The sequence below is a fragment of the Micromys minutus genome (genome assembly GCF_963924665.1).
Source record: "Micromys minutus genome assembly, chromosome: 6".
Classification (NCBI taxonomy): Eukaryota; Metazoa; Chordata; class Mammalia; order Rodentia; family Muridae; genus Micromys; species Micromys minutus.
Window position 1 is genome coordinate 49,770,716 of NC_137975.1, and position 203,162 is coordinate 49,973,877.

The 203,162-nt window shown below is 44.3% G+C and overlaps 1 protein-coding gene across 1 annotated transcript; it reads left to right on the forward strand.

Annotated features, from left to right (window-relative positions):
* The first annotated feature begins 46,242 nt into the window (after window positions 1-46,242).
* FAM171A1 (family with sequence similarity 171 member A1) lies at window positions 46,243-163,752 on the forward strand. The gene is made up of 8 exons (XM_080917753.1): window positions 46,243-46,445; window positions 117,843-118,070; window positions 126,677-126,769; window positions 138,048-138,206; window positions 143,061-143,237; window positions 156,121-156,237; window positions 159,214-159,328; window positions 160,798-163,752. The coding sequence occupies exons 1-8, from the start codon at window positions 46,349-46,351 to the stop codon at window positions 162,491-162,493; spliced, it is 2,682 nt and encodes an 893-aa protein (XP_080773879.1). The 5' UTR covers window positions 46,243-46,348; the 3' UTR covers window positions 162,494-163,752.
* Window positions 163,753-203,162: the final 39,410 nt, after the last annotated feature.

The following is a 203,162-nucleotide window of genomic DNA, read 5'->3' on the forward strand; positions in this document are numbered from 1 at the left end:
CTCTCCATCATGGCACCTCCCCAGATGTTAAGTTTTCCGTTTCCGAAGGATGGCAACTCACTAAGACATCCATCGGCCCAGTTTATCTAATCCAAAAGAAAGAAACCATAATCCGTAAGCAAAGACAGAAAGGCTTGTGTGTCCCAAAGAATCCAGGCTGGAGGCCAGGAAAGATCATTTCCCAAAAGCTTCAGCTGTGCCGAGTCAAGTTCGGGAAATATTCTCTAGGTACCAATGGAATGAGGTGTTTCTTACTCATAGCTCTGAAGGAGCAATCCAGTTAGAAGATGAAGAAGAGAACTGGAGTTGTTGGGTAACCGTTTTAGTTAGGGATACTATTGCTGTGATGAAACACCATGACCAAAGCAGCGTGAAGAGGATAGCACATTTATTCGGCTTAGGCTTTCACATCATAGTTCTTAATCAAAGGAGGTCAAAAGAGGAACTCAGGCAGGACAGGATCCTGGAGGCAGGATCTGATATAGAGGCCATGGAGGAGTGGTACTTACTGGCTTGCTTCTCTTAGCCTCTTCAGCCTGCTCTCTCTCTCTCTCTCTCTCTCTCTCTCTCTCTCTCTCTCACTCACTCTTTCTCTCTCTCTCTCTCTCTCTCCCCTCTCTCTCTCTCCCTCCCTCCCTCCCTCTCACTCTCTCGCTCCCTCCCTCCCTCCCTCTCGCTCACTTGCTCTTTTTTGTTAGAATTTTTTAATTGGTTTATTTTTTATTCACTTTACATCCTGATCACAACCCCCCTCCTCTTTCAGTACCATCCCTACAAGTCCTTCCCCCATTGCCCTCACCCCTTCTCAGAGAAAGAGGAGTCCCCTCCCTTGGGTACGACCCCACCCTGGGACATCTAGTCCCAGAAAGACTTAAGCGCATCTTCTCCCACTGAGGCCCAGGAAGGCAGTCCAGGGAGCAGGAAGGACTCCAGCGGCAGGAACAGAGCAGGAAGGACTCCAGCGGCAGGAACAGAGCAGGAAGGACTCCAGCGGCAGGAACAGAGGCTTGGACAGCCTCCGCTGCACTTGTGATGGAACCCACATGAAAACTAAGTTGCACATTTGCTACAAATGTGAAGCAGCTCTAGGTGCAGTCCCTGCAGAGACTAGATCACCAATCAGAGAGCCCGCTTTCTTATGGGACTCAGAACCACCAGTGCAGGGACGGCCCCGCCCCACAATGGGTTGTTCCCTCTCCCATCATTCATGTTCTCAGTAGCCTCCTTCCTCTTGGATGACTCTCTCTTGTGTCAATTTTGACATAAAATAGACATCATGGTGAGAACTTCCCCTTGCGAGGCTGCCCAGACCCTAACTGAGCTAATGGGTAGAAATGTCAGGATGACAGGAAGCAGCTTCAGCACTCAAAGAACAAAGGGGAACCTGCTGTGACATTGTCCTACATGACAGAGCTGCATCATTGTCTGCTGTGTCCCCAGCTGGCCTTGAGCCTCCTGCCTTTATTTCCTGAAGTCTGGGATCACAGGTGTGCCCCAGCTTCAGGTTCATGTGGTGCTGGGGATAGACATGCTAGACAAACACACTAGGGGCCAAGACGGCTACACCCAGAACTGCATCTTAAACAGGAGAATCAGAAAAGAACCAGTGTGTGAAGAGAGAGGAAATCACTGGGGTGACTGCCCAGAGAATGGAGACTCAGCTTTATAACAACCATCTATACCTGGTCCCTCTTGGCAGGGTTTTCCTGAAAACCTGCAGGGTAAACAGGAAGCTAGACTTTGGCTTCAAGCTTTGCCCTTTCCCCAAGGATGGCCCAGGCCAGACCTGTTGGTTTTGTCTTTTAATCCCAGAAATAGGGAGGCAGAGGCAGGAGGACCTCAGGGTGTTCAGGGACAGCCTAGTCTACATAGCAAGCAACAGGATACCTGAGACTACAAACAGACCCTATCTTAAAGGAGGGGAGGAAGGGGCTGAGACTACAAACAGACCCTATCTTAAAGGAGGGGGAGGAAGGGGGGAGGAAAGGGGAGAGAGAAGAAAGGCTTAGGAAGAAAGAGAAAAAATAGGGAGGGAAGAGAAGGAAAGGGGAGGGGAGGAAAGGAAAGGGAGGGGAGGGGAGGGGAAGGGAAGAGGAGGGAAGGGAAGGGGATTTAGCAGTGTGTCTCAGAGTCATAGGCATATAATCTGAGAGCTTGGCAGCTCTGACCTGCAACCATAGGTAAGACTATAATTTTCTTTTCTTTTTTAATTCATTTTTATTCTTTAATCCTTTTTTACAGTCCAGACTTCATACCCCCCACCTCTCCCTATCTCATACCTCCCCCACCCCTGTCTCCAAGAGGATGTCCCCACCTCTCACCCCCACCCCACCAGGCTTTCTCACTCCCTGGGGCCTCAAGTTTCTCTCTTTAGACCAGGCAATCCTCTGCTGTATATGTGTCAGGAGTATAGTTTTCTTATCTATTTCATGTTTGTTGACTATTTTGTGGTTTCCCATTTGAAGTTACTGTGAATAACCTACTATAAGTGTTTGGGAGTAAGGCCCTGTTGTTTATGTGTACTCATTCTAGATGGGCCATGAAAAAAATGACTATATACTCCACCTATGAGCTTGGAATGCTTTTGAAAGTAGAGGGAAATGTTGAAGATAATTAATGTTCATTGTTAACTATCAAACTGACATGACAAATTAATAGACTGTAAAAAGATTTTGGTTCTAAACTGATTTTCAAAATTAAAATCTTCCTACACACACTAAAGAAAAGTGAAAATGTGATTGAAAAAAGAAAAACAGCCTACCTCTTCCTGGTATGTTATTTATATATACAAATTAGACATTTTAGGCACATCTAGCTTTTTTGAATTTTTTATATTTTAATGTGGTCTTAGTTATTTTTGTAAAGTTGCTAGCAAAATTTTCTCTAAGTTTGCATATTAGTAGTTTGGTTGTTGACATCTTCAACTTCTCTTTCTCCTTAGAATGTTTTTTTTTTTTATTCAAAAAATGCTCTGTACAAGTTTGAGGACCTTGAAATTTCAGAACAAAGCTTGCTTAGTGGTTGACAGTCTCGATTCAAGTTTCTGTGGTATGAAAACACATAAACACGTATGTCTAACATTGTTCACAAACACCAATTGTGTCTCCATTGGGAATACTTTCCTTTCAATAAATACTCTTACGAGCAAAGCTTGTAAGTTGTTTCTATAATTCTTTTGAATGTTTTGATACATATAATTGTAGTAAAATTATAGGCTGCCTCATTCACTTCTGATATAGAATATGGATGTCACCAATTTAAAATAAGTGCTCTGTGGGGCGTGGGGGGGACAGAGAATTGTCTGACATGCAAGATGTGAAGCTAAGTTCCAATTCCCAGCACCCATGTAAAAGCCAAGTGTTGTAGCACATATATTAAACCTAGCACTAGCTGTGGAACCAGGAAGCCCACTGGCCAGATCTCCAGCCTAGCTCAATCAATGAGCTCTGGGTTCATTGAGAGACACTGTCTCAATCAATGAGCTCTGAGTTCGGTTAGAGACACTGTCTCTAACAACAAATGGAGAGGGATTGGGTATGACCACACTGACACACATTACATCTACAAACATCCACTTACACATACACAATAAAAATGAGCGCTCTAGGAGCTGTCAATATAGTTCAAAATACATCCTCAAACTCTCCACATAAGCCTTGTACTGTGATTTAATTACAGTTTGCTGAATCACAGCACACATCCCTGTTCCCACCCATGCTTCTCTGAGAATAAAATTCAGGAAAGATTCCAGAGACCATGAAGACTGGAAGACGTCCAGTCCAGAGCCCTCCCAGTCAGTATCCAACCCCCAAGTGGGATGGAGATGTTGCTCTATCAGAAACCACACCAGCTGCCAGAAGTCCAGCCCCCAACTTGAGTAGAGAATCCTTGTTCAAACACAGGCCACACCTACCAGAAGACCAGAGAGGAAACAGAAACCAAATAACAAAACACCCAATAACCAAAGACAAACTGGGAAATGGGCACCTAAGACCTAAAACTACCCGCAAACCCAGATGCTTAGACACTGGTGTCAGAACACAATCAACAACAGCCAAGTCAATGTGTCATCAACAGAGCCCAGCAATCCCACTACAGATTAGATTTTAGCCCTGAATATTCGAACTCAGCAGAAGCACAAGAAAAAGACTTTAAAGCCAACTTTATGAAGATGATGAAGGTCCTTAAAGAGGAAATGAATAAAACCCTTAAAGAAATTCAGGAAAATGAAAACAATTAGAGGAAATGAAATGAAAGAATCCTTTAAAGAAAGACCAAAACAGAAAAACAAACAGAAAAAAACAGTTGAAGGAAATGGACAAAGCTGTTCAAGAAATGAAAATGGAAATAGAAGCAATAAAGAAAACACAAACTGAGAAAATTTTAGAAATGAAGAAAAAATCTAGGTGCATGAACAGGAACTTCAGGTGTAAGCAAGAGATAGAAGAGAGAATCTCAGGCAGAGTCAATACAATAGAAAAAATTGATACATATGTCAAAGACAATATTAAATCTAAAACGTTCCTGACACAAAATACCCAGTAAGCCTGAAACACTGTGAAAAGATCAAATCCAAGAATAACAGAAATAGAAGGATAAAATTCCCAGCTCAAAGACCCAGAAAATATTTCCAACAAAATCATACAAGCAAAATGTTCTAAGCTAAAGAAGTTGCCTATAAAGGCAAAAGAAGCTTCCAGTACACCAAATAAATTGGACCAGAAAAGAAAGTTTCTTACTGGGAAAGGTGGTCCAGTGACCAGCCCAACTTGGGATATTACTGATGCTATGCTGTGCTTACAGACAGGAGGTCTCCTCTGAGAGGCCCACCCAGCAGCTGACTGACACAGATGCAGATACTTACACCCAACCAATGGAATGAAGTCAGGGACTCCTATGGTTGAATTAGGGAAAGGATTGAAGAAGAAAATGAGGAGACCAGCAGTCTCAACTAAACTGAACCCCTGGGAGCTCCCAGACACTGTAACCAGGAGCTGGTCTGAGGCGCCCAACACGTATACAGCAGGACTGCCTGGTCTGGCCTCAGTGGGAGAAGATGTGCTGAGCCCTTGAGACACATGAGGCTCCCCCCCTAAGGGGCTGATGGTGGGGGAGCATCTTCACAGAGATGGGGTAGAAAGAATGGGGTGAGCAATGGTGGGAGGGGAACTGGGAGAGGAAACAGCTGGATTGTAAATAAATGGATTAATTTTTTAAACAGAATAGTATTTCCAACCTGTATGAATCTCTACAGAAGTTATATTAACTGGTGTTTATTATTATTTATCATATTTCCACGAGTGTCTTTTTTTATTACTGTGATACTTTATGACACTGATGGAATTTCTGATTTGATTTCTTCAATTTCATATGCTACATAGTCACTTGGATAAATTAAATTGTAAGTCAAATTTTTAAAAAAGAGAAAAAGAAAAGTCCCTCACTACATAATAATCGAAACACTGACTGTACAGAAGAAAGAAAAATGCTAAAAGCTGCAAGGGGAAAAGGCCAAGTAACATATAAAGGGAGATCTGTTAAAACTACATGCAAGTTCTCAATGGACACTCTAAAAGCCAGAAGGACTTGGACATGAAGTAGAAGTTTCTGGGTCTGTCAAGTGATAGACTCATGTGATGTTTCTGGGAAAACAGACTCACATGGTGTTCTACTGAAACAGGACCCATGGGAGGACACATGATGTTTGGAGAGAGTATAACTAGGAATCAACAGACAGAGACGGGCAGGCTTGCATAGTTAGCCTTGCAACGATTCATTGATCTTACAACATACCCAAAATTATGGGACACAAGAAAAGCAGTAGTAAGTGGAAAGTTCATAGCACTAGGTGCCTACATAAACAAACTGGAGACAGCTCATACTGACATCTCAACATCACCTGAGAGCTCTAGAATCAAAAGAAGTAAGCACACCTGTCTTAGAGTTTTACTGACTGCTGTGAAGACACACCATGGCCAAGGTAACTCTTATAAGGACAATATTAATTGGGGCTGGCTTACAGGTTCAAAGGTTCAGTCCATTATCATCAAGCCAAGAGCATGGCAGCATCCAGGCATATGTGGAGATGGAGGAGCTGAGAGTTCTACATCTCCATCCAAAGACAGAAAGGAGAAGACTGGCTTCCAGGCAACTAGGATCAGGCTCTTAAAGTCCAGGTCCACACTGGCGCACCTATTCCAACAAGGCCACACCACCAAATTGTGCCACTCCCTGAGCCAAGCATATTCAAACTGAGACAACACCTAAAAGGAGGGGATAACAGGAAATGATTAAACTCGGGGCTAAAATCAATAAAATAGAAACAATGAGAACATAAAGAACGAATGAAACAATGAGCTGGTTCTTCAAGGTGTAGACACACCCTTTTCCAAATTAACTTACAGGATGACAAAATATCCAAAATAATAAAGCCATGCATAGAACAACAGGCATGAAGAAAATTAATGCACCATTACATCTAACTTCCAAAACCTGTACTCCAAAAACCTGGGAAAATCTAAAAGATATGTATCATTTTCTCAGGAGATAACACTTACCAACATTAAATTAAGATCAGATAAACAATTCAACAGGCCCATAACCCTTAAGGAAATGGAAGCAGTCACTAATAGTCTCCCAAATAAATAAATAAATGCCCAAGGCCAAATGGTTTTAGCACAGAGTTTTAACAGACTTTCAAAGATCTAACACCAATAATCCTCAAATTATTCCACAATTTAGAAACAGAAGCCAAATGTATTTTGAGTCTACAGACACCCTGATATCCAGTCTACACAAGAATTCAACAAAGAAAAAGAATTACAGACCAATTTTCCTCAGGAACATTGATACAAAAATACTCAATAAAATACTTGTAAACTGAATTCTAGAATATCAAAAACATCATCCACCATGACCAAGTAAGTTCATCCCAGAGATGCAGGGATAATTTAACCCTTGAAAATATGTCAATGAAATCCACCATATAAACAAACTGAAAGAAAAACTACATGATAATTAGATGCTGACAAGACTTTTGAGGAAATCCAACACCCCTCCATGTTAAAAGTCTTGGAGAGATCTGGAATACAAGGAACACACCTCAACATAATAAAGAAAATTTACAGCAAGCCTAAGGCCAGCATGAAATTGAATGGAGAGAAACTCATAATAAAATCAGGAACAAGACAAGGTTGTCCACTTTCTTCATATCTCTTCAGTATAGTAATTGATGTTCTGGCTGGAGCAATAAGATAGTAAAGGAGATCAAGGGGATACAAACTGGAAAGGAAGATGTCTAAGTATTGCTATTCACAGATGATAGACATATGTGTATAAGGTATGCTAAGGTATGTATGATAGAAGATAAAATTTAGTAGGAAACTCGTACAGCTGATGCACACATGATGCAAGCTTAAGTTTAATAAACAACTGTAGTCCTCCTATATACAAGTAACAAACAAACTGAGAAGACATCAGGGAAAGGACACCCTTCACAATAGCCACAAATATTATAAAATATCTTGGGTAATCCTAACCAACAAAGTGAAAGACTTGTATGATAAAAATGTCAAGTTTTTGAAAAAATATAGAAAAAGACATCAAAGGATGGAAAGGTCTCCCATGCTCATGGATCAGTAGATTAATGTAGCAAACATGACTATCCTACCAAAGTCAATCTGAAGACTCAATACAATCTGCATCAAAATTTAAACACAATTCCTTACAGACATTGAAAGGACAATATTCAACTTCACATGGAAAATTAAAAACAAGATAACTAAAACAATCCTGAACAATAATAGAACTTCCAAAGGCATCGTCATACCTGATTTCAAACTATACTGCAGAGCTACAGTAACAAAAACCACATGGCACTATCATAAAAGCAGACACCTTGGCCAACAAAATCAAATCAATACCAAGATGATAAATCAACAGACCTATGGACCCCCAGTTTTTTATAAAGAAGCCAGATATGCACAATGAATAAAAAGAAAGCATTTTGGACAAATAATTCCGGGTGTCTACATGTGAAGGAATACAAACACATCATATCTATCACCCTGCGGCACAAAATTCATTTCCAAGTGAGCCTCATGTGTGTATCCATAAACTAGATACACTGAACCTGATAAAAGAAAAAGCGGGAAATAGTCTGGCACAGTAGACAACTTCATAAGCAAAATACCAACAGGCACTAAGAACAACAATAAATGTGACCTCATGGAACTGAAAAGCTTCTGTATGGCAAAGGACATCATCAAAGGGACAAAGTGGCAGAGGCTAATTTCCAAAATATATAAAGAACTCGAAAAACTAGACATCACCAAACCAAATACTTCTGTTAAAAGTAGGCTACAGACCTAAACAGAAAATTCTCTCGATAGAGGAAACCAAAATGGCTGAGAAACACATAAAAGAAATGTTCAACATCCTCAGCCATCAGGGAAATGCAAATCAAAACTACGTTGAGATTTCACCTTATACCTGCCACAGTGGCTAAATTCAGTAACACAACTGACAGCTCATGCTGGTGAGAATGTGGCGCAAGGACAACACTCCTTCCTTGCTGGTGGGAGTGCAAACTTGTACGGCCAGTTTAGAAATCAATATGGTGGATTCTCAGAAAAATTGGAATTGATCCACCACATTAAGCCATACCACTTCTGACCATATACCCAAAGGATGCTCCATCCTACCACAAAGACATTTGCTTTACTATGTTCATAATATCCAGAAACTGGAGACTACTTAGATGTCCCTCAACAGAAGAATGGATAAAGAAAAGACAGATGTGGTGTATTCACATAATGAGGGTCATGCTCGGCTGTTTATAAAACAGCATCGTGAAATTTGCAGGCAAATGGGTGGAACTAGAAAAAACGAGTGAGACAACATAGTCTCAGAAAGACAAACATGGTGTGTACTCACTTAGAAGTTGATATTAGCTGCTAAGTGAAGGATAATTGTGCTACAATCCATAGGCCAAGAAAGGCAAAGTGACAAGAGGGTCTGCGGGGGGAATGCGTGGATCTGACTTGGAAGAGGAAATAGTGGACTGGGGACAGATATGGATGGCAGCAGGAAGAGTGGGTGGGAAGGGATAAAGGGAGAGAAGACGAAAATTGGAGGGTATTTGTGGGGAGAGGGTGATGTGGAAACCGAGTCCTGTAGAAGCCCTCAGGATTCTATAAGGGTGATCCTAGCAAAGACGCCTGGTAACGGAGGATTCAGAGCCTGAACCAGCATCCTCTGTAACCAAGCAAGGCTTCCAGAAAGGACACCAACACAGCAACACATCTTCAACCTATAATCCATCCAGTCTGGAGGCTCAGAACCTGTGGGAGTGGCCAACCAATGACTGGTTTAACTTGAGGCCCACAGCACAAGAGGGAGCGCATGCCTAGCCCTGCCTGGATGACCAGAAATCGGAGGCTAGATAGCCCAGAAACTTATGATAGGAAACAAAATGATCTCTAACGATACCCTTTTATACTCATAGATCAGTGCCTAGCCCAATCGTCATCAAAGGGGTTACCACCATGATCTGAGGAGACCAGATGCAGAGCCAAACATTAGCCAGAGAGAGCCCAAATTGAAGATCTCTACTGGGTCCCTCCCCATGAAGCTTGGGGAACCCTATGGAAGAGGGGAGAAAGGAAATTTAGGAGCCAGAGGAGAAGATGATGTCAGGAGAACACAGCCCACAGTCTTCAACTAAGCTGGGTTCATAGAGGTTCTCGGAGACGAAATCGCAATCTTGGAGCCTGCATTTGTCTGTGCCATGTTCTCTGCATATATGTTATGGTCATTAGCTTGATATTTCTGTGGGATCCCTAACAGTGGGGGTTCCTCTGACTTTTTTCACCTGTTCTTGAGACCCTTTTCCTCTTACTGGGTTGCCTCACTGAGCCTTAATATGAAGGTTTGTTCCTAATCTGATCTTCTGCTCTGTTTGTGGCTGTTCCTGTGAGGCCTGCCCACTTCTGAAGAGGAACTGAAGGGAAATGGATCTGGGGGAAGGAAAGTCAGGTGGGAGGGTGGCGAATGGGAAGAATGGAGGGACGGGAATCTGCGGTTGGCATGTATTGAAAACAATAAATAAAATCAAGAACTAGAGCTGCAGTAGCAACGCGTATGGGAGTGGGGTTCCAGCAGACAACGGAGCGTATCATTGCTGAGCAGGGCTGGTCCTCGGACAGCCAGGAGGCTTGGGCCATCACAAGAGCCACCTGCAGAGTCAATGCCAAAACTCAGGCTGCAAACATAGTGGTCACGCCTGGGATACCAGCAGGGCAACCGTTGCCAAGAGCAAGGTGATATACAAAAATTCGGAGCTCATCCGGGTCCTGACCCCAGACACCTTAACCCTGAGCAACACCAGAATGTCCGAGAGGAGGAGTAGTTAATTTTCGGGATTTAGCCTCCTCAGGGGACTATAGTTCGTGTTGCCACTGAAAGCCATGTTGATTAATAGAAACATTATGTTGAGAATAAAAAACTCAATGCCTCTCTGATAATAAGCAGAGCCTTCAATAATTTCAGTCTGCCAAATTTCTAAAGCTAATCACGTTGTGAACATCTTGATTAATAATTTCCAGCTGATTCTGAACAAAAGTCAACCAAAATTTAGAAGGTTCATATCTACTGAATTCTACTTCCCGGCCCTTAAAAGCACCAGATGGCCCTGTGCTAACTGTTTGATCTCCCTGTGGGTATTCCAAACCAAACACACTGTCTCAGGATCCAAAGCTTCCTCTTCAAGTGACAGAAACACAATGTTTGTCTTTCTTGCCCTGGGCTACCTCATCTGCTGGCCAGTTTTGTTGTTGTCGTTAACTTGATAAAAGATATAGTCATCTGAGAGAAAAGAACCTCAACTGAAAAAAAGATATTTCATAAGATCAGGCTGCAGGCAAGCCAATTAGGGCATTTTCTTAATTGGTAAGAGATGAGGGAGGAAGGCCCAGTTCATTGTGGGTGGGGCCACATGAGCTGGTGGTTCTTGATTCTATAGCAAAGTAGGCTGAGCAAGCTAGAATGCATCTCCCCTCCATGGCCTCTGCATCAGCCTCTGCCTCCAGCTTCCTGCCGGGCTTGAGTTTCTGTCTTTCCTCAGTGATGTTCAATGATGTAGAACTATGAGATGAAGACCCTTTTCTCTCCAGGTTGCTTTGGTCATGGTGTTCCGCAGCAGTGGTAACCCTGACTAAGCCCCCAACCTCAATGTCATCGTCTCCAGATCCATCCATTCACCCGTGAATATCATAGCTTCATTCTGCTGCTGAATAGCAGTCCATCATATAACTATACCACGTTCTCGTTATCCAGTTATCACTTTCTGGATGTCTAGGTTGTTGGAATTGAGCAACAGTGAACATGGATGAGCAAATATCTGTGTAGTAGGATAGAGCCTCTGGGTATCTGGATTATACTGCAGATTTATTTTTAGTTTGTTGAAGAACCTCTGCCCTGATTTCCATGGTGGCTGCACCAGCTTACATGGCAGTGGGTGTCCCCCTTTCCTACCATCTGTGCCAGAATTTCTGTCTTGTTTTTTTTTTTCAGTCTTGGTCATTTTGACTGGGGTAAGATGAAAACGCTCAAGTTCATTTTAATTTGCATTTCCCTGCTGACTAAGAATGTTGACACTTTTAAAATGTTTCTCAGCCATGTGTATTTCATCCTGTTAGAAAACGCTGGTTAGATCCAGGCCCCCAAATTTCCTAATACCACTGGAGAACAGTTGCTCAAACATTTTAAAGCATGACTAATGGTAGACAGGAGATCAGAAGGCTCTGTGTGTGTATGTGTGTGTTTGTGTGTGTGTGTGTGTGTGTGTGTGTGTGTGTGCGCGCGCGCGCGCGCCAAATTTTTGTCAAGTCTAGTTTCCATTTAATATTAGTAAAATACCACATTTTTGAGTAGCAAAATGTATTAAGCATAAAATTTGCCACTTTCACCATACAGTTAGGTGGTTTGAAAGACAATAACATGTTGCAGAGCTGTCTCTGCAACCAGTATCTGTCTCCTAGCCATCACTACTATCAGTCTATCTCTGATGGTCTCACATAGAAACTGCACTCGTTTAAGAACCACTCTCCAACTGGACCACCAACCAGAAAACAAGCACGGGATGGAACTAATCCCCTACACCCATGTAACAGAAGTACAGCCTGGTCCTCATGTCAGACCTCTAACAGCAGGAACACAGGGCTGTCTCTGACTCTGTTGCCTGCCTTTGGATTCCTTTCCCCTAACTGGACAGCCTGGTCTAGCCTCAGAAGAAGATGCACCTGGTCCTACTACAGCTTGATATACCCAGATGGGCTGATATCCATGGGAGGCCTCCCCTTCTCTGAGGAGATAGAGAGGGACTGGGAAGAGAGGATGGAAAGGAATCTCTGATTGGGACGTAAAACATGTTGATTGATTGATTGATTGATTGATTGATTGATTGATTGATGAAAAACACCCTCCATCTTCTGCTTTACCAGGTGCCTGGGAACCTCTATTTTCTGTCTCTACAAACATGCCCACTGTAGGTGTTTTCTATAAGTGGCCACTAGATATTTCTGCTATCTGACCTGGCTTTTTTACTTAGCATTATGTGTTATCCATTCACCCAAATATACCCAAACTTCACTTAAGATTAAGTAATACTCTATTGTGTGTGCGTGTGTGTACATTATATTTTATTTGTCCATTCCACTGCTGGGCATTCGGGGTTTTTTCTTGATCTTGACAGTTGTCAATAATCCTGCTGTAAACACCTGAGCAGAAGAAGTTGTTTATTCTTTCAGATGTATATTTAGGAGAGAATAGCCAGATTATGAGAAACCACACTTTCCACTGTAGTAACACCATTTTCCACTGTAGTCACACCATTTTCCACTGTACTCACACCATTTTCCACTGTACTTACACCATTTTCCACTGTACTCACACCATTTTCCAATGTAGTCACACCATTTTCCACTGTACTCACACCATTTTCCACTGTACTCACACCATTTTCCACTGTACTCACACCATTTTCCACTGTACTCACACCATTTTTCAATGTAGTCACACCATTTTCCAGTGTAGTCACACCATTTTCCACTGTACTCACACCATTTTCCAATGTAGTCACACCATTTTCCACTGTACTCACACCATTTTCCACTGTACTCACACCATTTTTCACTGTAGTCACGCCATTTTCCACTGTAGTCACACCATTTTCCACTGTACTCACACCATTTTCCACTGTACTTACACCATTTTTCACTGTAGTCACACCATTTTCCACTGTACTCACACCATTTTCCACTGTAGTCACGCCATTTTCCACTGTAGTCACACCATTTTCCACTGTAGTCACACCATTTTCCACTGTAGTCACGCCATTTTCCACTGTAGTCACACCATTTTCTACTGTAGTCACACCATTTTCCACTGTATTCACACCATTTTCCACTGTAGTCACATCATTTTCCACTGTAGTCACACCATGTTGTACCTCCACATGAAATATACAAGGGCTCCAATTTCCCTCCGTTCTCTTCTTCTTTTGTAACACCCTTAATAAAACCCCATAGTAAGTATTAAGTGGTCTTTAATTACGGCTTTTATTCATATTCCTCAAATGGCTAATGATGTTGGGCATGTTCCATGAATTCAGCAGCTATTTAAATATATTTTGTGAAAAAATGTCAGCACAAGTACTTTGCCCACTTATTAGTTGGAGTTTTTTTTTTTTTTTTTTTTTTTTTTTTTTGAGTTGTTTTTTATATATGGTGCATCTCAATCCTTTAAACAACTTGCAAATATTTTTTGCCACCATATAGATCAGCTTTCGTTTTCTTGATAATTGCATTTAATCTAGTGGAATGTTCCACCAAAGCTTGTATGTGCATTATCACTGATTAAAATATGAAATATAATAGAGAAATAAATAAATAAATATAATTAATTAATTAAAATACAGTTGGGGCTGCAACAGTGCTCAGTGGATAAAGAGAGGACTTTGCTTTCCTCAGTAAGTGTGGGTGTCGAAGTTGAGACACAGTTGCACGGATCTGTAAGCTCTGCACACTCATCGTGAGATGGGTTGTGAAGACAAGTGGATCCCTGGATGCTTCCAAGCCAAGTAGCATGGTGTGCACATCAGTGAACAGCAAGAAGCCCTGCCTCAAACACAGTGATGGTGAGGACTAACACTGGAGATTGACCTCTGACCTCCATCTGTTGCTACACACAGGATACACACAAACACACATGATACACACAAATGCACACTCATTGGATGCACACCAAAAATGCAGTTGGTATTTAAATTGCAGTTGGTATTCATGGGTTATCCAGCCATGCCAAATTCAACCAGCTGTGAACAGAAAATGTTTGAAACAACTTTGAACATGTGTAGATTTCGATTCTTGCCCTTATTCCCCAAACATTACAGGTGACAACTGCATTTATACAACATTATAAATATAATAAAGTATAAATAGTCCTTAACTACACAGAAGCAACTGCATGGGTTACAAACCATTTTATACAGTGGAATTGATCATCTACCAGTTCTGATATCCAGAGAAGTTTCTGGAACCAGCCCAGTGCTGACGCTGAGAGACTGCGTGGTCTTCAGTGTTGGTGTTTTAAGTGAATTTATAGAAGCATTTACCACCCTACCCTAAGTCTCCCTCTAGGTAAAATGCATTTTAAAGGTTTTACTTTGATTCCCTGAATTGGTGACAATTTGGACACAGCCCAAACTGTTTTCCATTTGAAGCACAGCAGGTGCCATTTGTCTGTCTGTCAAGTTTCTATTGTGCCAAGGGTGTCTACCCTCTGGCAGCTACTGCTGCATTTGTTTGTGAGAGAACATTCAAAATTTAAATGGGTGCGCTCTGTTCATTTGGTCATAATGAAAGACCACGCTTCATGGAATGACAGGGTGACATCTCCTAGCTGCCCAGAGACTTCCTGAAGTACACAATGACTTTTGCATTCTTCATCTGTCTCTTCATGTCTCCAGGCTTTCTCTGTGCCTTATGACAGAAACTTAATCCCAAGAAATATTTTATGAAGAAAATATATTTACCATCACTTCCGTTTTTTAAAAAAAAGAAGCAGAGCACAGCATTTGATTTTCACCAAATATACACTTCCATTCTTTCTAGTTTATGCTTCCTAAATTACTTATTTTGAAGTAAAGAAATATTAGCAAACTATTCCATGAATGAGCATTTGTAGATATACACCATTCGGCGCATGAAAAAGAAATTCCGAGAGCATTAAACATGCTTTGTTCACCCTTTATATGGGGGAGGCATGTGTGTGTAGGTGAACGTGAATGTGTACGTGTGGGTCTGAAGGTCAAAGGTCAAAGGTGAAAGCCATGCGTCTTCTTCAATGGCTCTCCAACTTATTTTTGTTATGGCCTCTCATTGAATCTTGAGCTCACTAATTTGTCTACACTGGCTAATGAGCAAGGACCATGGATCACCTGTCTCTGCCTTCCCAGTGCTGGAATTATAGATGGGTGCCCCTAGGCCTGGTTTTACATCTGAACTCAAGTCCCCTGGCTTGCAAGTACTTTACTGACTTAAGGGACCTCCCAGTTCTTTAATCTACCCTTTAGCAGTAAATCATCCCTGATTTTCTGTTCACATTTCAGTACGCCTAATTTCCAGTTTTTCACCTTTCTTATTGACCAACTGGTTTCATAAGCGCCTGCAACTAAGAGCCGATTAGCTGCTATTAGGCTCGGTGGCTCGTGGGGGCAGTGGTGTCCAAAATATCTTCCACTACAATTTTACACCAGAATCAGCTGTCCTGACTCTTGTATCCTCAATGTGAATAAAGTAATAGCATTCTTGATGCTACATACCAAAGGAAATTTTTCAGAAGAAACTCAGAAATATATCCTCTCGTATTGAACTGAGCGGTTTATAATGGATCCAAGTGTCAAATCTATTGAAACTGTATGCAGGTCCCACGTTAACTACGATGGAAACAGAAGCTAGAAGAAGACAGTTGAAGTCATGGACATGTTATGGATTACTCCAGGGTGACTATAAATAACAAAATTTTATTTTTTAAAAAAGTGAGAATTCTCAAGACAAAAGCCAAATAAAACATTTCTTAAAAGAATGTATTAACTATTATTGTCCCATGAAAACCAGGGTGAGATCAGCTTATGACAGGAAAGCTCTTGTTCATCTGCAGTGGCTGCTGGCCCACCCCAAAGGGACCACCACATCCCCGGCTCCCCCAACAGCACACGAGACACAGCCGCTCAGCCTGTTCACACGCATTTGGTCTCATTTGTCTTCTCTTATTCTTGTCCCTCCTTCTTGTGTTTATCTTTATATATTTATTTATCTTTATTATTTGAGTGTGTGTGTGTGTACATGCATTTGTGTGTGTGTATGTGTGGGTGTGTGTTTGTGAACTTGTGAATGGTACAGTATTCTTCCTTCTTTAAAGTTTTGCTTGTTTATTTGAACAGGGTTTTATGTATCCCAGGCTAGCCCTGAACTTTCTGTCTAGCCTCAGAATGAACTTCCTTCTCCTGGTTCCACCTCCTAAACCCGGAGGTTACAGGTATGCATACACATGGGCAGGATGTATGTACCATGGATGCAGTGCTGGGCATCAAACTCATGTTAGGCATGTTAGGTAAGCCCCCAGCCAACTGCACTACTTCCCCAGCCCCATTTAATCATGGCCGTTCGATCATCTATATATTTGTGCCTGACTGTAGTTTTAATTTCTTCTTACCTGATGAATAAACTAGATGTTATTTTTACTAGCTTTTTAAATCAACTCCTCTTTTGAGCCATCTGCTCGAGACCATTTTTCTATTGGCAAATAGGCATTGTGTTTATTTTATAAATTATACTAGTTTGTGTATTTATTAATTAAGCCACTTGCCAGTCATTGTGCTACAGATATATTACTCTCAAGTTGCCTTTTTTATTCCAAATAGATGCTTTTAATATAGTTAGCGAGGCATACTAAATTTAATTTTAATGAAGTCTTAGTCCTATTTGGGAGTTCTCATTCCAGGGTCAACATTACAGTTGGGTCTTTGGAAGATTCCTCTTCCATCTCTTGTCTTCTGTCATCATCTTCCAAAAAGAACTTTCTTCTGGGATCTAACTTTTTTACTGCACTACGCCTTTTGTGTTTGTCTGAGTAGAAGATGGCTCTTGAGTCTGCTATCGTTTTAAAACAGAAACAAAAATGCATTTTGCTACCTGTAAAATAATACCTAACTTTAAAGGTAGCTGTTGGCCAAATAATTGTTCCTGAGGTAAGTTTAGGGGTGGTGGGGGGATGAGAGTCAGAACCATGGAGACCAAAGTAGTCATGTTATTCCCGGTTAGGCTGGGTTTGAGGAAGATACTAATCCAGATTGCTAACAAGCTTCTGCCCTATAGTAGCCTTGGTGTTGACATGAGTTCCCAGCAAGATTTGTGTCTGCTCTGCAGAGCAGACGACCTTGCTTTCTCAATAACTGGATGACTCCGATGAAGCCATAATAGTGAGGATGAGGAGAGAGGGAAATGATGCAATCGGTGGACAAGGCAGATCACGTGCTGACCCAAGGCAGAGAGCAACACACAGCAGAAAGGTTACCCAGAGAAAGGAGGGAGAAGGGCGAGTACTGTTATTCTCCAGTCCCCTCCTCAGTCTCACAGCTGCCTCAAGAGAATGGACAAAGTGGGTCCAAGTTTCCCTCACGAGATAATCAAATGTATGAACAATGTGATGGGCACTCGGATTAATAAGATGTACACGTAAGAAGTACTCTAATCTAGCCTCTATTGCAAAAGCTGGGCGAATTGTCAGTAAGTCCTTAGACTACCTAGAAGCCCCGGGTGTTTTATTTCAGGAAATAACAGGAACTTCCTGTATTGTAAATAGAGCTTTGAGAAGCATGCTGAATTCTCATGCATAGCTGGAAATGCTAAGTGTTCGGCCATTTTTCAGAAATGAAGCCCAGAACCCACGGCAGACCCCGTGTTCTTTCTGGGTGCCAAAAAGCAAGAGGTCCAGCAGCTAGTTCCTGGACAACTTGTGTTAGAAGCTACCCTGACATTAACAAGTAATTTTGCTTATAATAAACTTTCCAATTAAAATAAAGATGGCTTACATGAACAGATCCACAAAAACAAAGGCATGCATTCAAGGGAAATCAGCAAGAATGTGAGCAGCTACTGAAACCACCAGCGCAGTCCAGCAGATGGCCTGAACAGCATTTTCCATTTCAGAGAAACATATCTTATCTCAGTGAGTATTTATCAAGACACAAGGTCAAGCATCTTCCAAATACCCCATCTTATGAGACCATACAAGGGGAATTCTAGCAAGAAACTTAGCCAATAGACAAATAGTACTTAACCATTGCAGGTCTGTTAAAGTAATTTAAGCCATACCAGAGACAATTTACTTGGAAAACACTAAGTAAAACTCAGAAGACACAGTGAAGCTCCTTAAATTTCTAAAAGCAAGAGTCAGCTCCCCACCCCATGTGTGTAGGAGGGAGGGGTGCATGCGTGTACATCAACTAAAGAAAAAAAGACCACGATTTAGAGAGGGAGAAAGGGATGTGCACGGGTAGGGTGGAAGGGAGCAAAGAGAATGGGAAATGATGTAATCATATCTGAACTTCACCTGTGCACCCAGAGCATGAAAGCATGTACCAGCAAACCTCCATCCATACTGTGAGCCCTCAGGCTCCTATAGAGCACGGACATCTCACTGGGCATGACAATGCATGACTGTAATTTCAGCCTTTCTGAGGCTTAGGTGAGAGGATGGTGAGTTTGAAGTTAGCCTGGGATACATGGCAAGACATTGTCTCAGGAACAGGGGGAGGAGGAGGGAAAAAGAGGGAGGATGGGGAGAGCAGGGGGACCAAAAGAAGGTGGTAGAAAATATGTTACTTATCTACAAGGACTTAATGAGGAAGCATTGAAAAAGTATTTATTTGCCTGTCTGTATACCAGACACTGTCCCCGGAGATCTGCAGGAGCAGAGCAGTGAAGCAAAGGGGAGAGGGGAGTTGGAGCAGGCAGGATCATGGGCAGGAAGTAACCATGGTGGACCCAGGCAGCTTTCAGCTCTGATAGCTTGGGGGAGGGGGAGAACCCTCTTCTCCAGGAAATGTTACCGCTTCTATATAACAGAAGCTTTCAGACAATCCTTGATGGAGCAATTCTCACACCTTTATTCCTATCAGATGTGATCTTATATACATTTTGGCGTGGGTTGTGGTCTGACAGCAGGTGCTTTCTATTGGTTTGGTCTGAGATGTTAGGGATGACTCATCTGCGTGTGGAGGGACTTGGGGTGCTGCCCCTATGTGACTAATTGTCACTATTCTCTCCACGGGGGTGCTGTGGTCACTTGACAGGAGCCTGGTCGAAGACAGATGAAGCACCTACAAACCTCTGGTATAAGGTGTCAAGGCTTCCAAACCACTCGACCTTGCCCAGTTCCCTGGCACAGTCTACTACCCCACATTTGTTTAGTTAAATGATATTAATCCAATGGTATTTACCAAGGCTAAAGGGTCATATAAGACCTCCTCTACTCTTTTTTGTTTCATTATTTATTCATTTTACATCCTAATTGCACCCCCTTCCCATCTCTCCTCCCAATCCTACCCTCTTACCCCCCTTTCCCATCCTCCTGGCCATTCTCTTTAGAGATGAGAGCCATCCCCTGGGTACCAACCCACCTTGGCACTCATAAGGGCTAAGCACATCCTTTCCCACGGAGGCCAGAAAAAAACAGTCCAGCTAGAGGAAAGGCACCCAGAGGCAGAGTGGAAGTCAGAGACAGCTCCTGCTCCAGTAGTAGTGGGATACACATGAAGACCAAGCTGCACATGTGTTACTTATGTGTAGCAAGCTTAGGTCTAATCCATGCATGTTCTTTGGTGAGTGGTCCAGTCTCTGTGAACTCCCATAGGCCTCAGTTAGTTGACACTGGAGGTCTTCTTGTGGTGTCTTTGACCCCTCCAGCTCTCTCAATTCTATCCCCAACTCTTACCCAAGACTCCCTGAGCTCTGTCTGATGTTTGGCTGTGGGTCTCTGCAACCGTTCCCATCAACTGCTAGATGAAGCGTCTCAGATGGCAGTTGTGCAAGACTCCTGTCTGCAAGAACAACAGAGTATCATTAATAGTGTCAGCAGTTGGCTCTCTCCCATGGAGTAGGTCTCAAGTCACTGGTTGGCCATTCCCTCTTCTCCATAGGCAGGAAGAATTTTGGGCCAACTAAGGTTTTGTGGGTGGATTGATATCTCCTTCCCTCCAATGGAAGTCCTGCCTGGTTACAGGAAATGACCACTTCAGTTTCTATACCCTGCTGGTAGAAATCTCACCTAGGGTCACTCCTGTATACTCTCCATAGCCTCCCTTATCCCAGGTCTCCAGCTGAACCCAGAGATACCCCCACCAATTTCTATTCTCACTCTCAACCATCTTCCACATACCCTCTTCCCATACACCTAATTGATACCCCCATGACCCCCTTCCCTTCCTCTCGCACCCTGTTCCCTCTCTCCATCCACCTTTGATGACTATTTTGTTTCCTCTTCTGAATGAAATTCACACACCCTCACTTGGGACCTACTTATTATCTAGGTTTTGGGGGGCAGGGTCTGTGGATTGTAGCGTGGCTATCCTATACTTTATAGCTAATGCCCAATTAGAAGTAAGTATATACCATTCCTGTCTTTCTGGGTCTGTTACCTCACTCGGGAAGATACTCTCAAATTCCATCCATTAATTTGCAAATTTCAGGATGTCTTTGTTTTTAATAGCATTGTGTAGATGTACCACATTCTACATTCTGTTTATCCATTCCTCAGTTGGGAGATGTCTAGGTTGTTTCCAGATTCTGGCTATTACAAATAAAACTGTTCTGAACATGATTGATCAAGTGTCCCTGCATCTTTTGGATATATGGCCAGAAATGGTACAGCTGGGTCTTGAGGTACAACTATTCTTAATTTTCTGAGAAACTGCCAAATTGATTTCCAAAGTGACTGTACAAGTTTGCACTCCCTCCCATCAGCAATGGAGGAGTGCTCCCCTAGCTCTACATCCTTCCCAGCAGGTGCTATCACTTGAGTTTTTGGTCTTAGCCATTCTGATGGGTGCAAGATGGAATCTCAGAGTCATTTTGATTTTTTACTTCTCTGATGTCTAAGGGTGTTGAACATTTTTTAAAGTGCTCCTTGGCCATGTTGAGAATTCTGTTAAGCTCTGTACTCCATTTTTTAATTGGATTATTTGGTTTGTTGGTGTCTAACTTTTTTTAAAGATTTATTTATTCATTTAATGTATATGAGTACACTGTAGCTGTCTTCACACACACCAGAAGAGGGCATCAGATCTCATTACAGATGGTTGTGAGCCACCATGTGGTTGCTGGGATTTGAACTCAGGACTCTGGAAGAGCAGTCAGTGCCATCTCTTCAGGCCCTGATGTCTAACTTCTTGAGTTCTTTATATATTTTGGATATTAGCCCTCTGTCAGAAGTAGGATTTCTCATTCAGTAGGCTGTCCTTTTGTCCCATTGATGGTGTCCTTGGCCTTACAGAAGCTTTTCAGTTTTGTAACGTCCCATTTATTAGTTGCTGATCTTAGTGCCTGAGCTATTGGTGTTCTGTTCAGGAAGCTGTGTTCAAGGTTATTCCCCACTGTCTCTTCTGTTAGACTTAGTGTATCCAGTTTTATGTTGAGGTCTTTGATCCACTTGGATTGAGTTTTGTGCAGGGTGGAAAATGTGGATCTATTTGCATTGTTCTACACGCAGACATCTACTTAGACCAGCACCATTTTTGAAAATGCTTCATTTTTTTTTCCCCATTGAATGGTTTTTGCTTCTTTCTCAAAAATCAAGTATCAGGGTGTATGTGGATTTGTTTTGCATCTTTGATTCTATTCTATTGATTAACCTGTCTGTTTTTATACCATTATCCTGTGAGTTTTTTTATTACTATGCTCTGTTGAACAGCTTGAATCAGGAGCAGTCATACCTCCAGAAGTTCCTTATTGTATGGGATTATTTTAGCTCTCTTAGATTTTTTGGTTTTTCTATATGAAGTTCCTTTTAATTCCTTTCTTTAGAGACTTGAAGTTCCTGTTATGCAGAGCTTTTACTTGCCTGGTCAGAGTTATACCAAGATATTTTATATTATTTGTGGTTATTATGAAGAGTGTTGTTTCCCTAATTTCCCATTTATCATTTGTATAAAGAGGGCTACTGATTATGTTTTAGTTAATTTTGTATCCACCCACTTTGCTGAAGGTGTTTATCAGCTGTAGGAGTTCTCTGGTAGAGTTTTGGGGGTTATTTATGTATACTATAATATCACCTGTGAATAGAGATACTTGAACTTCTTCCTTTTTAATTTGTATCACCCCAATGTACTCTAATTGCCTCATTGCTCTAGCTAGAACCTCAAGTACTATATTGAATAGATAGGAGGAAGGTAGATTTATTTATTCATTTAATGTATATGAGTACACTGTAGCTGTCTTCACACACACCAGAAGAGGGCATCAGATCTCATTACAGATGGTTGTGAGCCACCATGTGGTTGCTGGGATTTGAACTCAGGACTCTGGAAGAGCAGTCAGTGCCATCTCTTCAGGCCCTGATGTCTAACTTCTTGAGTTCTTTATATATTTTGGCCTTGACTTTCCCTGATTTTAGTGGACTTGGCTTAAGTTTCTCCCCATTTAATTTCATGTTGGCTATTAACTTCCTACATACTGCCTTTATTGCGTTTAGGTATGCACCTTGTATCACTGATCTCTCCAAGACTTTTGTCATGAGAAGTTGTTGGATTTTGTCAAAGGCCTTTTCAGCATCAAACTTTGTTATTATGTTTTTTTTTCAGTTTGTTTATATGATAAATTACCTTGATAAAATTTCACATGTTGAATCATTGCCGCATTTCTAGGATGAAGTCTACTTGATCATGGTAGATGATGTTTTTAAGGTTTCTTTTTTATTTGGTTGGCAAGTATTGAGTATTTTTGCATCGATGTTCATAAGGAAAATTGATCTGAAACTCTCTTTTCTTTGTTGAATTTTTCTGTGGTTTTTGATAGTAGGATGACTATGGCCTCATAGAGTGAGTTTGGCAATGATTCCTCTGTTTCTGTTTTTTTAATAGTTTGAAAAGTATTGTTATTAGGTCTTCTTTCAAATTCTGGTATAATACTGCTCTAAAACCATTTGGCACTGGGCTCTTTTTGGCTTGGAGACTTCTGATGACTACTTCTATTTTCTTAGAGGCTATACGACACCTAAATTATTTACTTGATCTTGATTCAGCTTTGGTAAGTGTAATCTATCAAGAAAATCATCAATTTCATTCAGTTTTTTTTTTTTTCAATTTTGAGGGGTACAGGCCTTATAAGTAAGACCAAATGACTCTTTAGATTTCTTTAGTGGCTGTTGTTATGTCTCCCTTTTCATTTCTGATTTTGTTAATTTGTGTATTGTCTCTCTGCCTTTTAGTTAGTTGGGCTAAAGGCTTGTCTATCTTGTTGGTTTTCTCAAAGGAAAAAAAAATACAGCTCTTAATTTCATTGATTCTTTATATTCTATTTGTTTCTAACTTATTGATTTCAGCCCTAAGTTTAATTATTTCCTGGCATCTCTCCTCTCGATTGTATTTGCTTTTTTTTTTTTTTTTTTTTTTTTTTTTTTTTTTTTTTTTTTTTTTTGTTTGTTTGTTCTAGAGTTTTTAAGTGTTTTACATTGCTAGTATGAGATCTCTCCAATGTCTTTATGAAGGCACTTAGTGCTATTAACTTTCCTCTTAGCACTGCTTTCATTGTGTCCCACATGTTTGGGTATGTTGTTCCTTCATTTTCATTGAAATCTAAAAAGTCTTTCATTCCTTTATTTCTTTCCTGGCCCAGTGGTCAGTGAGTAGAGAGTTGTTCACCTTCTATGAGTTTGTAGGCTTTCTGTTGTTTCTGTTGCTGTTGAAGTCCAGCTTTAATCCATGGTGATCTGATAAGACATGAGAAGTTATTTCAACTTCCTTGCATCTGTTAAAGCTTGCATAGTGATTGCCTATGTGGTCAATTTTGGAGAAGGTTCCTTAAGATGCTAAGAAGAATGTGTATTGTTTTGTGTTTTGGTGAAATGTTCTGTAGATATCTGTTTAGGTCCATTTGATTAATAACATCTGTTACTTTTATTATTTCTGTGTTTAGTTTCTGTCTCAATGATCTGGCATTGGTGAGAGTGGGGTATCAAAGTCTCCCACTATTGGGTTTGATGTGTGATTTAAGCTTTAGTAATGTTCCTTTTACAAATGTAGGTGCTCTTGCATTTGGGGCATAGATGTTCGGAATTGAGACATCATCTTAGTGGATTTTTCCTTTGATGAATATGAAATGTCCTTTCCCATTTCTTTTGATTAATTTTGGTTGAAGATCTATATTATTAGATATTAGAATAGCTACTGCAGCTTCTTGGGTCTGTATGTTTGGAAACCCCTTTTCAGCCCTTCCTTTATTACTGAGATGTGTTTCTTGTATGCAGCAAAATTATAGATTCTGTTTTTGCATCCACTCTGTTAGCCTGTGTCTTTTTTATTGGGTAACAGAGCCCACTGAGGTTGAGAGATATTAATACTCAAGGATTGTCTATCCTATTACTTTTATGTTGGTGGTTTATTTCCTATGTTTTCTTGGGTAGAGTTAGCCTTCTTGGGTTGGAAATTTCCTCCTATTATCTTTTGTAGGGCTGGATTTGTGAAAAAGATATTATTTAAATTTGGTTTTGTCATACACTATCTTGTTTCCTCCATCTATGGTAATTACAAGTTTTACCAGGTATTGTAATGAAAGAAGACATGTACAGTCTCTTAGAATCTGCAAGATATCTGCCTGGACCCTTCTGACTTTTAGAGTCTCTGTTGAGAAGTCAGATGTGATTGTGAAGGGTCTGCTTCTATGTTATTTGCCTCTCCCCTTGAGCTTTAATATTCTTTCTTTGTTTTATACATTTGTTGTCTTAATTATTATGTAGTGAGGTTGTTTTCTTTTCTGGCCCAATCTATTTGGTGTTTTGTAAGTTTCTTGTATGTTTACAGGCATCTCTTTCTTTAGGTTGGGAAATTTTTCTTCTGTAATTTTGTTGAAAATCTTTTCTGGGCCTGGGAGCTAGGAGTCCTCTACTTCTTCTCTTTCTATTATTCTTAGGCTTGGTCTTTTCATAGTATCCCAGATTTCTTAGCTATTTTGTGTCAGGGAACTTTTTAGATATAACATTTTCTTTGATTTGGTGTATCAATTTCTTCAATTGTATCTTCTACACCTGAGATTCTTTCTTCTGTCTCTTGTGTTCTTTTACTGATGTTTGTGCCTTTCTGTTCTCTTCCCTAGGTTTTCTATCTCCAGGATTCCCTCAGTTTGTGATTTCTTTTGTGCTTCTATTTTCATTTTCTGGTCTTAAGCAGTTTTACTAATTTCTATTACCTGTTTGGTTGTATTTTCCTGTATTTCTTTAGGGGATATAGTAATTTCCTCTTTAAAGCCCTCTATGGTCTTTATAAGGTTAGATTTAAAGCACCTTCTTGTGCTTTGGCTTTGTTAGGATAGCCAGGGCTTGCTGCAGTACAATAGCTGGGCTCTGGCGGTGCCATATTGCTCTGTCTCTTTCTGGTTCTGTTCTTACACTGCCTTTAGCCATCTGGTTGTTCCTGGTATTGGGTGGGAAGTTCCTGATGCTGATAGGACCTCTCCAGGAGGCAAACAGAGTCTTGGCCTGGCGATGAAGCCCCATGGAGCCCAGGGAACAGCACACTGCTCACCTCAGCTGTGCTTCAAGTGTTCCTGAATGTCCCTGGGGTCCCACAGGTCTCCCTGGTAAGAGAAGCCATCATCCTCAGTTTACCTAAAGATGTAGTTTAAGGGGACAAAGCACAGTGTTGAGGGCCAGCAGGATGGCTCGGTGGGTAAAGATGTTTGCTCTCTGCAGACTTGAGGTCAATATTCAGAACCCACATGGTTAAAGAAGAGAACCACTTCCCTCAGGTTGTCCCTTGGCTGCCACAGTGCACCCGCCTACCTGTTTTAGAAATGAGGAAACCAGTTTCAGAATGCAGAACCTATTTTTTGGTCTGGCTCAGTTTTCATTTTGTTGTGCTAGAGATTAAACAAGGGTCTTGTGTATCCCGAGTAACTTTCGTAACACTGAGGGACATCCTCAGACACTAGGAGTGTGCTTATTTGTTTGTTTGATACAGGGTTTTGCATATACCAGGGTGGCATCAAACTCACCACATAGCCAAGTATCACCTTGGTCTTCTGATCCTCCTGCCTCCATCTAAGTTCTAGAATTGTGGGCATGCACCACCACCTCTGTTTTCATTCAGTGCTAGGGCTCAACCCCAGGACCTCAACCCTGGGCATTCTGCACTGGAAGCACACACTCTACCAACTTAATCATATGCCTAATCCCTAGACTTTGTTTTGTCTTGTTTTGTTTTTAGATAAGGTCTCTCAGTGTTGCCCAAGCTAGCCTCCAGTGTAGTCCAGAATGGCTAGTCTTGGATCCACCTCAAACCTATCTCAAAATTCTTCCTACCTCTGACTCCCACAGGCTAGATTTTTAGACATTCTCTACTGTCCCTGGCCCAAAGTCCAAATTCCCAAACACCATCTTGCTCAATGCTATCTCAAGCTTAGTGGTGCCAATCTCAGAGAAATGTCACCACCCTAACAATCAAGAGTAATTGCCCTTCACTAGGCAGTAGCCTTTCACTTCTCACTATTCACTGTAAGGAGAGAGAACATTGACAATTGTGCTTCCTCAACAAATAGCTATGAGACAAAGATGGAATAAATTATGTCTTTCCACTAACAATGTTACAGACAATAAGGTCTTCCCACATGGTCCAGGCAACATGCTCATCAGAAATACACAATGGCCCCTAACTTTAATGGTAATGAAACTTGAATGTTTCTGTCTAGCTAAGCAGGCCAGAGACCAGTGATATCCTATGAATAGTTGGACATCGCTCCTCTTCTAAGAATTGGCTATGCTAATGGCTTTTGACAAGTAGAACAAGGCCAGACAGCACTAAGTAAATAATAATAATGATGATTAGTTGATTATAATTCAAGTTAATATCCTTTGAAAGGAAAACAGTCCAAGAAAGGTAATTATAGAATCTAAAAACAAAGGTTATTATTATCATTATAATTATTATTATTATTATTATTATTATTATTATTTTGCTGTGCATGAGGTCATTTTCTCCGTCTGTTCCAAAATCATACGTTTAGAAATTCCATAACATTATAAAAATAATTCAGACTTGTAAGATCAAAAGCAATTGCAGCCATCTTTTCTTTGTCCTCCCCATAATCACAGTCAGCCATAAGACGGAGGAGCCTAGCACTACTTTGATGAACCTTCACTTGGCACTTGAGGAAACTGTGATTCTAGGAGATAAGGCAGCTTGCCAAAGAACTTCCTGATTTCACAGCCCAGACACAGGTCTGTATTCTTTGATAACCATATTGGTTATGTTTTCTGTGTACTCCTTGACCTCATGGTGCCAAACTGGCTGCTGGTTTCTGCCAAACACACATCTACTTCTAGATGATTTGGGGATAAGAAGGGGCTCTCGTCACCGTCTTGGGTTCAAGTAAACAGAACCTGCCTTGACTTCTGCCATCTGTTTTCCAGCTGCAGATACCACCACTGTTACCTAAGCCATAGGCGTGTGCACGCCCGCATGTGCACGTGCGCGCACACACACACACACACACACACACACACACATATGCACATCATCATCATCATCATCATCATCATCATCATCATCATCATCCTCATGTAGATATCAAAATCACACTTCAAACCAAAGGATAGCACTTAAGTTTCTGGAAATACAGCAAAGGCAGATGAAAATACTTAGGTTAAATACTGAAGTCACCCTTTCGCACAAACAAAGGCATTTTAACAATCAAGTTACAAAGCTGGTGAAATGGAGCTGGTGGCTCAGCCACCTGTCCCAAGCCTGAAAACCCAAACACAATCATAAGGACCCATGTAGAAAAAAAGAATCAGCTTCAGAGATGTATCCTCTGACCTCAGCATGTGTTCCCTAGCACAACACACACACACACACACACACACACACACACACACACACACACACTAAGTATTTAATTGTGATAGTTTGTATATGCTCAGCCCAGGAGGTTGTACTATTAGAATGTGTGGCCTTGTTAGAGTAATGTGTCACTGTAGGTGTGGGCTTTAAGACCCTTATTCTAGCTGCCTAGAAGTCAGTATTCCACTCACAGCCTTCAGAACAAGATGAAGAACTCTCAGCTTCTCCTGCACCATGCCTGCCTGGATGCTGTCATGTTCCTGCCTTGATGATAATGGACTGAACCTCTGAACCTGTAAGCCTGCCTCAATTAAATGTGGTCCTTATAAGACTTGCCTTGGTCATGGTGTCTGTTCACAGCAGCAAAACCATAAGTAAGACATTAATACAAAATGAATTTTAATCAAATATATCATGAAGGTGTCAATAGTAAAACGAATGGGGTAGCTCATCTTTTTTGGGTGGACACTGAAACCACCTACTGCCCCCAGATGCACAGACAGACAAGACCAAGCCAAGAGTCAGAATATCAGGTCCCAACCCTCATGCCACATGCTCGAAGTCCTGGCAGCCTGCAGCTTCCCAGGCAGCTCAGGGAGAGAGACTATCTCCCAGAATGAGCAAGGACAAAGAAATTTCACAGTCAGGGTGAGGGAGAGGAGGGCTTGCTGCTCTTGTGTGCAAAGAAACCTGCACTGTGAGTAAGTTCAGTCTGTTAGTGGCATAGAAAAATCACAAGCCAGGAATTTTACTCTCCAAAGATACTGCCAACAGCAGGTACAGTTCCTCTCACGGGGTCAGAACCCTCCATCCTCCCCCATACCCTGAAGACTCCAAGAGGAGACTTTATTTTCAACTCCCCAGAGCAGGCCAGGGCTCCAATGGTGGCCTGAACCAGGGCAGACCAACTTGACTGCCTGGAAAAGCATAGCACCTGGAGGTAACCAGACTTAGGCTGGGTGAATTTAATCAATATTTTTTAGACTTGGCAAGGGCAACCGTCGTTTTGCATATAAGTAATTATATCTCTTAATGGGAAAAGGAGCAATGCTAGGGTGTGTTTACAGCCACACACAGATGTGTTTATACCCTGTGCTTCTAAAGGGAGAGTAGATCATGGGCTGTTGTTATTTTGTTGGTGGTGGTGGTGGTGGTGTTGGTGGTTTGGTTTGGTTTGATTTTGGGTGTTTGTTTGTTTTGCTTTTGTAATGAATCTCATCATTGCCAAGGCTGATCTCAAAGTCACAGGCTTTCTAGTAGTTACAGGCTGTTGCCACCACAGCCTGTTTTGAAGTTATATGAACGTGTCTGGGTTTGTTGTTACTTTTTATTTTGGTTTGGTCTGGATTCTTTTGTTGTTTGGTTTGGTGCTGCCAATTGGTATGAGGGATTCAGAAAAACTGAGTAAGCACTCCACCACTGAAGTACATCTCTAGTTCCATGACTGTGCCTTTTAAATTATATATTCATACAGAGGGGAGGGAGTGGCAGAGTATTAGTATGAATTCCTTAGGAAAGAAATTACATTTTATATGTGGTTATAATTTAATTATCTTCCATGAGCAATTTAAAATTTTTCTGTTTTTTTTTTTTTTTTTTTTTTTCGTTTATCTCTTGAGGAGTACCTGTGTCCTGTATGAAGTCCCATGAGCAGTGACAGGTGACTTAGAACTTGTGCTATCCTAGCGTCTCCCGGTGGACAAAACTAAAATATATTGTACTGTGTGTATGAGAGATATCAATTATGGCTGCTGCTGATTCGCGGGGCAGGCTGTCTGGAGACCCTGAGATGCTAGTGGCGAGGCTCTCTCCAAGTTCCAAGTTTTGAAAGGAAGCAATAGTAAAACTCTCCGCTGCAGACCAAAAGCCTTAAAGCCCGGTGACTACGAGAGTAAGGCCCGGCGCGTAGAGCCTGAGTCTGGAGGACCCGTGTCGGCTGCAGTTCTCAGGGGGCACACTGGTGCCACATCTGGATTTTGTTCTCTCTCTCTCTCTCTCTCTCTCTCTCTCTCTCTCTCTCTCTCTCTCTCTCTCTCTCTCTCTCTCTCTCTCTCTCTCTGCACGCATTCTGCACAATCCAGCTGCATAGATTTGAATGGGACATGCCTCCCTCCTCTCCCGTGGCTGGATGAGTTCTTTTCGCAGACTTGTGCCTTGTACGCAAGGGAGACTGGTAAAACTGGGTCATATGGAGGCTATAGATTAGCACTTGGCACTGACCTTTCTTTCTGATTCCTGGGCCACCATGAGGTACACAGCATCCTCCGCCGGCCCTTGCCACCGTGCCTTTCCTGCTGCGATGAATTGAACCTTGAACCAGAACAAACCTTTCTTCCCTCATTTCTGTTTGTCAGCAGTCTGTTTCTCTTGGGATCACAGCGATGCTGACCTGCTTTCTGATGCTGAGGGTGGATATGCCTCAGATAGCTCACAGCCATGATGATCTCTTTGGAACACACTCTCCACCATGGTTCTTCCTCAACCAGTCAACACCTAAAACTAGCCCCTCCCAGAGTTCAATGGCGTCTGTCCTGCCAAGGACCCTCGAAAGGGTCTGTTGGTCCCATGTGAGTGAGTACAGAACATCAATGGGGAATTGGCTACAACCTCTTTGTCCACAATCAGAGGGATCTGTTTCATGAGATAGAACAAAAGGATGAATAGGACCCCCACTCCGCAGCTGGACCCCGAAGACCCACTCCGCAGCTGGACCCCGAAGACCCACTCCGCAGCTGGCCCGGAGGACCCACTCCGCAGCTGGCCCGGAGGACCCACTCCGCAGCTGGCCCGGAGGACCCACTCCGCAGCTGGCCCGGAGGACCCACTCCGCAGCTGGACCGGAGGACCCACTCCGCAGCTGGACCCCGAAGACCCACTCCGCAGCTGGACCCCGAAGACCCACTCTGCAGCTGGCCCGGAGGACCCACTCCGCAGCTGGCCCGGAGGACCCACTCCGCAGCTGGCCCGGAGGACCCACTCCGCAGCTGGCCCGGAGGACCCACTCCGCAGCTGGCCCGGAGGACCCACTCCGCAGCTGGACCGGAGGACCCACTCCACAGCTGGACCCCGAAGACCCACTCCGCAGCTGGACCCCGAAGACCCACTCCGCAGCTGGCCCGGAGGACCCACTCCGCAGCTGGCTTGGAGGACCCACTCCGCAGCTGGCTTGGAGGACCCACTCCGCAGCTGGCCCGGAGGACCCACTCCTCAGCTGGTCCCGAGGACCCACTCCACAGCTGAACCCGGAAGACCCACTTGACATCTGGGTCCCCAGGACCCACCCCGCAGCTAGAACCCGAAGACCCACTCCACAGCTGGGCCCTGAGGCACAGCCTTGACTGGGAGCACCCTAGGCCCAGATGCCAACACAACCTTTGTCTACTAAAAAAGAAAACTATCATTTTAAATACCAAATTTTAGAAAATTAGCCACTAGATGGACCAGGCTGGCCCCTGAACTCAAGAGACATCTACCTGCCTCTGCCTCCTGAGTGCTGGGGTTATGCTTAAGTTATAGGCCTAGCTGGCATGCACCAACTCTGTCCAACTAAGCCTGTAACATTTTTTTTTAAAGAACACATTACATTGTCATCAGACACAAAGGAAATCTAAGTTGACTATATAGAAAAGTCAGAGAACGCAACCCTCTGACCAAAGCAAGGCAACTTACCTCACTTTTCTTTCCTTGGTTTGGCTCTGGCAGAGAGCAAAGGAAATGGGGGGAGGGTGAGACATTTAGAACTTATAAATAAAAGATAGCATCGTCCTTCCCTGATGATTCAGAAGCAACCAGGACGCGGAGTTTCCTATCACAGAGGACACACTATGATACGAGAGATGCTGTTCTTTATAGAGTAACGCCTGTCTTCCCAGAGAGTCTGAAGTGGGCAGCGGTTTCAAAAAGGCAGACAATAGCTCATTCCTGACACCCTTGCACTTGGAAGTGAACAAAATTCCTGTTACTGTGTTGAAATTTAATGTTATTTTTTTTCTTTTTCTTTTAAATAAAACCCAAATAGAGGAGCTTGTGGAATTCTTTAGTTGCTCATTTGAAAAATTATATAACAAGGATTCAAAATTGTTGAAATTTCCTTGTGTCACTTAATGTGGCACCAATTTGCTGTGTTAATTTTTCTGTTTTTAATGCTTCCAGAAACAAGCCTACTCTTGATTTTATTCTTAGAGACAAAAAAATATATAATTTTATTGTAGTTTACAAAGGTACTGTTGGCACCAGGAATTTAAGAGCATCCTCAGCTACATAGAGAGTTTGCCAGTTGAGACTCTAAGAGACACCATCTCAAACACCAAGCACACAGAGAGCTGTGCCTGGGGCTCAGTGGCAGACAACCTGCCTAACATGCACAAGGCCCTAAGGTCAAGCTCTGAACAATGAGAAAAGTAACGTTACATTCAAATGTATTATTTAATTAAAGCTTGACCCAACAGCTCCAGGAAATTTATCTGGGAAAATAAGTACTTAAGTCCTGGATGGTTTCTGCAATACTGTTTGAAACACAAAGGGACAATATTTAGATATTACAATAAACAAATTACATTCTTAGAGTATGGCATACTATGAAGGCGTTAGTGTAATATTGGAAATCTGTCGCTTTCTTGACTTGGAAGGGAAAGGAGAACTTGACAGCAGGTACCAAGGTTTCAAAAGAAAGTGTGTGCACTAACTCACTTCTAGGAGTTCTTCACCATACAGAAGTCAAACAGATCCAAGGTGTTCATCAATAGTAGTACTACAACAAAGCCCTGGCAGTGAGGGGCAATGGGTGGAGCTGGCTACGTTTGTCAGTTCTACCCTATTCAGTAGTCAAGCCTGGAGGTTACACTTGTAGCTTCTCTCTAGCGCACAGCAAGCTAAAGTACACTATTAGGTAGTTAGTATTTGATTTTACCTTTGAAATATTTCTGTTCATAGCAGCCTTATTAATTATAATTAGCCAGAAGCTTGAAATAACCCATATGTCCTTCAACAGAGGGATGGATACAGAATATGTGGTTCGTTGCACAACGGAGTACTACTCAGCTATTGAAATCAACGACTTCATGAAGTTCGCAGGCAAATAGGTGGAACTAGAAAATATCTTTAGTGAGACAATCCAGGCTTAAAAAGAACATACATGGTATGCATCACTGATAAATGGGTATTAGGGGAAAAAAATCTAATTACCCACTACACAACTCATAGACCATATGAAGCTTAACAAGAAGGAGGAAGACCAAAGTGGATGTTTCAGCCCTGCTTAAAAGGGGTAACAAAATAATACCTCTACTGAAGGTAGAGGGAGGGAGGAACCTGGGAGGGAGAAAGGAGAGAGAGGGGAAAAGGGGGGGCAGGATCAGATATGGGAAGAGACAGGAGAGAAGTCCAGAGGTCCAGGAAAATGAATAGAAATAAATAGCAATGGTGGATGGGAAACTGGGAATAGCCACTAGAAAGTTCCAGATGCCAGAGAAACAAGAGGTCCCCAGAACCCAGCAGGGAGGACATTAGCTGAAATACCCAACAGCGAGGAGCTAGAACCTGTAGAGACCTTATCCAGAGGTTAGGCATGGCGCCTGGTTGAGGGATGAGGCCATCCACCCAGCTCAAAATTTTTAAACCAGAACTTTTCCTGTCTAAAGAAAACAAACTCTGACACTATGATAATATTGCTGATGCCAAGAAGCACTTGCTGACAGGAGCTTGGTATGGCTGTCCCATGAAAAGCTCTGCCAGAGCCTGATTAATATAGACTAACACAGCCAACCATATAACTGAACCCCGGGCACCCCAACGGAAAAGTTAGGGGAAGAACTGAAGGAGCTGAAGGAGATTGCAACCCCATAGGAAGAACAACAATATCAACTTACAGGAACCTCCCAGAGCTCCCAGGGATTAAATCACCAACCAAAGAGTACACATGAAGGAACCCATGGCTCCAGATACATAGGTAGCAGAGAATGGCCTTATCTGGCATCAATAGGAGGGAAGACCCTTGGTCCTGTAGATGCCCCAGTGTACGGAGATGCTAGAGGGGTGAGGCAGGGGGCCAAGAGAGGATGGAATGGGGGTTTGCAGAGGGGAGACCAGGAAGGGGAATAACATTTGAAATGTAAATAAATAAAATAACCAATTTTTAAAGAATTTATAGAAAACATAACTTTTTCACAGTCTTGGGCTCTCTTTAGAGCTCATATTGATTGGGGGAGACCCACTTACACCACTGGGGATAGTTCACTACCAAGTTAATTCTTGAGACTCAAATCTACAAGTCTGAAAGTTAATCCAAAGCCTGCTGCTCATAGGAGCATCTTGAATATTGGACATACATCTGGGCACCCCACAGCCCAGCTGATTTGGTTCATAAAATTGATTATTGCAGGTATGAGGATTTGAATACATCTGCATGCACATATGTCACATGTATGAAGACAAGGAAAACAAGGTGACAATAAACACTGAATCCAGAATGGCCGTCATTTGAGTTGAAGGCAGCAGGAAGGCAGTGTGGGAAAGGCAGGATGATCTGAGTTCTACTCTTGTCTTGGACAGTGTGTTTCTTGTCTAAAACTATAAGATACATATTAACACCACAGCTGGACCAATGGTAAGTATGCATGTAAGAGACTGACTGTGTGCACAAAATTACTTCCTTCTACCTTTATATTTTAACTTTCAACATCTTTTATGTTCCTACAAGAACTCTGTTTATTCTGTGATCAGTGGACACTTTGTTGCCTTTGAGGAGCTCCAGGAATAACATGGAATGCTAATCAGCTAAACACTAAAACTTGTTTAGAAGTGGAGTCAGTGGCCCCACCAGGTCAGAAAAGGGAAAGTTCAACCTTGGATTTCTCATTTTGATTCTACTTACTTATTTGAATGGGTAGCAAGCCCAAAGCTTGTCTGAGAACCCCTGTTCCTTCTTTTACTGTCATTAGCTTGCCCTATTTGACTATATAGCATCCCCTTCATTCCTGTGTGCTTAATGATGCTTACTTCTCAGCCACTGAAAACCCTCACGTTCCTTCCTCCTCAGTGGCCTCTGCCTTCCTCAGACTCTGACCCACGAACCCACAACTTCCTGTAACTCCGGAAGAGCCATAAGTAAATGCCCCATGTGTTCCACAACTGTGAAACTTCATCTTGTCCCCTTTCCCCTTCAGACTTTCTTACTTGCCTTCTCTTTATAGTTTCCTGCCTTCCAGCTCCCAGGACCTTTAGACCTGGGCTTATTTTAGGGACTGACTTCATGGTGGTAGCGGAGAGGCTGAGCTTACCTCTCATTCACCCTCGGTTCAGTGATTTTAGCATTAACCACTCTGGTGTGGGGAAGCTCTCTGGAGTTTGTACCTCATACACTGGGCCCCAGAGCCCCTTGTGAGTCTCTATGCTGGTTCCACAACCACACAGCATCTTTCTTCCTTCACAGGGACAGATGGTGTGCTCTGTGGGGGAGGCACCCAACAGATGTGAGCAGCTATGTTCAAGTTAACGTGGGGGGGGGCAAGGACTTATTTATGCTCCTGGGAAACCTCATATGATCTGTTTCCACACCCCAGTGTTTAACAGAGGGCAGTCTTGTTCTGTGTATGGCCCCATTTCATATGTAATATGATGTGTGTGATTCTGTAGCTGTATAAAAGGTGGTGGGTTTCCACCTTGCTCCGTACCTCACACCCATTTTTCATGATGCTGCTTCTGAGAGAAGGGAATTGGGTCTTCACAAAGCCACTTAACAGTTTGAATCTGAAATGTGCCCCCAAGGCTCCTGTTTTGAATTTCAGAGCCAGTGGAGACTATTTGGGGAGAAATTGGGGCCTGGTTGTCAGAAGTAGCTCACTAGGGATGAAACTTTGAAGGTTATACCCACTTCTGGTCCTGGCTTATTCTGTTTCCTACTCTGTGTCATATGAACAAATGCCACCACACTCCCCCTCCCTTACCCACCACACACCCCTCCCTTCCCCAACACACACCCCTCCCTTCCCCACCACACACCCCTCCCTTCCCCACCACACACCCTCCCTTCCCCACCACACCCCCTCCCTTCCCCACCACACACCCCTTTCTTCCCCACCACACCCCCTCCCTTCCCCACCACACCCCCTCCCTTCCCCACCACACCCCCTCCCTTCCCCACCACACACCCCTCCCTTCCCCACCACACCCCTCCCTTCCCCACCACACTCCCCCTCCTTTCTCCAACACACACCCCTCCCTTTCCCACCACACCCCCTCCCTTCCCCACCAAACTCCCCCTCCTTTCTCCAACACACACCCCTCCCTTCCCCACCACACCTCTTCTTCCCCACCACACCCCCTCCCTTCCCCACCACACACTCCATCATCCCTTCCTCACCGCATCTTCCCCCATACATTCCCCACCGAAATGGAATAAAATCTTTCTGAAACTGTGAGCAAATATAGCCCCCCCGCCCCCATTAGGTTGTTCCTGTGTTGTAACAAGAAGCTAATTCATTCATGAAGAAAGTTCTGGCCTCTTTCTACACTGAGAATACCACATTATTCCAAGTCTCAATACTATTATACTACTGAAATCTTTGGAATAAAACATATTTCTTTTTTTGAAGTGTGTGTGTATGTGGTATGTGTTTGTATGTGTGTGTGTTCATCCTGTGTACATGTATGTGAGGGTGGTATGTGTGTGTGTATGTGTGTGTGTTCATCCTGGCTGCATGTATGTGTGTGTGTGTGTCTGTGCATATATGTGTGTGTGTGTTCATCCTATGTGTGTGTGGAGTCTCAAGGTTCACATTAGTTGTATTCTTCTGTCACTTTCGTCTCATTTTGGGGAGACAGTTCTCTCACTGAGCCCAGATGAGCCGGCCATCACTAGATCAGTTCTACAGTGAGCTCCTGGGCTGTCTGTGTTCACTCTTTGGTAGCAGGGTTGAAGACAGGCATGCCTCACTGTGCCTGGCATCTCACGTGGGAGCTGGGGCTCCTAGTGCAGCCACGCTCTACCCTTTAACACCTCTCCAGACCCTGGAACATATTAGTTCACAAGTCACACTAACTCTCCACACTCTAACTGGAGGAAGGGTGCCCTCTCCAATATTCACCCACATCCTCCTCCCCTTCCATCACTTCTCCATGTAAGGTCTATCACTGTGCTGAGTTGAGTCTTCAGATCTTGTGATGCATTATTTGGTCCCCAAAAGCTACTTGGGAAAACCAACTGACAACTCCACTGCACAGCGTTACAATAGCTGATCTGCCCCAAGGCCATTCTATTTCCCCGTCCCTCCCCCACTGGTGATCAAATGTGTGGCTTTACTTTGTCCAACACCCTGGCCTGGCAGTCAAGCCTCCCATTCTCATGTTCCTGGTTCTTTGTTGATTGGCCCTTCCTTCCTTTGTAGCAGAAGCTTTGGAGACAGGAAAAAACTCACAGTTTCCTGCTTTGCCTGTTTATTATGTTTAATTAACTTCTCTATGGTGAGTTCTATGTTTACTGGTTAGTATGATACCGATCTTGAGAACAGTCTCCAACCATGGTTGATTCTAGAATATTTGTAGTATTAATCTCTCTCTCTCTCTCTCTCTCTCTCTCTCTCTCTCTCTCTCTCTCTCTCTCTCTCTCTGTGTGTGTGTGTGTGTGTGTGTGTGTGTGTGTGTGTGTCTGTCTCTCTGTCTCTCTCTCTCTCTCTCTCTCTCTCTCTCTCTCTCTCTCTCTCTCACACACACACACACACACACACACGATTCCTACTTTACCCAGAAGCAACTTACCAAGTGATGGTGTATTGTGAATCTTTGCACACAAAAACACATGTGTAAACGAACCCAAAGAGAACGCTATGGTGGGTGGGCTCCATTTTAACCCACAATAGAAATGTTGGCTGTAAGACACTAACAGCTGCCATGTTTTCAGGGGCTCTCATTTGGTGTGGAAGAAGTAATTGGCAGAGACACCATGGATGCTATGATGCTGATTTGTGTGGCGCGGAGGGATGTGAAGATGGATTAACTCAGCCATGAGGGGCCATGTGAAGACCAGGAGTTGACATCAGGTGTTTCTTCAATGACTTCTCTGTCCTATTTACTTTTTAAACAGTCTCTCACTCAACCTCAAATTTGCCGTTTCAGCCAGACTGACTAGCCAGCAAGTCCCCAAGATCTGCCTCGTCCCACTCCTCAGCGATGGAGTATAGGTACAACATGGCAACCTTAGCTTTTTTAAAACATGGAAGTTGGAGATCTAAATTCACGTCCATATGACTGTATGGTTGGCACTTTACTCAGTGAGCTCCCTCCCCTGTCCCAAGAGCCTAGTTTTGTAGCTACACGTCTGCCATGTGGTATCCCTGCCTCACAGGAGTCTGGTCTCCTGGGATGTGCTTCTCACTGTGAAAGCAACCACAGTCAGGGACTTGAGGGACTAACTAAGTGCCACCCCATCCAGCAAGCAGCATCCAGAAGCATTATCACGACCACCCACTATTTCTGATCTCTATGTTGGTTGGGTTCTTTCGACTTTAAGTATAAGGCATCTAATTCAAAATGACCAAAGGAAAAGGAAATTGTGAGATTAGCATGTAGAGAACTCCCAAAAAGAAGATGCTTCAGAAGTTAGTTGGATACAGGAATTGGGGCTCCCACTTTCTACCCGTCTACTTTCCTCTCCTTGGAGTCCAGGCTTGAGTTCTTACTTCATGGAAGGAGGATGGCTGCCAACAGCTACTGGCTTTACCCTCTATCTCATTAATTCAAGTTGGAAAAGCGTCTCACTCTCAAAAGGTTTTCTTTAAAGGTTTGGAATTAAGGTATACTTTCTGAATAGCTCTACGTTGCCCTCTGAGACAGTTGCCAGTGTTCCCAGCAGACAGCATACTGTGACATTAGCCAGGATGGCTGTCATTCCTTCTCCATTTGGTAACAGACAAAATATCCTCCTAAAGAATCTACCCCTTCTCCCCTTAGCTTACGACACTTAGGCTTGGTCCCATGGTGAGAATTAGCAGGTCCAGGTCCAGCTCTAGCTCTAGCTACAGTTTAGAACCTGATGTCAGGTTTAGCTCAGGTCTGAGACGGTGGCACGTGCCTAACTGAGGAGACTATCTCTAAAGAGTGGCAATGACTAGGTGCTTGCTGGTCTTGAAGAGGACTTGAGTGTGCGGTCACACACACACACACAAACATGCATGCACAAGAGTGCACATCCACAAACATGCACACATATTTACGCCACAAATACACAAATACTAAAATACAAATATATCTTGGAGCTGGAGAGATGGCTCAGCAGTTCAGAACACTTCCAGAAGACACGAGCTTGTTTCTCAGTATACAACTGCAAGAAACTTCCAGTTCCAGGGCACCCAACATCCCTCTCTAGCCTCTGCAGGCAGTCACACATGTGACATGCATAGACACCAACACACACACACACATGTTGCCAAAAAATAAATCAGTCTTTAGGAAATAAAAGCAATAGCCATGGTGTGGACATCTTGAGAGGTGAGATGAGCTAAAAGGGGGCTGTTGTCTTGGCTTCTCCTATCTGAATACTTGCCAGTATATTAATTCCTTCAGGGTAGCAAAAGGAGACTACATTTAAAATAACGAGAAGGAAGTGTTCTCTTCTGTAAACTGGGATTTTTATTTCCACTTCAGCTCATGAGGTTTGGTTTGGGCTATGCTGTCATGGTATTGGAGACTGAGACTGTCCTCCAGCCAAGGGATCCTCCCACCAGAGAGTGATGGTAACCAACCATCTCCTTGGTGCCAAACTCTTTTTTCTTAGTACTAAAAAGATGGTGATAAACTGTTCAAAATCCCAGCTCTCTGTAAGTTGATACTTTAATGAAGGTAATGCTAGCAGACTGACTTTTCATTCCAAGAGGATGAATGAGGAAGTATCAGGGACCTGGGAGATGACTTGGGTAGTAACGTCCGCACCCTGTACGCACGAAGACAGGAGACCAGATCCCAGGCATCCACGTTAAAGCCAGATGCAGAGGCTTTAACCCCGAAGTACAAAGACAGGGCATCCTGTACTCATTGGCCGGCCAGCCTATCAAGCCGGATCAACAACCTTCAGCTTCACTGTGTATGATAAAAGTGGAGAGAGTGATTGAGAAAGTTACTGAATATCTTTCCCACTGGCAGAAGCACAAATACATGCACACACCCACACAAACATGCATCCTATTAATAGTATTGCTATTGTTGTTGTTATTATTATTATTATATAGATCGACTCAGAACAATGAATATTTGGGAGATGATAGCAAAAACAAAGTGATCCTAAGGATCCTAAGGAAGGTGATGTGTGCTCATGTGTGTGCAGGTACACCTGCATGTGCAGTTGCTTTGTTCAGGCGGTCATTCCTCAGGCATGACCCACCTTGTTTTGTAATACAGGGTCTCCCATTGGCTTGGAACTCACCAAGGAGCCTAGACTCTCTGCCCATGGATTCCCCTGCCTCCACCTCCCCAGTGTTTGAATTATAAGCATGCACATCTCTCAGCTTTTTATGTGGGGTCCAGTGATTGGATGCAGGCTCTCCTGCCTGCATGGCAAACACCTGATGACCAAGATAGCTCTCTGCCCCCATACACACACACACACACACACACACACACACACACACACACACAATGGAACACCCACTGTCCCTCTTCCCTTGAGCTCATCTTGCTGGAGACAGCAAGTGAGAGAGTCAGAGAAGAGCAAAACCCGGAAGCTCTCTTTGCTTTTCAGAAGCTAGCACTGGCCTAAAATGAACTGCTGAGCAAGTTGGCTCCCCATTGGCACTAGCCCAGAACACTTTTCCCGATGGTAAAACCTATTGATCAAGGAGCTGGGAAGTATCCTTAGTCACCGCAGGTCACAAGAGGGGGAGCATCATAGGGAGACCAGCAGAGACTCACACCACAGGCCTCATCTATAGCCCCAGCTTCTCCCACAAAGCCGCCACCAGGCATCCATTTCCAGAATGCTTTACAGGATGGAGTGCTTCTCCTGGCTGGGAAGTAAAGTTGTAGCTTCTTTAGGAAAGAAACACGCTATTGGAAAATCACAGGAATTACATATAGACGCTGAACCTGACCTAAGAGAACAAAGTTAGGCTTCACCTAAATACAGAATACCACAACAATGATCCCATTACTTTTCATTTAATTAATTAATTAATTTGAGACGGGCTTTCAAGTAGCCCAGACTGATTTTGTATTCACCATGTAGCCAAGAATGACCTTTGTTCCTGATCCTTTAGGGTTTATCTCCCAAGTGCTGGGATAGAAAGCGCTTGCCACCACATCTAGTTTCATGCAATGGCAGGGATGAACTGCGGAGCTCTCTACATGTTAGACAACCTTCTATTAACCGAACCACATTCGTAGCCTTTCCACTCCCCCCTCCTTTCATTTAATGGAGAGCAAATGAGTTTAGGCTAAAATGCTAAGTCCTTGCAATTCCTTTCTTTAGGTACATTTAACCTAAACTGTGAGAAGAATCCCAGCCGACGGTCCTTTGGTCCTTTCCCATACCACACCTCCTAATCTGCATAATGCTCATAACTAGTTAGCTGTTTGCTAGTAGCTTTTGTTTCGGGGCTGGGGGACCTGGGGCAGGGAAATGGAGAAAGCAGTGTAGACTCAGACAGTTAAAATCCCACCACAGGGGCACCAATGCCAGAAAAGGGTTTAGTAGAACAAATTATCTCAGAAACCTTGATGTACAGTTGGAAAGTCAAGGTCTCTGGAAAATTGAGACAGGAAAACGTTCCGCGTGTAGCTTACTGTTTTTTGGCACTGGTCTCCAAAACCGAAATAAAATACTGCACACTCAAGTGACTTCAAGTAAGTGCAGTCATAAGTCATTCTACTCAAACAATGAGCAATTTTAATAACAGCAACAGGAAAAGATCTAGAAGGAAAGAACACTCCGACTTCCATTGTTCTGCAAACACACCCTCTTGAGGACTTTTTTCCCCCTGCAGTTGCTGAGTGGGTGTCTGATGATCGGAACATGAGAAAAAGGTAAAAGCAACTTCTTTTATTCCAGTAAAGGATAAATGTGACTGTTTCGTTCTTACATAATGTTGGGTGCATGATTTGCAAATGTATTTGCTTGTGCAATGCTGTCGAATTTGTGTTTCCTTTTAGCCTCCCACCCAAGTAACTGGAAAATATCCATGAGATGAGAGAATGCTTCTCTGGGCTGGATTTCTGTTTGGCATGGGGACCGGTTTGCAGGGTGCAGGATGCAGCTCATTTAATCTCTTTCTTTTACTGGGGGGGGGGGGGCATTTGCAAAATAGAATGGGGTAGTAGTACCCACAGTGTTTTGTTTTGTTGCTTGGATTAGAAACTATGTAAACTTCAGGGTTGCCGGGAAGGCACATAGACGTGAATGGCCAGGCTCTCCCTAAGAGCTTTGTTACACACACAGCAATAATGACAACACCAGCACATCCAAGCATCTGTACTTAGGATCTCCATCCCAGCTTCTTGTTCTTTTAAATGGTCTAGAACCACACAGCAGCATCGCATACACACAAGTGGTCCGAGTGAAAAACGACGCTTAGAAAAAGAATGTAGCACAGATGTGCTTGGAAACATTATTTGAAATCACGATACACCCCTAAAGTATTACCAAAGGACTTGTGTGTGCCTTCTGCAGTTTTCCAGGCTGTAGCACCTTTTACATCGGCTGCACGCTGATGCACAATCAAAGCCCAGCCATGAACACTGACTGCAGACTGGGAACTGCTGCAGGCTCACCGGACCCGAGCTATGGAGACATTTGGGCACTGCTGGCAGTGATGAACCGTGTGCTTTCGGTTTGTTCTTGGAGGTGACATGCTATAGGCAGCTCGTGACCAACAGACATGGGTTAGACATATGTTATATACGTGGCAAGTTATTGAACAAAACTAAATTTTGTGTTTCTTTTTTTTATTATTTATAAAAGAGAAACAATATCCAACAAAGACGTTGTCATGAGGAAATACTCCAGTCCTCTAAATATATGAGTGGCATATATTGAGAATCCCCTGGCTGGGGAGATGACTTTGACAGTTGCAAGACAAGCACTAAGACCTGAAATCAGTCCCCAGAACTCGTGACAAAGCTGTGTAGTGGCATGTCCTGAGGGAGGCAGACACGGGGATCTCTGAAGCTTTTTGACCAGTCTTCTTAGCCAAGTTAGTAATTTCCAGGTAAGAGTGAAGAGACCCTGCCTCAAAAAATAAGGTGGACCATGTCCTGAAGACCACCCCTAAGGGTGATAAGTACATGTACCGATACATATGTGTGCATGTACACACAAAACATCCCAAATTCAGAATCAATCAGATGTATGTGTGCATGTGTGAGTAGGCAAGGGTAACATGGTGCGTGTGGCAGCCAGAGGACAATCTAAGCTGTGGGTTCTTGCCTTCTACCTTTCATGGTCTCTTGGTTTCTCTCGCTCTGTATCCTGGGCTAGCTCAATCATGAGCTTCCCGAGATTCACCTGTCTCTACTTCCTATCCTGTCACCTGTCTCTACTTCCTATCCTGTCACTTGTCTCTACTTCCTATCCTGTCTTAGGAACTCAGGGACCATAAACGTGTTAAAGGGCCCAGCTTTTAACGCTCAGACTTGGACCCTCACCTCACACAGTAAGCACTTTACCCATTGAGCCGTCTCCCCACCTCTCTGTGAGTGATTTTAATGGATAAGTTTCGATTCTGGAAAGCTTTCCTCATAGTTATTCCGTTGGCAGTAGCCACCCTCACCAGCCATCGAGCTGACTGGTACTCTGTGTCCTGTGGGCTGGCCCCCAAGTAGCCATACTTTTCATGCCCTCCTCTTAGCTAGGAGTTGGACACAGAATAACAGTGAAGCGGCCGAAGTGGCAGAGGAAAGGGGAGACAACAAGGCTGTCCCTAAGAGCGGCTTCCTTCTGCCTTCCCGATTATCTGTTACAGATGGACAATTTACACATACTGTAGCACAGGCCCTAAAGGAAACTCGAAAACCCATATGGGCGTTGCCATCTCCTAGTTTTTGTGTATCACAAGAGCTTGTTTATAAAACATCAACTGGGCAAGCATCATCCTTTATTCTCTCTCTGGTGCAGGGCCTGCCATCACTTAATGAACTATTAATAAACTCGCATTGGCGAGCCTCGTTCTGGGCTCATGTCCTGGAAGCATCTCTCTTTAGGCATACAGGTATTCTGGACTAGGCTTTCTCAGTGCCGGAGTCTCCAGCAAGGAGACCATGAGAGTCACCGAAGTGCTAGTCGGGATGCATTAGAAGGCAGTGGGTGGGCATGAGGATTTTATGGGGAAAACATAAGACTAAGTTAATAGGGAAGTTATCATACTAATGGGGGCATTCTTTGACTAAAGGCAGTCTAGAGATCTGGGCAGAGAGCTTTAACTTTGGAACCGAACTAGAATGTTCTGCTACTGGGCTGCTTGCTTGTTTGTTTTGTTTTGTTTTCTAGTTGCTCTGCTGAATGCCATGACAGAAGTAAATTATGGGACGTTCTAGGCTATAATTCAACATAGCAGGGACACCACGGTGGCAGGAAATCGAAGGGGTTCACCACATCACACCTGTAATCAGGGACAGAGAGAAATGAATGGCATGCATGCTAGTGCTCAGCTCGTGTTCTTTGCTCTGTCACAGTTCAGAATTCTCCAACCTAGGGAATGGCACTGCCCACAGTGGGCAGATCTTTCTACCTCAATTAACACAATCAAGACAGTCTCCTACAGGCATGCTCATAGGCCAGTGGCTCTCAACCTTCCTAATAATTGAGACCCTTTTAATGCAGCTCCTCATGTGTGGTGACCCCCAACAATAACATTATTTTCATACTTCATAAACTGTCATTTTGCTACTGTTGTGAATCATAATGTAAATTTTCCAGTGGTCTTAGGTGAAAGGATTGTTCAACCTCCAAAGGGGTCATGACCCACAAGTTGAGACCCTCTGACATAGGCCAACCTAGACTACTCTCTCCTCACCCCACCCCAACCCTTGAGCCTTCCTTCCCAGATGATTCTAGATTGCCATTCAAACTAGCCACCACAGCAACTGCCCAGCTGCATGCTTTGGGTCAGTTTCCTTAGCTCTCTCTAGATGCCATGTTCTCATATGAAACTAAAATGTCTCTTCCTTTGTTGTTCGGAGACAGGGTCTCACAAGCATATGACATCATGCCAAAAGTAGTAGGCTGTGACAAAGACTCTCACAAGTATTAGGCTTCTGATCTCCTGGATCCACCTGTCCCCTTCTTGTAAAATTTAGGATTAGCATGCCTGCTCTTCTCATCCTAGACAGCCAAACACTCTGAATCTTCCTGAGTAGCTTTAGTTCGGTCCCTATCTCCAGTGTTCACACACACACACACACACACACACACACACACTGCTCCTTGGTTACAAACGATTGTTTGTCCCTGTGGAGTTCTGAGTTGAGCAAAATATAAAATTCCATTGCAACAGTCCCCATTGCAATGATCCTGAACAGTCTTTGCTGTTGTGTTTCAACACGCCATTGGATTTTTTTTTTCTTGAATAAACAAAGGTGTGGAGGGGGGCCTCTATCAGGGAAAACCTCTTTACCTTTCCCTCCTAATGTTATACAGGCAGGACTGAACCAGTGGTGTTGGGCCTTCTGCAGCCAGGCTTAGGTATTGTTACCTTTGACCTCAAAGTCTGGCTGTCAAATCTATCCTGGGGGAAGTCAGAGGACAGTGGCTCGGACAGCTGCAGGATGAGAGGTCACACCCTAGACTCAAATGCTTCCCGTGGACCCGCAGGTAACCCAGCGTGACGTCAAAGGCCCCGGGTCTGCAGGAACAGCTGCAGGGAACAGCAGCCACGGGGGCCCCCCCAGGCGTGGGGGTCCGGATCGCTGAGGACTCCCGCAGCGCGGCGGCCGCCAGGTGGCACCACGGGTCCGGGACCCGTGCGCTCCCGAGGGCGGGGGTGCGGGGCAGGAAGGGGTTAAGGCGCCGGCGGAGCGGCCGCAGCGCTCGGGGGAAGCCCGGCGCGGGGCGCGGAGGAGGGAGCGGCCGGCTGCGGGGCCCCGGCCAATCGGGCGGCTGGCCGGGCGCGCGGAGCCACAGCGCCATGGAGGGAGGCGCGGCGCCCGGCCGCCCGTGACCGAGCGTGGCGAGCCCGAGCGGCCCGCGGCGCCCGCGGCGCGGAGATGAGCAGGTCCGCTGCGCTGCTGCTCTGCCTGCTCGGCTGCCACGTTTGGAAGGCGGTCACCAAGACGCTGCGGGAGCCCGGCGCGGGAGCCCAAGGTCGGTGGGCGGTGGTGGGGCTGGGGGGTTGGACGCTTTTGTGTCGCGCCCGGGCCTGGCGCGGCGGCGGTGGCGGTGGCGGTGGCGGCTGGACCCGGGCCGCATTGTGGCTGAGGCCCAAGCGGCTCGACCTGCACCGCTGTCCCGCAGCCCCCAATGTCGCGATACCCAGGGGGCGGCGCCGCCCCGGGAACGCGCTTGGGCCCGCGGCGCAGATGCTCCCCGGGGATCTGGGTGGCACTAGCTGCTCTGGTGGCCTCCTGGGTGGCAGCAGCTGGTGACTCTTCGGCTTACATCCGAGGTGCTTTCCTTTATGCATGACTCGGACACGCGGCTCCATCGCCTCCCCCCATCCTCCCCCCACGCCGCGGGAGAGAGCGACCTGGGGCTGGCTGTCTCCTCTGCTTCCTTCTCTGGGGTCCCCGGAGCTCCAGTCCTGGGGTCCCAGCGCGAAGGCTGCGTCTGGCCCTTTTGTTGTGGAGGGGAGGGGGGCGGCCGCCGCCCCAGGGTGTCCCCTGCGCCCTGGCGACCCTAGGTCTGCTGCCGCAGTTTAGGAAAGTTTCAGGGTCTTTTCCCCCAAACCCCTTATTCTAAGTGGTTTTCAGACCCTTAGGGGTTTGTTGGGCAGCCACAGGAATCATCTTGAGAAGAGAAATAACTAGAACTGGGAAACCCTAATCACTTAAAACCATTTCCATGTCTGTCTGTCCCCAGCTCCTGCCTTTTGTCTAATCTTTGGCCTCTTACAAATGTGCTTTCCAGCTGTACAAGTAACGTGGTCGCCACCAAGAATGACCACACGCTTTTTTTTTTAAACTGAATTTATTTGAGGACAACGCTGGAGCTTCCTTGACATGATTTTGTGAGGACAAAGTCAAGTGTCTCTCTATTGCCTTTTTCTGAGGAGCTACTAAAGCCAACAGATGAGCTTGTGTGAATTCACGCAGAGCATCTCTTGCCCCGGGGTAAATTGGGTTAGGGAGGGGCCTTCACCGATATTCCGTGAGCTCCTGTAGGCACTCCGACCCTTACCCAAGATTCTTGGCAGAAAGCTGCGTGTCCTGCTAAGTTAGCCTTACACACAGAATGAAGGAGCACCATCCCAATGTCCTATAGCAGGGCCCTGCCTCACCCTTCCTCCCACCCCTTGAAACTTGGCACCAGGGAAGCCTTGTTGGTATGTCTGTTGACACTCTGAGTTCAGTTAATGATGCTGGGGGGTTTTATATCCAATGCTTGTTGAATCGCTGGTTGGCATCTTCTAAATACATCGCTGCACACATAGTTGACAGTAAAATATGACCATTAGGAATTGGGTGTGAATTTGGTTATAGTCGGAAGGCATTAACATGGGGTACCAAAAGACCCATAGGTCTCAGTAGGAAGGGGTACTTGTGACATTAGGTCATCAGTATTGAATGATAGCCTCCTCCACTAATACCCCACTGCTTTTTGAATCAGCTTTTTAGATGAATGATATTTGTGACTCAACGAGGCCGTTATTTTCAAAGGGCAGGTAGGGTTTTTTTTTTTTTTTTTTTTTTTTTGCTTTGTACTTGAAATAGCAATAATGAATTCATGCCTTTATAAAATAGGAAAAAGCATGGCTTCAACTGGAAAAAAAAATCTGGAGGAAAAAAAAGAAACGCTTTTTTTTTTTTGGCTTCATGTCTAAGACTATGTTTTATTACGGTCTTACTGCTAAACTCACAGATGTGGACTTTCTCAGGAAGCAAGAGAGAGATGACCAACCTGTGAGACTATGTATGCCCTGGCTAGGTATATCCTCTGATTTCAGTAGGAGACAGAATGTCTTGGGATAGTGTTCCCCTTGAATTTCTTTCTTGATTTGCAAGTTCCAGTAAGGGTGGATTTTTAAGGCGTCAATCGAAATGTGTATATCGGAAGTCTCTGGAACACCACCTGGCACCTGGATTTTGAGCTGGTTGGGTCATTGAGGAAATGGGCAATTTCTCCTGTCCTTTCGGGGTACCTTTAAACTGCTGAGCTTTTCAAACCTTTCTGACAGCCACTCTGCTAACATGGTTTATCTATTCATGCTTTCTCTGAGAACGGTATACCAGGAAGATAAGTGCCATATTTAACCTCAGGGCACACAGGTGAGCCAGCTGTGAACTGTCTAGGCACAGATTGTTCTTGCTGGATGGGGGAAAGCTGACGCTGCTGAAGTATAGACCACAGTGTAGCCCAAGGTCTTATCTGCATGCATTTTAGGAGATTTGTGTACGTCCCCTGAAATTCCCATTTGTAAGAGCTTTCTTTGCTCTTGTTACGGAAATGAACTTGAATTATAGTTTGAACAAACATTGTATAGAAACGGGGCTTGGCTGTTACTTCAGAAAACTACTGAAGTCTCAAACATACAGAAACTGTCCACTCTGGGATTCCTGGTAATTCTCAGGACTCGACGATACCTCCTTCAAGAAGTGAAGCTTTGTCGTGTTATCTAAGGAAACTTAACATCTGCAAAGTTTCCTTCTATTGCTCTGCTCTTTAAATATTCATGATAAAAATGAAGGGTTGGCTTACTGGCTGTAGCTGCTTTGAATCTGCAAAGCGACTTAAACAGCGCAATAGTTAGAGGCCATGTGTCTCGCTTTGACTGTAAACCGTTCCGTCTGCACTTTACAGTATTCTTTTGCTGGGACTTTACAGAAGGCATTATTTAAATGTATTGACTAACGACTTTCCGTGCCTCTTACAAAACTGCACCGAGAGGGAACTGATAGAAGATGCTTCTCTGAGGACGAGTTGTACAAATGGACTCTGGAAGACTTGTTTCTAAGCCACGAGCCAAGAGAAGAGTCAACATTAGGCAAAAAACTTGGTGCTGAGACTCTTGGCATAAGATCTTTATTTTTTTATTATCTGACAGAAAGGTGTTTTATAGCAATAAGTCAACTTTTCCATAATCTCGGAAAAATCTACCATCAGCTGCAACAATCGAGTGAATGTTTGGCTCTTTCTCTTTCGGAGGGGCCTGGCTTCTACCGAACTTGAACTTGGATTATCATCATACAGTGTTCAGTTGGAAGGCAGAGAAGCAATGAATGGGGGAGGGGGAGATGCTAACAGGAAGCACAGCCAACAGGCCATATACCTTCCTTAGCCTAAGACAATGACATCTAAATACAACTCATGGGCTCACATCTGGGAGCACAGACAAGTTGGACTTACAAAGGCCACTGGGCTTCAAAACAAGTATGTATGTATGTATGTCTGTATGTATGTATGTATGTATGAATTCCTCACCCTACTCATCTCATAATCTAGTTGAAAAATAAATCAACTAGAAGATATCGCTGATGTTCTTTTTTATGTAATGAGCCAAGCATCTTTAAAGTAAGTTCCAATACACAGGATGTAAAGGCTCGTCCGCCATGCATCTTGATATTTCAGACGTTACCCACAGTGCACGTGGAAAGTTATGCTGGTGACAACATCAGCACCCAGCACCTCACGCCATGCTCCCGGGAATGCTGGTTCAGTAGAAGAAGGCCCACTGGGCATAGAATAGGCAGTACCTATTCATCGCTGTAATGAGTTCCAGTCTCAGTCTGACGCCCTGAGCAACGTCTCGAGTGTGTCAGGTAAAGCTGTCTCATATTGGGTGATCTATTTGTGAAGGTAGACTGTCAAAAATACGTTGATTGTAGTCATCAAATATTTTAAAGCCTGTTATTTTTCACAAAAAAAAAAGAAAGAAAGAAAAGAAAGAAAGAAGGGACAGCCTCCAGTGTGAAGAATATGAGGCAGCTTGGAATTTTAGAAAGTAGCCATGAGGTAAGAGAAGGACTGGGCACAGACGCTTTGCCAGTGGGTTTGTTAAAGTTGCTGTCTGCCTTGTCTGTCCTGCTTTCTGCTCTCTCCCACAGGAGGGGGACTCTGAGTTCAAGAAGGAAAGACACACCTATTTCTGAATCAAATGATTACCATCACTTGCTTACTTGTTTGCTTGAGTTTAGTTAGGATTTGAATAGAAAAAAAAAAGTACTGAATTTGTGATTGTGATGAGAGAAAGATTTCTTTTTAATGTTAACCTGGTAGAACTAAAGGAGAGAGACTTGGATTAAATCTGTCCTGCATCTTTCCGGTGGCTTTCATCTTCACGGTCAGGATGAGTCGTCCAGTGTCAGTGGATGGCGGTTGAGGCTGTGTGCGGTAGTGCTGGGCTCCGGTCATTTGTTTGCACTGTCACAACGAAGAGTCTGGCAAGAGGCATTTCCCAGTGGAAATTTATCTTGCAGAAGAAATTAGTGTGTGCGTTGTGTCTTAATATTTTTTGGTAGTAACATTTACCATTTTTATCAATTAGATGTTGATCGTTATTATTTTATTAGTAACTTAGACAAGGAGTTTGCTGGACCATCGATTATAGTTTCTTATCAATAAACTTTTAGAGGGTGGACTTATAAAATTTCAAGCAGATGAGGTGCCCAAGGGCTCGTGTGGTTGGGTGGACTTACTGGCTAACATGTGATCTGCACAGTTACCTTCGTTACCTCTGCAGCCCTTTTCCGTTACATTGTGCAGTGCAGTGTATGAGTGTACTTGTATGTGCGTATATGTGTGGAGGCCAAAAGCCAGCATCAGCTGCCTTCTTCAGTGGCTTTGGAGCTTATGTTTTTGAGGCAGGGTCTCTTGCTGATCCTGGAACGAACTGCTTCAGCTAGACTGGCTAGTTCACAAGCCCCTGGAATCTGTCTGTCTCCACCCCTCCAGTTCTGGGGGTATTGACATATGCTATCATGTGTGGCTTTTCACATTGTTTCTGGGGATCCAGACATGAAGGCCTCATGCTCGTGTGACAGGTACATTACTTACTGAGCTACCTCCTCAGCTTTGTCTGACACAATTGTTGAGCCCAGAGATAAGGGGGTGGATGTATAGTATATAGTCTTATAGCATATGTTGTTTCATGCCTGCTCTGGTGAATAGAGAAACTGACTTCCCTACTACTAGGAATTCCAGAGAAGGAGAAAACTGCAGTGTTAGTTACTGTTGAGCCATTGTGACCAAAATACCCATCAGAGTCAACTTAAGAAAAGAGAGGTTTATGCTGGCTCATAATTTCTGAGTGATTAAAAATCATCATTGTATTGGGGTAGGTATGGCAGAACCCAACAGTCTGTGGCAGCAGGAATGTGACATGCTGTTCAATTATGGTAGAGCAGGAGAAGGAATAGTTAGGCTGGAAGTAGGGCTAGCCTAGACCTTCAAAGACCCCTTGTGACCCACTTCTGTGAAGTCAGACCCCACTTCCTAAGGGCTCCACAGCCCGTCAGAACAGCGTGGTTAACTAAGTGACAAGCATTCAAAGCATGAGCCCGAGAGGTCATTTCAGGTTCAAACCGTAACTGCTGAGCACATGTCTTCTTCTCCATACTTCTGGCATGGTTTGGGGAGGGAGTCTTTAGTTCTTGCATGGGCACATACAAGGAAAATACAAGACCGCTTATGTAATGCCAAAAGCTGTGCTTAAAACTGCTACACTGAAAATTGAATTTTTTAGTTTTATTTTTTGGCCTGAGAAATTAGGAGGTGAGGCTTTTTTGAAAATAGCCATGATTTATTAAACTCTTCTTCCAGTTGTAAATATTTGTGGTATCTCTTTCACACTTAGTATTTTATCGATATATTAGAAGCAGGTGCCCTTGTAGGAAAAAAAAAAACTATTAGCTAACATGTTTTGGGTGCTTGCTTCATTTGAAGTGACTTCATGAGTTAGCGTGTGTAGCCCTGGGGTTCACCTGCTTCTAACTCCCCAGCTCCGGGGTTACTGGTAACAACAAGTCTGCCCAAACTTTATATGGCTTCTGTGGATGGAACTCAAGACTTCGTGTTTATATAGAAGAACTTTGCCAATGGAACCATCTCCCCAGCCCCTCAATGAATTCTTTTTCCTTAATGACGAATGTATATCATTCTAATTTTATAGCAAAATAATGTGGGACAGAGAGGTGGCAAACCACTTTCCCCAAATCACACAGCAATGCACACACTACTTTGTCCCCAAGACTGCCCTCGGACTGGGCTGCTTTAGGGCTGGGAGAATCAAATTTGATTTTGTGCGATCTTGGTCATCATATTTTTGCCAATGTAAATAAGAGTCTCTTAATGGTTACGAATGTTTATGAAGACAGACAACAGTATCGCCCGTGTGGCCCCTTTCTGACCTATCGAAGGGACCTTCAGCAGACATTTGCTGAGCATCTCCTAAGAACAAGCTTAGATCCAGATTTGGAGAAGAGATAAGAATCTCATATAAATAGCTCTCAAAGGCTCTTGAGGGAGGTCTATAGAGCAGGGTGGGACCATGGGTCGGGAGAATCTTCTGGCTTGATTTCAAAGCCCATTAGTGTTTGGCAAACTGTCTTCATAATAAGAGAGAGAAGTGAGTTTGAACCCAACTATTGGGAGGTGGAAAATGGGAAGGATATGGTCCTGTGTAAAACATTCACGTGTGGCTGGATCCTTAGAGCTTAATGAGATGCCTTTTTCTCTGCAGCACAAGAAAACTTTATCTGCTGTCATGTGTCAAATGCTTCTTTTATCAGTGTTTGGGTATACTTGCAAAAGATGTGAACTTTTTCTTTCTAAAACAATATTTCCTTTACCTCTTGCTTGTACAATGATCTAAGAAATTTACTGTCATAAAAATGATAGTTTTATGCAACTGAAAATAATGTTTTCTAACTTGCTTCATGGAAAAGTTTTAGAAGAAAAAACATGGGAAGAATTTTGCAGTGAGTATTCACACACACTAGATTCTACTAATGACATGCTATTGAATTTGCTTTATTATTTATCTATTTATTGACACATTCTCAACATCCACTAATCATGATTTTTTAAAAATGCATTTTAAACATGTGTTTGGTATCAAGAGTCTTTCCCCTAAGTACTTCAGCATGAATATCATTAGTGCTTAGTTTTTCTTTTTTTTCCCCCTTAGGGAAATTTACATAAGAGGAAACACGTGATCTGTGTTGATGTTTGCAAGCACTTGTGCATCTCAATTTTTTTTTGAAGGTATAAAATATTTCCAGTACTCCAGGAAGTCTGTCATTCCTTGTCCCAAATAATCCCTGTCCCTGCCATTCGAGAGCAACCATAGTTCTGACATTTATTCTGCCACAGATTGTTGTTGTTGTTGTTGTTGTTGTTTTTCTTCTTCTTCTTCTTCTTCTTCTTCTTCTTCTTCTTCTTCTTCTTCTTCTTCTTCTTCTTCTTCTTCTTCTTCCTCCTCCTCCTCCTCCTCCTCCTCCTCGTTCTCCTCCTCCTCCTTCTCCTCCTCCTCCTCCTCCGCTTCCTCCTCCTGCTCTTCTTCTCTTCCTAGAACTTTACGTGAATGAAACAGGACAGGATGTATCCCGATGTCTGCTGTTCATCAGAACAAGTTTTGAGGTCTACCCATGTTAAAGAGATAGGAACACAGTCATTTCTTTCTTTACTACCAGTTTTCTATTCTGTAACTATTGTAGATTGCTTATCCATTCTTCTGTTGATGGGGACTTGTCCTGGCTAGTTTTATGCCAACCTGGCACAAGCTAGAGTCATCAGAAAGGAGGGAACAATTGAGAAAATGCCTCCCTAAGATCCAGCTGTAAGGCGGTTTCTTAATTAGTAATTGATAGGGGAGGGTCCAGCCCATGGTAGGTGGTGCCATCCCTGGCTGGTGGTCCTGGATTCTATAAGAAAGCAGACTGAGCAAGACATAAGGAGCAAGCCAGTAAGTAGCACCCCTTCATGGCTTCTGCATCAGCTCCTGCCTCCAGGATCTTGCCCTGTTTAAGTTCCTGTCTTGACTTCCTTCAATGATGGACTACAGTAGAAGTGTAATCCAAATACACCCTTTCGTACCCTACTGGACTTTAGTCATGGTGTTTCCTTGCAGCAATAGAACCCCTACCTAAGACAGCACTCAAGTCATCTCTAGCTTTGTCTGTTTTGTAATATGGTTTGAACAAACATTTCACACAGTGCTTTTGTGCACAGTTTTCATTGCCCTTGAGGCATACTTCGAAGTCATTGGGAGGATGGCCCAGTTGCTAAAGTACTTGCCAAGGACCTCAGTTTGGATCCCAGAACCAACATAAATATGTGTGTAATTATAATGCCAGAGCTCAAGGGGTAGAGATAGGATGCTCTCTGGGGCTTGCTAGACTAGACCCCCTGGTGAGCTCCAGTCCAGTGAGAGACTCTGGTTCAAAGAGAGTGGGTGATGTTCCAAAGTTGTCCCGAGGACTTCACACACAAGCATGCAGATGTGTGTGTGTGTGTGTGTGTGTGTGTGTGTGTGTGTGTGTCAGGGATGTTTATAAAATAAAATCGCTTTTCAACAGGGTAGGAACATGTTCAGTGCATAAGAAAGTCCTAGAATTTTTTTAAAAAATTTGGTTTTATCTATTTTTCTTATTAAAAATATACAAAATGTTGTCTTGCTTCGTTTTTTAAACATTTGCTATTGTTCATCTTTTTAATTTTAGCTATTTAAAAATAGGTTTTCAGATATGTTACTTGAGTTTTTGATGCGTTGAAACTTTTTTAGAAACCAAAATTGAAGCTTAGATAATATATTTGTCTTTATCTTCAATGACATTAGAATGTAAATGTTTTCCCCTTTGGTATTTAATTAGTTCTATGTTGTAAATATATAAAAAGTGGGAAACCTTTTATCCCACTTAGTGTCGGCTCCCATATGGCCACATGGCCTCATGGGGTATCTTTATCTTAGCATCTCCATACCTTTTCTCAGTACTCAGGCTTGGTCCACTCCACCCCTCCTGCTGCTTCTGTCCCGGGTGTCCTCTATCACCCCAGCATGTTGCTTTCACACACTGTCCTCTACCTCCTGATAAAAATATGACTCCACAATCATTAACTTATCAAACAGGTTTATATGTTAAATTTTCAACCCTACAATCCCTCTACACAATAAGCTTACAACCAATTGACAAAGATATAAGTTACCCACCTAGATAAAATAAATTGACCCATAGAAACCCTTAGAAATAATCATAACAACATTATCTTATAAGGACGCTCCGTGTCTGCTTCCATGTTGCCTCTACTCGAATCTCCCACTTTCTCCTCCTCTTCCTTACCAGAACTCTGTCTCCGCCCACTCTCTACTGTCCAATCATGTACCACCTTGACATCAACCTACAGTTTTACAATGTTATCAAATTATTTATGTAATTATCTTTTCTGATCATGTAGAATCAACCTATCAAATAGCTGCCAGGTAAGCTGTTGTGTATAGGTATACATGAGCATGTGTGCACATGCATGATGGTTGCTTTCTCTGCTGGTGTGTTTCATGGCACAAGTATGATTCCAATGGCAGCACCTGGTATTGAGCCCAAGGACAGGGATCAGAACAAGCCTGATATCCTGCATAGTGTTCCCCGGAGGAAGAAGTGCTGGAGAAGGAACTTGAGCATAGGCTCAGGTTTCTCTGGGCCTCTCCCTGAGGTTTATAGCCACACTGCTGCTAGATGCATTTCCCCCAAAACTGCCCCATCCCCACTTGCACACATAGCCCTACTGCTGCTTGGGAAAACAGAGGGAGAACCTTGAGCACAGTGTGCTATGGAGGAGTTACTGCAGGAGAATTGTGATCACACATACACCATCCTGTCAGGGTGAAGATATGGAGACCCTCAGAGCCCTCACCTGAGCTGCATGGCACAAGACTGTTCCTGCCCCCAGGGCTTTTACAAAGACAAATGGCAAAGTTGATCTCATCAATTCTGAGTCATCATTTATATACACGGTCTTTCAGGTGAGCACACCTGCCAGATTTGAAGAGCCATCCACAACTGGATTAAGGAAGAAGTGGGTGCTTGTGTCACCTCCCTATCTTTTGCTCCCAGCTTTTCTGTTTGAGCTTCCTACTTTTAGAAATTGCATAGAGAAAAGAGCCCTGGACAGTGCTGTGTGCACTGTTCTTCAGGTGGGGCTGTTGCTCAATGCCCTTTTGTCTGGCTTCTTTGCACATTGCACAGACTGGTAGGATTAGTGGTGTAAATAGTTCTCTGTTGTTTGTTATTAAACAGAGCATTGAGGTGTTTCTTTTTCAAGCATAGCCCAGTTTCCTGCTTCAGTGCTCAAGCAGCATGACCTTCGACTCCTTTCTCCCTGTGTAGTCCTAGTTGCATCTGGGGTTTAAAGCGGCAGGAAATCCTGTCCTGGAGACTGCTGATCAACCTGACATCATTACACATGTGCTTGCCATAACAACAGTTCTAAGGAGACACAAAACTGAGAGAAGCTGAGGCTGTTCATCACTCCCTTTTCCTGTAAGTCACTAAGAACCACAGCGCCAAGGGCAGTGGTGGCACCAAGAGAGAGGGTTACCTGTTTCCAGTTTTGTGCTAAAATACTAGCTGAGTCTGCCCATGGGGAGTACTACATAGAAGACAGATGAGGGTGGCCTCCTGGGTCACTAATATCAAGGAAGGTTAAGTAGATCACTGAACCTTTGAGTCCTCAGACCCTACAGAACTGATCTGTAGATCGGAAGCTCCAGCGATCATTACCCCTGAGCTTGGGTTCAGGGGTACCTTTTCCCGTCCTTTCACTGCCTGGGCTAAGTCTTTTTCTGCCTGCCCTGTGGCTTGTGGGCAATTGCTTCCAGGGATGTCTCCCACCTAGAGAGCTGTGGCGTGCTAACTCCAGGCTCCCTGACTTGTGATAGGTTCCTAGCCACAGGCCTCCTCGGAAGTTTACTTTACAGTAGGTTCCTTCCCATGGTGGTTACCAACCCCTGTCCTCTCAGCTGTACAGTGACAAAATGGAGTTCCTTTCTGCACAGAGAACTGCATTCTTATCAACTCTCAAACCTGGATTGGAGACCTGTGAGTGCCAAGGGCTTATGCTGATGGAGGACTGCCAGGCTCTTCTTCAGGACCTATGAAAGTCAGTATCAAAGTTCCTCAAAAATGCATAGTAACAGTACTACATGATCCATCTTACAGCCTCTGAGTATATAGCAGGAGAATCAAAATCAGCATACTATAAATATCCACATCTTAGGTAGTGTAACCCATTGTTTTGTATAATGTATGCCAAAAATAAAATATAAACTAACTTTCTAAAAACAAATGTGCTTGCTTCTAACTCATTCTCCTACAGCACTGCTCTGTTGCCTATCCCCAGCCAGCTCCCTTCCCCCAGTCTCCCTTACACTGACCTACACACACACAGACACACACACACACACACACACACACACACAAACACACAAGATATATATATATCATGTATACATACTACATATATCATATATACACATATATACTATATATACACACACACCATATACACACATTATGTATATATACACATGTGTATATATTATGTAATATGTATATATACACATTATACATATATACATATACTTATACACATATGAGTTCTTTCATAATAAGGACCTAGATTTAGAAATATGTACACACACACACACACACACACACACACACACTTTTAAATCTAGGTTTCTATTATTAGAGAACTCATGTAACTTATCTTTCTGAGTCTGGCTTATCTCACTTAACATAATGATATTCAGTTTTGGGCAGGTGCCATGATTGAATTTTCCTTATCATAGAATAAAATTCCATTATGTATACATACCACACGTTTTTATTATTCATCTGATGATGGTTCTGTTTCCTTGGTATTGTGAGTTGTGCAGCAATAAACACTGCACAAGGATCTCTTTGGTATATAGACTTGGAGTCCTTTGGGTAGATAGCCAACAGTTGTGTAGCTGGGCCATGTGGTAGATCTTTGTTTAGATTTCTGGGAAGCCTGCCTATGATTCAAACCAGAAGTGTATATGGGTTCCCATTTCCCCATATCCCCACCAGCATTCACTGTCATTAGCTTTCTTGATGACAGCCATCTTGAATGGGTTGAAATGGAGTCTCAGAACAGTATCAACTTACATTTTCTGATGACCAAGGATGTTGAACACTTTATGGCCATGCCCCCCTGGAGGACTGTCTGTCCAGTCATCCCCACTCCCATCCCACGGAGGACTGCTTGTCCAGTCATCCCCGCTCCCACCCCACGGAGGACTGCTTGTCCAGTCCATCAGTTCATTTGTTGGTCAGACAATTTGCTTTTTGATGGATATCTTTGTGCTTTTTCATATATGCTACATCTCTGTCTGACTTGTAGTTGACAAAGGGTTGTGTTTATTTGTTTGTTTGTTCTCCCTTGCTATGTCTACATCTCTCCCTCTGGTGACTGTTTCCCTTGCTGTGTAGAAACTTTTTAAACCCCATGCAGTCACATTACTCTCTTCGTAGGATCATCCTGTGCTACGAAAGCCTTTTTTTTTTTTTTTTTTTTTTTTTAAACAAAGTCCTGGGCTCTGCCCACATCTCTAAAGTGTTCTCCTTGAGTTGTCCTATAATTTCACAGTTTTTGGGCCTCTTTCCTCCATGTTGACTTGAGTTTTAACCGAGGTGAGTTGTATAGATCTGTAACAGTTTCCTTATTTTATGTGTGGAACTTAGTATCCCCAGGACCATTTGTTAAAGAAGGTATTTTTCCCATTATGTGTATTTGACACCCTTGTCAAAAGTTATCTATGTAGGTCTGTTTTGGAGTCTTCTGTTTGAGTTCACTGACTTACATGCCTACTTTGTTACCACTAGCATGCTGTTTGGTTACCATGGCTTTGTAAGTTAACTTGGGGTCCAAGAATTGTGGTGCCAATAACATTATCTTTTCTGTGTAGGGTCTTTTATGCTTCCATATGAATTTTTTTGTGGATTTTTTTACACTTCTGTGAACACTGCCACTGGAATTCTGAAATAGCTTGCACTAAATATGTAGATCAATTTTGATAATATAGCCATTTCATAATATTAATTTTGACGATCCATAAACGGGATTCATAGGTATTTTTATGCTATTATAAGTGGGATTTTTCTCATTAACTGCTTTCTTGGCATATTCATTATTGGTATATAAAAATTATTGATTTTTGTCAATTTTGTATCATACTATTGAGCTGAGAGTATTTGCTAATTATGAGAGTTTGCTGATGGAGTAGTTGGAGTCTCAAGCATTTGGATTATGATTTCCCAGATAGCATAATTTTACTTCTTTTCATCCTTGTCCTCTTGCCCTAAGACTTTGAGTACTATATTGGATAAGAGGAACAGAGTGAATATCTTCATCACATTTTAGGTTTTAGAAAAAATACACTCAGTGTTTCTACAGTTAGGCTGACTAGAGGCAAATGTGCTACAGGTTCATCATATATAGCCTTTATGTATGTGTGTGTGTGTGTGTGTGTGTGTGTGTATTCCTTCTATTCCCAGTGTCTTTAGGACATTTATCACAAACGGATATTGAACTTAGTTTGACAAAGTCCTTTTCTGCCAAGATTGTGACGATCAGATGATTTCTGTCCTTAATTAATATGTGGTGTTGTTAAATGCTCACTTTCCATCTCCAGTTTGAAAATAAATTGGTTATGGTGTATGAGGTTTTGAATGAATTACTGAGTTTAGTTTTCAGGAATTTTATTGAGGATTTTTGCACCTATGTTTCCCAGGGAAATAGATCTATAGGCTTTACTTTTGTGTCCTTCGGTTTTAGTATTGGGCTTCACACAGTGGAGTGAGTAATGTCCCTTCCATTTCTGTTTTACGGGCCAGTTTAAAGAGCATTGATTGGTTTTGGCATTTCTCCAGAATGTTGTTAGGCTTTGTTGGTGAATCTGTCCAGTCCTTTGGTTTTAATATAATGTTTCAAATCTCATTGATTGTAATGGATAAGTTTAACTTGCTTGTGCCATTTTTACTCAACTTTGGTGAGTAATCTATGGCTGGAACTTTGTTTATTCTTCACTTTTGTAATATAACTCTTCAAAGTATTTCCTGATGATTGCCTGAGTCTCGCTGGCTCTGTAACAGCCCCCCCCCATCATCTCTCATTCTTAGTGTTATCTGTGGGGAGAAGTAAGAGAGTTTCTCTGGTCAGCTGACTACTCCTAAGTGGAAGACCACTTATCCAAGTATATTTGGACAATGCCAATTAGTCCTTAAAGAATGAACAAAAAAGGATACTATGGTGGTTAGGTAAGAAACGTGGGATGAACTGGCTTATTTAGAAAAATACTGTCAATTTAGGTAAGCATAAACAGCTGAATTTGATTACCCAGAACCAACATAAAAAGTTGAGTGTACCCATATATATTTATAATCATAGCACCAAAGAAGTGGAGGCAGTAGACTTTCTAGCCAACTGGTCTACCAGAATAAATGCGCTCCGGGTTTAAAATCCTGCTTAAAAAAATAAGGTGGTGAATGACTAAGATAGATACCTGGTGTCTACCTCTGGCCTTCCCATGCATATACATATGTGCACACACACACACACACACACACACACACACATACACACATACACACACACACACACACACACACACACACATTGAGGATCTGAGGGCAATGCTGTGCTGTGTTTCTTTTCACTCTTGTCTCATTCTGTTCCCCAAGCTTCTTGGGCATTCGTCTACTTACTTTTTATAGTGCAAAGCTCCTCCTCTCTTTTTTTCTTAGTCTGACTCTCCTACCAGGTCACCCAAAGGCAGCTTCTCTCCTGCTCTTTTATATAGACATCTGGACCATTCTTTTCTGATATGGAGGAAATTTGTCATTACTTCCACTTAGATAAACAAAACAACATTAGAAAAATGTGAATCTGTTGTTTTAAATATTATAATATAAAATGACAGCACTAGCTCTTTCCGGATGGCATGAAAGAAGTTACTTGTGTTTAATGTCACATGGTTTCATAAGCACCCTGTTGAATCAGAGGTTGGAGGTGACAGGTTTGGATGCCGCCTTTGAACAGGATTTTCCACTTTTCACCCTGCTGGTTCAGCTCCCCTCTTGGTTGCCTACCATCTGCTCTTTGTGTTTTTGCATATGTGATAAGACATATGGTTAAAGGATGGAAAAGTCAATGCATGCAACTGGTGAGGGTGGAGGACGCCGCGTCTGCAGGCTGGTCAAGTTAGCAGCCCATCTGCCAGAACACAGAGAGCCCTTTGAGCAAGTTGCTTCGCTCCTGGAGCCTGCATGGCAGCAACAAAATGAAGGCACTGCTTCCCAAGTGCCTTGCCATAAAGCACAGACACTGGGGAGGTTTTATGGACACATTTGTTTTCTTTTACTGTAGACTCGAAGGTTGTTCGTGAGATGAGATGAAGAATGACCACCCTGCTCACTTGTCTCTTGGTGAAAACTATTCCCACCCCTTCCCCATCCAGAGTCTCACTATACTGCCAGACTAACCTTAAACTCCTCCTGCCTTAGGCTTCCTGCTAGGATTCCAAGAGTCACCATACCCAGCATTTGAGGGCCTTTTAGTGCACACTTTGTAGTTCCTGTAGAACTGACTTGCAGCATGGAACTTGGGGCTTTAGTTGGACTGAACATTGATAAAAGGCTTTTATTGTATGTTTTTTTCATGACTCTTTGAAAGTTTCCTTCCCCATCTTGACTCTTGTTTGCCTTTTTAATTTTAAAAATAAAGCCACTGCCTGTACTGTTAACAATGTGTCTCTTGATAGATTAGTGGAAATGGACAGATGATGCATTAACTGTTAAAGGTAGGCTTTCTACAGCAGGACTTCTTGTATGCTAAGTAAACAGGAGAGAGCTTGCTAGATTTCTGCAGCAGGGGTTTAATTCATGTGCACACATTAGAAAAGGTGTTCTTTGGGTTCACTGTCCCCCAAACAGTCTTGGGTGTGATTTTTCTTTAGCAGATCTCATTGTACAGTCAGACTCCTTTGAGTCCACATCAGAAGGGATTAGCAGGATTTGTTCTTAGGCACTTCTAACTTTATTCTTGTGCTCTTAGCTTTATGGCTCTTGAGTAGTCTTTGTTCACCCACCTTTCCATCTCACCAAGTGTCTCTGCCTTGAACTAGATGAGATGTTGCACACTTGTAATCTCAGGGACCAGGAAGCAGAGGAAAAGGGGTCACAGATGTGAGGATAGCTTGGTCTACAAGGTGAAAATCTGACTCAGAGCAATCTACCTCATATACCTTGGCCAGAAAATTGTCTGTATCCATGTTATAAGTGTGCATGGTCCTGAATGGATCACCACATCCATAATCTGTTCTGTGCTCCCTGTTCTAAGGTATGCCAAGAGATGTTACACATCTCATAATGAGAAAAAAAATGTGTGACTTGCAGTCTTGTGTTGCATTGAGAGGAGGTGGCAGTCCTTGTCCTGTCACCCGTATATTTATTCTCTCTCTCTCTCTCAGCTCTACACGGGTGGTGCGTTCTGCAAAGGAACCGTGCTCTGAACCACATAGCTCCTCACCAACACTTACTGCTGCTTCCAAGCACAGCTTCAAGGCTCATGGGCAAGTGTGAGCTGTCGCTCGGCATGCCCCAGCACTGGAGACATGAAGAAATAACACCTAGTGCCGTCTTTCCAGGAACTGAAGCTCTCATGGGGGAAGCAAAAATAAAAATAATAAAGAATTCAAGAGGGAGCCAAGTGCTGTTAGGAAGAGCATGCCAGCATGGTGTACAGGAATGGAACAAAGTGAGAGGGGGATGGGGGGCCTGGAGGGCAGCATGAGACAGTAGCTCCAACAGGGGGTCAAAGGTCAAGCATTAGTCATGCAGAAAAGAGACAAAGATACCCTTTCCGTGACCACAGTATCATTTGTGTGATGTACAAGAAGGTCTCGACATCCTGACACACTCCATAGTCAAGACAGTTACATTTCTAAATCTATGAAGTGTTACCCAAAATAAGAATACCTTTGAGTTGGGGGCGAAGGGAGCTCAATGAGTAAGTGCATTCAAGAGAGGTGTGAAGATCTGAATTCAGATTCCCAGAACCTACACGGAAAGCCCAATGCAACAGTGCACACATCTGTAATCCCAGCACTCCTGCAGTGAGTTGGAAGACCCATGCAGGAGCACACATCAGCAAACATCAATAGACCTTTTGTTAAGGTACAAGGCGAGGGCTGCCACTCAACTTTGTCCTCTGCCCTTCACATGCACACTGCGACATAGCCAAACTAACACAGAAACATGGAGAGAGAGAGAGACAGCGACATAGAAAATACTTTGTTTCCATATTGTTATTTGCAAACTAGCCAGTTGCTGGGGTCTCCTAGTCAACCCAGTGGGTAATGGGCGACAGTCTAAGCCTGTGACCTCGCTGCCACGTCTGCTTTGGCTTCCTCTTTCAAGTCACTATAAATCTTCTTTGTCTATTTCTGCTTCTTGGCTGATTAATCTTCAACCAGATATTCTAACATCAAAGCATCCTGCTCTTCCAGTATAACTCCCCCCAAGCCTGGCCTCTGCTTGAGTCACGTCATCTACTTAGAATGTGATTAGTTGTCTCAGTGACTGGAGACTCATTTCTTTCTTTCCTCGTACTTGTTCTTGGCGTTACAGTTAAGTTCAGTGGGAAGTGTCCACATCACAGCTAACCAAAGGGCACAGAAAGTTCAGCCCCTCTCAAGCAGGTTTAAGAAGTTGATAGAAACTATGACACAGTTGAATGGAGCTGCCAGAGCCCAATTTGTATCAAATCACTGTTTACCTTCCTAAGTCCTCAGATGTTAGTGACAAAGAAGTTGGTGTTTGGTGTCTTGGTGGTGAAGAAGAGATTCAGCTCCCTGGGTGACAGGCTCCCTCTGCTAATGCTGCCCTTAAAGGGACAGTGTAGGGAGTGGACTCTTGGCAATTTGGAGTGACTTAGGAGTTCCTTTCATTCTTTTGGCTTGGGGGAATCAGATGGGTAGCGGAGCACATTGCAGGAGAACCTGTGACTAAGTTCTGGTCATTGTTCTGTGACACACGGATCCCCTCCTATTTATCAGGAGTGTAAAGACACACACGGTCACCACCTTCCAAGTTTACATCTATTGCATGAAGATAACTGTTTGGTTACCCGGATGGCCATTTCAGATGGGAAATCTGAGCTTAGACCGATTGTAAAACACCTGTCTTCAAGTGCCTGACTGTATGGGGAGCCTAATGCTGATTTTCTTGATCATGATCTAAGTGACTTGTCGTCTTTTGGTGGAAACCCAGGTTTGCTAACAAATCGGCTACTTTTAAAAGCAAAACTTATCGGGTGTAACACAGCGTGCTTTTGTTGTACTGATAGCCGCACAGGCAGAAAGGTTCCCAGAGCCCTCTCTCCAACCAGCCTAGCTGAAAGAGAACTTGTCTCAAAGAATAAGGTAGACAATGACCAAGGAAGATACTTTCAACCTGTGGGTTGGTCATGACCCCCTTGGAAGTTCAAATAACCCTTTTATTGGAGACACATGACAGATATCCTGCATATCGGATATTTATTATTCATAACAATATTTATGATTCATAACAATAGCAAACTTACAGTTGTGAAGTATCAAAGAAGTAATTTTATGGTGTGGTTCACCACAACATGAGGAACTAAATTAAAATGGTCTTTACCTTAGAAAGGTTGAGAACTGCTGCTCTTTACAATCTCTGATTTCCACATGCACATGTGTATGCACACTCGTGCGTGCATGCAGATCTTACAAATGAGTCGCTAGATCTTATGGGGTCCTTAAAGAATAATGAATTCTCACATGAACCCATGTGCTGGCTGCTTTGCACACCAGATCCCTATGTGTAGCGACAGAAGGGACGGGTCTAGGACACAGTGCTCCTGGCAACAGGCAACAGGCAAACTCCTTCCGCTTTACTCTGCTCCTCCATCGCCAAAGCTCAGATTCCAGACAGGACTGTGAAGTAAAAGGGCCAAGGCCCACGGGAGCCTTAGAAAGACCCTTCGTTTCTTCCCCTTGGTAAGTATCCACTTGCTGACTTACTTCCTACTGTACAAATATATACTCTGTGCACAGTTAAAACACTCCACGATTCCTACTGAGACAAGTTGTAGACTTGGGTTTGGCTGTCTTTAATCTACCTTTAGGAACTACCCTTCACAACCCCAAGCGCTCACAAAGCTCAGATGTTTCTAATCCATGTGCGGTCTTTCATTTGCTTCTGGGTTTCTACAGATGAAAACGTCATTTAGTACCTGCTGTTTGGGGGAGAGGCTTGGGGAAGCAAGGATTCTCTCTGTGACACCAGGACACACTCTCTGAGACCCAGATGCTTCTACGGCTTACATCAGTTTAGTTTTATCTGCTTTTTTGTATGTTACGTGTTTTGCCTGCATATATTTGTAGCACATGCATGCCTGGTGCCCTCAGAGGTCAGAAGAGGAGTCAGATCCTTTGGAACTGGAGAGGTGGGTGGTTGTGAGCCACTGTGCGGGTGTTGGGAACTGAACCTGGGTCCTGTACAAGAGCAACAGATGCGCTTAATCATTGAGCCAACAATCCAGCCCCTTATGGGTTTTGTTGTTGTTGTTGTTTTGTTTTGTTTTTAATACTGAAGGGCTAGATCTCGGAGTAGCCAGCTTCCCCTGGCTGTGTGCTGCCTCTTTGTCCCTGTGTACTAAGTGGTTCAAGTACTACCGCCCAGTGACCTTTAAGTAACTTATGTTCATGGGGATTCTTGGCTAAGCTCCCAGCCCCTACTCCAGACTTGAGAGTAGCCTTTAAAACAAAGATCCCAATGAACAGAGTTTTCTTTTCCAGAGGCTTTTGTTTCTGTGTGTGCTTCTAATGGTTCCCTGGTCCTTTGCTGCATCAACCGCCCACCTACACACACCCTCCGAACAAATGACTAGCACACCCTATCATGGGGCCGCAGGGAGCTGGGCCATGTAGATCCCGGCTCCAGTGGGACTGGAGACTTCAGAGGGTACCCAGAGTGGTCAGTCCTAGCATAGATGGCCTTTTCATTCATCTGTGACACTGTCCACCCCTCTCTGTGTCACCTCGTCTCTTCTCCAAACAGACCCTGAGACCTCTCCTGCCCCAAGAACCTGTGATGGGTGGCACTCAGCTTACTGATTCCTCTCACTACATTACCAGGAAAACTGCTGTCTACCTTCCATCTCTCCCACAGCTCAGCCCCAGTATGTCTCATTTCTAATCCAGGGTTCTTGGCCTGGCATCGTCGTTTTGGAATTCTGATGGGTCCCCGCCTGGTCCTTTGCCACATGAACAAATTCTATCTTTTCACAGTCTCATTTGGGTCCTTCCTTTCCTTGGTTTCCCTTTTAGAGGAAAAATGGACCAGGCATCCATCTCTGATCTCTTAAAAACTCCTCCCTCTATTTGGGCTTCAGGTCTGGACCAGATAGATACTCCTTCATCTGTACCTGGTCCAGACCTTGCTCATGGCTCCTTGCCTGAGCTGTAGTCGTCCACCTGTGTATGGCTCAAGCACACTAGCTAGTCAAGCTGCTCTTCCCTCCTTCCTGGTGTGATCTGGCTTCACAGAGCCCTTGTCACTCCCCTCACAGCATCAGGAGTCATCCCTTTGGGAAGCCATCTCTGGTCTTCCAGGTCCAGCCCTGGGTGCTTCCTTCTCTGTGTATCAAACAGACACTTATTGAATGTTCCATGTTCTGGGCCTCGTCCTGGGTGCTGGGGCCACAGGACACGCCCCCCCCCACTCTGCACTGTGGTTGTTTGTCTGTCCGTGCTGTGCATCTCTCCCCAGGCTGGAGCCTCCTTTGCCTCATCTAGTACTCGGTGGTGAGTGTGCCGAGCTGCTGGTGCCCGTTTCCTTTCTTCCTCTCCTCCCCCTTTTCTGTGTCTTTATAGCACCTCTCCTAGGAGCCAAAAGGAAAGCAGGAGGAAAGAGTTCATAATTACAAACTAAGGGCGATCAGATTTCATCCCACCGGTTCTGTCTCCGACATGGGGTTTGTTTGAGCATTGCGTGTGACGAAAGGTGGAGGCTGAATCTGTCCTTTGTTTGCTATATGTACTCAGCTGTGACCAACAACAGAGGTTTCCTTTCTGCTCTGTCCTTTGTTCAAGGCCTTACCAGAACCCAGTCCTTTGAAAAGTCGCTAAGAGAGAGGAGGATTCTATTCTCAGAGGGCCTGTGCCTGTGAATATGAGGACATTCTATTAGGCCACAGACTCGAGGTGCACACATATTTTTATCTTGTAATATTGCTCTTCCTTTGTCCCCAAACGAAAAAGTAACCAAGTCTCCCAAAAACGCAATGCCTCAAAGTGAGACAATTTATTTTGGAGTTGATTATCAGGTGGTTAGCCAGATAAACTACAGAACACATGATTCGGTTTGCATTTTAGGAAAGCACTGAATTAAGAGGTTTGATACAAAGGAACCTAGGGTTCTGAACATGCTAAATATCCACTCCATCGTGAACTAAATTATAGCCTGAACATTTTTTTCATCTAAATATGTCTCAAATATTTCACAAAACTGTTTGTTAAATTATTTGTCTAAAGCTCGACATAAGTGGAGAACCCGTATCTGATGCCCTAATTCTTGTCACCACTTACTACTGGCAGAAGCCAGTTACTAGGACTGACAGGTTTCCGCTCCCAGTTTGCAGGCGAGGTAATGTTTCAAACGAACAGCTCAGTATTTGCCGGAGACTGCTAGTTCTGCCCTGCCGTCAGCCATATCTCTCGTAAACCACTTAGCCTTCGCTGGGCGAGCAGCAGGAAGAAGGCTCCCTTATTTATTGTTTCTTACCTACTAGAGAAATGGGGGTTTCCTGGAAGTGAGTAAATGTATCTGGCTTTGTTCAGCCATAGTTCACTTGTTAGACAAACAGGGGGAAACAGTGCTAACCATGAAGATACTCACAGTCTTGGGGGAAATTCCTCTTCCCACCCAGGCTCAGGCCTGAGCGCACTGTACCTAGAAACCATACAAAGCAACTGCTCAGGGTCCACCTGAAATCCCGAGTCACTTAGTTCCGTGAGTCTGGACTGCTGCTGACCAGCCTCAGCCAGCAAGTGCACCATCCAAACACAGAACGTTGTTTCCTAGTTCAGGTCGCAGCTGGGGCTGAGCAGTGTGCAGATGGAAAGGAGCCAGGGAAGGACTGCTGCCTCTCCTCCCAAAGCAGAGTCTTCCTGAAGTTTGCAGTGGGCTCACAACATGCCCTTCCTCTCCACTGTGACCTGGGCCTTCAGACTGCATTCACCCAAGCTGACAAAACAGCAGTTCTGTTAGAAAGAACAGCAGGGACAAGGGGACTCTGACTAGCCCTTAAAAGTAAAAGCCTAGTGCAAAGCTCAAGTAAGTGCAAGTGGATCAAAGACCTCCACATAAAACCAGGTACACTAAAACTATTAGAAGAGAAAGTGGGGAAGAGCGTAGAACACATAGGCACAGGGGAAATTTTCCTGAACAGAACATCAATGGCTTATGCTCTAAGAGCAAGAATTGACAAATGGGACCTCATGAAATTGCAAAGTTTCTATAAAGCTAAGGACACTATCAGGAAGACAAAAAGGCAGTCACAAATTGGGAGAGGAACTTTACCAATTCCACATCTGATAGAGGGCTAATATCCAATATATATAAAGAACTCAAGAAATTAGACTTCAGAGAGTCAAACAATCCTAGTTTTTTTTTTTTAAAAAAAAAATGTGGTACAGAGCTAAACAAAGAATTCTCAACTGAAGAATACTGAATGGCTGAGAAGCACCTAAAGAAATGTTCAACATCCCTAGTCATCAGGGAAATACAAATCAAAACAACCCTGAGATTCCACCTTACACCAGTCAAAATGGCGAAGATCAAAAACTCAGATGACAGCAGATGCTGGCGAGGATGTGGAGAAAGAAGAACACTTCTCCACTGTTGGTGGGGTTGTAAACTGGTACAACCACTCTGGAAATCAGTCTGGCAGTTCCTCAGAAAACTGGACATAGTACTACCTGAAGACCCAGTTATTCCACTCTTGGGCATATACCCCAAAATTGCTCCAACATCTAACAAGGACAAATGCTCCACCATGTTTATAGCAGCCCTATTTATAATAGCCAGAAGATGGAAATAACCCAGATGTCCATCAACAGAGGAATAGAAATAAAAATTGTGAAACATTTACACAGTGGAGTACTACTCAGCTATTGGAAACAATGACTTTACAAAATTTCTAGGCAAATGGATGGAACTAGAAATACCATCCTGAGTGATGTAACCCAGTCACAAAAGAACATGGTATGCACTCACTGATAATCAGATACTAGCCCCAGAAAGTTCTGAATACCCAAGAAACAATTCACAGACCTTATGAAGCCCAAAAGAAGGACCAGAATGTGGATGCCTCAGTCCTTCTTAGAAGTGAGAACAAAACACTCACAGGAGAAAAATACAAGGTCAAATAGAGGAACAGGAATTGAAGAAAAGATCATTCAGGGGCTGCCTCACCTGGGGATCCACCACATATGCAGCCACCAAACCCAAGTACTATTGGTTATGCCAAAAAGTACTTACTGGCAGGAACCAGATAGAGAAGCCTCCTCAGGAGCTCTGCCAGAGTCACACAGATACAGCTAACCAGCTGTATACATGTATACAAACATGTATACATGTTTGCAGCTAACCAGTGGACTGAACACAGGGACCCCAATGAGGTTGCTAAAGAAGGACTGAAGGAACTGGAAGGAGTTGCAACTTCATGGGAAGAAGAACATCAACTAACCAAATCCTCCCAAACTCCCATGGACTAAAACACCAACCACTGAGTACCCATTGAGAGACCTGTGGCTCCAGGTGCATATGTAGCTGAAGATAGCAGTGTCTGGCATCAATGTCAGGGGCCTTTGGTCCAGGGAGGGCACATTTTTCTAATGCAGTGGAATGCCAAGGCAATGGGGTGGAGAGGGTGATTAGGATCGAGTGCACCTTAGTGAAGACAAGTCGAGGGGGAGGGGGGAAGAGGGTAACATTTCAATTTTAAATACAGAGAGTCTCTAATTAAAAAAAAAAGTAAAAGCCTGCATGTCATACGCTTAACATAGCCAGGTCTAAGGCTCAAGTACAGTTTTAAAAATCACTTTTAAATATTTATATTTTTAATCAGGTATATGTGCACATATCTATGTCTGCTATGTGCTTGTGACTGCAAATGCCTAAGGAGGCCAGAGATTCCATATCCTCTGGAGCTGGAGTCAGATACTTGTGGGCCAACCCCCATAAGTGCTGACTGCGGAACTCCAGCTCTGTTCCTCATGACTGTGGGGCAAGTGTTTGATCCACTAAGCCATCTCCTCAGCCATAGTAGATATGATTGTGTCTTTATCCGCTGTGTTCAGAAAATTCAGCTCCAGACTGTGACTCTGAGTTGAAGAACCTAGGTCCTCGTGAGGTGATTCAGACCGGAAATGACAACACCTGAGATGCAGAAACAGGAGGCTGTGCAGTCCAGCAGGAGATGTCTCCAGACAAGGCTCCTGCCCAAAGAATCTGTGTCTGCAAAGTGTGTTTTATCATCATGTGTGTGCATATTTATGTGATCTGAGTGTGAATGGCCATATTCACGTGCCATAGCTGTGCAGGTAGAGGTCATCTGTAAGCAACTTCTTTCCTTCTACTGTGGGCTTGAGGCCTAGAACTCAGGTCATTTACCTTGGCAAATGCATTTACCTCCTGAGCCATCCTTCTAGGCGAAGAACCTCTCACCAGCACTGTTTCCAGGTTACCCCATGTTGGGTTACTGTGAATTGATATGGAAGATGTCAGTCCTATGAGGACATGTGTTGACTTGGGAGTATACTATCACTTTTGGAGTTGACTGGTATTTTAACTAAAAACATCCATGTGTAAAGCTTGAAGTAACTAGGGAACGTGAACAATATCTTGATTTGAAGCATGCCTGAACTGGCGCTCTCATGTCCTGTGCCTGCATGAATTATAGAACATCTGGTGGTCTGAATAGGTTTGCCCCCTTTGACTCATGTGTTTGAATGCTTGACCCCTAGGCAGTGGCACTATTAGGGGGGTGGCCTTGTTGGAGCAGGTGTGGCCATGGTGGAGGAAGTGTGTCACTGTGGGGATGGGCTTTGATGTCTCCTATGCTCAAGCTCCACCCATTGTGGAATCACAGTGTTCTCCTGGCCGCCTTTGGAAGACAGGCTTCTTATGCTGTGAGCAGGTCAGGATGGAGAACTCTCGGCTCCTCCAGGGCCGTGCTTACCTGCACACTGCCATGCTTCCTGCCATGATGATAATGGACTGAACCTTTGAACCTGTAAGCCGGCCTCAATTAAATGTTGTCCTTTATAAGAGTTGCCTTGGTCATGGTGTCTCTTCACAGCAATGAAAACCCTAAGACAGAACATATCCACATTTTAGAACTATTAACAGTGGGATAGGAAAATTACATCTTGAAATCAAAGTCTTGGTGACACCAGTTTTGTTGCCCATAGAAAATGTTTCTTCTGTTTTCTGCTCTTGCAAACTCCACAGCCTCCCTGTGTGGCAGCCATTGATATTTGAGCACCAGTTTTCTCCCTCTTGTATGTAGGGTATAAATAGTTGTTGATAAAACTACTGTTTGCTGTAAAAACAAAAAAAGCAAACAAAAAGTGGATCTCTTTTAGCCTGCCCTTTCTGTGGAAAACACATGTACGAAATACCCAGTTATCCTAAAAGTGTTGGGTACCACCTGGATGGTGGATTTATGTTATAAGTATGATTCTGTGGGTTTCCCTGTGGCTCACCTCTGCTTCCTTTTTGTTATTGGAATCATTTCTTTCTCCCTCAGACTACAGTTGATTGATATTTTTTAAAATTGTTTTTGGGGGCTCAGCAGTTAAGAGCACTTCCAGAGGTCTTGAATTCAATTCCCAGCAACCACATGGTGACTCACAACCATCTATAATGTGATCTGATGCCCTCTTCGGTCATGCAGGTGTACATAGATAGATAGAACACATGCAGATAGAACACTCCATTCCTTTCTTACTTTTTGAATGCAGTGCTAGGAACAGAACCCAAGGTCTTATGCATGGTCAGCAAGGTCTCTACCACCAAGTTCACTCTTCTGGGCTTTTCTAAAGAAGTGTAATCCACATTAGCAGAAATGGTGTATCTATATCCACACAGTTGTTCGTTTCCATGGAAACAAAGATAAAGTTCATCTGCAAGCAGAGATGAAGCACAGTGGAATTTACGGTTTGCTTGTGTTGACAGGTTAATCTCTCACACAAAGAATGCGTTCAGGAGTCTAGCACAGGCTTTAAAAAACTGAGATCCCTCGTCAGCATCAAAGCAAACAGCTTTGGCGCTTTGATTTTTCAGCTCTCGGCGTTTTTGCAAAAAAGGGCATATCTCTTGTAACGTATTTAATTGCTATTTAAATTTTAATAATGTCATCGGCCTACACGTTGTTTCCCGTCTATTTAAGAAGCTGTGGTGGGGGCTGGAGAGCACTTACACTCGGGGTAAGTACAGAGCACATAATGCTCAATCATGAACACTGGAGTTCAGCATCCACATCAGCCTATCCACAACCTTCTGGAACCCCAGATTCTAGGGATCTGAACAGTCTCTTTAATCACACTTTCACACTGGAACACACTACACACACACATACATACTTGAAATAAAATATTTTATTGGATAGTTTATGTATTTACATTTCAAATGTTATTCCCAGTTCCCCCCTTTATCATCCACCTTCCTCCTGCATCTGTGAGGGTGCTCCCCCTCCCACCCACCCAGCCACTCCCACCTCAACACCCTGGCATTCACCTGGGAAAATGATCCTTCACAGGACCAAGGGCTTCTCCTCCCATTGATGTCCTATAAGGCCATCCTCTGATGCATATGCACCTGGGGCCATGGGTCCCTCCAGGTGTACTCTTTGGTTGGTGGTTTAGTCCCTGGGAGCTGGGCGTGGTGGTTGGTTGATATTTTGTTCTTCCCATGAGGTTGCAAACCCCTTCAGCTCCTTCTGTCCTTTCTCTAGCCCCTCCATTGGGGATCCCTGCTCAGTTTAATGATTAGTTTTTAATTTAAAAAAACTGAATCATGTTAACTCCATGATACAGTTTCCCTGGGAACAGCATCTTGAAGGGCTACACATGAGACCTCAGCGATGTAGTTGTCTGGGGGGGGGTCACTCATGTATTTTTTAGGGTACCCAGCAAACTCACTGTTTCCCTAAACTGAAAAGAAAATTGGAAGTCTTTTATGTATGTGGTAATTGTTTTTTCTTAGTGGAAAAAAAGTTTTTTGCATAAACTTACAAGATTTTTAAAGTGGCATTTTTGGTATAATTATGTTATTATTAGTTCGACTTTATATTCTTGTCCTAAATGATAAATAAGAACACAGTTGAAGTGAGATACCACCGTGGAGCATACATATTGATTTCTCCTCACAGTGTAGGAGGCTGAGCCTATTTTTACCCTTATCATGAGTCAGATTTGTACAGAATTCCTGCTACAGCATGGAAGATGGTGTCTCCCTGAACAGTGGGGTTCTGAACTCATTTGGCCTTGTAGACATAAAGCATATTCGGAATCGTTGTCTTGGCTAGGAGTAGAACTTAGCAATAAAGCATGTGTTTAATGTGGGCAAGTTTTGAGGCTCAGTGCCTGGTACCCCCAGAATAACCTTCTCCACGAGAAGAAAAATATTCAGAAAGAAAAAACAAATACTGCCCTACTAGCAAGCTAGGTATGACAGGTGTTTGGGAATCCTGTACCTTGGTTCCCTGAGCTTTGTCAAGGTGAGCTTTTAGACACAAAACCACGTCCTAGATTGACACATTTCAGTTAGCAAGAACAGTTAGCCAGAAGCCGAAAGGCAAGGTTAGTCCATCCCAGAACTATGGACTCGGATGGATTAAATCTTCGTTCTCATTTTGCAGATCTTAGTGACTACATACATCCTGGGTTCCATGGCCTGAAGTTAACCTCCATCATGACGTCAGTGAGCCTGTTACAGTAGCAAGAACCTATCTGCTAAAAGAAAACAATTCATTAAAAAAAAGGAGAGGGTGAGGAGATGGCTCAAAGAGTAAGACCGGCTGCTGTGCAACTATAAAGACCTGAGTTCAAATCCCCAGCAAGAACACAACAAACAGACATGGCTGTGTGCATGCCTATAACCCCAGGTCTGGGAGTAAGGGGTGAGCAGAAACAGAAGGACTGCAGGGGCTTGGTGGAGCTGTGAGCTCTGTGCTTTCACAACTCACCTTACCCTAGAGGTCATTTCAAGAGAAGCCACCATCAAGAAAATGACCTCTGTCTAACCAGGTATTTATGTATATGCACCTTTTCAACACAGCCATCATTGTCCTGCGAAGGGCATGAGGAACACCATTTCCAAGGTCAGATCTTTCACTTCTGTTTAGCTTTAGATCACTCTTCAAAGTTCTGTAAATGAACTGTGGTGTCGGGCTGTTCTAGTTAGCGATTCCCGTAGATTATAAACAGGAGTGAGGTTAATAATGTAAGGGGTTATTCATCAACTAAGAAATAGGAAAATTTAACCCATCATCTACAGAACCATGTTTTAAACTCTGGGGTTTGGCTTTTCCGATTTCTCACTAAAAAAAGATTGTGGAGGCAGTAGAACGTCCTTGCAGTTAAAATCCCCACAGCGGGATCTGTACGGAGAAACCATTGACTTGCCAAAGCCATCCTAACATAGCCATGACATCTGGCTCCATTTATTTGTGTGGATTCGGGACATGCTGGAAAGACCTTATCTCCCTCTGCCCCCTGTCAAGTTCCCTGACCCACTGTCTGATAAGCTGCATTCCAAGATCTTGCCTCTACAAACAGAGCCAACTCAGCTGCCCACCTTCCTCTCTTGATGGGCTCATACCCTTGAAAACCATAAGCCAGAGTAAGACTTTTTCTAATGCACTTTCTATAAGTTACTTTGTTTCGTTTGCAAGTCTTAGCTTGGGGTTTCTAGTACTGTGGTAACCCCCATGACCAAAAGTGACTCTTATAAAGGAAAACATTTAACTGGAGCTGGCTTACAGTTCAGAGGTGTGGTCCAAGATTGTCACGGTGGGAGGCATAGCGGCATGCCGGTAGACATGGTGCTGGAGAGGTAGCTGAGAATTCTACATCTGGAAGAGAGACACTGGACCTGGCTTGAACATCTGAACTGTCAAAGCCCACCAGCTGTGACACATGTCTCCAATAAGTCACACCTACTCCAGTAACACCACACCTCAGGGCTTCTCTTCCACTCAAACTGCCACATTCCCTATAGCTTGCTCAGCCTGTGTTTTATACACTCCAAGGCCAGCTGCCCAGGGATGGTAGCACCCACAGTAGACTGAGCCCGCCCACACCAATCATTAATCAAGAAAATTCTCCCAAAGGGTTTCTTATAGGCCAGTCTCCGGGAGGGATTTTCTCAGTTATGGGTCCCTCTTAGTTAGCACTAGCTTGCATCAAGTTGTAGACAAACAAGCAAACAAATGAGACAAAAGCAAACAAAAAATGCCTCCCAAATGCTAGGACAAAAGTTAACCGCACACCACTTTCTTGTTTTCTTGTTTTACAATTGTCTTGTAGTGTGTCCTGCTCTTCAGGGACATTGACACACATCAGGGGTTTAAGGCATGAACATACACATACACACACACACACACACACACACACACACACACACATATAAATCAGGGTGGATTCATAAGAGACCGTGTGTGACATTTACATCTATGATATAACAAAATATTTGAGAAATTTTGACTCATTTCTAGTGTAAATCTCAGGTGGTCCTCCTAATGGTAGTCTCTGGGATCCAAGTGCCTACCCACCACACCCCTTGACTATCATAGAGGTGTTTTGCTTTTTTTCCCTCCTTTATTTTCATCTGCAAATGCAAATGGATCCCTACTCAAAAGCCACGGTATAGAATAATATATGGAAAGATATGGTTTGGCCACCACAGTAAGATTATCCTATCTATAGTAGACCCAAGATTCCCATCACATCAAACGTTCCCGGTGAAAAACATTTACCAAGCAAATTTAGTTCCTAGAAGATATTTTGGTCCATTGCAGTGCCAATCAAAGCAGTATAAAAAGCGCTTCCCTAAATGTGTCCTACAACAGGATTTAAAATTTTTATATGCATTTATTCTTATGCAGCTTCGCACACAGAGAAAAACACAGGCAGACAGACAGACAGACAGACATGGAGTTCTTTGATCATATCTCCCTTCACATTTCTTCCTGTACCCCTTCCTCTTCCCATCAACCCCTCTCTCCTAAGTTTATGTCTTCTTAGGTTGCTGTATTTGATGAGGGCTGCCTCCCTGAGCATGGGAGTACCTGAGCAAAGATGGCTTACCAGTGGCTACACCATTAGGATTATGGCTTCCCTGACTCCTCTAGCAAACATTAACTGCCCAGAGCACCCCATGGAGGCTTGGATCCTCATGAGCCCCACCCCAATTCATGATGGAATGCCACAAAAGTGTTTTCTTTAAAGTTAATAAGAAGCTCGAGTGAAAAGTTGCCTAAACAATAAAGATAGTGTCTGCTGGTTTGTGAGACTAAAGAGCCAAAGGCTTTTAAGTTAATAAGAAGCTTGGCTGGAAACCTAGCTGAAATGATGAAGGTAGTGTTGGTGTGTGAGACTAAGCTATAGTCATAACCTTGGCTTCAAGGGAAGCCTTGGTAAGAGTCTCCAGGACCCCACCTTCCTTCTCTGTGCCTCCCTTGTTTTCAAATGGTTTTCTGTCTGTTCTAAAATGGCTCCCCACGTGATCCTAGCACGCTTTCAGTAGGCCATAGGGCCATATATACCCTGTTCCCAGTGTCCTCTAAAAGGGATGTTCTATTCATCCTTAAGGCCATGGACTGGGTCAATATTATTTTTTATTTTAATTTTTATTTTATGTGCATTGTGTGTGTGAGGGTGTCAGATCCCCTGAAACTGGAGTTACAAATAGTTGTTGAGCTGTCCTGTGGGTGCTGGGAATTGAACTCAGGGCCTCTGGAAGAACATTCAGTACTCTTAACAGCTGAGCCATCTCTTCAGCCCCTGGCTCCTTATTCTTACTGGATGTCATCTCTGGAGCCAAGTGTAACCCTAAAAGGAAACCAGGGATAGTAATTACTAAAGTCCTCCCTGCTATTTCTAGCTATCTATGCTGACGTATTGGTCAGGATAAATTATCCATATGTCATTCAAATTAACACACCCACTTCAAACTTACAAATGTGGATCTGTTCAAAAGGTGCGCTCTTGCCTTTTCCTGCCCTGGCCTTGTGGCTCTTGACCTTTTACTTTCTCCTGTATGCATCACTGGACTGAAGGCTTCCTCCTACTCATGCCTCTGTTAGAATGTTGGTGTCTCAGTGACAGTGACACACAGTGGAAACTTCAACACTGCTCTTGTTGAGCCTGATGAGCCACGTGTTCTTGATGGGATTTGCTCTCTTTATAAGGTGTTTTGAATGTTTCCTAGGCTACTGTATCTGTGAAAAGCAGCCCAGCAATGGACATGGTGGCTGCTGATCCCAATCCTGATAGTCAGAGTTGGGAATGAAGTGTGGCCACGTCTCCTGGTGCCCTGGAAGATAGCTGGTTTTGCTAGACACTATAATTTGAAAGGCTTGCCAAGGCTGGAGCTTTTTGCAATCCACCTTTTGCCAAATTTCCTAGAGCTAGTCCATCAACCCAATGAGGGCAGCCAGATGCCTACTCTACTGTGCTCAAAATAACAGGGACTTAGGGTGATTCTCTTTTATGTGAAGGGGCAGTCACACAGGGCATCTGCGTTACTATGCCTTGGGTATTGAACTCTAAGGCACCTGCCTACTCTTGTTCATATTTGCTTAGTTCCTGGGAAGCCAAGGATTTACCTGCTATCTACCCACCTATCCATTTATTCTTGAGGCATGATCTTTGCTATGTACTTAAAGCTGTCTGGAACTATGCATTACTTCAGTAGGCTTCAAACTCTTGATCCTCCTCCTCCTCCTCCTCCTCCTCCTCCTCCTTCTTCTTCTTCTTCTTCTCTCTCTCTCTTTCTCTCTCTCTCTCTCTCTCTCTCTCTCTCTCACACACACACATACACACACTTGACTTGTAGTATTTGCTATTAAAAAGATTTTTCATAAAGACTGTTGACATATGACATACCTGGTGGGTTTAATCAACAACTGCATAGTTAAAACTGTGTTTAAACTAGTTTTCTTGGTAAGATAAAGTAAACAACAAGGTCATCTGTCATAGCCTCCTAGGAGTAATGCTCATTAGCACCTTGTGAGCACTTCGCTCAGGCTAGCTCTGGTTGACGAAGACAGCTTACCTGCCTTGGTTCCTGTGTAGTCTGGCAGCACAGAAACGAATGGGCAAGACTGGGTTTGAAGCTAGATGCAGTTTCGTAGTGTGGATCTCTTTGCCATGTGGCTTCCCGCAGACCTTGTTACTTTAAAGGGAAAGTTTGTTTAAAAGTTAAAGCTTGTTTAAGTGTGTGTGTGTGTGTGTGTGTGTGTGTGTGTGTGTTCATGTTTTGTATGTGCACACATACATGTACAGTGAGTGTGTTCGTGTATGTTGAAGACAGAAGTTGCTATCAAATATCTCTGTCGGTCATGCTCCGCCTTGTTTTTTGAGACACATCTTGGTGAAGCTCATTAGTCTGGCTAGAATGTCAGGGCAGGGAGGTGCAGGGATCCTGCTGTCTCTGTCTCCCCAGCATTAGGACAACGGGCATATGTCGTCAGCATGCCTGGCTTCTTATGTAGGTGCTGGGGATCTGAACCCAGGTTCTCACACTCACGTACCGTTAACTACCAATGGAGCCCCCGCCTGGAATTGTACATTTTTAAATCAGTACTCCAGCGGAGAAAAGGATAGCCGGTTATTGATATTCAGCCGTAAACAATGAAATCTAAGCGATGGATTTACATTGTGTGCCTTTGTCCCCAAGAGGCAGTCACTTGAGACTTGTTTTTAATTTCAGTGAACTAGCTATGGGTTAAAAAAGGTGGGTGGGGTTGGAGAAGGCAGGGGGAACAAAACTCTTTCCTCAGGTGACACTCGCAAGTTATTAATAGAACATAAAACAGAAGAATTTAAACTTTCTCAATAGATGAATTAGAGGGTCACTGGCTGCAGTGGAACATGAGTCTTTCTTTGGCTGAACAGTTCATCATCGATTTCTTAATCTCGTCCATCCAAGGGTGTCTACAGTGGGACTTGGCCCGGAGATAGTTCATCTGTATTAGGCTGAAGTCAGAAATCTGATTTAAGAGCAGAGTCCAAATTGATCATTTTGAAATAAATGAGCATGGAGGCTGGGCCTAGCAATGCATGCCTGTAATCCCTACACTCAGGAGACAGAAGGATCGTGAGTTCAAAGCCAGCCAGGATTTAGTGAGTTACAAACCCCTGTTATATAATAAGATCCTGTCTCTCTCTCTCTCTTTTTTTTTTTTTTAAGAGAGGGGGAGAGGAGAGAAGTAGTGATGTAGGGAGAGGATATCTCAGTGGATTAAACACTTATGACACAGGCAATGGATATGAGTTCAGAACCCCAGAACCCACATAAAACCAGGTGTCATTGCTCACATCTGTAATCCCACCCCTCCTATGGAGTTGGGAAGCAGAGGCATGAGGCTTCCCAGAAGTTCGCAAACCAGCAGCTATGAGACCGTCTCAAAACAGGGTCAAAGGTCAAAGAACGACAGCCAGGATTGTCCTCTGACCCCACACACGTCATGGTATGTTCGCTCACACATTTGCACACATTTGCATGCACACACAAACACCCATGTACTAAATGATAGAAAATGAAAAGCTAGAATAATGGGAGCCTCACAGCAGTTCCTCTTCCCTGTACAAACATCTTTGCCCAGGTCAGAGCAAAACAGCTCTGTCTGCACCCTTCGTGGTCAACATCATTTGCCACTCGCTTGATGGCCTGATTGGGTGTGAAATCCAGGCATCATCATGAGTGAAGACAAGAGTGCAATGTAGAGATTAAACAAAGAAATGGGTTACTCACTTTAGTAGCACATAAAGTAAAATTTCAACCATTCAGAGATTAGCATAACCCCTGCACAAGGATCACACTCAAATTCGGGAAGCTTTCCATGCTGGTTATGGTGGCACATGCAGGTAGAATTTGTTGAGGGAGGTCAGTCTGGGCTACACATTTATGGGGTTGGGGATTTAAGTCAGAGGTAGAGCACTTGCTTAGCAAGTGCAAGGCCCTGGCTGGGTCCAGTCCTCAGCTTTGGGGAACAAACAGAAATGGGATATGCACTCCAATGTCAGACCCAAAGTCTACTGCATGCCCCGCACAGAACAAGTTCAGTGATGCTTTGAGTCCCAGCCACGTGAAACGCCCCAACTTAGACGTTTACAGTGCTGGGATTCACAGAATGACCTGGAAAGGAGTTAGGCCTTGAAGGGTGTTCGCATTGGAACCCACAGAGCAGAAAGGAAAGGCTGGGATTGAGAAGCTGAAGCCCAAGCCGAATCACAGTGGGGGATGGGGATGGAGGTGGGGGCAGGAGACATAGACGAGGTGGGCAGTGGATGGAGGGACTGAGAGCTGATTTCCCAGAGCACAGTGGGTTGCCAGGCCAGATGGAGGATCATCTGTGGCCAAGGCAAGCATTCTAGCCAGTTCCAGCACAGTACCTTTGGCTATTAAGTCCCATGAACTACTTTTATTGTATAAAGTAGTTTTGAGTTGAGCTTCTTATGAACTTAAAAGGCCATGTTGTAAGAGGTGTCTAAGCTGGGCCTTTCTGCTGCATTCATGGGACAGCGCTTGGACAGTTTCAGCAACATTGTCTATGTGCTGAGTTTGCTTACTAAATGCTTTTCCCCCAGAATGGCTGATACAGTAAAAAGAACCCACCCCTATTACAGATGGGGTCATTTTACTATGCCGTCAAAATCATGATCCTTTAATAAAGTTTTCTCTTTTGATCCAACTTGCCCACACCATGGCTTTTGGGAGGAGCCATGTAATAAAAAAAAAAATAGAGATAAAGGTGAGAAAGTGGAAATCGTCTCCATGATCATTGGGGGAAGGGGGGGAAGAGCTGGCAGGTGTTCAGATCCCAGGAATTTGTACAAATATCTTTAGTCCTTGTTGTGTGTAGTTTTAAGCTTTGGGGCTGGTGACCACACTACCAACCCCAACCTGGAATTCTTTGAATCCTTGGACAAATAACACACACATTGTTTTTTCTCTTACAACTTGCCTTCTTGGCCCTCTGAGGGCTGATATCTCCCCCCTGCAAAATGGTCCCCTTACCAATTTATTATCTCTGTCTCTCTACCTGCCCTAAACTTCGGTGGCTAGTCCTGCCTAGCCCCTGCCAAACATCCTTAGCCACCCCTCTGTTGTAATGGCCACAGACACCAGCTTCCCCCACCCCAGCTCCGAGACCTCACATGGTTTCTGTGTTCTTCTCCCTCAAAAGCATGGCAAAAACTTCTCTCTCCTTCCTTGCATCTGCTTTTTCCTCCTGGTCCTTCTGCCCAGCAGGTGGCTCCTGGCTTTCTTTACTGACAAATCAAGAATCAATTGGGGAACCTCCTGTAGATTTATGTTAAGTCAATACATGATTGGACAGGAAGAGGAGGTGGGAAAAAGGAGACCAAACGGAAGAGGAGGAGTTAGAGGAGGAGGAGAGGAAGGAACAGGAATAGGAGGCGGGTTATTAGCAGCAAGTTAGAAGGGATCTCCTAGGAGGGGAATAGAGAGTGTAGTGGTAAATCTGCCCAATATAGACATGCAGCTTATATTCCTAATTACTGAGTTGTGTTTTCACTGAATGGGTTTATTTGGGTTGAAGAGGATATTGCAACAAATTGGCGATTTGGGTTGAAGAGGAAATTGCAACAACTTCCCCCTTCAAGTCTGTGTTCATCACATCATCCTAATAATAAAACAAGAACAGTCTCCGGTATGAAAACTTAAAGACAGAAATCCTGCCAAAAATCTCTTAGAGATCGTTGGCACTATTTTTTTTTTATATAAAGCAGATCATCTTGCTAACTCCTTGGCAGTTTGAGGGTGATAAGCACTCCCAGCTTGCTAGATCCACCAATACCCACATGGGACTGGGATTAGTACCCATTGGCAACGGTACACAGCAAGCAGATCCCCACCCCCACCCCCAACACACACTCAATCCACATGGCACACTGCCCTAGGGAGTTGAAGTCCGTGTTTGGAGAATTGGTTTTGTTCATAAATGCTGTCACCAGTTGGACGTGTTGGCAATCGGTTGCTTTAAATTAAACATTTAATACACTATGCAAGTGGAGCGAGTACACTAAGTTTCCTTGACAGTAAGTTGGAGTTTTGAAAAGACTCAGTAAAATCAGATGCTGTAGGTATTTCACTGCACAGCACCATTGGAAGGAGGGCCAGTCATAGAAAACTACATCAGACTACACCGTCTTACCTTTTAGACTTCTCCGAACTCTTTGGCAAGATCAATTGGAAACTGTGGACAGTGCTTTCTGTATACAGAGTAGAACTCCTCTAGCTAAAAAGGGAAGGGTGGACAGGAAGCTCATCAAATCCTGTGTGTGTGTGTGTGTGTGTGTGTGTGTGTGTGTGCGTGTGTGTAGGAACCAGAACTTTTCAGGCAGATATTTTCACTGGCCTGGAAGCCACATAAAAGGTGTGGGCTGACTGACCGTCAAGTTCTGGAGTCTGCCTGCCCCCCGCCTCTCAGCACTGGTTTTGCAAGCACATGCCATCAGGGCCAGCACTCTTCCATGGATTCTGGGAATCTAACTCCATTTCTCATGCTTATATGTCCAGCTGTCACCCGAGTCCTCATGTTTTAGCCAGTTTTGTCCATCTTAGAACCATTTGCTATGTTCATGAAATACCTTTAGCTTCTCCCAAACTTTGTCAACTAGATTGCTTTTTTCTACTTTGTTCCAAATCTGCAGATGTGAGATGCGTGTGTAAGATGTAAGAAATTGTTAACAGATGTTTTTCTGTGGCTCCTATCCTGATAGTAGGGATATAATGGGCTGGCTTGGTGGGTTCGTTTTGTTGTTCTTGTTTTCAGTAGACTTTTACCTTCCCCCCCCCCTTACTCTTGCATCTACGGCTTTTTAATAATCACTTGTGGTTAAATTAATTTTATGGCATTAATAGGAAACTTCTAGATGTGCCTAGGTGGATGTGTATAAGTAAAGTCACCACTGAAAGCAGCTGGGTTCATGACACAAGCCACAAGGGTAGGAGACCGGAGGGTGACTGGAATTAATGTCACCAAAAATGTTCTAATGCTTATTAAAGATGATCAGTCACCCAAAGAACATAGTTAATGCTTTGGATTTTCACATTATTTTGTGTTATCAAAATAAATAATCAATGTCTTCCCCAAAGAAATTAGACCTATGAGGATGGGAAGACGAAGCTAGCTCTGCAAAGAAGTCCACTCTAAGGGTGTGAACAGGAGACCATACATGGGCTAGGCAGAAGTAAGCTCTTCGCTGGGCAGGACACAGGAAGATGCCTCTGTGTTCTATCCCTTGCTATTCAAGGTCAAGCGTGATGTGTGTTCATCCCCATCACATACTTGGAGCAAGTGAACAAATCACATTTATGTCACAGCCATTTGTTAGGCTTCCAGTGTTGGGAACTATAACAACAACGACACAAATCACATGATCACACTCTTCAGAACCTGGCTGGCTGCCCTCCCTCCCATTTCTGATGCTCTGTTTTGAAGTGCCCTGTATCCCATGTGGACTTTTCCAATGATGTATTCTCCTTAGCACAGAAATGGGTCACGTTCTTTTAAACTGTGCTGTGGGGGCTTTTTTCTTTCTTTCTATAATTGTTGAAAGTAGATTACATACTGCATAACACTGGAATCCTAACACAATAATCTTTCCTTCCAGCTATCACTTCCCACTTAATTTAAGTATGAACAGCGTGAAGGTTATGGTTCCTCTGACTGGGCTATTCTGATTTGGAACATACATACACTGGGCTATTTTAAACATCAGTCTTTCACATGCTTTTGGATTTTGTAATTAACTGCCCTTTTCTTGACTCAGTATGGCATGGCATTTAAGTATATTTCTTTAATAAACTGGCTTCTTGGATAGGTATATTTCCTGACAGAACATTCTCGTCCCCTGGTAATAGTATTATGGTCTTTAAAAGGATATAGTTTTCACCTGAAAATGGAGATGTTGATAGTTTACTTTTATCCCTCAGTCACTGACAAATGACTGGGAGAGTTAAGTATCCATGGGCCAACCTCTCTGAGGACAGACATTGACGTGAATTTACCACTCAGAGAGGTCACATGGCAGCCATCTTCCTTGTTGTGTGCGGCCATTTTCCATGCTTACTATTTGAAACGTGAATAGTTACTATCTAATTGTTTGGGGAAGAGTGACCAGCAGTACCAACTGGGGATCGATGTGTTTGAGTGCCTGTAATGTCTTGATGAAAGCTACCCAACCGCAATCAGCAGCATCTCTGCCTCTAGTCAGCTAGTTGAAGAGTTAAGCTCTCTCCTTTAACACTACAGACTAGTCTAACATGGATGGAGTGTGATGGGAACGGATTAAAGTAAAACCATCTTTTAAAATGTGTTGACGATAAATAAGACTGGTTTGAATGTTGGAGAGCGTTCTGGAAAAGAAGGCCTGGTAGTGAATCAAATGGAAGTCCCTTGGCAGCCATCTCTGTCTCCAGCTGTATTCAGTATTGAACAGCTGTCAGAGAAAGCAAAGCATTATTGTACATTAGAACAATTTCAGAAAGCTGTTTTTAACCCCCAGTGGTGGGGGTTTTTTTCCAGCCTTCTAATCTCTGCAAAGGTTTTAAAAGCTGTAATGACCCATGCTTGTATCAGACATGAGGTTACCACAGAGCACCACATGACACAGTTAGTCTCGTGTGTGAGAAATTACAGCCATTAGAATTTTATTTCCTGCAGAAGTTTGTGCTGTGTCACATAATCACATGTAGCTGTTTTGGCCCAAAGTCAGCAACAGTGTCTACTATTTATTTCTCAGTGACATGACAAATGTACAGGACAGGAAACCATGCTGGATGTAACCCATGCATAATGAAGAAAGAACTCCAGGGCGAATTTCTGTCCTGGGCATTGCATCTCATAGATGGGTTGGGCCGATGCAACTTTGGGAATTTGTAACAATATGAAATACTTCTAATGTGGCTCTTTTTTTTGACTTAATACACATTTATTTGCATGAATTCTGGGAATAAAACACAATCACTATGTTTGCAAAGCAAGCTGCCTACCAACTGAACTGTCTTCCCAAGCCTGAGCTATCATTTGCTACTGAAAGATTTATACACTTTTTATTGTAGTATTTTATATGAATGGGTGCTATATGGATGGGTATATATGTTCATGGGTCACGTGTATGCATTGCCTGCCTTTGCCAATCCCCTGGGACGGCTGTTGTAGACCACCGGATGGGTGCTAGGAACCCAGATCCTCTGGAAGAGCAGCCATTGCTCTTAACTGGGAGCCATCTCTCCAGCCCCCACACTGAAAGCTATAAATAGTCGTGCTTAAAATGTTTCAAAGAATAGATAGTGTCTTGATTAGTTACAAACTTGAACATAAAGGGGATTCTTTTACATGGGGGATCTTCTTGACTCATACATAAAATGGTTGAATATAAAGTAGCCCTGTGCGAATGAGCCAGTGGATGTCAAGGCCAGTGACATCTGCTCCTGTCACCATGCCACTGACCCTTCAATATTCTCTCTAGTCTTGATCTGCTGAGAAAAGTAAAAGTTGTCTGAATTCAGTAGGCTCCTCCATGGTTCCACAGAGACATTTCTTTCTACCTCCCATACAGTATTAGTTTAATTACATAGAAAGTCTAGAAGAGTATCATGTTCATGGTATTATATGGCCAATTATGGTTAATGTAATCTTTATAATTTTATAATACAGAAGTATTCTTTACCTGGTGTTCTCAATCCTTCTGTGACTAAAAAAAATACCGATAGAGAAGTGCTTGGTTCAAAAGAAAGAACAAAGGGAACTCGTATTCCCTTTTTCCTGACATTTTTATACTCAGGCGTTGTTTGTGGACTGCAGCCTTCCCTCTGCTTTCCTGCTCTCTCTGGTTTGTCTGGCTTCCTCTCTACTCAGTAGGCAAAAGTCTGTGCATTTTCCCCAGGCCACTGTCACCACCTTGCAATTTTTACTCCAGTGCCCTCCACCCCTGTTTGGACAAGTTATGAGACCTAACATCTACTGGACAGGAGCAGTTACCAGGTTAGATGACAGCTCGGTGCTTAGTCCCTCCATCCCTCTGGTCCTATCCTGGGCCCTGCAGGGAGTAGGAATCAGGACTTTGACTGTGTGGACCCATGTGCAGAATAAATCTTAAATTCTTTGTCAAAGAATATGCTCATTTCTGAATTTGATAGTGGGTTTTACTCAGTTACCCTCCAAAAGGCTTATTTTAATTTGTAGCCCCACCAGGTGTGACAGTTGAGTTGACATTTTGCCACAGTTCCGTCAACAAGTGAATCTTCAGGAATTTGATTTTTGCTCAGTTGGGTGAAGCTTTGTGTCTCACAGAGAGCCTCCTACACTAGGGATAGCTCCCTCTGAGACTCTGTGAAGGAATGTGGCCAGGTGGAGGACTCCTCCCTTCTTTCACTGAGTCAGCATCTAGAGCTAATGCTAACAGAAGCCAGAGACCCAAGTCAGTCTCCCCTCACAACAGCAAGACTAAAAGAAGCCCTCATTTTCCAGGCCCTAAGGAAGGGCAGCTAAGACAAGTGCGTGAGAAGTCAATGGCCAGGCGGTGGAGGAAGACATGTGCTTCCATCCGGCACTGAGGGATTGCATTCCAGCAGTAGCCTTAAGGTCTGGTCCTTAAGGAGGATCTAGTCTTTTAGTAAACCAAGAACCATTTGCAACTAAGTCGAGTAAAACTTTATGTACTTGATCACATGTTCACTCACTGTGTAGCAATAAAACTAAAAACTATAGATCCACACTAGGGGTGTGTGTGTGTGTGTGTGTGTGTGTGTGTGTGTGGTGTTTGTACACTGTGTACATGTGGCAGGGGTGAGTGGACTGGGGGCCAGATGTTAATATCAAGTACCTTCCTCAGTCTCTATCCACAAGGTCTCTCCCCAAGCCTGGACTTTACTGATTTGACTAGACTTACAGTCTCCCCTCTGACTCTGAGCCCCCAGACTGACTGACAGCAAGTTTCAGGGATCTACTTTCTCCTGTCTCATTTTGTCCTTGGCGCCGGGCTGTAAATGAGCACCACTTCAGGCATGAATGTGGGTACCGACCATCCAAACCAGCTCCCATGCCGTTTCCCACCACACACGGACAGCCTACCAGAGGACTGGGGAAAGGGGACACTCCCTCTTCCATTAGCCGTAAATGCCAATAGATTCCTAGCTAGAGCTGAGGCCTCGTGAGTCTTTGATCTTATATAGGTCTTGTACAGGCAACGGAACCTGTTCTGAGCCCGTGGGCGGTGCCCTGTGATGACTCCCAGAAGTCTTCTTCATCTCTGATTGTTACAGACTTTCTACCTCATCTTCCTCAGTGTTCCCCGAGCCTTGCAGGGAAATAGGAATATATATAGATGTGCTATAGGAGTGAGCACTCCAGACTTTTTTTTTCCTGTACTTTGACCAGTTGTAAAACTATGTTAACCACCAGAAGAGGGATTTCTACCATTTTCCAAAGTTAGGTTAGTTGACTAATTAAATGAATTCTAAAGCATTCCAAGTTTCCTTTAATTTTTTTTTTCTTTTTCTCCATTTTCCCCCTTTTCTTTATCTGGCAGTGGTAAGATTCGTGGTGATGGCAATGCCGTGCCTTCTGGCTTCCTGGGTTTGTTTGTGTCTGTTCTTTGTTACGTTACCTGTGAACTCCTGCACAGCATCAGTGGTGAGCAGCAGAAAATGGGTTCTCTGGGTTTGTTCGCAAGAAATATCTACCAGGGTGTGGAGAAGCCTTCGGGAAACATGGCAGGAAGGGAGGCCCAGATCCCACATCTCGTGTTGAAATCTGGGGCCTGAACTAGTGCAGGGCAAATTCCTGCCTGCTCAGAGCATGAACACAGATAAAGTTCTGTTTTGCCAAAAGGAAAAAAAATTAAAGCCACTCTTGTTGAGGAACACGGAGGCAGTCTGATCACACCTAGATTAGTATGGTTTCTATGAACATGCTTTTACTCTGTTCTCACACACCTAAGGCTGGCAGTGTGGATAGTGGACAGGTTTATCTACTATAGACACCTATGTTGATTTTCACCTTGGTAGTGTTTACATGTGCACTTTTAATTTCCCATTGAGCCTGGTTGTGCTTTGTTACAAAAGGTTTAGGAAATCTGTAAAATCAGAAAAGCCAAAACCCAGCAGCGCCGACGGATGTCTCCTGTGAGTTTGCCTCGATCTACTCCTTTACCGTCAGAAAGGTGAAGGCATGGATTTGGAAGCATCCGTGCCTTGTGTGCTCAGCAGCGCTCGCCAGGCTGCTGTGTCAGCAGGGAAGGTGGATGTTAACCTTGGACTCTTGTAGTCGAAATTAGGAAGGGGTGGCCGGGGAAAGGAGGCAGACGGGGGAGGAATACTGATTACAGAAGGAAATACAGGGCAGAAAAGGAAGGATTTTCTATTATCCAGAGCTGTAAAGCCACAGGATAGCTGCCCAAGCAGGGAGATGCATAGCAGACACTAGGGCACTTTGGTCACCAGTGCAGGGATTCTCCTTCCAGAGGTGACCAAGAGTCTCTAACCTTGTTCCTCCAAATGTTGGCTCCTAGAACAAAGGGGGGGGGGCGCTTCCTTCTGGCAGCAGGTATGGAAGAAACACTCTGCTGGCCAGGGAGGGAAGGCCAAATGAGTACCCAGGAAAGAGGAATGGCTCTATTCAAGAGTTTATGGACTCTGGGATTCCTGGAGCTCGTTCCTGGACCTGACTTCTGTTCCCAGCAGGCAAGGAAAGACCAACCTCAGGCCAGGGTGAAAATCAGCTCAAAATGAAAGCCAAAAAAGTAACATACTCAGTGCAGTACTCATTCTACATTCTGATGCCAAACAACCACTGCCGCCACCACCACCACCACCTCCACCACTACCATCACCATCACCTCCACTACCACCATCACCTCCACCATCAGCATCACCTCCACCACCACCTCCACCACCACCTCCACCACTACCATCACCATCACCTCCACTACCACCATCACCTCCACCATCACCATCACCTCCACCACCACCTCCACCACCACCATCACCACCTCCACCATCACCACCTCCACCTCCACCATCACCACCTCCACCTCCACATCCACCACCTCCACCACCACCTTCACCACCACCTCCACCACCACCTTCACCACCTCCACCACCACCATCACCTCCACCATCACCATCACCTCCACCACCATCACCTCCACCACCACCTCCACCTCCACCATCACCACCTCCACCTCCACCATCACCACCTCCACCTCCACCATCACCACCACCACCTCCACATCCACCACCTCCACCACCACCATCACCTCCACCACCACCATCACCTCCACCATCACCATCACCTCCACCATCACCATCACCTCCACCATCACCTCTACCACCACTATCACCTCCACCATCACCTCCACCACCACCTCCACCACCACCTCCACCACCACCTCCACCACCACCATCACCACCTCCACCACCACCATCACCTCCACCATCACCTCTACCACCACCATCACCTCCACCATCACCATCACCTCCACCACCACCACCACCTCCACCACCACCACCACCACCACCTCCACCATCACCACCTCCACCTCCACATCCACCACCTCCACCACCACCATCACCTCCACCACCACCATCACCTCCACCATCACCATCACCTCCACCATCACCATCACCTCCACCATCACCTCCACCACCACCATCACCTCCACCACCACCACCATCACCTCCACCACCACCTCCACCTCCACCATCACCTCCACCACCACCATCACCTCCACCACCACCATCACCTCCACCATCACCTCCACCATCACCTCCACCACCACCTCCACCTCCACCATCACCACCACCATCACCACCTTCACCTCCACCTCCACTTCCAACACCTCCACTACCACCACCACCAACAACAACAACAACAACAACACCATTATCATCCACTGTATAGACAGGCACCTCTCTAAACGCTAATCCAAACTGCGTAAGCCGAAGATGTGTCAGGACAGAGTCCCTAAGAAAGTATCGTCCTAAGCCACAGAGCAAGCACCACATTTGCTTTTTTTCAGTGCTCTTCCTTTGTTAACCATTAAGTTTAATCAGAGTTGCTCATAAGAGCACAGCTGGAAGTTACAGGTGGGAACATGAGCATCTTCACACTTGCTACACCACTGCAGGATGTGATTTTCCCCCTCAGCAACCATCCACAGCCAAGTTCCCATCTCAAAGGTAAACTCTCAAGTTTATCTTAAAGGAAGGCACAGAGACACTATTATATTATATTATACTGGAAAACATCGATAGATAGATAGATAGATAGATAGATAGATAGATAGATAGATAGATAGAAAGAATAGAAATAATACCCCAAGCAGCAGATGTGCCAGTAAGGTTGGGTCATAGGAGTGACATGTCAGGGGCCATCACCCCCATTTCTTACTTTGCTTATTTGTTTAGAACTTTTTCAAGCGAGCTTTTCTATTTATCTCCTTTTCTGATGATATTCTAACCCCGTCATACTTGAGGGCAGTGCCTGAGACTTGAGAGAGAGGCAGTTTGTTATGCTGGAAAATATATTAGATTTATCCAGTGTCTGCTGAAATGTCACCTTCCTTATATAGCAGGGATGTGTTCTGGGAAGTCACTTAAAGACTGTGTAAAAATGGCCCACACTGTGAATGTAGCCGACCAAATGGAGTAATAAATGTAAGTTTACTCTAAGCTATAAAACCACACGTACATGTGGGAAGATGCCCTTAGTCTCCTTGGACCATCATCCCTTCACCCCTTCGTCTAGCACTTGTCTAGACACCCGTTTCCCTTCTGTTCTTATGTGTGCTCACGTCTGTGGGGTTTACCTGTGTGCACAGTCCATGTGCACACACAGAGGCAGAAGACAATAGCTGACATCTTTCAGTGTCCACTGCATTTTTTGAGACAGGGTTTCTCATTTACCTGGAACTCACTGATCCTTGTCCGTAAGCCTCGGCCATCCACCTGTTCCTACCTCACCTGTGCCGGGATTACAGGTGTGTAACACCTTACCTGGCTTCTGCGTGCAGATGAGACATGCACTCAGGTTTTCCTGTTCCTGCAGCAATCACTTCAGCAACTTAGCCAGATCCTACACACTCTTTTCTTTATGATGAGCTGTTACAAAGCTTTATGAGCTTCACAGGGGAAGAGAGGGTGGGAAAAGAATTATCTAACAGATGGGCTAGGATAGAGGAGAGCCCATTCTTTATGTAAGTTTTCTTTCTTCCCTGAGCCCTGGGTGGTCTCTAGGGTAGGACGTGGAGGCTTCTTCCTTACAGTCCTGAGCACTAGCACCTGTCCTCCGACCCCTGCACTTAATAAAAAATTAGCACCTAGATTGAGTTGACCTAACCTAGCTGGGCCGAGCCCCCTCATGTTTAATGACAGGTATTTAAAGAGGGAAACAAAAGCATCGCATAGGAAAGGCAAAACTTGCTTTCGTGCAGACTGGAGTCTTTCAAGGCTATGTTCTTTTCCTGAAAGTGGGTTAGAACTTGTTAAGGGGGAAATTCGGATTTAATATTTTTCCTATCTCCTTCCTCCACTCTGAGCCATTGAAATATTAAATGCAAATGGAAAATGTGCTGCGGTGGATTGGGAATATACTTAGGCTGGCAGAAAGCATTGAATGTTTTCCATCTTGTGCTTGTAAAAAAAAAAAAAAAAAATGCAGAAGTAAAAATTTCCTTTCAGCCTCTCTGAACAGAAATGCTATGGGTATCGAGTTAGTAGCTGGTATTGTAAAAGAAAGGCAGCATCTGCATGTGTTGTTTAAGGGACCAGGGAGCAGCCTCTGGGCAAACAGTATTAAAAGCACAGTACAGATTTACCTTGGAGCCCTTCAGTGCCCTCTACCCTGCGGGCATGAACTCCGCCCCGCCCCAGCAGAAGCACCTGACTTCCTTCCAGGCACTGAGTGTGGGGCCAGGGGGAACCTCTGAGCTTACATCCCATGGAGAGTTATTCAGGAAAGACTGTTTGGACACCCACCTCTTGGAAAGAGCTTTGGGTGAAGGAACACGCCTAGATGAGAGGAGATGGGCTGGCTGGCAGAGCTAGCCCAGGCTAGGCCAGTCACTACTGAGGACTCAAGTGCCAAGCCACTTTGCTTCTCAGCCATTATTAAGCATTTTAGCCTTCTTAGGTCATCACTCCATCTCCTGGAAACCGAGACCACGGCTTGCTCTGCTGGTCCTGAGACTACTGCTAAGAGCACATAGGAGAAGCTGTGTGGTTACTGTTGGGAAGCTGCTTTGGCAAAGACATGCATGTTGTTATTGTTCTAATCAACTTTCTTTTCCATCTTTTTCAGCAAATTTTTCCCTCAGCCCAACCCCCCACCCCCCATTCAGGTAGCTCAACAGAAAGCGGAAACTGGCCGTTCTTTTACATATTTGGTCTTTCAAAGCCAGCGAGCAGTTTTAGCTATTAGACATCAAGGCTAGCCAAGCCCAGTTCTGTTTTTCTGCCAGGATGGTCTCAATTTGTGACGTAGAAAGCTATGAATATTAGCGGCTAAGGCTTAAAATTAAACTTATCTTCTGGGTTCTTTTCATCCGAGACCCACCTGATTAAGTAAAAAGATACTTTGTATGTGTGTGGCTGTTCTCACTTGCTTGTATGTCTGTACACACCACATGCGCACTGCCAGGTGAGACCAAACAAGAACACCTGATTCCCGGGAATCAGGGTTACACATGGTTGTGAGCCACAACGTGGTGATATGAACTGAGTGTTGGTCCTGAGAAGAGTGGTCCATGCTCCTAACCTCTGAGTCATCTCTCCAGCCCCTTAGAAACAGTTCGATGGCACTAAAGTTCCCTCTTTCAGTTCTTTACATCACTTGGCCTGTGTTTTTTACTGAATATTTGTTACATGCAGAAAATAGGCATAAAGCAGGCCTGGGGAAGTTAAACATTACAGATTCTTTGCCACCACATTTTCACTGTCTTTTGGATTCGCTTAGCAATGAGTATATCATCTTAAACTTGGAAAAACAAAACTACAGAGATGGCTCAGAGGGTGGGTCCTTGCCACACAAACGTGAGGACTGGAATTCAGATCCCCAGAACGCACAGAGAATGTGAAGTACCGGGTGGGATTGAGGTAGTCCACAGTAACTACCTCAGAAGGCAGAGACAGGGCATCCAAAGAGCAAGCTAGCTAGCAAGACTAGCCGTATCTGCCGTGTGTGGTTTGACTGAGAGACCTTTCATCAGTGAATATGGAGGAAGGTAATCAAGCAAGATTCATGACCTCAGCCTAAGGCCTCCACACACCTGTTCCCGTACACACCCATATACATATTCCCAGGCACATGCAAAGCAAGCAGCCCCAAGGCACACCATGGACAAAGGGAAAACTCTTGGTGAAATCTTAGTCAAAATGGTGACCACTATGGTCCGCTGAGGTGTCTTTTAAATGGTCAGTTGGGAGCCAAAGTTAATCTTACTCATTGTTTGTCTCAGCTGTGTATATTACAAAGGGAGGTAAACTTGGTTTCTGCTTGCTTCTAATTTTTATTTTACCCACGTCTAGGTTATTATGGCCAGTAATTTTTTTTCATTCATTAAAAAAGTCAGAAACAAGCAATATTCAGAAAACTGAATATTAACTAAAATATTCAAATTATAGAATAGAACCAAGTTTTCACAAAGGGATAGCTAACCACATAGTGGTTGGACTATTTTTATTTAACATTGAAAACCTAGTGGTTATTTCTGGCTGTACTGACTGAAATAGACTCTGCAGATAACATGTCTGAGCAGTTCCGTGCCTTCAAACTCATTCTCCTAAAACTGTTAACAGATGTTTGCCTGTTTACAAAGTATCTTAGTTTCCATTGCTGTGAAGAGACACCATGACCAAGTCAACTCTTATAAAGGACATTTAATTGTGGCCGGCTTACAGGTCAGAGGTTCAGTCCATTATCATCATGGCAGGAAGCATGGCAGCATCTAGGCAGGTATGGCGCTGGAGAAAAAGCTGAGAGTTCTACAATCTTTGTGTAAAGGCCTATAGGAGACAATTACTGTCTTCCAGGCAGCCAGGAGGAGGATTTCTCAAAGCCCACCCCCACAGTGACACATTTCCTCCAAGGCCACACCAACTCTGACAAGGCCACACCTCCTAATAGTGTCATTCCCTGGGCCAAGCATATTCAAACCACCACACAAAGCTTCCTCTGGAGAACTTCTCCCCTCACACTTACTAATTTTCGTAATGAGGTGGTGTCGCTTTCTGGCATCCTAGACTGTGCACATCTCTAGTGAGTCCTCTGTGGTAGGTGGAATGGGAAGTGGAGTGTAATGTGTTCCATGCGGATTTTGTAGGTGACGGTAACTGGTTTTACAAGATCAATGTATGGATAAGGGCAGCAGGACGATGACAGAAATGTGAACACCAGCCCATGGCTCTATAGGTAGTAGCACTGTAGCCTGAATTTGCTCCCCAGATCCCATATGGTAGAAGGAGAGAACCACCCGGCTCTGTGGGCTCCGTCTCCAGGACCCACATAAGAGTGAGCCGGGACAGCAATGGCTGTGATCCCAGCACTGTGGTGAGATGAGAGTGGACACAGACCTGGCCACCTCTCTCCTGAGCTGTGCAGTGTAGTGACAGGAGTCACAGCACACACACCCCACCCTCGCCTCAGAAACATCCTGGAGGATGTCCGCAGACCCTTGACACACATGAGGTAAATTAGTTTTTAAAAAGAGTGAACGCCCCCGTGCCCCCCACACTGTGTGTGCTACCGAATAAATACCATTCACTCAATTGTTGGTTGCCCCAAAAAGAAGCAACCTCATGTTAGAAGAATAATCAAGTCTTTGTGGGAGTGAATATAGTCTTCCTCAAGTCTCGTCGACATTAAGATGAAATCTCCTCTTATTCCATTTTGTGTATGGCCCATTAGCTTGTTAGAAGCCCACATGCAATCACTAAAGTTGTGAACTCAGCCTCCTTATGGCCATGGGTATGACATTTAACCAAACAAACAAGTGAGGGGTTGCAGGGTTGGTGCGGAACAAACAAGCCAAAGTATGTGCTCTCTTGGGGGTAGACCAGTAGTATCACCTTTATACTCTGGGATGGCATGTGGAAGCAAGAGGTGAGGTCACCCAGTAGAGAGCACTCTGACGGTGTGCTGGATCTAAGCTAATTCCTACACCCACAGATGTAACCACGCAGACCCCTGGGAAGAGTCCCAAAGCTCAGCTCAGTGACTGTATGTTCTCGAAAGGGCTTTGTGGTGTGAAGCAAAGTCTGGTTCTCTGAAACTTGATCCGGCAGGGGTATTAACTGTGGTGGGTGGTACTGCATTTGGATCCTGTGAGAAGGGAGGATGTGACCTAATGGAGCAGAAGAAAGAAATGCACAAGGAACCACCGGTTCTCTGAGTACCGGTTGTCTTTTTTTTTTTTTTTTTTTACACGTTGTTTTGTTTTTCTTAATGATGCTAGAAAATGAACCCAGGTCCTTATGTATGCAGGGTAAATATAATTCGTAATTGTTCATATGTGTTGGAATGTATTCTATGGATGTGTGTGTGTGTGTGTGTGTGTGTGTGTGTGTGTGGTCACACACATGGTCTTGTACCAAGGCATGCCCATGTAGGTCAGAAGGCAATCTCAGTTGTCCTCGCTTTTTATCTTCCCTGAGGTAGGATCTCTTCATTATTGGCTCTATGTGCCAGACTGGTTGACCCAGGAGATTCCAGAGATGTTCCAGTCTCCATCTCTGCCTGGGAGTGCTGTGATTACAGATGTGTGCTACCGCACCCAGCTTTTAAGTGAGCCTTGGGGATTTGAACTCACATCCTCACACTTGCATGACAAGCTCATTGCCTACAGAGCCATCTCACCTCTCAGATTTTTTGAGATGCATTTGGGTTCTTCTCAGGGATCTTCACCCTGAGTCTGATACTCTTGCCAGCCAAGGTGAAGGAAACATCTAGTCCTAAGAAAGCAAAGCAGATTATGCTAAGTGGGCTTGTATGGATGATCTTCATGTTTTTCCACTGCCTAATTCTAATAGTTTAAACATGACGTTTTCAAAGAAAAACCAATAATACTATTGTTATCTCAGTCTCACTGAATCATCTGCACTGAAACCAGTAATTTGGGCTGGGGACACAGTGTGGTTCTTGTATAGTATGCTAAAGACCCTGGGTTCTATTCCCATCACAACAGAAACAAACAAATAAATAAAATCCAGATCTTAAAACTCTCCTTGGTCAAGTTCTTTCTTCTGTGTACCCCCAAGCTACAGGTCATTCTTGGCAAGAGATGTACAGTTACGTCACACAGCGACACCATTCCTGACGTATATCGCCTGAACATGGGTGTCGCCTCTTCTGAGATCCTCCATTGCAAGCTCATGCCATCCTTTCGAGTCTTCCCTGGGGATAATTAAAGAGAACTTTGTCTCGTTCCTTTGCTTACACCTCTCCTTAGTGTTGCCAAGTGACAGAAAAGCAAGCTTCTCTTCTTCCTCTTTCTGTTCCTGCATCATGCACACACCCATCAGCTATCTCCCCAGCTCGGGCTCAGAACAGCAACGTTTCTCTCGTGTCCATTTGTCCCACACTTGTCTTCTGTCGGAGTCTGTCTTATACAGCGCTGTAAGATAAGCCACTTCCCTCCCCTATGTCAAATGTGCGAGGACCCTAACTGTCAGAAGACTTTCGTGATTGCCCTGGTCTGCTAAGGTGTTCCACACATGACCAGAGTCTGAAGGTGGCTTGGAAGTTAGTTTGTCTCATCTGAGGCTGACTCTATTAGGTGCTTAAGCATTTTCTATGATCTAAAATTTGTTGTTGGTTTTAGAAAATTCATCCTCATAGCAAGTGTGAACATAACTAGTTCTCTACCAAAACTCTGTCCTCCCTCCCACCTCCCCACCCTGACATTCTCCTAACTGGGGCATCAAGTCTTGGCAGGACCAAGGGCTTCTCTTCCCATTGATGCCAAACAAGGCCATCCTCTACTACATGTGCAGCTGGAGCTTGTGTGTACTCTTTGGATAGTGGTTTAGTCCCAGGGAGCTCTGGTTGGTTGATATTGTTGTCTTGTGGGGTTGTAAACCCCTTCAGCTCCTTCAATTCTTTCTCCAACTCCTCCATTAAGGACCATATTCTCAGTTCAATGATTGGCTGTGAGCATCTGCCTCTGTATTTGTCATGCTCTGTCAGCATGCACTTCTGGGCATCAGCAATATTGTCTGGTTTTGGTGGCTGTATATGGGCTGGATGCCCAGGTGGGGCAGTCTGTGGATGCCCTTTTCCTTTGGCCTCTGCTCCAAACTTTGTTTCCATATTTCCTCCTGCAAATATTTTTGTTTCCCCTCTAAGAAGGACTGAAGCATCTTCACTTTGGTCATCCTTCTTCTTGAGCTTCATGTGCTCTATGAATTGTATCTTGGGTATTCTGAGCTTTTGGGCTAATATCACTTATCAGTGAGTGCATACCATGGTTGTGTGTGTGTGTGTGTGTGTGTGAGAGAGAGAGAGAGAGAGAGAGAGAGAGAGAGAGAGAGAGAGAGAGAGAGAGAGAGAGAGACAGAGAGAGAGAGAGAGAGAGAGAGAGAGAGAGAGAGAGAGAGAGAGAGATTGGGTTATCTCACTCACTCAGGATGATATTTTCTAAATCCATTTGTTTGCCTAAGAATTTCATGTTGCCATTGCTTTTAATAACTGAGTAGTACTCCATTGTGTAAATGTATCACATTTTCTGTATCCATTTCTACATTGAAGGACATCTGGGTTCTTTCCAGCTTCTGGCTATTATAAATAAGGCTGCTATAAACACCGTGGAGCATGTGTCCTTGTTGTATGTTAGAGAATTTTTTAAATATATGCCCAGGAGTGGAATAGCTGGGTCCTCAGGTAGTAGTACTACGTCCAATTTTCTGAGGAACCACAGAGTGTTTCCAAAGTGGTTGTACCAGCTCGAAATCCCACCAACAGTGGAGGAGTGTTCTTCTTTCTCTTCATCCTTGCCAGCATCTGCTGTCTCCTGAGTTTTTGATCTTAGCTGTTCTGACTAGTGAGAGGTGAAATCTCAGGGTTGTACTTCCTGAGATTTGCACTTCCCTGATGACTAACATTTCTTTAGGTGTTTCTCAGCCATTTGATATTCCTCAGTTGAGAATTCTTTGTTTAGCTCTATACCCCATTTTTAATAGAGTTATTTGATTGTCTGGAGTCTAACTTCTTAAGGTCTTTGTATATATTGGATATTAGCCCTCTATCAGATGTAGGATTGGCAAAGATCTTTTCCCAATTTGTTGGTTGCCCTTTTGTCCTAATGACAATGTCCTTTGCCTTACAAAAGCTTTGCAATTTTATAAGGTCTCATTTGTTGATTCTTGATCTTAGAGCATAAGCCATTGGTGTTCTGTTCAGGAAATTTTCCCCAGTGCCCATCTGTTCAAGGCTTTTACCCGCTTTCTCTTCTATGAGTTTGAGTGTATCTGGCTTTATGAAGAGGTCCTTGATCCACTTGAACTTGAGCTTTTCACAGGGAGATAAAAATGGATTGATTTGCATTCTACATGCTGACCACCAGTTAAACCAGCACCATTTGTTGAAAAGGTTACCCTTTTTTCCACTGGATGGTTTTAGTCCCTTAGTCAAAGATCAAGTGACCATAGGTGTGTGGGTTCATTCCTGGATCTTCACTTCTATTCCATTGATCTACCCTTCCTGTCTCTGTACCAATACCATACAGTTTTGATCACTATTGCTCTGTAATACAGCTTGAGGTCACGAATGGGGATTCCTCCTGTTCTTTTATTGTTAAGAATAATTTTCGTCATTCTGAGTTTTTTGTTATTCCAAATGAATTTTCAAATTGCTCTTTCTAACTCTAAGAAGAATTGAGTTGGAATTTTGATGGAGATTGCATTGAATTTATAGATTGCTTTTGGCAAGATGGTCATTTTGTCTATATTAATCCTGCCAGTCCATGAGCATCGGAGATCTTTCCATCTTCTAAGATTTTCTTCAATTTCTTTCTTTAGAAGCTTGAAGTTGTTGTCATAAAGATATTTCACTTGCTTGGTTAGGGTCACACCAAGGTATTTAATATTGTTTGTGACTGTTGTAAAATGTGTCATTTCCTTAATTTTTTTTCTCAGCCTGTTTTTCCTTTGAATAGAGTAAGGCTACTGATTTGTTTGAGTTAATTTTATATCCAGCCACTTTGCTGAAGTTGTTTATCAGCTGTAAAAGTTCTCTGGTGGAATTTTTGGGGTCATTTAATTATACTATCATATCATCTGCAAATAGTGATATTTTGACTTCTTCCTTTCCATTTTGTATCCCTTTGACCTCCTTTTGTTGTCTAATTGCTCTGGCTAGGACTTCGAATACTATATTGAATAGGTAGGGAGAGAGTGGGCATCCTGTCTAGACCCTGATTTTAGTGGGATTGCTTCAGGTTTCTTTCCATTTGATGTTGGCTACTGGTTTGCTGTATATTGCTTTTACTATGTTTAGGTATGGGCCTTAGATTCCTGATATTTCCAAGACTTTTAACAAGAAGGGGTGTTGAATTTTGTCAAATGTTTTCTCAGCATCTAATGAGATGACCATATGGTTTTTATCTTTGAGTCTGTTTATATAGTAGATTATGTTGATGGGTTTCTGTATATTAAACCATCCCTGCATCCCTGGAATGAAGACTAATTGATCATGATGAATGATCATTTTGATGTGTTCTTGGATTCGGTTTGTGCAAATTTTATTGAGTATTTGCATCGATATTCATAAGGAAAATTGGTCTGAAGTTTTCTTTTTTGTTGGGTCTTTGTTTGGTTTACATATAAGCATAATTGTGGCTTCATAGAAGGAATTGGGTAGTATTCCTTCTGTTTCTATTTTGTGGAATAGTTTGGAGAGTATTGGTATTAGGTCTTCTACTAAGGTCTGATAGATTTCTGTACTAAATCCATCTGCTACTGGGCTTTTTTAGTTGGGAGACTTTTGATGATTGCTTCTATCTCTTTAGGAGTTATGGGACTATTTAGATGGTTTATCTGATCCTGATTTAACTTTGGTACCTGGTATCTGTCTATAAAATTGTCCATTTCCTCTAGATTTTCCAGTTTTGTTGAGTATAGGCTTTTTTAGTAGTATCTGATGATTTTTTAAAATTTTCTCAGTTTCTATTATTATTTTTCCCTTTTCATTTCTCATCTTGTAAATCTGAATACTGTCTCTGCACCCTCTCATTAGTCTGGCTAAGGGTTTATCTCTCTTGTATAGTTCTTTTTGTTTCTACTTGGTTGATTTCTGCCCTGAATTTGACTCTTTCCTGCCATCTACTCCTCTTGAGTATATTTGCTTTTTTGTTGTTGTTCTAGAGCTTTTTTAAGTGTGCTGTCAAACTGCTAGTGTTTGCTCTCTCTCCAGTTTCTTTTTGGAGGCTCTCAGTTGTGTGAGTTTTCCTTTTAGAACTGCTTTCATTGTGTCCTATATGTTTGGGTATGTTGTGCCTTCATTTTCATTAAATTCTAAAAAGTCTTCAATTTCTTTCTTTATTTTGTCCTTAACAAGTTATCATTGAGTACAGCATCTTTCAGCTTCCAAGTGTGTGGGGGGCTTTCTGTCGCTTTTGTTGTTATCGAAGACTAGACTAGTCTGTGATTATCTGATAGGATGCTTGGGTTTATTTCAATCTTCTTGAATCTCTTGAGGCCTGTTTTGCCAGCGATTATGTGGTCAGTTTTGGAGGAAGTACCATGAGGTGCTGAGAATAATATATTCTTTTGTTTTAGGATAGAATGTTCTATAGATACCTGTTAAATCCTTTTGATTCTTAACTTCTGTTAGTTTCACTGTGTTTCTGTTTAGTTTCTGTCTCCATGGTCTGTCCATTGATGAGAATGCAGTGTTGAAGTCTCCCACTATTATTGTGTGAGTTGCAATGTGTACATTGAGCTTCAGTGAGGTTTCCTTTATGAATGTAGGTGCCCTTGCATTTTGAGCATAAATATTCAGAATTGAGATTTCTTTCGAGGAGTATGGAGTGTTCTTTTTTATCTTCTTTGGTAACTTTTGGTTGAAAAATGATCTCATTCAATATTAGAATGGCTACTCCAGCTTGTTTCTTGGGACCATTTGCTTGGAAAATTGTTTTTCAGCCTTTTACTCTAAGGTAGTGTCTGTCTTTGTCACTGAGGTGCATTTCCTGTATGCAGCAAAATGTTGGGTCCTGTTTATGTATCCAGTTGATAGTCTATGTATCTTTATTGGGGAATAGAGTCCATTGATGTTGAGAGATATTAAGGACCAATAATTGTTGTTTCCTGTTATTTTTGTTGTAAAAAGTGAAATTCTGTCTCTCTTCTTTGTGTTGGTTGAAAGAAGATTACTTCCTTGCTTTTTCTAGGGTGTAGTTTCCCTTTTTGTTTTAGACTTTTCTCTCTATTCTCCTTTGTAGGGGCTGGATTTGTGGAAAGATGTTCTGTAAATTTGGTTTGGTCATGGAATATCTTGTTTTCTCCATCTATGTTAATTGGGAGTTTTGCTGGATATCGTAGCCTGGGCTGACATTTGTGTTTTCTTCGGATCTGTTTGACATCTGCCCAGGATCTTCTAGCTTTCATAGTCTCTGTTGAGAAGTCTGGTGTGATTCTGACTTTTAATATACAAAGGTCTGCCTTTGTATATTACTTGACCATTTTCCACTAACTGCTTTTAATATTCTTTCTTTGTTTTATGCATTTGGTGTTTTGACTATTATGTGATGGGAGAAATTTCTTTTCTGGTCCAATCTATTTGGAGTTCTGGAGGCTTCTTGTATGTTTATGAACGCAAGGGGGAACTGTGTGTGTGTGTGTGTGTGTGTGTGTGTGTGTGAGAGAGAGAGAGAGAGAGAGAGAGAGAGAGAGAGAGAGAAGGAGGGAAGTGTGGGGGGAGAGGAGTGTGTGTGTGTGAGAGGGGGGAGTGTGTCTGAAAGAGAGAGGAGTGTGTGTGAGAGAGAGAGGGGTCTGTGTGTGTGTGAGAGAGAGAGGTGTGAGAGAGGTGTGTGGGGGAGAGAGAAAAGTGTGTGTCTGAGGGGGGAGTGTTGTGAGAGAGAGGTGTTCATGAAAGGGGGAAAGGAGAGAGGGAAAGAAAGGAGTGTGTGTAGGGGGTGTATATGAGAGAGAGAAAAAGAGAGATGTGTGTGAGAGAGGGGACTTGTGTATATGAGAGAGAGAGAAAAAGAGATGTGTGTGAGAGAGAGGAGTGTGTGTGTGTGTGTGTGTGTGTGTGTGTGTGTGTCTGTGTGTAAGAGAGAAAGAGAGGTGTACATGAAAGAGGGGGGAGGGAAAGAGGGAGGAGGTGTTTAAGAAGGAGGAGTAAGGATCAGTCAAGTCAACCATTTAGAATCGATCTAGAGTTTGGAAGCTGCCCTCATTTTCTGGGTTTCTGGCCCTGGGATAAAGGCCAGGCCACGGTAACCTGCAATTTAAAATCACTGTAGGATGTGATTAGGGTGTGGGCTCTGGATCTGCCACTTGCTTTTAAAAATCATGACCAGGAATGAGTGATTTATTATCTCTAGGAGATAGTTATTTTGGAGAACAGTGGCCTCCAGACCCCCGCAGCAGTCGGCTAAGCTCCAAGATGTCAAAGCACCAAAAGGTAAAGCCATGTCCACGCACTTTCTCACCCTCGTGGTGCCGTATCAACTACAAGCTATCTGTGCCACCTTGATGGAGAACGAAGGGTTAAATGTGACTGCATAGCTGAGACTGGACCCCTCAGTTTCCACCCAGACACTTCATACTGGCCCAAGTTGCAGTGGGAAGGTACACTGTCTACCCCAGTGTCTACCCCAGACGCAGACCCTCGGCCTGGACACTGGATGACTGTCCCACTGTGGCTCCTGCTCAAGGAGGTTGGCTTTGAAGCCAGATTCCAAAACCTTGCTTTAATGTCTTTCACATGTGGGCTTCTCTGTCTGCTTCCATAGTCATAATGCTTTTGGCTAATGGTCCCTCTCAGGAACATAACTGTTAGCCCTGATGCTTTCTCAGCTTCATTGTTCCTGGTCTGAGCCAAACAAGTATTAAATATCTAATCCATGTCTGTGATGGACAGTGTTTGTCAACATCTTTGTGAAGAACTAAAAACAGCACCGCAGCGGAAACTTAACAGTTCTTTGGAAAGTCGGTTGGATGGTGTTCTGCTGAGGCAAAACCATGAAGTGGACACAGGTGAAAGGCTAAGGCAGACTTGGGAAGGAACGTTTCACTGATGAAAACAAAGGAGAAAGGATGCTCTGCTAAAGCAAACTCGTGAAGGGACACGCGTTGAGAGATTCTTTGCTAAGGACACACAGGTATTCATCTGCCTTTCATTGCGTATTCGAGCTGCATTTGTTTGGCCACCATAGAGAGAAATGTGCTCAAAAACTTCAGTGGTGTGCTGTGGTGTGTTGGTACTTTATGTGGATTTGGGCTGATTGGCAGAGTGATGTCATCTGGGACAAACACACATGTTGAGGCAAGGCACGTGGAGGACACGTAATGTTTGGAGCAGGAATAAATAGGACCCGGCCGGCCGTGACAGAGGCTGAGGTAGGCTTGCTGGTACAGCTAACTGCGCGATGCTTGTAGGTCTCACATCTTTGCTGATCTTTGCTTTGCCAAGAGAGCCCCAGCAAAGAACTTCTCCTGGAGTCCCTTAGGTCCCTCCTGTTGACTGGAGACTGAGGCCTAGCTGTCTCTGCTACGTAGTGTCACTGCTGCTGATTTGTGTTTGCTATCCCTGTTCTACCGAAGTGAACTGCTGGTGTATCTGTGAAGTGTTTGCGAGGGGATTGAGCTGTTGTTGCTGACCTGTGGACTGAACTGCCAATTTCCAGACAACACAGATGGGAGTTGCTCCAAAGAACCTTTCTAAACAGGTCCTGTTCCGCCATATCCTTTCTGTCCCACTACCTTTGGTGGGTGGTGGGCTAAAAGGGAGGTTAAAGTGTTTAAGAACCACCATAAAAAAGAGGTTTTGAAAACATTAAAGTTACACAGCACTGTTTCCAAGTCTAGCAGAAGTTATAGCGGAGTTGCCTCTTGGAAAAAGGGCTGTTCACCGAGTCAGCCCTGAGGGGGTGTGTGGTGTTCTCATTGTGCTTGGTCTAAGAAATACTTTATTGACATTGCTGCCAGAGCATGAGGGTTAAAGGTTAAGAGGTGAAAGGTTAATCCACTTCGCACCAGTCTATGAATTTAAACTCTGTGGAAAATATTACACATTGGTGTTTACTATCAGAAAATTAATCAAAAACAATACTTTGCTGTTTGTAATAGATTTTCACCCACACCAGCACAACACCCCTCCCCATAGAGGAAGCAGGATATTTCAGTTGTGATGTGAAAAGTCTTAAGTTTCTCAAAAAATTGCACATTGGATTTCATAAACATTGGTGTTAATCGGTCCATTGTGAGACTTCATAACTTGTAGGCGTGGGCATGGTTTACAGCCCTGCCCTGCTTAAAAAGAGTTGGTTTAAACAGATGTGAAAAGCTAGAAGAGTATTTGATTAAACAAAAGAATATGTTTTTGAATGCCAAATGAATAGCAACTGGTACCTACTTAGCATATCATTTGGATTCTGCTCTTGGGTGACCTAAATGTGGCCTCCTCAGCTTCCAGTGCAGTAAGAAGTAAAAAGGATCAGTGCCTTAAACATGAAACACTCACCAAGGCTTAGGGAGGACAATCCCTGCTTCTGCTTCTTCCTGACATCCTGTGGGAAAGGCTGGACCGCTGTGGAACGTTCTAGAACATGTTAAGCTAGTGAAACGACTTGCGGCTGGAGGGAGGGAGGGGGGAGGGAGGGTGCTATGAGTAGTGGCAGTGATGGAAGACTCAGCTTGGCCATTACCAACCCATTAGTGGAAGGACATTCACTGACTCTTCACTGACTTTTTCTCTGACTCTCGTGTGCCCCCTCAGCCTCTTCCCTGCCTTGCTACATAATGGATGGGATGCTTTGTGTTCCTAAGTAGCTGTCTAGAGCCGAGGAGTCTAGCCTTCCTGGAAGCTAACACCCTCTCCTGGCACGATGCAATGGATGCTGGGAGACGCGATGACAGACCATTTATCGATGATGGTAGAAACCATCACTGGCATCCCTGCACCAGTGCCCTGAGCCCTACCTTCCACAACAGCCCAGAGAAGCCACGCTGTGCACCATGTGCACACAGTGAGGTGCTTTACATGTCAGAAACCCAAGCCTTTCCTAGTGAGCAGTGAGTTGACCTGTTCTTTGCTGTAGCAGAAGATCTGCCTTGCCTGGCTGGATAGTCTGGGACCCAACATTAGTACTCTGTGGTAGAGTGCTTCCTAGTGTGGAAAGGGCCCTGGGTTCACCGCCTGGCCCTGCAAAAGCTGGAAGTTAAAGGTGACTCAGCACAGAGGGCATTCTGTGCCTTGCTCACGAGCCGTGCAGAAATGGATGAGGCCCATTGTTGTCATTATTGTGTATGAGAGAGATACGGATTCACCAAGGTGCAGCCAGCTCCTCAGTAGAACCTGTCTGGAGGTCTCTTGTGATCTTTTAGGTCCTTTCATGTTGTATTTTAGGAGTCAAATACTGGCAGAGATCAGATGATTATTAAAAAATTATCTAGTATGTGTCTCACTCTATGAGAAGCACCTGGCACTGGTCCCCCTCAGTGGCCGAGAGATTACAAGCAGAGACATCGCCTACTTCTCATGCAGGAGACAATGCTACTCTAAAACAACACATTGTGAGCGGCAGAGCTGACGCTAATGCAGGCAGCCAGAGCCCAAAGCTCTGTGCCCGAGAACACTCTCCAGACTTCCAGTTTTCTGTGATTTAGAAGCTGGTGGTACAGTTGGTGATGGTGTGGTAGTGCTAGTGGTGGGGGTGCTGGTGGGCAGTGGTGATAGTGAGGTGTGGAATTGGTGGTAATAGTGATAGTGAGGGCAGTGATGGTTGTCGTATTTTATAAACATAGAAGGAGAGAAGGAAAATGTTTGGTGGACATGCGGTCAGGTGTAGGGGAAGGGAGTGCCTCTACAGGCCCATGCTGAGGCATCCCTTCTCTATGAGGGACTAGCCACACCATGGTATAGTACAGAATAGAGTTTATTCTATTCTGGGTATGGGGGTGGGGGAGGGAGTTGAGGGAGAAGCTACAGAGAAAAGCAGAGAGAGTATAGAGGAGTAGAGGCCAGTCATGAGCATGTGGAGAGGGAAATGGGGAGAGTGGATGGAAGAAGCAGGAGCAAGAGGACAAAGCAAGAAGCAAGAGGGCAAGAGAGAGAGGGGAGGGAGAGGAGCCCCTTTTATAGTGAGTCAAGCATGCCTGGCGGTTGCCAGGTAACTGTGGGGCAGAGCCTAGACTAAATGTCAACTTTGGTTGTGGTAAAAGTGATGGTTTTTAGACTGTGTTTCACCAGGTAAAATTGGTGGGATGCTTACCGTGAAGGCAAGATCAGGAAGCTCCTACTAGCAGACGGGATGCAAATATTGTTCCCCTTCAGTCTTCAAGAAAACCCTACATCTCTTCAAGGCAGTTGGTGCTGCCGTTTTCTGGACAAAGAGTGGTGGATTACGGAAGCTGGAAACTTTAAGGCCTTGTTGAGTTAGGAGCGGTGAATCCTTCCTATACTGTTTTACCCCAAAATGGACACTCCAAAAATGTTCCCAAGTAGACACCAATGTGACCTGGAGTATGTCGGCTGTCTGGATCATGCTTCGTGACAAAACGGCCCACTGTAGCTTGTTAAATATCTCCCTTTCGTTGAGAGATAAACACATATGTGTAACTTAATGGCCACATCGATTACACATGGGCTTCTGAGGAGGCCACCATCGGTCTCTCGGACTATTTCTCGTGCCAGGGTGTGTTGCACACTTGAGCCGTTCACAGCCTTCCAGCAGCCTCTTCAGCTGGCCCTTTCTTTCCCATTGTCTTTAATTCTCAGAGTAATTAATGAGTCTGTTTTCTTCCAGTTGCCTCCCATTTATCACTTTCCATGTGCTAAGCCTCTTCCCGTGGGGAGATATGATTTGCTAAAATCACCATTATCATTCCCTTCAAAGCTCAAGGCTTTGCGGAAAATAAATGCTGTGCAGTTTTGCTCTTGCTGTATCCCTAGACCCTCCCCTCCCCCAGAGAGACAATATAGGTGGGTCTGAAAATGTGCACACAGAATTTTTCCTCTACCCAGGTTGCCTTGGTAACCACTGCACTAGCGTCTTCCAACAGATGTCTGGAGCTTGACTGAGGTGTGTAGGCTAGTTTTCCAGACACGTTTACCGCTGCTCATTAACCTAGCCATTCCCAGCATCCTCAGGATCTGCATGGCAGGAATCTGTGCCTTCATGGGCGTTTTTTAAACACCAGTGAAGCAGCAGAACCTTAGAGTGGTTTGCTGGTGCTATTCCCTGAGGGGTCTCCATTTGCCACCATGTCGTGTCACCGTCCTTCTGGCGTTCAGTCGTACAGGGAGCACGTGAAACTCAGTGAGCACATCCCCCGTGTTTGCACAGCTAGGTAATTACCGTTATATATTGCACTGTATCTGACAAGAATGAGAATATTGGTAGACTGAATATTCAAGTTCTGTGAAGCCTGGTCACACCGTGACCCCCCCCCCTTAACCACACTTACTATGTTTTATATTATTGGCTGTTTTAATTATTCTTTACACAAGCCACATTATCTTTTTTCCACCTTCAAAATACTTTGCTGAGTACGTCTTTCATTTATTTATTTATTATTTTTCTGCTCGGTCCTTTAAGGTTGTACTTAAGTGGCCCCTGACACCACACACAGAAGGCAGTCTTACCAGTTTGGTGTGCTGTCTGCTCTGCAACTGATGAAATTACTTAATCTAGGTGAGATCACAGGAGCATTATGCCTTTAATTTTTCCCATGAGCGTGTGGTTATGTGTGTAAATTATGCAAGTCCCGCAGTACTTTTCAAAAGACCCTGAGATGTCTAGCTCAGGAACCCCTTGGCTAGTTGCAAGGATTCAGCTACCCTGAGTTTGCTCCGATGGCAGAAGGTATGTGCTGAAGTAGCCAACAATCTTCATTTTTGTCATGCGGCCTACAGAGTGCGGGGTGCTGCTCTTTACCAGCGGTGGATGGACAGACTTTACAGGATCCTTAGCCGGAAGTTACAGGAGGTTGTTGATATTTTCTGTTTCTATTGTAGTGTGTTTAAGATGAAAGGTAGCCTAACACTTAGAAAGGTAGGGGTGTGTGTGTGTGTGTGTGTGTGTGTGTGTGTGTGTGTGTGTGTTTGTGTGTGTCTGTGTTTGTGTGTGTGAGAGAGACACACGGAAACAGACACAGAGTTTCCTTTAATTGATGTATTTTTTTTTATAAATGTTTGGTATTCTGCATTTCAACATTCTGACAAGTGGGTTAGAAATTGCTGTTTATTCGATGATCATCAGCTTGAGCCGCAAACATGGACGTTTGGGCAAAGAGGTAGAGAAATTGACTGATCGCCCTGAGATCTTCTGGCCAAGCTAGAAGTGTATGCACTGGAGGCTCAAAGAGCTACCGAGGTTGAGGTGAGAGTGCGCAGAGGCTGTGGAGACTAGGATGGGAATAAGATGCTCTAAGAATGTGCCAGTAGCGTTCATTGGATGCCTGCATAGAGCTCTTCTCTTTGTTTCCCAAGCTGAAGCTGCTGTGTCTACCACATTACCATCCCTCCCTGAGCTGCAGCCTGTGAGTTAGCTGGCTGGGGTGCTAGACCATTAAGAGGCCCAGAATGGCGTTCTGCCTTCCCAAGAGTTGTTGTTGCAAACTTATCTTCTTCGTGCTTTTCAAGTGAGCAGAAAGGAAGCCAGATACTGGAGTAGAGATTGCAACGCCCCAGTGAACACTGAGCAATGCTTTTAAAATAAACCCAGCAGAGAGGTAGGAATTCTTTATCAGACATGACCTCAGATCAACAGAGAGGTTTGGGGAGGCTCTTTGTACCGTCGACGGCAAAAGGTGTTACCCGGAGAACAGCTCAGAGGGCTAGTCCGGGAGCCACAGTGTCTCTAGGACCTTGCACCAAAGTGTGCCTGTGCTGGCCATTCTCTGTGGGAGGATAGTCCAGGGGTCTGACCTTGGCACTCCTCAAACTGAATATTCCTTTTAGAATCAGACACAGGGATCCAAGTGCCATAGTAAGGTGGGGGCGGGGCGGGGGGGGGAGAACCGGAGAACATACAAGTTACAGCAGGCAATCATTGAGCTTTGTGAAATGTTACTACCCCTCTCCAGTTCATAAACGACAGTGAGCTCTTTTTGAGATGGGATAATTGTTGTGTACCCCAAGCTTGTCTTGATCTGAGAGAGTTATCATTACAGGTGTACACTGCCACATCTAATTAGTACCCTAACACATCATCTATTATAAAGCATATAATAGATCTTTTTTTAAAAATGTGTGATTTGAAAGTTTTAAGTTATCTATGTAAGAAATAAAAATAAGTAGTAGAAGGCGCATGCTCCCCACTTGGGAGTAGATCGGATAAATTATGGGAATACAAGCGACAAAATACATCTTAATTTTATCAGATCGTTAAGTCAAGTAAGTCTCTTGTGTTTGTGAAAGAGATAAGACCGCCTAGCAGAAAGCTACCCTGCCCGTAGCAGGCCTTCTCCAGCCTGCTTTCCCTCGATATCTAGTGACAGCGATTCAAATCACACGATGCTCTGCTGAGACCCAAGTAACAGACGCACATGAATCTTAGATGAAAGAGCAAAGGTCTGGAAACACTTTAAAAAGAAACTCTCGTTTTAGAAAACGTTTTAAGTGGTCAAGTGATCTCTTACTGTTTCAGTTAAGAGACATGAAGCCCACAGCCAAATCTGCTAGATTGGGGTTAAATATAGCTAATCATAGTGCTGGATGCTAAGTGCAGTGACTTCCTGTTCAGCTGCTCTGCCTGCCTCTGGGCAGTTCCCAGAGCTCCAGGCAACGTGACATCAGAGCCCAGGCCTGCAAGGGAGAAGTGACTTTCTCTCTACCAGGCTTTAGAACCAAACTAGAGATGTCAGGTTCCCTGCTAGGGTGGGCTACTATGGAAACTCAGCTCAAAAGAACTCCAGATAGAAAATGTTAAACCCCACCCCAAAAGAAAGCTCTAACAGGTGGCTAACAGCCCCACAGAAGTCACCACCACTTAACCAGATCAGGTCTCAGAACTCCCCTTTCCCTTCTAAGACAAACCAGAGTTTGTTAGACTCAGTGTTGAGGATGGAGAGGGGAGAGGTTAAAGGGCAAGTGAACATGTCCCCCCAGCTTTGGTCCCAGGGAAAGCCTCTAGTGTTCTAGAAGGTTCTGTACCAGTGAATGGTTGAAAAGGAGCAATAGAAGATGTTTGATTTGATACTTGGATGATACATTATAAAATAAATGTATTCCATTGTTTGTATAAAAATAAAATATACACTATTTGAAGATGAAGGGGGTTGGGAAGAAAACATGCATGATATCTGCCTCTTTTGTGTGTGTGTGTTTGTATGGGGGGGAGGTGTCTTCAGGCAATTTTATCAAATCCCGATTTCGGGAATCCCTGCCTGCGTGGGGATTGAAGGCCATAATTCAGTCCTCTTGGCCCTGCAATTATGTCTGCTTTTAACTTACTGCTTGGAGCTGCCTCCTCCCGGGGCAACAATTTGAACCAGCCTTGTTGCACTTAGTTCTAAATCTGCGGCAGTTAGAGAGGACATGTCTTAAAGATAGTGCTGGGCTTCTGAAAGACAAGAGTTTAGTTCTCTGCCCACAAAGCAGATGCTCCATGTGTTGCTTAAAATGGACTAGTCTGTGCCCGCAGAGCCAGACTGCTCATGCTTGCCAAGAGCAGAGGCACTCTGAATGAAGGCAGGGAAGAATTCCTCAACATCTACTGTCTCCCCTTCCAGACTCTGCCACGGGCCGACAAAACCTGAGACTGACTTAGAGGCGATAGCCAGCTAAACTCCTGACTAGAGATGAGTCACTGTGAGTGTCCATGGCAGGAAGAGGCTGAGCATCCACCTCTTGGGTCCCCAAGCCTGAGTAGACAGAGTGGAGCTCATAAGGGTACCAAGAAGGAAGGCCTGGGGTAGGAGGAAAGCCTGGGGTAGATGGAAGGAAGGCCTGGGGTAGGAGGAAGTCCTGGGGTAGGAGGAAGGCCAAGGGATATTGTTGAGGGACACTCCTGATCCCTGTTTGGTCAGCTGGTCCAGGGCAGCCCAGCATCCAGAAAAGCAAACACTACTCACCCTAACAGTCCTCAGGAGAAGAGAGGAAAAACCCACATAAAATGTTTGTGTGTGTCACAGAATATCTGAGCAGGCAGGCTCTACACCAGGGCAGTGTCTTAGCCATTTGGCAAGACCGTCCCTCCGGTCCCAAACCGGACGATGCCCCTGTAGTTCTTTGGTCAACAGAAGAACCTGCCTCTGTCTTCTACATTGAGTGCAGAATGTGAACTCAGCAAAGCCAAGGCTTTGTCCGAGTCACTAGGGAACCTGGGAAGATGCAAGTTTGCCCATGCCACTCAGTTCTTGTCACTTTCAGCTGGACCCAGCTAGGGCAGTGTTCACGTAAGAATGCCAGAAAGCCACATCCATCCTAACAGTGGTTCTGGCCCAACCCCAGATATGCCTTTCCCAGCACCCCCTGGGTTCCTCTCAGCCTTGCTTTCCACCGTGATCATGAAAACATCTTTGCTAGTTTGTAACACTGTATTACCCATCATCCTCTTTACTCCCTTCAACGTGGAGAGTTCTCCCTTCTACCTCTCACTCGTTCTTCCTTTGTGAAAATGTTTTTCAGCTTTTTGTGTCATCATAGGTCTTCGGTGCACATTTTCTGATAATTAGAGTCCGTTTGTTATGTGAAGGAACTAGTGCTTTCCACATGAATCTTAGTATTTGTTTTTCTGAAAAGTGGTGAGTAAGAAATAAAGGAAACAGGAACTGAAATCCTGTGTGTTCCAATTTATTGATAAGCACTGAAATTTAAATTCTAGACCATTTTCATTTGCAAACAGTGCTATGCTCTCCCCACTCCTCCCTAGACATTTAAAATTGTAAAACTGTACTCAGAAGACAGAGCCAGGTGAGTCTCCGTGAACTCAAGGCCTGGTCTGCGTCTGAGTTCCAGCCAGGGCTGCATGAGACACTGTCTTAACATATATATATTACGGATGTATGCATGCATACATGCATGTATGTATGTATGTATGTATGAGACTCTGTCTTAACATATATATATATATATTAAGGATGTATGCATGCATGAATGTATGTATGTATGTATGTATGTATGTATGTATGTATGTATACGTGGCTCAGTAAAGGTGCTTGCTAACAAGACTGACAAGCTAAGTGCAGTCCCCAGAAGGAGAGAACAGAGTCCTGAAAACTGTCCTATGACTTCCACACTTCACACACACACACACACACACACACACACACACACACACACACACACTAAATAAATAAATAAATGTTTAAAGTCATCCTTAGCACATAAACCATTCAGAGGCAACAGGCTGGGGAACTGTCTACTGGGGAACAGGCTGGCTTTACCATGGAAGTGTGAGGACCTATGTTCAGATCCCCAGGGTTCATAGAAAACCAGGCTCCGTAGCACGAGTCTGTGATCCCGTGTCCTAAGGAAATAGCGAAGGCAGAGGCAGGAGAATTAACGGAAGGTCACAACCTTTTCTCCTGGGCATATGCAACTGTGAACAACCAAAGAATCTGTCTCAAGCCAAGTGGAAGGCAAGAAATGACACTTAAGGTTGTCCTCTGACCTTCACACGTGTGCTGTGGTGTACACATGCACACATATATACGCTCAGATGTGTGCACATCATACACAGACACACAAACCAGCAGTGTTGGGACCATTTTTGGCTGCTGAGACAAGGGATGGGGTCTCTCGAGTGCCCTGTGTCTGCTGAGTATGTTACATGGTCCCTCTGACTTCTGGGGCTCCAGGGCTCAGGGCTGAAGAGGGGCAGTTTTGCTAACACATGAGGGATGGTGAGGGTCGAAGTAGGGCAGCTGACAGGATACACAGTGGAGGCTGTCTGGGAGCTGTGTGTTTTGGAATCAAACTCGGCAAGAACCCAACAATAGATACTCACAATAAGGAGCAAACAGAATGGTGTCCCAAGTTCAGGTTAGAAATCAGGCTTCCCAGCTTCGAAGGCTACTCAAGCTCTTACTGACCAGCGAAGAAACAGGGTGAAGTTTCTTAAGAGCAGTTCTATTTTTACTCATGTATGAGTTATTTGTTCCTTAACAATTCCATACATAAAGACAGCCTACTGCAGTGGTCTCCAGTCCGCTACCCTCGCTACCCTCGCGCCCCTCCCGCTCTTGCTGACTGCTGCTTCCCCAGAAGCATCCTCTGATGTCTTCTGTTTGCTTGCTTTGTTTTATTTCTTAGGGCGATAACCACGGCTGCTGCGTTTTCACGCAGCATGTAAGACAGTGGATCTCGGCCTTCCTGATGCTGCCACCCTTTAATCCAGTTCCTCGTGTTGTGGTGACCCAACCATAAAATTATTTCATTGCTACTGTTATGAATCTGACATGCATTCCCCATGAAAGGGTGCTTTGACCCCTTTGAATAGACCATGACCCATGGGCTGAGAGCCTCTGGTATAAGGCATCAATGGGAGCTGACCCTGGACTGCCCCCCCCAAAAAAAGAAAACTCAGCAGAAAATGACCAACCCTTCAATGGTTTGTGGTCACCACTCACATCGGCGTTCCCCAATCCTGTCACGCTCAGCAGTACTAAGTGGTGTCTTCCAAAACGTATCACAGAACATAAACGAAGTGACCCGTACTAGAAGACACTGGGTGGCAGGTCTAAGAGGCTGACGAGGGTGACTGTCCTCTCACTCTGTTTGCCCACAAACCACATCTTGTCATAAAGTGCAGAGAGATCAGAGGCTTTAATCCCAGTCATTAGTAAATGTCACGTTACCATAAAATTGCATAAATCATAAGGGTTGCCCGGCAAAGCCCTTCCCACCTCCAGAGGATTTTTCGCAATGTGAATATTACTGAAGACAGTTGATGTGTTATAGCTTAGCATATTGCTTGGGTGGCAAGGAAGACCCGCTTAAGTAAGAGACTATAGGTGTTATAGGTGTGCTATACAGCCTGCAGAAAGATGAACTGGAGGATTAACTGCTTATTGAGTATTGTATCCCTAATTTTCACTCTGTGGACTTGATCCTTTTTTATTATTATTGCATTTATTTATTTAGGAGGGGATGGGCATACTCCAGCATGCATGCAGAAGAATTAGAAAAAAACCTTCAAGAGTTGTTTCTTAGGGCTGGAAAGATGGTTCAGAACTTAAAACAGTGGTTGCTCTTTGAGGGGACCCAGATCCAATTCCCAGCACCCAAGTGGTAGCTCACAACATTCTGTAACTGCAGTCCTAGGGAATCCACTGCCCTCTTCTGGTCTCTTCAGGCATTGCATGTATGGGGTACACAGACATGCAGGCAGAACACCCATACATAGAAAATAAAGATAAAGGTTAGTTTAAAGAAAAGAAGAGGTTAATTCTCTCCTTCTGCCCTGTGGATCTTAGGGACCAGTCTGAGGTCAGACTTGGCAGCAAACGGTTTTTCCCACTGAGCCAGCTTGCTGACCTCATGACCTTGGCTTTCTCCTTCTACGGCTTCCCATTTCAATTTCTGTAGCAGATCTTCTCGTTCTAAGAGGTTGTAAGGAGTTTACTTGGTGGACATCATTAGTGAGTCTGGGCTTTTCGGGGTTTGGGAGTAATGCTAGGGATCAAATCCAGGGGTTCCATGAGGAAAAAATGGACAAGAAGATGACTGTCCAGCTGACATGTATGGCTTTGCAAATGCCTCATCCATATCATAAGACAAATAGTGACAAGTTACCAACGCAGAGTAGAGGTTCTTCTCTGTGGCCACCCAAGTTTAGTGCAGAAATGGTATGTTTATCCATTTATTTATCTATTATCTATTTATATATTTATTGGATGCTAGTGATTGAACCCAAGACCTGCATTCTACCCCTAAGCTGTATCTCAACTCCAAATCTTTAGGTAAAAAGCTTGTAACACTCTCAAAGGGTGGGTATCTCACCCTTTTCATTACTCAAGACCTTTATTCCTCTATTTCTCCCCTCTGAGGCAATCGCAATCCAGTGATTAAACACATACAAGGACAGTGATTGGCATAATGGAGCAAGCCTTATTCTACAGTCTCTACCTGTAGGTTACACTGTGCGGTTTTGGGCCGCCCTAGTTTACAGAAGGGGAGACTGAGGCCTGAAGAACATAAATGACTTACCCAGTGCTACAAGGCAAGTCCCTGAGCTGAGATTAGCAGGCAAGTGCTAATTGAGGTAGATCACCACAGTGGGGTGTGTGTGTGTGTGTGTGTGTGTGTGTGTGTGTGTGTGTGTGTGTGTCAGTCCATCCCACTGAGCAGCCCCCGTGGGGTCAACCTGATCCTCCACCTTTACCCTTCCTCTCACGTTACTCCAAACCCTGACAGCCTGACTGATGGCTAATCCACAAAGCCTTGCTCTCCACGTTCTGTGTCTGAGTCTCTCTGGTCACTTGTATGATTTCCTAGTCCCTACCTCAGTCCACATTCCAAGTTCCTACAGGCTTTTCAGAATGAAGGCAGCGTAACACATGGAGCAAGCGGTATCCAGGCAAAGTCACATGCGCTCCCTTTCCTGGGCACAGAGCGTTTACAGGAGTGGGTGTCTCTTCTGAATTGGCCTCTGTCTGGCTCTGGAGTTGCCCCTTCAGTGAATGCCCACTGAGGCTGAAGCCTGGTCCCTTATCATCTTGTCCCTAGATGGTTACAGTGGCTGAGCCAGTTGCTCATTCTGCAGAGTTGCCTCATCTCGGTCCATTCTTCACCTAGAAGTGTCTTCTGTGCGGTGAATTTGGTTTCCATGTGCTATCTGATACCTGTGTGACTGCTAATAGCCCTTCTGTGAAGCTCGGAGGGTAATCTGACCCTGCTTACCCAGCATCCTTGGGTAGCTCAGATCTTTCCATCTTTCAGAACCCACGGTGGCTTCTCCTGGAAGTGTCTCCTTGTCATGCTTCTGAGCCCTCGCTGGCTCTCTGCGGCCTTTGCATTTGCCTGGTGCTTGCCGATCTTTACCACCCGTGCGTGGTATGACGCTCAGTGAGCATCTCTCGCCTAAGTAAAGGGGAGCCATTCGTTTCCTTTTAACTTTTCAGCAGTGTAGACCCGTGTATTCAACCTTCGTTGTGTGCTCTTGCTAGTATTACTGACTTGATGACGTCCCTCTGTGCACATATCTGACCTCTTTACACTTCCAGCCCTTTTTTTGCCACATTCTTTGTGTCCTACCTTTTTTTTTTAAAAAAGTGAATGTGTGTGTACTCATATGTCAGGGACATGGGCATGCACATGTGTTTCTGGGGCCCTCGAGGTAGAAGTCTTCCTCTATCGTTGTTTACCTTGTCTTTTGAGACAGGCTCTCATGAAACTTAGAGCCCATCAGTTTGACTGGTCTGACTTGCCAGCTTGCTCCCCTCTGCATAGCACTGATGCTGTGAGCGTGCGTTGCTGAGCTTGCATTTTTATGTCTGTGCTGGATGCAGCCTCCTATCCTCCTGCTCACACAGTAAGCGCTATGCCTGTACCAGTGGACCGTGTCCCCAGGCCTGAAGACATTTCTGACTGTTCAGTCTCTGTGCTGACCAAACAGTCCTGGCATGCTTGTGTCAGATTTCCGGGGAACGTTTGCATAGTCCACCGTGAGCCCCCCAGCCCACCGTGAGCCCCCCCCAGTGCACCTCGTCCTTCTGTGGCAGCCTGAGGCCAATGGGAGCTGGTGTCCAGCAGAAGAGGAAGGATGAACGAATGTCTAACCTGTTTCCTAGTGTGATAAACGGGTCGTGCTTCCTCTTGGTATCTGTCGGCATGCGCAGGAAAAACTAAAGAATAAAGCACTTGTGGGGGAAAAAATGGGAAATTTTGTTTTTTAAAAAGTTTTCTTTTTTAGTTTTGGAGTTAAAGAATAAAGTTTTATTTGTTTGTTTGCTTTATTTTCCTAAGTTTTAATGAGAAGAAAATGGCGGGGCTCCCGTCCATTGAGCCGGCTCAGCGGTTAAGAGCACTTGTCCCACCTTTGGCCTACTGTCAGGGTTAATGTGCATTTTCTGTTTCCAGAGGTGACCTTGAAGGTGCACGTTAGTGACGCCAGCACCCACCAGCCCATCGCAGATGCACTCATCGAGATCTTCGCCAGCCTGGTGTCCGTTGCCTCTGGCACATCTGGGACGGATGGGGTGGCTTTCATCAAGTTCCCATACAAGCTGGGAAATCAGCTGATTGTCACCGCCACAAAACACGCCTACGTGCCAAACTCTGCCCCGTGGAAGCCCATCCGATTACCTGGTAAGTTGTTCACCTTTCTCAAAGACCTCCTGACGGTGGGCTGGTAGTTGCTGATCAGGTCAGACACTGAAGCGTTTTTTCAAGGTAGAAGTCAGGCAGGGAAATCTATATGCCAATTCTGTGAGTCACCTGTTTGTGCGCCATTATGTGGAGGGCTGGTGGGCTAAGTGTGTGTGGCTGGCTGCAGCCCCACTGTGTACACACACACACAGAGTCACAGGTGCTCGGTTCTCTGCCCGTTTTCCCAGTGCTGTGCCGTGTGCATTCTGACAAGTGAGAACAGCATCCTCTCTGCTTCCTAGAAGTGCTAACATCCCTGAACTCTCCAGAGAGTAAAGGACGGTGGCCCCCAAGCCTGTGCCAGGAGCCTTCTTCATTCCTGCAGCCGACACCTGCTCAGAGCACCATAAGGAAGGATGCATTTATTTTGACACATGATTTAAGAGAAAGTTGTGGTGGGGAAGGCACAGCAGTGAGAGCATGGGGCGGCTGGTCTCCTTACAGCCATAGTCTGGAAACAGAGAATAAGACGCTTGCTTTTTTATATATATGCAGCCTAAGACTCCCGCCCTTGGAATTTCCCTGCGTATATTCAGGGTGGGTCTCCTCGCTGCAGTTAACCTAGTAATCCCACAGAGACTCCCCAGACATGTCTCTTTGGTGACTCTAGATCCTGGCAAGTTGACAATAACCCATGGAAGGCCACCAAAATGATGTAAAGCCCTTTTCACTAGGCTTCAGCTAAAGGAAATGTTTGGCCTCCCCGATGAATTGGGGGACGCACCAGGGTGAGGTGTGCAGAGACTCTGCCTACATGGGAATAGCAGCCGTACGCAGTAGGGTCACGTTGTGGCAGCAGCCGGATAAGGTAGGGCCACATTGCAGTCTATACAAACTTCGATCTCAGTCTAGCAGACACCGCACCTCTGTTACGAGGGGACATATAAGGCCAACTTCCCAGGGAGCTCCTCACTCTCAGCAACTGATTAACATATACCTCTATTTCATGTGGGCTGGTTAAAGATACTGTTGAATAAACGCAGTTGAGCTGCTAACACTGGACTCAAGCACAGCACCATTACCTGTGTCTGACAACGTTTACCATCTATTTTCCCCATAAGGTCCATTATAACCTCTCCTCACATTCAGGATCTTCAGCACTATACATGGGGGTGGGGCACTTAAAATAGTTGAAATCGCCAGCAGAAAGCACACATGTTCACCAAAGGAGAGCTGAGACTAGAAGACGGCCTGTTACCCCATCAGCCTCTGCACTGTGTACAGGGAGAAACACGGGGACTGTCAATGTGGGGGGTAAGAGGGAAATCTTTAGCAAATTTGTAAATACAGGACCCGTGCATGGCGAGGATCGGCCATCTACTAGCTTTCATTTTGACTCTATTAATAGGATTTAAAGGAAAGATACTGTCTCCATAACATTCATTTTCTTGAATAAGTCTAATAATGGGAACAAGACAGTTTAATTGAAAGCGTTTAGAAAACACCTGGAACAGAGAACAGCCTTCCGCTAGCTGACCCGCCCGAGTGGGCCCAGCAGGACTGTCAGAGCCTGTGTTTCTAGTCTGAAATGGAGTTAATTGGCCTGAGTCATTTCAGGAGACCTTTTCAGGCCTTTAGTTATCTGCTGAGCTTTTCAGTGTAACAAAGGTGCTCCTAAAGAGCACGTAAAACCAGTGTGACCAGAATGTAGACTGTCCTCTGGTGGGAAGCTGGGTGAACTGTTGTTTCAGTGTGTATTTTTAGAAGTTGGGTCTCACATTTCTGGTATTCCAAACAACTGGGGGGGGGGGGGGACTCAAAAAAGCTGGGTGTTCCGAAATAGGACGAGCGATCGCGGCCGAAATGCTTTCTTCACTGAGTGTTTGGAGTTTTAGTTTGCATGAACATTCTTGTGAGAGCTTGGGGTGAATTTCTTTTTCCGTCCTTAGCAATAACTCCTCCTAGAGGATGTGTTAGGTTTTATGTTCCCTGGAAAGGGGGGAGGGGTGGACTAGAGACAGGGGTCTCAGCAAACAAGTCAAACAGAGATGCACAAACTCGTCCCTGTGAGCCTTAGTTCTGTTTACTAAGGGTAAGCGTTCTCCGCTCCCACCCCTATCGACGGTAGTTCTACCCATTGCTCTGGCAAAGAAGACACTGGTCCAGGACTGCTGAACTGCTCTTTGAACAGGTTAATTGGCCTCTTCAAAAAACACCCATTGCTAGTAGTGTCTTAAGATGCTTCTGTCCTGCAATCCCTGTACGGTAGAATCCGTTAGCATTCCATGTGCATAAGAGAGAAGCTCTTGAGGCTCTGAGGATCTATTAACAATTAATCTTTGCTGGGGAAAAAAGTGCCATTTCCCATGGTGATGTAGCCATTGGTAAGTTGAGCATGTATCTCTAAATCTCCCCTACCCTACTCTTGCAGGCAACCCTGACTCAACTCAGTGGTTCATAAAACATAGCAGGGTGTGTGAAGGATGAGTCAGCACGGATTGGGGAAAAGAAAGCGGCCAGCAGCAGTGGGGGACTGAAAGGCCTGAAAATGACCAAATACACTGTGCACGTGTGTGAAGTTATCAGAGAGTTTCTGACTAAATACATGTGCCCAGTTACAGAATGCGCTGCCTAAAATCCGTGAGTGGCCTCCAGGACTCACAAGTGACACACAGAGCCTCTCGTGCTCCTTGGTGACTTCTCCCTTTCCTCTCGTGACTTGGCCAGCCCGTGTAGTTGTTCCCTGAAGTAGTTTGGCTGGTACTTTCACCCTCTCTGTGAGTTATCTCTAGGTGCTACTTTTTACCAGGTTCATGTAAAAAAAAAAAAAAAAAAAAAAAAAAAGCTGGTGTTTTATCTCGAAAACCCCAAGTGGGGTGGATGATTTTTACTCCAGAAGTCCCCTTACTTCCCTGAGCAAAACGAGATGTTCCTATCTCTCTATTTAAAAAGAAAAGCCAAGTTATAACTTCATTATAGAATGTTTGCCAGCATATGAGGAGCCCTGGGTTCCATCCTTAGTACTGGGGGTGGGGTGAATATCTGCTTAGCGTGAAGAGCCTTCAGTTAACACCCTCTCCAGAGTGGATAAAAATACCATGTACTGGAAACTGTGGGCCTCTCTGTCACCTCCCATCCCTGAAGCAATCTATAGATTTGGGTCCATAGGCTGGTGCTCCTGCTCCCTCAATTCCCTGCTGCACATGGCAGACCCGTTATATAGAATATATCGCTTGCTTCTCTCTGAAAAGATTTGAGAAACAGTTTGTCAGGCCAGCTTCCCTGGACATGGAAGAGCCAAAATGTTCCATGCAAGACAAGTATTCAAAGCACTTTGCCGTGGTCCCCGAGTGTCTCAGACCCTGTTCTGTTGCTATGGAAAGACTCCATAAGCAAAGCAACTCTTATAAATCAAAACATTTAGTTGGAGGTTTCAGTTCCAGAGGGTTAATCTGATATCATTATGGCAGACACTGGAGCAGCAGCCAAGCACTGCATCCTGATCTGCAAGGGCACAGGGGACTGTGGGAGAGAACAAAGCCTGGCATGGGCTTTTGAAACCTCAGAGCCCAGCCCCAGTGACACATTTTCTCCAGCAAGGTTACAAAGTTCTAGATAAAGGCCACCAGTGGTCTCAGAACTCACAAAGCCCACACTCAGCAGCAGAGAGGTGCTTGGGGCCAGCCAGGATGCTGCCTGGTTCTGGCAAGATCTGAGAGGGAGCGTGGCATGGAGAGGCATGGGTGAAGCAGGAATTTTGGTACAGCCTGTACTTGTAGGTGAGCTGCTTCCTGTGGGTTATGCAGGAGGCCTGGCCTGTCTTTCCATCCACCCGAGGGGACTAATTTATGCCATTAGGTAGAAAAGGTATAGGTAACGGTTAATATAACCTGTGAAGTGTCCATAGAGAATGTACCCAAGTTAGAGACTTGAGCCCTGTAGTCCTTGCTCATTTGTGCCCCTAATGAAGGGACAGAAAGGCAAGAAGAGTTCCCAGCAGCCTTTGCTGTGGCTATTTCTTCTTTTTTCTGGTCTTCACTCCTCTGACCTTGTCTGAACTCTTCCCCCAACTTTGATGCCCCACTGTTTGTGATTTACTTTTTGGTTTGGTTTGGTTTTTTTGGTTTGGTTTGGTTTGGTTTGGATTGGTTTGGTTTGGTTTTGTTTGGTTTGGTTTGGTTTGGTTTGGTTTGGTTTGGTTTGGCACTGCTGGGGATGGAACCCAAGGCCTAAGGCATGTTAAGAAAGTATATCATTGAGCTAAATCCAATCCAAACTCTATCCAAATTTTTTCCTTTTTTTTTTTTTTTTTGAGTCTTACTGAGCAATGATGCAGTCTGGCCCTGAAGGAGCTGTGCCCTCTGAGTAGACCTTGAATTTTCAGTCCTCCTGACTCAGCCTCCTAAGTAGCAGATATTTTATACGTAGCATAAAACACACCATTTCAGAGACTAGAAATGACTCAGTAAAGCATTTGCTGAGCAAGCACAAGGACATGACTTTTATTCTCCAAAACTGAAGTGAAACACAAGGCATGAGGTTGTACACCGTAGTCCTAGCGCCGGGGAGCACGCTTTCCGGCTACTCTTGCCACACAGTGGGCTCCAGGGTGAGCAAGAGACCTGGCTCAAAAATAAGGTTGAAAGTAATAAAGAGAGACATTGATGCTGGCCTCTGACCTCCATGTGTGTACACACACACACACACACACACACACACACACAAACGCATACACACACGCACACTCCCCTACACCACACACCAAAACCCACCATATAAAAAAATGCATGCTTCAAAATGCTAGCTCAGTTGGTAGAGCACGAAACTCTAAAGTGTGCACTTCCTGGTCTGTCCCCCTATACTATTATCCCCGCTGTCCCAGCGCATTCCAACACCCTCTATTAACTGTATCTGTGAGTTCTGACTTCCTGTTTCCCATCCACTCCGGCTCCTAGCAACTTCTGAATTGCCTTCTGTGCCTGGCTTCACCTCTTCTCGAGAGTGTATTTAAATAGAACCCGACAGTATGTGGCTTCTGTGCCTGTCATCCTCGGCATGTTTTCAAGGCTGTGATAGTTTGATTGTCAGCTCGGTGGGCTCTAGAATTGTCTAGGGAAAGAGCCTCTGGCCGGGCCTTCGAGGGATTTTCCAGATTCAGTTAGTTGGAAAGACTTACCTCAGCTCCAGTTGGCACCAGTCTGTGGGCTTGGCCCCTGAATTAACAGGGGAGCGCACCCTGCGCAAGAACACTCATAGCTCTGTTTCCCTAACTGACCTACCGCTTCAAGTTCCCCCACCATGATTTCTTCGCCATATTGAGCTGTACCCTTAAACTGTGAACCCAGATAAGCTTCCCTACGTACAGTCAAGTATCGTCACTGAACGAGGTTAGCAACTAACACAACAGACCATCTATGCCAGTTCTCCGTGCCTCATCTGCATATCCATAAAATATTCATAATGCCAAACTATCTGTTCTCAGTTGACAGACACTGGTCTGACTTAATTCCTCTTTTGCTTTTACGGACATACATGTGTGAACACACATGAACATGCCACGGTGCTTTTGAGCTCTCACCTGGCAGGGAACTTTCCAGGCCACTGGTCATTCTCTGTTGAATATCTGGAGAACTGTCTGACCATTTTCTACAGCACTAAAGTGCATGCTTATATTTGCCATGGCACCTGCCACCTTCTGCTTGTTTTCTGGCTATTTCCTGTGGGTTATGGTCCGGCATAATGAGTAATCCTGAAGTCATAGACCACATACCATATTTATATATTCTATTCAAGGTATAGCTGGGAATAGTCTTGGAATATAGCTACATCGAAATGCATTGCCTCGGAGGAGGGGGTGGGGAAGAGGGCTCAGCAGCACCGCAGAGGGCCTATGGAGAACCAGCCCTGCCAAATCACTGAGATTCTTAACATTTCATCTTTCTCCGTCTTGACATCTTCATAGAGATTGTTACTTCCTGTTGTCGTAGTGTATATCCATAATCCCAGCATATGAGCCTCACTGGGAATCTCAGGTCAACCTCATCTACATAGTGAAGTAATGTCTCAAAAATCAATAAATTAGTTAATGAATCAAATGGCTGTGGAGAAAGCTTAGGCAGTAGAGAACTTACTGTGATGGTAGTTGCTCACTAAGTTATCCAGGCTGGCCATGTGTTCACCTTATTATCTCCCCATACCCATGTTAAAAAGCCAAGGGAGACAGCAAATTCTAGGAATCCCAGTTCTGAAGAGGCAGAGACAGGAGATGCCTGGAGCCCACCGGCTAGATAGCCTACCTAATCAGTGAGGCCCAGGCAAGAGAGAAAAGGTGTCTCAAAAGAGCAAGCTAGACAGCTCCTGAAGAATAGTACCTGAAGTTGACCCCTGGCCTACACACACACACATACACACACATGCACACATACACACACACACACACACACACATACACACATACACACACACACACACACACACACACACATACCACAAAAACAAAGCACACAATACACTACACAAACACCATACACATACACAACACACACACCAAAAAAAACACACCACACCACACCCACACACACACCACAAAACACACCACATACATACACACACCATACAAATACCACACACATACACAACATACACACATACCACAAAAACACGGCACACACATACACACACCACACAAATGCACCATACACATACACACCACACACATATACACATACCATTCAAACACACCACACACACATACATACACACAAGAATACAGCACACACACACACACATGCACACACACCACCATACAGTATAAAACAAATAGATGGGTTATTTTTAAGATTATAAAGAAGAAATAACTTCTCATTACTTTTTTGGCTTGACTTGGTGATGAAGTCCAAGGCCCTGTGAGCCTTCGTCCATGAAGCGTAGTAGTTGAAGGCACCAGATGCAGATCGTTGTCCCTGCCTCTACCATCTGGGGTATCTGGACAATTGTTTCCTCATCTATAAACCCTTTTTATTACTGAATCTCGAGTACCCACTTCTTTTTGATAGTGTTTTGATAGTTGGATAAATTACCCAGGCCAGTGACCCAGGAGTGACATCCGCCCTGTCAGTGAGAGCCTGCAAATCTTAGTTTAGGTGTAATTGCTTTGCTTTGCTTTGTTTTGTTTTCCTCGAGTTGGGGCGTATCTAACCAATGTCTGATTTGACTTAAGATCCAGTCCATGAGAAAGAAGCCATGTCCAACATTGCTTGGGTAACCAAGAACCAATGTTAAAATCAAACACTACCATCTAAAAAAATAAATGAAGTGATTCTATTGATATTCTCCTATGTTCACAGATCATGTGACAGAATACCTGACTTCCTTTGAAAAGGAAGAATTTATTGCGACTCATGTTTAAAAAGAAATGCAATCTGCCATGGTGGAGGCTCAGCTGCAGGGTGTGAGGCAGACAACCACATGTGTCCACAGTCAGAAAGCAAAAGACAGACAGGAAATGCCCAAGGCCTGACACAGTGATACACTTCCTCCAGCAAAGCAGAGCCTGAAAGTGCCACAACCCTTCAGAATGCGCCACCAGCTGGGGACATAGTGTTTACACACATTTCACAGCACATACTCCAGGAAAGTTGTGGACTTCACGAACCTGAGGTTAAAAAGTCCAGATATTTGGGTTATAATCTTAAAGTAGTATAATTTGTGTCATGTTATTACTTCCGAGTTTGGGGAAAAAAATCTTTGAACATACTGCACACGAGAACCTAAGCACACATTTTAGGATTTTTGTTAATGCTTATACCTAACATTACATACATACATACATACATGTGTGTGTATACACATGTATGTATCTATACCCATATAATCTACACATAATAACTTTTAACATACTCCAGTGTCATGGGGACTTGTTACTTACTAAAAATACCTTGCAAAGGAATTGGGGAGATAATTCAGTCATGCAAAGACCTGAATTTGTTCCCCAGCACTCATGTAAAAATCCCAGGTGTGGGGCTGGAGAGATGTCTCAATGAAGAGCACTGGCTGCTCTTCCAGAGGTCCTGGGTTCAAATCCCAGCAACCACATGGTGGCTCACAACCATCTGTAATAAGATCCGATGCCCTCTTCTGGTGTGTCTGAAGACAGCTACAGTGTACTCATATACAATAAATAAATAAATCCTAAAAACAAAAAGCAGGAATGGTGGTGCACACTTGTAATCCTTACCCAGAGGATGTCAAGTCAGGCAGATCCCAAGGGGTTGTCAGCCAACCAGTCTGGTCTGATCAGATCCTGGTAAGAGACCTTGTTTCCCAAGACATCCTGAGAAACAACACTCAAAATTGACCTCTGACCTCCACACATTTGCACATGTCCCTTCCCCCAAAGAATAACAATTTCTTGATGGTGGCAAAACAGTCGTTATTACAAGAGGATTTCAGTACTGGCATGTTGAGGGTTTTTCGCTAATCTTTTGGAGAAATCAATAATGGTGATTGGTTTGAAATTAGAAAGTAGGAAGCTGGCAGAGTTCCCAGTCAGAGTGGGCTTCTGGATTGAAATACCAGCGATTTCTATGTCTATTTTGTCCCTGCAGTGTTTTCCTCGCTGAGCCTTGGGCTGCTTCCTGAACGTTCTGCTACACTGATGGTCTATGAAGATGTCGTCCAAATAGTATCAGGATTCCAAGGTACGTCTCGTATTTAAAAAGACAAACTGATGATTCTTAGGCCAAATGCTAACATTTTATGAGCAATATTCTTCCTATTGGATGGTGGCAACAATATTTTTTTTTTTTATAAAGTACAACATTTAATTGGGGCTGGCTTACAGGTTCAGAGGTTCAGTCCATTATCATCAAGGTAGGAACATGGCAGCATCCAGGCAGGCATGGTGCAGGAGGAGCTGAGAGTTCTACATCTTCATCTGGAGGCTGCTAGCAGAATACTGGCTCCCTAGCAGCTAGGGTGAGGGTCTTAAAGCTCCCTGGCAGCTAGGGTAAGGGACACCCACAGTGACACACCTACTCCAAAAAAGCCACACCTCCCAACAGTACCACTCCCTGGGTCAAGCATATACAAACCATCACATATACAAGCCACATAGGCTGGAATGTAATGTTCGTTGTTCCTGGGAGAAGTCTGCATTCCGGCCATGTGCTGGCTGTAACATGACTTCATACAGAACCATCCTCTAAGTGTACATGAGAAAAGAAAGGGGCTTCCCTGCTTAGTTCCCCATCATCTCTCTTTCCTAAGATAAGATTCTTATTATTTGGGTCACTCTCCTGGTCCATGTTGCCCAATAGACATGGTCACTCACAACAACTAGAAAGGGGAGGGAGGGCTTTCTTTGTCTTCTATTTTTTAATGTGTTTCGCAGTCATTATAAATACTCACCTCACCCCAACCACTCCTGGCTCTTAAGATGTGTTCATATGGAAGGTTCTGGACACTTGCTAATCAGTATTGGGATTCAAGTTGGGAATAATCCTCACACAAAACATCTTTCTGTGCTCAGATCATTTCCTTCCATTGTGGGCTAGAGAATCACCCTGTTCCCTGGCACTGCTGAGTTTTATTTGTTGTGGTTCTTACGTTTTGCCCTTCATTATCCTAAGGTTCACTGTTGTGGGTTCATATGGCTGAAGAGTGGCTGCTTGTCCAGGACCAAAGTGCAGTTTCCAGCATCCACACTGGGCAGCTCACAACTGCCTGTCACCTTTGTTCTGGAGGGGATCCAAGCTCACTCTCTTCTGGACTCGTTAGGGCACTACCCACACAGGTGTGCACACCCACACAGACACAGACATGTAATAAAAGATAAGTTCTTTTTTATTCCTGAACATGTACAGACCTTAACTGACCCTATTCCCTCACAGGACAACATAGCAACTATTTATGTATCTCCCTTCTAATGTACTGGGTATGACTTAAAGGCTATGTAGTATATACCTGTGGTCTGTACAAAAACCAGGGTCATTTTCTAGGAGGGACTGGGGCACCACGGGATTTTCGGTAGCCACACCGGGTGTCCCGCATATATGCAGAGCCTTTATTCTTTAACGATGACACCATGCCATGCACATCCTTCTGAGTCACACCGATCTATGTGGCATCAGCAAACGAAGAATGTTCATTTATTTCGTCGTTAGTCGGGAGCTGCAGGGAGATGTGAAGGCTTTAATACATAACTACTGATCTCCAAGCATTGATCTGAAAACAAATGGAAGTGTCCGGCACATTTATGGTTTACGTTTCAGAGAGAGACGGGTGCATCTCACAGGAAAGTCCATAGCCTCTGTGCCTACAGTTCATCTTTCATTGGCTTTGCTAAAGCTGGACTCATATTGCCCGACCCCAAAGACATCAATAACCCCTTCACCCTCTTGATGTGACCATGTCAAGAGAGGTAGCAAGTTAGTCACCTGTTGTGAAACTGCTTCCCTCATTCCTTGACTCAGCGACTTAATGTTCTGTCTTGACTCTTGGTCATTCCTTGAAAAAACTCTAGTAGCTTCTTTGGGCCCCCAAACCCTTACCCTTACCTTCTTTAGGTCGTGGGTATCAGTTTTTTTCTAGAAATTAATTACTTCCAGTCCCGTTTCTAGGGGAAGCTGAGCCTCCTAGGTAGGGGCTCAGAAGCAGGTGATTGTTACACATGTCACCTTGGATATCTACTGAATATCTCCTATATACTCAATACAATATATACACCTTGAGCTCTAGGGTGAGTATGGTTTACTAGAACGTGTGTCTCCATCGATGGCATAAACACATTGTGTAGTTGGTTAGGCTGAACCTTGCTGAGCTCTCTCTCTCTCCATCCTTTTTGTCTCCGTGGCTCTCCTGTGTCCCCCCTGAGTGCTGCAAAAGGTTTTGACTAACGGTGTATTCCTGCTCTCGCCGAGCCTACAGTCTGGTCCTCATAAGATGAAAATTATAGCAATTGTGCCTGTAAGCCATCTTTGGTTCTGCAATGGTATTCTCATTGTATGTCAATAAAATCCAAATTTTTCATACTCGGGGCTACATGGTCCCTAAGCTTCTGCTACAGCCACCCAGAAGTTGTTGCTGGTTACAGGCTAGGGTGTTGAAGCCTGTGAGCTTCCTGAAGAAGCAGGCTCCTTCCACGGCAAGCTTTTAGCCCCTCACAGTCACCGCCAGCCTCATCTCCCTCACAGCCAGCTGTCGTGGGTTTTTGAACCAGTGTTTCCCTTTACTAAGGTTAAAGATAAGACGTGTAAACATCTCCTCTTCACTGTCCTCTGTCCTTCCTCTGTCCTGTGCATATCACAGCGGCAGGCCTCAGTGTGTAGAGTGCAGAAAAATGGACACACTGGATTCTGTCAGGCTTGCTCAGGCTCCTTGTGACTGCCTCTTGCACCCACCAGCCTTGACACTTAGTTCTCTTGGCTTGTGTCCCTGGGGAGGACCCTGGAGAACCCCCAAGTCCCTGTCATGCACTATCTGTGAAGTCACCTTCTTCCTATGCAACATTTTGTGTGACCTCCAGCTCCCCCCTTAAGACCCGCATGAGTCAAAAACCAGTTATGGGAAGCCTGGCTGCCCCGGCTGAGTCACCTCACACTCCCAGGCCTGTGCCTGCAGACTTGTGCTCTTTCCTGCTGCCCACGTGTTACCCATCTGTGCTCACAGGACCCGGATGAGTGTCCACAGATGCTTCCAGCCTGAGTGCTACTCTGAAGTCACTGTATTAGGGGTGGGATTGACACAGTTGAGAAGCTGCACTTTATGCCTCAAGGGCTTCCTTTCCCCTGTGTCTGTCATACACGGAACTGCTGACTTGGTCTTCCTGGGGCCATGCTCTGGTCCCTTCTCTTCCTGGTTGCTGTCTCACTCCTCATGATGCTATCTCACAGGGTGCTGCGATACAGCCTCTGTCTGCCTACTTAGAGTCCCTCTGCCTAGACTGTGTTAATAGCCCAATTCAGTTTCTTTTGTTGCTTCCCATCTGGGACATTCCACCCCAACGTCCACACTGTCTTTAAACTCCCCACTCATAGCAAAGACAGACTGCACACCAAATTCTCCAGGTCTTTCTGTATCTCCTAAAGAGCATATTGGGTGTAACTCTAAAGTCCTAACCCACTTCCTACAGGCAGAACCAGCCTCTTAAAGGGTCCCTAACCCCCCAAAACAGTGCCACACAGCTACAGACCACAGCGTGTTCGGCAGTTAACTATAACATGTACCTTTCCTCATTCACTAAGTTGTATCATCATCGTGGTTTCTTCAAACCCAGGCCCTGCGCCTGCTTCTTGACAGGTACCCGATGAGCCACTGAATAATTAAGTAAACAAATGAATGATCAAAGTCCACCTGCTCTTTGTGCTTCCTATGTAAACAGTTTCTCCATGGTTGCTTTCCTTTCTTTGTTCAAGTGAATTAGGGTAGAGGGTACAGTTACACACACACACACACACACACACACACAGGCACACGTACACAAGTGAATTAGGTCATAGGATACAATCACACACACACAAGTGAATTAGGGCATAGGATACAGTCTCACACACACACACACACACACACACACAAGTGAACTAGGGCAGAGGGTACAGTCTCACACACACACACACACACACACACGTGAACACTTGAGGAAGGGATTGAAATACATTCAGAGAGCTTTGTTGTACCTAGTTGATCAGTATATGTCTACCTCTGCCCCCAGCATCTAATCAGAAGCCACCTAAGAATGATTTCTTCCTTTCCATAGGCTCATCTACACCAGCTTCCTAACATTACAGACGCTTGATTAATCTTATAACTTATCCCACTCCATGAGCTTGAAAGATTTGATTATAGTTTCTTATCTCAACTAAGTTGAGTCAGGGCAGTAATAACAGTGCATCATTTTATTCTATCCAGAGCTTTTCCTTACTGGAAGGAAAGCATATGTCGTTGAGTAAATGGGAATCCTTGCCATCATTTGATAAATCAGTGCCATTTTGTCATTTTGCAAACCCAGTATCGCACCAAGTTGATGGGGGCACATAAAGCATGTTATCCTCTGGCTGGTTTGTTGCTTATGCCATTTTTCAGTGAATATAAATTATTGCCTGCTCAGAGATATAGCACTGTAAGGAAACCTCCTATGAGTTTGTTGCTCGGAGGCCGTGATGTGCCAGCCCATCCTGGGAAGGTTCCCCAGCCGGATAATGGTTCACTCAGGGAACTTCGTCCTACCAACTGTGGGCAAGGTCACATGATGCTGTGCTGCAGGAAAACTTGGACAGAATAAAGGCCACGAGGAGGGATCGATACCAGGGACGAAAAAGAAAAGAGGCCATTGTTCCCAGATGTGTGTGAAACGTCAGTTGGAGGTGTAACATAACTATATCCAAATTATATCCAAATAAAGTACATTAATGAGAGCTTTCCTAAAAAATAAAAAATATCTACTCTTCTTCTCCGTAGATACACTAGAGGGCATTTATGTAAATTTTAATCCTATACACAAATAATAATAATAATAATAATAATAATAATAATAATAATAATAATTCTCATCAGGGTAGGCAGAGCTTATATCTGCAAACATAAGCTACACAATAAATCCATATTTCTAACGAAATTGTCATGAGCAGTCAGCACCCCTTGCATTTTAAAAGTGAGGCCAGTCGTCACTCCATGAGTATCGCCGTAGCTTTGTGATGAAGGCTTAGGACTGAGAGAGGAAGGCGAGGGGCTCGTGGCGTGACTGGTCAGCTAGGGAACTTCCCCGAGAACAGGCTGTGTTGAAAAACATTTTACTTGTAAAATGCTGGCAGATTTCTTTCCGGTTCATCGTCAAGACTGATGAAAGAACAAAATGAGAGGGCATTGGTAGGTTCTTTTCCTGGAGAGTTTTGTGTGCATTGCTGAGAAACAGACCAGTTGGAATTTTCTGGAGACAGGTTTAGGGGGAAATCAGAAGCAAATTCCAAGGTGATGAGAGAGAAAGGGGCTGCAGTATTAGCTTCATGGGTAAAGTGCTTGCCACACAAGCTTGATGGCCAGAGTCCGAATCTCCAGAACTCACTCAAGAGACTGGCCCAGTAGCACACGGGTCAGGGCTGCAGTAGTCCCATAGGGACCATGGCAGGTTGACTGCAGACTCCCCAGAAGCTTGGGAAACAGGCGGCCTGACTTTGGTAAGTAAATGACCATGTCTCAAATGAACAAGGTTGAAGGTGAAAACTGACCCCCAAGGTTATCCTCTGACCTCCGCATGTACACACTGACACTCTGACACCCAAAGTTACCCTCTGACCTCCTCAGCCATGCTGTGGCAATACACAGCCCATGATCACATTTACAAACACATAATTTTTAAAAGATGATAAGAAATAAAAGAGAGCAGGCTGGAGATGCATCCTGCAGCTCCGATGCCCCCCACCCCGAGTTTCTTCTTCCATAATTCCTTTCTGTTCTGCAAAGGGCCTATTGGAAGCCTCGCCTGCCCTTAGCAATCTCCTCGCTTTTTGTTTCGGAGGGGGAAATACAGTTCCTGGAGGATGGCGTCTTCAGTTTTCTTCTTGTTCTTCCTCCTCCTGTCCATGGTGATAGCGGCACCTCTGAAGGTCCCTCTGTCCTGCCGTGAGGGTCTTCACCTCCCCTTCTCTGCCTGCTTCCATGTGTGCAGGCTCCGCCCTCCCTCAGAGCTCCCTCTGCCTTTCCTACTCAAGATGTTGACTGTCAAAGAGAAGCCTTTTTTTACATTCCGTTTTTCCTTCAGGCAACATGCTCGTCCCTTTCCCTCTCAAACTCTGAGGGGAAAAAAAAATCACCCCTTGCCACACACATGGCACTGAGTTGGCCTCATGCTGTTCTTCAGACTTCTCTTGTCCAGATCCACATCTCTCCGATCACAGATTCAGTCTCTTCCGTTCCCGCCTGACTTCTCCCAGGCTCCACACTCCATTGTCTTCCTTCTTGCGCCTCGTCTCTTAGCCAGCTTCCTTCTCTGGCTGCCGCTGTTCATTTCTTCTCAGCTTCTGTCATGGGGTCTTACTTCCTGGTTTACTTTCTAGCCAACTCTACCCAGCTTCTGTGTTGACCCCCGTGTCTCTACCTTTCTTTGTATCCCTCATTTGAGCCTCTGTGCAACAGGCTCATCCTTAAAGTCTTGCTGACCCTGGACACCCATCGCCTGCAGGCAACTCAGGCAGCAGGCACATGCAAGCCTCCTCCTTGGCTCGCATGCACTTCCTCGGTCTTGCTGTGTGTGATAGGCTATATTGAATCTCTGCGTTTTCCTGTCTGCTGTCTGATCTGCCCCTTCACAGCCTTCCAGACAGGGACCACCTGTCTTCCTTCCAGAACAGTCACTCGTGTGCTATTAAAGCTGATCTCATATTTCTGTCATCTCCCTCTTATTCTAGGATGTATGACATCTGACAATCAAGCCATCTCGCTCCCTTCCTCTTGAGTTTCAGGAGTACAAAGGTTTTGCTTTTTAACTGTTTATATATCACAGGTCTGCTATAAGACTCCATATAAGACTCTTCATATGAGTTGCTTAAGTTATGAAGATTCATAGACTATAAAACAAGATGTTCTCTACTGTGATAATTTCACATGGCCTGGGACACTTCACAGTGTCTGGGGCCATTGGGATTGTCACATATTGGTGACTGGCACTGGTATTTGATGGTAGGAATCAGGACTGCTAGTCAATGTGTTTATATCCACAGGGCAACCACCCAGCTTAGGATTTCTGGTCCTAATCTAGTGTCAGTGAAGTCACAGCATTGTTAAAACATAGCAAGTTGCCAGACTTGACTCACCACGTTCAGTCCCACAGGTATCACTGGGTAGCAGATTACGGCGAGCACCCTTTCTCTCATTGTGCCTCAGATTAAGAAGTACAGCGTTCACATACATATAATACAAGACCCAGTGAGATCGAAGACCATAAGAAATGAACAGACCTTAGACCTTTGGATGGGCTTCAGAGACGTGATGCATATGCAGAGGAGGTAGACTTTGAGATGCATTTGAATGATACAGAGACAAGAGGTAGTTTCAGACATAGGACAAGCATGACCACATGCATAGTGTAGGCACCATGCCTATGGCAAGCCTCCTCCTTGGCTCACACACACAGACCACACAAACAGCCCCGTGGATGGAGGAGCATTGGTCATAAATAGAGCATCTATTTTGAGATGGACATGTCATGATAGGAAGGGATGCCAAATGTAAAAGTCTTCTATATTTCCAAGTACACTGATGTTGACCAAGTTACTTCCCCTCTCTGGGTAGAAGTAAAGGGTGGAGGTTTGCATCTCTCAGTTGATATGAGTAGTAGTTTGATTCTGTTTTGATCTACTGAATTTTAATGTTGTCTGTCATCGTGTATTCCCTAAGTGGTGGAGACTATGTCTCCTGAGCCAGGAAAGCACGTGGTCAGAATGGCTGAGCAGTCGGTGTGTCCATAGCTGGCGTGGAGGTTAGGACTGAAGCACAGGGTAGCGGGGAGACTGTCGAGGCAGAAGGTGGTTCATGGGTTCGTAGTGTGGGGTCAGAAGGGAGGAAATGGTAACAAAGGGACAATAGCCAGTTGTGGCACTTGAGTGACTCTGTAAAATGTTAGAAAGGAAAAGTGATGTTGGTCTGGATCAAAATTGGGCGCTAAAGAGAATATGGGCTCTCTAAAGGAGAGAGTGTATGCTGGCCTTAGGAGGTATCTGGGTGAAACTATCTGGAAGGCAGGGGGAATGCCAGTATGGGGCTCAGGCAAGATGCCACGACTGGAAATGACTGGATATAAAGAGGGATCTCTAAGGAGAGTGGGAGCAGTGGCCTTTGGGAACTGTTTCATCAGGAGGCAGAGAAGAAAGAAGGGTTTGCATGAGAACCAGACACCAAGGATGAATGCCAAGGAAGAGGAGGCTCCTCGTGGGTGAGGCTGGTGAACACTGGCTCATTGTGAAGAGGTCAGGGGTGAAGGCTGAGAGGAGGTGGCATGGGGTCACAGATTATACAGTGGAGCTTGGCATCATGTGTTGTGGGTGACCGCCATGTCACTGAAGGCTGAATGGAAGAAGACAGGCATTCACATATGAGAACAGTGAAAGTCATGTTTGATTGTGACTTTTCTCTAGGTAGGGAAGGCAGGAGTGTGCTTATTACCGAAGGAGGAAACACCAACAAAGAGATTGTTGACAAGGGCACAAACAGTTGGTAAAGGTTCATCACACACTCAAGAGAGCAGAAGTTAGGGTAGGGGCTTGGTTTGACCTTGGATGGAAAGAATGGGGAGGGGGATAGATTTAGTATCACAGAAAGAAAACATAGGCGGTCTGCTGTTTTCAGTATATTGGAATGTAAGCATCTAGAAAAGGAGGATGGGGCCTTCAGTCTGCAGGGAGAGGAAGTTCCAAGCAGCTGCTGATACACTGAGAAACAACCACTGATGACAGGCAGGCTGGTCCACTCTCTTCCTGCTCCCAGACAACCGCACGAAGAAGAGCACAGAGTCTTACCCCAGGCCTACACATGCACATTTAGACCTTGTTTACACCATGGCCTAGCGTGGCCTATATATACCCTTAGATTCCATGGACATCTTTCATGCAATGTCACTGGTCATGGGTTTTGTCCGTACTTGTCCTTGAGGGTGTGTGAGTTCCTCCGCAGATGGCATCTGTGTCTTGCCAGTCACAGCAGGTGTCAGCTCAGCTGGACCTGCCACTTCTGTTCTTCCAAGCGTAACCCATCCAAACCCTGTGTGTCCCCACTTTCTAGCTACCATAAGTGGCCCCGGATGCTGGTGAGTTCCCAGGTTCTCCTGTACAAAGGAAGGGAAGAGGGGAGGCATGATGGGACAGAAGGAGAGACACAAGAGAGATGGCTCTCCCATTCCGGGGCTTGTAGTGCACATGTCCATCTGAGAGACGGGAATGGATGGGAGAATATTTTAATGAGGCGCCAAGGCCCCTAAGTTTTGGTTTGTGGTTCCCCGGGTCCTAGGGCAGATCCCTAAGTCCTTGATGGATGTATGTCCAGGGTCGTGTGAATGTTCTCCTGCCTGCGGGCGAGATTCAACCTTCCCCTCTCTCCAGAGTGACTCAGAGACCAGGAAGGACACAGGCATCCCACTCTGTGCTTGGATAGCCATCCTGGACTCCACCTTCTCCCTTTATTCTCATGCAGTCCAGCCCCATCTTGGCCCTATCGTGTATAGATATGCCCAACTTTCTCTCGTGTTGGCTGGGATTGTTACTCTTCCTGATTGTGAAACCTAGGCGCCTTTTCGGCGACACATCTCCTGAACATCGGCAGCTGCATTGGCCATTACCAGAAAAAAAAATGATTCTGCATAGTCTAGATGAGGAGATGGAAAGGGAGACTTTGACATTTCACTTCAGAGAGCTCCGGCAAACGAAGAGGCCGGCAGCCTGTGCAGCCAGTGGGTAAAAGGATGAGAGTAGACAGCTCCCAGGGGGCCATGGCACCAGAAGAGTCCTTGAGGGCTTTGGATGCAGTGAGAACCAGAGGCAGGCGAGATCAGAAGAAGTGAGAGATAAAAATGTAAGGCGATCCGTGGAGGCTGGCACTTTGTTTTAGAAATGAAGACAGGCCATGGACGACCTGCCATTAGACTAATGGATGTGTCTACAAGGTGACGTAGCTATGACTTTGGGTCCTGGCTCCCTGGGCTTTGGGACTGAACCTGTTTTACTGGCCTTTGGGGAGGGAAAGAAGTTGATTGGTAGCTTTGAACAGATAGAAGGAACGTGGTGACGATCTACCATATCAGCCATACACAGCCAAGTGTGGCCCAGAAAGCATATCCCAGATAAATGGCCATAAGCCCTTTGGCTGCCGTGCCTTACCATAGAAAGACATCCTTAGTTTTGTCTCCTGTAGCACAGAACATTTCTAGGAAGCTATCACATTCCCCTCCCTGGAAGCGCTCTGATCTGGAGAAAGGGAACCCTGGAATTTATTTAAAGGCCTCATCTCTGGGTGGGGCTGCTATTCTAGAACCTCTGTGTATCGCGTGGATTGGGAGAAGGAGCCCTTTCCTCAGCATAGCAGAACAAGGTCAACTCAAGCTGCAGATACAGAATTCTAATTTTAAGGACATCTTTGCCATGTTTGTGCATAACTACTTCTCACCTTCATGTCTGGTAGCTATCACCGCCACATTAGATAAAAGTAGGTTCAACCTTTGGGGTCTTAGTAACTAACACATGAAGAACAGTAACATGTTAAGTGACATCTCAAGGCATCCGACCAAGCCACTCTAGTGCTCACAAAAAGGGATGGAGCTGGAGGGAGAGGTGCCACTTTTAGTATCCTTGTTAAATCCGAGACATCATCTGCCTCCAGTGGGAAGCCTTTCAGAGGGACTTCCAGTGTCAGACCGCAGCCTCCACAGGAAGAAAGCTGTTTGTTCTTGAGGGCTACTGTTTGCATGCCTTCCCGGGACTGCGTGTCACAGCCCCTGTCCAGCTTCCGTTTGGTCCGTGCCATTGAATGAGACTTCCAGGAAATTGGAGGATGGGTTCCGGCTGTGCCAACACTTATCTCTTGCACTGCTGGTCTAAAGAGATTAATTGTTGTTTCCTTGCTTCATTTGCTCAGACTCTCCCAAAATGTTGCCCTATCCATAGCCAGACGCCACACAGTGGAAAAGACTGGTCACAAATAGAATGTGGGAAAAGCTTTTTGTTCAAAATCCAAATAACATCCTGTGTCAAAACAAATGTGACAATGGGCTATTATTTCTCGCCCCATAATAGCATGTTGTCAAATCCCTGCGTCCTGGATGAGTGAGGGATGGCAGGCCATGGAGGGGTAGGGGAGGGATGTCAGAGCCTTTCCTGGCTTGGTATTTTCTGAAATGGAAACAACGACTCGGACTCCTCCTCCTCCTCCTCCTCCTCCTCCTCCTCCTCCTCCTCCTCCTCCTCCTCAGGGAGGTAACTCAGAGGTTGATTCCCACAGGTGCCCGGCCACAGCCTCGAGTTCATTTCCAGAGAAGAGCGTTAAGGTTGCCGGAGAACACCAGCTACAGCGCCCTGACGGCTTTCCTCACTGCGGCCAGCTCCCCAGCAGAAGTAGACTGCTTCCCTTATTTGCGAGGATTGGATGGAAACGGGACAGGTAATTGGAGTCTCTTCTCTTTCTGGGTGGGCCTTCTGGGGTATAGTCTTTCTCTTTGAGTTTTGGCTCAGGCAAGAGGTGGTCACATTGAGCACGGAGGGGGCTGGGCCTTGACCTTACGGGTTCTGGGTCCATATCATTACCTTTTCCCAGCTTACCGAGGCCTTCTTCTGTCTGCACCAATATGCAGTGGCGTCTTTGCAAGTTGGCTTCCCTGAGCTTTCCAGAGGTTGCCAGGGGCCTGAAGGACCTTCTTTGTTTGGACTAAGTACTTCAGTTCAACTAAAATTAAACTTTTTTTTTTTTAATGCAAGAGATCAGTAACAGGTTTTCTGCTCCTCTGGTCTCTGCCTAGTCTACTTTGCTCCAGACTGTCTCACCCAGCTGTGCAGCAAGAAACACCCCAGCAGCCCCACCTTCTCGGTCACCCCATGTTGGGATGGGAAGAGTTGGTTCCAGTGACACCTAGAGATGAGCAAGTGACATCCCATGCTCCACTATAGACGGAGCACTGAGCTTTGCCTTCTGTGGTGTGGCCGTCAGCTTTCAGGTCTCCTTGTCTGCTGTTAGATGTCCCGCCCCCTTCCTTTCAGAGGGGACTGAGGAAGGTCTCCATAGGAGCTCTCTGTAGACAGCCTGAGACAATCCGGGCTTTGAAGTTGACTTGAAATCTTTTGGCAAATCACCACGTCAGCTCAGTCTTCATGACTACTCTGACAGACACAGAACTTACGAGATCAGAGAAGCCAAAAGCCACCAGCCCCAAGAAAAGTGACAGTTCCTTATCAGAGAAAGACCAACGCATAAAACCTTCCTCCTCTTGAGTGACAGCATGGTCCTCAGCCCTCCACCTGCTACAGGAGAGGTTCTGGGTCTTAGAATTCTCAGTCAGTCCATCTCTCAGTCTCTCTCTCTCCCCTTCCCCTCCCTCCCTTTCCTTCCCTCTCCTTCCTCTCTCCCCCTTCCTTTCTCTCTCCTGTTCTTCTTCATTGGCTTTCAGGTTTTAGGCATAGCATAAAATTAGAGTTAAATTAGTTTAGCTAGAGTTAAATTAGGTATATTATTGTACTTCCCAAGGACACTTTGATTAGAACTTTCATCATTTTCCAGGACTTTAGATAAACTGGTGAATCAGGAAAGCTTGTGCACCTCCAACTTCTCATCCGCGTCGGTAACTTGTGAACAAATTTCTGTTTGGAGGAGAGGGTGCCTGGTGACGTATTGCTTTTGCTCCATCTGTGGGTCTTATTTCAAGGAAGGTTTCTCCTTTAAATTGAGGACCGATGACATGATGTGTATGCTGCTCATTTGCCATCAAACAGATGTCGTAGTCATCTGCACTAAAGTTTCTGGGGGGGGGGGACATCAGTCGAGGAGCCCAGAGAGCTCTAGTCTGAGGTCCTCGTCAGCTCCATTCAGCTTTCTCAGTGAAAGGAAGCATAGTCGGAAATACAGCAAAGAGGAGCGGCCTCGCTCTCCCGAGCTCATTTATGTCCTCAGTCCCCTTCCAGTCACTCGTGAATAAACTGTGAAACCCTAGAAGACCGGGGGATGCAGAGAGCAAAAGCAAGGCACTATTGATTTTTTTTTTCAGAAGCGTATTTTATTTTGAAATCAGTCTATTTCAGAGGGAAGAAAAAGGTTGGAAGGTGACATTGAACTGCTTTTCCAGTAATTGATTAGTTGCCTGAGAGAGGATCAAAGTTTCCCCCAGACGCACTAGGAAAGGGAGCCAGCCAGTGGTGTGTCTATATGTATTTGGAGGCATTTGAGCCTGGGCTCCAATGAAGCAGAGCCACCTGGGGCACAGTGGGTCGCTGCTGGCCTCAGAGTTTGTGAACAGGCTCTGAACATTCACTTTCTGCTCACATACAGACCAAAGATTCTCTGCTGTCTGGTACCACCAGCTGCTCCTGGTCCCTATACACCATCCCCGTGGGTCTCAATGAAATGACCTCCACCAGCCACTCCAGAGGGACAGAGAGGGCAGAATGTCTAAGGTACAGAATTTTTTGCGACCACAGAAAAGTTGGCATATGATGACCATCTTTATCCCAAAGGCCTGAAACTGAAGTATTTTGAATTTAAGATCATTTTTTGATTTCCTTTAAATATTTACGTAGAAGTATGGAGGCACCTAGCTTTTGAACTTTGGAGAGCTTCATGTTTCAGCCTGGTACTAAAACATGAGGGCGAAGAGACTGAGTAGAACTCATCTTGTTATAAACAATCGATTACTCAAAAGCCCAAGTGGACTCCATTTTGAAAGTGATGCTTGCCCCTCCTCCACCCAGTTGGCCTGACACCTGATGTTGCTTGCACACAGAGGGCCAGGAAACATCGAGGTAGAGCAGGAAGGAAAGCCTGGCTACAGACAGAACTCAGTGCCTTGGCCATGACAAGAATCTCGTAACGAAGTGTGTAAGAGAAATAGTCTAAGCCTCTACGTCTGAATCTGCCCAAAGTGAAGGGACCAGGGCCGTAGGCAGAAAGACATGGGGATGCTGTAGAGGAGGACTGGTCATTTACTGGAGTGCCAAGAGAATAATGAGTCTCCAGACCTACCTGTCTTAGGAGCTAGGGCTCCTCTCTCTTCCCTCTTCCTCCTCCCTTTCCTCCTTCCTTCCTCTGTCCACTTCCTTTTCCCTTTTTCTCTCTTCACAGCCCCACTGTGTAAGCCAGCTGGCCTTGCCTCAGCGGCCCTGGCTCACTCGACCAGGTACTGTGCACAAGCGTGCAGCACCATGTCCACCTCGGCTGGAGCTCTTTAATAGTTGTGTGTAGGCGGAGGTGGGAGTGGGTGGGTGGGAGAGGGAGCACCTTCATGAAAGCAAGGGGAGGGTTATGGGAGTGGGGGGAAAGGGGATAACATTTGAAATGTAAATACAGAGAATATCCAATAAAAATGAAAAAAAAAAAGTTTTGTGTAAAGGACAGAAAGCTGAAGCTCATTACTTTCGGATAATCTCCTTTCCGTAGAGCATGCTTCTGAACTCGTGCAGGTGAGAATATTTATGGCCATAGACATAAGAGGGTACCCGACCTGCCCACCATCTTCTGAGTCCTGACGACGAGGCAGGAGGGGAGTAACTCAGCAGGGGTATCTAGTTCTAGAAACCCATCTGCCTGGATCAGGGAAATGCACGACGAAGAGGAAAGAGAATGTGAGGGTACTGGGGAAAAAGAATGGAGGTGCTTTTCTAGAACTTTCTACGTGCCTGTTTACAGGAGCCTTCTACAGACCTCCTGCATGGAGCTTAGCAATATAAAGCAGTACATCCTACTTAGAAACCTCCTCTCTGCAGTGTTTATACAGCACGCATTGGGTCACCTCAAGACTCTGGCCTTTGAATCCTATCTGGTTGACAGGTCCAAGCGTGACCAGGAGCAGGACATGGGGAGCCTGGCTTTGCCCTCCTGGCACCTTTAAGCTGTGGGCATATGAATGTCTTATCCATAGAGCATTTTCTAGCACGGTGTGGTAAATTCATGCCTTTAGTTTTCTTATCCCAAAATGCAATGGTTTCTAAACTGAAAGATTCCTGACCTTGAATCTGTGATTCCAACTGTCATCTTTTGAGGAAATCTTTTAACAGGCCTTTGCTTTCCTGGAGAAAGTGATGGATGTACAGTGGTATTGTTGTTTAGTGGTATTGTTATTACTCCACAGGGGACTGGCTGTTAAATCATTGTTGAAACTGTAAAGTTCACTAGATTTGCTTTGAGTATTTACTTTTGGTGCAAATTGTAGGTTGGCATTAGCTCAGATAGGTATGTTAATATATAGGAAGTATAGACTTATTATACTTGATGTAAATATACTTATAGTTTGTCTTTTTGCTTAACAGTAAGATTAGTATAAATAGAAATAGCAGCAGTAAATAAAGCATAAACAGTATTATATAAGGCATCCTGCTTTGTAAAATACCTTTCCGTTTTTATCACTAAGAAACTCATCCTATTAAGGCAAAGATGGGAAATTTTGACAATATAATTTGTGTGATATCATATTTCACTAAAATGGATCGCTTAAGTGTACCTGTCTATGTGCTTTGTCTAATTGGTCTGCATACAGTCATTAAAGTACCGGCTCCAATAATGGTGTCTAATGGAGAGTAATCGGCATATCAAAGTTCTAACAGACCAAAATACCGGTGCCAACTAAAACAACACATACATATTCCATGTCTAAGTTTCAGTGCTATCCTTATGATAGAATTGGTTAATACTTTGAAGCAATCCTTGGTGAAATTTGCTGTTTTAAACAGTCTCTAGCGTATCTTCTTCCAGCACTGACTTGTTGGCGTGTGTGTTAGAGATGCTATACATTTATACATCCTACGGTACGATGTGCTCAGAGCTTATTTTGTGAACCTGTTTTTCTGTAGCTTCCCCAGAGTTTTTCCTCTTACAATAAAGTCTTTCCCACCATGGCTGTAAGCTCAGCTCTTGAGAGACTGAGGCATGGTGGTCATGAGTTCCAGGCCACAGGGTAAGATCCTGCCTTTAAACAAAAGAAAGGAAGGAAGGATAGATGGACAGACAGAGGGAAAAAAACAGCACTGGGGAGAGAAAGAAAAGCAGAAAGGAGTAGATAACACAGACACAGTTTGCTACATCTGGCAGACTTGAGCTGGGACCCTAACTAGCATATGCCCTCTGGTCAGCTACTGCCACAGCCAAATCGTGGGTTTGAACTGCCTGATGTTGTGGGGGTAAGGATTACTGATGTTAACAAAGCCCCCAAACACTGAAGACTCTTCTCAGTACGAGGCAGTGATAACTATTTTCCTCGAAGGGTTTCTGCAGCCCCGGGGCCTCTGTGCAAGTGATGAGCATTTGTCTTCCTTCCAGGAAACGGCACCAGGTATGACTTGACCCCTGTCACAGCCGTCAGTGCGCACTTGCTCAGCGGTAATGGAACGCCAGTGTTGGTGGATGGACCCATCTATGTCACTGTGCCCTTGGCCACTCAGAGCAGTCTGAGGCACAATGCCTATGTCGCAGCATGGAGGTTTGACCAGAAGCTGGGTAAGCAGGAGTCCCTAAGCAGCCCCTCTGAAGTTTGCTTTGTTTTAGTCTAATAGGGATCTTTAACGGTCTTGGGAGCTAAAGTTGGCTCTCCTGATATTTATCCTTCTAGTTTTTCTGGAGACAGTATCATCTGTTTTGGTTCTGTGTGTTGGGGGGGGGGGTGTTTGGGTTGTTGTTTGTTTTTTTTTTTTTTTCTCCTGAATATAAGAAAAATATTTGCCAACATCATTTGAAGCAAGGAGTAGTCCCCATGACCCTATAACCTAGAGATAGAGGTTAATCTATTTTCAATTCTCTCTTAGTCGTTTCCCTGTACAGATCTGCATGTGCTTAAGAAGGGACCCTAACATTTATCAGCTTAAGATAGCAAATGGGCATCTCCTGTCTCACAGTTTCAGAGGTGCAGGGATCCAAGCACAACTAATAAGGGTGTGTCAGGCACAGGGTCCCAGGAAAGTTACAGTGGGCCTGTCGATCAGGGCTCTGTACAGCTTAAGCTGTTCTTCTGAGGCTAGCAAGCACACTCAGGACCCCTCCTAGATCTTTGCCACACTCTCCAGTGCTGAAGGATGCTTACAACATGACAGCTTGCTTTCCTCTCATCCGGTGATGGGAGAGGAAATAAGGTGGAAGTTTCAAGGCACAAGTACTTCAAGAAGATGCTGCCTGTCCTGGATGTTGTCACTGGGTGGGTTCGTTGAAATGGTGTCAGAATTCTCTCTTCTGCTTTTGCAGTCACTATAACAGAGCCAGCATTTTTTCGTGTCAGCATTATTCTGTGGTCTCAGCTGGGGTGACCTAAATAGTGTGATTCAGTCATCAATTCCTTACAATTAGGGAGAAACAAGGACTATTCTAAGGTGGTAGATACTTTGTAGATAAATGTTCCAATGTTTGTGCAGAGCCAGAATTACTCTTCAGGGTGACTTGGGAAAGCCAAACTTCGAACCAGCTTTTAACTACCAGTATGAGATTGTTAAACCATGCATGAAGATTAATGAGAGATTTTTTTATATCAAATAATATTTTTTAAATACTTAAACTCCTTGGATCAGTCAAAACATAATTTTAGCAAATACACTTGAAAAAAAAATACCTTTTGGGCTTTCATGGAGTTTTTGTCTTGTAACTTCCCAGATAATTAATAGACTTTATCGTAACTTGTAAAGATTGCTGCAGTTTTAATGGCCTTATCAAGGTTAACATCACAAGGTGGCTTGTAACACTTCCTTTCTTTATACTGCTTTTCTTAGTTAGGGTTTCTATCGCAGTGATAAAACACCATAACCAAAAGCAAGTTGGGCAAGAAAGTGTATTTTCATCTCCTAGCTTGTGATCCATCAAATCTGCCTTCCTTGCCAAGTGTACTAGTGCCTGCAGAAATCCCAGCATTCAAAAGGCTGGAGCACAAGGCTTCATGTGAGTTTGCAAGCAGTCCAAGCTACACAGCAAGACTTTGTCTCAACAACAGCAAAAGAGCAGCATTTCTCAGACTCGCCTTCTAGTCCTTTCCAGGATTTCCTATGGCTGTGCTGGGAATCCTACATCTCACCAGTCCCTTGCATCGTCTGGCTGTCTCCCATTTCCCCTCCATCCATGGGGCCTGTTGGGCCTGCTGTAGTGTTGCTCTAGCTAAACTGATGCTCCTATGTGGTCCTTTCTCAGAACAATCTGTTAGGAGCTTGGACCCATAGCAAGGCATATGGGTCTCTTTGGAGCCAGTCTCTGTCCCTGCCTGCCCCTTTCTCCTTCCCAGATGCTGTCCTGTCCAGACATACTGACCCTTCCCCAGACATATGGACCCTTCACTTGGGCCTTACCACTTTGCAAACTGAACCTGATCCTTCAGAGCTGTGCTGGTTCAGATCTCAAATGTTCTTCCAGTGCCTTGTGCTAAGATCTTGGTCTCCAATAGATGGTGGTATTGGAGGAGGCACTCCCACCTGTAGGGGGCAGGGCCTAAGGGGGTGGAAGTGGGTCACTGGGACATGGCCCTGGCTCCCAGCCATCCTGAGGTAAGCCGCTTTGCTCTGCCACGTGCAGTTCACTATGGGCCATGTCACCCCAAGCTCAAGAGGCAGTAGAGCCAAGTGGCCATGAGCTAAAACTTATGAGCTGTGAGCCAAAATACGTCTTTCCCCCTTTACCATGTTTGCCTCCTGTATTTTATCTCAGCCATAGAAAGTTTAATAAGCCCGGTGCCCTGGGTGTCACGGAAACCCCTCTGTGATAAGTGTTTGCCTCAGTGGTACTATGCAGTATGTGGACAGGTACCTAGGCACCTGCTTAGCCTGCTTGCTCCCTGTGGTCCTATCTATATTTGTGTGATTAAGAATAGTTCCCAGTGGATGTCTAATAAAGACACCTGGCGAAGTGACCAGTGTCTACACTTAGTTGTGTGCAGGAGACAGTTTGACCTTCCCGTGTCTGGGGAAGAAAGTTGGCCGTGGCAAATGTGTGCTAGCTGTGGCTTTCAGAACTGTAAGGGCCAATTGTGTCGGCTCTTTTCTATGGACATTAATTCTTTCTTCAGTGTGTAACTAGGGCAGCAGATGGCTTTCCGGAGTATGAGGTTGTATGACTTGTGGCCCAAGGGAATGGTCACTCATGAATAAGCAAACCAGGTCAGTGGTTTGAATCCAAAGCGACTGATCCTGAATAATCAAAAAATCAATAGTGTTTTGGATTTTGGATTTGTGCTTCTGCTGTTCTAAGGGCCACCCGGTGCATTTGTATCCCCGCACTCCAACGAGATGGCAGAAAGAGAAGCCTGCCCTGGGAGTGGAGCTGTGTGGCGAGGTCCAGCTTGAGCTGCCTTCCCAAACACCGCAGGCAGAGTATATGTGGGTTGCTAGAGAAATGGTGGTTACTGAACCACTGACAGCACAGCTACAGCAGGAGCTCAGGAATAATGCCTTTAGCTGGCCTGTGCGGTGTGTCTGTGTCTGCTTCCAAGGAGCATGACTGCTTTTGATGTGCTGGGCCCACTGAGCTTTTAGGTAAGTCATGGCCAGTTTGCCCTTGAAGGCAGTTTGGAATGCACATATATTTCATCTATTTATCAGTGTAGGTTCATTAGTGTGGCAAGCATATTGTAGGAAATGTTAGAGGGGTTGGGGGTGGGAAGGTGTAAGAAATCTCCAAACCTTTATCTCAAATTTGATGTGAACCTAAAGTAGTCTTTAAAAAAATAAAGTTAAGGAGATTTTTATGTGACTCTCTGACCTCAAGTTTGGTCAAAGGGTTTTATCTAGGTCTCCAAGAATAACTTAGAGACTGCCAAGGACTTGCTTAAATGTGTTTTCAAGGCTGACCCAGAACTCTGACGTGGAGAAATGATAAGAGATACAGATTTGTTAAATCATATGAATATTAAAAAATAAGCCATGTGTCTAGATGGAGGATTTCAACGTGATATGTTATGGTCTGAACGACTTCTAAGGATGCACTCACTATATTACATTGTATGGGTAAAAGTTAGAAATGGAGATGTTTATTTGATTAACCATTCAAGTACATATTTATATATGGGATTAACTTTAGAACTATATGTACTAGCCCCCCCCCCTACAAGAATAGATGTGATAATTCATGGTATTAAACAAAGGAAGAGGTTGGTTTACCTTAGACTGATGTCAGTATATCCCTAACAAAGACAAACCGGCCATTTCCTAGGGGATACTAGCTGAGGATCAAAGAAACGGACTCACTATGAATCAAAGATGACCTTGAACTTCTGACCTTCCTGCCTCTGCCACCAAACACTGGGATTTCCAGTCCACTTGTCTGTGCTGAGGGACTGAACCAGGGCTGTGCACATGCTAGCCAAAGGCCTCTCATTTTTCAGCTAGGAAAGGGAGCGTGAGAGTGGACTGTGTTTCAGTGATTTTAGGTGGGGAGGCGATAATTTGCCTGCAAAGAGTTGATGAAGCTGAGGAGGCAGAAGGGTAGTGCTGAGAGCCCAGTGGAAACTTGGTCTTGACAAAGATCCAAGAGTGGGGCGCAGACCCTCTGCTCTGCATCTGTGGACTGAGATCTGCGTGTTTTCTGTTGCTGTGGCTCTGTTAGCGTCCCATCGCAGAGTTCTGCCCTGAAGGATGAGAATTAAACTCTGTAATATACTTGTTCTGCCCTGTGGGCTGATCTAAGAAGACGGTCAGTTGTTTTCCAGCGTTGCCTAGCAACTCCAAAAAACAGCCCTGTAACATCCATCTCGAAGCATTGTTAAGGCATTTGTGTTGGTGGCGCCCTCGGAATCATCATTTTCAGGAAATTAGTTCTTAGGTAGCTGTGGTTTGGGGCGCTTGTTGGTTTTCTGAGTATCACTCGGTGCAGAGCTAGGATTTACCATGCATGGATTTAGCCAAAACCATGTCGGCAGACCTGGCAGATGAGTAGTGAGTTTGTGGTTGGAGACTTGGCTGGTCGGTCCTTCTCAGAGAAAGCCTGCATCCTTTAACAGTTAACCTTTCATTACTGGATGGAGTTTGGCTAAGTGTGGCAATTTCGTATCCTTTACTGGCTCTTTCCACCGCCAGGAAACCTCCAGGCCACTCAATGCACCTGGGTTTTAAGCAAAAACGTGATGTTTAGTCTACTATAAGCCTAAATGAACATAATTAGGACATTTATGCTCCATAAGTTATTATTGCTGCTGCTGCGGTTGTGGGAGACAAACTCTGTCCTGCGGTGTTCCAGGTATGTATCACTACTGCTTATGACATGCTAAGGGCAATAACAAGTAAGCTACATACACGGCTCGCCAGGTATTTATTTGGTGTGTGTGTACCATTAACATGCAGGTGTTGGCGAAGGCCAGAAGGTTTGGCTGCTGGGAACTGAACTTGGGTCCTCTGAAAGCGCAGCCAGCGTTCTTAAGCACTAGGCTGTCTGAAGCCCCAGATATTTTTAACATACATGAATGCCCACTTCCTTTCACTTGGAGGAATAATTGCAAAGTGAAGGTAGCAGGTAGGTTTGCCCCGGTTGTGTACTATGCACGATGTTTCTAGCATTGGAGAGGAAACAGGGAGCCACAGACCAGCAGTTATGACAAACTGACCTTGGAAGGCCCACTGCTCATGGTACAAGGTAGAACTGGTTGCTTAGCCGTTATGGGCCTCTAATGTCACAACTGTGACAGGGGTACAATAGGCAGAGTCCCTACATGATACACGTGAAAGGAGGGAAGTTAAAGAGAGCCAGGCACTTAGGAAAAGCCTTCCTAGCCACCCCTCGCCCTCCCCACCTTCTCCATCATCTCCTCCCCCATCTCCTCCCTCTCCCTCCTTTTCTTCACTTCATCCTCCTCCTTCTTGCTCCTCCTTTCCCTCTCCTCCTCTTCCTCCTTCTCTTTCATCTTCCTCTTCTTCCTCCTTCCCCTCCCCCCTCCCCTCACTCCCTCCTTCCCCTGGTCACCATCATTACTGTTATTAGTGCTATTAGCCCGTATGTCGTGTGCAAATCTTTGGTGGCTCATATGAGGAGAGACGGGCTCAGACCTGCAGTCTGTTTGTCACTCTAGTCTCCCCTCCGGATGACTCTCTAGGACACTCCAGCCACTAGTCTGCCACCAGTGCCCAGGCTCCACCACTGTTCAGTACTTTTAATGTCACTCGCTGTCTGAAATCGAACTTCAAATAACTCCTGTGTCCAGGGCAGATGGTCCTTCACTCGGGAATATATGTCTGATGTGCAGAATGACACACACACAATCTTTTTCTAAAAAAATAAATCTCTTCCTCAAAAACTACCCTGTTCACATTGAAGGCTTTAAAGGCTTAATGAGTCAAGAATACGTTTGGGAAAGGATCCATGATGGGAACTGAAGGACTTTGGAAGGCTAATTCTCTACATTCAGAGAATGTGTTAGGTGACTACAAGCTTATTTCTGTCTCGGTTTCTAATATTCAGCCTGTCTCTCATTTCCTGCTTCAAACACAGAGTCCTTGGATACCGTGAATGTCCCTTCTTTTTTTTTTTTTTTTTTTTTTTTTTTTTTTTTTTTTTTTTTTTTTCTTGTTGAGACCAGTCTGAAATCTACTTGTTGAAAGCTGTAAGGAATCTAAACAACCCCGTACAACTTCTGCTCCTCTGTTTGACTTCTTCCAACAAAAACTACAGGGTAAATAGTTGCCCGAGAAATATTTTGTTATATAATTGACAAGGGAGGTTTGCTCTTAACTGACTCCATGGGGAAAGTCACTTCAGAGAAGGTCACTGACCTATTCAGAGCCAGTCTTTCCTTTTTTGATATTGTACCTGTAGAAATGGTGAGGTTTTCTGCTGTGTGGTAAGGGGAACTCAAGTGCTCCTGCAATCTTTTCCAGGCGTTTCTTTTTCTTTTTTTTTTTTTTTCTTTCTTCTTCTTCTGAGCTGAGGTCTCACCTGTCGCTCCGGGCTGATCTTGAGCTGACTCTCCTTCTGCCGCACATTCTAACGCTGGGGCCACGAAGGTGCTTCCCTGTGCCCGACTGAATGATCCTGTGCTACTCTTATTAAAGCATGCACTAAACTAGACATTAGCCTTGAGGCTTCTGTATGTTCCTCTGTACATACAGAACACTGCTGTAAAGGAAATAAACTAAAACAATGTAAAGTCTTAAAAGGCTTATTACTCAGCTCCTGGAGACAGGGGGCATACTGAGGGGTCTGGATGGAGCAGACCGCGGTGGTGGGTGAGGATAATGCAGATGCTGAGAGGTAAAACATAGCATGCTTTGTGTTTTCTGAAGACCACTGTACCCCAACCATGCTACGCTCACTCATGAGGCAAGACAGCAGTGGGGTTCTGTGTCAACACAGGTGACCCCAATGCTCATCGCGAGTGTCTCAATACTGCATAGTCAAAATGTAGGTGTGGAAGTAGAGGTAACCATACTCTGCACTGTGAAAAATAACCACTTCTTATTGGCACAGTGGTTTTGAGATGGTTTTTCTAGATGGTTGCAGAATTCTTCCCGGCTTATATATTCTAGCTTATACATCTAGTAGAGGTTATCCTAAGTTTGTGCAGGTTCAATTAGAATACAAGTAGTGAGAAGGAAGGTTCTGAACCGCACATGTTAAAATGTCCAGGCCATGTACAGTGGAAAAGGGAAGCAGGTGAGTTCATAATCTTCAGTGGCTTAAAGACTTGAAGACACGTCCTTCCTCTTCTGTGCCTCTGGGACATGTCTGCAGTTCACACAACTGGAAAGTGGCCAGGCCACTGGTGAGATCAGCTGGCCCTGTGTTGTGCTGAGCATTCATCCACTCAGTACTTTGAAGTCTAATATTATAAAATTCACAACAGGAGAGTAGAGTCGTGTGTTCTTATGCTTATTACAGAGTTAAGCTGAGTAGAATTTCTATTAAAGAGGAATATCCAGGCAGAGTGGGTGTGCCGAGCAGGAATAGCAAGATAAATCCAGGCTATTTAGGCTTCTTTCAAAGGTTAGGTTGCATTTTGGGTTTTGTTTTTTTGTTGTTGTTGTTGTTTTGTTTTGTTTTGTTTTTTCGTATTTTAGAGTCCTTTAGCCTTTGGGGAGGCACTAGTTCAATATTTATAAAGACACACACACATACACACACACACATATATATACTTTTGTTGTACATTAATAAAAGTTGATTTTGTGTTTGCATGGTAACCAACTAGCACGTAAGTGGCCACTAAGAGACCTCATTCCCATCTTAAAGATAAGGATAAGGTGCCTTATCTGATGGTTACTGTATTTATTAATCATTGCAGTTAAATGCAGCGCCTGTTTAAAGAATCCATACTGCTTTTCACACTGGGAACCATGCCAGCTAAGTACTTAACAAAGTCATTTCCAAAGGATGAGGGCACTCTCTCAATACCTCACACAGTCCTGGAAATATTTCTGGCTCTTTCATGGTATGTAGTTTAACTCTTAAGGATAAATCAGAAGATAGATAGATAGATAGATAGATAGATAGATAGATAGATAGATGGATGGATGGATGGATGGATGGATGGATGGATGGATGGATGGATGGATGGATGGACGGACGGGTGGATGGATGGATGGATGGATGGATAGATAGATAGATAGATAGATAGATAGATAGATAGGTAGATAGAGATATTAGATGTGTGTGTGTGTGTGTGTGTGTGTGTGTGTGTGTACACTACATTTGGATTCAGAGTGCCACTGTTTGATAACTGGATTGTCCTGAAGGGGTGTGTGTGTGTGTGTGTGTGTGTGTGTGTGTACACCACATTTGGATTCAGAGTGCCACTGTTTGATAACTGGATTGTCATCATGCTCCTCACATGGCATAAATACATTATTCTAGACAGCATTGATAGGGATGGTAGACACGCTGAACATGGCAAGTTAGGCCTCAGTGGGGGTAAAAGAATTTGATGGCAAGAACATGGTGCGTAAGGAAGGTTGGTGAACATGTGGGCAGCAGGAAAACTATCATAGAGAGGAATCTGCCTCCAGAATCCTCAAGGCCATGTTTCTAAGGAACCTAGACCTGCCATTGATCGTGACCATGGCCTCAAGTTACCAAGAGAAACACTTGTGTCTAAATCAAAAGTACATGCAGATCTTGGTATCTGTGTCAAACTTCCTTCTCAAACGATGGCATGGAGCTGTCTTTTGCTGTCTTTTTGCTACTTTATCGGTTCTTCTTTTTTCCACTCTTTATCCCCTAGGTTTCACCCCCTATTATTAGGTAGGAGAGAAAGTATAGAGGGGGAAAGAGAGAGAGAGAGATCCCTGAATAAAGTCAGCAGTCTAAAAGGGGGCAACATCATTAGACTACTTCCTGCTGATTAGGGTCATCAGGTTCCTTGGGGAAAGTTTGATCTTGACAGTCGGGATGTCTAATTTCTCTTTGCACAATAAACAGAAACCAACAGCCCACCTCACCTCTCAGGGCCCTAGCATTTATACACCCTCTGAAAAGTCCCCAGAATTCAAACATCACAGCCACAAGATGGGAGAAACCATCCGCCACTGGCCAATTTACGGAACTCCTGGAACATGAGGCAAATCATAGTGGACAATCTGCAGCAGCTCCACTTCCCAAACCTAGAAATAAAATGAAAGCATATTCTTATAAAACACAAAATTGTCACTACCTTTGCAGGTACAGAAGAATATCCCTTTAGAAAGGGACTTTGTGTCCCTTCCTATGAGCAGCTTACCTTTGTTGTACATATTCACTCTTGCTCAAGAGTCCATTAAAAGGAGTCCAAATGCCTTAAACCGTTATTCGAGAATTAGTCAGCTGAGAATTCCAATCTTGCAACATCTCTTTCCTTGATGCTGCCAGGAGGACCACGTGACCTTCACTCACAAACAGTCTCAACCACAGCTCAGGTCAGAGCAGAGAGGCCTTAAGTCACCCTGCTAAGTCCTGAGACACTCAGCAACCAGGCTGGTGCAGCTACATCTGTATGCCTTTTCCACATTACAGCCACCTGGGTGGGGCTGGAAATGCACTAGAAAGTGTAGGTCCTGCCTAACTGCCATCAACAAGTGACAGGCTTCATCTCTGTGTGTCCCAGCAGTGGTCTCAATTGCCTGCATGTGAAGATCTACAGGGAAGCCATGGGAAGGGATTGAGAAGGAGCAGGCTGGGGAGAGATAAAAATGCAGATCAGATAGGGCCGGCCCAAAGGAGCAGAAACATAAAGGCCTTTTTATAGTTGGATATTTCTTCTATTTATAAAGCTGTCTGGACAGGACTGGCACCCACATGTGTGCACATGAAAGTTCCCGTTCTAGCACCCTGCTGTCTCATAACCTTCAACACAGGGCACCTTGAGGAGCTTCGTCTGCTCGAGGTCGTTTTGCCTGTAAAGAACCCAACGCTTGTTGCCCATCTTAAGCACAATTAGTACTTGGATGTACAGGTAGGAAGCCATCCTCCCCCTTCCCCTCTGCAGGTAGCAAAGCCCCACCATCACTCTGCCATAGCATCAGGGTCTCAGTAAGAGAAGCATGTTTCCAGCACACAGTTCACTAATTCTTACGTTTCCTGTAATCTTCCCTCCCACAAAACCAGAAATCTTGGACGATGCCTTTGCCAGGAACAGCATGATCGAATCCCAAAGCGGCGTCACGCTTCTGTCAGACCCTGTTGTGTATTATGTAGAAGGTCTGCCAAAGCTAATGGGGCTCCCCAGCTGGCTCCTCTCCCTGTCATTTGGAAGGGGAACATCCCAGTTTAGTCCCACTGCCACTGGGATAGCTTTCCTGTCAGCCACACCCAGCCCATCAGGATGCTGATGCAGTTTCTTGGATCGTGCTTCCTGCATTCACACGGTGTGAAAGCGAGTTCCTGTTTGGAGATAGCTCTATGTACTTGGTTGTGATGAGAAATTTAGTCCAGGTGTGGGATATGGGGCTGATTCGGACTGTCCACAGCAGCTAACTATGATTTCCCTGGTGCTCTGTCGGGGAATGATTTTGCCAGCTGCTGACAGTTCCGGCAAGTGTATGATGTTTAGAATCTTGGGGACTCTTGAGAGGGCATAAAAATGCCAGAGCCCTAAGAGGTGCAGTGGCCCTTGCTCCTTTTCCTGCTGTTGCTTGCTCCTGGCTCCTTGCTGGTTGGAGATATCCTGATGACAAAGATCAACACTGCCCCACGAAACTGACATCCCTAATCAGCAGGAAGTAGTCCATGAGATCAGATCACCACCCCCTTTTCCCTCCAGTCTTCTTTCTCTCCTAACTAATTCTGGGGGATTGGAAGGGATAAGGGTGGAGAAGGGTGGCAGAGAAGGGAACCCATACATTTAGTAGAAGACAAAGGTATAAAACGCATAGGTCAGCAGTCTTAGAGCTTGTAACCCATTGGAGGCGATCAGACTTAAACATGTGAACACAGAAAAATGATGACGTAGTAAAAACGTTTCCTAGGAATGAGGAGATATAGAATGTGCAGGTGTATGGTAAGTTCTCCCCAAACTCAGATGTGCATTTTTTAGGAAAGAGGAAACCTATGTAAGATTAGAATTACAATAGCAGTCAGCCGTGAGGACTAGCCAGGCAGAACAAGCAGATGACACGGGACCATAGTTGGCCTTGGTTTACAGGTTCCAAAGCTTCCGTCTATATTCCAAGGTCTACCCAGGCAAATGTGAAGCTCCTCCCCAACTATGGCCTACCCACTACTTTCTGTTCACCTTGAACCTGTCTTCCCAGTCCTTGGTCCATTGTTTCATGCTTCTCCATGTTGCCCCCTTTCCTGAGTGTCCTTGTCATCCTCCCCACCTGTTATTCTTACTGACAAGCCCTGTTCTACCATCCCAGGTGACACTGTTCTCCTTGACCTTCCAAAACAGCAGGTGGCCTTTCTATGGTCCATCTTCCAGAACAGGGACCAGCCATCTGGGCAGCGGGAATGGACATGTGCTGTTGATAATAGCTCCAGCACTTGGCTTGCCTCGTATGTAACGTGGAGGACTTTTTCAGGTCCGTTTCAGTTGATTTTCTCAGGCAGAGTTGTTTATGAATGAGCAGGAATGAGGACTCAGCTCCATTTAGCATCCACCCCATTTGAAGGGCAGTGACTCAAACATCTAATCTGGGGAAACAGCCAACCGAAGAAGGCATGGCTGCATCCTGGCTAATCCGAAGCTGCTGTGCTGTGTGGGGGGTGCCGTGCGTGGGAGAGGGTGGGGGGAGATGGAAACAGCTGAAAGTTACCCTTTCTCTTCTTCCGGAGAAATGTTCTCAACCAGCATAGGAACCCTCCCCTCTGCTGTGTTCAATGTCTTCTGTCTCTATCTCCCCAGAAGCCCTGAGGAAACACTGCTATTGTCAGATGCTGGGAGATCTCTGAGTAGACATGATTCATGACTCAGGAAATGAGTCCAAACTGGGCACCCATGGTCTCACACTTGATCAAGAAACCTTTTAGCTTACATTCTGTTTCAGCTTGAACTGAAATCACCTACAGCCGTGATCTCGCAGGCAACTCGTCAACTTGCTCTGCCCAACTTCCCCTGCCTCCCTGCCTTGTGCTGCTGCTACGCAAAAGAAAGGGGGTATGAGGTGGGAAGCACCTTTCCACCCACTGCATTTGAGTGTTGCCATAGCAACTAATATTGCCTAGAAGCAGCCCAAGTGTTTTGGGTTTTTTTTGTTTGTTTGTTTGTTTGTTTTGTTTTGTTTTGTTTTTCTCCACTACTTTTGCTTCAGCAATATGTGACTATGGAATGTGAGACATAAGGTCAACCACTTGACACACTTGATCCAGCCCGGCTCATCCATGTGGCGGTTTCAGGTGGTCCCTGACTGTACGTGTAGGGAGGGCTCAGAAGCATCCCTGTGTATGCAGGCATGCACTTACTCACCCAGAATATGCAGCGATCGCACTGATGAACTGCTATTTTTAAATATAAGGCTGGATTCAGGGTGTGGCTCAGGGGCAGAATAATTGCTTAGCATCCCTGGTACTGCAAACATAGATAAGCAAATAAAATCTTTTCTAAATAATTGAGTCTTCAGTAGGATAAGAAATGCGCTTACTTGCTTGAATGTAAATACTGTGAACAACTCTAGGCTCCCTTTCCCACCTCCACCAACCTCCTAGCACTCTGCTGTGGTTGCTCTGACTCTTTGGAACTCCAGTGCCTTCTGCTCAGACTTTCTGTGTTTGGAAAGAGAGGTGGGCAATAAAGTGGCTGAAATGCAGTTCATTGGTAACTCAACAGAAACCCGAGACTGTTCACCTTTCCCTGAAGGAAAGTCGCAGACTTTTTACAGGCAGGTGTAGGCAATCTGCAGGTGGGAGTGTGGCTGGCTGGCTATCCAGCAAGTTGTGCATGTGGTTTAAAGCAGTTTTTATAAACACCCATGCCTGTGACGCCTGTGTACCCTCCTGAAGTTCTTTTCCAAATCCCCCACAGGAACGTGGCTGAAGAGTGGTCTGGGCCTGGTGCATCAGGAAGGCAGCCAGCTCACGTGGACGTACATTGCTCCCCAGCTGGGGTACTGGGTGGCAGCCATGTCTCCCCCCATCCCAGGTAAGGCAGAGCCAACAGGGGTAGCAATGCGGGTGGATTTCTTTGGGGGTCTGAGCTCAGCATTCATTTAAATATAACTTATATGGGCAGTTGATGATGTATTCTTTTAGAACATCAAATGGTAAAGAAAGGCCATTTTGTGGGTGGGGAGTTGTGTCTGGAACTTTCACACGAAAGTCGGGCAGAAGGCATGGAAATGGTCCTGTCTCCAGTTCCATTTTGCTCAGACAGCTGCCTTTGGGAATTCTTAAATGGGAGTGTTCAGAGGAGGCTGGGACCTCCTCCCTAATTCCTGAGCCAGCTGTGGCCTGGTGTATCTGCAAGCTTGAGGGCCAAGCTCCCAGAAAAAAAAAAAAAAAAAAAAAACAGCACTGCGGGCTTCTTGAGGCAAAATGCTTGGTTTAGCATTTCTGACCAGTTTTAAAAGCCAGCTGCTTAATGCTCAAAAGAGTAATCTTCCCTTAGAATATGTAGATTGACTCCTGTTTAGGACATGATAAATATATGCATACATGTGTGTATATGTATATGTATTACATGATACCTGTGGTATTGCAGGATAGCATGCTTCTGGTGAGAATTCTTTCTAGTGATGCCTCCCATCGCTGCCTTTAAAAGCCATGCCGCTTGGACTACCCACCTTGGAAATCCACTTTCCTCAGCAATGTTTATGCTAGGGATACATCATGAATTTGTGTGTGTGTGTGTTTTTAACACACGTTAAAGCACTTGCTGTTTTAGAGGGTCACATAATTGAGATAGGCCAGATACCATCTATGATTAAAAGGTGCTTTGGACCAAGTCATTATTGATGCATTTCCAAGTGGAATCTCAAAATATTTAGCAGTGGAATTGATGTTGAAGCACTAGAATTCGTGCTCCGACCTTCTGAGTAACTAACGGGATGGAGTCATTCCCAGACGGGTGTGGAAAAACCTTCCATTCCCATCTAAGAAAACAGACGCCCTCCTGCACTTTCCTGGAAGGTAACTGTTCAGAGCATCACCCGCATGAGTTTCTGGCACAGAAACACCCTGCTTCCGTAATTTGGAGTAAACAAAAGCAGACAAAAAGAGAGAAACAAAATGCCTTAGGTACCAGAGTGAACGCCACAAAGTCCAGCCATCAAAGTGAAGTTTTCTTAGATTTCAAACAACTGTGGCTGTCAATTTTTCCACCAGGCAACAGAGTATTATTAATATTAATATATTAATATTTATATTTATATATAAATTTATTTAATATATTTAATTTATATAATATTTATAAAGAGGAAAGCAAGGGCTGCCCCACATAGGTCCCCCATGAGCTCTAACACAGTGAGAGAAGAGGCTCGGAGCTGCGAATGGCCCAGTGGTGCGCAGCATGGGAATGCACGCACGGTAATCTCCCCGCTATCTCTTTTATTAAGACGTTTTTCAGTGAAGCTGTGCTTCCCTGAGCCCCAAACCAAGAGGAAAATGATCATAGTTTTGTTCCCTAACTCTCTCCTTAAGCATAGTCTAGAGTTTAAGCCATAAGTTTTATGAAGATTTCTTTTGACTCAGGCTAAAATAATTACATTCTAAGTGCTTAATGGGCCTATAGAATGGTTTTACAGGACTAAACTCCCCCCCCCCCCCCGCCCTCACCCCGGCTCTGCTCTTCTTCTTTCTCTGTGGAGGATCAAATCCAATGTCTGTAAACAGTTAAGACAGTGTACAGACATCCGTGTACACACTCAGCCCACTTTCCCACCCTACAGAGAACTGTATTTGAGAGAGAATTCCATTCTCTTCTGGACTCAGGAAACAAAACCGATTCCAAAACCCAGTGATCTTCCTTGGATTCATTTAGCTCATTAAAAGGTTTGAGGCAGACGTGACGGCTCATCCAAGCTGTGGTGGAACGGGGCAAAAGAGTTGCTGGAGGCTCGAAGCCAACCAGACCAGCCAAGGCTCGTAGTGAAACCCCAGGAAAGGAGAGAGAAGGGAACAAGGGAGAAAGGGGGGGAATAAAATTTGTCTTCTTCAAAATAGTTCTAAGGAAAAACTGTCATTGAACATCAAAAACAAATTTTTAATAAAGCAAATGGGTACAAACCATTTGTTTATAAATAGTACAAACCCACTGTGTCCCTTCTCCCGTAGAGTGCAAGAAACTGGACAAGAATAAATGTCACACAGAGGTTTTGTTACCAATCTATTGTGAGTTACCACGTGATCCAGATTTATATTACTTGTAACATTATGAGGCTGATTCTCATTGCCCTTGGACATTAAGAGGAAAACCTAAACCCACCCCTTGGTGTTCTTTACATTGTAAATTAAGAATTGTTTAATTTGTTCTGATTATCTCTAGCAAATCTAGTGCTGGAGAGGTGTGTGGCCACAGGGGGTTTGCCTTGTTAAAAATAAACAAACAAAAAAGATAACATGAATGACTATTTCTTTAAATACAGAAGCATTTGGGTCGGACTTGAAATTTTAAAATCACAGTAAATTTCTATCATATATTTAAAGTGATCCATTCAGGCAAAAGATATTCTGTACAACAGTAAGTCCTGGGGGAAAAGTGAAAATAAAATCATAATCACTTTCCCTTACCTTGTAAAATCCCCCAGATACTTGGTTCCTCTCGTACATGAGAATCTACTTGATGGTTTATCATACATTCATTTTCCTTTATTAAAAGATGGTGTATTTAGAGCTCTGGACATGCTGCAGAGAGAAGCTCGCTTCTCCTCTAAGGGGAGGGGGTGGGAACCCCCTCGATATAAGATCATCGCATACCTGAGCATCAGGGCTGAAGCTAGCTGCCGTCACACACAGGAGTGATACCTAGAGTGCAGAGTGGCCATCATGGTTCTGACCAGCAGGCCACCACTCCGTCTCAAAGGCAGGAAGGGGGTTTTAAGTCATTACATTCTCAACTCATTATTCCTATTCTTATATAAAGGAATTCAAACCTCTAAAATGTGATTTTCTGACCTTCTAGGTCCCGTTGTGACACAGGACATTACCACGTATCACACGGTGTTTCTTTTGGCCATTTTAGGAGGAATGGCTTTCATTCTTTTGGTTTTGCTGTGCCTCCTTTTATATTATTGCAGGTAAAGTGTAACCACTTGGGCGATGTATTTGTTTACTGTAGAATTGGTATTCGGAAGTTTCTTCTTCTTTTTCTTCTTCTTCTTCTTCTTCTTCTTCTTCTTCTTCTTCTTCTTCTTCTTCTTCTTCTTCTTCTTCTTTTTCCTTCTTCTTCTTCTTCTTCTTCTTCTTCTTCTTCCTTTTTCTTATTCTTCTTTTTCTTCTTCTGCTTCTTCTTCTTCTTCTTCTTATTCTTCTTCTTCTTCTTCTGCTTCTTCTGCTTCTTCTGCTTCTCCTCCTTCTCTTTTCTCTTCCTCTTCTTCCTTATCTTCCTCTTTTTCCTCTTCTTCTTTCTTTTACCATTTTAGTTTAACTCATGAAACATTACCTAGAGCTCAAACACGTAATCTAAGTTGCAAATGGTGGCCCACAAGTTATGTAAAGTTGCTGATAATGTTAAAGGCCCTTAAATGCTCAGAAGATACCTCAGGAAGAGCTCTTTCTATGAGGGCCTCTGCTCAGATCCCTAACACCCATGTGAGAAGATGAGTATAGCCATGCAGGTGATCAAGACAAGAAGGCTTATTGGCTGCCAGCCTCACTCCAAGTTCAAGAGAGACCCTAGACAGACAGTGATGGGAAGAACATCGAACATTCTCCTCCATCCTACATGTTTGCACTGTGCATATGCAACACGCACACACACACAGACACACGTATACACACACACACACACACACACACACACACACACACACACACACGCTTAATAAGGCCTGGGAAATAGCTAGGTTACTAAAGAGCTTGCTGTACAAACATGAGAACCTGACTTGGTGCTTCAGAAGCCACATACAGAAACAGGATGTGGTGGCCCATGCCATAATCCCAGCACTGGAGCTGCAGACACAGTGTCTTTAGGGCTTACCGACCAGCAGCCTAGCCTACTTGGCAATCTCTGGGTTAAATGAAAGAGCCTGTCTCAAATAATGAAGTGGATGATGCTTGGGGAATATTACCCAACATTGATCTCTGGCCTACAGACAGACAGACACACACACACACACACACCAAACACACGTACAGAGAAACACACACAGAAGCACATGTGCACCCTACAGAGAAACACACATAAGCAAGGAAAGAGGTTGGCAGTTGTTACGTGATTCATTCCTGTTCCTGAACAGTCACTAAGAGATGAAACTCTCAAGATCAAAGCAAAATTATTTTTATTTCAGCGATGTAATCTGTTACCATAGAATGGGTATCGTTGACTCCTGGGTGTTCCTTGTTGGATAGATAACTTGGCTTCTCTATTCAATTCTGAGCCTCCAAACCCTAGATTTCTCTACCCTGGGTTAAACTGAGAGTGTGGGTGTGGAGTGAAGGGACTTCTTCCGCGTGTTTTTTCCTGGTGGAAATTGATAGAATTTTACCCAAAGCGTTGCCACCATGAGTCTCTCACTTCTACCTTATGTCACTTGCTTGGTTGCAGGAGGAAGTGCTTGAAACCCCGTCAGCACCACAGAAAGCTGCAGCTGCCCCCAGCTCTGGAGAGCTCCAAGAGGGATCAGTCAACCTCCATGTCTCACATCAACTTGCTGTTTTCTCGTCGAGCATCAGATTATCCTGGGCCTCTGTCTGTCTCCAGCCATAGCCGTCCAGAGGTCCCAGGGACGAAGGAATTGATGGGAGGGGTGCATTTAGAAATGATGTCTCCCAATGGGGAGGGGGACCTGCACACACCCATGCTGAAGCTGTCCTACAGTACCTCACAAGAATTTAGCTCCCGGGAGGAGCTGCTGTCCCACAAAGAAGAGGATAAAAGCCAAACATCTTTTGATAATTTAACGCCAAGTGGGACGCTAGGGAAAGACTACCATAAGTCTGTGGAGATTTTTCCCTTAAAGGCAAGAAAATCTATGGAGAAAGAAGGCTACGAGGCCCCCAGCAATGATGACTACAGAGGTAGTTACAACACTGTGCTCTCTCAGCCTTTATTTGAAAAGCAAGATCAAGAAGGCCTGACTTCGGCAGGAAGCAAACTCACCATTCAGGAACACATGTACCATGTACCTTTATCCCCTGAGAAAGAGCAACTGCTGGACCGCAGACCTACTGAATGTATGATGTCACGGTCTGTCGATCACCTGGAGAGACCTACCTCCTTCCCGAGGCCAGGCCAGTTGATCTGCTGTAGTTCCGTGGACCAGGTCAATGACAGCGTTTACAGGAAAGTCTTGCCTGCCTTGGTCATCCCGGCTCATTATATGAAACTTCCAGGGGACCACTCGTATGTGAGCCAGCCTCTGGTGGTCCCCGCCGACCAGCAGCTGGAAATAGGAAGGCTCCAAGCTGAGCTGTCCAACCCCCATGCGGGGATCTTCCCGCACCCATCCTCTCAGCTCCAAGGCCAACCCTTGTCTTCCCAGGCGATCTCCCAGCAGCACCTACAGGACGCGGGTTCACGGGAGTGGAGCTCTCAGAGTGCACCCATGCCGGAGTCACTGTCCATCCCAGCATCCCTGAATGATGCAGCTTTGGCTCAAATGAACAGCGAGGTGCAGCTCCTGACCGAAAAGGCACTGATGGAACTTGGGGGTGGGAAGCCACTTCCACACCCTCGGGCGTGGTTTGTCTCCCTAGATGGAAGGTCCAATGCTCATGTTAGACATTCATACATTGATCTCCAAAGAGCTGGAAGGAATGGAAGCAATGATGCCAGTTTGGACTCTGGTGTAGATATGAATGAACCAAAATCTGCCCGGAAGGGAAGGGGAGACCCTTTGTCACTCCAGCAGAGCCACCCACCTCTACAGGAGCACCAGCAAAAAGATCCCAGAGTTCCCGACAGCACTGCCTACACACAGCTCGTATACCTTGAGGACATGGACCAGAGCGGCAGCGAGTGCGCAGCCGCGGTCTGCACCCCAGAGGACAGTGCTCTGCGATGCTTGTTGGAAGGGTCGGGTCGGAGGAGTGGGGGGCAGCTGCCCAGCCTGCAGGAGGAAGCAACCAAACGAACTTCAGACATCCCCCTGGAGCCATTAACTAGTCCCAACCAGAGAAGATCCGCCAATGACGAAGATGAAGATGATGACGACGATGATGACGATGATCAAGGAGAAGATAAGAAAAGCCCCTGGCAAAAACGAGAGGAAAGACCCTTGATGGCCTTCAATATCAAATGAGCCGTCGATGAGCCCCTAAACGTGGATTATAAAATTGCCAAATATCCTTTCTCATGAAAGTGCATACCTGTGTGCGGAGAAGCTGAGGACGTGCGGAGAAGCTGAGGAATGAAAACCATGCAAGTAAATGCTTACTGCATTGACGTGGCCGTGGAATTGCGGTTATGACGCAGAACAAAGGGTGACTGACAGATGCTTGCCCCTCCGGGAAGGTGGCTGGGAGACGTCCGTCATTCTACCGACCTGACTTGTCGCGGTAGGGATGCTGACAAACCACATGTGTGATTGCTGTGCTCCGGATCACCTCAGTTCTCCCTCAGATTCTGGAAGCAGATGGAACTCTCTTTGCATTGTTTGATCCCTCCTCCGGTCTATTGTGATAACTCTACTGTGAAGCTCTCACTGGGGAGTGGGCGGAGAGTACTTCCTGGAAGTTGGTGTTATCTCAAAGGAAAGCTATGCATTGCTGCTGCTTTGTTACTTTGCTTATGCTTTGCTTCAGTTAGCTTGCTCTCTCTCTCTCTCTCTCTCTCTCTCTCTCTCTCTCTCTCTCTCTCTCTCTCTCTCTCTCTCTCCTTCCTCCTCCCAGCCCCATGGTGGGAGTTCTTTCTTTTAATTATGATTCCGTTTCAGTTGTAAAATCTTTCTTTCCTTGTTTCTATCTATTCTACTTCTCTGTGTTGGTTTCAGTGTCTCCCTTCAGGAACTCAGAACCCGGGTGCCGGCTCTTAACACTTCTAAGTCCTCTAATGAAACTGTACTGATGTTTTTATCAGCCAAGAGTCCTTCCATTCTGGTCCCATTAACTCCAAGTGCCTTTTTTACAGTGACAACAGACAGTCCCTCGGTTTCATGTTTTTTCGTAACCCTTTCAATTGAACTGCCTGGATTTTATATAAAGTTACTAAACGATACCCTGTTCTTTGAACTGCATGCTGCCAAGTGCCGTTCGTATTGAGCATCCTCATTTCAACACAGTATACGCTCTAGTTATGTGTAACGTGGGTGTTTAGCTGAGATACACTAGAGGGCGCTGTAGAGATGCCCTTTCCTGTTCCATCCTCTGGTCGCTAGTCCCCATAATGGTTCCACTGGCTGTTTGTATATAGGGTTATGTATTAACTCTGGAATCCTGTGTGCCCTTCTTGCTCACCAAACGTGAGAGTGTGGGCTGAGCAAGGGGATGGAATGTGACTATTAAAAACCACTCATGTACTGTCCAAAGTGCCGGAGTGACTCTTCTGTGCATTTTCCTTTAAGAGCTGCTTGGTTGTCCAAAAATGAAAACTCAGAATAAACTTGGAAGAAGAAAAAAATATATATGTGTTCATTCTGATTTATTCTAAGCCTTTGTCTCTTGGGAAACTGTCAGTAAGATGTTCCTGTTCTTTGACTTTAGCATTGAAGAGAGACTTCAATGTTGGAGAGTTGAGAATGCGTAAACACGAGGAATTAGTGCCAGGATTAAAAGAAAAAAATCCACTGTTGTCTTTAGTCTCACTTAAGAACACATGTTAACTGGTAGTGTTTTATTTAAGGAGAGGTTTCTACATTTATGAGAAAACCACTGGTTTTGTTTCTTTGTTTTCGTTGTTGTTGTTTCTTATGCTGGAGATCAGTTTGTCTTGCAGCAGTTTCAGGAAGGGTTTGTCAGATAGCCAGAGCCAGTCCAGCTATATGACCTGGTTCATCAGAATTATTAATGGAGGGCTGAGGATGTGGCTCAGGTGGTGAAGTGTTTACATGGCACATGGTTTGTCCCCAGTTACCACATTTAAGCAAGTGGGTTAATGCACGCCTGTAATACCAGCACACGGCATGGCACAGGTAGGGGCAGCCTCAGATACATAGGAGTTTAAGGCTAGCCCTGTCCCAGAGAAGTTACTGGAAATGAAGTCAGTATGTGAGAAACATTGGTGGGAATAAATCTCAGCAGCTACGTTTGCTGTCAACAGCTCCCATACCAAATCTTCACGTGCGATTCCCACGTGAGTATAAAATTAATGGCGCTGATTTTTATCCTCTGAATTCTCAGATGAGGATTCTTTTTAGTATTTTACTTTAAAAGGAGAAAATGGTTGAGACAGTGGTTTAACTTGTGTAGGAAACACTGTCACCCATAGGTGGCAGGTGAGTCCTTGCTGACTTTCCTGCAGCTCCAAGGACTCCTTTGTTGATCCCACAGGAGGACAGTGTTGCCTCTTCAGGAACACCCAAGACCTGGCAGCCGTGGGGGGGTGGAGAAAGCTGGGAGGTCTTCCTGTTGCAGCCGGTTCCCAGACCTTACCAGCGGTGTCTGTACTTCCTGTCAATGGAATGACATGGTGGTCGGTGTCCAGAAGACCCTTCCATGTAACCTGTAGAAAACATATAACATGCTAAGTATTTACTCTGGTTCCAGAGATCCGACAGGAAGGTCTTGCACAGTGTAATCCAATGGTGACAAGCACTGAGCAGCAGTTGTCACAGCCAGAAGATAACTGCTTCTGCCAAAGAGACCTTCATTTCCTATAAGAGTTGTCCACAGTGAGGTCCAGACATTTTTCTTCCCTCAGAAAGCAAGCACTGATGGCGACACTGAAATCCCCTAAACAAAGTACCACAGCTGCAGTCTTTAAGCAGTGCATTTACCTTCCCGATAGTCAAATGTGCCTCCTTACTTCACATCAATGTCAGACAACCAAAGCCGTGAAAGGCACGTTGCTCCTGCCACCTAGTGGTCAGTTCTCATGTCCCTGGAGAATAGCAGGGCCAACCCAGTCCCTCCCCCACCCCTCGCCCCCCACCCCCCCCCCCTCTCTCTCTCTCTCTCTCTCTCTCTCTCTCTCTCTCTCTCTCTCCCCCTGGGTGGGCTGTGGGAAAGTGGGGAGCAGCCCTGGTTCTCTCTTCCAGGTAAGGTGGGAAGCAGAAGGCGGCTGATGTGGTCCACGTTGTTTCCTTGGAAACGATAGTGCTGTGGCAATATTGAGGTTGGTTTGAAGTTTGGGGGAAGAGTACATAGCTTTTTTTTTTTTCTTTGTTTTACACCTAATGAACTAAATGGGGGCTTGGTGACAAAATAAAAGTTGCTCAGCAGAGAGAAGTTGTGTTGCTAATAGATTCAGCTCTCTAGGGAGGAAGTTAAGCTACAGATGCTCTTGATAATAAAATACAGAGCGCTCTGTTGATACTCTTGGACAGCTGACTCTGCTCTGCCTTTGCTGGTGATTGACATGTAGTCCCTCCTTGAATTAATGATTAGGATGACGAATGTCAGCGCATCTCTTAGTCACAACCATGGAGTGGCATCTTTGCTGAACCAGTCAGAACTCTGGATGAATATGCCCTCGACTCTTTAGAGCTGACATAATGTAGCCAGTCATAACACCGCTGTCAGATCACTCCGGAAAAACAAACCAGCATATTCTCCTTTGCTCTTAATGAACAGATCAAGCCTCTGCTGGTGGTCTTTGTCTGTTCCTGTGGTACAAGACTTCCGCTGTGGCCGATTGCAGGCAGCTAGTGTGATGCCCCAGTGCCCACGAGTTTGGACTGGATGCTTGTCTCAGTTACACCATTTGCCCACTAAGCCCACCGTGAAGCACAGTTAATAGCAAGGTGGTGAATCCACATTGTTCAAAGATCAGAGATTTGCAAATCTGCCTACTCCGACGTTTTAAATTTTGTATTGCATTTGTTTATCAGGTGGAGTGTGTATACCACAGTATGCCATGGATATCAAAAGGCAACTTACAGGAGTCAATAGATTTGTCTTCTTCCACCATATGTGTGGAGAGCATTTTTGGTACCTCCGGACAGTTGATGGCAGGGTAATATTAATATTAATATTATCCCGGGACACCTTGAAGCTGATCGTAGGCAGGAATCTGGCTTCTGTGCTATGTCCTGTTAGGGCTAGTATTAAGCACATTGGCATCTGTAGCTCTAGGCAGAGCCCCTGGGATAAGGCTATAAGGAAGTACATCTACATCTGACATTCCGGGCACGGTTTTTAAGGTTGTGGCATAGGGAAGTACATTCGTATTTGATGCTCCAGGCAGTATTCTTAGGAATGCAGTTCAAGGCAGGGCGGATTTCAGGAAGTAAGCACAGCAGTATCCCATTTTGTCTCTGACCTTTTCACCTGACCTCCAGTAAGGTGTTTACAGGATCATTGGTTATCTCGCTTGATCCCAGTCTGAGAACTGATGTTACCTTTGTGCATGTAATTAAAATGATTTAAAAAGAGGGCAGATTAAACCAAGCTTCGCTTCAGCCATGTGGCTTAGGCCTCAAGTCGGGCTGAAGTCATGCTGCAACTTTAACTAACCATGTCTCCTTTTTCTTTCAATCCTCGCTTGGGCCCTGGGGACCCATGTTGTTTGCCTGAGCTGGTCTCGGACACATATGGGTCCCGGGAATTAAATTTGGGTTGTGAGGCTTGGTGGCAGGCACCTTTACCCCATGTGTCATCTTGCAAGCCTTCACTGCATTTTTCTGCTACTTTTTGAGACAAGGTCTCACTGTAGCCTCAGACTTGCCTGGAATATGCAAGCTTCCTAATCCATCCTTGTAAGTGCTGGGTTAACTCATAACTGGGACCACACCCAGCTACACTATGGCATCCAAGCATAATGCTGAAGTCCCATGTAGAGCTCTCAAGCACGAGGGCTGTGTTATGCCTTACAGAAGCAGTGCGTGTGCTAGAGAGGCTTTGCTCAGGTCTGGAGTACACTGCTAGCAAAGCTAACAAGTCAGTGCCAGGGGTGTAGCTCAGCTGGTTGTGCTCGCCTAACATACATGGGGCCCTAGACTCCTCTCCAGCACTGAATAGACTGAGCGTGCTGGTCCATGAAGTTAATCCCAGCATTCAGGCAGTGCATGCAAGAGGAGCAGTTCATGGTCATCTTCTGGTCAAGGTCAAGTTTAACAACCTACAAAGAAGCTTGCCTCGAAAGAAGGGAGAAAGGGAGGAAGGGAGGGAGGGAGGGAGGGAGGGAGGGAGGAAGAGAACAAGAAAAAGATGACAGAGAGAACCAAAGAAAGGGGAAAGGCACAATAGGTAGTACATAAGGTGTTATTAAGCAGAAGCACACAAAACAATTCTAACCAGAGGCATGCAGTGACCTATCCCGTATACCCCCAGGAGCCCTGGTTTGTATTAATTCTTATCTGTAGAACTTCACAGGATATAAATTCTGTGGACAGTAAGAATTGACCATAGGGGAAAAGGGGGAGAATGAGTTTTAAGCATGAATGATGTTTATTTTAATATGATTGAACTGCCAACTGGCAATATTAACTCTTACCAGTGCCTGACAGCTAACCTGCAAAGTCAGAGAAATTTTAAGAGTCTCTTAACTCAATGATGGGGACAGAAAGCAATAAATGAACCAAGGAATCCCTCCCCCCATATGTGGCCTCTTCCTTTTGGGGGTTACTTTTAGTTATTTACTTAGTCTGTGTATGTATATGTAATGTGTGCTTGTGCAGATGTATGGAGGTCAAAGGGAATTCCAGTAGTCAGTTTTTATCTTCTACTTTATTGGAGGAAGATCTGTCCTGTTCCTGCTACCACATGCACATTCCACACCAGCTGGTCTGCAAGCTTTAGGGCAGTTCTTCTGTGTCTGCCTCCCATCTCTCACTGCCCACTGTGAGTACTACAATCACAAATGATGCTACTGTATCCAGAAGGTATTGTATGCACGTGGTGTTCATACATCCTTGTAGGCAAAATACTTATACACATAAAGTAAAAAACATAAGGTGGTGAGAGTAAAAGATACCAGAATTGGCCTCTGGTCTCCAGAGACGGACACACATATCTCACAAATACACACATGGACATGTACTACACATATACTACACACAAATAAAACCAAGAAATCAGTGTTTGTACAATAATGTGAGTTACAAACTATTTCACTTTTCCAAGTTTTTTCCTACTAATATCTAAAGGGTATATACTTTGGTTATATATTCAGTTATTTGGCTATATAATTCAATCACCAAATATGTTATATTTGGTTATATAATTCAGTCACCAAAACCTACTCTGCAGAGATGACTCCTGCTGGCATTTTGTGGTTTTTCCCTGAAGTTTTTTACCCACATAAACATGTATTTTCTTAAGCTGTTTTACATTGGTAATGAGCTGACTTAGGTCAGTAAAGAACTTGCTGTGACATCTTGAGACTCTGAGTTCCACCCCCAGAACCTATGTAACAAGCCAGATCTGGTAACACACTCATGAGATCCTAGTTCTGGAGAGGCCGAAACATGCAGATCCCTGAGTCTTGCTAGCCAGTCAGTCTAGCCTAATCAATAAGCTCCAGGACAGGAAGCCTTATTTTACAAAAGCAAGCTAAACAGTGCCTACGGGATGATGCCGCCTGTGGTTGACCTCTGGTCTACACACACACACACACACACACACACACACACACACACACACACACACACACTTTTTTTTTTCTTTCTACCTTCTGAAGTTTAAGATAGAAGCCTTTGAAATGGGAAAATGTAGGTGAAGCTACTCATCAGGATTTAGCAGTAACTCGGGAGTCCAAAGTGGGCAGTGGGCACTGAAGACATACTAGTGTCTTTCTTAGATGCAGGTCCTGCTGCAGGATATAGGAGAACATTATGAAAGAATGTACCTTAGATCATGGCAGGTGACAGACAACATCACTTGAGTGACAAAGACCCATTCAGTAAAAATCAGCAAATATATATATTAAGGTTTGGCCTTGCTGTGCATTCTAATGCTAAGTTTGGCCCCCAAGACATGGACTCTGCATGTATCCAAGTGACACTATGTGAGCTTGCCCCCAAGTTATTTCTGATTGGTAAATAAAGATGCTGACAGCCAGTAGCTAGGCAAAAGAGACATGGGCAGGGTTTAGGATTCCCAGGCCTGGAGTTTGAGAAGAAGTAGAAGAGAGTAGAGGAGGAAGAGAAAGTCAGCATGAGTTAGCTAAGCTGTAAAAATGTGGCCTTGGGGCTGGCCATTTGGAGTTAAGAGCAGTCCAGATGAAACAGTAATAACTCAGTTATCAATAGGAAAGTAGATTCTAATAGCATAGAGGGTAGACATCTGCCCAGCTCCAGTGCTGTTTAAAGTTTATTGCAAATAAATAAATGTTTAAGGTTTATTGTGTGTCTATTAACAGGGAACTGAATGATCAAAGGCAGGGCAAAACCCCTGGATTGGGATTTAAATTTTCAACAAATAAATGCTGAACACTTAAAGCACAGTTCAAAAGAAAATGAGCCCCAGCCTATGGGATGGTGCCATCCATATTCAAGAGGAGTCTCTCACCATTTGTAAAGCTATAACCTCTTTTTATACACCTCAGAATCCTTTCCTTCACCTACAGATCCCTCAATTCAACCAACTACCACACAAAGAAAAGCAAATAAGTGTAGTAGGTTGGAGGTTAGAGATCAAAATCCACCATTTCTTGCATTTCTATCTATCTATCTATCCATCTGTCTGTCTGTCTGTCTGTCTGTCTGTCTATCTATTTATCTATCATCTCTCTCTCCCTCTCTCGGTGTGTGTGTGTGTGTGTGTGTGTGTGTGCACTATATATATACTATATATACTTGTTAGTATGTTTATGTGTACATGTACCCACACATGCGTACAGAAACCAGAGGTTAATACCGGCTGCCTTTATCTCTTTCTGTATTTTTTGGAGACAATGTCTCCCACTAAACCTGAAGCTCATGACTTTAGCTAGACTGGCTGGCCAATGATCTCCAGGGATCTGCCTGTCTCTGTCTCCCAGCCCTGGGATTAGAGGCATTCCTCTGTATGTATGTTAAGAATCCCAAATCAGTCCTCAGGTTGATGCATTAGTCTCCTTTATCAAGTGAGCCATAATCTCTAGCTCCATGCTTTTGGGACTTTAATAAGAAGCTTTGACATTGTGGGAAAATGTTGGAATGGACATGTAGGTTGTTATGGTCCATAGAATAGAAGAATGAGGTAAATGGTAGAGGAGAAGATCAATTGTCAAACACATGGCAACACATCCAGCTGAGTATCTTAGGTGAGACGTTTCAAACCTTGTCCCCTGACTCCTTGTAACTAATTTTCAACTTATAAACATAAACACACACAATACCTAGCCAAATGTCTTCTGTCCTTCACAGTGATTGTGACTTATTGGGTGTTCTGGTGCCTACAAAGTGCTTGACCATCTCTGCAAGACATTTGCACACAGACAAGATAAACAGGAGTTGACGAGCCTATTTATTTGGAACATGGAAGGTCCATGATACTCTCCTGTGGCAGTGTGAGGACCGGGTCCCGTCTCCTGACACCTCGTCCAATGTGCAGCCATCTTTGCAGGTTACCTACCCGTCTCTTGTTCTTTCATATTCTCTGCCACGGACATAGTCTACATAAAGCAACTAATCTCCAGCATTACAAGCTGTACTGATTAGGCAATGTCCAGGATGGTAGAGAGAACTCTGGGCTTGGAGTCAAAAGATCTGGCTTCCATCCTTCCTCTGCTGAGCAGAAAGATGATGGAGAATGTCTATTCATCAGAAAGTAGAAGATATTTGCTCTCCTCAGATCTCTGGTGAGCTAAATTCTCATATACCAGTGAGTGTAAAGCTCCCTTGTAATGTATATAATATATATGATAATATATGTAATATATAATGCACAAGTATCAGGTATGTTCCTCTTACTCTGTGTCCCATAATTATGTCATCTTCCTGCTGAGAGTCATGAGGACTTTATTCTGTTGTATCCAAAGCTTCATGTTCTTGTTTGAGAAAATGGTATTTTTAAAAAATGAGGATGTCTTCCTAGTCATGCAGTTTCTACAATCTTCAGTTGCAGAAGTAGTATTTTACCAGCTATTTGAAGTTCAGCAAGTGAATCAGTGAAGTTGTGGCTTCCCTAGATGAATAACATGTCCACACACCCATGGGAATACATACTAAGACTCCCAGAAACTGCCTGAACACACAGACAGCATTGAGTTCTATTTATGAAACGTTTCCTTCCATGTGGATCATGCATAGCTATGACAAATCTTGATTTACGAATTACACATAGTAGGAAATTGATAGTAATCGCTGACAGTAAAAAAAAAAAAATCGAAGTCTATCCTGAACCACATGTATTCAATCTTTAAAAGAAGACAGTTCGTAAGTAACTAATAGGTGAGCAACACATACAGTTTGAATACGGTGGGTATAGGAATGTTTCATATCCTGAGCAGGAAAGAGTGTGGGGTGTAATGTCATTGCACAATTCTGGAAAAGTTATAATCTACAGCTTCCAAGACACTTGTTTCTACAATTTTCCTTCTAATATGTCTGACTGTGGTTAAACATGGGGTTACTAAAACCACAGAATGCAAATGGTCAGAAAGAGAAAATCTGCTGTAAATATTTCAAAAGGGCTTACAGGGGCTAGAGAAAGGCTCAGTCAGGGAGTGGGGGTTGGCTTGCAGCTCTGGGAGGACAAGAGTCCCATTCCCAGTACCCATGACATCCATGTTGGGCCACTCACAACCGACAGTAACTCCAGCTTCCAGGCATCCAACACTGTCTTCTAGTGTCCACATATACAGACACACATGCATACACAGAAGTGAAAACAAAGGAAACCTTTACAAAGTCTAAGTTTGGAGTGTGCTAACTACCTTGTGATAGGACAGGACTTCATTGTTAAGGTCACTGGGGAGGCCTAGAATGCTAGTGTAGAGATAATTTCATGTGTGTTTGATTGGATGGATGCCCACACTACCTGGTTAAGCATATCTATGAGGGTGTTTGGGGACAAGATCAGCAGGGCAGAAGAGAGGATATGCCCCTGCCCATTGTGGTGGGCATCATCCAATCCACCAAGGATCTGAACAGTACAAAGGAAAAAGGAAAGAGGATTTCCTGCTCCTCTCTTCTGTTCCACTGCTTGGGTTGGTAATTTCCTCTCATCTTGTCCCACCATTGGATGGGAACTTATCATCCATTCTCTTAGATGTCATTTCTTTAAGTTGAAACTGAGTTAGTTATATGACCATCATTCCTGGGTTTCTAGATTACAAATACTAGAGATACAAAACCTACATGTATACTTAGCTTATTAATATATAATATGCAATTATGTATAACATACATAATTACATATGCATACAGATACATACACACACACACACACACACACACACACACACCCTATTGGTTCCATTTCTATAGAGAGGCCTTAGATACAATCAAGAAGTAAAATGAGAACCATTGCTTGTCAACCTTCACCTCTGTGATGATTTGTATATGCCTGGCCCAAGGAGTAGCACTATTAGAAGGTATAGCCTTGTTGGAGTAGGTGTGTCACTATGAGTATGGGCTTTAAGACTCTCATCCTAGCTGCCTGGAAGCCAGTATTCTCCTAGCAGCCTTCAGATGAAGATATAGAACTCTCAGCTCCTCCTGCACCATGCCTATCTGGATGCTGCCATGCTCTCACCTTGATGATAATGGAATGAACCTCTGAACCTGTAAGCAGCCCTTTATAAGTAAGACTTGCATTGGTCATGGTGTCTGTTCACAGAGGTAAAACCCTAACTAAGACAACCTTGCTTGGGCTCTCACAGGGATGGTGCTTATGGCTCTGGCAGGTGATGTTCTTTACTTTTATATCCAGACACACTGACCTACCATTTATTACCCAAATTACACTGACTAGCATCTGAGTAGAGACTCAGATGCCTCACTCACAGAGATTCTCCCTAGCCCACCAAGCCTCCCAGAGATAAACTCCAGAGATGTGGACAGTTCTTAATACTATTTTTTAAAAGTGGGCTCTGTGGGAGTCCAAGCAGGGAAAGGAACTTGTATATTGTATATTGTATATTGCATATTGTATTATCATATCTTCAATGTATATGGTTCTCTTTCTCCAATCTCTCTCCCTCTGTATCCCTCCCTAATTCCCTCCCCTCACCTTCTCTTCTCTCTCTCCCTCTTCCCCCCCCCCTCTCTCTCTACTGTTTCTCAGAATGCTAACATTCTTGACACATAATGTAACGTAATTATAAATACCTTCCAGAAGCACAGAAATGGTTTGCTGATGTCCTAAGTGATCCCAAGAGACTCAGCTTGACATTTACTCCCCACTGATACATTTTAGAGCTCTATGGTGTGAGTCCCTGAAGGCAGGAAAACAAGCTACAATAAGATAAAATGGCTAGTGGTGGAATTTGCATGCTGGGTCACAGTAGACACACCACAGAGGAACGGTGGTGTCTGACGTGGAATTGCGACTTGGAAAAACCAATTGGCTTAACGTGCACCAGAAACCAGCTACGTTCTTCCCACTGTGAGAGACAAAGTGAGAGAAAACTAGAAGGTCTTTTTCAAGAAGAATTTTGTCTTTTTTTTTTTTCTATGCTGAAGAGAGAAAGCAAGCTGGAAATAGAGCTTCAGAAGGGGTACCACGGGTAAGAGGTGATTCTGGGTTAGAGCCTTGAGATCTTTGTTTGGGGCTTTTGTTTGGCAGGACTATTATGCTTGATTTGAGAGTCTTTCTCATTTTTAAGATTTATTTATTTATTATATATAAGCACACTGTAGCTGTCTTTAGATGCACTAGAAGAGGGCATCAGATCCCATTACAGATGGTTGTGAGCCACCATGTGGTTGCTGGGATTTGAACTCAGGTCCTTTGGAAGAGCAGTCAGTGCTCTTAACCACTGAGCCATCTCTCCAGCCCTGAGGTTTCTTTTCATTGCCAGAGAGGAAACTTACAGCCTTGTGCGTGCTAGATGAACACTCTCCAGCCATGCTTCATCTTCAGCCCAGAGGGCATCTAGTTCCCTTGAATAATTATTGTGATTATTTCATGAAGAAATAAATATCCAAGGATATCATGGTGAGCAGCTACAAAATATTGTTCTATGGGCATCAGTTTTCCTACAGAACACTGATTCTCAACCTTTAATATAGTTCTTCATGTTGTGATGGCCCCAAACCATAACATTGTTTCATTGCTACTTCCTAACTAATTTCTACTACTGCTGTGAATCATGATGTGAATAATCTTGAGGATAGATGTTTGCCATAGAAGTTGTGACCCATAGTTTGAGGACCACTGTCCTGCAAACTATGGTTATGGACTCGTTACTTCTTGTGTCGATGGAAGTAATATAACATGGTGCTGCTGTTGCTGGTGGTTAACGCTTGATCTCTTCATTCTCAAAAACCGTGTTATTAAATAAAGCCCAAGAGGTTACGGTTTGTGTCCGGTCCCTAGTACATCGGAGGAATCAGACTGAGCCCAGAACATGCCTAGCATCTCAAACGCTTGTGGGAGACTGTTTGAAAGGACAGAGCCCAAGTGGAGAGCACAGCCCCAGCTCTGCAAGCTGTCATTTTAAAGTCCAATTTTATTGGGCTAACCGAATCAATTCTGAATCTCCAGGAAGTCTTATGATTGGAAAACATACACATACAACACACATGGACATTAGAAATAATGAAAACAACCAGCCTTGTCCACCAACCAGTCACTTGGCTACATATAGCTTAAGTAGTGACTTCCAGCTTTTGTGCATGATTGGTTACAGGTGCCTCCCATCAGCAGCAGTTAAATGACTGGAATTAAACCCCACACTGGTGTAGTCTTTTGAGCATGATGCTTTTCTTCGAGGTCATCTTCATAGACCTCAGTACCAGGTGGCTCAATTCCTCCAGTTCAACTCTATAAATAAGCCAGTTAGTAAAAATACGGAATCTCCTGGTACATGCATGACAGAACGCAGGCATGCGGAGACATGCTGGTGCTCCCCAGGTTAGCACACTACAGCGTGTGCTCCCCAGAGCGTTGCATCAGACCTCTATGGGAGGAAATGCCATTCTCCTTGGATGGCATGTACAATCCACAGTGCCCGATGATGCTGTCCGTTACCCACCAGGACAAGACAACAGATTCTTATCCCACTGCCTCTACTTGCCCTCCACGCAATAAGCAGAGCTAAAGAACTGTCTTAGCTCACCTAAGTTACGGTTTCTACACACTAGATACAGAGAAGTTTCGTACAAATCCTCAATTTTGTGACTGTTAAGCATAACCTTTTTCTAATTCCACTCAAATGAAAAACCTTCATCCTCAGTAGTAAGTAGAGAATGGAAATATAGATTCTTGTTAGCTAAGGTACAGAAATTGTCTATAAAATGTGTGTGTGTGTGTGTGTGTGTGTGTGTGTGTGTGTGTGTGTGTAAGCCAATTAGCCTCAGCTCTTGGGAGGTAGACACAGGTGGATCTCTGGGAGTTCGAGGCTAGCCTGGTCTACATAATGAATTCCAGAACAGCCAGAGCTATATAGTGAATACATATACATGTACACATACACATACATATACATATATACACGTATGCATGTATATATATACATATATATATATGAGGTTATATGTGTGTGTGAATAGATACACAAATTATAGATGTTATATAGATATAGATAGATGATATAGATTAAAGATAGAAATAGATGGTATATAGATGATATAGATATATAGATATAAATTAGATATCTATAGATACATATAGTTCTATAGATTAGATATAGATATGGATGATACAAATATAGATAGATTAGATAGATAGATAGATAGATAGATAGATAGATAGATAGATAGATAGATATAGATATAGATGATATAGGTATAGATTAGGAGGCCTTGAGATACATAACAATCCCAACAGGTAACCCAGAGAATTGAATCACAGTTACCGAATGTAACTGGTGGAATGCCTTACAGCCAAGTACATAAATTGTAACAACTGAGCAGTTAAACTTTAACCACCTGATTGACTGATTAGGCTGTAACCAATCCAACTGTTTTCTTAACCCCACGTCCCTGCCCCTCCCATGTCATGTGACCATAATGCTCTGAGTTCTGGAGAGTTGCTTAATTCAAACTCTTGTCAAATAAAAAAATTCTTTTCTTATATTTTGTTCCAGTAAATTCTACTAAACTGGATTAATCTAAGGAACTTTTATCAACTAGAAAATGAGCTTTTAAATTAACTTGTCGTTTAAATTTTATTTTTAAACTCTCTTTGTTTTAGCTCACTCAACCTCTTAGAAACTTTTATATACACTTCTCAGGGACATATATACATTTACATAGGAACAAGTCCATCGGTGACTTGACATTCTGATTGCTTTATTCTTCAGTAATAAATATGAGCCCAAAGAACAGAATAAACATAGAACCAACCGCCCTGGCTTAGACATCTGGGAACGTCAGCCTCGGCTCTCCACTACAGAGATAGGAATCTTTTCTGCTGAGACCTGGCCTCATACGGATAATCTAGGATTATCTTCCAAGTTCAAGCGAGTCTCGGATCTCATCCATTAAATCGGAGATTTTTCTGAGTAAAGTAGGGAGGACTCTATCGGAACCGAGGGCAGGGTGAGGCTGTCTGTCAATCTTCCTGGCTAGAAGGCCTCCGTAGCAAATACGCCCAAGCTTAATTCTTCAGCCATTCCTTGTGCTTACTGCTGTAGGTGTGCTAGAAGCTGAAGACTCGAACCAACCCCCACAGAACAGCTTGAGTTTTCCATCTGAGTGTTAATTATTTTAACTGAATTAACCTTATATAAGAATTATCCTTGGGGACATTAGCTGTGGGGAGATGATAGTGTCTAGTTTGTGAATTAGATCTCTGTTGTCAGGAAATGAAGAGTAGTATTGTTTTCTTCTCAATTTTCTCATTGAGAAAAACCTTTGAGCTAATTAGGAAAATGCTATTTCATGAAAATTTTCATGCCTCTGTCCTCTAAGACCTAGAACAGGGACCTGCCCAGGGAATTCAAGATTCCAGAAATTTCTGGTGTAGGAAGTCATCACATCCTGTGAAATTACTCACAAGTACCCTTTTTCTCTTATCTGCTTCCTTTAACACAGTCACCCAATGGTTTCAAGATGGATAGAATCACGTCACCAAGCATTTGTTATTACTCATACTCTTAGCATGCTGATAAGCAAAGAGGGTAACAGGGTGATTATTTTACAGTGGGTCCAAGTATTGTCAGATTAAAGAGTTTTTAAGTTACATAAGACATATCTGAGCAGATCATTCTGTCAGTAAAAAAAAAACCCTTTCCCTATTCCCTTGTTTCTGGGTGAGGAGCTTCACACTGGTCCTTGTAACTAGCTACTGCTGCTTGAACTTTTGCCTCTGGGGAAGTATTGGAACCATCTTCTAAATGAAGCTGCAGAAACACAAAGCAAGCTAGTTCCTTCCCATACCTCCCTCCCACACCAAGGTTTATCTGTCTTGGTTCTGCTGATGAGGTTACAATCTCACCAAGGTGAGGCTCAAGAGGGAATGTCAACACTTTCCTAGGGAATCCCAGTGTAGTGAATGACCAGTGTGAGCAAAAATCATCAAATTCAGCCGAGTCCTCCAGGATGTTTAGAGCCTGAGACTAGTAGCCTACAGAGACACCCTGCAAAGGCTGGCTAACTCTTCCCCTGGCTGTATCTAGAAAGTACAAGGAGGTTCCCAGGTTGCTGGCGAAAGGAAATGGATCCCAGATTTTCTCTACATGTGTTGGTGTGTCTATCCTTCCTTCATTTCTTCACTGGTCCTACTCAGGATTTCAGGACCTTTAGTCTTAGACCTGCCTGAGAACTTCCAGGCGAGACTTAAAGCCGGTGCCTTTGAGACAGATCCTAAGATGAGAGGGGAAAAAAAAGAGCTATTCAAAGTGGGAGATTGCTACCTCCATGTGGGGAGAGGCCATGTTGGAGCAGCAACGGCAATGGGGAGGGAAAGCAAGTGCAGATTTAAGTACAAGCATCCCCCCCTCTTCTCCCTCCCCCCCCCCGTGTGTAGTGTGTGTGTATGTGTCTCCATAGTGTTGTATACCTCAGGTTAGTGTATGAACTTAATGAGCCTCCTTCCTCCACTTATGTTAAGATTAGAGGTGCACACCCCCATGCTTTCTTTTTAATAAGGTGCTAGGGCTCAAACCTAGGACTTTGTGTAACCTTGTCAAACATTATACCAACTGGGGAGTTACATCCACAGTGCTAGCTTTCTTTCTCTCCTTTTATTTTTATTTGTGTGTGTACACGTTCAGTGTTTAATATGTGTGACTGTGTGGATATTAGAAAGTGTGGAATGGAAAGACGAGAACATGGCATGTGGGGGTCAGTGGACAGCATTAGGTGTCCATCTTGTTTGAGACAATATCTCTTCATTGTTTTTCCATTTTATATTACAGGCTAGCTGACCTGAGAGGCTCCAGGGATTCTCCTGTCTCCCTGTAGTAGCATGGGATTACAGATGTTTACCCAGTGGGTCTGGTTTTTGTGTGGACTCTGGGGATTTGAACTCAGGATCCCATCATTTCATGGCAAACCACTGAACCATCTCCACAGCCCCAGCTGTCCCTTTTGCAAAGAACTTAGTCTAAGAATTTTTTGGATGCATCAGAAAAGGGAAGGACTTCCCCAGGAATTGATAGTGGTATACATCATTGTGTAGGATGGACAAAGTCAGTGTCTGGGAACTCTTCCTACAGTTCATAGCTCACTTATAATGGGGGTAGGGTAGTTTTTCTGGATGATCTCTGTGAACAAAGCTGGGCTGTGAACTTCAGCTCCAAACACTCACTCCCCTAACTCTGTTGCTATCAGGCTCTGGCCAAAGGGGGGAAACTTCTATGAGTAAAGAAACTAAACACACAAGACCACAACTGGCCCTCTCGTTACATGATCTCCATTGATGATGGTGATGATGATAAGAAGAAGAGGAGGAGGAGGAGAGAAGGATGTGGAGGAGGAGAAGGAAGAAAAGGATGAGGAGGAAGAGAAGAAGCAGAAGAAGAAGAAGAAGAAGAAGAAGAAGAAGAAGAAGAAGAAGAAGAAGAAGAAGAAGAAGAAGAAGAAGAAGAAGAAGAAGAAGAAGAAGAAGAAGAAGAAGTCGAAATCAAAAATGGACTGTTCACAGGACTAAATATTTGATGTTTTCTGTGACCAAAAATGTCAACAACCTACTTGAAACAGGATCTAGCTATATTGTCTATGCTGACTTCGGTCTTCCAGCCTCCACCTTCCAGATACTGCCTTACAGCCATGTTCCACCTCAGAGACTACATGGCAGTTTTCCATTAAAAGACAAAGAAAGGCTTCCCTGTCCCACTAAAGAACTGAGGGAGATAAAACCAAATTCATGGTGTGTTTGACTCTAAGTCATATTTATCAAACTTCATGGTTATGGTGGTACATCTAGCTGAAGCAGTGATCTACCAGGTCAACATCAAAAAACAAGGTAGAAAATAAATGGCATCTACCGACAGCTGTCATACTCATATACACACAAACACACGTACAATACATACACACACAAGCACACACACACACACACACACACACACACACACACACACACATGTTCAAAAGTTAAACAGAGCAAACCATAAAGTCAACATTAATGGCACTAGTGTGCTCTCTGGTTCTGGTTTCAAAATGGTGACAATGTCTTTATTTTTGATGTACTGGGGGAGAATTGGTTCTTTGAGTGTTGGCCACTTACTGTGATGCTGGACACTTCCTGTTCATTTATTTTTTATTTGTCTCTAGTTCTGATAAAGATACCATTCTCTATGACTCATCCTCTGGTTTCCTATTCCACTTTCTTTTCCTTTTTCTCCACCCTCCTCCCTGCCACCACTGCCGAGCTTGGCCCAGATCCTAATGCATCCTTAATTATGACTAGGAACATGAAAGATCAAAAAGGAGAGCTGTCTTAGAGCAGGTCTAAGCTTTCTAATTTCCGCTTATCCCTCATTTGTAATAGCTACAGGTAGGGCAGACACTTCCCCTTGATGTTTATGTCTCCCATAATTCCCCTTTCTTAGATCAATCCATTTCAACATTATTTTGAAGTGTGGCAGAGTTCCCTGAGGAAGCAAATCAAGAAGGCGAGCTTTCTCCCAATCTCATTTACTGAATTTATTGTTGTGTGTGTGTGTGTATGTCTGTGTGTGTGTGTGTGTGTGTGTGTGTGTACACATGCATGCATGCATGTGCACCCATGTGTCTCATACATGTATTTGAAGGTCTGGAGACAGCTTATTGAAGTTGTTTTTCTCTTCCACCATTTGAGGCCACACTGCATTTAGGCTGTAAGACTTGGCAGGCAATGCCTCCACCCACCAAACCCTCTTTCTGGTCCTAATATGTATTTTAAGTTTTATTTTATTTATTGTGTATTATGTGTCTTGTTGTGGGGAAGGTACCTACATGTAGAACTCAGAGAACAACTTTGTAGAGTGAGCTTTCTCTAGCCTTTATGTGGGTTGTGAGCGTGGAACTTAAGTCATTAGGTTAACTTTGCAGTCACCTTTCTCCGATAAGTCACCTTACCAGATGTCTGTTTATCTGTCTGTCTGTCCGTCTGTTTAGAGACAGTATCTTTCCAGGCCAAGCTGGCCTTGAACTTCTGTTTGTCTGTGTCTGTCCTCCAGTTGCTGCCATTCTTCATAATTTCTTATGCTCAGAGCCATGTGTGGTTAATGTCTCAAGAACATTTTTGTTGTTTAAGTAGCACTTGAAAACTATTTTCCTAGAAAGTGGCAAACTGGTCTTGTTTTTAGATACTTGTTCAATTAAGGAGCTTTGTTTTGTTTTTGTTTGTTTGCTTGCTTGGTTGGTTTGCTTGGTTTTAGATTGTGTGTTTGTGTGTGTGTGTGTGTAAGAGAGGGGGGAGGGAGGGAGGGAGGGAAAAAGAGAAGGAGGGAGGGAGGGAGGAAGAGAGGGAGGGAGGAAGGGAGGAAAAGAGGGAGAGAAGGAGGAAGGGAGGGAGGGAGGGAGGAAGGGAGGGAGGGAGGGAGGGAGGGAGGAAGGGAGGGAGAGGAGGGAGGGAGGGAGGGAGGAAGGGAGGGAAGGAGGGAGGGAGGGAGAGAACAGAGTTTGGCTATGGAATAGAGGGTAGTAACAGCCAAGCTCCTGAAGCAGGGGGAGAAAAGAAGCAAAGAGACAAGGATCTGCTCCCCATCTTCCAGGACGTCAGCAGCATCACCTCAGTTCTTAAGATAAGAATTAAGCAAAACTGTTCCCTTGAGCTGAACCATTTCATGGATTCTAGAAAACTAATCCCCCCCTTGGAGGTATAACCCAATCCCAGTGAGGCAGCACACTCCTGTAGTTTAACACTCTGGAGGCAGAGACAGCAGAATTTTGAATTTGAGACCAACATGAGCTACATAGTAGAACCGTATCTCAAAGACAGGCACACACACATGCACTTTTTTAAATGTAATTTTTAGCTGTAATCCAGAACAGAAGAAAAGTATTCAGAGAGAGAGAGAGAGAGAGAGAGAGAGAGAGAGAGAGAGAGAGAGAGAGAGAATTTCTCTACTTCCAGACCAGCTTTTTTCAATCCATGGGTTTTGATTCCTTTTTTGTGGGAAAGGGTGTCAAACAACCCTTTCAAAGGGATCACCTAAGACCATCTGCATGTCAGATATTTACACTACAATTCATATTAAAACTGCAGTTATGAAGCAGCAACAAAAGTAATTGTGTGATGGTTGTGATGGTGAGGGAGTCACCACCACACGAGGAAGTGTATTAAGAGATTACAGCATTAGAAAGGTTAAGAACCACTGTTTTAAATATAAATAAATCTCATGTTGTGATACTGTCACAGAACACAGTCAAAAGCCCCTCCAAGGTCACCTGGCCCAGTGTCATTTACGGACATAAGAAAAGGATAGAAAGGTGTTGGGTTCACTGTCTATATATAGGTGACCTACATCTGCAGATGGAGTGTTGCCTACCCCAACTTGAGTCATTTCAAAATGGATATTCTACCATAAAAAAATTTATTTTGGGACCTTCAAAGATAATGTACCAGGAACATGATATCCCTGGTTATTTTTCCCCCTCTGGGCTTTTTACCCTGCATTTGGAATCTCTGGTGCTGTCTATCCAAAGCACTCAACACTGAAGCTATTTGGTAGGATCCACGGCTGAAAAATATCCACGCATAAATTATCCATTGCTATTTTTAATTTGAATTTGCGTTAACTCTTCCCCGTTCGCCTCTCGATTGGAGAAGGTGGGTGAATCTTGCTAAGCCACACTTTCCTGTTAAGTAAGAGTTAATTCCTGTGCCTTTATCTTCCCAGCTCTTTTCTAATGGCCCTTCTTGTTTATATACAGTTCTTTGAAGGCTGGAATGGGAGAGGAGAAATCGTCTAATAATAGTACATGCTCCTTCAATTCATCCAATATCATTCGCTGCTTCACTGTCCCTTTTTCAAGTACCAACTATGTGACAAACAGCAAGTCTTGGTTACACAGATGAAGCTCTGTCCTCTCAGCTCCCGCAGGCTGGCAGCCATTGTGACAAGGACAATGCATGGGCTTTAGGTGTCCTTGTCAGAGGAATGAAAGACTAAGCAGTTTGCTGCCGGGCCTTTCATGTAGTGTATCACTCTGGCCCTGCTGACCTCCTGGGTCCAGTTAGGAAACTTCTTAAACACGCTGGCTAGGTTGTGTAGCATGTGCCTGTGGTCCTAGCTACTTGAAAAAAAGCTAAGACCAGGAGAAGCCATCTAGCCTAAGAGCTTGGGGCCAGCCTGAGACCTAGAGACCTTGTCTCAACAAGGGAAAAGTGGGAAAAGGAAGGAGGAAGAATGCAATGTTCTGTGGATCATACCAGCCAACAGATATACAGAGAAATGAATGTACTATTGTCTAATATAAATAAAGATTATACTCTTCAGCGCAAATGAGTAAAGTGATACAGACAAGCTGTTTCTGCTATGACATCGTTAAGAGAGAAGAACCAGCTGAGATTTCTGAAGGACATGGGCTGGGAAGAGAGCTGTGGATTAGGGATGAGGCATCAGTGGAACTCCATGGCCAACATCTTGTTCATTCCAGTGACGTCTGGAGACCCAACTTGGCCATTCTTCATCATCGCCCATAAAAACAAAAGAGCAGCTGAGACAGGCCCTGGTTTAAGAAAGTCTTTAGCATTGTTGTATCTTTCTCCCTAAAATCTTTTCTAGGATGGCAAAGCTTACGAAACTGCAGCCGATGGGTGTTAGTCTTAGGTTTCTCAGGCTAGCCTGGGACTTAGTATGGACCTGCCTCTGTCCCCGAGTGCTGGCAAGGCAAGCATGTGCCACCGTGGACCACAGCAAGCATGTGCCACCGTGGACAGTCGATGCGGTGCTGTGAATTAAACCGAGGGCTTCATGCACAATAGAAAAGCATTCTACCAAACGACCAAACTGAGCCACAGTCCTATTTCATTCATGATTACTATCTTTTGTTGTTGCTGTTGTTGTCGTTAGTATACTCAATGAATAAGTTGTAATTTTCTAAAGGTTGCTGTTCAATAAGACTTTGTTGAGATTTGGTTTGTTGCTGTATATTGTAATGCTAAATACTGACCCTGGTTGCCTCAGGGAGGAGAAGATCCTCTAGTAGACCAAGTAATGCTACCTAACCTTACCCCTCAACTTATCCCTGATTGGTCAAAAAGGATGCCTACAGTCTATAGCTTGACAGAAGAGAGATAGGTAGAGTTTCAGTTCCTGGGCTTAGGGTCTGAGGTAGGAGACCATGAGGGAAGATGGAGAGAGGAGAAGATGCCATTGGGGAGGTGAGCCATAAAAGCATGACTATGAGGGCTGGCCAATTGGAATTAAGAGCTGCCCAGGTGTAATATGGCAAGTTATAACTCAGGGTTATTCATAGGAAATAAGATATAATAGCCTACAGGGTAGATATCTGCCCAGCTCTAGTGCTGAGTAAGAATTATTATAAATATTAAGTTTTATCTCTTATCTGAGAACTAAATGATCAAAGGTGGTGTAGAAACCCCCAATTGAGATTAAATACTTGTTACAACAATATTGCACTAGACTCAACTACTTTGGATGAACAAGAGGATGTCAAAACTATTAAACACACACATGCACAGGCACACACACATACACACACACATACACACACACATACACACATACACACACATACACACACATACACAGGCACACACACATACTCACACATACATACACACACATACACACACACATAAACACACATAAACACACATACACACACACATACACACACATAAACACACATACACACACATACACACACATATACACACATACACACACATACACACACATATACACACACATACACACACACAGGCACACACACATACACACACATACATACACACACATACACACACATAAACACACATATACACACATACACACACACTACATACACACACATACACACACATAAACACACATACACACACACATACACACACATACATACACACACATACACACATACCACACATACACACACATACACACATACCACACATACACACACATACACACACATAAACACACATACACACACATACACACATAAACACACATATACACACATACACACACACTACATACACACACATACACACACATAAACACACATACACACACACATACACACACATACATACACACACATACACACATACCACACATACACACACATACACACATACCACACATACACACGCATACACACACATAAACACACATACACACACATACACACATACACACACATAAACACACATACACACACATATACACACACATACACACACATACACACACACATACACACACACATACACACACACACACACACACACACACACACACACACACACGGATGCATGCATGCCCTCAGTCACCTCTGAGGAATGTCAGGACAGAAGAGTGTGGCTGGATGATGGCTATGCAGCCTGATCACTAAAGAAGAAATGAAGAGGAACTGTTATGCTCAAGTTGCAGGTACCATAGACCACAGAGGAGCCAATTCTGACACATAAGGTCTTTATTACAAGCTCCAGAACAAGGTCTCCCACTGTCCCCATAGCAGCAGGTCAGAGTGAGAGCCCTGAGTCTGGAGGCCCAGGGTTTTTAATTTGTCATTACAGAAACTTGGGGAATTTCCATACGGGTCAGCAAGTCCATAGTTTAAAAACTGCCTTTCTGCTGTAATCTACAGGAACCAAACAAGAGGGCAGAACCACCAGACACACAGGAAGGTCAGGTTATCTGTTCTCGGCAGGATGTCTTAGGTTATCCTATGTGCCTTGGTCCTGCTATTGTAGCCTGATTGGCTGTTGCTAAGGGGGGGTTGCCATGGGATGTTTGCTCAGGTGGACTTTGTGATTTTCTTCCTGGAATTGGAGTTTAGCCCCTGGTCTCACACAAAATGTGGGTTTCTTCAAAAACAGAGTTGGTTGAACTTTACTGAATTTTACTGTCAGTGAGATAGGAGTTTGGTGGTTGGAATGATAATGACCCCCATAGGCTAATTATGAGAATACTTGGCTCCCAGTTCATGATCTGTTTGGAAACTCTAAGAGGCATGGCCCTGTGAAAGTAGTCAAGCCTTTGTTGGAGGGGGTGTATTGTGGGGTGTACTTTGAGGTTTCAAAAGCCCACACCAGACCCAGTCTCTCTCTTCTCCAGCTCCATGCCAGTCTGCTTCCTGCCATGATTATGAACTGACCCTCTGAAACTGTAAGCCAGCCCCCAACAATAAGTTTTCATTTATAATAGTTACCTGGTCATGGCATCTTTGCCCAGCAATAGAACAGCGACCAAGACAACAGTCTGCTTGGAAATGTTTGATGAGAGTAAACCAGTTTCTCATCTCTAATTACAAACAGCAGGAAGGGTTTACTTGACTCACAGCCAGCTATAAACAACAATTCACATGTAAAAGAAAAGAGGGCGGGGCTACAGAGTTCCTAGTGGCTGCTGTATTGTGTCACCTTTCTCTGGTCATCAACAGAGGGAAGGACAGTTGACGGAGGTGCCTGTGGACCAGAGCCCAGATTTTTATAAAGGTAAATGCTGTTATCTACTTTGCTGTAATGACTGGAGACAGCGACCCGCCTGGCAAACTTTCTTCAACTTATTTAAATATTATCCATGCTGGTGGGCATGATAGCACATGCCCTTAGTCCCAGCACCCAGGATGCAGAGGCAAATGGATCTCTGAGCCCCAGGCCAGCCTGATCTACAGAACAAGTTCCAGGACAGCCACGGTTACACAGAGAATCCCTATCTTGGAAAATAAAAATGCTAAAAATAAATATCTTCTATGTTGCACAAATATCAGGAGATTTACAGAGAAAAAGCATTAAGGTATGATGTGAGAAAAGATGGTACCTCTGTGTAAGGTTAGTAGGATGAGACAAGGACAAGTCATTTAATTCTTGAAAGAATTGTTTATGGTCTGTGTGTGTCACATGTGTTGTGAAAAGATGACGTCCCGGGTTTCGGCACCAATGTAAGGGGAAGGATGAAGAGAGTGGGGGGCATATGGCCCATGGAGGTTCGGTGAGGCCTGGGGACAAGGGAGATGCCTCTGGGGGGCCCATGTTGGAAATCCCTTCCCCCTGAGGGACCAGCCACACAATGGTATAGTACAGAATAGAGTTTATTCAGGTCATGGGGGAGTTAAGAGTGTGGTAGAGGCAGAGAGAGAGAGAGAGAGAGAGAGAGAGAGAGAGAGAGAGAGAGAGAGAGAGAGAGGAATAGAGGAGTAGAGGAGTAGAGGAGTAGAGAAGAGGCCAGCCATGAGCATGTGGAGAGAGAGGGGGGAAGGGGAGGGGAAGAGGAGGGGTAGGGTTGGGAGAGCAAGAGAGGTAAGAGAGCCAGGAGGCAAGAGAGAGAGGAGGGGGCAAGCAGCCCGTTTTATAGTGTCAGGTCACTGGGGTGGAGCATACCTGGTTACTGTCAGGTAATTGAGGGATGGGGTTTACAGAATCCCAACAACGTGAGCAGCAAGTACCAGGTTGGGAGAAAGAATCTATGGGGACTCTGAGCTCTGACTTGAAAAAGAAAGTCTTGTTAGAGAGTGGTCTTTGGAGTTCGAGACCCACATCCAGAGCACTGGTTTCCACAAGCATCATCTACGATCATCAGAAAACACAGTATTCACACTACCATTCATGACAGTAGCAAACTTACAGCTATGAAGTGGCAACGAAAATAATTTTATGGTTGGGGTCACCACAACATGAGGAACTGTATTAAGAGGTCGCATCATCAGGAAGGTTGAGACCTACTCACTGGTCTAGAGGTATCCATTAACTAAACAGACAAGGCAAAACCTTGGAGCTGGAGAGATGGCTCAGTGGTTAAGAGCACTTGCTCTTGCAGAGGACCTGGGTTCAGTCTCCAGAACCCACACGGCAGCTTTCAACCTTCTGTACCTCCAGTTCCAGGGAGATCTGATGTTTTCTTTGGGCTTCTTCAGGATCCTATGCACACACAGTACACATACATACATGCAGGCACTCATACAGAAAATAAAAATATATCTTCTTTAAGAACAAAACAATCATACAGCAAGATGGAGTAAATACACACAGTAAGTGAACATCATAATAATGAGCATTGAAAGAAATAAATCCAAAATATTGCTTTTGTGCAGCCATGACCAAGAGAAGGGAGTAAACAATTTGAAAGAGAAAAAGACTCATTTCACTCAAGATTTCAGAAGAACCTGTCCACAGTCACTTGGTTTCATCACATAGGCAGGCAGGCATGGTATAGGAGTATGTGGCAGAGGAAAGGCCACCTCATGCGAGATCGGAAGCAGAGAAGTCAGGCCTGGGAGGTTAGGCCTTCAAAAGGAAGCCCTCAGTGATGCACTTCCTCCTTCTAGTCCTCACCTCTGAAAGTTTCTAGAACCTTCTAAAACAGTGCCATCATCTGGAAACTAAGCATTTAAACACACGAACTTGTTGGGGAACATTTTATACTTAAATGTATTATCAGGCTGTAGGCCCACTGCACTGAGACAGAAGACAAAGCAAGGTAGGAATGACTCTCCCAGTAAAATGACAAAACTTCTGCAGAAAGAAGAACTCAGGAAGAAGCTCTGTGAAGCACTCCCAGGTACAACTCCTTCAGGTGGACAAGAATCATAAAGAAATTGCCCAAGGCAGGTGTGACACTGGCTCTCTGTCCTGCGGAGTACAGATGTCTGTGCTAAAGGTCCAGACATCCAAGAGGTGTTGAAATGTGCTCTAGCTTCCTTGTCCAAGATGTTTTGGCTACGTGAGGAAGGCAGGCAGGCCACTCCCAAGGTCTGCTTCAGGGCTGAAAGGAGCAGGTCAGACTTGTTCCTGCTTCTCCTGTCATGAGAAGTAGGAGCTGACCTTGGGAGCACTGTGGCAGTGCAGGGGGGCAGCATTTTGTAAAGCTTGGCCAAAGTAAAAGTCTTGAGTGGCTTAAGAGGTAGAGATGCCGCACCACCTCAAGGGAACCCACAGGTGGAACATCAGAGCAGGAAGAAAGCCTTTCCTTTCTTTGCATAAAACTGCAGCCTGGAGCAGCACATGCAAGGGAGAGGTCACTGCTCAAGAGTCTTCATACAAACATGGAAAGAGAAAGACAGTGCAATAGTCACTTGGTGTGTTGCTGCAACCAAATCTCTGATGACAAGCAGCTTAAGAGAAGAGCCATCCATTGTGGCTCGTGGCATGGAAGGCAGAAGTGGCCCTGTCTGTGGTGACAGAAGCTTGCCGGGTAGCTTGCTCAGATCTCGGTGGGTCAAAAGCAAAGAGGTCAGGCTGCGTCCATAAGCACCATCTTTACAGCCTTGCTTTTACCTGGTAGTTCTAATGTCCAAACTGCCCCACGCTCTCCCCAAAATGCACCACCAGCCAGGGACCAACTGTTCAAATCCATGAGACTGTGGGGGACATTTCGCACTCCGGCCACAACAGATGGTGTTCTCGGGCTGATGTCAAAGACAAGTAATAGGCCCCTGTGGTCTATTTTAGTCTTTCTGTCCAGGCATCTACTGATGGCGCCGTATCTTCAAGCACCACACTTCATGATCATTTGCAGCCTTGTGCACCCCGTGGCCAAGTACAGACTTTTGTGGGGTGAGTTCCTTGGAGGAGCTGAGGAGACAAGATACTCTGAAATTAACTATTCTCACTTGGCTAATGTTCAGCAGTCAGGGGTGCAGAGCTCCAAGGGTGTGCATACTTGCATTATGTTTCTCAGACCTGGTCAAGGCTGAGAGTCCAGAACAGCAAAGGCGAAACATCTAGGCTAGAAAACAGAAGGAAAGAATCAGTATCGAGTTCCTGAAATCCAGGATGAAAGCCAGATGCAAGCTGCCAGAGCTTGCTTCGAAGTAAGTAACTAAGAAGTAAGGAAACTCTCACTAAGAGTTTAGAGCCAAGAATCCAACGACTCCAACTTTGCAGTCCAGATCCAAGGTGGCAAATCAGAGCCTAGGTTTGGTTGGGTGGGGACAGAGTCCTCAAATCAGTCCTCCCTTGTCACCAAATGAATCTTCTAGTAGTGGGACTGGATTATAGCCAATTGAGGTATTGTCAAAAGGGGTCACGTGGAAGGACCCAAACAACCCAGGCTGTTGGGAAGACTACAGGTTACTTGCTATAGACGGACAGCAAGGCCCTATTGCTGAAAACAAACTCACACAGCTCATTGAGCATAGAGAGGTCAAGCTGGTGCCTACATAGAATCCCTGGTCCCTGTGTTCTAGTGCCTTTGATACAGGCAGGTACTATGCAGGCTACCAAAAGAGAAACATATGCACCAACCCAGCCAAAGAGCCTTTGCTCTACACTGCTGTCCTGCCTGCAGAGTATGTCAGGGCAACGGTGGCAGAAAACGTGTGGGAGTAACCAACCAATGTCTGACTTGATTTAAGACTCACTTAAGAGAATTTTTGGTTTCCTCAAAAAAAAAAAAAAAAAAACCTGTCATGTTACATGAATATGTTTCTGTTTTAATCACGAGGGGTGTGGGATAAGAGGCTGCTTCACAGCGGGTGACTATGATTTGTCTCTTGTGCTAAGGTGGCATGATTTTTGCCCAGCTGCAGATACTTTGTGTTGGAATTCTGGGAACTTTTCAGAGGTTGTGAATGCCAGAGCCCTAGAGGGGCCATGCGCAGGCACTTTGAGGAGGCTGCTGCAACTTGTCAAAGAGATGAGAAGAGGAAATTAAAAATATCCTGATGATGAAGATTGGACTTGCCTTCAAGGAATGCTTCACCCCGAATCAGCAGGAAATCTGAAGAGGTCTATGTTTCCTTTGCTCTCTTTTTTTTCTAACCTACGGTTGGGGGGTTGGAAAAAAATTAGGGTAGAATAGGGTTGGAAGAATGGTAGCTATAAGAACCCAATAAAATGGTATTAAAAAACTGTGTCTGTACCCACTCCACTACACTCCACTAGATGGTACTCATATCTGAAACTTCTTAGGTGATCAAGAGTCAGGGACAAGAGAGCCTGCAGACCTAGGATAAAACCAGATAATTTGGGCCTTAAAAATAAAATTAAAATGTAATGATAACATTATTTCTAATGATATTCTACCATACTCATAGATCAGTGCCTTCCTTAGCCAACTTCAGAGAGGCTTCCTCCAATAGCAGATGGGAACCAATACAGAGACCCAGAGCCAGCATTATGCAGAGAGAGAGAGGGGGGAACTTTGGAACAGACAGTTCTAAATGGTATGTTTCCTTGAAATTCCTCCTCTCACAGCTCAAAGAACCCTGAGGGAGAGTCTGCAGAAACAGTGTCATAATCAGAAAGGATGAGGAACACCAAGAAAATAAGGCCCTTAAAATCAATGGAACAAAGTTTATACAACTCACAGAAACTGAAGCAGCCAGTCTCCAGCCCAGTTCCCTCTTTCCATCCACCTGTAAGGACTATTTTGTTTCCCTAGATAGATAGATAGATAGATAGATAGATAGATAGATAGATAGATAGATAGATAGATATGTAGACAGATAGATGATGAATGGATGGATGGATGGATGGGTAGGTATGTAGGTAGGTAGGCAGGCAGGCAGGCAAGCAGGCAGGAGACAGACAGACAGACAGACAGACAGAAAGACAGAAAGACAGAAAGACAGACAGAGACAGCCCCTGTTCCAATTATTAGGGAACCTACATAAAGTCCAAGCTGCACATCTGCATATATAGTGTTTTTATGGGATTCCTGAGTGTGTGAACAAGAAGGGTCTCTGATTCTTGTTGGGCTCTTTTCCTTCTGTGGCTTTCTTTACCTTCTCCAACTTCGATGTGATGGCTTTTGTCTTATTATATGTTGTTTTGTTGTTATCTCTTAGAAGCCCATTCTGTTCCAATGAGAGACAGAAAGGGAGTGGATCTGCATGGGAGGAGAGGTTGGGGAGGAACTAGGAGGGTAGAGAGGAGGGAGGCTAATCAGGATATGTTGTATGAGAAAAGAATCTATCTCAGTAAAAGGGAGGGATGGGGAACGGCATTCGCCAGTGCCTTTACTCTCTAAATCTCCACCTCACTAGAATCTCTATAGAAATCCTAAATGTCTCAGCAACAATTTCAGACGCCACTGTCTCCATGGGCAGACTCAAAAGGGGATGTCGGATTGCTGGGCTTTATGATATGTGGCAGATAGTGAGGGTGGGGAGGGAAGCGGCCTTTGAAGTTTGAATTTCTTAACATTTAGAGAGCACCACGTTTCATCATACTGCCTGAATATTTTCCCAAGAGGGAGGCTGGTTTTCAATAGTTTTGCTAAGGAGTTACATGGGATGGAACAGGGGCTCCTTCACGGTATTCTCTCTCTCTCTTTGTGGTTTGTTTTGTCAAAGAAATATAACATTATGCAATCCAATACAAGGGATGGAAAAGACATAGTGCTTAATAGTTGTGTGAACAACTACAAACACTTCACTTAAAATGTCATTCTGGACACTGAATATGATCCTAAGATTCTAGTTCTTAGCACTATAAATTATATAAAATTAATATAATATTATTATATTAATATAATATTAATATTATTATATTAATTTTATATAATTTATAGTGCTAAGAACATTTCCTAAGTTGCTAGTCATTGTCCATTTTAAAAAGAAAGTCTTTAAAGGAAATGATTCTATTCTTTGTCCTCCTCACCTCTATGTCTCTCCCTTTTTAATTCTAGTTAATAAATTATTCTCTATGTTTTAAAATCAAGGTTTTCATATGTATATACACGGCAACTCAACTTCCTATATCAGCCCCACAGAGGGTGGTGCTTGTGGGTGTGTGAGCCTATGTCCAGATTTTCCTGTCTGTCTTAAATGGCTAGTTTAAAAGTCAGCACTATGAGCAATGAGAGAGTTCCTTCCTATGTCATTCCCTACTTAGGATTTTTCGGAGTGTCTAACAAATGTGTCTTGTCATGTGGTTCCTTCACCCAATAATTCTTTTATCCCTTCCAAGTCTCCAGTCTTGACCCTACCAGTCCCCTCACCCCACCCTAAACCACTGTAATGATTATCTTTGCCAACTTGACAACCTAGGAACCTGGGAAGAGTCTTGCTGTAAGGGATTTTCTGTGCTGTGCTGGTCTGTGGCTATGATGGGCTGCAGGTCTTCATTAAGCTAACTGATGCAGAAAGACACAGCCCACTGTGAGAGGCACCATTTTCAAGCCAGGAAATCCTGAACTGAATAAGAGCAGAGGATTCAAGCTGGGTGCAATCAAGCAAGGAAGTGTGCATACATGCAGTACTGTCTCTCTGCACATGTCTGTGGACAACATAACAAATTTCCCTAATTTCCCCTGCAGCAGTAAGCCATAACTGGGAATTATGAACTAAAATAAATCCTTTCACCAAGTTGTTTGCTGTTGAGGAATTTTATCCATGAAAAAGAAGTGAAACTAAAACATTCGAATTCTGGAAGTTCAGTGTTACGTCTCAAATTCTGACATTTTCTGGCTGGGACACACTTCCCGCCCCCTACCTCTCCCCCAACGACACCTTCCCCCATCAAGAAACCTCCAGCTACTTAAGGCCAGCTCATGTGTCGTTTCTTCTCACACCTCTTATGTATTTTTTTCGCTGGCCCATACACCATGATAAGATGCTTCAAAACACAATGCATCTCCATTCCGCATCCTGCCGTGATAATCAAGCTCGCGGAGGGAAGGCAACATCTTATTCCTCCTCTAGTTTCTCATTAGTGGAGCAGCTGTGACTTCAGTAGGCAAGCCAGTTCCACACGGCTTTGCTCCTTCAACATGAAGGAGCACACAGAGAAACACATGTATGCCGGCAGAGATCGCAGCGTGTGATCTCAGCTCCCTCCCTCAGCTCAGCCAGTCTCCTAAGAAACTAAAAATAAAGTTCTGAGCTGGACCAGCTGGTTCATTTCTGTAATCCCTGCACAGGCAGACGCAGAGGCGCTGTGCTGGAGAGGGAGACCATCGGAGGCTACACACCGAGTTCCAGGCGAGCCTGAGAAAACACATGAATGGGCTTCAGAATACTAGATCATTTTCTACGATGCCTCAGACGATCCTCTCTACATCAAGTTTACAGTTGATGGAAGGAACCAGGCCGACCAAGACACGTTGTACTCAGCGACCTCAGGCTTCTTCGCTGGGGTCTCGCTCATTTTGCCTCCGCTTTTCTCTCGGCCTCTGTTTCTCTTTTCTTCCTCGGCGAAATGAACAGCCACCCTGCATGTACCACAAGCTCAGCTTGCCAAGAGAGAATGTGCCGTGTCCTTTCAAACTTCCCCTAGGTGTCCTGCTTTCTTTCAGGATCACGTGATGGTGAAACCGTACAGAGAATCTCCCCTTGCCTTCTTAGATGTGGTACAGGAGGTGGCCCTTTCCATCCAAGAGGGTGATGAGAGACCAGGCATTCTAAGCACCACCCTGCAGAACATGTGTGTGACAGAACATGACACATCATGTACCTAAGCCAAAAGCTCATTTTCTCAGAGAATGTGAAATCTGAAGGTGTGTGGTCTTAGATCTCAATGGCTCTGTCACCTTACCGGGCACATCTTTCGCCTATGCCCAGTTTCTGGACAGCGGGCGTAGGGGTTGAGCGAACACATCATTGAAACTTTCTGCAGGACGCCATTCTGAATCCACAACAAAGTGAGGCACACAGCCCTTCTCCCAGCTGCAAGTGGAGGTGAAGAGAGTGAGTAACCGGCTGAAGCAGTGTCACTGGGGGAAGTGGGCTCTAATGACAAGGTAGAGGTGGCACATGGTGTAGGCAAGTCCCTGCCCTAATAGACAACTGCAGCACACTACAGTCACTTGCTAAAGCACAGCTTCAGATAAGTCACATGACCTCTTTGAGACTCAGATTCCTAAACAGGAAAGTGAAAACTCAGTATGTTTGCAGCACAGAGCTATTATACTACTGATATTAAATAATATAGTTTAGAGCTTGGCTTTTATACATGTCTATATTAGAATATATTATTTATTGGATATATAAAATATTACTATCTGATTATATAACTGATACTTTATTATATGACTAATGATATTTTAAATATTTAAATAAATATTTAAATAATAAATAATATTTTGAAGTTTAGCTTATACTTGATATATATTATAATAGATACCATATATAACATATTGTATGCTATATGATACATATTATATGTTATATATTATATATATGGAAGGGTTGTGAGAGTCCATGTGTGTGTATATATATGTGATATATATGTATATATTTATGTATATATATTTATATATATACATTATATGTATCTTATATGATATATATTTGCAATATAATATATAATAACAATTATATGTAGCACAATGATTGCTTCCTCATCACCACTGACTCCTCAGTGCATAAATATGCGGCAACCTTCAACATTGTTTATTTAGTGTATGATCCTTTTGATTTTTATTGTTTGTAAAAAAACTAGGAGGTCAATTTGACATGAAAAGTAAAAGCAAACATGAGGAAATTTAAAGGCAGGCATGATAAGAGGGTTTTATAATACAATCCTGTTTCGTTGTACTTAGCAAGAAGCTCACAACTGCACTTCAGTTTTTAACACATCCTCCTCTGGATTCATCTGATTCAGTCATCAATATCACCCTAGGGCCGGCCAATGTGGAACAATCTTTCCTTCCTGGTTGGAACAGCAGCAACTGTGCACTCTCCCAACCTTCTGCCGCAGAGCCCCGTAAACAACAGTTAGGGTTATTTTTCATTTGAAGCAGAACACATCAGCTCCGGTTTTGCCTCCAGGCTTGCCTTTGTCCAAATGGTCCAAAACAGTTTGAGATGCACTTCTCACACCTGCAACTTTGACAGGATAACTTGGTGAGTGTTTCTGTACTGGGCTCAACTTATTCACATTTGATTATAAAAAAAACTCTATCAGATTATCCCTGAATAGATCACACTTCAGCCCTGTTTGCGAATCCTTTCCCTGCCAATTATGCAAAAGACCTTTCCATTTCCTTCTCTCTCCTTCGACTTGCCATCACAGACACCTGCTGTCTACCGAGAGCCAAGAATCTACCCTGTGATCCAAAATCTCTCTCAGAGCCCACCTCCTCCAGGAAACTTGAATCAGCAGGGTGTGAATTTGTTTCTGATTCATAAAAAAAAAAAAAAAAAGACCAGATGAATGTTTGGTCTTCAACAAGGCTGAAAACGAACAGACAGTAAAAGACTCTTTTCAATGAGCTAGAACCCCTTTCAGGCTTGCTGTGAAGTCTAGACTACAATGTGTTCTCTCTCTCTCTCTCTCTCTCTCTCTCTCTCTCTCTCTCTCTCTCTCTCTCCCTCCCTCCCTCCCTCCCTCCCTCCCTCTCTCTCTCCCTCCCTCCCTCCCTCCCTCTCCCCCTCCCCCTCCCCGTGTGTGTGTGTGTGTGTGTGTGTGTATGTGTGTGTGTGTGTGTGTGTGAGTGTGTGCATGCTTGGGAATATCTAAAGTCTTTCTCTTGTACAGCTTCTTGTTTTCAGTGAACAGCATCATGTAATACAGACGGAAAACATTTCATGTTACAGCTAAGATAACTGTAGCCCTTATGAGAACAGTTTATAAGTTACTGCACACTGCATAACTCCCTTGACCTTACACTACCGTCCAGTGCTGTCTATCTATCTGCCTTGGCTGCCCCATGCAATATGGGTGCAGTTCTAAAAACGTGTCTGCCAGCCTTTGTGTCCTTGAAGGTGTTGGTGCCTTCTCTCCTAAAGGCTCGTCAGCTGAGAGAGTGAAGATTAATACTATGGCTTTCTCTTCTCTGCAGAGGCCACTGGGGTGATTTGCACTTCCAGATCCGTATGGAATAGTACCAGGCAGAGAATCATGTGCATCTTTTTCTAGGACAGACATGTATCAGCATAAACTCGGTGACTTTGAATGGGAAGGACTCATTCTCTTAGTTCTGCAGACTGAGGATCCCAAAGTAGCAGCTGAGACTCTCTCCTGGCCTCCCCTCTTGGGTGTTCTCTCAGTGTAACCTTCCTTGTCTTGGAGCTGTATAAATCCAGCTGCTGTGCTGCTGTGCTCCTCCAGTCTCATGTCTTCTCACAGGACTTCTCTTCTGTGTGTCTGTGGCTCCTCTTTATCTGTCTAACCTGGTTTCACTCTTATAAGGTCAATCACTGGACTCCCTGGTCATTTAGCATGACCTCACCTCAAGATTCAAGCACACACACACACACACACACACATTCACACACATTCACACACACATACACACATGCATACACACATACATACAAAAACATACACACACGCATACACACATGCATACACACATACATACAAAAACATACACACACGCATACACGCACACACACACACACACACACACACACACACACAGGGTCAGGAGCATCACTTTTCATTCAGCTTACTGGTGATGAGGGTGATGATAGAAATGGTATAACCTGATTGTTGGCCCTAAAATTATAGAGCTGGAGAAGTATACTAGTCATCTTTTTTTCCCTTCTTCTTCACTGCTTGGACCAAATCCCTGACATAAACAACTTAGGAAAGAGTTTCCTGACCCAGAGTTTCAGACAGTGTCCTATCATGGTAGAGTAGGCCTGCTGGTTAGAGTGAATCATGGAGCTCCTCACTTCATAGTCACATATGAGAAGCAGAGAGCCCCCAGCTAGGGTCAGAAGAGGATGCAACACACAAAGGTCCGCCCCTATTCACTGACCTCTGTCAGCGAGTCCCCCATCTCAGAGGTTCCACATCTCCAAAATCCAGCTGGAGCATGAGTGTGGAAAACATTTCACATTCATGCACTGGTAGGGCAATCCTCATGGGTTATTCATATTTCTATGTGTTCTGAAAGCAAATCTGTGTCCCTTTGTTCTGGGCCCTAGCTTTTTGTATTTGAGGCTGATATTTTTTCCCCTTCTCATGGCTATTTATGTAATATAATAAAACAGCCTTAGAAAACAGAGATAGCGTGTCCTTCCAAAATTGTCATGGACACGCTCATATCCCCTTCTAAAGATTTGGTTCCACATAAAACCTTGCTATAGCGATGTAAGATGATGACACGGTCATTACAAAAAACAATGAGGTGAGCCTTTGACATTTTAAATTTAGCATTACTGTATAACCAAGTGGCCAATAAAGGAACCGAAATGGCCTCTAAAGAAATATTTACTCAACAGCATTCAGACTGCCACTGCTAACAATGACCAAGAGGTCTTTTAGACCACCCAAGTGTCCACTAAAAGTATATGTGGAGAAATAGAACTGCTGTTTAACTACAGACACTAGAACTTATTCAACATGGAAAAGAAATGGATTTCTGACATGTTACAATATAGATGGAGATTAATAATATTGCACTAAGAGAAATAAGGCAAGCACAACTGGACAAACACTGTACAATCCTCTCACATGAAGCACATAAGTGCCCAGCAGTCCAACTGACAGAGACGAAAAGCAGACTGGTGGTCGTCAGTAAAAGGAGGGGACAGAGTCAGTGTAAAGATATTAACTGTATTAACTGGTTCATAGTTTTGGTTTTGCACCATGAAGAGAGTTCTAAAGATGGATGGTAAGTGACGGCTGTATCACACTGTGGATATTCCTAATGCCATTTAGCTCTACACTTTAAAAATCATTCAGGGAACTGGAAGATGGCTCATCAGTCAAGAGAATTGACTGTGCAAACAGGAAGAGCAGAGTTCAAATCCTCAACACCCATACAAAAAACTGGATATGTTCACGAAGATACCTAATAACCCTGGAACTGTAGGAGGAGAATTGCTGTAGCCGGTTAGCTGCCAATTTACTAGCTGGTGTGCCAGCTAACCAGATTTGTTAGCTGCCAGTTTCAGTGAGAGACCTTGTCTCAAAAAAACAAGGTGGAGAGTGGTAGAGAAGACCCTGACACCTCTTCTGGATTCAACACATGTCGCCATTGTGTGCATTAGAGCAAACACCAAACAAAATTTTAAGAAGCCATATTTTATTTGCACTTTATCACAATTACTATGACTCTTTAAACCCACACATCCAGGGATAATCAGAGACTCCCTAATCATCTTCCTTGGGTGATCTCCACTATAGTTCATAGATCCTTGTTCACTGGGTTTTTCCACCATCTCTCCAGCTAACTGTTCTTTTGCTGTTGAAAGATCTGCTTGCTACAGAAATAAAAGAAAGAAAGAAAGAAAGAAAGAAAGAAGGAAAGAAAGAAAGAAAGAAAGAGGAAAAGGAAAAGAATGTACCCTTGCATGTGTGCTTCCATATGGTAACCAAGCTTGATTCACGTAAGCTTTTTTCATTCAGAGACCACCAACCAAAAACAAACCTCAAAGGATTCCAGTAGAAGTAAAGAACCTCTTCGTATATACATTAGACTATAGGGACGAAACAGTTCATTGTAAATTAGCCTATCTCTAGGATCAAGAAAGGTTTCCATAACCACAAACTAATTCTTCAACAGGCAAGCTTCCAGTTACATGAATGAGGAAAAGCACAAATGAGGGTGTGAAGTGGTGGGTGAGACAGTCCCTAACCATGCCCACTTCCAGTTAACTGACCAGAGTGGCTGTCCTCCATAGGGTTGGCCCGGGTCTGTAATCCCAGATACTCACAAGTGGAGGAACGTAAATTAAAGGCCCATTTGGGCTCCAGTTTCAGTTCAGGGTGAGTTTGAACTTCTTATACAGCTGAATAACGGATCACAGACATACCTAGTATGCAAGAGATCCTGGGTTCAATCCCCTATACTACAAGAGAAAGAAAAGAGAAATGTGACATTAAGAAATGGCTGTGGATGAGGGGTGGTGGCACACACCTTTAATCCTAGCATTCAGGAGGAGAATGTTGACATCACCAGGACAATAGAAATAAAGTCAAGGCAGGAATCTGACTCTGGCCCTAGGCTCAGGAAACTGGCTTGGATTAATAACATTTGAAGATCAGGGCAGGCTCATCAGATGTAGGTGTGACAGTCCCTTTGTCTCTTGGAAGTCCCCTTTGTCTCAGTCTCCCAGCCTAGCCCCCAGAAAAGACTTTTACAGGATTTTTGATTATTGACTTGCTTGTTCCTTGACTCAGAACTGATCCTATCTTTCTGCATGTAATTAAAGTGTTTTAAAGAGGACTGAATAATAAAAACTTTGCTTCAGCCTCAGAACTGGCTGGAGTCATGTTATAACTTTGTTTAATTGTCTTTTTTCTTTCAATTCTAGTTCCTGCTCTAGGAAACCTGTAGTTTGACTGATCTGGTCTTGGACAACCAGGGACTAAGACTGGTTTTCAATAACAACAAAAATGACAGAAAGCTCACACAGACATGGAAGCTGAACAATGCTCTACTCAATTATAACTTGGTCAAGGAAGAAATAAAGAAAGTTGTAAGACCTAAATTGAGTCTCATCTATTTGAAGCTCCCATGAATGAGATGAAAGATTGGGGATCGGTGCAAAAGCAAGAGTTTTATTAGTCTAGTGCACTGGGGTGGCCTACATCCAGATGAGAGGTGACTCCAAAAGGCTGTTACAAGCAGTTTTTAATACCTTTTAGGGGTGCAGGTTACATCATCAAGGTTATAGTTTAAACTTATTGACTAAGTGTATTGACATTTGAATCTCTTGGCTAGCAAGCATGTGACAGGCATTTGAACTCTATCTAGGACCAGAGGGTCAAGTGACTATCAGTCAGGACATTCTTCAGTTTTTCAAGAATGTTCCTGTTCCTCCCGAGATCTGTGGGTGGAGAATGGAACTTGGCCTAGACTTGACCTGAGGCGGTGGGTGTAAGGCTGGCAAAAGCCCCTAGGGTTGTTCACCTGAACATAATAAAAAGCAATGTACAGCAAACCAGTAGCCAACATCAAACTAAATATAAAGAAACTTGAAGCAATCCTACTAAAATAAGGGGCTAGACAAGCCTGCCCACTCTCTCCTACCTATTCAATATAGTACTTGAAGTCCTAGCCAGAGCAATTAGACAACAAAAGGAGGTCAAAGGGATACAAATTAGAAAGGAAGAAGTGAAAATATCACTATTTGCAGATGATATGATAGTAAACTTAAGTGACCCAAAAATTTCCACCAGAGAACTCCCACAGCTGATAACCAACTTCAGCAAAGTGGCTGGATATAAAATTAACTCAAACAAATCAGCAGCCTTCCTCTACTCAAAGGATAAACAGACTGAGAAAGAAATTAGAGAAATGATGCCCTTTACAATAGTCACAAACAATATAAAATAACTTGGTGTGACTCTACCAAGCAAGTAAAATAAATCTATATGACAAGAACTTGAAGTCTCTTGAAAATAGAAACTGAAGAAGATCTCAGAAGATGGAAAGAAGATGGCCTCATGCTCATGGACTCCAAGATTCTACTTCGTACCAGTCAGAATGGCTAAGATAAAAAGCTCAGGTGGCAGTAGATGCTGGCGAGGATGTGGAGAAAGAAAAACACTCCTCCATTGTTGGTGGGATTGCAAGCTAGTACAAACACTCTGGAAATCAGTCTGGAAGTTCCTCAGAATATTGGATATAGTACTACCTAAGGACCCAGCTATACCACTCCTTGGTATATACCCAAAAGATGCTCCAACACATAACAAAGACATATGCTCCACTATGTTCATAGCAGCCTTATTTATAATAGCCAGAAGCTGGAAAGAACCCAGATGTCCTTCAACAGAGGAATAGATACAGAAAATGTGGTACATTTACACAATGGAGTACCACTCAGCTATTGAAAACAATGACTTTAGACTAGAGAGATGGCTCAGCAGTTAAGAGTACTGACTGCTCGTTCAGAGGTCCTGAGTTCAATTTCCAGCAACCACATGGTGGCTCACAACCATCTGAAATGAGATCTGATACTCTCTTCTAGCGTGTCTGATGACAGCAACAGTGTACTCACATACATAAAATAAACAAATCTTTAAAAAAGAAGACAAAAAACAATGACTTCATTAAATTCTTAGGCAAAAAGATGAAACTAGAAAATATCATCCTGAGTAAGTAACCCAATCACAAAATAACACCCATGGTATGTACTCACTGATGAGTAGATATTAGCCCCAAAGCTCAAATACACAAGATACAATGCACAGACCACATGAAGCTCAAGAAGAAGAACAACCAAAGTGCAGATCCTCAGTCCTTTTTATAAGGAGGAACAAAAATATTCACAGAAGGAAATACAGAGACAAAGTCTGGAGCAGAGACTGAAGGAAAGGCCATCCAGAGACTGCCCCACCTGGGGATCCAGCTCATATACAGCCATCAAACCCAGATGGTATTGCTGCTGCCAAGAAGTGCATGCTGATAGGAGCCTGATACAGCTGTCTCCTGAGAGGCTCTGCCAGAGTCTGACAAACACAGAGGTAGATGCTCACAACCAACCATTGAACTGAGAACAGGGTCCCCAGTGGAGGAGTTAGAGAAAGAATTGAAGGAGATGAAGGGGTTTACAACCCCATAAGAACAACAACACCAACCAACCAGAGCTCCCAGGGTTTAAACACTATTCAAAGAGTGCAAATGGATCGACTCATGGCTCCAGCTGCACATGTAGCAGAGGATGGCCTTATTGAGCATCAGTGGGAAGAGAAGCCCTTGGTTCTGCCAAGGCTCGATGTCCCAGTGGAGGGGACTGTCAGTGGAAGGGGTGGGTGGGTGAACACCCTCATAGAAGTGGGTGGAAGAGAGATAAGATTGGGGGAATGGAAGAGTAACTGGAAAAGGAAATAACATTTGAAATGTAAATAAAAAATATTCAATTTAAAAAATGAGAAGAGGAAAGAGAGAAATAAAACAGAAGAAGAGGAAAGAAGTGTGGATAAATGAGTGTTCTTAACTAAAAAGTCATAGAAAATGAATCATCTTCCATAGTTTCTTGAAAATGTTCAACTTAGTTTTATAAATTTAACAAGACTAATTCCCACCCAGTTTTCATATGGAAGTATTACATGCACGCGTGCGCGCGCACAAACACACACACACACACACACACACACACAGTGAGAGAGAGAGAGACAGAGAGAGAGAGAGACAGAGAGAGAGAGAGAGACAGAGAGAGACAGAGAGAGAGAGAGAGAGAGAGAGAGAGGAGATGTCTTCTCAGTAAAATTAAATGGAGGAGTTGAAGGCTCTGTGGAGCTCTTTCCTTCCACTACAAGATCCAGGTAACCAATTCATGTTTTGGGCCCCCATGGCAAGTGTTTCTACAGAGTCCTCTCACCAGCCCTCTATTGCTTTGTTTAAAAACAAACAAACAAAAAACAAAAACAAAA

Excerpts from the sequence above, each read along its gene's own strand:
- FAM171A1 (XM_080917753.1), top strand. The coding sequence starts at position 46,349 with ATGAGCAGGTCCGCTGCGCTGCTGCTCTGCCTGCTCGGCTGCCACGTT. Across the intron at positions 46,446-117,842 it reads GCCCGGCGCGGGAGCCCAAG|AGGTGACCTTGAAGGTGCAC; the intron begins GTCGGTGGGCGG and ends TTCTGTTTCCAG. Across the intron at positions 118,071-126,676 it reads GAAGCCCATCCGATTACCTG|TGTTTTCCTCGCTGAGCCTT; the intron begins GTAAGTTGTTCA and ends TTGTCCCTGCAG.